A 288,358-nucleotide genomic window follows, 5' to 3' on the forward strand; every position below is an offset into this window, starting at 1 on the left:
GTCTTGAAACCCGCATGATGTTATTACATTTCTAAAGTGCACAGTGGCAACTATTTTAGCCTATTTGAAAGCAATCACCATCAATGTCTATTTCAGAACTGCTTTCTCAAATCTACCCAGTGAGAAAGTGATACGGAAGATTTATTTTTGCAGCCTTTGAGATCAGAAATATCACAGCTTAGCCATGTTTCTTTGAAGCCGCTCACCTAAATGAATAAATTATACAACACTGCAGCAAAAATAGCCTTGAGACCTGTTCGGCTGTGAGGGGAATGAGCTGAGTGTACAGATGTGTTTGACATAATTGAGCTGACCCAAACAGCACTTTAGCAATGCATTATTAAACAGGCAAATTACACGTTCATCTTATTTTCAATTCTTTTCTGAGGCCCATTATTTACAGGCAGTTTTTGATATTCCGCCTGAGGCAGTTTCTAGCTGCTTTGAATTCTTTGCACATTGCTAAACCAGAAAAGATAATTCACCTTCTAGAGTGTCTGATTTTCTCAAAGAATGATGGTGCTGCAATGCAAAGAAAACCTGCAGAAAATCAAATGTTTGTTTGTGTATTTGTGCATGCTCATGCGTGAATTTTTCTGTCTGTACCTTCTCTCCAGAGGCGCCTGTGAGAACGAATGTTGAAAAGACAGGTAGAGAATATTTGGTATGAGAAGGCCAGCACTCAATGGATGCTCCCATCGGCAGGCAAAACAGGGGCACGGATTCAGGCAAAGGAAAGGAATCATAATCCTCCTCTGGGTATCTGGACAAAAGACCTGCATACATCCCATACAAACCCTCAATTAGGCTGTAGAGCTCAATCAAAGACAACAATTATTACTGATCACTGCATTGTTTGTCTTGTAATTATTTACTTGACCCAGTCTTCCATAAGACAAGCTAATCGCAGGCAGTGGCTAAGCCAAGATCTTTTCGGTGTTGTGAGCACTAATCTTAACAATGACATCATGTTGTTCTTGCTGTATGGGAGTATCAGGTTTCATTCATCTGCAGTCGTATCCTACTATTCTGATGTGCCTCTTGCAAACACATCCTTTTCCTCCTGCTGTTCATTGCAAAATGCACAAAAAAACACAAACTGTAAAAAAAAAAAAAAAATTCAAGGCTGAGATACAATACCTGCTTTGAATGCAAGCGTGTTGGATTTGGCCAAAGATTTTTTGTAGCACAAGTACACAGAGGACCCCCACTGTAAATGCGGGAAAAACAGAAACAAAGTTGATTTAAAATTGTATAAAGATATGTAAAAGGATGATTCTGATGTTATTTCTCATAATTCCATAATTTATGGAAAACTACCACCCAAAACGCTTTTGAACAGGGATGTACCAATATTAAAATTTTGAAACAACTGATAAGCTGATAATTCTTGAAATTCTCACCAATATTGGCTGATATCACAAAAAAACTCTAATATTGACTGATATCCAATTTGATACCCATATTTAAATCAAAATTTCTAGATTTGAATGCAGTTGAATGCTGCTGAGTTTCAACAAGGGTTCTTGATTAGCAAGACTTCCATTGACAACCAGCATCGTTAGAAAAACCATGAGACTCAACCAGTTATCCAAGATCTAAACTGGCCTTTTCAACAGAATAGGACTGTTGTGCTCACCATACTGCTGTTGAGATTCTTGTCCACCTTGCAGAAAGCATGTGGGGGTGTCTCTCCCTTGCCGGGAACAATGACACAGATGTCTGTGACAGCCAGCGTGGTGTGAGAGTGATTCTCAGAGGCACGCCGATATGTGATGTAGATCCTTTGGGAGGAGGAGCTACTGATATTAGCAGGGCGACCAGAGGGCGTGGTCTGTATAATTTGACAGTCCGGCTTCAGTTTCTCCTTCCACTCAAAGAGGACACTAAGAATCATGAAACAAAGGACACAAGGATAGTAAATGTTCTCCAAAACAAGACTGAAAACACAAAAGGTTCAAGGTTTAGCTTTTTTTCTTGATACTTTCTAATACTGAAAAGAATTGGGTATATTTATATCTTTGTCTACAATCTTTTTGTCCCTGAGTTTGTCCCAAAGAAGAGAACAAAACTTTTAGCAACTGTTTAGAACAGCCTTTGCTTCAGGAGTTGACTTAAAATTGTCTTACCCCAGGTCTGTGAGTGGCGGTTTGTCTCTGCCTCTCCTATAGCAGAGGAAGATCTGCGGCCCCATGAGGCTTCCTCCATTTAGTTCGGCAGGAAGTCCAGAGGGGGTGCATTCAACGCAGGTATACCCTCGAGGTACTTCCTCTCCAAGGGAGCGAATCACCACTGCAACATCAGTAATGGGCGCCTTGAGCTGGGCTGAGCTCCGATGACCCCCATCCTCAGGGTGGACATCTTCCTCGAAGGGCTTAGACGAGTTGGTGAGTCCTGCCACCACAAAATAGTCTGCTACACGAAGGCTCTTGTCTTCCATTTTTGATCATTCCCATAGAACGGGACTGTATATGCTAGGGAAAAAAGAGAGATATGAATAGAGTGAGCACTTGAAGAAATGTGAAACTGCTGCCTAGTAAACACTATTGCTTAACAATGCCAGGTGCTCAGATTTAAACATCCTCTCAACAGAAAACATCCTTCTTTAAACCCAGAGGAATAATAAAAAAAAAAAAGAATCAGCACATGCAGTGTGATTTTTACAACACTAATAACATTTTTACTCTTGTAACATTTTCTCCCTTGTGTGCTTAGAAAAGGATATGACCATTACACATCTACAGATGCAGAGCACAACCTCATATGACAATCTTTGTGAGAAATATAAACTGGACAGACGAAAGCAATTACCCGTTCCTGCTGGGGATAAAGGAATATGTCCTATTATGCTTTTGAAACAAGAGTCATAGAGTTTGTACCTGCAGAATAAGTGCACAGGAAGGGAGAAAAAAAATGTACTTAAAAAAGGTTATACAACAAAAGGAATTCCTTCTGGCTGCATTAATGTAAGGTTTCTCACCATAAGCCTTACTAACACCACAACCACTGATATCTTAATTAGAGATTCCCTTCTCTTTCAGAAGAGGCCTGGGGCTTTTACAACACAAGTTGGCACATGTACTCACTTGGAGCCATCATGAGTGACTGACGCTAACATGGCTTCGTGGTACCAAAAATGGCCTGGCACCCACTGGTAGACTCTGTGTCAACCATTATCTTTCTGTAGGGGTCACACAGTCCCACCAATCACTGATTAAAAAGGCTAATAAGCATCTAAGGGTGCAATGTTTCTCTGTATAATATTTGCATAATCTGAGTTTAAAATCAGAATTTTCATGAGCCATTACTCCAGTCTCAAATGTCACATGATCCTTTAGAAATAATTATAATATGCTGATTTGGTACTCAAGAAACATGAAACATAATATTTCTGTGAAAACCAGCCATAATAAGTATTTTTCAGGATTCCTTGATGACTAGACATTTCAAAAGAACATTTGTTCTTTCTTGCATCCTTGCATATTAAGTTTTTTACCTAATAAAGAGAAATAGCAGTCTATTTTCCCTGAACAAATATTGAACTGTAATAAAAATCATGAGCTAAATATTGTTAAATTAATACATTTAAACTACTCTACACCTACTCTACAGGTCTTTGGTGGCTTGCAGATTTATGGCTAATGGCTTCTCTGTGGTTTACAGTAATGGCCAACAAAGTCACAGGACACAGCTCAAGAGCTTAGGAATTGAAACTGAACTATTGACTAGTTCTTTCGCTGTGACGAAGTGTTGAGGTAAAGAAGTTCGTCTTATGAGGAACCAGTGATGCTGAATGGTGTAAAGTGGGAAGTAGCTGTTTCTACTAAATATTTTGGAAATGGTGACAAGTCACTGGCAGATTTCATGATCCTGGTTAGATTCCGAGACTAAATACAAGCCTTAAAACTCTAATCCTTCTCATCCTTATAAACCTCTGGGCTTTGAAGGAGAGGTCTGTAGAACCCTCTCTCCATCCCTTGTCCAACACAGACAAAGACACTGATGCACATTTTGTTCCAGGTGTCTCTACTATAGTCAGTTTCACATATTATGCTCAACAACATCACACAAAGCAAACATAAATCCATCAATCTGCTTGCAAAAGCAATCAAACATCTCAAGATCCAGTCACACCAACATTGTTCTAGAAAGATACAACCGAAAGTCCACCAGACACAGTGAGGAGAAAGTGTATCAGATGTGTCACGTTACGTGAGAGATTTAGGATTATATATAGACGTAATCTCTCGGTCCAACAACCACGCCATCCGCAGAGGCTGGCTGTGCCCTCTCTATCATCAGCAGAGAGAAATTATAATCCTCACCATGGCAACCATGAAGAAAAGCCAGCGAATATTTATCATTCACCTTAAAATTGCAAGGAGGAGAGAAAATAGTTACATAAACAATAATGAGTCACAGATTTAGATAATGAGATGAGATAATGATGCAATAATGAGGACCTCACAATCACACATCAACAGTTCAATAAAAACATAACAGCATAACCCCACAGATTAGAGAGAAATTCGAGGCAAATATGGATAAACTTGCAGATAATTATATCATTATTATATTATAATAGGGCACATGGCACACTGGAAAGCCCTGAGGCAGATTTCATTGTTATGTGATGCAATTATAGAGTGTCTTGCACTGACACAACACTTTTCAGACAACTTATAGGAAGTCACGCTCTCATTGAGAAACACCATAGTTATGTCAAAGAGAGACTCAAAAACACCCGGAAGTGCGTGGAAATTGCTTTTTCATTTGACAAATCAACAGCGGAAATCCTGGCATGGAAAAAACAATACATGTAAGAAAATGACACTTAATGTCTGAGCCATCCCATCAGACTTCTGCGAGAGAAATAAGGAACTCGTTTACTTCCCTGATCGCTGACCGACTTCTTAACTTGTCATTCAAAAGAACTGGAGTAAGAAATCGATGGTTCCCTTTTCCAGTGTAAATGACTGGACAGTTCCAGTACACACAGTGCAGAAAGCACAACACAACAGAATGAGGCCACAGAACGGGAAAACAACCTCACATAATGGACATAAATCTAAAAGTTGAAGCAGGCTGTGAGTGTATTCACGAGATGGTGTAGGATAGCACTCAAAGTACTGAGCCATTAAAAAATAAAATAAAATAATAAAGTAATTTATGATACATACAAAAACATTTCAGAAAAAAACTGCAAAACCAAAGACACTTAAATGATTAAAAAACTATAAATGTATTATTTATCAAATGATAAACAATAATTCAAGCCATTTACTTTTTAAATATTGTTTGTTTTTTTGTTTTATCCAAATATGTATAATTAAAGCTGCATAAAGGACTTCATAAACGCCAAAAGAGCATGCACTGTGAATAAATAATACAATTAATCATTTAAAAATGATAATATTTTAAAATAAACTTGAGTACTGAGTTTTCTTCCAGGACACTATCCGATAATTTTTATGGACATTTGAAGTGCAAAATTAATTATACAGGGAAAACTAAAATATTTTGTTTTACAGTATAATTTTATCTTAGTACTGCTGTAGGAAGCATGCTAAGGTCTGTTGACATGATAAGCCTTGCTCTTCTTTCACCAACCTGTGGCGTGTAGGAGCCACAGGATAAGCCAATTTAACAGCCTGCTCATAAAAAGGAGCATGATCTTATCCAGCTGTGGCCCTGAGTAAGGGCTCCATGGACCAACAGGATCCTGATACTGCACAGCTCTGGGACAGCAGGGAGGCCTGGAAGAAAACACAAGAAGGGGGAACTAATGCTGCACATTTGGCCGAGCATCTGGTCCTGCTTAAGACACAGGGCGGACATTTGATTCCTTTGCACCATGCCGGGAAACAAGCAGACATCTGCATACTTTGGATAGGAGGAGGCAGGAAAATGTGGAAATGTTTTGTCAGGAGACTTTACCAAGGTATCGGACATGCAGGAATTATTTTCTCTTTCAAGTCAACTCAAACTTCATCTACGATAACATTTAAAGACAATTAGAAAGCAATGTATTTGTCAAAAGACAAATTCTGGCAAACATCCGGAGTTTCAAAACAATTTCTGCCCATGCAGGCTTTCCAAATGGATGGGAAGATGAACAAAAAAAAGAGAGACTTATTAGCAAATTTGTTTCAACAGGCATTTTCTTTTAATGTGACATTACTGTAATTTCATGACGCATTGCAATTTCATTAAAATAATAATAATAATAAAAACATTAGTCAACCACTAATCCATATACTGATAGCACACATTCCCTTTGTTTTGGCCCTGCAGACCATATCACATCAGTACTGACAGTTTCATTATAGATCTTTTTTAGTTGGCAGTAAAGATATAACATGGCATGCTAAGCTGTACTAATAAACAAACATTAAAAAATATGGTGAAATAAATAGGGAGATGATACTGCATCCAGACAGTTGGGCTGGGTCAGTCTTACAATAACTCATAAATAATAATGCCCATGGTATTTAACACCCGAAGCACAAAATCCTGAATTATATAGGATTAAATAGAAACATGTCTCTAACAAGCTTAATGGTGTAAGTGATGACTATCATCACATAGTGTGTAAATACACGATCAGAATCAAAACAAGTGCACAATTACCGACGCGTGATGACAGCAGTCACTCTATCGCCGCTCAGACTTACATATTTATCAAATATGTTGATTTAAAATGCTTCAAATGTATAGTTTATTTCAAAATTAAACGTATTCTATTTCTAACAGAGGGCAAATTAATGCCCGTAACCAATAAATAGATATGAGCATAGCACACTCACTGTTTCAGTAGGACGACGATTAGGACACACTCATTGAAACATGCACCGCTTTTCTGATCATTAATCACAGGACTGAAGAAGGGCCTTATGTATTTCCATCCATTTTCATCAGACAAAAATAAATAAATTCCTCTATCGCGTATAAACAGCCCCTCTGGGAGGGCTGTGCCTCATCTTCTCTACGCTTTCAGAGATGCGCTCAGCTCGAGACTCGCGCAAGCGCTTATGAAAACCTGCCACCGGGGCACGTGACTCCCAGCAACCCGTGACGTCAGTTGAACATTCCGGGGATTATTGGGGACAGTCGTCGTTGATTTGTGTGGGGGCGTCCCGAAAGGTAGTCCATATAAAGACTGTGGTGCTGAATGTCATTGACAGAATGTGTTTGAAAGAGCACAAGCACAAAAAGCCTTGGGTTTTTATGAGAGGTACAAACTAATAACTAAAGTAGGTAATTCTCCACCCTCACTGGTGCTAAACTGTGCAGTGTTTGGTTATTGTTTTTTTTTTTTCGTAATAGACTAGAGTAGACTAGATCAGCAGATGTTTTTCCTGTAAATCTAAATGAACAGTGGTAGTGTTATTATAGTGTCTTTGAGTTACTATCACAGTTTAACTATTAGTTTGAATTAGCTTTTATTTTTATACTTTTCTTTTTCATATTCATTTTGAATGCCATTTTAGTGATTTTGTTGTGTTTTTGTTATTTTTATCTTTCTGTTTTTAAAATGTATTTGTATTCATTTTTAGTAACAGTAATTAATTGCATCAGCTAAATAAATAATTGATTCCTTGGCTGAAATAAAATGTTATATTATATTATGCAGGTATATATTACATGGCTGAAATATAATATATTATACTGTATATTTCATTTGATTTCAATGTAGCAAAGCCCCTGAGAGAGTATACAACTACTGAAAGCTAGCCTTCAAAGTGCTTCAGGTTTCTTCATCAAGAAGTCACCCAGAATACTTCAAAACCACTTCAAAACCACTTAAAACCAGATGAATGATTTAATAAAGCAGTTCAAGTGCTTTGCTCTCAATGCTGGCTGTCCTCCCAGCTGGCTGTACAAAGCCATAAACATCAGAAGAACTAGGACATCCAACAGCCCTGTGTGATATAGTCCTATAGTGGTTCCAAAGGCCACACGTCGGCCACCCAAATGGCAGGGCTAGAATTTCAGACGTCAACAGTCAACCTAGTATGGCCTTTTGGGTAAGGAACTTCACTGTCTGCCTTGTGAGTCTAGTCTGCTGTGGAGTACAACCTTTTGCATTTCTGCAGTTTTTGATTTCTGTAAAAAAAAAAAAAAAAAGAGTTTGATGATGTCCTCTGGGGTCTGCCAGAATCATTGCTTGAGATTCAACTCCAGCAACTTCACAGGATTCTCAAATTTGTTTCAATGTAGCAATTATGTTTGCTATGTTACAAATTGGGATTGAATTTATACACAGCCCACTTGTGGTAGTATTCCAGTTCGCCATAGATATGTCATTTTGATGTAACTGTCACTTGCATTTTTGAAGATAGACTTGAATGTGCATGATACAAACCTACATTTTTATAATTCATGACTGAAAACATTTTGTTACATGATTTTGATGTACCATTTACATGGTAATGCGATGTTTGAATTTCAAATGGGTTTCAAAGGATGAATTTTGAGATTTTCAGTTTTCAGTTGATAAATAATTTCTGATGATTTCTAAAATGTGATACAGAATAAGGCAACGAAGAAGTCTTTTTTTTTAAACAAAGGTCAAAACTCCTTTTATAATGTAGATTTTTGAGAGTGCACTATTGTCATAAATTAATCTATTACTTTTCCTACATCATTTGTAACAAAAAACATTGGTAAAATAAATATTTGGGAGTCTTAGACCTTTCCAACGATATAGTTTGTCAAGATTAGATTAGATTTAATTGTAATATAGTGAAGTAAATGAAGGCATCCTGTATACGGGCCAGGGTAAACAGCTAAGGGTTATTAAAGGTCTGAGAAGTAAAACTGATGATGATTGATGCAAAATGATGGCAAAACTTATGATGACTCTACCTACTTTTTATTCGACCGTGCTGCACAAAAATTATGTGTTGGAAATGTGTCTTTGTTTTCGTCTACCTCAGTGTCTCTAAAATTAATTTCCCTGTGGGCCTAGTAATGTAATGTTATTATCTTTCACTTTGTGCTTCTGTATGATATAATAACTCATAAACCCAAACTTGAAATTGTAATTCAGGTGGATGACACTGTTTGGTTAAATGAATGCAACATATAGCAAACAAGCACTTCAAAACTTATTAAGCTTTTTAGAGAATTCTAAATTAGGATGACCAGACGTCCCCATATTTCGGTGCCCTGTGTCTTACAATGGTTAGTATTATATTACATTTTATTGAATTGCATTTAAACCGTTTGAACCGCAAATAATTGTAAACATTTTAAATGACACTAATTATAATATTAGTATATGGAACCACAACAATTAAAAATCTAAAATATACAAAAATGTGTACTAAAACATTTTTTTGTAATTCATAGATAATAACAAGTGAGATTTCAATTATATTTTGACAAGTGAACTAGGAAATGTCTCTATTTTCCATTTCAGATATTCTAAAATGTAAACCATCCAGTGACCTGTCGCTTCCAAAACTAGCACTTTCACACAAAGTATCCAACTGTAAGCTCAAAAAATGGTAACAACCCTCCATTCTACATTAAAAAAAACTTCTTCTAGTATGCTTTTTATTTCTAGCATGTATGTATTTACTCATTTATTTTCAACTCATACTTTTCTAAGAGGAAAACACCTAAAATATTATTTAATAGTGGCAAAAATGAAAGACATTACATTGCCCATTGGTTGGTATAAGAACACAGTCTGCAGTGAAGGAAACCCCCCAACTGTCCAGCAGGAGATTCTTTTCGAAGATGAGTCAGCAACAAGAGAACATTACTGGCAGATGTACAGAATATACATAAAAAATGCAGCCCTGGTTACAGTCCTGTAAAGTTTGCTGCAAAGCACCATTGAACTTCTGGACCAAGTCTTCCTGGATGAGTCTGGGTGATGTAATGAGAGAAAATAAGACAAACCGGGTGTAGCCATACTTTAAATCACACAACTTTATTTGTTAAATATGTTGGAATTGTCAAGGAATGTTTGGATGCTGCTTTATTCAGCTCTCTGAACTAGAGTATGACAAGAACAAAACAGTCTTATAGTTGTAAACCATTTATTTTTGTGCAAAAAAAAAAAAAAAAAAAAAACCTGTAAAGTTCTGAAAGAAAATAAAACAAAAAAATTAATCTGTATTCAACAGAGTATTCCATATAACTGGCAGTAACATATGTCTGGTATGCATTGCCAGGAAATGCAGTTTGTCTGTTATGAGTCACAGGCTTTGTTGCTATGATTGAGCAACCAAGTAGGAAATTTTATAGTTTTAAGAATTACAGAATGACTAAATATCTTTGGTGTCATCACTGTCCTTGTCATTTCCACACTTTCCACTCGAAATAAATGAAATATACGCGGCTAAATATGAGATGAGTGTGCATCATTTCAAATCTGAAATATTCCTCTTACTGTACACTGTGACTCAAGTGTGAGCTATGGGGACTTTCCCACCACCACTGAAATTCCTTTACCTTTCTTCTACCTAAAGAAGGTACAACTGTATGTTTTAGATAACCAAATGCAAGGATTAAGAAGCCCCTTGTTTATGTCTATGCATTCACAGGTTCAGTATATTTCAACCATTATTTATTTTGTGTGGCCTAAAACAAGCACAATACTGCACCCTAGTGGTCATACGTAAAGCTTCAATTTATTACGAATAAACCTAATGTTAGAAAACGCGTAACGGAGTGCAGTTTAGACAATTCGTAAATTGAATAAAAAAAAACAGAAAAAAAAAAAAATTAAACACCTTTAAAAAAAAAAACAATTGTTATCTTAAACTTTCATTAAAAATGTGTTTTTTACAATGGTTTGTGTTTACGGTGTTTGCACTAATTATTGTAGTTTTATGAACAGACGTTTCATGCTCTTGTTACCTATTAGTGGTAAAGTCAGATTCTAATATTTCCTACCAAAAATATTAAAAGCTAGGTTCCACCGAGATTTGAACTCGGATCGCTGGATTCAGAGTCCAGAGTGCTAACCATTACACCATGGAACCGCCCTCCATGCGAATTGAAATCTACAGGTTTTGATGACTAGCCGTCATATAGGTGGCTAGATAGGTGCCACATATATATCACTGCAGGTCAAAAACGAACATATGATATGTCTCTTTCTTTTGCTATGTTTCCCTTTGAAAAAATAAATGAAAACACGACATGAAACCACGGCCACACAACCATTATTATAGCTGTTTGTAATACGATAGGTCGCAAATTTGGTTGCATTATCAGCTACTGTAGACAATAACACTGTACTGCATCAACAAAAATACCACACTGAACACAAATTAATACAGGACGTTAAGATATACATGATCAACAACAAGGTAACATACACAATATTTTACACATTGGTATTTTCAACTTTCTGGAATTCTTTCGTTTTAAAAAACTGCCAAATAAAATAAAAAAAAGGGTTTTATTTTGACAGCGTGTAAAAGCTCTAACCCGGAACACTTCGGGAGACGCTCACTGGCTCGGTTACTTGCTAACTTGTTAGCATGGCTACTGCCTAATCACAAACACACTGCAGTGCAGCAGCGGAGAGGACAGGCTCGGATCTGTTCCACTTTTCCTTCACATTCTTCCATTGTTTGCGCTTTTGTTTTAATCGAGATGGGGACGCGAGACGACGAATATGACTACTTGTTTAAAGGTGAGCACAGACTATATTTGTCTCGAGTGTATAAGTTAAAACGGCTCTGTAATCGCGGTTATTGTTAGTTAGTGTGGTTTTATATTAAACACTAAAGGCCAGCTAACCGGCTAGCTGATTTCGAACAGCCCAAACAAACTCCTGCTCCTCGAATGAAATAGTATTATTTTAGTGCTCGTCGGTTTATGTGAAATATTACTGAGCGACTGCACACATTGTCCATATGGGTGATGGTTATCACATCAACTCAGTTTATGTAGATCGGACCACACCTTGGAGCGCTAGCTGAAGATAACCGAGACTATAGCTGGAGGAGTTTAACGGAGCAGGCGGAAACTGGAAACGGCCTGTTTTCCTGATTGTTTTTCCAAGCATGTATGAATTTCTACTGTGGATAACATTATAGGACATATCTGGGACAACGTAAACCTCTATTCACTTTCATTATATATTCTTCAGTACCTTAAAAGTGGACGATGAGTGAGGTTTGTCCTTCCATTCAGGTTCGCCCTGACATCCAGTTGTCATTTTACCGACAAACATAAAGTAATACGGGTTTGGAACAGCATGAATAATGATGGAATTTACATGTTTTTGACGAACTGTCTTGGAAAAATGTATAATTGTTTGTGTGAGCTTATTGTTATGGTCTTTTAAGTAAATATGAGATGTCAGGTGACGCGGCTTCTCTATGCGAACGTATGTTTATCGTTGTTTTTCCTTCATGAAAGAATATTAAATGTCTTTTTGGTAAAAAATCCCTGAAACAAGTTGTGTTTTCCCATTTAGTGATCTTTGCATTGTTCTAGCAGCTTGATGTTTCACTCCTGTGAGACATGTTGTGTCATCAATTAGGAAACGACGTGCTAACACGTGATTCGTAGTAAACTACCTCTCTAATCTTGCAGTTTAGTGTTGTTCAGTGTACATGTCTTTAAATAAGAATAGAATATTTCTGCAAGCCCAGATTCTTCACCAAGTTCGAGTCACTACAATGTTACCAAAAATGGTCATTTTTTATCAATTCACTTCACTTTCAAATTAGGCTGTGGTGTATGGTTGTGACATAAGCACTCAGTTTCCAAATGTGAAGAGGTTTGTTCCTTTATTTAATTTTAGACAGAAGTGTCACTCATATTGCTATTTAAAGGGATAGTTCACAAAAATTAAAATTGTAATTTACTCAGCCATTCAAAATCCATTAAAAGTCCATGTAACCAAAACTTTGACGGTTCAAAAACAAGACACCAAGTCTTCTGAAAAGACACAATTGCTTTATGTGATGAACATATTTAATTTAGGATTTTATTCATATCTGGACAGTGATTAATGCATGTGCATGAATTACATCAAATATGGTAAACGGAAGATTTTTTTTTTTTGAACTGTCAATGTTTTGATGAAATTAACTTTCAATGGAGGGATGGATATCATTAAAATATCTGGATTTGTGTTTTGAAGATGCAAAAAAATTCTTATCGGTTTGGAAATATGACATGATATACATTTTTAGGTCAACTAACCATTCTAAAAGACCTTGCTGTTGATATAAAGCCCTGATTTGTTTTATTTTGAAGTGGTCCTGATTGGAGACTCTGGTGTGGGGAAGAGTAACCTGCTGTCTCGTTTCACCCGTAATGAATTCAACCTTGAGAGCAAAAGCACCATTGGAGTAGAGTTTGCTACACGTAGCATTCAGGTGGATGGAAAGACGGTGAAAGCTCAGATCTGGGACACAGCTGGACAGGAACGCTACCGGGCCATCACTTCAGCGTAAGGTTCTTCAAATGTCAAAAGTGTCATTCCTCTTATAGCAGATACCAGTTGACATTTCTTGATTTATTTTTCTGTTTGATTAAATCAAATCATGCCAAGGACGTTAAGTATAACTAAGTTTTAATAATCATCCTAATTCTTAGATTAGAGAAGTCCAAACAGTAATGATCACAAAAAAAACATATATAGTAGAATCACTTTCAGAACAATTTTTGTCCAGTTGAAGAATGAGATGGTCAGAATCCACCTGTCTTTAAAGAGGTCAAGCATTTAATATGGCAAATGAGATAAAGGTATTGTGAGTTGAAGTGAACGTAATATAGTTAACATTACAGTTATTTTTATAGAAGTTGTTAACTCTTTATTCAGTTAAAAGTCAATGTGAAATGGCTTTCACAGCCCATATTAGCATAATCTGATGTATTTCTACATTATGGAGGGGTTTGTGACATTTTTATAGTTCATCAAACGAAGATAAATATTTGTATTATATTTGGAATAAACACTGAATTATTCACATTAGAACCAAGGAGTGTGCATTTTGATTTCATGTTGACTTTTAAGTTTACTAATTGAACATGCGCTTCAATTTATCATCTACTTTTGATTAATTCTTCATGTTGGTCTGCAGGTATTACCGAGGAGCTGTTGGGGCCCTTCTAGTGTATGACATCGCCAAGCACCTGACCTATGAAAATGTGGAGCGCTGGCTTAAGGAGCTCAGAGACCACGCAGACAGTAACATAGTCATCATGCTCGTGGGCAATAAAAGTGACTTGCGTCACCTTCGGGCCGTGCCCACTGATGAAGCGCGTGCTTTTGCAGGTTAGATCCACAATAAACACTTAGAAGTAGACTTTTAACTCTTGATGATTTACAGGAAGTGTGTATAGCCAGGGCTTCTGTAGTTTCTTCGCATGCTTTGTTAATTGTTACCATAACTGTTAATGTAATGTTCACTCATGTTTGCAGAGAAAAATGGTCTGTCCTTCTTGGAGACCTCAGCTTTGGATTCCACTAACGTAGAGACCGCTTTTCAGACCATCCTGACTGGTGAGTATGTTTTGAAAAAGTGCAAGTTTAAAGGTTGCTAAACTTAAATTTTTTTTAATGCGGAATGCGTGAATAAGGAAATGCACATTAAACAGGCCTGATAAAACAACGGTGGGTTTGTCTAAAAGGAAAAGAAAGATTGTAAATGATTGGCTGAAGGCCATATCCTTATGAATGACTCATCAAAAGCGCTGCTTTGGTTTCTCTTGCCTGACGTGACTGCAATAGAGAGTTTCCATCTTCTTTTGCTCCTCTGTTTGGTTCCTGGCATCTGCAGAGGAGGAACAAATAATAAATGTTTAAAATGTTGCTATAATTGCATTCGTCCCTGACATCCAGTAATAACTGTAGGGTTTACAGGCTTTTATGGCAACACAAAGTCCGCATTCATTACCAGTTCTTGGATTGTTGGCACCACACATTGTCTTAGAATCAATATCTCTTTCTGTTCTTCAGAAATATACCGGATCGTATCCCAAAAGCAGATGTCTGACCGCCGAGACAATGACATGTCACCAAGCAACAATGTGGTGTCCATCCAGGTGCAACCTACTGAGAATAAACCAAAGATGCAGTGCTGCCAGAATATCTAGCAGCACCGGTCCAGTCCCGAAGCCCTCCTCCAACCACCCACCTGCGACACCCCCCCTCCTCCCCTCCTCTTCAAGACTGCTTTGGGTCTGAGATGCAGCTGCACAACTAGGCTTGAGCACAGAGGCTGGTTCCAAAAGCTGGAATCTCAAAGGGTCACCACCTGCAGTCTGGACTAAGCTTGTTGTTTTTTGTTTGTTTTTTTTTAGTTGGTTTTCCTCCTTCCTGCCATGGTAGGCTTTTATATTGCAGGATTTTAATAATCATCTGTGTCGATCTTTACTGAAATGTCTTAATATATGATTTCATCCGCAAGCGTTTGAGGCTCGCTCATGTATGTCTTCAGTAGCAGCCCCCTTGTCACTGGGGTGGAGGGGAGAAACGTGCAGTATTGGAGGTTTTGCTATATTTAATGTTGTGATTGTAGAGAGATGGTGTACCTGATAGATGTTAGATGACCATTAGAGCCCAGAGACCACAGTCTTCACCTTTCAGCCATCTTCCAAGTATGGTTTACATTGCATGTACATTTCCTTCACTCACTTGGCATGGGTTACATCGCATTCATGATTTCCCCATCAGGCCAGTGGAAGAGGCCTTATAGCTGCCACGCCGTTTTCTCTCCACCATCACGTGCTTCGAGGTAGAATAGTGGTTTTAGTGCCTTTTTTTTTTTATGGAGCGTCACACGGACGCCTTCACATATGTGCTTAAAACGCTGCACCTCTTTAGCTACCCGTGCCAGCGCAGCTAGGCCTTCATCACACACTAGAACTTTCTTTTCTTTTTTTTTACTTTTTTTTTTCTCGTTATTGTCCTCGAACATCAAAAGTTCAATTTGTATAAACAGTAATTGATGTCATAATGCAAAGAGAGGGGAAAGTAGTTTAGCAAACATGCACAAGTTCCCTTTGAAACACTACCACAGACCTATTCAGTATGAAACGAGGGAGTAGATTAGAGACTTCCTCTAAATGTAACGTAAACCCATTGTACTTTTGCTTTGTCGTTAAAGTCGGAACAGGAAAAGCACGCAGCAGTGAATACTGGCCAGCTGACGGCCGCATCACATGAGAGCACTCTAGGGAATAGACTGGATACTTTCTCTTTTTGTCTTTGCACTGAATGTAAACTATCTCTCCCGGTTTGACTTGCGCCACTACAGTTTATGATCTTAAGACCTGTAACTTGTATTTATTCCGTGGTAGTCATTAAAATCGAGTTGTTAGCCTGGTAACACTTTAGAATAAGGTTCCATTAGTTAATGTTAGTTAACTACTTTCGTTAACATGAACTAAGCAAGAACAATCCTTCTACAGCATTTATAAGTCTTTGTTCATGTTAATTTCAACATTTACTAATGCATTATTTAAATCAAAAGTTGTGCTTGTTAACATTAGTTAATGCACTGTGAATTACCATGAACTAACAATGAATAACTGTATTTTCATTAACTAACATTAACGAAGATGAATAAATACAGTAATAAATGTATTATTCATTGTTTGTTCATGTTAATTAATACATTAACTAACATTAACTAATGGAACCTTATTCTAAAGTGTTACCGTTAGCCTTTAATCTTCGTGGCGAAATGGTGAGACGTTTAGATGTTGAGACAGTGTGATAATTTATGAATGTATTACGTGTTTTAGCCTACAAAAAAGTCTGTCTCGAGTCCAGCAGATGGAGAAACTACCACAAGCTGTGATGCTCGTCTTTGCTTAATGGCTGTCTAATAAAACATACTCCGTGTGACATAAAATATCAGTAAAGACTAAACTAATAATGCATGTTGTATAATGGTCACCACAGGTGGAAGAATACTGTAGATCTCAGCATCTTAGTCTGCAAGCCTGAAGTCATTTATTTGCTGGAAATTTCACTTTCGTTATCGATCCCTTCGACTTTAATTACCCCAGCACTAGGTAAAGCAACATATTTTGCTACGATCCTCCTCAGCAGTATCAGAACACATTCCAAGTGGAACTGAAGGCCCTTAAAGGCTGCAATGTAATAAGTGAATCAGACTGAACCGAACGAACCGACATTACCGCATAAGTGCATGTGAGTCATTTTACTGTTTTTAGTATCCTGTATCTTATAAGGTAAAACAAAGGAAAAGACCTTGTGATTATACACGCGTTAGGGTCTGTTTGTGTTTTAGGACCCTGACTCTGATTGTATGACTATTCTTTAGAGGCAGGGGTCTCTGGTGCTAACAGGGGCCAGTGCCAATGATGTGAGGGTACAGATGGCACAACTATGACCTGCCCATGCACTGCATAAAGCTGGTGTGTCCTAGTAAGATTACCCGGATATTACTTTTCTGACTGTCAGATCTTTCATGGATTGCCTCGAGAACTTACTTTCTTTTTGTTTCTTTTGTCTGCACTGTACTGTGATTTTTATTTTGTATTGTTATGATTATACTATTACTCTGTCCACTGTAATTCCAATTAAAAAGAGCAAATAAAATATGTAGTTAATTCAAATTTGGGCTTCTACTGTTCTTTGTGTTTAAAGTAATAGTTTACCCAAAGACGAAAATGTACCCTCAGGCCATCCAAGAAGTAGATGAGTTTGTTTCTTAGCATTAAATACATAATAACGTCCATAATCCATAATGATGCTTCCTCCAATGAAAAAGTTAATTCCCTGTTGTCCTCTCAAATCAAAAGCCACCAACATACTAGTTAAGAACTGTTTTGGACTGTTTGAGCTCATAACACATGCTAGATCTGTGAATATTTCTCTTCTGATTCAGATGAGATGAGAGATATCACTGGAGAAAGCAATATTATAGATGGCTCATATTTCAGCTGAAATAAATGGTTTTGAAGATGAAAATGTTTGATGGATTTGTTTCTTATAAGCAAGCAACCTTTCACTTCACAATATGTTAATTGATAAACTTGAGTGTGTGTGGGTTATTGTGATGTTTTCATCAGCTGTTTGGACTCTCATTCTGACGGCACCCATTCACTGCAGAGGATCCATTGGTGAACAAGTGATGTAATGCTAAATTTCTTCAAATATGTTTTAATAAAATAAAATGAGGGTGAACTATTCCTTTAATTTTAGATTTTCATTTAACCTCATTAACTACTGCTGTCATGTGTTGTTACATTATTTGTTGTTTTTTAAATATTTTATTTAAGTTCTTTGAGGCATGGCCACTATATCCAAATTTTTTTTAAGTTAGAAAAATTGTTTGGTTTATTCAGAAGGAAGCAGTTATATAATGTAACAGATAAGCGATGACTATTATCATAATGGTTAGCGGTTGAAGTATGTGTAATGTCCTTATTGCAAGCTTAAAATTAGGATATATATATATATATATATATATATATATATATATATATATATATTAGGACTATTAGGGGTGTAACAGTAAATGTATTCGTAAAGAAAAAGTATGTTATATTAGACTAATATACTTATTTATACTTACTCATATTTTACTTTACCTGTTTGTGATGTATGTTTAAATAAATCTTATGAAACAAGTGATGACAGCCACTGTGGAAATGAATATATTTGAATATATAAGTTATATATTTAGAAGTTAATTTAAAAAATGCATTATGTGCAATTTACATCTTTGCATAGTTTATTTCATAGTTTTTCATATAAATGTGGACTCTCTTGTTAATTGTAACTTTATAGTAATATAAAAGCACTCCCTATTTAGAGCATAAGCTGAGATAGATTTTTTTATCCAGAAAATTGTAATTAATAATTGAATTTATTTGTAAAGTAATCCCGTTTTAAGAATAAAAAAGCAATTTTGTTTAGTTTTTCTCCTACTGTACCGAAACCTTACCCAATGATGAAGTCAAAACCGAGGTACTTACGGCTACACCCCTTGGGACTAAATATATTTTTAACAGAAAAAAATCAAGCAGCAATTAAACGGTAAAAAAAAAAAAAAAAAAAAACATTCTGGGACAATCCTGAAAAGTAGTAGGATTGATGAAATGCATTTTTTCCTTTTATTTATGAACGATTGTCACTATGTTATGGGAATGCAGCCACAGAACAAAACTCAAATCAAAGCCGCAAAGCTGTAGTCATCAAACCAACCGAAACAAGGAATGGCACACTCCCAAATCTATTTATACTGTACTTTTTAAGACATGTATGAGGTCTCGTCCTGTCATGGAGTCTATCATGACATAAGAGCTAACATATAATGTTGACTTTATATTATTAATACTGTGCACAAATAGCACAATCACAAGAAAATAATTGGTCAATATGGGTATCATCATTTGTACATGCTACTTTTTTCCCTCTTAAATATGTTTACCTTTAACACTATAAAGAAAAACATCACTTGCACAGACGAGGTATAAATAAACATCATAAATACATAACCACAAATTAAAAACCCTGCTAACAGACGTTTTTAAAAATGTAAACATAAGAAGAAGAAACATGATAGCTTTGAAAAGTGTCACCCAACTTAATCCCACGTTCATAAATGATAGCAACAGTCATGAACTCCTATATACAGTAGAAAGGACCAGGTTATTCCACAAGTGAGCAGTGTCACTCATGTTGACCCAGGCTCTCCTCATAAACTTTTAGAAATATTTCTGTGTAGGTTTATAAGTGGTAGATAAATGTACAGTATTATAAAGTTCTGATCGGTTCTCACTCATCTCATACTATCATGGTAACCATCTTTACACATTAAAAAGTCTTATTATTGGGGAAGGGTGAAAAAAAAGTGGATTTCTCCCTCATGGTCCCCCTTGGCTCTCGGCTGCAAGATCCGAATGAAATGATGCCGACTCCAAATGAAAAGTTCTGGATCATCGAGTCGCATTGATTATGTGTTCCAGTGTGTGGAGCTCTAGTTTTTAAGAATCAACATATCGTTGAGTGTGTTTCCATTTCCCACAATCCTCATTTACTCGACACAAAGAGGAATACGATCTCCTCCAGTGTCATGCATCTGTACTTGAATGAGTGTTGGAGAGAAAGAGAGATGAGGAGTGAGACAGACTGAAATTTAAAAAACGAGGTCCCGGAGCCGCCCGGTCTTGCGTCTGTGTATCCGGACTGGGCTCTACAGCAGGGAGCTCGGGGGGCTTTCGGGAGGGGGTGGGGTGTGTGTTGGGCTGTGGCGCATTGGCAGGATGTCGTAGTGGCTGGGAATGTGGCTGTTCCGCGGGAGGTCATAAGGACTCTGGGAGAATCCGGTTGCTAGGCCGTTGGGTCCCTGAAGAACACTCACTGTCGGTTCTGAGGAAGAAAGGTGGAGAGGGGTGAGTAGCTCAATTTCTCAAACTCTCTCTGAACCTTCAACACGTACTGTAGCTCTCTCTGAGGTATACAGTACATTTTGTTCTAAAGATTTTATAAAGAATCTTTAGAATGTAATGTATATTTAAATATTTTTCCATTTGATATTTTTTTTACAAATTTTGGGTAAAATAGTGAAATTGAATATTGCCATATTGTAATACAATGCTGCAAACTTGTAGTATAATCGAAAATGCATAAACAATTATATTCATATAAACCATACAAAAGCTATTAAAAAAGTATGTATTTATGTCATTTCATATATACAGCAGTATCGTTGTTGTTAACTAAAAATAAAGCAATTAAAATTTTTGGCAATTGAAATAAAGCTGAAATAAAATATAAATATTAGAATACAAAACATAAACTTAAATGAAAATGACAAATTTTGCCTTGGCAACTACCTGAAATAAATAAACCGAAGTTTTAATATTACAAAAACTGAAATGTTTATAAAAATAAATAAAAGCTATATCGAAAAAAAAAAAAAATCTAATTGACAAAAGGACAATAAAATAACTAAAACTGGAAATTCAAAAATATGAAAAATGAAAATATAAAAATGAAGGCTAATTCAGAATATTAATAAATACTATTATAGCATCTAAATAATACATAATAACACTAATATATAAATATAAACATGTAAAAATAAGAATAGATATATAAATACATTTATGTATTCATTATTTTATTCGTACTATGTATGGAATATGGTAAAATGTATACTTTCTTTCTTTTGTTCATTCCACTTCAAATAAACGATTTTAAAATAATACAATAGCATCCATCTAAAACATATTTACATGCAAGCAAAATGTATTTATAAATCAAATAACAATGAAACACACCTGAATATTGAATTCCTAATTATATCAAGAAATAAAAAGCATAATCTATGAATAAATAAATCTAATTTCTCTTTTTTAATTAATTTATGAGTGACACATGGCATCATATATATTGTACTTATTAAAAATTGTGCAAAAAAAAAAAAAAAAGCAAAATCCCACAATATGTCTTTCCTTTAGGGATTACAAAGCAATATTTTTCTCATTAGAGAGAAACATCATACTAACAACACTGTTTCAATAACAATGTTGTGCTTAAAAAGACAAAAGCAAGAGAGATGGAAACTTCATGGAAGTAGTAAGTATCCATCTGCATACATGACTCACCCACGTCATAGACGTTCCTGCTGGCAGTGGTCAGGGTTGTGCTAGTGCTGGAGCAGAAGCTCAGGTCTCTGTGAGCAGGTGACTTCATCTCCACGTAGCTGCTCTCAGTGTGCTTGCAGGCCAGGCTGGGCGGATCTCGGATGGTGGCGTACGGGTTCTCACTATTTAGGGAGCACGAGCTGGAGCTACACATGGTGGCCTTTATGTAATCTACACACATTACAGAAGAGATATTACTCACATATTCACATATTCATTTCACATCACCTTCTGGGAGAGAACAGACACGGGGGAGACAAAAATGTAATAAATGTTATTATTTGTACAAAGAACTATATGAAAAAATTAAGTTACGTTCCAGACAATCTCTATGCAAAGGTGCTAAATTAGCACTTTTCCATGATTTACAGTTTAGGAAGAGCATCCCAGGGTAGTGAAATTCAGTTAGACGGCACTGGAAAATCTCGTTACGAAGCTAAGATCTAATGTAGCTGAAGAAGAGATTGTGGAGAGAGAGATTAAAAGATTTGCGGGATGTATTACTTTTATACATCATCCGGAAATATAGAGGAAGAAATTAAAAGTGATGACACAACAGACTATTTACAAACCAGTTACACGGTTGAAATGTAAAGTATGATTAGTATGATCACTATATGTCTTCAAAAGTCATTTTTTATTTACTTAGAGAATGCAGTGATCCTTGTTTAGGCACAATAGAAAAAGATGGAAAAGGAAGAGGAAGAGGAAGAGGAGTGTATAGTTTGGTATATTCTTATTACAAGAGCAAATGTCCATCATAATTATTACCTTTGGCCATTCGAGTGGTTTTGTTGTCCCTCAGTGTAAGTGTACCTCCTCTTGATACTCCTAATGAGGCACGTGAACACACATTCTGAGTAATTCATGATTCAACAACAGTATAAATAACCAATGATAGAAATCACTTATGGGAAATCTCCATAGAAACGTCATTATAATGATGTATTGATCATATAGCTAGCATGTTGTAAAATATTATACTATATGCAGTATATAGTCTCTCGATAAATGTAATTTTAATATATATATATTTATCAATATACTGATAGTAAATTTTCAAGAACAAATGCCAACATTTCCTCATGTTGTCTCCAACTAAAATTAGAGTCTACTATAAACAACTCTGTGGACGACACTTTACTGGTATCGAATGGATGGATTTTTAGGCTTAATGGTTAATCTAAAGCACCAACAAAATTATCACTAACAAAAAACACAGATAGAAAGGCAGGTAAGCAAGGTAAAAAGAACAACACAGGAAGGCCTGCACATATACATATAAAAGCAAAGTCAGTTTCTTAGGCAATACCCAACTTTAACACTAATGAGTATTCTGAGTTAACCTTTAACCAAATCACGTCTCTAAATCACGTTTCTCAGCTGACTAGCCAGAGATACTGACATGCCTTTAGGGTGACGTCAAGATCTATAAATGAAAATGCTTAAACAGAACACCCACCCCACACTGATAAAGCCAGTGTGATATTAATTTGGATTGTCTCTGTGAATAGTCTCCATGGTGGCATGACAGCTGTAGAGTTACAGTGTTCAGCTGGGGGTTTCCTCGATACAAATGTTATGTAGTTTAGTCTGTTAAAGAACAGGACAGTTTGTACTTTCACTTGTTTCAACTTGATGGTTCTCTTTCACACATTTAACACAGATTCCTATAGTGAAGGATTCACCAAGAAGACAATGTCTTTGTAATCTTCATCAGAATGTAACAACGTCTGGCCCAGGCTTTAAAATAACTTTCCATTTATAAACAGGTTGTCATCTACAAGTTAACATACAACAATGCAATCAGAAATCAGGAAAACTTCCTATAAAAAGATGAAATCACTGTCCCACTTTGAACTTGTGGCCACTGGCCCTATTTCACTTCCTCTATTGGCTTGCAACAGAACATGATTAAAACACCCACCCTCCAACCAGAGTCTCAGAGGCCTTGTATGCTCTGCTGAAGCCTTATCAGCAGACCTGCAGGTAGACATAATGGGGTGAGGTGGCTTGGGGTGGGAAGCCAGAGAGGTAATGGACTCTCTCCCCACTAGTCTGAGTGACCTTGGATAATACAGGCATAGTGCCACCTAAAGTACGGGCTTATTAGAAACGCAGCAGTCTTGCTCCGGTGCCAGAAGCACCGTCTGGTGTTCGTCGAAACCCCCAGGAATGAGTAAGTAGTTTAATTCTCTGGTGATTCAATGAAAAACAAATGTCCTATTTGTTCAGCGGAATAGGTTGAGCAGAGAAAAGAATGATATATCTCATCCATTTCAAATCGCATGAGTACTTTTCAGGCATTGTCTGACTGGAACAGATAGAAGATGGTTTAAATAGGGGTGAGATAAGATATTAAGTGAGGACACTGACCCAGGTCATTGAGATTGCAGTATGCTCTCCATTCTGAACTGTTCCTGTCTCCTTTCTAAAAGGGAAAAAAGACATCAAAGAGTGTAAAAGATCATTGCCCTGATAATCTTGATGAAACAGTGTAAGGGATTCTTGACCTTTTTTGGTCCACGATCCATTTTTTTATGTTCTAAAGTTCTTGCAATGTCACACTCCAATTGAATCAAGTCCGAATTAAGCTATAAAATCTATCTCACAAGCATAATTACCTAACTAGAAAATACTTTTTTAAAGAACAACATATTTTATAAGTCAATTTTACTGTTATTGACACTGTCGTAACTATAACACATTGTTTGGTCAGCCTTTACTGGTACTAATCCTGTCTAATGTACACATACTGTTTGAAAATTTGTGTTCAGTAAGAATTTTTTATGTTTTTGAAAGTCTTTTATGCTCACCAAGGTTGCATTAATAAAAAAAACAGCAACAATAATATTGTGAAATATTATAATTTTAAATAGCTGTTTTCTATTTTAATATATTTAAAAATGACCATGTGAAACTGAATTTAATGCATCCCTGTTAAAAAAGCAATTAATTAATTAAAAAAGGGGCCATGTCGTAGCATGTTTTTATGTAATATTCCATAGCATAAGCATGGTCTGTTGAACCATCATGCAGTAGGATGCGAACTTTTGCTGTAATCAAATGTGTCTACATTATGTCCTCACCTTAAGAGCGAGAGTACCATTCAGGTTGTCTGTGGTGGAGGATGAGATGTTGCACTGTGCCACAGTGTGGTAGCTGGGATTGGAGAAGCACTGGCCACCGCTGCTGCTCTGAGATGTTTCTAAGGGAGAGAACAAGAGAGAAGTGTTAAAAAGTTCTACAAACCACAGTGTAAAAGTTTATGAAACTCCTGTCTGATAATGCATGGCATCCTGTTCCTGCAATAACAGAGTAGAAGAGGGCAGTTTAATGGACCGAAATTCATGATACTTAATGGAATTGGTCAAGCAATTTATAGCCACATCATCAAAACTAGCCCATGCAGCTGGCATAAAAAATGACCATGAATATGCGTATTTTCACATAATTAAAATATTAATTGAACACTTAAGTGAAGGTTATCAGTTTATGAAAGGGTGGTAGCACTGTGATAACCATAATATAGTGCTAAAACTGTTGCTTTTACTGAACGGACTAAAATGTCGCTACACACCATTCAAAATACTTGTAAAAACATTCATGGAGAATCTGAATTTGTTGATAACAGCTTATTCAATGTTTGCTGATTAGTCTCAAAGGAGGTTCTCACCAGAGAGGGAGTAGTCAGTGTTGTTGACACGCAGGGCTGGGGTGTATGAGACACTGGGCATTTCCTGGCCTTTTTCTCTCTGTCTCTGCCTGAACCAAATAAACAAGCTGAGCATGGCCATGATGATCAGCAGCAGGAAGATGATGCCCATGACAGCACCTGCGGACTGGCGCTCTGAACCCAGAGAAGGACTGATCTTAGTGTAGGGGTTCAGCTCCTCCATCACTAGAGCCGCTGAGACACAGAATATGATTATACTGAAATCAACGTGGAGTACATCAGGCAACTTAATTCACAAAAGTACAGATACAATAGAACTCTTATGAATGCTAATCTCTTGTTGCATGTATGATAACAGAAACAAAAACTCCACAATAATCAAGACTTATGAAGAAAATGTAAGTGGCACATCATGTAGTAGCCTGGGTGGTTGCCAGGGCATTACTATGCAGTTTCTAAGGGTCTGAGTAGTTCATAATGTGTAGCTATGGAGTTCCTCGAGTCTTCTATGTGGTTGCCAAGGGTCTAAGTGGTTGTTAATGTGAATTCTATGTGCTACTATTTGGTTGCTAAGGGTCTGACTGGTTGTTACCATGTTGCCATGTAGTTGCTAAGGGTCTGAGTGTTTGTTAGTGTGTTGGTAAGGATTTGAGCGGTTGTCAGTGTGCTGCTAAGGGTCTAAGCAGTTGTTAGTGTGCTACTACAGTATTTGGGTTGCTAAGGGTGTGAGTGGTTGTTAGCGAGCTGCTATTTAGGTGCTATAAGTTGTTAAGAGTCTGATTGGCTGTTAGTGTGTTGCTATTTGGTTGCTTAGAGTCTGAGTGCTTTTTAATGTGCTGCTATATAGTTGCCAAGCGTTTATAAGGTTGTTAAATGTGTTGCTTTGTAGTTGCTAAGGGTCTGAACAGTTATTAATGTATTGCTTTGTAGTTGCTATGGTTCCATATGGCTGTTAATGTGTTCCTTTGTAGTTGCAAAGGTTCTGAGCAGTTGTTTGGGTGTTGGTATTTAGTTGCTAGGGGTTGCTACGAGTCTGAGTGGTTGTTAGTGTGCCGTTTTTGGTTGCTAAGAGTCTGAGTAATTGTTAGTGTGCTGCTATTTGGTTGCTAAGAGTCTGAGTGATTGTTAGTGTGCTGCTTTTTGGTTGCTAAGAGTCTGAGTGATTGTTAGTGTGCTGCTTTTTGGTTGCTAAGAGTCTGAGTGATTGTTAGTGTGCTGCTTTTTGGTTGCCAAGAGTCTGAGTGATTGTTAGTGTGCTGCTATTTGGTTGCTAAGAGTCTGAGTTATTGTTAGTGTGCTGCTATTTGGTTGCCAAGTGTCTGAGTGATTGTTAGTGTGCTGCTTTTTGGTTGCTAAGAGTCTGAGTGATTGTTAGTGTGCTGCTATTTGGTTGCTAAGAGTCTGAGTGGTTGTTAGTGAGCTGTTATTTGGTTCCTAAGAGTCTAGGTGGTTGTTAATGTGCTGCTATATAGTTGCCGAGGGTCTATAAGGTTGTTAAATGTGTTGCTTTGTAGTTGCTAAGGCTATGGGATTTTTCCATAGTTTTTTTCACACCAGATGAAAAAGGACATAAAGAAAGAGAGTGTTACCCTGGTCACAGCGGATTCCTTTGTATCCTGGGCTGCAGTAGCACGTTCCGGTCACGTAGTCGCAGGTGGCATTGTTCATACATTCACACAGCTGCTGACAGCCATAGCCAAATGTCCCAGGAGGACACTCTGTATAAAAACACATACACATACACAATTAACCAAACATTCTAGATCCACACCATGTAAAACAAACACTTAAACACTCATTATGATCGACTGCCTGGGATGGTGGATGGGGAACACAGTCACAGACACAGATCATCAGTCACCACCACCACCATCATCATCATCATGATCAGGGCTGCTAAACGTCCCTTTCAAATTGACATTCTCACAACCCCCTAACACAAGAACACATTAAAGAGGCTACAACACTCACTCTGTTCACAGTTGGTCCCAATAAAGCCAGTCCGACAGGCACACTGGCCAGTGATATGATCACAGTCAGCTCCATTTTGACAGTGGCACACCTCTGCACAGTCTCGCCCATAAAACCCTGAGGGACAGCCTGAAGGAAAGAGATATTCTGCTGCATAACATTAACCTACAACACACAGTTGCTGTACGCTGATGACCCCAGGAACAGGAAACCCAGAGTGAAAGAGAGGCCGCAACATTCGAATTCAACAAATGACTAGAATTTCTTGTAACATCTACCTATTGAACTATATTAGAATGGCGTTGTTGCCCCTTCACGACAGCCTTGTACACTAAAAGCAAATCATAGACAAACACATACACAGTATCTAAAATTCACAAACACGCAAAGACAGTCTGGTCACTAAAGATAACAAGCCTACTGGAGCAAACATTGCACCAAAACACAAACTGATTTCATCACTCATCAAGGAAGAGTTTATATCACTGCCAATATAAAAAAAAAGTTTCAAACAGAGTGGCAGCAGAGGAGGGATCAAGAAATGATTGACGTAATGAATGAAAGATGGATTCAGATTTTTTGCAGGCGTGATGCTGATGGCTTTTGATTTCAGCATTGTGCAAGGTCATATGATGAGTTAAATGACATGAAAAAAACGTGCATTTATTAATAAGGACCACAACACATCACAACTCCCTGGTGCAGTTCTGAAAAACTGCCAACAGATGTCACTGTGTCACTTTACTGTTATTATGTGTGTGTGGATGAGAGTGTTTGCATGTGTATAATAGAGGCTTGTTTGTACATTTAATAACTGTGAATGTGTGTGTGTATTTGTGTGTGAGAGAGACTCACGCTGTGTGCAGTAGAGGCCGGTCCAGCCCAGGCTGCACCTGCACTCTCCGTCGTAGGCACTACATTGGGCTCCATTGTGACAGTTACATGAGTTCAAGCAGTCAGGTCCCCACTGGCCTATGGGACAAACTGCGGAGCCAGAGACACCGTCAAATGAAGACTAACACACATGTGTATTGTGTTTTAATATAAAACACGCATCTAAACGGACATTTACAGGCCCCTGATTGACATAACATGTACACAAAATGTTGAATTTGATGTAAAATTAGCATGTTTTGCAAATGAAATGTGGTACAGCCAAAATAAAGAGGAAATCACATTGAAATGAGGGCCATAGCTACAGTATAAATGTTTTAATTCAGTCAAATTTAAGCCGAAAATGTCACTGTTAGGAATTAATAATTAGATTAACAGCGTGAGAGCGGAGGGGGACGTGAATGTCTGGGACATTGTTACTCTCATCTCTATTTCACATTGTCTCTCTCTTGTGCGGTGTAAATTACTGAGAGTATGCTATCAAGTAATTTGTCAAAGAAATTTTTGGTCTCCCATCAGCTAAAGAAAAATGGACATGGTCATGATTTACACGGCACTATGACATGAGATGTCCATGAAAGAAATGGGGTGAAAATGGATGGGAAAGAGTAGTAGGATAAAACACTAAGAGTGGGAAAAATAAAAGAAGGAGAAATTGAAAACGTAGACAAAGAGGACAAATTGGTTCATACTCTGCGAACAGTCGTCTCCTGTCCAACCTGGGAAACATTGGCAAGAGCCATCAATGGGGTTGCAGGTGCCATTGTTAGTGCACACGCAGATCTCAGCACAGGCTTTCCCATATTTGCCACTGGGACACACTGACGGGACAAAAACAGACATAACACAGACACAAAGCACAGCATTTAATCCTGTGAGTCATTATTTGAATGGTAATCACAGCATATGTGTAGGATGCGAACAATGAATTTACTTCTAACACTGATCTTACTTCACTGTAAAGTTATTGTGTTTTTAATTAAATATCCTTCTGAAATAGCTTTGGCTTTCAGTGAAATGAAGGTGAAGTGTGTCAGCATTGGCACTAAACAATACAGTGCAAACAGTAATAATGTAAATTATTGTTGCAACTTGAACTGTTTTCTATTTAATTTAATATTTTTTTAAATACATTTCACATATTTGATATATTTCATAAATGTATACCTGTGAAAAGCAACAAAGCTTGATTTTCAACAGTCATTGCCCCAGTCTTTACACGATCCTTCAGAAATCATTTGCAGATTCTGGTGTTTAAGGAACATTTCTTATTATCAACAGTGTCACCAACATTTCTTTCAGGATTTTTTTGATTGAAGAAAAAGTTTGAAAGAACACTATTTATAAAAAAACCTAAAACTTTCGTAAAATTATAAATGACTTTACTGTCACTGAATGCGTCCTTGCTGAATATCAAAGTATTGATGTCTTTCAAAAAAAATAAATAAAAAAAATCTTACTGACCACAGACTTTTGAACTGTTGATGCAGTGATGGTAGATAATATTTCTGACTTAAATAATTTTGATATAACCATATGAAGCAATTTTAGGTTAATGTAATAATGTAATTATAGTTTCTGAACTTTATTGTAACATCTTGCAATTCACCTTTAAAATTTTTTATAGATCATAATGTGTGACAGTAAGTTCTCTGATAGTTCTGCAGGAGTAGTAACTGATAATAAACCAGTGTGCCACTTGCAGGAGTGATTTTAAGTCAAAGCTGAATCCCCCTTCAAACGTGCTTCTGTCACACTGTCCAATTATCCATCTTTTCCAGCTTCGCTCGGCACCGTCAAGAATAGGGTCGACTGATGTACTACGAAATTAAAAATAGACCTTGTGTACATTTTTAATAAAATTAATATTTCACCATGCTCTGACACTTGCCTCATTTAGAAATTTGGGTTTAGTTTAAAGCCTATCATGTTTTCCACCCCTCTCTCTTCTAGTTTCGGTGAGTTCACAGCAAGGTACATAAAATGACATGCTTCCCCATTATCACCCTTGTGGAAGACAACATAAATGTCTTCAGCTTCTCATGAGAGTTGAAACACATGCCATACAACAGAGTCAGATGTTCCAATCAGATGGTTCGTCCATTGAGGAGAAGCTGAAGCTAAATCTTTGTGGCACTGCATTTTTATAATTATATTTCCACACTCTTCTCATTTTGTGGAAACTCTTTGAACTAACTCAAATCTTCCTCTTATTAGCTAGTGGCCTCCTCATGTCACGGGCTCTGTTTCATTCCAGCTGTGACTAGCTGAAGTTCATTAGCTCGATCTGAGATGGGTGAACGCGGGCTCAAGACATCGGAGGATGCCAACATAGACCGAACTACAAAAAAGTAGGTATGTGGGCTAGCCACGATCCCCTCGAGGCCTGCCTTTCTTCCAGTAATTATGATCTGGACAAATTAAAACAAGCCTTTTCTCGAACCTTCTCCTAACATATTAAATATTTATTCACGCGACAGCTCTGAAAGCAATGAAAGTGAATTCTATATATTCGTGCTGCCGTTCCTTAATTCATGAAAAGACTGGTTAATTATTATGAGATGGTCTATCTATATTTCATCTGGACCTCTCAGTTGGGTGCTGTGGAGTGGAAAGTGGGTGTTAGGGTTTATTAGTTTGAGTTGAAAATCTGCCTCATTGACCTGAAACTTATAACAGCTAACATGGAGTCAATATTGACAGTGCTCCTTTTGGGCATTGAGGAGCTTCATTTGAATAACTTTAAAAAAGTGAAAAACACAGTAGAGAAGCAATCCCTTAAAAAAAAAAAAGTATATCAGGGATGCAGGGTTTATTCTGGTCAAAACCTGCTTTTAGAAAGTCATAACTATGACACTTTCATTGCATATTTCTTCATTAACAGCCATTCGAAAGTTGCCATGCTTTCTGACGAAATAAATTAGTTTTTCAAGCAACATATATGTCATTATATTACAGTAGATGTTTTGCCATCAGCCAAAGATTGCAGATTTCAAACTGCGCACTTCTCAGGGAGGGGGTTATCCATAAGCAGCATAGCTGAATGGGAATGATGAATGGGAATGTTAACAGATAGCGCTCTCCTGGTATTATAGACCCCCTAGACGTAAATCTTGAAGCATGAAGTATATTAGTGGAAATTAACAAATTATTGTCTCTGGTTTTCCACAGGAGGCTCAACAAAAATGGAAAGCGGTGATATCGACCTGACTCTTCAGTGTTTGTCTCGCTTGGAAGAATGAGCTCAGCAATATTCAGATTTCCTCTGAAGGTTATTTGTCAGAGTGTCAGTAATAATGCCAATTATTTCAGTGCGACAGGGCCGCAGAGTCAGCGTGGCGTTCTGCGGATGGGCATGTTGCCAGGAGAGCACGCACACACACACACAGAATTACATGCCATGCGGGTCGAGTACAGCTCATTTTAGTGACGAGTAGGTTGAGAGGGATAAACTGCTATTTATGTGCATGAGTTATGTATATAATCTCCAACTGAACCGCAATATCATTATTACATAACGAATCAAAATAGATGTCAATAATAAATGGCAGTGTCTATCTATTTATGCCTCCTAAAGAGTGCACAATCCAGCCGCATAATTTCATAATTTTCATCTACATAACAATTGACTCTAGTTCACTCTGGTGCATCAGGAGGGGAAGTAGCAATTAGAAGGAAAGACCTTTAATGTCATCACAGTTTGTGTGAATTGCTTCCAGTCTTAGTGTTACCTGCTTCTATGGGTTTTTAGAATGTGAGGGTAATGCTAGAATGTTTTAATTAATGCTAAATATTGAAAAATGAAAAATTATAAATATAATGTTTTCAGTTTAGAAATTTCAGTAAAAAAATATTATTATTATAAAAAAAGTTAAATATTACACAGCTAAAATGAAACGCCTCAACAGCTATTATTTATTATCACACTGTTGCTGCAAAACAATAACTAGTTTGTAGTTTTGTTGTTTGTAGACTTTTTACTGCTGCTTCCAAGACTACTACTATAAGTCTCGACAAAACTTGTGTTAATCTATGTCAGCCAGTTAGACAAAATTTAAACGAGCAGAATTTGCAACAACATTGTTCAACACAACAAAAGTTTTCAAGGCATTATAATTATGACAGCAACATTTCCATCAGCTGGCCCGAAACATTTTCACACGGGCCCCTGAGAGTTGTGCAAAAAGCAAAAAAGTTCACCAGAACTGCAAATTGTGGGTTACCAACAAGAATGTGTCAACAGTTTGGCAAAAACTGCGTATTTCTGGCACATTATCATGAGAAATGGATGCCTTAGTGAATTGATTCAGCCATAGTGTGTTTCCATTTGAAAAATACTGTAATTATAGTAAAGGTACTTGGACAGTGATGTGACCATACTTCTCTCGTCTCTCTCTCCAAGCAGAACTAGCCTCCAAGGATCTGTGGGGTAGAAAGCGGAGAAACAGAACTACTTGCCTTGGTTGCAAAGTGAGCCGAAGAAGCCGGCCAGGCACTCGCAGTGACCCGTGACATGGTGGCACGGCCCTGTGCTGTGCACACACCGTGGGCATGACTGGCTGCAGCGGTGCCCATAGAAACCAGGAGGGCAAACTGTCCCGGGGCAAAGGTCACCAAGGAGAGAAGAAGAACAAAACAGAAAGTACAACAGAAATATGGAAGGAAAAAATAAAGTGGGAAAGCAAGGAATGACAAATTAGAGTTAAGACAATTAATAAATGGAAAATATTAATACAAATCTGTATTATTCCATAGAATGATTTAGAAAACATACAGGCAACTATGGTTATAAAATGTTTGTACAAAGCAGTTCACACATTCATGCATAACATTTAGAAACATCAATATTTTTGTCCTGTTATTCAGTAAAATGAAATCTTAAAATATTTTTAATTAATTACTATAAACTTTTATTCAGAAAGGAGGCATTCAACTTATAATAAGTGACAGTAGTTTATAATGTTACAAAATATTTATTTTTTCAAATTCAGCTTTTTTTTATCATGGGAATAAGTTTAATTTTTAAATATATTAAAATAGAAAACTGTTATTTTAAATTCTAATACAGCCTTTATGAGCCGTCTTTCAAAAACATTAGGAAATCTTTCCGACTCCAACGTTTTGAATGCCAATGAATATAAAAATACTTTAACACTTTAACAGTTCTGAACCCATTACAGTAATGGAACAATCTATGGCCACTTGAGGTTTGAAACATTCTTCCAGAAACTAGCATTTAACTAACCCTATAAACCACGGAGCCACTGTCACCTGTTCAACTAATATAGGCAGAAATAATGAGGGGGTTTTGTCATCTTCATGGTCAGGCTCATTGTTTCACAGTGCATGAGAGCCCAGTGTGTCTCTGTCACTCAGCTCTGTCTGAGACAGGAGATTCTGTGGGTCATTTTTCTTCATTAAAGACTTAATTCGCTTTAATTGCTGTAGCTTTGTGTAATGCAGGAGAGTAGCGTGTGCTGACCTTTCCACCATGGGTGGTGGGCCTTTGTAATTAAGATAATTGTACAACAACGAACAGTGTGGTGAAGATTAATCACATTCCCTTTCCTTTCCTCTCTCGCTGTCGCTTCTCTTTGAACACACGTCTGCACACATGTCTCCTTATCGGGTGAATCTCATGACACATGTCCGGAACATATTTTAAGCGAAAAAAGATGAATAAATAATTATATTTTGCTTAAAGAAATCGTGACACCCAAAATTCTCTACACTTTAATGCTCAAAATCCCATTTCTCATTACTGTAAAGTGAAAACAAAAGAAAAATAATACATCATTTCAATTGTATTTAGCTATTTAGAAGTATTTACACTGTGCATTGAGTACATACTGTACTGCCTTTATAATAATACAGTAAAACAGTTATACAGTTATAGTAATACAGTTAAACTTAACACTAAAATAAAAATGATGGTTGACAGGTGTTAATGTAGAGTCACTCTTTTAGATCGACTAACTGTAATACTATATAAGATTTCCATTAAAACTAAAAGCATAAATCCATGCTATGTGTTGCAGGTTTCAGAGCAAAGCATAAAACTGTGACATTTCATTTATTGACATGCTAAAATCGACAGCGCATATACTTGCCGGCAACCCACCAAAAAGAAAAGAAAAAAGCTTGCTGACTATAGCTTTGAAAAAATAAAACGTAGGCTATTTTTTATTTAATACTCACATTTTATTTTAAATTATAATATTATTATCAAACTTTATTTTGTTTATTATTTATTTAAACAACTAAATAAAGTGCAATAATACTATTATTTCTGTTATTTTGTATTATTCTTATTATGTAACAGTCATGACCCACCCCCCCTCTCATTCCCACCAGCTGTTTATCATCTTGGTTGAAGTGTGTTCAAATAAACCACTTATGTGACAGGCATTGAGAAGGTGACATTATGTAAAGATTGTCACAGGAAGGAGAAAGGAAGTTGACAGGAAGCATACTTCTCTTGCAGGAAGTCCCGCGGTAGCCGGGAGCGCACACGCAGGTCCCGTCTTCAGGAGAGCAGGAGCCTCCGTTCATGCATGAGCAGGTCATGGAGCAGTTAGGCCCCCAGAAGCCTTGAGGGCAGATACTGTCACAGTGAATGCCTGTTAAAAACAAATGAGGGAAGCATCACTGTATGTTCTCCATGTGCATCCATATTTACTACTATAGCAGAAAACAGAAGTGGGAAAAGATGCAGGAAAGCGAAACAAACAAAAGCAAAATAAATCAGATGCTTGCTTGGAAAAGAGAAATGTGCGGTGGGTGATGCCTGAACCTTAAGGGCATGGCTTTTATAGTAAGCTAGTATCACATTTTCTGTTGGGATAGTAGCAGAGTACCAAGCAGCCTTCTCTGAAAGCACAAGTCCTGGTTTCAAAAGCGTGGGGTGTGTGTAGGTTCATGCATCTCTTGGCCGCAGCACTGGGCCGCTCTGTGCTGTGCTCTGTATGTATTTTTGATCAGACTGGGCCTCCCTGCCAGTGCAGAGTGTTGATTAACAGGGCCAAGTCCCTCGAGTGCTTGAGCCTCCTCTCCCATTCTCTTTCAGATGGTTTGTGTGTAGACTAGGGACACTAGGGGCATGCTCAAGTACCCACACATACACAAAATATATAAGGAAGAGACCTACTATATTGTTTTAAAGTGTCTATCATATCATGTAGATCGACAGACAGATAAAAATATAGATAGAAAGATAGGGAATTTTTTAATTAATCATTTTAAATTAATCATAACTAACATTCCTCTTCCTTGTGGGCTTAACAGTAGTCTTTTCCTTGTAGTCCTAACGTTTGAATACTTTTGAGAACAAAATGTACCAACATTTTTAGTTAGTGTGCTGCGATAACAGATGCATATGAATAAGATGGCTAGATGCCTGTGTGAATATAAAAATAACCATAACAACCCATGACTTGAGTAATGAGCTGAAGTAATCTAAAAGCAAATTTGTTTTGTCAGTAACAGAGTTATTTCACTTATGAAGAAACAATTACATTTGAGAAAAATTACAGAAATCACGTCATCTTTGCCATGCACCTATGTTTTATAAACTGTTGTATTCTTTTTGTCGGAGGGATTCTCTTTGATTGGTATGAGGTCCACTCAGCTGTGATTAAAGCATATTCAAAGGCATTGGGCGAATTTGTCTGGTTTCTGCTGTACAGCAGGTGTAGTGGAAAACTAAAGATCTTAGTCCCAAGTGATAATGTTCATAAAGGGTGTGATGTTGTTGGGTGGCTGTAATTGTTAAATGAATTTTCTTAGGCCTGGTTACCCAGTGGTCAGAGATATCATGATTAGCGATCAGAAAAGTAATCTGAGGAAAATTTTTGGTGTCTGGAAATACCCAGTTTAACTTAAGTCAGGTGCGTAGAAATTTCTACCATGATAGATAGATATATTATATTAGATAGATGATTTTATATACTGTATGTGTTTGTAATATGAATCTATTGACTGAACATCAGTGTGTGAGTTTGTGTGTGTGTGTGTGTGTGTGTGTTTATGTACACACACACACACACACACACACACACACACATTCTATATATATATATATATATATTCTATACATTATGAATATGAATTTCATTTGCATATTTATCCAGGTAAGTTTAAGTGTCAAATCGCCACAGTTTTTAATCATTTTACAATGTATTTCAACAATGTCACAATTTATTTCTGCTCATGTAAGAATAGTATCTCATTAGAGGCTTAGTGAAGGTTTAACTGGCAAGAAAAAAAATACTTGGAGCTATGAAATACAGTGAACTGACCACAGTTATGCCTAAGTACACCATTTACCTTTGGAAAAACCAGTGTAATATTCATCCTCGAGTGCTTACTGCTTTTATAATACAACTTAAATAAATGATCATCTATATATTTCACACTCCATAAGCAAGATGGCATAGAAGGGAGAAATGATGTGCAAACATATTCTCACACACATCCTTTCAAGCTGCAGCTCAGGAACTTCATTTACAATTTCCTTTGACAGAGACTTTCTGAGCGAGTGGTACGACCCATTAAAATGGCATTAGTCCCAGGGTTTTGAATTAGACCGGGTCTTAACTTCAGGGACAGGCATCATACCTGTTTCACCTCTGTGGCAAAACAGACAGGTGTTCGGATGGTGAAGCAACAGCGATGTGCAGTTAAGACAAGCCCAGCCACTGTATATCAAAGCAGAGGCGAGCCTGTTTGAGCTTCTGCTGGGCTGGGCAGAAAAAAAGTCCTGCACTTCCTTTATTGTCAGCAATGAATGAGAATAGAAGAGTGCCCTGAAAGCCTAATGGTGACAAACAGAGGGGTTTTTGAGGCTGAAGAAAGAGGAGAAGTGACTGTCTGCATATGAGACTTTTCTAGAAGCAAATTGCCAGAGGGACCGGCAGCCAATTAATGAGTGAAGAGTGAACCATCATACACCATCACTTTCCATTGCACTTTACACGTTAAGTGGACACAGAAGCGCACATGCCTGCACACGTAATGCAAAGGTCTCTGCAGGACACTCTCTGTTATACCCATGATCCTTCAGTTTAGAGCCCATGGAGCACCTAATATCGCACGTCCATTTCTTTGCTTTCTCACTCACTCTCTCGGGAGCCTGTCCTCCAACAAAAAACAAGCATATAGGTCGTTTGTGCAAGCATTTATTACGACCTATATTTACATTTTAAAGTTAAGCGCACTCTAGCGGGCGTAAAAATAATGACAGTGTCGCGTTGCGTCTGTGGTCATGAATTGACGCATAACGTCATTACCAATCAAAACGCACGTTTATTTAAATGCAATGTGTGGGCGTTTTACACCGATCTCACAGTATTTCCTACATATTTTACTAAGTGGATTATTCGTTCGAATGACCACACCTAACCCCACCCCTAAACCTAACCCTCACAGAAATCATGCTAAATTATGATTTATTGAGCATATACATTTTCGTGCACATCTGTTCCCTGGGATCGAACCCATGATAGCATGATTACATATCAAGGTATAACGCAATAATCTACTAACTGAGCTACACGAAACGCAAACCAGAGGGCAAATAAAAGAGTACAAAACATTAATATGAAAACGACCTTTTGCCGTTAGGGGCGCAATTGTAGTATACGCTCTGATGGGTCGTATTTCAGGGATTTGGACAAATTACCTATACAAGCGTATTGGTTGGAGGACAGGTTGTCTCTCAGTTATTTTGTCTTTCTCTTCCTCCCACAATTAGACATGTATGCATAGTTTTATTAAAAGTGATCGTTTAATTCCCATCTCACACATCCCTCTCTTTTTCTCTTTTGATAAAACACAATCTCAGCTTGTATGTCCATGGGAATATCTTTTTGTGTGTTGTACTCCTGTGTTCTTTATTAACACTTTTCATTTTTATCACAGAAATCGTCCCACTATTGCTCTTCAAAGACAGTCCGTTTGCTTTCTTACCTTACTGAGTTCATAATTATGAACATGGGAATTATCTTATTTATTTTTGCTGCTGTTCTATTAAGCCTTCTGTATATGCCACGTGAGTTTCCTTATCATACATTCTTATGCAATCTCTCTCTCCATGTCATGTCTAGCTCATTCTCTAGTCTTAGACCAGACACTATTTTCTCACACGTGCACTATGTACGTCTAGCTCTCTCAGTAGCTTCAATAAATCACTGCTCCGCATAGTCTCTTTGTTCAGATGCTCGCAGTCTTGGAGGCCTATTTGCACCCTAGTGACTCCATTAGGCCTGGCAGATGGCGGAGACCTGGGCAGGATACAGAGCGTGAGATTTCTGCGTAGTTGGCTCCTTCTTGCAGATAATGAAAGCCACATCATTTTCCAGTACACATGGTCGGAATTTAAAGACCTGAATGGAGAGAGTTATGGAGGGCCTGCAGGCAAAGCCACATCTTCCTTCTCAACCTGCTCCATTTCGCTTCTTGTATAACATGTTCAAATGCTGAAGAACTTGTAAACACAGCCCTTCTGTGATATTCAAACATGTCCACTGCCTCTCATATCTCTTTCTTGGACACACAGTGCTGGGACTGCTGCAACAGAAGGTGTTAGCGCAGTGTGAAAGCCATATATGCAAACTGCAGAACGATTGATTCATTCGGGGTCAGTGCAGTTTAATTAGGTAACATGTTCAGCAACAGTTATTATAAATGCTTCATGCTTTCAGAGATCTCATATTAATCTGCCTGCCGGCTATGTGTCCTATGATAACATCTTTTAGAGGCATGGTCGTCCCGTGTAGAATAATCTGAACAATGTAAACACACGAATGTAGAATCAGTTTAATTTAACATACAACATAAGCAGGATCTGCAATAAAAATGTGTTATTGCTTCGCTATTGAAATAAAATATGATTTCATATGTTTTCATAATAATATTTCATAATTATTATAATAAATAATGAATTTTCCTTCTAGATGAAGGCAGCCAAAAGATTAACAAACACTGGTTTTATTATTTCGGGATTACTTTAAAAATTAATACTGCAATATTTTATTGGAAAATCCATTACATTCTAACAATAAACCACAGCAGATGCTTCTGGGTGGATATTATACTGTATATTATGTCTCATGAAGAGAACTGTCTTGCGATATCACAAAATCTTCAAAATTCCATCAGCTGATACTTATAATGATTAGAAGTAATATTACAACTAGCAGTAAGTCTGTTTCACACAGCTTGAGCAAGCAGCATCTGAATTTAATGTTTTATTTTATGCAAGTGGGTAGAAAAAATTACTTAATATGACATTTATATTTGTTTCCATATACACATATTTTTCTTAAATTTGCTTTGGCTTCAGTAATTTAATTAAATTAACTTAAAAAATAATTAATATTTATACTTATGATTCCCTCTCACAGCATTAGTGGAATTTTATACATGTAAAAACATTCACAAATTTTAATATTTGTGAATTATACTTCCTGCAAGAATATTTTGCATTGTGTGTAGGCAGGGTTGGACTGGGTTAAAATTTGGCCCTAGACGTATCCGGCCCACGAGTTCCCAGATGAATGTTTTGCTGGGTTCTAAGGCCTTCAATTGGAGTAAATAAATGAATAAATAAAACAGGACAGAAACAAATATTGACAGATATTGCTGAATTCAGAATTGCTGAATGCAACAAACTTAATGCATTTTTGTCACATAGAAATGCACTGTACAGTGAAACAATGATTCTGAGCAAGAATGCAGAAAATTTACTGCTAATAAATTCTGTCATTATTTTCTCAACCTCATGTCGTTCCAAATCCGTATGACTTTCTTCTGTGGAACAAAATATATTTTGTAGAATGTTACCAATGTCTACTGCATGAACAAAAAAATTATTGTATTGAATTTCTCAAATTATTTCTTTTTTATGCTTCACAATAGAAAGAAATTCGGTAACACTTTAGAATAAGGTTCCATTAGTTAATGTTAGTTAATGTATTAATTAACATGAACAAACAATTAATAATACATTTATTACTGTATTTATTAATCTTTGTTAATGTTAGTTAATGAAAATACAGTTATTCATTGTTAGTTCATGGTAATTCACAGTGCATTAACTAATGTTAACAAGCACAACTTTTGATTTAAATATTGCATTAGTAAATGTTGAAATTAACATGAACAAAGACTTATAAATGCTTTAGAAGGATTGTTCTTGCTTAGTTCATGTTAACGAAAGTAGTTAACTAACATTAACTAATGGAACCTTATTCTAAAGTGTTACCAGAAATTCATAGCTAGAGGTTTGAATTGTAATTTTTTTGGGTGAACTATCCCTTTAAAAAAGAATAATCAAGCGATTTGCTCTGTTTAACACTTTAAATGTGGCGGAAGCCGAGAGCACATTCATCAGTGCTGTTCGGATGCATTGCGTAGCACGGCTTCACACTTTTGGAGTATTGCTTTTAGCAGTTTGCTGTAATTTAAAAACTGCGTGGGGGAGGTCTGCCTGACTTGTACGATCGACGGGTCCGGTTAGAATATCCTGGTATGTCAGGGTTGCCAGGTTTTCACAACAAAACCTGCCCAATTGCTATTCAAAACTAGCCCAATCGCGTTTTGAGGGGGGTTCCCCAGTAAAAATGTAATTCCAGTGTGTAAAATACACATTTTTCGCCGGGTATCCTCCAGTAAAATTCACATTTCCGTGGCTAAATATCACATTATTGGGTTCGATTCAACCCGCAGAAACGTTTCGGACAGATTTCTGTGGCAGAATAACAGTTTAATGATCTACAACAAAATAGAACGAGTTTTTGTGATAACCAAAAATAATATTTAATTACTATAATACTAATTTATCAAAAGCAGCTAAGTATACATCTATGCTGCCTTCAAAATTTCGATCAGAAGAAGGTACCTCCGGAGACAGGAAGTAAAGCAGAATTTGGATTCGAATGTGCCTTGATGCTTTCCTGCCTTGGAATGTTGCGTCTGAAGGCAAATTTTTAGAGTTTTCGGATGCAGCTCCGATAATGCACCAGTTACAAAAAAGTATAACGAGTTTCACACACAACTATGGGACACCATTAAATGGGAAGCTACTTGCGAAGCAACAAAACGTTAGTATACTGAGTGGATAGGCGGAGAGTATGGGGACTATTACGTCTGTTGCTAACAAAGTGAATATGAATAGACAGTGTCGAATGCGTTGTTAAATTAAGATCTTCTCAATTTGCACCGTATTTTATTTTAGCCGTTTTTACAGTGTTGTGCATTTTAACCAATCAAACACAAATCTGTCGAGTTTAAGAATGCAATTGCAATACAGAAGCGTTCAGATGAGTCCTTGCTGAAACTCATCTGTTTTGGTGAGCGTGTGTGCGTTCGTTGACTGAATACCGGGCTCTTGAGAATTACCTCATCTTAAACAACAAAGCGCAGATGTATGTACAAAGTAAGAGATTCATTTCACAGTTTATACAGCTTTAGTGATTATAACGATAGTTTTTTTTTTATATAACTATAGGAATAACTTGAATCTTGAGAGTGCTTAAACTTGCGATAGATCAATGTTAGTGAAAATGTCAGTCTCTATATATAATTTAAAGCTGTAGTCGGGAACTTTTGACGCTCTAGCAGTTAACAAACAGAACTGCTTGCGTCTTGCGGAAGAACATTGTAGCCGGAGCTACTTCTCTCTGTTTATGTCTATGAAGAATCACAAAGGTACTGGGTTACTCCGCCGCGACTAAAATAGTCTGAATATAAACACTTATTATAGGTGTACCCTAGTGATTCAGGACAGGCTAAAAACATGGTTTGGAAAATGGATTCATGGTGTACTCACTTATTATATACATTTTGTAAATTTTGAACAAATAAAAAAAAGTTACAGACCGCAGCTCTGATTGGTTGTTTCTTACAGGGAGCGATGTATTCCTGCAAATGGCAATAGGACCACTGGGAGGAGCCAGAGGAGCTTGATTTTTTTCACAGATTATCTGTCTCATATTCTACTGTCAGGACATAATGACAGGTTTAACAAATATGTAAAAAATAAATTTTTACAAAAGTTACCTACTGCAGCTTTAATCACTGTTTGAATAATCGTGGAAAGGAAACATGATATAATTATACATTTCTGACATTATTATTAAACTGTAATTTGTTAAATACAAATTATGTCCCATAAAAAAAAAAAAAAAGATTTACCCTACATGACACCCATGTCTGGTTCTTGCCAAAAAAGACGTGTTTATGATGTTTAACACAGCAGAGCCAGGATGTTTTTCATAGGGGTGGCTAGGGAGGGGCCAGCAACCAGTCTGGGGTGGTACCATTATCTTCATTATTTCAATATAAAAATATGTTTGATTATAATGTACTGGACTGTTTTAGTGCCTAAAACACAACTGAGTACAATTTATTTCTATTTAACTGTTATTGAGATATTTATAAATTAGATCAAGTAATACTGAATATGACAGTTTTTTTTTTTATTATTTCTTACCTCCAGGTATTTTAATAAAGGGGCTCACTATAGCTTCATTGTTTATTCAGCTTGTAGAAACTCCTAAATGCTTGCTCTCCAACATTGCATACTCCTGGATGAGGCATGCGTAGTGAATTTGAAATTTGAAAAAGGCCAGAGTCAACAGTCATAAATGCCAGAATACAAAATGAGTTATTTTATGCATTTAAATGTTTTCATTTTCACATATTTAATTTTCTAGTATAAGTGCACTGTGCTCACATTTATTTGTGTATTAAATTACAAATAAAAAATACATATCATCTGGTGCTTTATATGGTAATCTCGAATTACAGAATATATTTTAGTACATGTATTTGAGAGTTGTTCTTGTGCGCTGTGTACATGCAGTTTGCAGTTTTAAACACCTTTTTGGTGATTTCATGACTTAGCTGATGACAGAACGAGGTATATAGCCTATGCTAAAAGTTTCTTGTGTGGGTTATTTATTATGATGAAGTGATATAGAGCGTGCACCACATATCTGCGTACTGTTGAAGAGTGTGCGCAGTGAGCACAGTAAAATGGCTGATAAGACAGGGAAGTGTGTTTTACTGACAAATAGTCTAACAATATCTCATCAGACTGCAGTTCACAGTTGTTCTACTGAAGCTCATTTGGCTGCTGTAGCTTTTCCGTGCTCGTTTGACTCGCCCCTGACGCTGAGGTGTAGCAGCGCTTCTAAAAATTCAATGTTTGGGGTTGGTAATATTTTTGATGTTTGAAATCAGCACTTTACACTAACCACTAAGCCTGCATTAATTCAATAACTGAATTAAAAAATATAGTAAAAATGGTGAAATATTATTATAATTCTAAATAATGGTTTACTAATTTAATATATTTTAAAATGTAATATATTCCTGTGAGGGCAAAGCTGAATTTTCAGCAGTCATTGCTCCTGTCGTCAGTGTCACATGATTCTTCAGAAATCATTCTAAAATGCTGGTTTGGTGCTCAGGAAACATGTATTATTATTATGAATGTTAAAAACAGACGTGCTGCAAAATTTGTTTTGGAAACCTTGATACTTTTGATAATTTAGATTCTTTGATGAATTAATACAATGTGTAAAGTCTTTACTGTCAATTTTGATCAATTTAATGCTTTCTATGTGCCTGTCACTGCGTGTTTTAATTGCATTGATTTTTCTTTCAACAATGGGTGAGCAATTCGCTCCAGTATTTACGTTGCTTCATAAAATCCTGTTTGAAGATATTGATGTGATTATGTCACTGGTCTTACACTCACCTGTCCATCCTGGCAAACAGCGACAGAATCCACTCACAGGGTCGCATCCATCAGCATGGTTACAGTCACAACGCTCGTGACACTCCAGCCCATATGTGCCATCCTAAATAACCACATACACAAACCATCATGCTAAGCTTAAACTGCCCTGTCATGATAAATATTAATAAATCAAATGGCCAATCCTGCTAGCCTCTAGCAAAGAGACAATGGAGCCAGTCCCAGAAAGATACTCACGAGGCAGGGCTGCTGGCAGCGTTCCCCTCTCCAGCCTGAGGTACAGGTACAAGAGCCGTCGATTGGGTCACAAGCCGCACTATTGGCACATAAACAAGTCTGGTTACAGCTCAATCCCCAAGTCCCACTGGAGCACAGGATTGAGCAGTCTACTCCCTGCCAACCTGTAAAGCACAAGGAGATGGTACAGACTTTAATATATCTGTCTACTTGACCACTGGTTCCTTCAGTTGTTTATCTGTTAAAAAACTTAGGGTTTAACATTCTCTTTTTGAGTTCTAGCCAAACCTTCTCTAGTTCATAACAGTGTTCAATTAATAGAGTGGGAAGAGGGGGAAGTGAGGTCATATCTTGACAGAAGCCAGAAGATTCTGGTCTCCCTCAGCTCATACCGCAAAGCAGCCAATGAGTTGAATATATGCATGGTTTGAGGTCAACATAAGAGCAGAGTGGGATAGGCAGAGAAGTTGTGTAGCACACTGGGGTTCTGCATTATGAATGGGATGAGGATTTTAAAGGTACTGTCTCTAATGAGCTTCCTTCCAAACTGATGGGACCTGAATGAATACTCTGCTGGTGCAGGCCTTTAAGGACGAGTCCATGTTTATGCAACAATAAGGGCCATCCCACAGGTATGGTTAGCTGCGGTCAGCCAAAGCTGAGCACTCACAGGGCTCTTGTGGATTCATGCTGCATTTTTTTTAAAGCTTTTACAGCCTAAAAAGGCCATATGTGCATGTAAGTACTAAGTGGTTATGTATCCTTTGAAAGTGACCTGAAGAGACTTTGGATCCTTTGATATTGAAACACCAGTTTTCTCATAATGACAGAAATGGATATATGGAGAACAAATGGGGATATTATATACTATTTTCTGATGTCCAGAAAGTGTTTTTATTGTGTAGTGTCTTGTTAGGCATTCCGAATTTCAATTTAAAGACAGGGTTAATTCTCTAAACATTGACTTCTGTTTTAAAGGGAATTAGAAAATGATTAATTAGTCGCTGAGTAATTGATTGTAAAGATTATGATGTTTCCTTAGAATATTATTGCATGCATTGATTGCTTGTTGATTTATTTGTACAAGACAAGCTATAATTTTGTGGGCTGTAAACCTTCAGTCTCTCATGGCTCGCTCACTATTCATGTCTATAAGGAAAATGGGGGAATAAGGATAAAAAGAATAAGGAGACCACATTATGCCGTACCTTCTTTACAGATGCAGGAGCCATCGATTGGTGAGCAGGATGCCTGGTTGTGGCAGTGGCAGGTGGAAGTGCAGTTAGTACCGTATAGTCCAGGTTTGCAGGTTTGGGAACAGTCGTCACTCTGAAAAACACAGAGATTAACTGAGAATATACATTGAACCAATTTTTCCCTGGCAACTACCTACAACAATATATCAACTGTTATCAACTGTAGCAACACACTGGCAACCACACACAGTAGCATAGCAAAAGTATAGCAATGTAATAAAACCACACATAACACCTTGGCAACCAGACAGAACAATTCAGCAACCATATAACACTGTGCTAAACCACCCAGAACATTTGAACAACTACATAGCAACACTCTGGCAACCACCCATGATAGCCTCGCAATAGAATGGCAACCATCTAAAACACCCTACACCCTAAAAATGTGCTAAAACCACCCATAACACCTCATCAACCACCCAAAACACCCTATAACAATGGAACACCGTAGTATCGTAGGAGTGAGTTTTACTCAAGCAGACACACATTTCTTCCAGAAAATAAAAGATTTTACTTATTAGAATTTTTCTCTACTTCCTGGCAACCACCTACAACAATGTAGCAATTACAGAGCAATTTGTTAAATCATCCAGTGCAACTTATTATCCAGTAGCCACATAGCAAAACCCTGGTAACCGCACCCAGCATAACCTAGCAACAGAACAGCATTATGCTTAAACCTACCCAAAAAATCTTCGCAACCATATTTTAGCAACTGCATGGCAACACCCCAGCAACCACCCAAAATAGCCTAGCAATAGAATAGCACCTTAGCAACCACCTAAATCACTCGACAGCCTACAACAATATGCAAAACAACCCAGAACATTTTAGCCACACCATGGCAACCACTGACAACACTCTAGCATTGTAGGAGCATGGATTTGCTCAGGCAGGCACACAATTCTTTCAGAAAATATAAGATTTAAGTTATCAGAATTTTTCTCTACTTACTTATATAATTTCACACTGTAAAATGAGCACTGTGCTGTGAAGTGTGACTCTAAATCCCATCTGAGGATTCTGTGAAACTTCAACAGGAAATTTCCGTCAAAATATTCTCTGCAACAGGGCAGCACATGAGTTAGAAACAGTTTCAAGCAAGTAGAGTGGTGGAGAGCACATCTGCAAAGCAACAAACCTGAAGTCCGTGTGTAGCTTGTGTCCTTGTTGCAATCACACCAAGTGTGGTAGTGGATACTCAAAACTAAATGCCCGCTTTCCCCAGCTGCATTAATGATTTGACAACCCCTGGCCTTCGGTACTTCCGTCCTTCCCCCAGAAAACCATTGCTGATGACTGACAGACACTGTGTTCTTAAACCCTGTTCCCCAGCCAAACAACCTGTATCCCAGAGCCGGCCACTGGTGTCTTTTTGCCTCATCCCTGGCTCTGACTGACAGCTGACAAAATGATTTAGACTCCCAATTAGTGGGGTAATGGCAGTGTGCTGCATGCCTCCTGCCTCCGTCTCCCGCTGCTGGGATTGAGCAGCAAAGGACCCGCTCTCTAATTATCATCTGGAACTAGGTCTGAGTGGAAGTCAGGATGCCATTGGCACTGAGATTCTCGCTCTCTCGCTCTCTCGCTATATATTTTTTGTTTCTCCCCTATATTTCCTTCTTTCAATCTGCCATCATTTATCTTGCTCGCTCACTTTGATACAATCAACTAAGAAAAATCTTACTCCCACTCTTTTCTTTATTTTATGCTCTCTTTCTTTTCATTCTCTCTCTCCCACATTTCCCCATTGTATTCCCCATTTCAAATATTCTACCTCTCCATCTGCTTTGCTCGTCCATCCACTACTCACATGATAAACTTCCATCTGTGGATTAATTTTTCATCGTGCAGTTATCTTTGTTCCACTCAAAAGTGACAGCAAGCAGACTGCTAACAATGGCAGTTCTGTTCTACGGAAAAATACTTAATACTATCGGTGCAGGCAGCCGAATATGGGGCAAGAAAGTTAGTTTGTTCGACTTTTCAGAAGACCTGCAATTTACTGGTGAATGGGTTGGAGGAGGTAAAAGAGTCTCTGGCTCACAAATGACCACAGGGATTTAGTGAGACCCGTGAATGCTCCAGATTACACTGACACGGGCCTGAGAGCACTCATTCAACTGGGTGACTAAACTCTTTTAAAAGCAGGTTAAAGTAAGACTTATGTTTAGAGGCTAAATTTTCTTAAAGATTTGCTTCATTATAAAATTAGCACAAATCATTAGTACATTCAACAACTTTGAAATGTTTTCAAGCGTCAAATGACATTTTCATATTCAGTGAGGTCTGAAAATTTTAAATATGGGATTCAGAATTTGTTTTTAAATCTTAAAATAATCAGTTGTAGGAATAAAAACAAACAAAAAAGAAACACAAATTTTTTTTTTATTCTAATTAATATTGATAAGCTAATTTATTACACGGATCATGTAAGCTTCTTTGTACAAAAATTCCATTTTTTTTTTTCTATTGAAGCACAAAATGCCCTGTGGATAATTCTCACAGCATGCTGGAAACAAATTAATATCCTTAAATATTCACTTTTTAATAACATTAACACAAATGTTTAGTACATTCAAAGAGCTAGAAATGTCTTCAAGCTTTGAATAGTACATTTCACATAAAGTAAGGTACAAAAAAACAAACATTGAAAATCTGGGATTCAGTAAAATAAATATGAAAAAAGATAAAAACTGATAGCCTGAATGCACTGTAAGTCGCTTTGGATAAAAGTGTCTGCTAAATGCATAAATTTATTCAATTTATTTTAATTGATTTAAAATAGTTTCAGGAGAAAACAATGACAACAAGAAAAAAAATACTACAATTAATATTAATAAACAAATGTAATACACTAATCGTGAAGTTTTCCTGGCCACTGAAGCACAAGATGCTCTATGGATAATTCTTAAATCATACTGGAAACAACATGACAAAACATTCTTATATTCCAGTAATGTTTTACTGTTGAAAAAAAAAGTTGAAATAAATAATACTTTATATTATAATAATGGTAAAACTTTACAATAAGGTTGATTAGTTAATATTAGTTAACTACTTTAAGTAACATGAAATAAGAATGAACAATACTTCTACAGAATTTATTAATCTTAGTTAATGTTAATTTCAGCATTTATTAATGTATTGTTAAAATCAAAAGTTGTGCTTGTTAACATTAGTTAATGCACTGTGAATTAACATGGACCGACGATGAATTACTGTATTTCCATTAACTAACATTAATGAAACCTTATTGTGAAGTGTTACCATAATAATATTAAATTTTTATAATTTAGAAAAATGCTTAATTAGTGGTCATTCTTTTGTGGTCATTCATTCAGTATCTACAAGTGTTTTGGTAATGAACCTTATTTTAAAGCATTGAAATTCCTACTACTACATCTGTGTATCAAAGTGAATTGTCATGAAAGCACACATGAATGTGGCATGTGTGCTTTCAACGTGGTACTACCAGCACATCTGGTCCCTCATCTAACCACCTGTGCTCTCTCCAGTACCAGCAGCACAAGCATATATTGTATTTGTTCCTTTCACACCCCTATAAATATCCTTTCTCTCAGAACTCTACAGATGAGAGTTTGGGTGGCCATTACCCCTCTTATTTTTGACCAGACTGTGGTCAAATTGTTAACCTTTGTTGTTCTGTAGGTCCAAATGAAAGAGCTAGCCTGGAAATGGAGCATTGTGCCCCAGATCCATTGCATCTCGGTCAGACTCCTTGGCCATAGCTCCTCGAACAGTCTTTAAAAGAACTGGCAGCAGGCTCCTCAAAGCCAACACAAAGAGCAGGTGGCGAAAATTAAGACAGTCTGTGCCTCCACCTGCTAGTTCAAATCGCTGTAGTAGCTCTGCCACAGGACATTTACAGCCAAGACAGGAGTTGGCTATAGCTTCTGATACTGGACTTGTCTTAATCATCACTGCCGTTCTAGTCTTTACCTGCGGCCCTTCTTATTTTATATGCTTTGCGATATTTCCGCTGTTACTTAATGCAGGAGTGAAATCACTATTCCTTTAACTGAGTAAAGTTGCTAGTGCCACTTTTAATTTTAGTTACTCCCAAACAATTATTTTAGGTTCTCTTAGTTTTCCAATTTTCAGTCTACTAGCTCTAAAGGAAAGTATATTTGTTTCTGAGGACGAACAAGATGAACAGGACTGTAAGCGAAACTATGACGCATTCAGTGGAGCAAAAGAACGAGTCATCCATCTTTTTTAACATCTCTCTAAAATAAATCCTGATTACTGATATTATCATCTCTCTGTCTTTCTAATGCTCTTTCCTTGCATCTTATCACTTTCATTTTAACATCCCCTTTGTTCATTCACAGAACAAGAAGCCAGGTAGACTGTGTGCCATGGGTAACCAACTGGATAGCAAAACGTTTTTATGTCATTTTTCATGTTAATTTGTTATTAATGTCATAGAGTCTTGAAATCACAATCTATTTTGGAGTCTTTGTATCTAGGTTTTTTTTTCTGTTTGGCAGGGTATTTGTGTTAAGTCTAAACCTGCTGTGTAAAGACACAAGCATTGTGAAAGCAGCATTACTGAACTCACTGAAGAAACTCTCACCTTGTTCCCAGCCTCCATGCAGGAAGTGATGTGTGTGTGTGTGTGTGTAAAAGCACTATAGAGATCATTTTCAAAGCAAAAAACAGTATTTGTTGACACTTCTGCTTTAAGTAGAGGACACAAAAACTTTTCACAGAAAGATCAAGGGAAGTGCTGACTAGAAATGTTCTTTGAAAGATGCTTTCAGTTTTCAATTAAAATCCAAAATTTTACACCTTTATTATGTAATTATGAATTCTGCCACCTTCATATGTCACATCAATGGCCCTGTTTAGACTAGGCATTTTCTATCTAAGGTCATCCGACCACAAACAGTTAGACAAGGTTGCTGTTTGCACCTGTGTCACAAATGTGCCTCCTGTGACCAACTGTGATCGAATTTTGATGGGAGGGTTACTAATTCAGTGAGTATAAACTTACTACATTTCTCACTTACTGCTGGAGCATCTATGGTCTTTTTGGGCCTGTTTATACCTGGTCATTTCATAAACTGCATTGTATTAATTATCAGCTCATTACAAGATTCAAGACTGCAATAGTAGAGCTTGCGACATCAGCACTGGAGGGATAAGTCTTACTACTTTTAAAGAAGATGATTGTGTGTTGAACATCTGCGTCTTACTTTCAGTTAAGCTGGGCATACACTGTGCGATTTTCATCCGATTTTGAGCCGAATTCTGACTCGTTTGACTCTTTTTCCGGTCGGGCCGAATTTCAGCATTTTCGTGCGTCATTTTGTCGTGCAGTGTTCGTGCAGTGTACAAGGGGTAACGAGGGGCGATAAGCCTCTCCCGACCGGCAATCGGTTGGTCGGATGGATTTCTGACATGTCAGAAATTTTGGTCGCCTCTCGTGAGGTATCGCACTATTGAAGCAGGGCTACGAACTGATTTTCCGCGTTTCCCTCACTGCGCATGCTTGAAACCATAAACGAAACCATGGTGATACGGCGTGTAGTGTGGACTGAAGTGATGGAGGGAAAACTTGAGGGGTTATGGCAAAGAAAAATAAAAGAGGGGGAAAAACGCCTACTTACCTCATGTTCGCGTTGCAAAATGGATTGACCATATTGGCCACGTCTTCCCATGCAGCCACCTGCGCTTCTAGATACACCAACGCCTTTTTTTTTTTTTTTGGACGTTTCAGCACACAGAATTGCGCATATCACCAAAGCAGTGCGTTTATCCCGGGAAAGCATGTTTATTCTGAAACAGCCACAAACATCCGGGTTCTGAGGGATCCTACATGTTAATTCGGTTGATTCCCCATGTATAGTGTGAGCAGTCAAATCGCAACTCGGCAATCGGACCGTACAGTGAACGCACAAAAATCGTGAGCTTTGGCTTTACATCGCATGCGATCTAACCGTACAGTGTGAATTGGTACCTTGCCGAAATCGCACAGAAGTCGCACAGTGTATGCCCGCCTTTAGTTTCAGTGAATGGGCTTGCTGAAGAGATGCTCAGCTGCTCATCTGCAATGCGTGTTGCAAAATTACAGTCTGACTAATGTCATAAAGCCTATAACATGCTCTCACAAGTTTTCCTGTGTTCTGATTGGTTAATTCTGCTCACCTGTTATCTTGTTATTTATCTTAATAATCCAAGTTTTTAAATATCCTTAGTTCCTTCAAGTCCTGATCTAGTCTAAAGCTTGACTCCTGATCTGCTCGCACACTAATCAAGGCCGCCCCGATTAATATCAAACTTGTTTGTCGGTGTGTTGTGTGTTAAATCGGGATGATGAAGGCTACAGTATATGATTATGTCAGTACTTTCACAATAGCCAATGCATGACCGCAAAAAAGCTGCTGTATGGCTCCGTTGGACAGTGGAGATGGAAGAAACTGCTTCTTGAAGTTTTGTAGTTTGTATAGTTTGTCGAAAATGTATCACAACCTCAAGGAGAAAGAGAAGCACTGGGTGCTGCTAGCACACTAGTGAACATATGGAAACATCACTGAAGTATTGGTGATGATCTGATGCATGAGATCACGTGAGGAGCTCCCTCTGGCATGACAATCTTAATTATATCTTCTGGTGTGTGATGCGCCATGATTTTCAAATCTTATGTGTGTGGTTAGGATTTTAAAACTCCTGTAGTGTGAGCCTGGCTTAAGTTGACATTTTCTGTTTGGTTATTTCTCTACAGTTTCACATGAGGTGTCTATAAAAGTTGATTCCTTTATGTATTCCTTCATGTAATTCCTTACTACAGCCAAACGTGTGACAACTGCATGTTAATACATGGTGTTAAAAGTGCAAAATAAAATACATAAACATATTTTACATTGACATACATAAGGTGCACCTGTTCAATTGATTGGTAAAACAAATTGCTAATCAGCCAATTGCATGGCAGCAACTCAATGCATTTAGGCATCTAGATGCGCTGAAGATGACTTGCTGAAGTATAAATGGAGCATCAGAATTGGGAAGAAAGGGTCTGAGTATTTCAAAAACTGCTGATCTACTGGGATTTTCATGCACCATTACCTAGTATATAATTGAATTAATTTGATTAAGCAGTTTAAATTATTAACAGCCCAAAAATGTATAGGTACAAACATTTTCAGATCTGGCTGATATTGTAAAGCCATATGTAGTCGACAATACAATCCTTTTTCTTGATGCAGTGCTTTATAGACTGGTTGGTAGGGGGTCTATAACTGTTGTCTAGGATGTATCTGTGTTTACGCTACAAATGAGAGGTTTGAGTGATGTTAATGCCAGGTGTATAGGGGGCCTATATGTCAGGGCATATGAAAAAAGACCAACCTTTAGATCCGAACATTAGCAGCTATAATCATCAATGCTCAGCAGTCAATTTCATGTGGCAGTATTTCAGAATGGCAGGATTAACTAGTATTTAATGAATGTAGACAATGATAAATGGTAAACATGGACTCACAGTGTAGCCTGGGGCACAGATACAGGCCCCAGTGAGACTGTGGCAGTCTGCTCCATTAGTACACTGGCACGGCACACTACATCCTTCTCCATAGTAACCAGGGGGACAGGTCTCATTGCAGTATAGACCCGTCCATCCTGCTGTACACAAGCATTCGCCTGTCAGCGGGTGGCAGCTGAAAAAGAGAAGACATATTGACATTTAGATACAAATATGCCTAAAGATACGTTGTGTATATGACAAACAGAACAGAAATACTTTGGCTTCCAGAACGAGGGAGCCAAATCTGAGGTCTAAAACCATTTGAGTCCATCCATCCTTGTGTCTGTGAGCTCAACTCAGATAAATGGGGTGTCCTTTCTCTCCTTCGTAGTAATGAGCCCAAGTGTCTCAGGGCCTAATCTACCCACACCAGGCATTAACATTGCATTAGCCAGGAATGTGGCTAAGAAATAATGAATGAAGCACAGGTCACGATAAAGAGCAAGTGCTATGCTACTGTTGAAAGGTGTTCAAATTTTTACTTGCAAGTCAAATGAAGTCAAATGGACTCAAATGGAGCTCTTTACTCACCCATGGCTCCAGAGGTTAACTCGAGAAGAATTGGCTAGAAAAGTGATGACTGTAGGACTGAAAGTTCAGATTAATCATAGGGGACTCCACAAAGATTTATTGTTTGATTGAAATAACTTCGCTGAATTGTTATCTTCAAAGTGAGAAGTTATTCAATTATGACCTAATTGGTGTTGTAATTTAGTATAATTAATGACATTGAACCATTTCTTCACGAGTCATACCTTTGTGTTGTACATACAGAAAAGAATGGCACAGAAGAAATACCCAAAATGCATTGAAAATGACAAATGATATGGAAACAAAACAAAACAAACAGTAATTTGACTGGTAAAGTATTTTTTTTGCACTGTTTATTACATGATTTATTTGTCTGCCATAATATTGTCTTAATTTGGTGGCTTTTCTCAGCTAATATTAATATATATACAGTTTATTTGATTAATAAGAATATCATGTAATTGAATGCATCCAGTAATATACTGGTTTTAGAAAACTGGTTTATACTAGTTTTAGACATATAAATTCCTTTGCAAGGAAATAAAGTGCATTGTAGAAATGCACTGATATTGCAGTAATTAAATTACTGCATAATTCTAACACAAAAATATTTTCACATTATGGCCAACATTAAAATGATTTACTATTTTCTTTAAACTAAACTAATAAACTAATTAAATAACTAAATAAAAAAATTCTACAATTGATTTAAATGCTACAAATCAATTTAAAGTTCACTACATTTTTACATACAACATGGATGACATGGAAAAATGGATATTAATTTTTAGATTGCTGAATATTACATTTAATAGTATTAAATATTAAATTGTTAAATTATATTGAGCATTAAATGATAATAAAGATGATCTAACTGTAAAAATATGACATATGAGCATGCAGAATTAAATATCCAATGTTTGCTTATCATAAAAAAAAAAAAAAATCTGTAATACTATCTGGTAAACATTAAGCTACCAATATGCATCCCTAGTCTATTGATTCTTGTCAATTCCAAGGTTATCATTCTAGTGGGTGCATTCGCATGTGGTAGCATGTCTTACCTAAATGTGTTGGTGGCGTTACATGGGCAGTATTTGTCACAGATGAGGCCGTAGAGGCCTGGTGGACAGAACCTGTCCTGGCAGTGAGGCCCTTTGAATCCTGTATCACACAAACACGCTCCGTTGATGTGGTAACACTTGGCCCCATTCTGACAGTCACAGTGAAGGGCACAATGTGGTCCGTATGTACCGACCGGACACTCTTCCTGGCACCTGGGGACATTTCAAACAGTTTACAGAAGGAAGAAAACCCCAAAGCAACATTTTGTATATATTATTCATTATTCAGAGCAGCTCTGCAAGAAAAAGGAGCCTGTCAGAATAACACAAGCAGAATTAGTAGACTACAGTGTTATTCTAATCTAAGGGTCAAGGGTCAATGCTCTGGGCATCTTCTTTGGTACCTTAGGTTCATCAGCCACTTGGCTTCACCTGGGGCGACAGCAAACTAAGACTGCAGTCATTAATTACTGTGAATACAATTAAAGCCAGGCTCATTCTCTCTGTTGAATAGCAAAGTGGCTTAAAGAACGACGACTTCTACAAGATCTTCAATATACAATCCTGGCAGAACATCAATCTTGACTGTCCAAAGAAGCCATTAAGAGACAGATAAATAGCTCAATTAAATTATAAAATGGACTAGGTATGTTTCATGTTGAAATTACACCAGCATCGTTTGTATCAGTTGAGACGGGTGTGAGAGGAACTTAGAAGAAGGGAGGAGCGGGTACTAACGCAATCTGAGATTATTCCTACTGGGCTAATTCACCTGTCACAGACCAAATAAATGAGTGCAATTCTATTATATATTAGAGGATAAGAAGTGTCTGTCCTGAAAGTTTTTTCATTCTGCAGACAATCACTTTACTGCGCTAATAAACCCTAACCTGCTGCAGAAGACATCGGGAAATATAGGCACTGAGCAATTTCAATCGGATCCTAATAAAACTCCATTACTGGTAATTAATGGGCAGAAACTTAACAGAGCAGTACGGTTCTTGGAGTGGGATCAGTGGACACAAGGAATGTAAACAGAGCAGTAAAAAAAAACAAAAAACATAATCAATTATTCAGCAACCAATTTTGCAGGCTTGTTAACAAACTGCCTTTGTGGTAGTTCTTTAAAGACACAGAGGAACAATAACCTAAATAAGTTCAGAACTGGGTATTTATTATACCTGTGGCCACTGTATCCTGCAATACACTGACACTGTCCTGTAATGTGGTCACACAGTCCTCCATTGCGGCACGAGCATTCCTTGCTGCAATTGATCCCATATTTGCCGAATGGGCATGGCTGGGCACACACAGACCCCTGTCCAGAAAGAGGGCAGAGAATATTTGAAAATCAAATGAAAGTCATTCACAATCATTAAAGCTTCACTGATTTATAGAACAATTCCCTTAAAAAAAAAAAAAATTCTGTCATCATTTACTCCCCATTTTAAACCCATATGAACACTCTAAAGGCCTGTTCACAACTACTGTATAGCAATAACTATATTGGCTTTATGTTATAACAAGTGTGCTTCAGTGATGTTGTTTGCCACTTCAAATGCTCCAGCTTTTTAAAGTAGGGTAGATTCTGATTAGCTATCAATGGTTTTTGTTGTAGCTGAGGCGTGGACATCTTATTCTCACAGAATTAGAACAATTTTTAAAACATTATAGTTATAGTCATCATCCTTGGTGTGAACATTGGCATTGGCATTGGCCTTAACTCTTATTCTCTTTGCGGCACATTAAAATTCACTATGTGTGATCAGTCCTGTGATGTTAAACAGATGCAATATAAAAAGACATAGACAATTAATGGGAATTTTTCACTGAATAATGAATAAAAGTAATAATAAAAGTTTGAAACAACATGAGGGAATAAATGATTTTAGGTGAACATACAGTACAAAGAAGATCCCCGGATAGGCCTTATATGTATACAGCTCATATGATACAGTACAGTACTCACAGTTATGAGGTCAATACTATTACAATATCTAAGTGACCCATTTTTGCAGTTTAGTTTTAATAAACGGTGAACGGAAATTGGAGCATTGCTTTGTGGATATTAGAGTATGTCTACACATTGTAGCACATTAAGCTCTTTTCGGAAAAGAAAGGAAATTTGTGTTTTTGATATGTCCTCTTTACAAATTTGAGATGATGCAAAAGGAGTAATAATGAGGCTCAGCAAACTTCACACAATTTGCTTCCAAAAAATAACTTCAGCTGCTCTGCTAGACTCAGATCAGTGTAATTTCTTCCCCACTTAGGTTTCTGTGTAAGTATCTACATTCAGATTCTCCTCCACCTTTCCTTCATTTACCTCTCAAACTCTTTCACCTTCCCTCAATTCCTTAACTCTCTCTTCCTCCTTTTAATAACTCTCTTTTCCTTCCTTACTTCCTTTTAAGCATGATTCACCTCTTCTGTCGTTTCAGTATCTTGCTCTTTAACTCTCCTTCACTTTCTGCCCCTCAATCCTGTCTCCTCATCTTTATTCCTCTCAGTTTCTTTTCTGTCCTTTATTCTCTCTGTCACTTCCCATTTTTCCCCCACTTCTCCACTTTGCTCCCCCTGTGTGCAGCTTCTTACCGTCCATCCAGCAGGGCATGAGCATTCTCCAGTGATGTGATGGCAGGTTCCTCCGTTCTGACAGGGGCAGCGCTGCTCACACTGTGGCCCATGACTTCCAGAGGGACATCGCTCTCCACAGCTGCCAAACCACAAGAGCAAACACTTGAAACTCAGGCAGACATTGCAAAGGATTGCAACATAAAACATAAGAACGTTCAAAGACTTTGGAACAAATGGTTAAAAAAAAAATACAACTATATATTTTTAAGTACCCTCACAAGAACTTCAGAGTGTTTCACTATGCTAACATAGACAAAGAGTAAGTACATACATAGTATGTAGACTAGAATGGGAGACTGGGGCTAGGATAAAAATCTGCGACACTGATTTCCCTTTTTGTTTTCAAACACATTGTTCAAATGGCATTCTACAGTAACTACAGTAGCATACATTCTAGCAAGGGATTGCTGTTATTTTTTACATCATTTATTGAAGCATGCCCTCATGTTTTTTATGTAATAATTAAAATAAATCTCAAATAACATTTCTGGCCCAAGAAAACTGATTTTTTTAAGGATATAAATACCCCCCCCCCCCCCCTCCCCATAAAAAAGATACACCTCCATTCAAAAGTTTGGGCTGGATAACATTTTATGTTTTTCAAAGAAGTCTCTTAATATGTTCACAAAAGCTACATTTATTAAATCAAAAATACAGCAATAACTGTACTATTGTGAAATTTTACAATAACTTTTATTATTTTTAATATATATTTTAAATATTTTCTAACGTTATAAATGTCTTTATGTTCTTTTTGGATTTAATGCACTGATTTAATGCATCCTGGCAAAATAAAAGTTTAGTTTTTTTAATATTCAAAGAACTAAAATCATATTGACCCCAAACTTTTGAACGAATTTTCCTATATTTCATCAAGCACAAAACATTACTTTTTTAATTTAACTGAATTTTTTTTTTACTATTTCATGACAGGTTCTCATTGTGACAACACAGAAGGTCACAAAAGGTGTATGTGGCTCCTTTGCAAAGGTGGTGGAAAGGTTGAGTAGCTTTTTTGTAGTCAAGACGCGTGTGCCTATACAGAAATTGTCTTTCAAAAATAAACCTACCCTTTTCACTTTCTCCTCTATATAAAGAATATATTTCAGCAAAGACATATTAATATATCTCTATATTGCAAACCAGTTTCATCTCTGGTACTCACATGGGGCCCATGTATCCTGGTGCACATATGCATTCCCCCGTCTCGTGGTGGCAGGTGGCCCCGTTGAGGCACTGACATTGCAGCTGGCAGCCCTTGCCATAGTAGCCTGGCTCACATTGATCTTCACAGCGCCATCCTTGGTAGCCGTCTGTGCAGACACAGGCTCCTGTGATAGGGTTACACAGGGCCCCATTCTTGCACTGACAGCGGTTGCTGCAGTGGGGTCCCCAGTGGCCACTTTCACAACCTGATACACAGAGAAGAAGAAAGGATGCTTTTCTACACCAGCCAAATAAAATGCCAAATTCTATTCAGAGCTGAGGACAAAAACTCTTGCATATTAGTATGACTCGGTTGTATTACACTGCAAGCAAAAGGTTGTAGAACGGTGTCCTGGTATCCAGAAATTGCCAAGACACACGATTTGTGAAGTCATAGAATTTTATGACAGAACATATGCTGACATATACAAGTTTGTACAGTGTTTAGTCAATACAAGTGAATCCCACAGTGAGTGGGGATTAGCTGAAGCATAGATTATTTACAACCTCTCATATATTCTCTTTAAATTATCCACAGGTTAATACCATGCTGAAAACAAATGCTGTCAATAAAATGGGTGAAACTGCAAGGAGCTAATCTTGCAAATGCAACTAAAGTGGTCCAAAGATGCTATAAAAGTCTGACAGTCATTCTTGTGTTTACCTGGTATTAGCTTGCATAAATAGTCCCATAACCACCATAGACAGACATTTTGTAAATTTTTTCTTTTACATTTGTTAACATGCTTGCATTTTATAGCATGCATCAAGGGATATTTGATTTGATTCTAAGAGCACTTGTGGTTTCCCTCACCTCATAACTCATGCAAACTTAGTGGATATTTCTGCATCATTTCTGATATTCTGTACACTACTGCTCAAATGTTTGGAGTCAGTAAAAAAGAATGCTTTTATTCAGCAAGGATGCAATACATTCATCAAAACTACAATCAAGACGTTTAAAATATTACTAAATATGTAACTGTTCTTTTCGTCAAAGGAAACAAAATCATATTTAATATTGTAATAATTCAAATATCATGTTTCTTGATCACAAAATCGTCATATTATAATGATTTCTGAAGGATCATGTGACTAAGCATGGAATAATGGCTGCTGCAAAAAATTCAGCTTTGCCATCAAATGAATAAATTAAAATTTTAAATAGAAAACAACTTTTAATATTAATAATCATAATATTTTTTATATAATTTTTAATCAAATGAATGCAGTCTTAGTGAGCATAAATGACTTTTTTCAACAACATTATTTCAAATTCTTAAAGATCCCATGCTTTTGAATGTACATGTATTTCATCAGTTTGTCATTAAGATTCATCCAAAGCGACATACAACACATGTTAAAGTTACTGTATGATTTAAACAACCACAGAAACTATTTAACCACTAAAGTGCCAGATGCTCGAGTAAGCTCAGAAGGCTTTTTTGAAAGTGGATAAAGCCCTAATTTAGACTGCATGCTGCTAGACACCAGACAAACACAAGGTGGACGATCAGCACTTGGATGAAGACAGCTTGGCATAGAGGGGGGTCAAGGAACATCCTGATGCTGGATCGAGTCTTTCCCAGGAGGTGCGACGTAGGCCGCGTTAAGTAGCTCAAGGAGGGCAGGAGGCACGTTATTGATTTGAGTAAATCTGCTGCGGATGAGTTCTCCTGTCGGTTGAGCTCTCACACCACACAAATGACCACGGCACATTAAAGGCAGGAAACCTGCGGGAGGTCAGCGAAGATGGATGAGCCGCTCATCGTCTGCTCCACTCGCAGTCAATCAGCACTCATCACACATCTCTCTGCTCTCCCCACGCTGATGAGAGAAAAAGAGCAGAAAAACACAACACATGCACCGTTTGCCTCACTTCACTGGCCCCCGGATCTCGTCATCTCCCCATCAGCCCCAAAATGAGCACTTCACTCTCAAAGAAGCCTCACACTGGGACGCAAACCGTTTCTCTCCCATTCAGCACGGCAAATCCACTCGCCGTTGGCTTCGAGTCCGCCGGCCTCTTCATCTGCAGCCATTCTGAATCATTGTGGAGGAGGAAAAATAAAGTGGAAATCTAGACAGGGCTTAATTTGCAGAAGTCTTTTTCTCTGGTGGTCAGAAGCAGCACAAAATGTTGCCATTGAAGACTCAAAGCCTCTTTTCCCCCCACAGCAAGACGCCTCAGCACATTTCCTCCTAAAGCCCATTATCTCAGCCCGTCCCTTCTGCGTTTCGTTTCAGATTCACCGCAGACAGTCTCTCACTGCAGGCCCTCTGACAGCATTTAGCTGTGATTAAAGAGTCAGAGATCATTTGGTGCCACGGGCAAGGCTGTAAAACACACAGTCTTATTCCTATTTCTATGTGCTTAAAGTATCTAAAGGAAAGCTTCCATAAGGATGTGTCTAATTGGAGAAGAGATGAAGGAAGAGTGGATGAGGGGCCCGTTGGGGCAATGGATATAGTGGGCAGTGTGGGCAGAGATTCAATGGAAAGTACACCAAACGGCCGACCTGCAACGCAACCCCTAATAAAAGCGCTCAGCACTGAACAAACAGCTGATCAAAGGGTGCGTTTGGGAAGACAACCGATGCTCCTCTGCACAACAAACTTGCACCTTGAGGCATCAGTACTGAGTAGTGAGCGTGCGTTTGTGTACTGTACTTTGATTAGCAGAAAAATGTAACAGCCTGATTTGATCAAATAGTTGAGAAAGTCTCAGTGCGGGGCAGGCAAACACAATCCTGTGAAAATCCAATCCCTAATGCAGCTACTTGAAGTTCTCTCATAAGCATGGCAAGCCTTATTACAAAACAAGTGAAATCCTTTAAGCTGCAGGCCTGATGTAAAAATTATTAAGGCTGACAAGAAAAATACTGTATGTATTTTGGTGCTACGTTCTGCCTAGAGATGTGTGCACAGCTAAATAAACATGAACATCATAAAAGGATAATTAGGGAGAATTCCAGAGTTTAAACTGTTGAATTTTCTATAAAGACAAAATATCTCAGGCCAGTGGAACATAGAAGCCCTGCTTACGCTGTCTGTTTTTATTAAATATATGTTTTGTGTCGGAGTCATAGCCTTCAGGGTAGTGCACCTACATATTGCGCAACTGCATGTCATATCTCTCCTCTTCTATCACTGCCTATTTCTTCTCAAACTGTCAAATGAAAGGCAAATATTGCCTTTAAAATATTACCTAAAAAAATTAAATAATAAAATCAATTTAAAATAAAAATAAAAATATTTTTATTTTATCATTTGTTTTATGCCAAATCAAAATCTAAGGTGATTTTCATTGAAAAACAATTGTGACAAAAGTCAGGTTGAAATCAGTAAAAAAGTAAAAGATTAAAAACAAATCTATACTTAATTTTCAAAAACAGTAACACGGATCAGGATAAATTACCTCCCAATCATAGAGCAACTGCACCTGAGATCTGATCACATGCACCTGTCACGGATCATTATTCACTTCCAACTCCTGTTCAGAAGCACACACCTTACACCACTCCAGGGTCCAGTGTACTCTCTCTCTGTGCTATCTGTGAGATTCATTGAAAGGCTTTCCTTACTACTGAACTTACCTCCTGTGTTTTCGCCATTGTGTTTTCCTGTGTCTGTCCTATTCATCAGCCCCGTGGATTCCCAGTTGGTTCATTGTCTGAGGTGTGTGCAGTCTTCTGTCTCCCTTCCACAATCTCATGAATACCCACTATGTTATTACTGCCCTCACCTTCCTTAAAGACTGATATATTGACTTGAATACTCATCTGCCAGTACCATTTGCTTCACTTACTGTTAACTAACTACACTTGTGTTTTTCTAAACCTCTGTGTGAGTCTCATTCCGTAACAGAAGATCGGACCGCAACAGATTAAAGGAAATCGCTGCACGCATCGCCGATCTGGCCTGCTGAGATCTCCCAGTAACTAGTGGAGTTTGTGCGAGAGTTCTGTGGGCTCACCGTGTGGACGGGGCTTGACGATGCAATGCTCAACTTGTTGTTCAGGATCAGGCCAACTGCTTTCACTCCGTGGACCTCCCAGTCACCATAGTTTTGAGCTGAAGGGAAGAAATCCTCCAGTGTCTGGAGAGTGTCCAGTCCCGATCCAGAACCAGCTCGCCCGCCAGCCATTCCCAAATTAAGCCCAGGATGGACTCCTGATCCCCAGTTAAGCCCTGTGTCAGCTCCAGTCCTGAGAGCTCACTTTAGAGTCCGTTCCAGCGTGTCTCTTGGCAATAATGGACAAGACTCTACCCCCAGGGTTCTCGGCACCCATCCTCGCCCCAGAATCCACTCTAGGACACTTTCCAGAGCCTCCTTCATCTCTTGAGTCTCCTTCCCCTCCGCTGGTTCTGTCCAGCCCTCCTTCGTCTCATGAGCACCCTGTGTTAGCCAGCCCTGCTCCTCCAGAGTGTCCACCAGAGCCCGCTCCTCCTGAGTGACCCCCTCCCCCCCAGGATTCATAGATTTTCCCCAATTGTTGTTGTTGTTGTTGATCTGCCGTGGCCTCCTGAGTCTCCAGCTCCACCATGGCAAGATGAACGGCCTTGCTCCTTCATGGCTCCCAGAGCTCCATGATCTGCCCTGGAGGCTCTCCTTGTCTCCACCCTGTTCCTGTTCTCCACCAGCCTCCAGGGTGCCCACCTTCCCCTCCCCGGTGTTAGGTATACGCCTTCCGGGAGGGGGGCGATATCTGTCCGAGATATCTCCATATAAATTTTATAATAATAAAATCTAATATTTTAAAGTATTTAAACTATTTTGTTTATTTTATTACTTGATTTTATGCCAAGTCAGCATGTAAGGCAATATTTTAATGGCAAAATCAGAGTAAAATCCATTAAAAAAGGGGTAAATTTAATAAACATTTAAAAACTTTGCATTTCTCCTCTTCTAGCATTCCCTTTCTGTCCTCAACATGACATTTTTAAAGTCAAAATGCCCCAAAAATATATTTTATAACAAATATGAATGTATTTACAGAAAGATAAAACCTATTTAATATTTTTGTGTACTTCTAAACACATTCTTTACAGAACATTCTGAAAAACAAATCACTATCAGATTTTTCAATAAAAGAACATGCGTAGGTCTAGTATGACTTTTTGCATATACCACTTTGTGACTAGTTTTAAATGAATATATCAATCTTTTGCCAATCTTCCATTTGTCCTTTTATCATCCAATAGATGGACAGCAGCCATCTACAGTAGATGTTTTAACAGGGCCAAGGGTTTCTGAATCAGATAGTGTAATAGGAAGCAGTGTACAAATGTGTGATTACACTGTCTCTATCACAGCACACAATGCCTCCAGGGCCAATTACTATGTTCTTGCTCCCACTCCAGCCCATTCATTCCAGTCCTTTAATTAAAGGTCCAGCAGTGGAGAGGAAGACTCCAGTCAACCCCTTACACCCAAGTTTTAGCTTTTGTGGTTAATGACTGGAGGAAGTGCATCCAGACAATTAAATCTGCAGATAAATGAAGATCCCAAATCTTGGCAGCTGAACTCTTGTGTCTGGGTTCATCTCTGCTATGCCATGATGAATACAGTATGGGAGTTTGTGTCTACATGACAGAGTCTTAATTACTGAGCAATGTCACAGCACCGTGTGCCAAGTGACTCGAGTCCGACTTGGCACCCAATGACTTTTAGATTGAGATCTGTTTTGTGCCAGGTGAGTGTGTCCTTCAGAGCACAGGTTACACTGAATGTTAAACAGTGTGCAGCTTCAAAGAAGGGAAAAGTAAATGGAAGTTTATGGGCAAAGTGCCATAAAAATATACAGCAAACAGGAGATCCAAACGTGATCTGATAAAAGAAACTATCCTGCGAGAAATAAGTGAAGATTTATACACTCGGAAACCTTGGCTGATTAGATTTAGGATTAGAATTGGAAACAATTAAAGGTCCTAATTAGGGAGGAGGGAGAAGAAGGATCGCCAAATTAGATAATTTCAATAATACATGATTTTTTAAACTTCTTGTTCACACAGATCTTTTATCAACAGACTTTTTTGAGATACAATAAATGCTATCCATTGTCTTCATTACAAGTTACAACAACATTAAATTAGCAAATCTGGTAACATATTTCACTCATTCATTTATTAAAAACTCGGTTACACTTTATTTTACAGTACGTGTACTAACATGCACTTATAGTGTACTTACAGTGTATTTTTTTTAGGAAAGTTCTGGTAATACGAAGTAACTACATGGGGTAGGGTTAGGTTTAGGGGTAGGTTCAGGGTTAGTACCTAGTTATTACATAGTTATTGTAATTACTATAATAAGTACATAGTATGTACATGAGGAACAGGACTGTAAAATAAAGTGCTACCAAAAACTCATTATGTGTATTAAAGGGCACCTACTATGCAAATATTTTGAAATGGTGTTTAGAGATAAATGTGTTGGCAGTGTGTGAACACAACCACCTTACAATGATAAAAATCCACCCACTCCTTATTTTTGAATGCCCATTAAACTAAATCAGTCTCATTAGGCATGCCGTTTTGATTCTTTGAGCAATGTGCCATCACATTGTTTAGACCCTGTCCACGTCCACTGACTGACAGTCTTGCATAACCATAGTTTTTTCCCTCAGCGAGTTGGGTTTGGTTGTATGGTGCCCTCCATTTTCTCTGTGCTCGAGCATTTGTAACATCAACAATGTCTTCGTAAGCAATCCCAGTGTTCAGTGTTTAGTTGTAAGACTGAACATAAGAATTTTCATTTTCTCCCAGCATCTGAGCCACTGAGGACGCAGTGGATTATTTTTATTTTGAAGGTCATGTGCCTCAAAATCATGTCGTTATTGTGCTTAGCTAACATTTTAATCATATTTGTGTGCCTGTGTCATTTTATTAAAGTGCATAGCAAACGTTATCGAAGTAGGCTATTTGTGTTTTTGTGTGTTTCTCATCCATAATTGAAAACTCTATGAAAACTCTACAAGTATGGTGCTTCTACCGGCTGTTGTGTTGATGTAGGTGTGCAAAGCAGAGATGTATACACTACGCCCTCTTCTGAAGACGGGCCGGGAATATGCAGCTCATTTGCACTTAAAGTCATTTGTTTGGGAATTAGAATAAACAGCTTGCACTGTACAGTATGTTTCTGATTCACTTCAATAAACTGGCTCTTACATGTAATTCATTCAAGATTTTGGACCACAATGGTCCTTTATGTTTTTGATTCACGAAAATAAATGGGCTCATAAGGATCATTGGACTGCGCTGCCGTTTTGTGAAACAAGCACATATAGTGCATGTTTTTAATTGACTAAAAAGAACCGGTTCATAGTTCATAGTTCAAGAACCAATTGTTCAGTAATCAGACTTCTCTGGTAGCATGTTTCCTGCTCTAGATTCAGTAGTCGTGTTGACACGCATTTAAACCATGGTGCATCAAACTCTGTAAGTATTTTAGTGCAATATTTCATCCACATCTGCCAAATGAGCCCCACTGATGGAACCAAAAGCTCAGTTCCACTGGCAGAAGTTCAAAAGGGGCGAACATCACTTTCATTGACTTTACAGCTCAAATTAAAAACAAACATACACTTTTGTCTTTACCTATCATTCTTCATTTAAATTTCCCACATTTGTCTTGTAGTTGCCTATAGTGCTTTGATTTACATTTACAAATACAGCTCTTTTTTGGACAAAAGTGCCGATTGTATTGTACACTAGGATGATAAATGTCTCCTGGACATGCTGTTAAACGTATAGTTGTAAAAGCTGCCAATACTCTCACTGTGAAATGGCCCACTGGGCCGTCTAGAGCTCCACTGACACTTATCACTATGTTATTTATTTGTGCGCTGAAAGAGCCGACTGCTAAAGAATGAATTAGGGATACATTAAGGAATTTGGGATATATCATGAGGGGGTGGAGAGCTGATGGATGCTACTCTAAAGATACAGAAGGAACTGCCAATAGTCATGTGGGGTGGATAGTGCTGAGTTGTAATAACAGAGGGGGGAGCGCTTGCACTGCATCTGCCAGGCAGAATCGACGGACCAGGGCGTCCCTCCTACTCTAATTTATCTCAGACAAGCCCCTGCTACATGTTTCCTTTTCCCCAGAAGAGAATAACACCATGGGACCTGTCAGCCAAAGCCTCAGGGGAGACTCGTAGCATAAGGATGTGCTGATGTTGTATCTTTTCAAGCTATGACTCATGCTGTGTTATGGTTCACATATAAAGACTTTTACTGTACTGTTTTGATGTATTACAGTATCTGCAGTAAATTAACATTCTGTCAACAAACTTGTGTGTTAACAGATTTAATTTCTGGTTTAGCAGTGACAGGGCTGCCATCAAGGAAAGACACTAAAGGTGGTAAACTTTTCCATCTTGAATGATGGCAGACATTTAAATAAACAATGGGATCAGTTTGCATGCCAGAAAAACTAAAAAGAAATCCTCCTGAATCACCTTAAGAACAGATTCCAGCAGCTACTTTCAACAACAGACACAATGAATGATCACTACACATATTTTGATTCATTACCCTTCATGCAAAATCTTCTCAGATGCAAAATGTTTGTAGACCATGAGAGTGATTTACATTTGGACTTTGATTGCTCTTCAGTTGAACATGGAAATACTGAGTGCACATATATGGTTGCCCATAGAATTGTCAAAAAAAAAATGTATACAAAAAATAAATAACAATAACATTGGTTTATACAATACAACAAAAATGTCTGGGGGGGGGGGCAGTTCTTACATTATTAACTTTACTTTAACAGCAAGAAAACATTGATCAAATTAAACAAAAGTGACGGTAAAAACATTTATAATGTTACACGATTTATTTTTATTTGTTTGACTAAATACAATTCTTTGAATTCATTTATCAAGGTTTTAATATATATATATATATATATATATAATTTCTTAGCATTAAATCAACATTAGAAAATGATTAAAGTACCTATAATAAATGTTGTCCTGTGCCACATGAATTTTAGTTCTGGATTGAATATTTAAATGTATGTATAAAGTAACATTTATATTTTAAGAAATGTTATTCTTGCTACAACCATTGTTAACTTTGAATTATGTTTTCAAACCCAAAACATATCACCTAACCTAGTGGCCGCTAAACTCTTTCTCTTGCTTGAACACCTTGTATTCACAGAAGGTTGTTTAGAGACATCTCAAATCAAGCACTGACTATTCACTGTCTAGAAAAGATATTCCCCTGTGGATACAACAAGGTCATTTGTTCAAGATATATCTAGGATATGAACTCACATCAATATTAGCCTTGAGAAGTCACCTTCTATTTTTCACAAAGAACTATCCAATTGCAGCATCTTTTGTGGAGGGTGAGGAGATCTTTGAAGTGAATCATGCAGGCACAAGTCGGATCATTATTGTGCTCCTGAATAATTCTAGAAAAGCCATGACCTAGTGCAGCAAACCAGTAGCTTATTCAACAAAAGTCAGAAGTGTCCTCCTCAGCAGATTGTTACACAGGCCGTTGATTTACCAAATTAATAATTCTATTCTCGTCTCCTCCCTTGGGAAAAACACAAGCTATTCTCTAAGCCACAAGGCCAACAAGAACGAAAAGAGGATCTTTTACAATGTTCTACCAAGAAAGGATTGACTCGTAATAAATATGAGATGCATGAGACAAATGTGAGATCAGCAGTGACCAACAACCGCTTACTCTTGAGACAATGTCAACCCAATAAAGCCCACTCGTGCTGAGCTTAATTTGCACCCATCGATTTCCTATTTTCAATTATTAATTCTAATTAGGATGAAGTAGATGGTGCCACGGGCCGTGGCAGAGGGTCGATGATGGAGAGCCACGGCAGATGTAGGCGAGTGATCCACATACAGGACAGACTATGACTATGACAGTGCTGGATTTTTGATAATGATATACATAGATTTAGTGATTTAACCCAACAAACATCATTATTTTATATGATCATATATCCTGATCTGAGTTTCTAAAAGCGTGAGACTCTTTCACCGGGTGGAAGTATACCATATAGTTCAAGCACAGGTCAATATGCGGAGAAGGTTGTTTGCCCGCCAATAGTCTGACGTACAGAATGTTTGTTTAATTATGAAGTTGCTACAATGTGGGGACGGTTACCCCCCTCGTCCAGCTAGTGTTGAAAACTCAACAACAGCCTTGATGCATTATCAATAATCCACAATGCATTCATCAAAAACATGGCCGCCCATTGCACCAGACTTGCATAGTTGATAAAAAATATCCAATTAAATTGATGGTAAAAAACGGGTCACCTTAAAATACTGTGACAGTGTTTCCAATTTTACAGGATGTGTGTATATTTTACAACTTAGAACCATATATTTCATTAAAGGCAGGGTAGGTGATTTGGTTCAAAAACATTTTTTGTTATGCTGGTTGTTATGCAGCAGCAAGAAGCAAACTGCCATGCCTTCTAATACTGGGAAATTTTCAGTTGGTTTTGTAAATCAGAAGACTGCTCGTTATGAATCCATTACTAGAACCACTTGACCATTATGCCAAAGCAAATAAACAGAAATGAAGACCCAGAATAAGGCAATTAAAACTCATGTGTGGACAGGGACAATGACAGAGTAATGTAGCATGAAGATCTCTCCTGACCTACACTGCCAATGCATTACGGGTTTCCATGGCATCTGCACCTGCTGAAAACTGGTAAGGGGGGAGGACAGAAATGAGGTTATGTTATATATCTTTCCTCGGGTTTGCTGCTAGTTTATTGAGCATGAAGTCATTCTGCAGGTGCTGGCAACAGTATACTGCATATTGTGTGAAAAGAAAGTATCTCATACAAAAGCCTTATATAGAGCATGCACAGAAGAGTGAGTTGAAATAGCAAGCTATCACTGCAAAACATGCTGGTGCTTCCTTTTAAACTTATTCAGAATAACAATGCACTGGCATGTTGAGAAGGATGGTAGTTATAGCTGTAATGTCCTACCATGTTCATTGTGTCTGTTTAACTGAAAATATTATATTTACTTACTACTAGGTTAGTACTGCCATATGGACATTACTTTGAAACACTCATCTCTGACTGATAATACAATACTCGACTGTAGCATTTAAACATGCATTTTCTGCCAAGCTTCTTTAAAAAATACTGTATGTATTGTGAAAATCACTATGCATATAAACTTTAATTGAACTATGCAGTGTGCGAAAGAGCAAATATGTTCATAAATGGATGGCGTGTAAGGCTACAGCAAAGCCTTCCCATGACCGCAAGCATTTTTGTGCATGTATATTTAAGGGGAAGTCGTGGCCTAATGGTTAGAGGGTTGGACTCCCAATCGAAGGGCTGGACGGAATTGTGGGTGGGGGTAGTGCATGAACAGCTCTCTCTCCACCTTCAATACCACGACTTATCGAACCCCCAACTGCTCCCTGGGCGCCGCAGCATAAATGGCTGCCCACTGCTCCGGGTGTGTGCTCACAGTGTGTGTGTGTGTGCGTGTGTGTGTGCGTGCGTGTGTGTGCGTGTGTATTTCGGATGGGTTAAATGCAGAGCACAAATTCTGAGTATGTGTCACCATACTTGGCTGAATGTCACTTCACTTTCACTTCACTTCACTTTCGCATATACCTACAGGCAAATTCATGGTGGAAATATCTCTCTCAATCCACTGCCTGCTGCTTCCGATTGCAGCTGTGGGAATGTTCTAGGACCTTCACTAAGCAGAACTACAAGAGGAATGGGAAAAGCTGACTGCATGCACAATAAAAAAACTTCTAAAATATTTATAAATCATTTATAAAAAAAAATAAAGAGTAAGGTGTCATATGAAGAATACAAATTGAATTAGGAATATTAGGATGAAATATTTAATTATGTAGTTTTTAAAAAAAAAAAATCATTACATCCTTATCCACATTTAAATAATTATCCAACTGCCATGTCAATCAATTCAAAACTAAACCAACCTGCACTGAAATTACTTTTCAGAATCCAGAATGTCATTGTGGAACTGGGTTCTACCCTAGCTTTCAAGTTGGTGTGTGGACGAAACGAAAACAAATAAATACATTTTTTTAATAAATAATTTGAATGCTTATTAAAAATAAGCCTTGTTTTGATTTTCTAAAATTATATTAATTATAATAATTTATATTATTATTAAATCCTGTAATGATACATAATTTGTGTAGAGGGTGTGGCTTGTGTTGTGAACGGTGTACAGTGGACAGTATGACCTGCAACTTGATGGTTTTCATGGAATGTCTCTTTGGGATGAGAAATCTATTTGAAATATCTCTTTACCAGAAAAACATCTCCACCTCCTACACCAATTCAACAATCAACATGCAAGTGCACGATTCATTGTTTCTCATAGCCATTAAGCTTGTGTGAATACGCTGGAAATGATGGGTGGTCTTTGGGGGCATTCTTCTCCGCACCATGGATTAAGATCCAGCGAGTGCCCATGGATATACCACCACATCAGTACAGCAAAGCTACAGTGAAAAAAACATGAACATTTTCCTTCCAAGAAACTTTCTCAACACTTTTCACCACACGTACACACACACACACAGATCAGTATAATTGGCTTTTAATGATCTGACATTATGCTAATGTTCATTGTAAGGAGATAAATCTTTGCAAGGGGTTTACGATTCTCGGCAGGTGGCCGCCTGCCCACCAGAGCCATAGAGACTAAACATGGAGGACAGACTCAGGAGAACAACAATGATGTGCTCCATCATCGAGGGTCAGAGTGCATCATTTGCAGTGGGAATCAGTTTGCGTGGGAAAGCAGATCATCTTTGCAACAATGACTTCATGTGTTTACATCATCAGCATTATAGACTGAAATTAGAAGAGACGTTTCTGTTGCATTTGTAAACATGAAATGTCGTCATCGTTGGATTACACAAGTGGGTTGTTTTAATTCATCCATAACCTATGCAAACAGCCATTTAAACTTTAAATGCTGAGAACTGAAGTGTTTTGAGAAATACTGGGTTTATAGGAAATTGCCACTTGAGCTCCATCAGAGCGCTGCCCACTTCTGCAAGGACCACATTAAAGCTTCATTAGCAGAGTGACTGCAGCAGTGAAAGTGGAGGTAAGGGAACAGCCTTAGTGGACGAAGAAGGCTTTGGAATGAAGAGACTGCTTCTGTGGTTGGGGCTCTGAGGGTCTGAGGGTCCTGTGAAGTGGCCAATGTGTGTCAATCACAGCTGTCCCTCTCCTCTCTCATCCACTTAGCAGTCACATGAAGAACCCTCAGGAGAGTATCTGCCTCTCCGGAAAAAGTTGGCAGGTTCAGAGGCGCAGAATTATCTGGAATGAGCGACTAGATTTCTGAATGCAGTTTTCTTCTTTTCATCTTTGGGATCTCACCGGGGCCCATCAATTATTCCTGTGGATTCTCAAAGTCACAGTGAAGTCAAAGGTACACATCAGTGACTCCCTGAGAAATCAATTGTGTTTCTCTTTCTCTAACTGACAGTCAAAAATAGATTTGTTGCTGGGGAGTTTTAGTGCGAGTTAATGGATTATTAGTCATGATCTCTTGAATGGAAATAAAACTGGCAATCACAAGACTCCCAATGCAGTTATTTGTTACTTTTCTCATGACAGAGTTGCAGATGTCTGATGAGAAGACAAATAGAATGTAAAAAACCCCTGATTCATTCATTCTTTGTTTAAGTTTACTAGAGACAGGCTGCCGTATTGATCTGTTGAAGGAAAAATCCTTTTTATTCCCCTGATGAACAAAAGCAAATGATATTTTCTAAATCAGACTTAATATAAGTCTCTCTTAATATTAGGCTCTCAATAGCTGGTATTTACTCTTGAGGATGTGCAACTGGAGAAAAAAAGAATCAATGCTGCTTAAGATATTTCAAAATAATCTTCCTACTGTACAACATTTCTCAACTAAGTAGTCAACATCAATACTGTGAAAAAATAATTTATTAGTCAGTATTTATGTCTACTTTTCTATTAAAAATATCTAGACATCCTTAAAACTAATTTATTCTGGAAACAACATAGCGTACAGTAGAATAGATTTGACATTTTTTAAATATATTTAAAAATATATAATAAATATGATTTTATATATATATAATTATGAATTACCAGAAGAAAAGACAAAACTGATTAAGAGGGGTTTTTTTTCCAGTGATTTCTTTATTAATAGTAAATCGTTTCCATGTAGTCTTCAGTTATTCTAACTTTCATTCAAAACCAATGAATTTGAGGCAGTCCGTAGCAATTTTATTACAACCCTGACAGTAACCTTGAATTCAAAAGAGGAGCACAAATGTGAAATTACTGAAGAAACTAAATGTTCTTTAAAACTCTTCTTTGAACCTTATCGTCTACGTCTAGATGTCATTTCACAGACACACAGATCACAAACCCCATCCCTTTGCTCCTCTTATTAAGCCTTGCCAATGCACACCGGCCTTTCTCTTTCCCTATGCCTCTTCCCTTTTGCTCTGAGGCAAAAGGAAGGAATTTAATTGAATTTCAGAGCTTTTAATGTCTGCATCAGGATAATCAAAGCAAGCCAGTCTGGAGTTGTTTATCGTGACCTTGGGAGGCCAAGTTCATTCCTGTGCTTAAAAAAAAGCACAACCCAAAAAGTATTGCATAGGGATGTGAGATTTTGAAACTCAGTCAATCAGAAGTCATAATGAAGAAATTTTGGTCCACATCTTTCCTCAAGCAAAGATTCTGTTTCTAAACTGACGGGTTATGTAAAAAACAGAAAAAAAGAAAAAAAAGAAAACATAAATAGAGCATCTGTTACTTCAAGGTTATAATGCCACAGTAAACATTAAAAACATATCAAGTCTTCTCAAAGGTGTTGCAAGTTTTCTACTAACTGAAAATTACAGCTTTTATCCATAACCTAGAAGACAGATGGTTCAAAAGATGTTAACAAGCTAACTTTGTGATAACTGAAGAAGCATAAATGTTCAGAGCACAGAAATACTGCTTAATAATCTGTTTTTAATTAAACTGAATGATTTTGTGTCCATATTTTTTTAGTGTTAAAAAAACTATTTAATTATATTTTTTTCATTAAATATCTTGCAATGCATTCTGGGATGTGACTCTACTTTACAGTTTGGCAAACACCAAGTATTTTAGAGGAAACCAAATTTGTTTATCGTTTAAATCAACCTTCATGTCAGAAGCCTGCTTATGCTTTAAAAAGCTGTCTCCATCGGGAGCCAACTAGGTTTCGGAAGCTAAACAGATACGTATGTTAAATATATAGCTTATATATTACGGCTAGTTGGAAACTATCATTAAAATGTGAAGGCTGTTGTTCCTTGTCCCTAATCATGCAAAAACAAACTGTTCTCTCAACAACCTTCTCGAGAAAAGTGTGTAACAGCCGACAAAGAAGAATGGAGCAGAATTCAGAATAAAACCCCAGTTACCTTGGGGCCCGAAGCACAATTTGATTAAAAGTTTGTTTTTCTTCCCTCTCCTTAGTTACGAGGGGGCGCGTCGATGCAGCACTGACAGTTAATTGGACTTGGCAGGGCCAGGAGTTCATTCGTCAGCATTGTGTGGGGTTTGCCAGAGAGGAACAGGACAATCAATGTCCCACAGGACGGCCAGTAATCAGTGCAACACTACCATGGAGTGCAGGGTTAAACATCAGGAGACTGCAGGTGCAGGAGGATCTGAGGCATACCACTAATACTATAACCCCCCATCCCACCAATACCTCAACAACATAATCAGCCAAGCACACTCAAGGACACTGCAGAGGCAAAACATCATGGGGTACTGCCCCAAGAAGAAACAAGCAATATCGCCATTTATTGTACTTCACACTACTAAGAACAGTCTAACATATCAAGACTCTCGTAGTATATGTGTAGTATGTGAATTTTATGTGAAGCATAAACACACATAGACACTAGACAGATCCAGAATTCTGACACTTCCCTTGATGTAAATGCAAAATATTGGTCAAATTTATAAATAAAATACAAGTATATCCAATCCAATCCAATCCGCTTTATTTATATAGCACAATTTAAATAACACAAGGTTTCCAAAGTGCTGTACACCACAACAATAAAAGACACAATAGGATAAAAGATAAACACAATAAAATTAAAGTAATCGAATAAGATTAAAAAACATGAAATTATAGAAATACAATCAAATCAAATAAATAAATAAAATGCACTTCACACACAACACATTTAAATCACATTAATCGTGATTACCTGGTGTTAAAAGCCAGAGTAAAGAGATGGCTTTTAAGCAGAGATTTAAAATGAAACAGTGAGGAGACTTGTCTGATGTGTAATGGCAATACATCCTATAGTTTTGGAGCTGCAACAGCAAAAGCTCTTTCTCCTCTGAGTTTTAGCCTACAGTAGTTCTAGGCACTGTCAGGAGCAGCTGGTCAGCTGACCTGAGAGAGTGGCTGGGAATGTAGGGGTGCAGCAACTCGGCGAGATACGGTGGGGCAAGGCCATTCAAGGCTTTAAAAGCAAATAAGAGTAGTTTAAATTGAATCCTAAAATGCACAGGCAGCCAGTGGAATGAAGCTAAAAGAGGTGAAATGTGCTCATACTTTCTTGTGCCAGTTAAAAGACGAGCAGCAGCATTTTGAACCAGTTGCAGACGGGCAATGGAGGACCCATAAACCCCCAAATAAAGTGCATTGCAGTAGTCCAGCCGAGTGGTCACAAAGGCGTGAATTACTGTCTCAAAGTGCTGTTTCTGAAGGACTGGTTTAATTTTTTTTTTTTTTGCCAGCTGCCTTAACTGGAAAAAGCTGGACTTCCCTACGGCTTTAATCTGGTTGTCAAATTTAAGGTCAGTGTCCACCTTTACCCCTAGATTAGTATTAATTTGCTTGTGATACTGTGCTAATGAACCCAGATCAACCAACGGGGTCACAGAAGTGCCACTACCACTAAAGACCATGACTTCTGTCTTTTGTTCATAAAAAAAAAAAAAAAAAATCATACTGTATATTGTTGTTATTGTTAACTATTGTTACCAAAAATAAAACTACAACTAATAAAAATCGTTAAAATTATTAGATGAAAAAATAAGACAAATTTTCCATCGTAAACTAAATGAAATGTTTATGTACTTAAATTACTAAAACAAAAAAGTTAAATAGAAATATATAAAGGAAGTTTGGGTAGGAAACCAATTCTGATTAATTGGTTTGTTTAATTTAAAACCAACCCATTATGTTTGATGAATTTAGAGAATTCCATATATTACCAAAAATATCAAAATGAACTTCAAGTTGACAAATCAAGGACAAATGGGGGGAACTTTACAGTAGCTCTTTATTTGCATCCTGTTAGGTTCCACATTCTGGAATAAATAAAAAAGTGCCTGAAGCTAATTAAGAACATATTTCTGAAAATCTGGTAAACCATTTTACTCCAGGAATGAGACAACAATAATACACATAAAGAATACCTAAGATGACTCCCGGTACACTTCAAATCAAGGCCTTCGAGTTTTGTGCGGTGGCATGCACTCCATAGCTCCATCAAGTAGTTTGTGAGAGAATCCAGTTCCCTTTTCCTGCCTTCACCTCATCACGACATGACCTCTAATGCCAAGAGCAATTTCTGCTCAGAGGCTGGAGAATTAACATCACGACGAGTAAAGAGATCATCAAATGTAATGATCAATGAAATAAATTGAATCCTGTAGCGCTAAACTTCATAAACATGTAAATCAACCCCAAAATCAAGTGTGATTCAGACTATGAAATGACCACAACTGAGCCTGGTTCTGCATTAGTATGCTGCCAGCAGCTTGTGGTTGCACTGTCATCACAACATTTTAGCTATTTTAGACCCCACAAAGAAGTGATAGAGCTTTATATTGTCCTTTTTCAATTATGCAACCTAAAGGCTGTTTAGACTACAGACAACATTCTAGAATCTGGCTTTACAACCTTTGTTGACATCTATTTGATGGTTATACTTAGTGAAGGGAGGCATAAATGATGCCTGCGCAATCACAGGCACTGCTATCATCTCTGACACTCATCAAAATAGCTGGACCTTTTCTAAAAATCCTTCATTCGAGAAAGCCGCCTGCTTTGTTCAGAGACGATATTTGTGTTATCAACAACACACAATAAGGAAATAATCACGGCAGAGAAATATGAGAGCTACAATAGGCCGTACGGGACATTACTCTCAAATTAATTGTGCTTGAATACAACAAAAGGCTGATGAAAGAACTACTTTCTTGGCGGGATAGCAAAAATGCATTGAGGGCTGAGCTAAACAATACCATTGGGCAAGTTTTGGGGAGCTTGTGAGTTTCTGTGTGTGTGAGAGAGAGTGGCCTATAAAGAGGGCACAGGGTTTGGCCCATTACAGCTGGTCAATTAATAAGTGCGAACTTTAGGGAACAGTCACATGGCTCTCTTAGATCCACCGATAGCCATTAAAAACACTACTAAAGTGATTTATACAACCAATTTATATAAAAACATTATCTATTAATGCTCTAATCACACACACTCTCACACACCCTGAAGGATTGAAGCAGACTCTTTTCAATGAGTTTCAACCGTTTCTCGGTCTGATTTAAAGTACAAATAATAAATTATTCCATCCTCATCCAGAATGTTTTGGGGTCAGTCACAAACAGCATCCCCCAGTCTCTCGCTTTTGACAACAGAGATGCAGCACCGGCTCATAACTGAGCAGGCTGCGAGGCCCGAGGGGCTGTACTTTGTGACTGCAGACACATATACACACACACAAACACCTGGGCAGTGTTGATCCAATGACGGAGGGAGGGAGGGAGGTCACAGAGTGAAACTCGCTACCCTCGCCACCTCTCACAGCATGCTTTGATTCTTCAAAGTCAGAGAAAAATCTGAATCTGTGGTAATTCTCCAAAAGCCGCAGGTCTGGATCATGAGAAAGAGATGCTGTTGGGCTTTTTAAGGAAACCCTGTGCGTAGCGAGTGATCACATTCATTCAGCTATATAATGAGGTATCCCACTGATTAAGTTTTGTTTTTCCTCCAGCACAGTATAAATGATTTCTGCTTACAGATGAGACAGATGAGTTGTCACAGGGTTTGGAATGCACAATTACTGTGAGTGATCAGGTTCTGGACTTTTCTGTCACCTTTTTTTTTTCACTTTGCATGCATGCCACTAGACCCGGACAAGGACACACACTGAAAGGCCAAAAGTGTGTGGACATCTGAACAACAAACCTGTATGTACAGTATATGTTCGGTGGGCATTTAATTTCAAAAGCATGAGAATTAATAGAGTTGGTATTGCCTTTTAAGCTAGATTCCACTCATCTTGGAAGCTTTCCAATAGATTTAAGAACATGGCTGAAGGGGCTTTTCTTTTAATGGTGCATTTCAGAAGATTTTTTGGGGTAAAAATGTTTTCATTTTAAGCAAGTACAAAACAAAAACATGTGTTAAAAAAAGTCTGTGACAATTATTTGAATGTAAAGGGCTCATGAATTGCAAAATCTAATTTCCATCAGTTAGTCCTGCATGTTTCAGAACTCAAAACTTCCTTGTTTGTCCAAAAGCAGCTTTCATTGAAACCAAGCTTCCAAATGACCAGTTTCATATTTAATCTCAATATGACGTCATAGTACGATAAAAGAGGGTCTCTGCAGAGGAAGATTAACGCCTATTTCTAGATCATTACCTCTTTAGCTCACTCACCGATTCACGCATGTAGTAGGAGTAAATACATTCCAGACTGTCAGTAAGTCACTGATAATTTGTTCATTGTACTGTGGTCGTTTTTAAACAATACACATTTCAAAGCACACTTTTCAGAAAGCTGAAACTAAAAGAGATGCAGTACTGACTAGATTGGATCTGACAGTAATTTCAAAATACACAAGGCTGAGTAACGTTTTTACCATGTGTCACTAATGCTTTGTTTTGACAGATTGTGCCACTATTGCTTTGACAAATTGTTTAATATGAACGTACATCACAGCAGAATCTACCTATTACTTTAATATGCAAAACAGCATGTTTCAAAGAGAGGGTGAAAAACAGGATAGAAAATAGCCTATTTCTACTTAATTATGTTTTATTATGTAAAAAGGGTGCAGGATTTAAGTTGACTAAATCTTCTGAGAAGTACAGAATATGTCAATGGAAGATTAGCTATGACATGGAATGATGAAACGAAAGAAGCAGCAAAAGATCTTTTCTTTTGTATTGTGAGGAGACGTCCATACATATGTGACCAGTCACCAGCGTGAAGTCTGCCATTTCATCATAAGGTTCGTTACACATTACAAGGTCAAAACATAAAAAAAAATAAAAAAAAATACATACTTGGGATAAATCATTCACAGTAAGATCAATGCATTTCCAAAATGCCTACCATGTTATTGAATGTTACTGATGTTTTTTTTAAATTATGCTTTTAAATTGAATTTAAATTCAAATTAAACTACCAAGTAGGTGCAAAAGATTTAGATTTTTCACTCCACATACCAACTCCAAAAATTATCCACAAAACAAAAGCTGTAGTAAGTAAAACTAAAATATGCTTATTTAAATAAGTGTAAAATGTAAAAAACCTTTGAATGAGGTTGAAAAGGTATAAAAAAACAAGCTGATATACAGCTGATACCAAAATAAAACTCATCAATCCATTAATTCATAATAAAATCATAACATCTATATATATATATATATATATATATATATATATATATATATATATATATATATATATATATATATATATATATATATATATATATATATATATAAACTTACCATAAAATCAACAATTAATTTAGCAGGGGGATATCAATAAATGGCTGTGTCAGCTGCACTGCAGTTACCTTTTTCAATTATCCCAAAGGTGTACAGTAAGGTTCAGTTCACCAGTCAAGTTCTTTCAAACCACACTCTGTGAACCATTTATTTTTGCACCTTATTTTGTGCAAGGGGCACTGCCAGTCATGCTGGAAAAGAAAGGTACTCTACTAATAGCAAATGGCAAAAAAAAAAAAAAAAAAAACTTAATTAGAAGCAGGATTACACATACTTTTTGGCCACCATTTAATGTATATGAAAACACACAGAGATGCACACACACATACATATTTACATCAAACATAAAATAGCTTCACGTCTCCTTTCCTTACTCTCTTACATACATAGAGCCTCACCCGTATACATAAAACAAAGCCAATAAAGCTCTTATGAATGTCAGCTGAGAGCACTTCCTGGTGCAGAGTATCTGTATTTGGAGATTTTGAGAGCACAGCAGCAGCACTGCTGCGAGATTAAAGGAGGCAAAGAGAGGGATGAGAGAATAGGGAATGAGAGAATGATTTATTTAACTGCTTTGTAGATGACAGACGAGAGTCGGAGAGAGCGCGTCCTTCTTTCCTGCCAACTTTCCCTCTCTTGAACATTGAATAGGTCTTCCATTTCTTTGTGGCGTTTGCTCCTTCTATGTAAATTTCATCCCCCCCCCCACTCTAATCAGACCATCCATCTGTCGCTTTTAATTCAATTCAGTTAAATTCAAAGTTCAGTTCAGGTACGTTCAATTCACTCTCTCTCCTTTGACGGCGTATCATGTCAACATACTTGTGCGGATCTGGAATGGCACCATCTGTTTGAGGGCCTCTGTTGATAAATGAGGTGTCTTGAGCAGGTGAGCCCCAAGGCCCCCTGCGACCCCTTCCCTTCCTTTCTCCTTGCTTTAAACCATTTTTTTTTTCACATCGTCACAACCTGAACTAATGTGGAAAAACTGGCTTCTAAACACTTCCCAAGACAACTGCCATTAGAAGTCTGAGAGTGTGCTGCATAACTATACCATCACAATCGGGCTCAGCCAAACAGTCAATCCAAGGGGCTGCATCACAGTAGGTACATTCTCATCTGAAATGAATAATCTGATTAACATTATAGATGACAAAAAGATAACTTTAGAGTTAAAACTAAGGACTGGTTGCTATGATTCGTACATGAACACTGATCAAACTTGATCTGTCCCTCTTAAAACACTTATTTTCACCTAAAATGAAATAATGTTTTCTTAGTTGCCAACAGGTCCAGCTGTTTGTTGCCATAGCAGTCAAGCTGCCACAGAACCTGAAAATAATATTCTGCAATGCAAATGTATCTGTGTCCCACTCTACACCCTGACTGGGCAATTTGGGGGAAAAAATAATTTCATGATATATTGTGCAACTTCACAGAGAATCTCATTAGAACTTAAAAAAAAAAATCTAAGATAACATTTACAAGCATTTAATCCACAAAAAATTTTATAATTAGCATTTGACAGAATTAATTTTACTGGAAAGGACCTTGAATATATACATACATAAAAAAATAAGCAAGCGATATATAAAATCAAAATACATTTGTCATTTTTTTAAAGTGAACATAAAGTGAAATGAAAAAATAAACAGCCTGCAACGTTTTTTCAAACCTTTTGATGCCAAATATCTACAAATGTGAGAAAATCTGAACATTGGAATCATTTCTGAAGAATCCTATGGGACCGAAGACTGAAGTAATGGCTGCTACATTCAGTTTTGGCATCACATAAATAAATTACATTTTGAAATATATAAAATTTAGATTTTTTTTCTAATTCTAATTATGTTGCACATTATTACTATTTTTACTGTATTTTTATCAAATAAATGCAGCTTTGGCTGTCCACAGTTAAACAAAATATTATAGTGTCGGTTGCTTGTTGACAGTCCCATTGACCAGGAGACTGTGCAAACATCAAGTATAACTGGAACATACATCTATATTGGAAAACAAACACCTACTGTAAAGTATAGAGCCATTTCAGACTTTCACTGCATGACACTGCTACAAACGCTGTCCCATGTCCTGAACAGACCGATTTAATTGACTGAGCAAAACCAGAATCAACAAACAGCTAAGCAATAAATTATATACTGTATGTATGTAGATGTGGGCGTAGCACATATTTTCATGTTAAATCATATTTGATAAAACCTTTGCGCCAAGCTGGCATGCGTGTTTCAGGCCATAATGACAATCCAGAGACTGCTGAAGATGTAGCCATCATTAAGACCACAGCTGCTGAGATACTGTATCAAAATCTATTACACCATGTCTACAGTTGTTACATTGTGCCGCATATGCTTGAGGCTGTCTACAGTAGACACGACAAGCAATCTTTGAAAATCATTAGAAATTTGTGTTAGTACATCATAAACAGAACAAGGTATCAGTTTACTGTCTGGGTTTCGTTGTGTCATCTCATGTCGCGCTGCGCTGCATCCAGTGTAGACAGCATCACTGATTATAATGGGTTGTATAGTATTTTGTTGTGTCGAGTCGCATCGCTCGCGTCTGGTGTAGATACGGTGTTACACAACCTCCATCCTCCCCCCTGGCTAATCAGTATGAAATAGAGAAATCTGTAGATGCATTCTGGAAAAACTCCCCAAACTCAGCATTCTCTTTGGTCCTCCAATCCACCACTAATTCTTACACTTTGAACAAGTTATCAAATAGAATGAAACCCTGTTGCCAAAGCAGCAGAAATAAATTTAAGACAAGAATCTTAAATAGACTCCACGAGATGAGTATTTCACTGTAAGAGCATAATTCATATTTGTGTAAAAGCCTTTATGTCACTGATGACTTTACAGTGACTTTAAGCACCTGAAGCTTTCAGGGACAGTCCAAGGTTATAGCTCGCATTTGCAGTCTGACAAACATAACAGCTTCATTGTCTTTAGGCAATGGCAGATTGACCTCAGCAGGAGAGAAATGGCAGTCCCCTTCTATTCACCGACCTCCCGCTCTTTCTCATCTCTTTCATTACATTTCATTTTTATCCCTTCATCCTGTTGATAAGCTCCACCTTTCAGTTTTCATTTCTGACCCAAATAGCAGGCTCCTAGTGGGTGCTGCTCCAGTATTGCTGGCCAGCCTCTTTGATGCTGCTCCAGAGCATTAGCGCAAAGCTAGTCACTTCTACTCTCAGGCTCTCCAGTTGCCCAAAAGCAGCTCTGTTTTTCATAACCATATCATCCCTATTGCTTAGCATTATCCTCCATTCATTCAGCATGCACATAATACTCAGCTTTATCGCTCTCATACCTTCTCATTGACTCCACCAGCAGGCATTTCTGCTGGTGACCCAAAGCCCTGGTTGTGATTAACGACGATCTATGACTATTTGTCTCTGTTCTCTCGCAGGATCCTCAAATATGATGACAGAATCCACCCTGGGAAAGGTGAGGTTCCCAGCACTCATCCACACATGAGAGAGAAAGGGAGAAGAGACCTTTACCTTGAATATCAAAAAAAGATGCACCATTTATGTACGAGTGAAAAAAGAGGTTAGATCTAATTAAAAAATTGGCTCGCATTCCTCATTTCTACAGATGAAAGCTCATAAATGAAAAAGCCTGGCCTAACGCCCAGTATGGAAATATAAAAGTTATGAATAATGCTTCTGTCTGAATCGCCAGGTCTGTTTTAATAAGGTGGATTATAACAGAACAGCACATGCTCAGAAGAATGCGTGGTCCTCAGAAACATATACCCAGGGGATGATCTTGAGCTTCAGAGGTGGGTTCCTTTCCTCTGTTAAAACCCACAAGTGAATTATGATTTAGAAAAACGGTCTAGGTCATTAGTGCCGCTCGTGTCTTTACCTCCTTCGCTGTGGCCAGTGCCTCGGAAAGAAAGCTGGTGATTTACAGACTGTTGGTAATCATGAAATGGCTCCTTTGTTAATGAAAATGCCCATAGATCCATACAGAGCCTTCTGTAACCATCATTCATTGGTAAATGTGGGCAGTAAGTGAGCCACAACCAAGCCGAAATTAACGAATCAGGTCAAAATGCGTCTTGAATGAGAAAATTAGCAAATCTGGCTGTTCTTAACATGAAAGAGCTTCAGTTTGTTGTCCCTCCTTTCTTTCAACACATAAAGTCTAAATACTTAAGTCAATATCTCTATATATCTCAACCTCTAGTCTCTCCTACCACCTGCTTTTTCATCATTTAGCTGATTAGAGAGTGAATGTCGATGGCTTCCTATTTTGTCCCGCAATGTTTCAGCCATAGAGGTAAAGGCCTGTTAACCAATTAATCTTGAGGATCCAATGACAGTCTGTTTGTTTTTCACATGCAGATTGATTCCACCCTGTGCACTACTTATCATTTTAATTATGATGAAGACCATTTCGCCAAGTACTGGGGCAATAAAACAAGCCAGCTTTGTCTAATTCATCTATCAATTCACCTATCCACCCATCCCATCCATCCATCCCACATCTATCAACTTATCAATCCAGCAATCAACCCATCTATCTATCCATCCATCCATCCATCCATCGACTCTTCCATTCATTTGTCCATCATCAATCACTCTGCCTAGAGGGAAGTCATGACCTAATGGTTAAAGAGTCGGATTCGCAATCGAAGTGTTGTGAGTTCAAGTCTCGGGCCGGCAGGAATTGTGGGTGGGGGGAGTGCATGTACAGTGCTCTCTCCACCCTCAATACCACGACTTAGGTGCCCTTGAGCAAGGCATTGAACCCCCAACTGCTCCCCGGGCGCTGCAGCATGAAAAATGGATGCCCACTGCTCCGGGTGTGTGTTCACAGTGTGTGTGTGTGTGTTCACTGCTCTGTGTGTGTGCACTTTGGATGGGTGGATGGGTGGATGGATGGATGGATGGATGAATAGATGGGTTGATTGCTGGATTGATAAGTTGATGGATTTAATTATTCAAATAAAAATATAAATTAATAAATAACAACTTTTAGAAATACCAAATATATTATTTTAATGGGCATAAATACCCATATTATATATACAATTTATTTATTTTATTTAATTTATTTAATTAATTTATTATATATACAATTTTTCTCAAATAACAATTTAAGTCCTCATCTTTTTTATGTGTTGAAGAGCTGAGTATTTAGTGATACGAATGTATATCATGCCATAAATTTCCATCTTGTCTAAACTTTCTAGGCTCAAAGTCATTTGGTAGGAATCATTTATCTTTGTGAAGTCTTTGTGATTAAAAAGCTAATAAAATATTTCAACTCAAATGAACATTTTGTGTCTAATTAATTATCTGGCAAGTAACCGTATTACAAGCAGGATAGCGTACATCACACACAAACCTAATCAGGATGATGCAAGATACTTCTGAGATAACAACCGGCTGGAAGTACATTATCCCTTACATATTAAAATTAGATTGTGTGTGTGTGTGTGTGTGTGTGTGTGTGTGTGTGTGTGATTTAAAAATTCTGAATTATTTATTTACACATCTGCATTATATGTTGTACACATTTTTTTGGGCACAGTGTTTTGGTTACAATTAGAAATTGGCAAAACATGGCTAAACTGAAAAATATTCCATAATCATAGTGTTTTTTCCTCCCAGAGCTTTAGCATAAAAAAGTAACTTGTTAATGCAACTGCATGATTACACAACTCATTCGTCCTCTGTGATTTCCAGCTTTACTTTTTAATACAGCTGGCAAAAGAAGAGAGGGGAGCGAGTAAGTGAGAAACATGGTAGCTTTGCAGTGGCGTCTGGGGACTGGTGCAGCCATTAACTATGTGAGAGTGAGAGGGCCTTAATGAAGTGAACTGTGCTCTCAGAGTTAATGAGAGAGTGAACTCACCACTAGAGCAGTCCAGTCCTCCCCAGCCTGGCTCACACTGACATGTATCAGGAGACACACACCGGCCATGGGCACACTCCTCGGTACATTGTGCTATCAGAGAAAGAAGAACAGGAAGACAAATAAACACTTTAAACTTACCAGAAATATAACAATTATTCTGTTAAACTCTTTGCAGATAATAACTGGAGTTTGAGATCCAAACACAAATAGGTTTTTGGATGTATCATGCATAAGACAGGAATGTGAATTAGCACAGAATGCTATCTAGACATTCTAGGTCTGAGCCTCCCGCAAGACTTCCCGCAAATGTCTGCTGATGTGCCAATATGGAGGATAATGACTACACTGGCCATTTTCCAAAGATGGCTGCACTGATGCCTCCTCGCTAGAGCTGTCAAACACATCGCAAAGCCCTTCTTACTGTCGCATGTTTAAAATGCTCACTCTGACCACATGCTAAACGATTTCTTAAGAGACCGAGTCATTGGTCAACATGTCTGTCTGTTTATCACATGAACCAGTTGTTCCATGCAAAACGAGCCAACGTAAGCAGCCACAGCCGCAAGAAAACAAGCTGTAAATCCCTCCAAATTTGATCAGCCTGCACTTTGCCACAATACTCTAATGCTGCGCCAGCCTGCCTTCATGCTGTTTACGAAGTGTGCAGTTTTCTTGATCATTCCTATTGAACAACACAGCATCGAATTGATTGTCTCTTGCATTAGTATTCCTGCCCGGGCCCTCACATTCGGTCAGATATTTGGATTCGGACAAGTAATAAAATGACCTATATATATGGGCATTAAGCATGAATAATGCTTAAGGGTGTGAAGGTCACCTGGTTAGCAAGACTCAGACCGACAGGATCTTATCAGAGCCAGGAAACAGTCAACCCCCAAAGCTTCTGGAACAATCCACTTTGACTGGAATCAGCAGTGACTCTCCAAGTAAAGGCAGAAGAGAGCACGTGCTTCTAGAGATTTTAGCATGAAGAAGGTAACAAAAAAGTGTCAGGTGCTATGATATGTTCTTATCTTTGACCATGAAATATGTGAAGGTTGGTTCTATAAATAACGTAAAGTTAATGTAGCCAGTCATACATTTCCTTGAAAGAAACCTGATAAACAATGTGATGACCGGCATTTATCTTGTCCGTTTAATATGCATATTATGATACAAAGAAGTCTTTCTTAACCTTCTCTTACCTAAACATGAACTCAAAGATAATGAATTCATGTTCTCATGAAGTGTTATATTGCAATACAGTGGGGTAGGTGTTAATCTTTATAAATCAATTCATAGTAAACTAAGGGATTGGTACTGGGGCTGCTTTCCCCCTTTCTACTCCAATGTGTTCCTTCAACCCACACAAGAGCAACTCAGTGAGGAGCTATATTTCAAGTTTTGTCACGTTCACAGGAGCCCCGAAGTATGACACAAATCTTAAATGTCAACACTTTGGGAATAGTGAATTATTTTGGCAAAAGCTGCCCACACATTTTGTGGTTCTTATGATAATCTGCTTTTTACCACTGAAATGGTTTGAAATATAACTATACATTTTTATACAAAGGGGAAGGGCTGCAGATTTCTTATATCATTAAGTAACAAACAATGACTTAATGATATATATATATTATATATTGTGACGAGTCAGCTGCCTCCTCCCTGATTATCACCGGCACCCCGTCCTAAATCGCCGCCCTTCACCAGGCTCCCGACTGGAGTGGGTGTGTGAGAGGAGGGGCGCTGGACGAGTCAGGGCTGGCGGCGTGTGATGGGGCACACCTGAAGGAAGTGGAGCCTCATTACCGCCGCTGTTTAAAAGCCCAACGCGCCTCTCCTCAGGAGACCGGTCTCTTCCCCGTGCATGCACACTGGTGTCCTCGTGGGTCCAGGAAGGGTGCGTTGAGGGACTCCCGCGCCACCAAGACGTGAGCTGCCGGACCCGCGATCCGGATGGGAACCGCACCCGTATACACGGCCGACGGGCCAGGATGCCGGGCCGTCCATCCCCTACCAGCGCCGCGGCCAACGAGAGAGACGCGGCCGCTAGGAGAAGCCGCCGCCCCTCGCGCCCCGGACCAAGGAGGGGAGCGCGTGCGGCCGCCGGACTCCGCCCCTTGCCTGGACCCTTCCTTGATGAACACTGCCCGACCTACACAAATCCCGCAGCACGACGAGGACACCAGATTCCCTGTTATTTTGGACACTTTCCCCCTTTGGCCACTTTTATTCCCTGTTATTTTATGATTTCTGTTAATAAAAGCCTCTCCGAGGCCTGACGCCACGCCCACTGTGTCTGTCTTGTGCTCCTCCCGTGACACTGGTGGAGAATGCGGGCAAGGCGGAGCCTAGACAGCGCAGTTGGGAAACGTCTGGTGACGTCACTCCCTCTCGCTTGCAAACGTTCATGAGAACCCGGACTGGGACGGAGGAAAACCGGGGACAGCCTCCCAGCCACAAAAGGGTAAGTGACTTCTGTTATCGTCATTTTGCCCTGTGGTTGGTTGAGGCTGTCACTAAAACCCGGTTTCTCTGTCCCTGTTCCGGCGCGCTGCGAGAGGGAGGACCGCCCGGAGAGGAATCCCTGCCCACTCCGACCGTTTGGAGTCTGGTTGAGGATGGTAGCACTCCCGTGTGGGTGGCGCCCTGGTGACGGGGATGTCGCTTGGGAGGGGGAATGTGACGAGTCAGCTGCCTCCTCCCTGATTATCACCGGCACCCCGTCCTAAATCGCCGCCCTTCACCAGGCTCCCGACTGGAGTGGGTGTGTGAGAGGAGGGGCGCTGGACGAGTCAGGGCTGGCGGCGTGTGATGGGGCACACCTGAAGGAAGTGGAGCCTCATTACCGCCGCTGTTTAAAAGCCCAACGCGCCTCTCCTCAGGAGACCGGTCTCTTCCCCGTGCATGCACACTGGTGTCCTCGTGGGTCCAGGAAGGGTGCGTTGAGGGACTCCCGCGCCACCAAGACGTGAGCTGCCGGACCCGCGATCCGGATGGGAACCGCACCCGTATACACGGCCGACGGGCCAGGATGCCGGGCCGTCCATCCCCTACCAGCGCCGCGGCCAACGAGAGAGACGCGGCCGCTAGGAGAAGCCGCCGCCCCTCGCGCCCCGGACCAAGGAGGGGAGCGCGTGCGGCCGCCGGACTCCGCCCCTTGCCTGGACCCTTCCTTGATGAACACTGCCCGACCTACACAAATCCCGCAGCACGACGAGGACACCAGATTCCCTGTTATTTTGGACACTTTCCCCCTTTGGCCACTTTTATTCCCTGTTATTTTATGATTTCTGTTAATAAAAGCCTCTCCGAGGCCTGACGCCACGCCCACTGTGTCTGTCTTGTGCTCCTCCCGTGACAATATATATAATATATTTATTTATTAATTTTTTGAGTTATGCGATATCACCATCTTTTTTGAAAAAAATGTAGTATTGTGGTACAGTGCACAGCCTATCAGTTGCGGTGCTGGCGCCTCTCTCTCTATATTGTACAGCAAGACATAAATTCACATCAAAAGTTAACTCAGCTGTAAAGTTAGACTCACGGACACTGCCCTTCAAAATCACAAAAGTACATTATTTGCATGTGCTTTAATGCCTTGCTGGTTAAAGGGATAGGGAATTTTTTTCACCCAAAAATTGAAATTTGATGTTGATCTGCTTACCCCCAGAGCATCCAAGATGTAGGTGACTTAGTTTCTTCAGCACAATACAAACAAAGATTTTTAAGTCAAACCGTTGCAGTCTATCACTCTTATAATGTAAGTGGATGGGAATCACAGATAAAATATGCAATAAAAATTAGATTCTGGTATAAAAAAGTCTATACCTCACAGTACATGTGACCTTCACATATCAAAAAGAAAGAAGAGTCAACTCCATAAAAGTTCCAGAAGCTGTTTTTATGCAGACATAGTAAATTGCCTTTTGAGACGAGCCTCTCAGAATGAATATAAACATTTTTGTGCATGTAAATAAATCACGGTCATAAGAGTGAATTAATGTGTGTGCAGGTTTTGATGCTGGCACACACTAAAGCTGGCTGCATAAAGGTAAAGGATGAGGCAGGACTTGCCCTCGTTCCTGGCCAGCATGGCTATAGATTATCGCTCTTGCAGCCTTCACCTGGGCCCTCAGTATTGGACATAAGCACAGGAAGGGGATGGGTGAGAGGGAGAATCCCAAATACCCAGAGGATGGTGCTTGCAGCAGAAATGCTCCACACACAGAAAATGCTAAGCCTGCCACTGGCAAATAATGCAGTATGGATTTACACAGCACTGAAAACCTGATATTCAAACATGCCAGTTCTCCCCCAGCTTAAGAAAAAGAAAAACCCTTAGCATTTTGTGCTGACAAAGACATCAATTTGACTTCCTGAAATCAATGAAGCCAAACAACGTGCTCACAAGCGAGGTTTAAAAAAAAACTCTGATGATGAAATGATTGATTTTTGTTACAATCAGCAATTTCTGATCAGACAACAGAGACAAAATTTTTATTTGTCACATCTTTTCAGCAAATTAAAAGGAATTTATGTAATGCAGGTGAAAGGATAAATCACCCCTTCTCCTGAGAGCTGAATTGATCTACGTGTCTATAATACTTCAGAAAATAAGTCCTGCATTTTAATTAAAATTCAATGAATCGTCTTCCTTCTACACAGGTATTTGTCTGCAGACTGTGGTGAAAAATTACATCTTTCATTTCGATAAAAGGCTAATCTCATTACACACTGGCGTTATCATACTGTGTAACAATAGAGCTAATTGTAATTGTCATGCATTATTACACCGAATACTCATCAGGCCAAAGATTTAAACATACAGTTTGACAATCAGTCAGTCAATCAACTTATTAAATAATCCAAGGTTGTTACTTTATGCATCTACCATAAATGATCTGTTATATATTCCAGTAATATGCATTAACTTTTTAATAACAAACCTAAAACAGGATTTTGAATCAAACCTAGACAAAAAAAAAAGATCACACCTAATCATTAAAACTAAGATGTAAAATCTACTTTGCGATGGTGCATTTATTAGATCATCGAATTCTCCAGCAAGAAGCTGCAGCATGCACATAGCATCATTAATACTTCATCACTAACTATTTGAGACTCTTCTGACCAGATGGTTTAAACTGCTTTGGCTCCAAAAAGTCATTTTAGCTCAGTATGAGCAAGATTGCCTTCCCCACATTAAATGCACAATCCACACTTGCAAAAACAGTGCTGGTGTTATGATGGGAATAGAATCACAACCTACAGTTACTACAGAAGAGCCACTGATAGTTTGGGATTTATAGTAATATTGCATGTAGGTTAATGTCACATGATTTGGGAACATACAACAGAAAAAATTGATTGACTTCCCTGTGGACACCCACAGACATTTCACTTTTCAGCTAATGTGCAAAGGTTTGATTCTAGGAAAGCACTCATACAAGGCACATATGAGAGGTTAAACCCTGAGGTGTTCAGATTGAGAAGAAAAGATAAGATCCACACATATGTAATGAAAATGGCTTTAATACCTTCTCACCCCCAAGAAGTGAACATAGCTACTGTAGTTCTACAAAGCTCTTAATCCTGCCATTGAGAGCAGTAGGATTATTCAAAGAGCAGATGCAAAAAAAAAAAGAAAAGAAAAAAACTCTGAAAACCCACAGACCTCTCTAAGGTGGCCACACCATAGCACAAAAAAAAAATCCTTATTAGACGACTTCTTGCTGGCACCTAACATGCAATGGTCAAATTATACCTGGAAATCAAATGAAGTCTGAACAAAAAATACTTTTAACAATTCACATTTGTTGGAGACTTGGTTTGTGAAGTTGGTGTCTCTTTAGGTTGTGCAGGTAACACAGGTTTGCCACCCAGTCTGGCCTGTGCTCAGATTTTACTAAACATCTAACAAATAGGCAAAAGTCCACAAATACATTCAATAAATTAATTAATTATGTTAATTAAATCAATGCCAAAATCAGGTTGGCAAAATCTATTAAAAACAGCAAACTGTGGTTAAGGGGAATAAAATAGCTGTTACATACAGCCTTTATAAAATGCAAAGTATAGCAACAAGAAAATGCTCATTGAATAAATGCTTTTATTAATATTCACAATGAAAATTCTTCCGCCACATAACTAAGCTTAATCTACAATAGACTGCTCATGGTTGCATGCTTGGTAGCATCTTAGTGCACAAACAACTGATTTTACCTATTTTACCAATCAGAGTTAGAACTACTCATTTTATAAAGCATATTTTGGTCACCTCTATGAGCACAGAGGCAATAAACATACCATGATGTCACTGAAAAAAAAAAAAAAAGAATTATGCCCACAATCTTCTTCACAGATGGTGTGGCTCCATTACAGCAGCAACTGTTCACATGCAATTGTCGCAGCTATTGTGTGGTAATGGGAACATTATTGATTATTGTCATTTCCTTCTTTCACTCGGACCACCAGACAATGTCAAAACTGATCCCTATCCCAGCTGCACCTAATCCCGTGGTTGTTAGCCGTGCCTTCAGGCTACAGACAAAGCTGGACACAATCCCACTCAATAAGGACAGAAACATGAGATCAACTTTATCTTCAACAGAACATGGTCACTTGCATCCAGCCATAAAAAAATCCTGTTACTAAGGTCATTGTTGAAACCTTCTCCTTTCTACAAATGACCTTTAGTAACAAAAGAACAACATCTGGTGAACAAGCTGTTGATTTACAAGAGGGTTGCAATCCATGTATTTCTCTCTTTTGTCTCCTATTGTTCAATATTGTAAATGTCATTCGATGGGAACCAAAAGAAATTCAAGATGATTTGGTCAATTGGTAAATTAGTTTAATTGTAAGAGGAATAGGTAACCCCAAAATAAAAAGTACATCAACATTTAATCATGCAATTCCATACAATTTAAGTGGATGGGGCATCTAACATTTAAAACATGTTATGTTCTAAAGGTAGAAAAATAATGGTAGAAAAACAAATAGTAAGGAAAAAAGAAAAAAAAGTTTCAACTTTCATAGTTGGACATTGAATATGTTCCATCAAAGAAATAAACAGGTTTAAAATAAATAGTTTTTAATTTTTGGATTAATTAATCCTTTTTTAAATCTATAAGGAGAAACAGCATGAGCAAATATATCAATTAAATAGCTGCTTGAAATATTAAATTTCCCAGTGCCTGCTGTCATGAGAGCAAGGTGTGAAACCATAAAATTAAAAATGTCCTTGGATCATAAAAACAGTTTTCTGTGGCATATGGAAATTACTAGGCTTTTAAATCAAACTACGAAGACTGATAATGCTGGTTAGGTCCCTGTGACACAATGACAGCGAAACATCTGCTGGGTCTCATGGCTTGTTCCATGGTAAAGTGTAAAATTCTCTTTGATATGGTGAAATTAAAATGAAGATTAATTATGAATTGGTGTGACTTCATTTAACAGCATCGCAGGTTAGCAATCGGCATTTCTATCATCCACACGGCTTATCCTCATCTTTTCATAACACTGAACTGAAGTCAAGTTTTATGATTCCTGCAGAGCTGAACAGCACAGTGGCCCATATCATGAATTAATTTAGGCTGTTAATTTCTTTCATTCTCACGGGAGTCCATTTAAAACGCACAGGCTGAAGAATGACATAACATTATGCTTATTAACATCTAGATGCTTTAGGAGTGGATACTGAGTTGGGACATAAGACATTTATCATAACCTTACATATGCAATGTCTAAAAACATGACCACAGGTATTAGTTTAATTAGCTTTTATGGCGACAAAGTTTTCCATAGTTAGCCATCCATCAGAAATCCCATCCCTCCTTCTTGTTAATAATGTCGAGTAGCTGTGAGGGCATCAAATCCCATTTGCTCTTAAGCTACGTGTGCTGATTTTTATCCTCTCCCTGGAGCTCGGTAAGACTGTCATTTACCTCATCACCTTGACATGGTCCTGTGTGAGGTCCTCTCACGCAGAGAGTTTTGCATATTGTCAAATAACTGCTGAACTGTGCGAGCCAAAGGTCTGAGCTGACTGACAGGATTCGCTCACTCTTGATTAAAATCACACTGAAGAATAATCAGTCTGGCCTACACAATAACCAATCCTGAGAAACAAAACACACATTAACAGTCTTGGCAAATGAAATTTTTGACATTTATTGCTCATGAAATAATCACTAAAATCTATCATTCAGACCACAGCAAGGGAAAGTTGTTATTTCTTTAATTAGCATATTATCTCTAAAAAGGGAGGAATTGGGACAATGTATTTGCAGTGAATCACTCAAGATTCTTTTTTCTAAAAACGAGCGATAAAAGAATGCTATTAACGCCATTGTAATGGCGTACTGGCAGTGTAAAACTGAAAGTATGAGCAAACCCAATATGAGCACGACTAGTAATGAAAGGCACAAATTATGCCTGAAATATGCAGTTGCAAAAATGCCTCAAAGATGGCTGAGATTTTGATGAATGCCTCCAGATAAAGGAGCGGGGTCCAAGGCTTAAGAGGACATCACTCAAGCAGATGAATGCTTGTATTGTGCTCATAACCACTTGCAAGAAAGAGAAATTGAACTGTGCTGATTTAAGGGGAAATAGGCAAGTGAAATATGAAAACCACTCACGGACACACAAGTCTCCGCTCTCGAAGTAGCCAGGGCAGCATTGAGAACGTCGACGGTACATGGTCCTCACCCCACGCCGATAAGCTGTCTTGTAGCTGGTCCTGAGATGGAAACACAAACACATACACATGAGTGAAAGCTTGAACATCAATAACCTGGAAGGTGAACTCCACAAGGGCAGAGACACAAGGACATTAAGCACCTGGCTACCGTTAGCTTTTCTGTTTGTGTCTAATCCAAGCTACACCCTACAGGTGGAAAGGGGAGAAATAAACATAATTAAAGTGAGTTGAGGAAAAGTTTCCGTGTTCAGTGAAGGACATCTCACCTCTGAATACAACATTGCAGCACTCATTGAGCCCACAGCTTTTTAGGCGGGACACTGATGATAAAGTCTTTAATGCAGCAATTAAAACCAATGTAATAATGTCGGATGACAGTTAAACGGCCATTTCCATCCCGACTCTGGCCACTACAATCATGGCTGGTAACATTAACACTTGGTAATAAAGACAATGGCACACCGGCACCTTGGTTTTTATGTCTAGTGGGAGAGTGGTGCTTGCTGCCATGAAGTGGAATCGTGACAACTTTAGTTCAAAGGTCAGGGTCATGCTCACCTGTGTCTGGTGCATTTAAACCAATTGAGGATGTCGGTGCACCTGGTGTAGTAGATCTGGTCAAAGGGATGAGCATAGGACTCCTGAACAGTCACTGCATAGCTGAGAGAGAGAAAGACCAAGGATAAATTTAAATCTTTCTTAGTGATAATAATAATAATTATTATATATATATTTTTACACTTTGCTGAAATACATATAGGTTCTTAACCCTTTAGACTTTAGGCCCCACTGTCCAATACAGTATTAAAATATTGATACGGGAGCCTGTGGACCCCTTGGAACTTTGCTAAGGCTCCCCAGAAGCTCAACTATCTAGGTCAATATATGACTTGATATCTTACACATTTTTCCTGTTAAGTGCATTAAATGCATACAGTACATAATTGTTTTACTGCTGAAAAAAAAACTTATAATTGCCTGTTTAATGGCATCCATTATGACAACGTAGCCCATATAGCATGGCAACATTCTCTGCTATTGATCAAAATGTGTTAAAGGAACTGTATATTTGGTCCTGAGCATTAAGGGTGCAAAGTTTGAGCTTTTTTGTAGTCAGGCCATTTGCGTATTTGCATATGCAGCAATAAACTTACCCCAAGAAATAGTCACTGGAGTAAAAAGTGACAACTTTCCGTGTGGGACCCCTACCTGAAATTGCCCAAACATGATTATGCTGCAGACAAACAAAGAATTTGCTGGTACTGCTTGTAATTAACTCTACCGCGAAGGTACTGTATCCCAAGAAACAAAACCATAACATACTTAAATGTAATATTCATCTATTTTCTTAAAGTATCCATCTATTTTGCTTGAAGTTCAAAACAACTTGTTATCTCTAATAATAACAAGACTATTTCCCTTCCAAAGTGCCAGCAAATCTAGAAAAACAAGATGTCTTGTTCTAACTTCCTTGAAAAAACATTACCAAACTGTTGCCAACAAAATGACATTAAAGCTCAGAAGTATTCTCTCTCAGGGAAGCAATGCTAAAACTGAGTCATCTCTGCAGCCCTCTGTCCTCCTCTCTGCAGAGGCAATTGCTCCTTCATATTTGTCATAAGTAGCCGTGATTCCCCTGTCAGGCTTAAAGTGGGCGTGCTAGTATTTGCACTGTCACTTCCGCGGCTTGATCGTGCCTTGCCAGGGTCGACGAAAACCTTGTAAAAGGTTGATGTAAAAGACTATGCACGCTAAACATTAACATTACCACAGTAAACATGGTAAATGCAACCACTTGGAGAAATCAGATGTCAGCTTCTTATTCTCTATCACAATTGTGTATTTATCTAGTAACATATTTTACCTGTCGTCATGTCTTAGAGTTTAGCTCCCCGTAGCATAGCCTATCATCAAAATATAATATCCTAATAATGTTTGTTCGGGAGGTTTTATAAAAATAAAGAGTCTGCGCTGCGGATCATTTCAAAAAGATAACAGCTACTACACCAGCAATAAACACTTTTTTTTATTTTTATATAACTTGAGCGCAAAACTCACTTTCAGTCAGCAGGAGTCTTTGCAATAACTTGAAATGATGTGAATTATAATCACCATACAAGGCAGAAATATTTATAAATGATGCAAAAGACTTTGCACGCTAAACATTAACATTACCACAGTAAACAAGGTAAATAAGACCACTTGAAGAAATCAGATGTCAGCTTCTTATTCTCTATGAAAATCGTGTAATTATTTAGTATCTTATATTATCTGTCATAAGTCTTGTCTTGAGAGTTTAGCTCCACGTAGCCTATCATAAAAATATAATAATGTTTTATGTTCGGGAGCTTTTATAAAAATAGAGATATTATCATTCATTCTAAATGTGATTACAAATAAACAGAAACAGACTCGACTGAATAAGCAGGCTATTTTCATAAGCGTTAAAAATGAATAAATAAAATATAAATACATTTATTTCTGTGTGATTAATTTTGAGTCCTGATAAATTAATTCATTATGATCAATGTATCACATATTCTATAGTAAAACATCGATGCTTTTGAATTTGAATATTTAACAAAGCATGCAAACAAACTGTGTTAAATCTCACTTATTATTGATCATTGAAATGCAGAACATTAATAACTACTGTCATATACATAATGTTATAATGACAGCACACTGTAAACCCTGATAAGTTCACAGAACTCAAAAAATATTTTGTAACAGATTACACAAAAACATTTAAGTGATGTTTTTAAATGTTTTAGGGTTACATAAACTTAAAAAATTTAATTCCAGTTGCCTTAAATTATCTCAGAGTTATCTTAAACAATTATATTTCTGAACTTATAATTATGGAGTCATTCACTCATAATTTTATCTATTTTTCAACTCCTATAATGTGGGAAATACACTCAAAATTAGGCTTTTGCTGTCCATCCTCAGTCTAACCACAGGCTCTACTCTTCACCACAACGGTAACACTACAAATCCAACATAACATAAACCTTTGTAAAATCTAATATAACACAACATTTATGTATTAACTTATGTCCCTCTATGTTAATCTTGTGTAAAAACACACAAAATAACACTTAATTTCTAAAGTTATTTTCCTTGTTTTCTGATGCAAAGCATGCTGGGAACTAGAAAACACAATCATTTTAAGTTCACCTCACTACAACAAATTTTTGAGTTAACAGAACTTATTTAAATTAAGTCCAATGAACTTTCGTTATTATTTGAGTGCAATTAACTAATTTCATTTGATTAATTTCACTGTTCGGTTTTACAGTGCACTATTGTAAAAAAAAAAAAAAATTATTCTTAGGGTTTCTCTGATGTTTAATTAAAAAAAAAAGATTATTTACCCGGTTTGTATCTGTGATGTGTCCGTTACACATTTTAACGTAAATTAATGTGTTAACATAATTATGACTGTCAAATGTCTTACTTGACTCTTGGTAATGTATTTTGCAACACCCCAAAACATATTGGCAAGATTCAAAAATTCAGATTCGACTATGAAAATACTTATAATAATGATTATTATTATTAAATTGTATTATACATTTTTGGTTTATAACAATACCAATAACACTTACTATTATTAGTAAAAGTTGAGGTATTGTTAATTAATTGGAATATTATTATTTTATTATTTATGAATGTTGTTATATTAAGATTATAAGAATATATATCTTATAAAATATTTTTATATTAAGAATATTGTTATTTAGTATCCATACAATGTACAATTTATGTATGATAAATAACTAAATTATTGAATTCATTTATTATTTTTATTGTGAACACAGCCACAACCCATTATAACGCAAACAATCACACAGACATAAACCAGATCCCCATTCAATTACAGTACATTCCTCTTTTGACCAAAACATCCTTCTGGCATGTCAGAGAGGAATAACTACACTGTGTGAATCCTGCAATTGATAAATGGAAGGTAAATCCGGAAGGAGTTTAACACGGGAGCGCCCCTCTCTCACCTCTCCCAGTGACTGCAGACATTGGGGTCATCCGGGTTGAGGCTCCATGCGCTGATAATGAGGCCCAGAACAGCCAGCACAGGCAGGGCTAATGGGTAGGCCCGAACCGGCCCCATGACTCCTCCTGAGAGAAAAGAGTGAGAAAGAGAGAGAGAGTGAGAGAGAAAGAGACAAGGACACTTTTTGTCCTTTATCATTCTTCTAAATTGGAGCCCTTGGAACATTCTTGGAAGTGCAGTGAAAAGAGATTACTTTTTAAGAATAATTATCAAGAAATGTAACAGGAATTCAATGTGTGTGTGTGTGTGTGTCTCTGTTATCAGTTGATCGAAATGGGTGAATACCCAAAGTGTGGTGGCAGATGGCTGATAATGGTGTGATACAGACTAATACTATTTTATTAAAACAAACGAGATATACACAAACATTTTTTTTAACACAATATTTACTCATTAATCTCCAAATGAAAAAATATTGTGTGATTCATTCATCTTGTCAATACACAGGTATTTATGCACTATACATTCAAGCATACTTGTGTTGCTGTGTATTTTCTGTAACACATAGCACAGGATATTAGTCCTATGACAGTGATGAAAGACTCTTTAAGACCACACAGGTTAAACTGTTTGTTTAAACTGTCAAGATATTTTATTAGACACGTGATGGGAGATGAGCATGTGTGTGATGAATTGACATGACAGAGACAGATGTAGAAGGGCAAGTGAATGACACACTGCTCAAGCATGGCCCAGCGAAGCGTGAAAGCACTGATTATGTTAAACGGCAGGAGGTATCACAGAAGGACACAAGAACACAAATTTGCTTGATTCTAGGAAACTCTTATGTATCCGATCAGAAAAGAAGCACTATTACAACCACTAACGTCCTATTGAGATGTAAGGGAGTGTGTTTGTGACATTGTTTGGACTCTATAGCTGATCTGTTAACGCTGTTAATGATTTGCATGATATAAAACTGGCTTCACTCACTTGCCAATTTGAAAAGTCTTCACAGGTCATTCTCGCGTGAGAGAAAATCAATATTGATTTCACTTCCACTATATAATTGTTCATTCAGAGGCAGAGACTGAAGTCATGTTCATTTCTGTAAAAAGGTTAATTTACACAGTCACCCTTTGAAGGCTACGTATCATTCCACACTTCGTATCATTCCTTAAAGCTGTAATATATCTCTATTAGAGTAAAGCTGTTATGATGTTCTGCTCAGCTGTACAAACAGATGCTCCCTATAGTGAATCACTAAAACGACAGTTTGGAAGTTAAATGATGCACACTGGTTTCATTTGTATTCCTAGGTAGGTGGATGTTTATGAATGCTTATATAGACTTTGAAATGTACAATAATGTATAAGATGTAAAATCTTTATGAATCTTCTGATGACTGGTCAGAACCACAATTGATAGAAGCTTTACAACGGTACCGCAGAACTGATTTCAACTTTAGGAACTAAGAGCTCTTTATTAGCAATTTATTCATTTATTCTCCTCTGTTACAATGGTTCTGGAAAGTCTAAAAAATGTCTGTATATATATATATATATATATATATTAATCAAAAGTCAATTTAATTCATATATATATATATATATAATAAATTCTGGTCTTTTGACATTTCTGTTCATCTATGAATCTTGAAAATATTTTTTATTATGGTTTCCATTAAAAAATACTAAGCAGTTTTCAACTGTGATAATAATAAGACATGATTTTTTTTAACACCAAATTAGCATATTAGAAGAATATTTGAAGGAATGTTTGACACTGAAGACGGGTAATGACTGCTTAAAATGTGCATTCTGCATTGCCATTACAAGAATTAAATACAATTATAATATTATAGTTATAGTTATTATAGTTGTTTTTACTGTAGTTTTGATAAATCCAGCATCTGCGAGCACAAGAGACTTACATTAAATATCTCACCGACCTCAAACTTTTGAGCAGTAGTATATGTTGAAACTAAATTTAAAGGATAGATCAGGTAGAAACAGCTCTTCAAAGTAGGAGCAAAAAACAATTGCAGGTAACCATTTTTACAGTGAGTAGCTGTCGATTTGTCCTGCTATCGTTTTAACACAGGACAAATTTAAAGCATGACAGTTATTGACAGTAAGTGACAAGTAAATGTAGAATGTCTGCTATAAACATACATAGATGGCAAAAGCAATCATTTTTAAGGCATGATCAAATCACTTCTTCTGTAATGAATTCCATGTATTATAAATCACTGATTTGCACCACAAGATCACTTAGCCTTTAATCAAAATGCATCTGCGGTTCTCTGTTATCCCCAAAGACTTGCGGTGGTTTTCGAGCATGAAAAAGATTGTACTTTTGTCATGGCTTTAAAGTAGGAGTACCATAATGAGGCATCTGACATCAAATTATTCTGTGCTTCCTCTTGAAGTGCAGGTGACTCTAATGAACACTGATTTCTAAGAATTAAAGCTTTGTGGATCCGACTGCTATAATGGTGACTGTGAACAAGGATAGACAGGAGCAAAGGCGATGGATCCTGGTAGGACTCACCTCAGACCACAAGCTACAATCCCTGGAGATGTCTGCTGTGGAAGATCACTGCTTGCCTGAACCAGACAACCAGACACAGAAGAGCTGGAGACCAGACAAACCGATAATCAGACTCAAAGCAAACAGAGGGCACCTGGGTATTGAGAAAAAGAGAGAAGAAACAGTTAAAGTTGAACTTTAGAACAAGAGAGCACAAGAGAGCAGGGAAAAGGTCTAATTGACAAAAGAGAAAAAAGGAAAAAGGGACACTCAGGAAAAGGACTCAAGCATTAGGAGCTCCCCAATGCAACAGCTGCTAAATCCCCGATATTAAATCTAAACCGCATCTCCAGTTCCAGTTTATCCACCTCCTGCTAACACATAAGGGTGAGAGCTTACATTACCTTAAGAGCATGGAGTGTCAAAGCCTCTCAACGCTCTACAAGTGCCACAAGAGCATTCTCAACCATAGCAAAGGAGAACAAGCTCTTCATGGCCATTAATGACACAATGACAAGTACCGCCGTGCCAACAGCTCGGGTCTATCTGGGGGCCTCGTTTTCCTCTGCCTCATTACGCCGATCTTCATTATGTCTGCATCGGGCCGTGGGTCATCTATGTCGGCTTCAGGAAAAAATGAGGAAAATAACACTGCGGGTGCAAACAAAAGATTCCGCTTCCTCGCTGTCATCGAGATTCATTATTTATTCTCCTTCTCCTTCAGACTCAGAAGAGGCCGGGCAGAAAGCCGCATGCGAGGACACGGAGTGGAACAAGAGCAGAAAGATGAGCTGGAAGCACACTGGAGGGGACAGGCTGTCTGGAAGTGACCTCTTCCACCACTGTTCTGTCTACATGCTGAAAAGTTCAGCAGTCTGCCTCTAAAGCTACTGGGTCTTGTTTGTCTGTCTAAGTAGTCTGTGGAGCATCACTCAGATCACTAAGATGTGATGGAGGTGCAGTTATCCATGACTCTGTATCGCTGCTCATGTCCTGTTGGATTTACATAAGACGTATTCCTTAGAATCCTAAGGGGAATTTCTATGAACAAATGATGCTCTGAATTCTTCTGTTTATTAGTGGAAACAAGCCTAAGGGTGCAAAATAGGGCCCTCAGGGTGGAATGTATAGGCACATCACCGGACTCATTACAGAACATAATGAAGTGTGTAATTGAAAGCTAACTGAATGAAAGGTGAGTTAGATTGAACTGAAAGTGGAATTTTCCATTTGAAAGAAGCCAACTCTGTAAATAATTGAACAGAGAAAAACTGAACATTGTAGTATGACTGTATCTTGCTATCAGAAAACAGCCACTCACATAGATTTACATTTTTAGCATCACAGTGTTGAATAAGTGTAATGGCTAGATTTGATTTTTAAATGATCCAAAATTTCTGAATGATAGGATATCAGCCAATATTAGATAAAGTTTTTCATTTATAGTATCAGCCAACATTCGATTTTGATGTTCTGGTGCCTTGTAGTTTTTAGTATTTAATTTTTAACTGTATCAAATTTTCATATCAGCCATTTATCATAATCAGCCATAACATGAAAACAATTAATCGGCTGAATGATACTGAAGTTTTTATATCAAGCATCTCTATTATAAGTGAGGTAGTATTTCTTGAAAACATTACATCACACTTCAAGATGAATCTTTGAATAAAACCTCTCAGACAGACAGACAAGTGTTATTGAAATGACAAAATGCATTAGGCTCTGTTCTGCTGTCATGTATTTCAATGGTCGTAATGACATCCATGAGACAAATGGGTAACTAAAAATTTTTCACCAAAGACGGTAATACTGAAATATGAAGGCATGCCATTTTACTTCTCATTATTGAATCTGTGTGTGCACATAGAACAATAACTAAAACTCAGATCAATATGATGGGACATGATGTGTATTTGTTGTCTGCCTGGCATTCACAATAAGAACAACATGTTTCATTGTCTCCATTTCTACATTTTTCTACACACTAAAGATCCTCTTCATAAAACTAAAACTCGCTTTTGTCTTAATTTATCCTGCTGCAATTATTCTTGGCTTTGGGATACAACAATGCAGTACTCATCATAGACATTGTGGGTTGTAAATATTGAAAATTGCCAGGCGATACTGCTCTGTGTCCAGACTCTTGAGAGAAAAAGGGTCCTTTAAAATACTCAAACCAACTCTGTATTCCCACCTTGTCAACTAAAGACATTGACATGATTCAGGACATGCACGTATTAGAGCTCAATGCAATTAACCGACCAATTCCCTGATCCCCCTGCCTCTGAGTCCCTCTGTGAGTAATGTTATGGGTCTGCTGGCAGCTCTCTCAACGATAAAGAAAAATCAACCCATCTACTCAGACAGGAGTCACGACCACATCTTAAGTTTATGTCAGCATGTCACCATGCTATGGTTATTTATTTCTGTCCTCATTTAGGAGAAGCTACTGACCATATACATATAATCATTTAGAAACTGAAGAGGTTGCTGACGTTGGAGTGAAGATGCAGATTAGAACCGCTGACATGAGAATTTCCGTGAGAATTTCATTAATGATTAATTTCATTTACAGCACAATGTTCTAATGTACTACACATTTCCAGCTATCACGTGATTTCTGTCTTCATGTAAAACTAGATTAGTTTTGTTAACACTCAATGCACCAGTTACACTCCAAGCCTGATTCTCAATTTTCTAGTTTTTTTTCAAAATGTCGCCAATATCAGATATGTGTGTGAACCGGTCGCAGTCCTCAACTGACCCGCATTTGCAAAAGAACAATAACAAAGATGGCACACAACAGGCTGTCAAATAGAAGTAAACACAGAGGCCACTGAAGTCTGCTTATGCGTTCTTTTATAAGGTGATGTGCCGTGGAAGCCAGTCAATCTGTGCACAGATGATAAGAAGGACAAAGAGGAGGATGAGGATAAAGAGAGCAATGTTTTTCTCAGATTTTTCTCAGGTTTTGTACATGGTCAACGTAATACTTGAGCTGTAACACCTCATTGTTCATCCAAAGATACCTTCACAGCTGATTTATACATTAACCAAGTGACCAAAGAACTACCAATATGTAAAATCTTTGAATTGATTCCCATCTGCTACGAATTGTGATGAATGTTAATCTAAAGTGACATGAAAGTTGAATGAATCTCGAAATGATTTTCAGACTGAGGTCGCATTAGAGCTGTTTTTGAATTAGGACCACATATGGAAGTAGACAAGATTGAATTGAAAAGATCGGATTCCATGTAGTTTGTGCTGGATTTTGTTTTTTATTTTTTTATTTTTTTATAAAGAAACAGATCAGAGTTTCTCTTATGTAAAAACAGTAATATTACAAAAATCTCATTAAAAACTGCTTTTAAGATAATATTCAGTGTCACATGATCAGAAAAAAGTATAATATGTTAATTTGATGCTCAAGATTATTATTATCAGTGTAGAAAACAATTTTGTCGCTTAATATTTTTGTGGAAATCGATTATTTTCAAGGTCCTCAAAAACAGAAATTTTATTCATAAAAACAGCATTTATTTAAAATATAGCAATCTTCTGATTGCAACATTAATTTATTTACTGTCATATTTTACTGAACAGAAGTATTTATTTATTAAAAAATACGCAAAATCTTACTGAACGTCTTTTGAACAATACTATTTATAATTTGTTTTTATATCACTGACTTCGTTTACATTTTGTAAAGCCAAATTAATCTAAATTCAGACTGATTACAGATTTTGAATACTGTTTATATCTACCTGCAGACCCACTGAAAATATTTACATCCATTTGCATCATCCACAATTTTCTGCACATATGAAGAGCAATATTTAGTGTCAGTGTTACCACAGCATTGTGAAGCTTGTGAGACCTGTCAGTGTTCCGGTCACAAAGCAACAGCTTCAGCTGATTAAAGAATTTTGGCAACTCAGCATGGCACCCTAGTGCATAATTGGCTGCTTTGCCTTAAATTATGCCAAGAAAGCTTTCTCCTCATTTTTTTTACTTTACTTAACAAATGTAGGATTTAGAAGCAGCTTCTCTCAAATTCTATCTTGCTTAAACCATAATAATCTGAAAATAAGGTCTTTTTTATCCAGTTGTAGAAACCAGTCAGATTCAAAGTTCTGCATGCCAATTAATGATTTATCTAAAGGATTATTTAAGGAGTAAATAGAAAATATAATAACTGAGGTGCTTTTATGCTTTTCATTTCATCTCAGCCCTGCATGTAAAAATATCTACTGAAGAACAATGTGGATTCACAATCATATCGCTGTAATTATTGGTAATTCAAGGCAAGCAAAGTAATAAAGTACAATACTCTGTTTATGACTGTTTTCAACCAAAAGGCCACAGACTTGTTCACATGAGCCATGTGATTGACCTGAAGGATCTAACTGTTGAGATAGCCTCGTCTTGTCTAATTTAGTAGCATGGACCATTAAGAATGCCATGGACTGTTAAATTGCAGCAGCCAAGTAATTCCTTCTTCTGTCTGAATGATCAGTGTGATTGCTTGGACCTAATTGCTCATGCTTCCTTTACCTCTAAGCAATGGTCTGTATCTGGCAAATATTTTCATACAAAAAAAATAAAAAAATAAAAAACAATATTTTGCAAAGGGCAAACAAACAGAATCAATAGATTACCCAATCTCTAGATCAGCAGCACTCTGTCCTGAATGAAGTAAGTGTGGATACGAAAGCATGGAACTGAAAAACACAGCAGGGAAATTTAGTGAATGCTCTAGGTCACTTAATTCTAGGGGCATGGATAATTCATGTGGCAACCACTGATCATCATGACCCTCATAAATCAAAAAATGTGGCATCTCACACCGCCACTGAGCCTGGTTACAGTCTGCTAATCTCAACGCCATCCTTCATCACTACAACCTTTTCTTATCCGCAGCCTGCATCCCAAGACAGAACTGAGTTTGAGGGGACAGGTCTTTCACACTGATCTTATTTTACCTGTTTATGCACAGGAGAATGCAAACTTGATCTCTCCTGTCATGCTGTGTGCTATACTCCTGCATAGGCTATCAAAGGCCTCCAGCCTTCTAACTCAGGACACCTGGTTGCAGCACATTGGATGCCGCAGGCTTAAAGGAGACTAAATATAATTTAAACCATGTATATCTTTTGTATTAATATCTATCCAAACTCAAGCCATCAACTGAGACTATTATGCAGCTAAAAAAAGGACCTTCAGTGAACACTTGTCATTGGACGGTCTCTGATTTTGCATATTGAATAATATAAAAAAAAAGTAAACATCACAAAAGCTTTTGGACTCCAGTCATGTTGGATATATACAAGCTCTTATTGGATATCTTATTGTGTATACTCATTTACTCCCTTTTTACATTTATTTGACCTTTTCTGTGATCTAATGATCAAATAAAAATGTACATTTTAATTTTTAATTTAAAATAAACATGACTAATTTAAAGGTAGAGTTCACCCAACTCTAGGTAGAGTAATTTTAAGCTACAGTTTTTTTATTTTCCATAAAATAAAGAAGTAATACAGGTTTGGAACGACATGAGTGTGAGTAAATAATGACAAAAAGTTCATTTTTATCCCATAAATATATATATATATATATATATATATATATATATATATATATATATAGCTTATATATATATATTCTTGTGAATATCTGAATAGCATTTTTAAAAAAAAATCAGCTTACTGGTATGAGACAGATTTCAAATAATGGTGCATCCCTAATTTTTATCGAGTGTGAACTCGGCCTTAAATGTCCTGTGGAAAAAATTACTTTTTCAATAGACAACAGTGGGGCATCATTATAACGGATACATCATTACAACAGATCAACAACACTTGAGTATGTGTAGAAAGAAAGCAATGATTATAATCATTGCTGAAGTATTAACAAAGAAGGCAAAAAGAAAAAAAACAGAGAAGATCAACACTAATGAGGGATATATTTAACAGCTCTCTTCCTGTTAATGTACCTTGTGATTATTTTCAATTTCAGTTTGTCACACCCTATCTTGTGTCAAACACACCAAGTCTTACAGTCTTAATTAGATTTATTTTGAGCAAGTGACTGAGACCCTTCTTTCTGAACTCAGTGCGGCTCCACAGTTATGATTCATAATGTCTACATGAGCCTGAAAGAAACTGGAAAAAAAATTAATTAAGCAGAATAAAAAGTCAATTAGATTGAATTACAGCCTCTCTGCAATCAAATGCATTTGTTTGTTTGATAATACTGTAAAACTGAAAAACACATAAGTTATTGACCGGTCTTCATACTGTCACAAACTTCCCACCCACTCAACCCATGACACCGGCATCCTGCTGCCCCAGTCAGAGGGCAGCAACAGGGGTCCCTTGTCTCCTCACCAACCCCCAGCAGGTTCCACAAGCTCACCACAGCCCAGTCAATTACTTCCCCTGTGACTTCTCACATAATAATAGGATCACATGCATCTGGTGCATGTCATCAAGAAAATTACAACAAATTAGCACCATGTCAGCAAAGGAGGCGGCGCTAAGTTTGTATACGAAATGCCTTCATATTTTCAGGTGCAGCCTTTAGACAGAAATGATAGTGTAATATTAAAGCTCTTAGGTTCTGGTTGTAGTGCCTTTCAGTGGTGCATACAAACGCACAAGCACAGTAGGGCAAGGTATAGAGATGAGTGGAGAGAAAAGGTGAAAAGAAAAGATACAGAGAAGTAAGGAAGCAGGCTGAGTGGCTCTCCATGAAATGCTGAAACAACAGCATGGCTGCCAGGGCAATTTTACAGCTCAGTGGGTTCACACTTCAGCAGTCGGCCTTCCAACTCTGAACATCCAACTCCATTCTGCGTCTTCATTTATTTGGTGTCAACATCCAAGGATGGCTTGGTATGGATCGGGAGCCCATCCCAAATGTCTCTGGATAAGTGTTGTGTGAAACCGACAAAAGAGCAGAGAGAGGAGGAAAAAAGGCATTATTAAGCTTCCTGAGACCAGGCTACGGTTGACTCTCTTCTACATTCGGCGAATCATTATTAATGTGCTTGGAACACAAAATACACACCCAGATCAGCCTCAGCACATTTGCTTCAAACTTGATTTAAAGGGTTAGTTCACCCAAAAATGAATTTTCATTTTTGGGTGAATTAACCCACCCTGTCCATCTTCACTTAGTCCTCGCAGGTAAATCTGATAAATCCATTCGGTCTAAATCGAAATGTCCAGCAGAAATAACAAACAGGGGTGGCGATCTATGGTGTCCCTCAGCATGGAGGCCGAACATAAAAAATTTGACTTAAATGCTAGGATTTCTGGAAACATCATGAATTCTACAAAACAAGCTACTGTGTAAAAATAGCTTGCTACATTGCTTACCTCCTTAAACTTTGACTATGTCAAGGTCAAAGCTGTGAGTAAATGGATTATTAAACTGCACCATCGACAGGGAAGTAAAAACCCATGATCGTGATATGAGTGTGTGAAATATGACAGTATGATTGGGGTACTTAAAAGACTAAGAATAAGCTTGATGTGCCCTGGCTTTAGAGAGGTGACATATTCAATCAGTCTACTGTACCCACATTATTAAATATACATGCTCAATTCATTGCAAAGTCCTCCTTAAAGTCCTTGAGCAGCGTTGGGGGGCTAACGTTTATATTAATTGACGTTACATAATCCATATTGGATACAGCCGTTTTAGAAAGTGTCATACATACATGCTTACTAGTGATTGGTTCTTTCATTCCACTCAGAAATTTGTTTTATATAAAATAATATAACATTATAACCACTTTTCTGTAGCTTGCGCTAACTGTCCTACGTGAAAGCTGCACTGGGCAGATGACGTAGGCATAGCGCATGCGCTGGTGAGAGGTGATGAATGCAGAAGCAGAGAGGACAGAACAAAACACTGTTCATGAATTAGAAGTACAAATGATGATTCGTAAAGAAATTTTTTTTAAATATGGATATGTTTTTTACAAAAGCACATTGATTTTTTTGCACACTTTATTAACCCCCCAGAGCTGTGTGAGCCACTTTTTATTATGGATGGATGTGCTTCATTGGACTTCTTTTGGACTGTTGAACAGAAACACCTGCCCACTGCCATTATAAAACTTGGAAGAGCCGGGATCATTTTTTTTTTATATATATAACTCAGATTGGATTTATCTAAAAGAATAAGGTCATATACATCTAGAATGGCTTGAGGGTGAGTAAATCACGGGCTCATTTTTGGAAAATATACCTTTAAGTAGAATAAATGCAATTGATATTTTCTCAGAAAATGCACTCTTTTAACACTGTATTATTTACATCTACAAAAAAATTACAGTACAGCGAAGAGTCTCAACTTTGTCACTTGACAATGTGAAAAAAGTGCCACAAACGTACCTCAGTGCATTATTAAAAGTAGCAATGCAACATTAGCAACATCTGTTATGAATAACACAAGATTTTGTTCATATTTTTCCCCAACACTGTCCTTGACCATTAAACATGAAGACACCTCTGCCAATAGAGTACAACACACACACACACACACACAAACAAATTCAAGAATGCATTATCACAAATGCTTCTTAAAAACGTAGCTGAGTGACATAAATTTGAGAATTCATCAGGAACAAATGTAGTCCATAGAAAGGAACATCTTAGAAGAATCATCTGATGAACATTATTGCAGTCTTATGCAGAGTGAGGTAGGGCGATTAATCCCGCACCTCTTCCACCACCGTGGCTTCATCCGCACAGGTCATTACAAGGGGTCTCTCACCACACACAGGCAAACAAATGAGCCATTACCGCCATCACTCAGCCTCCAATTAAACAACCCATGCAGCCCCTGCTCCTCACAATCACTGCCAATTAAAGCCCAACTGTGAATTCCAACAACACTAATTACATGAATGTGATAGAACTTTCTTAGTTTCCTCTCTAAAATTAATTTACAATAATGTTCAAAATTAATAATTAAATGTGCTCTGCCCTAGGTAAGCCATTCTGCGCCTTCATGTGAATTAAATCACATATTTTCAAAGGTTTAAAGTCAAAACTCACAAAGAACATTTCAAGGTAAAGTGCAATTATTAGATATGGGGTAAATGTGTCTTGTCTAGGTGTAATTTGCAGTAGAAACAAAAGCAGTAGTGTTAAATATTTAAAAGCTAATGATTAACTCCTACTTTAATACCTGAACACTGGACCTCATGAAGTGGCCCTTAAAAACACTACATTTAAAGATAAGTCCCAAAAAAGTTTTTCAAAGCAAGTTTCACATGCATTCTCTCTTCAAATAACTTCCCAGTAACTCTTTCACTCAATCTGTTCTTCTTCACTAACTCCAAACAAACAGATGGGACAATCCACAGTTACCAGATGAGTAGCTCTCATCAACACCTCCATTCTAATAAGCACTACTGATAGGAGTAAAAGTGGCCTGGTCAGAGATCACTGAATTATTCATATGACTGGCAGGTGTTGTTGATACAGCCGCTCTTCTGCATTACCAAAGCCCATGTGTGATTTTAACAGCTCTATGTTCACAGTCCTGCCTACAGCTTCCATTGATTGCAGGCTAAAGACCCTGCTGCTGAATAACCAGAGGCACATGGTGCATCACACCAATAACACTATAGATCCATCACAGCCCATGAGAACCCTTGTCGGGAGGAGGGGCATCCTACAGTACCTCTGGGTTTAGAGTTAAAGACAGAGCAAAAAATAAATGACATTTAAACAGGACTGTTCAGCATGATTGAAGCTAATCTAATATCCCAGCATGCCTCTGATGACCGCTGACTCGGGAGGCACAGATTTGAGTACAATACAAAGCTTTAATACAAAAAAAAACATCTGGACTCTGTGGAGTCATGCATAATAATGTGGCTCTGAACTAAATGTTTCCCAAAACTTGAGAGAATTACTTTTCTTTAAACCTCACATTTAAAGAACTGCATCACACTCATGTTTTGCTGCTTAAGGGAGAGTTCACTCAAAAAAAAATGCTTCTATCATCACTCGTGTTGTTCCAAACCTATATAACTTTCTTTCTTTTGTTTTTCATGCAATGAAAGTCAGAGGTGTCCAATTTTGTTTTAGACTGCAATGACTTTCATTTTATTGACAGAAAAACACTTAAAATATAGCCTAATACAGGTTTGGAACGAGGAAATGATGACAATATGTACGTTTTTGGGTGGAATATTCCTTTAAGATGGTTTTGTATGCCAGTGTCATATGTTCTGGAGATTGGTAGGGGAATGGATATGTCAACTCACATGCATACATACACATATTGCAATGCAGGAAAGAAAAAACTAAGCAGTAAAAATGCCCATGGCACTACATACCATAAAAGGTCACAGTAGGTCATTTCTCAGAATCAACTGCCTCTGACATTTCAAAATATAAAGACATAAATGTGCTGTGCAGGCTTTTACATGGAGACCTTTTTCCATGTGAAAAGAATGTAAAGCGTTTCCCTGGATGTATGTACTGTGTAAGTACAGATGTGAGATTTTCATTAAAGCTGATTTAATTGGCAGCAAATGCACATTTGTTGTGTGTATCGAATGCTCATTATAATGTATGTGAAATATTTAAAGCTAGCACCAGTCCTTTGTAACAAGCTCTTGTTTCATTAAAAGTTGAAGAAAGATAGTTGCACCACCAGTATTAGAGATAATGGAGAACTGTTTTCCTTTTTGCTCAGTCCTTTGGATGTCATCAAACACACTGAGCTGTTCTATGCTACAAGTTCAGTTGAGATGTTCCTGAGCACAGGACAGAAGGAAACACCAAAAGCAATTTCCACCCAGGTGATCCCACCCCAGGGCCCCAGCGGGGTTTAGACGAGGAAATTAAACTCAACACTGGTCCCGCTGCTTGAGAACTCCAGTCAAATGAACAGCCAATGTGCAGTCTTTTACTACTTCACAGAGAAAATATTAGCAGAATAAAGAAAGAGGTTTCCTGCAGGGTGTGGAGTGAAGCGGCTCACGCAGAATGGCTAATGTCCTCTCTCCTGAGTGATGGAGATGTCTGCAAGTTCAACAGCCTGTGCAGAGAATAGTAATTTACCAATCATGCTGTCCATACTTGAGCAGAGAGCACACTGGATAAAAAAATAACATTATGATAAGTTCAGACACAGTCATGAGGCTTACCTATCAATGTGGTTAAAAAAGGCTATACACAATCCTCTCAAAAAACTAACTGCAAGCTACAATCAGTGAGAGGACTAGTAAGAACAGAACACAAAGTACAGAGAGGAACAGACCAAGCACCACCCTCTGTACATCCATTAAGATGTCTCACAATACAAGACGGGTCCATGGCACACTGAGCTTGTTTAGGTCTCTCTATTGTGAGTGCTGGGACAGGGATAGCTCGAAGCAAAAAAGCATAAAGTTAATGGGGGACACACTCTCTGGGATTGCATTGGTAAATTATGACTCCCATAATATACAATTCAGGGGCACTCTTGGTTTACAGTAAAGGCTGGATGAAGTCCTTGGGCTATAATGCTCATAATGGGTGCCGTAACTGAAAGCCCGTAATGTTAATGAATAACCAACTCAATCCAGATCCAAAATGATGCTATAACTCCAAAGCTCCAGTGGAGCCAACAAGCAGATGGCCCCATTTCTGTGAGCTACTCAATTTTGCATTAATGTAACCTTTCAATATAAGGAAAGATTTATATGCGCCATTAAAAAGGATGACCCTTACCCAGTTCAATTACAAAACAGAGCCGTTTTAGTTTCCATGATTGTGACGATTGTTCGGTGTGAAGACATCTTCCAAGAGCAAGTCAGGGTGGCTGTGCATCTTTGAGAGCTGGTCTTTATTGTAATACTTTAAGATAAGTGGCAGATGTAAGCAGGACCATCAGCAGTATTTGTAAAAAGTCAGAGGATTCTCGAGGGAGAACTGCTTGTCATTACAACCGCCAGGAAAAGACCTGATGAGTGCATTATTCAAGACCCGGCAGATTCGAAGCTAAGAGGTGTGGAGTTGGCATCAGACATGAGTTGTATTGAGCCGTGCTACAAGCTCACATCAGTGCTTGTTAATTAGCTTTGCTTAAAGATGCTCACGGCTTTATTTGATTCTATTCTTGTTGCCTCTGAACTTACAATTGTGTAACTTGTCATTCGCCATCTGCACTGAAAACTTCAGTATGATATGAAAAATTGTTTCCTTACTGGCTGGTGAAAACTTTAGCATTCATCATATTAAGAATAGACATTTTCTCTAGTCTGTGGAGGACCTGGGATTGGCTGGACATTAAAAGCACTGGAACTTTTCAGTGAGGGTGGCCTGTTAAAACCAAATACATACACTACAGTTCAAAAGATTTTTTTATGTTTTTGAAAAAAAAAAAAGTATATTTTCAGCAGCCATTTCTCCAGTCTTCAAAGTCACATGATCCTTCAGAAATAATTCTAATATCCTGATTTGGTGCTTAAGAAACTTGTTGAAAATAGTTATGCTGCTTAAAGGCCATTCGATTAATGGGTACATAAATCACTCAAGATATGTATATAATTTTCAAAATGTCTCAAAAATGGTCTTACAGACCAGTTTTTTACGTTTTTGGTATAAAAGTTTTTACGAAACTCGGTGATGACATCAAGTTGGGGGCAACCCGTAACCCATGTTTTTCCAATCTTAAACCCGTGAAAGTGCACTGGAACAGCAGTCAAACCCATGACTTCCCACCCGTGAACTTGTACTAGATCGATGTACTCCAAGTTCCGACTTCACACAGTACGTGAAACAATGATGGGAGCCCCTACGAATAATACTGCCTATGGATGCAGTGGTACACGTTGAAAAAACGATTTTAGGTCAATGTAACATTGTAATAAAATAAATAATCTAGCTACAATTCTTTGCGTTTAGAAAGTTTGGTGTAACTTGCCTGGAATGGTACAAAGTCATTATTCGTGGTATGAAATAGTGATTACGAGCTCAAAAACCTGCCAGGAACGCAGCATCAGAACTGACTGGGATGAGGAAGAGGGGGCAAGAGCCAACATGTATGATGGCCCGCAGCCGTGTAATTTCGAACTAGCCAGACGTGAGAGGGCAAATGATCAATTGCCAAGAACTGATGTCCGTCAAAGCAAATTAAATGCATGGTCCGAGGAGAATGAGTGGAGAGTTGGTGAAGTGTCCTCGTGAAGTTGCTATCATTTAGCAACGCAGCAATGAGCACTGGAGCTAGTCTACGAGCAGCAGTGCACAATAACAACACATATATTTTTTACTGTCATTGAATAGCACCGAGTGAAAAATCTACGTTTTCTTTATATCTAGTGGAAGTGATCATGATGTTAGTTCAGATAAGTACCGGTAACCTTTGTCACTGTGTCGTAGTACTGGTAAACTTTGTCTTTGTCATCTAGAAATAGAAGGCATCATGCTAGCTATATGAACGTTTCTAAGCGTTTATCTCTTCCTCCGGTGAAAATGTTGTTGCAAACGTAACCGCGTGTCTGTCGCTGTTTGGCAGGTGCTCATGTGGGTGGTGTCGTCCCATGGTAGTGCGTTTTGGTTGATGTCGGTCGATATCTATCTGTCTGTCTGTCTAGCTATATATCTAGTCTATCTATCTATATATATCTATGTATTTATCTATTTATCTTTAATCTGCGCTATCTGAATACTCTCGTCTACTACTCGTCTCTCTCTAGTCACTCTCAATGCTCTCAAGGCGGGCTTTGGGAAATTCTCTCCCCAACGTGACGTAATGCAATGCATTGTGGGGGAAAGGAGACCGCTGTAAGATAGTACCTACTTTTTCGTATTATATTCCGTTTTGTGATACCCAACAACATAAAATACAATGGATAACAGTTTAAATGTTTATTGCCAACAAGCAAATTGCACAAATTCGTTGAAAAATTAACCCTGCAACACGGCCTTTAATATTTTTGTGCAAAGCTTGATACATGTTTTTAGGATTCTTTGATGTATACGAAGTTCAAAAGAACAGCATTTATTAAATGTACATTTTTTGTAACATTATAGTTGTCTTCACTGTTGCTTTAATGCATCCTTGTTGAATACATGTCTTCATTTATTATTTATTATTTTTTTAAAAAAAGTTTTTACCGACCTCTAACTTGCTTGCCATTTTATTTGCACATTTTGTAAAATTTTAGGTTCTAATCCTACATTCACCAGACTCTAGACTCATAAGATCATTTTCAGATCCTCAAAACAAAAGCTTTTTCATGTCTTGCCTGGTTACATTTATTTTTAAATGATAAAGTATTTGATAATTTAGAAGTTAGTTTGCCCCTCTATCCCCCACTTCTATGTAACACATAGTCACTGCAAATGGCTGACTTTATTTGTAACTAATGTCTTTGGACAGAAAAAAAGTCCTCAGAGAGTTGTCTAAACTATCTTCCTCTTTCAAGTGTTCTGTTGGACAAATACAGCACAAAATAATTGTTTGATTATTAATGAGTAATCAACACAACAAATACAAGCTGCTCTGTTTCCTAAAGACGTTTTTACTCTGTTTCAACTTAAGCCATTACATGGTTAAATAAAGTACAACTACAACACCACTTTATTGAAAAGAATCTGTTCTGGTCATTAACAAAAAGGCTTTGTTGGTCTTATTGTGCATGATTCATCTGTGGATTTTTTGTGAAAGCACTAGGGCTGGGTGATTTTTCCGATGTTATCGATTTATTGTAATTTAACGTTTTTATTTCTATTTTACCATTCCCTTGTGACACGCGCTGTGAAAGACTGTAAGTAGAAAATATCACTTGGTGCCAATACAATTTTCCTTGTATTATTTCTGAACACATAGCATGTATAGTACAAGTTTGTACAAGATGTAGTTGTAGTTCATACATCTTTATTGCAAAGATATTTACCTAACAAGTGATAAGTTGACTAGTTAAAAATCGTAAAAATTTAGAATCGGTCAAACGTTCTGAAATAATCAATATAGCCATATAGCCCAGCCCTAGATATATCCTTAAAGCTTACCAAGCACTCTATCTCTGTACATTTCTGTAATTAGACACATGTCTGGCATGCCTCTTTCAAATTAGATTTGGGATTTTTCCTCCCAGTGGAAATGTAAACACTAACCTCTGGGTAACATGGAGAAAAACATCTGTGAGACTGAGACCAAGTACTGACACCAAGATCTTAATTGAAAGAACATAATTTGCCATACTGAGAGACACAGTGAAAACATACAGACTATGGTCAGAAGACAATGATAAGGAAAGGAGAGGAAAGATCCATCCCATCAAGAAAACTCTGGCTGTCCTCTGATCTGAAACCTTCTGTATATGCCATCAGAGGAAACGCGAAACATACATCAACGTTTTCAGTTACAGAGCAAAAGCTGACCCAAGAAGGTTCAGCTAATGGCTTTATATTTTTTCATTAACATTTCTTAATGCTCCCACTATGACCCCAGGGTATTTGTTCAGTGTATAATGTTCATTACGCTTCGGATAAAATAACATCTATTGGGGAGCTCATTAAGAAATCAGCTTGATTTGCAGAATAAAGGTCAGGTCTTACTATTCCATCAAAGATTTCCTCTACTGAGCACTTTGTTCAGTCTTCATTGCCATTGCAGCATCCAATGGTACTATATTATGCGCAGTAAAACTATCGCTGTAACTGTCAGTCCTCTGTTACAAAGTTTGACGGACCAATAAACAGCTGTTCACATCAAATCAGATACTGAATACTACATGAAATACTGAATGACATGTTACAAAAGAGATGACTGATTTCCTCCTAATTTCAACCCCTTAAAAACAACAACAACAACCAGCAAATAAAATAATTGTGAAAATATTACCAGAAATGTATAATCAAGTGATCTTTTTTATGTCAATTTTATATGTCAATCCAATTTAGAAAATGATTAGTTCTCATTCTAATTTGCTGCTTTTTCACCCATAATTGTATGATTTACAAAGAGAGTCTGTTTAATGGTAAACTTATATACATATACAATCTCTTTTTTCACAAATAGGGTGAAATAGGACCTGAAAGTCATATTTTATGGTAATATAAGTGAAAGGAGTTGCTTAACTTTCAAATTATGTTCAGCCTCAAATGGTAAAAGTAAATATTATATGAGCCGCTTTTTTTCTATTAATTTTATATAAGGCTTGCCATTTTAAAAGCCTTTTACCAAAGGGTATAAATAGTTTAAGATACTAATATATGTGATTATGAGATTTTAAAACAATTTCAAAGCATTAAAATTAATATCAAACTGAAATCTATCATGGAATTTTTTTTTTTTTTAAACATACACCAGAATAAGTAACAGTAATAGAAAACTAGAAAGTATCTGTTTTCTACATCTGTTACTTCAGTTGTTAATCCTGTTTAAGCAAAGGTAAAACATTTTCTTGGGGAAAATTCGTATGTATCTCCATCAAATCGTTCTTGTAAAGTGAGCCCATCAGCAATGATAGGACAGAAAGGTATGAATCTGAAGAGCAGATTTTATTTAATTTGAGACGTCCCATCCAAACATACACAGAACCATAAACATTCAATCTCAAGTCTTCCATGATCAGAGCATCCTAATACGTAATACATCTACAATCCAACAGCCTGAGCCACTTCTTCTATTCAAGTCTCCATATCCCTGTTTGAGTCAGTTATAATAATTAAGGTAAAAAAAATTGACATGGAAATGAGCAAACTGGTGCACATATAAAGATAATGGCAACTAAACTGATACTCCGATGAGGGTCACAACAAGGGCATTTCATCCAGTTTCACTAAACACTGATGATTACCTTTACACACGCATAAAACATCACTCTTTAACACTCAAAATGGATTTGCCATGATTCATTATATTAGCATCTAAATCCTCTAACAATGCAATGGCTGAAACAGACAAAAAATATACAAATGAGAAACAGCTTGTGATACTATGTTAAATTTATGTTGTTGTGATTGCATTTAACCAGACTTAATAAAAATAAATAATCCTTTCAAATCTGAATACTAAAACAAAAGGATGCAGCTCATTTTCTGCATTGATCGGAGTCAGAGTATAGCCACCGAATACTAATGAAATCTTAATTTGAAACCACTCCTATATGCCTCACTTCACCAGCACCAATACCTAACAAATTAAAACCAATCTCATCTGCAATCTGAAAATCATCAGGCCTAAATATTTCAGAAATGTACAAAAGCATGTCATGAATTTTAATTTGATTCTAAATTTAAAATGCCAGGCAAAACAGAAGGCCGAAGCACATCGTCCTTGGGAATTCATTCAACTATTAGCAATGCACAACCAGTGTTTCTTCATTAATCAGCACTAATTAAGATTATCGATTGAAGCAAACATCAGGATTTCCAGCTGAAAGGGTTTACTAGACTGTAAACTGGAATCTCGCCGGTGATGAAATGGCAAGGAAAAGATCCAAAAGATTTGCCTTTGCCCTTGGTTCAAGCTTCACTATGCAAACCAGCTCAGAAAATTAAACCAAAAATGCCCCTGCTTCCCTGTCATTAAGAGCTGTCAGGACGAATCAGATCTCACAGGCCAGTGGTGCTGCACAAAGCAGCGCTCAGTCTCTCATTGTTAAGCCTCCTGTCTCTCTCTCACACATGCTCAGTCACACAGAAGGTTAGGCTTGACAACAACGTCCCAGGACTCAAAACATAACACACCATGGTCATATTGAACTAGAGGTAATAGGTACAAGCAGTCAACATCATCAAACATTCTCATTATTTTAATATTTGCTCTAAATGATAAATCTCATGCATCAATTATAATTTTGTTGCAGTAATATTGTATTATTAATAACTCTCTGGTCAAATATGTCTGTATTAACATAATAACTAAATATTATATTGGGTGGAACGAAGTTTTTAAAACTTATCAGCAAATGAAGCCGCTCAAATAAATTGACTCTAAACTGAGCTGCATTTAAATTTATTTGTGCATTATTTTACAATATACATATTAAAATATGTTCATGGGGAAAACAAGTGAACACAACAATGCCTTTTTTAGATTGTCTTGAAGGAATAATTGGGCAGAATAAATAGCAGCCAAATAATGAATATCTTCTCAAAAAGGCTGCTGTTTAATTAGGCTAAAAGCTGAAGACTGGAAACAAAAGCTGCACTACTGTATTGGCAAAGTACATTTATGACTTTTTGACAGATGGCTGTAATGCAGTCTAGGCAAGTCAACTAACTAACACGCAGGCAAACACAGCCCTAAATACGCCAGACAGACGGAGAAACAAATGTGAGTCAGACAAAACTGTGGACACATTTGCTGCACATGCAACAAGACCCGTGTTTCTCCATATTCTCAACTTAATTCAGGTCATGCACACATTGAAGATGAGCACGAACAAATAATGTCTGATTTTCATGTCAATAACAGGAATATGAATCTCATCAATCTTACATCATAAAGGGTATTGGTCAGTCGTCTATTAGACATTAGTGCTGATGTTACAATTAACTTGGTTATTAACAGCAAGAGAAACTCCCTCATTCACAACCTGAAAAGCTAAGACATATCCAAAAATAAATCTACAAAATAAACACTGTCCAAACAAATGTTGTCCAACAAAATAGCACAGACCAATGTAATCAGTCTTATGAATGATAATAAACACTGTACAATCAACCAATTATATGTTATTTAGAGCTTTTTTTGTCTATATGAAGGAATATTGTCCCTGATATTGTATTGTCTGGAAAACAAATGACACAACTATATCATCTAAACCTGCTATATTTCTATATTTACAGGACCGCATCTGTTTGGTTATGTGCACAGGGGCTCTGGACGTCTCAATAAGGCTGTCAAATTGCTCAACATAGCCATCTAGCGGCCCCAAAACTTTAAATCAAAAGTAATGAATGGAAAGAAGACGATCCCGGGCGACAAGTGCGTCGTATCCTCTCAAATGCTTTATGTCTCTGATATATATATATATATATATATATATATATATATGACCCACTCAGTTTCACAGAGATCAAAACATTACGAGTGCGTTGATAACGTAATTTTATATACTATTAATTATATAATAATACGTTAGAAAGAGATTCAGTTAGCAAGATTCTATAAAATAGGCTATGTACAGCATATTTAATTTTATTGACATATAACCTAGCCTACGACAACGCATTTAGTTTTATTCATAACGTCATTAACTAGCTAAAAATGATTAGAGGCTGAAGGAAGACTCTGACTAAAGAATTTTACTGGATACGATATGTCAACTTTATAGCAGAAAATCTATCACGCGTATAAATAAATATAGACTGCAGCAATGTATTGACAGCTCACGCAATCGATCTTGTAGCCCAAACTGACCTAAAATGATATCGCCTATGATAAACAATAGTGATCGATTAAAAAATTACAACTTAATTTTATCCCCAAAACATTTAATTTCATAAGCGAGCTTACAGAATGAAAACAGCTGTACATTTATTATATGTAGGCTATAGAGTGCAAAAGAGTATTAAGACATCGTTAATGAAACCTGTATGTCCATTTTATTACAGATTATAGTGTATTACTATAGGCTATAAAAGCGAAATACAAAATACATAACGTTACCTTTTCCTTATCTGTTTTACTATCCCTGATCTGAAATCGCTGCTTGCTGTCCGTCCATAGTCTTCGTCTCTAGAATAAAATTCTCCACATTCTCGTAGGTAATTTATGGCAGACTACTTGAAGAAGAATCCGGTAGAGTATTTGATAAAATTCACTGTAACATTCGCCTTTTCAGGCTAGTGCTGTCAGAGCGTTGCGCAGCGGCTCATCCTCTGTAACCGACACTGTTGCCGAATGCTTCTGCCTCTCGCGCGGCCTCATTTAAAACTCACGTGACGTCAGAGAGCACGGTGCTGAAGCTGCAAGCGCTTAGCGAACACATTTACCTTTATTGTAGAAAATACAATTCTCGGTGAACTTTTACTTCAGTGTCACACTTAAAGCAAAACCTCAATTTTAGTAAATGCAATGAAAAATAATAATAATAAAAAGTTAACATAAAATCAAATCTCACTGTTTACAAACCCCTGTTGTTCTCGTCTGGATTTTTCATCAGTATTTATTTTTGAATATCTTTTGCAGCCTTTGAACCGACCGAAGTCACGAAATCCACTTATTTTTTTTCCAACCCCTCCCATTTACCCAGCTGTCACATAAGGTGCGTCCCAATTTGTGTACTTATTGACTATTATATGCCATTCTGTGGTATTTCTGCAATGTGAGTGGTGCATTTTAGCCATCCAATCAATTCCCCATGGTACAAAACCTGACATATTACAGAAGTAAATATGGGATGCAAATTAGTGTTTTATACTGACTTTTAATTCACATTGAATGCAGAAAAACAGCTGTGTGGGTAAAAAGATGTTAATTAATATAACAAAATCTCAGTTTTCATCAATTTAACATTTAATAATTTAATTATTTTTTACAATTAATTTTATTTTACACAATATCTTTAATGTGGCATAAAATGATCAAATAAATCTAGTTTACTAAGGTTATTGAGTTGATTAGGCTGGTCATTTTTCACCATCCTTTTAACGTAATATTATCACTTTTTATTACGTTTATTGATTCTTTTCAATCATCCATCTGTTTGCAGTGAGTAAATAAAAGCCAAAATTTAGGAGCAGAGTGCTAGCCTGTATCCTAGGTCCATGCTTTAACAGATCCTTCATGATAACTTTATAATATGCCATTACTAACTCCACAAGACAGGATAATGCAGACAATAAAATATCTTAGATTTTCTGTGGAAATAAAGTCATTCAAAGATCCCAAACATGTCTTAAATAAAAATTGCTTACAAGACAATTCATTACAGTGAATCAGTTTCAGCTAATAAATATAATTTTCTGTTTTTGCTTACTGTTTTTTTTTTAAAGTTATGCATCATTAATTTGACAGCTCTTCAATTTTAATAGTAGCTTATCTGATGTTCCTAAGAGGACATGATTTCTTGCATAATGCAAATTCTGTAATTATCCATATCTGCTTTTTATAAAATCACAGAGGGGAGCCTATCAGAATAGCTGACAGAGCAAATCTGCCTGTTGCACTAAATTGTTGAGTAAGTTACTGATAAATTATGATTATACAGTTAGAAAAGGCTATAGTTGACTCTTTACACTGCATCACAATCTCTCTGTCAAGGCCGATTTGTTGAGAGTCAAGATAGATGCAGTTACAGTCTTATTCAGAAATGTTGGCTAAACATTTTTCTAGGCCTATCTAATGCACGATTGAGCTTAGAGTAATTAATTCTCCATCTGACATTCTCCATCAGAGGACAGATGGTAATTATATTAGTATAGAAAAAGATATATAGGAATAAAATCAACCACAATGGCACTAAAAACAGCAGATGAAAGGATGGCATGAGCAGAGATAAGTAATTAGGCTAAATCCACAAAGCAAAATAATGGGTCTGGTTCCGGCATAAACATAGATAAATGCTGAGAAAGAAACCATTTGGAAGGAGAATGGGAGATGCATCTGTTTACTAAGCTGCAGACAGATTTATGTCCTTGAGGAGTGTAGAGAAGATTTGTATAAATTTATGTTTAATCTCCAAATGGGGCTGGTTGCCCTTCCTGCGAAATGTGGTCTAAATAAGTGTACATTTTGTAATAGATATTTGATCTTTATTTTTCCTCGTCGGGATAGTATTGTATTGTATTAATGGCATCATTGGGTTACTGGTCCATCTTGCATAATAAAATGACCCAAGACACTGAGATTGCAATGTGAACATGTTTACAACTTTTCTAAACAGATATGATGTGTTATCTATATAATTCTAAACTGGTTAAATTATGTATTACAAGTTTTATGTGAAATCATATGTTCCTTATAGCTACAAAAAGCATGTCAACCATTATTTTAAGGAGTTAATGATGTAAGACGATTGACCAATATATAGCCTAATGCAGAATACATTGTGTTGGTTATGTGATTACTATCACCATGCTTCACCACAAGCACAGGCAACTACATTTCTATTAAAACAACACTTTTATGGAAGTTATATGGAATTAATATGTTTGTTTTGCAGCCGGGACTTTGTTTTCATTTTAAAGTCAATTCAAACTTAATAGACAGTTACTTCCAAACTGCATGGAGACCTGAATGGCAGTACATTTAATATTTTTCTATAGGCCTGTATCATCTATTCCATCCAGGGGGTCCATACTCCATAGAGAAAATTTGAATTTACCAAGGATCAAACTTTATGATCAAGCTTTTTATATCGGTGGTCTGGCTCTATAGAAATTGAAAACGTGCAATGTAATATACAGAAGTTCTGTATTCTAAAACATAAAGACATAAAAAGGCTGGATGCTGATCAATTATTGTTGTAATGTCTTAATATTTCTTTCCTAATAAAAACAATGCGGCGCAATTGCGCACTTCCACCAGCAGATGGGGTCATTGTTCATAAGCGCTCATGCTGTCCGGAAGACAGATGTAAATATTTTCATGACGTAAGAGACAATCTCTGTACCCATCTTCTACTTGTCATCCACCTCTAGAAACACTCAATTTCTCAACTGAATAACCTATATCCTTCGAAACAGCCTTCATTCTACATGTCAGAAGGCCATGCGAGGTTGTCGTTAACGGTATTCTGTCTTTATTTATTTATTTATTGTAAAGCAAACAGCGACTGGTAGGGTGTGATAGGCTATTCATAGCTTATTCATCACTGCTCTGTCGGCGAGTGCGTTGGTGTGATCTGCGGATCAGATTGCTCCTGTTTGAATTTTACTTTTTACTGCGGAGAAGCCAGCTTTTAGGATTCATCATGCAAAAAAGGAGGAAGCCAGAGCCGATTCAGCTGAACCCAATTCCAGACGGGAACGCTGTGAACGGAACCGGGGCCACAGAGTGAGTGGGCTTGAGTCTTACGATGTCATTTCATGTCAAACAAGCTGTTAGAGGACTTCATGAAACCACAGCCGTTTCATTCACGGATTGTTTGGCTCATTCAGATTATGGTTTGACTCTAACAGGGCTGCTTGTGGCAGTGCTAGATCTGCTTGGAGTGGGCATTAAATTGTTATTAGTGTGGATATTTAAAAAATGTTGAGGGTGTGTTGATTCTAAGTGTCAACAGAATAATAAAGGCCACAAATGAACTGTAAGCTGAAGGTGATTATTATTAGTTGACTTACATAATGCCAAAAATTGGTCATTGTGCGAAATGGGTGCCTTTTTAAGTTTGTAAAGTGATTTTAAAGTAAATATCCTTCAGATTTTAAACATCCTATCAAATAATCTCTTTGAGTGTTATTAAACTGTATTGTGCCATCTGAAGATGTAGTATACTTGTAGTATGCGTTAGATTATGGCTATGAGATTTGTTTAAGCCATTGTGCCTGAATATATGATACTGAAAAATGTGTGTGTGTGTGTGTCAAAACACCTTCATTGTAACAAGAAATGAGCACCAAATCAGCATAGTAGAATGATTTCTGAAGGATCATGTGACACTAAAGACTGAAATAATTACTATTGCAAATTCAACTTTGTCATCACAAGAATTAATTACATTTTAAAATATATTAAAATAGAAAATGGATCTTTTAAATAATTAAAATATTTCACCATATTGTATTGTGTATTATTGAATTCACAATAATAAGTGGTGTGTATTAGTGATAAGTGGTTGTGCTTTTAAAAATATCTAATTGACACAGTAAAAGTGCATGCTGTTTGTGCCCGCCAATAAGAAAAAAGAGAATGCCTTATTGCATATGGACAGAGCTGCCAATACAACACTGCTGTTCTCTGTAGTATGTTGTTCAGAAATAAAGGCCCAGGATAAAGTATTACAGGAGCAGAACAGGAGAGATAAAGTATCTGGAGTTGTCTGTGTATTTACAATTTGTAGAGGCCAGAAATCCAGGTAGAGTTTGTTGTCCCTAAACTAAAACAGAAATGTAAATAAATGTGTTATCATTCGCTGAGCCCAAGTATAATCATCCAGTTTACCACAATATGTGATTATTACAGACTTTAACTGAACACCAAATATAGATGCCATTGACGGCAAAGTATCAATTTGTTTGTCTGCTTCACATTTGGCAGGCCAGTGACAGTCCTCACAGCCCGAGCCAGTGGTGCATGTCATTGCCTCTTGTTTAATCGAGGGCACTTGAGAGTTTAGTCACTTTTTTAATCTCTCCATTTGGCATTAAAAAACTATTAATTGTTTAGGATAAAGTTGCAGCTTTGTATATAGAATCTGGCTATTATTTGGTCATAAATAATGAGAATTAGCTGTGCTATAGTACGATAGAAGAGGTATTTGGGAGAATGACAGTAAAACAGAAAACAGGACAGGCTGTGGTGAGCTCGCTTTGGAATGTGTGTGTGTGTTTGTATAGCGGTGATTCAATCCTGTGGAAGTCACTGCTATTGAGAGCGGCTCAGTGGAATGTTAAATACTGTGACAACCCTTTTTTTTATTCCCAGAAGCCATTGCTTTAAATCTGTCATGGCAAGCCTGTTTCAAATAGTGCAGTTAATATAAAGTTTTTGCTAACCGCTTGGAAAACACACGTATCACCTCTTTAATGCATTTGCGATTTGAAAATTAGGAGTAATGCAGGAAGATTATCTGCCTCCAGTAGAGAGTGAATTGATTCAGAAGTCATAAATATTATTTTAACAGCAATGAACGAAAAGCTTTTTAAGACCAGATGTGAGTTTCTTGTTCATATTTTTGTTTTGGTGGCTTACAGGTCCATTCACACCAAGAACGATAACTATAAAGTTTTGATGATTAAAAAGGTTGCTCTCCAAATGACTAATAGTAACCTTGTTTTATTTACTTACCAAAGCCAGTTTTCCTTGCATTTGGTACTTGACAATGCTAATTTTGTAACCTGCCAGTATTGTTTCATCTCTCTCTGTTGGCAGCGGTACATCTGCCATTATTGTTTCCCACGAGCTCTGTGCTGCACTTTTCAAGATTATCAGTAGGAAACCACACAGTGTTACTGTGTTACACAATCGCACCACACACACACCATGGCACCATCTGCTGCTCTCCATTTAACGTAAGAGCGCTGCTGGGTGTATGAATGCTGCTAGAGTGCATCAAGAAGAACTTGATAATTCCCTGACATTCCCTATACCTTTTCCCTAATTCTCTGCCTGTACTATGTTTGTGCCTGAGATCTGTTTAAATTGAGGATTTACAGGATGACATCACAGATGTATATCATTCACAGGAATGATTTATGAAATGAAGTTAAATATTGACCACAGAACACAATCTCTGGTTTTGTGTTCCTCCCCAGAGAAAAATGGTTTGCTTCTGTCTGAACTCAGCTGATCCTGGTGTTCCCTGGTGTTTACATCCACATTTCAGTGCATGATATGTGAAGCTGATCACCTAATTCCTGTGCTTGATCATACTGTATCCACACATTTCAAACAAACAAAAAAAAAAAGTTAGAGAAGTCATATTTTAAAGTACCGTATTTTTCGGACTATAAGTTGCACCTGAGTATAAGTCGCATCAGTCTAAAAATACGTCATGACGAGGAAAAAAACATATATAAGTCGCACTGGACTATAAGTCGCATTTATTTAGAACCAAGCGCCAAGAGAGAAATGAACCAAGAGAAAACATTACCATCTACAGCCGCGAGAGGGCGCTCTATGCTGCTCATTGCTCCTGTAGTCTACCACTGAGCAGCTTAGAGCGCCCTCTCGCGGCTGTAGACGGTCATGTTTTCTCTTGGTTCATTTCTCTCGGTTCAAACAGGCGGCAAGGAAGTCGACCGGAAGTTGAAATCGGACGCGTGCCGGCCTCTTGTAGCAGAACTTCACTTTCGTTAGCATTCCCATTGACTCCCATTCATTTTGGCGTCACTTTGACAGCGAATAACTTTACATTACAGATTTACATCTGTCAGACAGGTTGCTGACGTCATCAAGGGCTTCACTTGTCTCAATTGAGTTCCAATGGGGTCGCTGTGTCCATTTCTTTTACTGTCTATGGGTTCAAACTATAAGTCGCAGGACCAGCCAAACAATGAAAAAAGTGCAACTCATAGTCCGGAAAATACGGCACTGTTCTTGGGCCTTCAAAGGCTTTTCTGGGTTTGAATCTAAATCTATGAACAGCTTTACTTTTCACTTGTATGAACTTTTTGTATCTTTCTTCAGAAAGAATGTGCTCTTTTTATGTAAACATAATGGTGGATCAAAGTTTAGACTAAATCATTTACTGTGTAGTAGAAGCATTAAACTATTTATTACTTTCATACAAGTTGTTGTAGCATAGCATGCTGCGTTGTCATTACATCCTACATTAATAGATGGAGTATATGTTGTGGTTGTTTTTTTTTTTGGAGGCCCTGTGATTACTGTGTTGCGAAAAACACCCTTGGAATGAACACTGTTTTGCATTTTTTAGGATCTGTAAAAAAAATAATGCATTATTGTTTATATGTATTTTACAAAATATATAATTAATGATTAAGATTTCAATACATTTTAAAAATGTTATGAATTGATTTTATTAGATGCTCTTCTTGATGTTGAATTTTAATTTTAAAACACAGATTTCAGAACAATTAAAATGGGCTAAAACCTGTTTTTATACAATCTATCTATGGTAATAACACATTTTTTGGGGGGAAACATCAGAAAAAAACATACTTGTCTTGCAAACTTAATATTTTAAATATTTTTACAATTATTTTTTGATGAATTGATTGTTATTGAAGGATCATGTGACTAACAGTATTTCTGATTTTACTGTATTTTTGTTCAAATGCAGCATTCTGTTACAAATTCATAAACCAGTTTGCTGTTATGCAATTTATAAATCAGTAATTTATGTTCTGCATTATATCATTTTGGTTTGAACTAATGGTTTGGCCAGGCTAACAGTAGAGCTCTTTTGTGAGCTTAATATCCTCTGTGACTGTGGCTCTTCACACTGACTGAAATCACTCTGGATATGGCCTCCTACATGCAACACAAGGTTTGAGTTGTGAAGCATTTTTATCCACTCTGGCATCTTCTGCGTCCTTCACTATTATCACGTCTCCACCACAGCGTGCCCACTCCACCCACTTCCACCCACACAGCAGCCTCGTAACCATGGTTATATCTGGCCTTGCTGTCAAAAATGAAAACACTTCTCCTCGTTCTGCATATAGATAACACAAAGACATCTTGGAGTGCTTTTCTCATCCACGTGGCATCGTGGCATCAGTCCTGGAGCTAAACATGTTGTGATATTTTGCAGACTGATCAGCAAGCTTAGATGTTCATTTATGTGTGAGTCTCACTCGTCGTGGACTGAAACATTGTTCAAGAGCAGGACAACCTGTTTTACATCTGAATTGGCTCAGTGTTTAAAAGCCCTTGAGGCTCATGGTGTCCGATCATCCTGAAACATTCATTTGGAGATACAGCATGAGATGTTTGCAGCAAGTGTGACACCAAAGCTTTGGGTATTTCTTTCGGCTGGAACACAAGCTGCAGAAAAACCCAACATCAGGGATAAATAATTCCTAAATAGTATCAGTATCTGAATCATAAAGCTTTTAATAGGTTCATTCGAGCACACAAGAAGATTCATTTGATTCCTGAAGAAGATTCCACTTGGTAAATGCAGTTATGCAACAGTAAAGAACGGAGGAGTGTTGGAGGAGATGCAGAGAGGATGGAGAGCCGAGGATCATGGAAGTTTGCTCTTCCAGCGGAAAGCTAAGGAAATACATCACCATGACACCAGGGCCATGGGAAAGGCTCGTATGCTTAGAGGAACTCCCTGTTTCCTCAGACAGAGCTTTAGGAAGAAGGTGTTATAAAACCTTCCCACCACTTACTTTTCATTTCAGCTTTTCAAAGAATTTCAGTTAACAAAACAATAACAACACAGGACTGTAGTTTCAAAAATGACAAAGTGATAGTGACTGTATTTTTGTCCTATTTAAAAATGCCTTTTATAAGACTTTTTGATCATTTAGCATAATTATCTCTTAAGAAAAAATATATATTTAAAAAATTGCTTCACTGATTATTAAAACAGAGAGGAGCCCTGTAGACCGTCTTGGCTGTGTTGAAGTATAGATCGATCCGTTTAGTTTCACAAAATGTATTAATTTTCTGTCTGTGTTTGTGTTAGAACCAATCTGGAAGCTCTGCAAAAGAAACTGGAAGAACTGGAGCTGGATGAGCAGCAGAAGAAACGCCTGGAGGCTTTCCTCACCCAGAAGCAGAAGGTCGGAGAGTTAAAAGATGATGACTTTGAGAAGATTTGTGAGTTGGGTGCAGGCAATGGAGGAGTGGTCTTCAAGGTCTTACACAGACCCTCAGGCTTCATCATGGCCAGGAAGGTAAGTTATGATAAAGCAATGTGCTACATCCAGGGATGATGTTAGTTTCAGCTTCAAGCTTGCAAGAAAGGTCATTGAAGTCCATTTATTGTCATTACAAGCCTTCAATCAATCAGATGCAGTTTTAGAGCTGCCTCAGATCTAGTACTGCCTCTACAATATAGATCGGAAGAAGTTAGACATTACAGCAATAAGGCATGCCATTCTGTTCTTAGCATGCAGAATGGATCCTGTGACATTTATTGCACATGTAATACTTGTATTGAGGCTAATTGCACTTGACTCAATAGTTCTTCCTTTAGAGTCAAATGAAACTTTTCCTGGCAACCTTGCACAAGAAAGAAATCTTCTTTTGAGCCAAAAATATCACTAGTTCACTATAGGGCGATGAAACATATTATCCTTTTATACAAGACCACCTAAGATCCAAGATCAACACACAAGCTCCAAACAGCTCATTTACAGCATACATGCAACAAAGAATTGATAGTTTGCATGCAGAGAAGCAACTCCTTGTCAGTTAACTATAAAATGCAGCCACCCTGGCAATTACAGAGAGAAGCGCTGCCTGGTACCGAGAGAACCAGATGAAGGCTTTAGCATTATGCTTTGCACTGCACTTATAAAGACAAAATCAAAACAAGGTAAACATAAGTTTGAATGTAAAAACATCAATATGAAGAAAAATAAGCAGAAGTTTCTTAATTGTATAATTTTTTTTAATTAAAAGTAATAGATTTCCACTTTTTTCTTCTTGTAATATAGTCCTATTTTTCTTATTTTCATGCAGTTGATCCACCTAGAGATCAAGCCAGCGATAAGGAATCAGATCATCAGAGAGCTGCAGGTGCTGCATGAGTGTAACTCTCCTTACATAGTGGGCTTCTACGGCGCTTTCTACAGTGATGGAGAGATCAGCATCTGTATGGAGAACATGGTACTGTCCTCTCTAAGGGTCAAACATAAAACAGAAGAAAATGTGTGTTTACCTATTTCTCTCTCTCTCTCTCTCTCTCTCTCTCTCTCTCTCTATATATATATATATATATTGTTTATGTACTGGTATTTATATACATACATATATAATATATTCTACACTACTGTTTGATAATTTGAGGTCAGTCATTTTGTTTTTAAATAAATGAATCAGCAAGGATTAATTAAATTGACAGTAAGGATATGTAAAATGTTTAAATGTTTAAATGTTGCTGAATATTTCTCCATCAAAATCTTTTACTGTAGGATGGTGGCTCCCTGGACCAGTGCCTGAAAAAAGCAGGCAAGATCCCAGAACAAATACTGGGCAAAGTTAGCATTGCGGTTGGTATCTCTGCAAAACTTTCACAACAATATCCCCAATGGTCTTTAATAGACAGTTTCTAGAAGGCGATGGTAAAGCACAGCGCTTAATGTTTATGGACCTGTTTCCTTTCCATTCATGCAGGTGATAAAAGGCCTGTCCTACCTGCGGGAGAAGCACAAGATTATGCACAGAGGTGAATGGTGTGCATGTTATCGCAAACTCATTTACTTGTTCTGTTGACACTGTATTTACTGAAGGGAAGACCTTGTCCTTGTCTTGCAGATGTAAAGCCATCTAATATACTGGTGAACTCGCGTGGTGAGATCAAGCTGTGTGACTTTGGTGTGAGTGGACAGCTCATTGACTCCATGGCCAATTCATTCGTGGGCACCAGGTCCTACATGTCTGTAAGTTTACATTCCCAACAAAAATACCAGTACTAGCAAATCGTCTCACTGAAATCCCATTAAATTATCTTTTAAAAAGTGACCCATTGTAATATAATATATTTGTTAATATATTTAAAAATGATCCATGTTAAATTCATATAATATATATAATTAAAGCTGCAGTAGGTAACTTTTGTAAAAATATATTTTTTACATATTTGTTAAAATTGTCATTATGTCCTGACAGTAGAATATGAGACAGATAATCTGTGAAGAAATCAAGCTCCTCTTGCTCCTCCCAGTGGTCCTATTGCCATTTGCAGAAACTCCATCGCTCCCGTTAAGAAACAACCAATCAGAGCTGCGGTCCGTAACTTTGTTTGTGTTCAAAATGTAGAAAAATGTATATAATAAGCGAGTACACCATGAATCCATTTTCCAAACCGTGTTTTTAGCTTGTCCTGAATCACTAGGGTGCACCTATAATAAGTGTTTATATTCGGACTATTTTAAATTGCTTCGGGGATACCGCGGTGGAGTAACCCAGTACCTTTGTGATTCTTCATAGACATAAACAGAGAGAAGTAGTTCCGGCTACGATGTTCTTCCGCAAGACGCAAGCAGTTCTGTGTATTAACCGCTAGAGCGTCAAAAGTTACCAACTGCAGCTTTAACGACATACACAGTTTTATAATCAGAATTATTAGATTATTGGCTGTGAAAATAAATCTGCATTGTTCATCCTTTTGATGTTTCATTTTTTTTTTTTTTTATCACAAATGGCTAACCTTCCATTGAAGTGAAACAATTGAAAACTGGAAAATCTCATTATAAAATAAATGTTTTTCTCCAATACACGCTTGCCACAATTATTGGCCCCCTTTTATTTAATACATTTTGCACCCTCCAATTTGGCAAGATAACAGCTTTGAGTCTACTCCTATAATGCATGATGAGGTTGGAGAAAACCTGACAAGAGATCAGAGACCATGCCTTCATACGGAATCACTCCAGATCTTTCAAATGCAGAGGTGCCTCTCCTCTTCATTTCACCCAGTTCTTTTTCTACAGGGTTCAGGTCTGAGAACTGGGATTGCCATGGCAGAAGCTTCATTTTGTGCTCAGTGACGATATATATATATATATATTGGTATTTGATAGAATCCACAATGCCATATATCTGAACAAGGTGTCCAGGACCTTTTCAGCCAGTTCTTGATTCCTTGGATGTTTGATTTGGAGTATCTCTGGGCGGTTACTTGTTTGTTCAGGCTCCTGTTTTTCATCACATTGTTTCCTGTATAAAATGTTAATTTCCTCTTTCTATGATCCTCGTCCTAGCCCGAACGCCTTCAAGGGACTCACTACTCTGTCCAGTCTGACATATGGAGCATGGGTCTCTCTCTGGTGGAGATGGCCATCGGACGCTTCCCTATCCCACCACCTGATGCCAAAGAGCTGGAGCAAATTTTTGGTCAGCCCCTTGAGGGCGACCCCTCGGCCAGCGACGCCTCTCCTAAACCCAGGCCCCCTGGTCGACCCGGCAGCTGTGAGTGTCTTTGTTATCCTGTGGGCAAGAACGTGGGAACGCTTGGAGAAACTAATGACGTTATTTTAGAGTTGTTTCTGAAAATATATAATAACCATTACATAATAGTTTTTTTGTGTTTGTCTTATCAGCAAACGGTCCAGACAGCAGACCACCCATGGCTATATTTGAGCTGCTTGACTATATTGTCAATGAAGTAAGCTTTCTGTGGTACTTAAAGGATTACTGAACTATTTTATGGCAGTGAATTAATTAAAGTGAGGATTTATTGGCTGCTTCATTTAAACGTAATGGAACCGTTTCTCTTTTTTTAGCCACCTCCCAAGCTACCAAGCATATTTGGTGCAGAATTTCAAGACTTTGTTAACAAATGGTAAGCAAAAACTGCACTGTATTTCACCTAGGCAAGAGGCATACTGATAAAAATGCAGAGTGAAGTTAAAGAAACTTTGGACAGATTCTTCTGCAGTGGTGCTTGCTGCCCCATCTTGTGGTTGTACTAAAACCAGTTTGAAAACTTGCTGTACTCTAGAGACCCTAATTGGACATTGTGATGGCTGTTTTCTCACAAAAGTATCACATTCCTCTGAAAGAGTTAATGGTTGCTCCAAAATTTTCTCAAAAATTACATTTTGTGATGCTTTCTTGGGGAAACTTTGCATTTGCTCATAAAAATTTTGCAAGAGAATTCAGTTTCTCAGTGGAATGCAAAACTTTTGCAAGAGATAAAAAAAAAAAAAAAAAGTAGTCTCATCTAATATTTTTTTTCATCACCGTGTCCTCTTGGTGTCTCTATTCTAGACAGACCATTATATTGACATTTTTAATTCTGTGGCTCACTGATTGTCCGTGTTTTGCACAGTTTAATCAAAAATCCAGCAGAAAGAGCAGACCTCAAGCAACTGACGGTAGGAAAAATTATGTTCTGTCAGTCCTTATAAATATATTTTTCCTACGAATACACTTCATATATCTAGTAATTTTTTCAGGTCCATCCCTTCATAAAGAACTCAGAGGCAGAGGAAGTTGACTTTGCTAGTTGGTTATGTAGCACCATTGGGCTAAACCAGCCAGCCACTCCAACTCACAGTGTGGGAGTGTGAGAGCAGCCATCTTTTTCTAAGTCAACCATTAGTGCTTCATCTTCACCATCTCCAGATCCACCCTGCCTGTCAGTCCAGAGGACAACAGCAAACCATTGCCTCCAGAATACACCCCTTCTTATTTTAGATGTTGTTTTGAGTATTAAGAACACTGCTGTAATTAACGATGCATCACACCTCCGGGGGTCGCTTGAAATCTGTTCTGCCAAATATTGGTGGTTAATGATTTGATAACATCCATAAGACCTAATAAAAAAAAAACTTTTTTGTACTACAAAATCTAATTTTAATGTTGACTGCAAAAGTTATCAAAGGCTGAAATAACACCGCAAAAACTTAAATGCTAGGGATCCTCCTAAATGCCAACTTGCTGTGATCATGATGTTATTATACTTTCTAAACTCTTAATTTGAAGGTTTATGACTGCACTCAGCTACCCCTGAAGTGGTTATATTTCATTGTAATATTTTGCTTTATTTTAATGGTGAATTTAGAGCTTTTCACTCAGTGAGAGAAACTCTGTCATAACTTATACAAACTTGTATATTATAATAAAAGATTTAACATGACAACTGATGGAATGTGGCAGTGCTATTCAGTTGATTAAAAAGGACAGATTTATCTGAATTTTCAACAGCTGTTTTATTTGAAAATTGTTTGTGAACTCCATAGTCTGTTCAGTAGCTCTAAGCTTGAGCTGGAGCAGGTGCAGCTGCAGGCTTCTTGGCCTTGGTTTTCTTCACAACCCTTTTCTTCTTGGATTTCAGCATCTTGGCCTTGATCTGCACAAAATGCAAAGATTTAGAAATTGCTTAGCATGTAATCCCACTTATGACACTTGTGGGTCAGGAGGGTACTTACTTCAGGGTTGTGTGCCAGGATAGCACGGCGACGGGCTGTCTTGGCATAGGGGTTGAGCTTTATCATCACTCTCAGGTTCTTCAGAGGGTTCTTCTTGAGCACTCTGCGATGAATCTTGTGTCTGCAATTGTATAATAAAATCTTGTTACTCTACTTGTACTGTAGACTAAAAAATAAGTTGGAATTTTTAAGCAAGATGGCTCAGAACTTCCATTACAATCATTAGTCAGAAACACGGACCTGAAGTAGGAATCTCATCACTTCAATTATGATGGCAATATAGGAGATCAAAGTAACAAAAACTTACTTAGCAGGACGAAGTGCCTTCTGGACCTCCTCGCTCTTCAGGATTCTGTGCAGATCTGTATTGTTCATTTTGTGCATGGGCAAGCTGAAACATAAGGCAGTAAGTTAATGGTCAATATTTGTGTGCATCTGAACAAGTGGGGTTTCAGAACACTATTTTGCCCTCAGAACTTCTTATATTATCATTGTGTTCATAAACACGGACAAAGTATAAGCTCATCACTGTTGTTTAAAGCACAAGCAGACAAACTCAAGAACGAAGGGTAAGGGAACTTACTTGTAGTCAACTTTAAGGGAGGAGGCTTTGCGCCAAGTGCCATAGAGGTCATCCAGTTTGCGGAATGCACCCTCAGTCCAAATGCAAAATCGTCCAAGGTGTCCACCTGGAGCAATCTTCAACAGGTCCAGTCTGCTCACGGACTGCAGTGTGATGCCTGGAAAAGAGAACATGTGGTTAATAATTTTGCAACCACCTAGATTAACAATTTTTGTTTTATCAGGTAGGGATGTAACGATTTACACTCAACTCATGATTTTGATTTCACTATTCCATTTTCTCACAATTTTTGTCTGTGCCCTTTCCATTTAAAATAAAGAGGCAACCACTGCATTTTAATCAGGATCCAAACAAAGATGCTGATACATGCAGCATGAGCAGCTTTTAATCTAAATTAGATTGTATAATTTCGAAATCTGAAGCAAAAACAATCGTCTTGCATTAGTTTTGGGAACGAAACGGCAGACGAGCAGAATGAGACGCAAATTCACTCTCTGACAACAGGTGTCACTTATGAACAGCAATGATAGTGTTTCCTGGGTTAACGCTGTAAACAAAGCAGAGCTGTGCTTAGGAACAATACTTTAATATGCACTGTTCAGAGGCAAGATGAAAAAATACCATGTAAACTTTTCTAAAGACAATCAGTTCCCCTCAAAAGAGATACATTCATATAAACTCCTACTCCAATTGTATCGTGATTTGTTTGGCATCCCAACCGATATGAAAACATACACTTTCAATTATTTCCAACCTGCTCAAGGTTAATCGTTACATCCCTACAGTTAGGGATCAGAACTTCCACTGAAACACAGGATTCATTAACACGGACCAGAAGTGGATATCATCATGTGTTCATGCGAAGCTCGTACCAGGGATATTTCTGAAAGCTCGTGTCACACCGTTGTCTTCGTTGTAGATGATGCATGGTCCCTTACGCTGGATACGCCTTCGGTTCCTCATCTTACCTTTACCAGCACGCATACGCTGAGAAGCATAAACCTAGAGACCAGAAATATGCATCAAAGAGTTTTGTTGGTAAAGCTTTTGATGTAAAAGACGTAAAAACATATTCAGTCAGTTTGACAGTAGCTCACCTTTTTGATGTCGTTCCATGCCTTAAGCTTCTTCAACAAAAGCACAGCCTCCTTAGTCTTCTTGTATCCCTCAACTTTATCATCAACAACAAGTGGGACCTCAGGAATCTCCTCAATGCGGTGACCTGAAACAGTAGGGTTGGGTACGGTTTACATTTTAATCGATACCTGAATTTTGGTGCCCACACAGTACCTTTTTTCGGTACTTTACTCTGTGTAATTACAAAACCATTTCAGTGAAAAAATAAGTCCAAAAGACTCAATTTCAACATTTTGAATTATAGGGCTCTACAACCCCCCCCCTACAATTAAGTGATTAATAAAACATAATAATGGTGTTAATTTATACTTTTTTAAAATTTAATTGTATTTAAATTTGATAGAAAATGAAATATTTAAAAGATATACATTACAGTACAAAAGTACTACAAGAGTAATAAATTTCTTATCCTTTGGTTGCTCTAACTTTTATGACTTCCTTTGTTTCTAATTTCTTTTTACTTTCATGAGAATGAATTAAAGACTAAAATCACTTCAAACCTTGTCTATCACACACTAAACTGAATGGCCTATGTTCATTCATAAAAACTAGGTCATAACATGCAAGCTGACATGTCCTTACTTAGTAATGTAATGTAACGAGTAATATATTTCTGTTTCAAGTTAAACTGTACTTTTATTTTGACAGGTTTCCAGAAAGTTTCTGTGTGTACACAATATGATGATGCTATTTTTCTCAAAGCGTTCAAATTCTCAAAGTGACTCTCACAGCAGCTCTGGAGATTAAGTTTGTGTTCATGCCGTTATAAAGTGAGACGCAGAAGCTGAAAATTACCACGAGCATCACACGTGCTTGAGTATTTGTCTAGCAAACAAAACCGCGTTTCTGCCATTCATACATACAGAGGCAAGCAGAACACGCAGGATTCATATTTAAACCATCTTTTTACATTTTAATTTTAACAGACTATTTTTTTAAGTGGAAGACCTTTCTTTCGTCCATAAGAATTATGAGTAAATTCCATTTAAAAAAAATTGACTCCATGATCCTGTCCACATTTTTGCAGAAACCACCATTCGGCCCTAGAAATGGAACCACACTTCAGAACATTTGGGCATGCCCTGTGTGCTGTTTAAACGAGTAGCGGGGTGACATGTCTCTCTCTCTCTCTCTGCAGCGCATGCGCCCAGACGCCTTCTCAGGTACCGAAATCTAACACTGATTGATTTAATGTGAAATGGCACTCTGTAGTACTTACTCAATTCGGTCAGTACCCAACCCTAGTTACAAGTCAGGAAGACAACAATTTTTTTTAAATGTAACCTCAAATATTCTATATTTAATGCTGTGCCCAGCCTTCGAAAGGGAAAAACCAACTGTTTGGTTCACCCCTTCTGCAAACTGAGGTTTCTTTTGCACTGAATTGACAGCAGAATGCCAATAGGTGGCAACCCACATCATATTTACAGTGCAGACAGGCACTGTCATTATAAGGGCTCCAGGGAGACCCCAACTAGTAGAAAATGAAAGGACTATGAAGCTCTGGACACAATGTATTCACTCACCTTTGGCCATGACGAGAGCGGGCAGAGCAGAGGCAGCCAGGGCAGAGCAGATGGCATAACGCTTCTGGTTAACGTTAACCCTGCGGTGCCAACGGCGCCAGGTCTTTGTGGGGGCAAACATGCGGCCACCACGACACATCTACTGTGGAGTCAAGGTTAATATTTCACACGAAAGGCCTGTTCACACAAAGGTAAATATTCAGTGCAAAAATCTTGATGCAATAAGCATCTTGATTTGAATCAGCAACTGACTTTCTCTTCATAGAAAGGGGTTCTAATCTCTTTTCCAATACACTGCAAAGAAAACTAGCCAATGATTTGCTCCGTCACATGCCTCATGTCTCTGTGCTCTTCTTTTAGGAGATATTTGATGAATACCATAGCGAAAAAAAAAAATTCTGAGCAGCTGTTTGAAAACAGGTAGTATCTTAACGTAGTAACTGAGATAAGCACTGTATTTACCTATTAATGTTTACTAAAAAAAAAAAAAAAAAAAAAAGTTTTTATACTGAACATTTCTGTTTGTGTGAACAGGACTTAATTTTTAAGTACACATCTGTGAACCGGCTCAGACTTGATTTTCGTCAGCCTTCCACACCAGCATGAGACAGCAGGCAACTGTCGCTGTGCGTAGAGTAGGACGCAAATTACACCATCATGGCAAGGGATGCGTATAATGAAGATTTGACAAGTTTTTCAAGTAAATATTGCGATAGTTCAGGATACATTTCCGAAAGCACCCTGTCCGGAGCGATGGGTGCCACCACCGCGCACACGAGGGATACGGGCAACGGCTCTTCCTGTGCCCCACGACTCAGCACTGGTCTGGTGACCTGAAACAACACATATCTTCAAGTTATATTTGATCATGTCATAGCATAGTATAAAATATATGACGGACAGACAAATGCCTCTCAGAACTTCCAGCATAATCAGTTGTCAGAAACACGGACCTCGAAGTGGAATATCATCACTGAAATTACATTTCAACAATGGGGATTTAAATTAACACTGACCAGCCAGTTCACTGACAGCGTAGGGCTGGCGCTTGTTCTTGCGCATGTTGGTATGCACAAAGTTCACAACATCAGGGCGGATGGGAGCCCTGAACACTGCAGGCAGAACCACATTTTTGCCGGATGTCTCCCCTTTCTCAGAGTACACCGAGATTAATGGTCGGGCACAAGCCTAAAACAACAGAAAAATAAATATGAATTACTCATATCTACACTTACTTAGTTTATTCATCAATTACAACACTTCATCTTGCTCAGTCTTTGTTTTTCTTCAACCATCTGTGCCAGCATGAGACAGCAGGCAACTGTCACTGAACACAGAGTAGGACGCAAATTACACCATCATAGCAAGAATACCAGATAAAAAATAAATAAAAAAAGATGTAAATAATTTAGCTAGAAGTAGTTAACTGCTGCCCATTAGTGAATTTTTTTTAACTGTGATATAATTTACTTATCCTATGGTTGCTGTAACTTTTATGTCTTCCTTTGTTTCTAAATTTTCTTTTTACTTTCATGAGAATGAATTAAAGACTAAAATCACTTCAAACCTTGTCTATTGCACACCTAAACTGAAGGGCCTCCGTTCATTCGTATAACTAGGCCATAACACGCAAGCTGACATGTCCTTACATATAATCGCAAAGCTGTTAATTTCTGTTTAGGTAACACGTCAGGTTTAATAAAATAACTGAATACGGTAGTAATAATTTACAAAAGCAACTGAATTTCGAGGTAATAACCCCTAAACGGAGTTATCTGCCAAATCATGACTACACGTGTATACACTCCGTACTCAAAATGGCTCCTGTAGCCGCTATAGTGCGAGCATAGTGGCTAAGCGGTGATATTTTCATCGAAAAACTACCAAGTGATGACTTACATGAACGTAAAACAATGTAACGAAAAAGCTTTATTAAAAAAGCACCTAAGGCGGTGAAAAAAACATTCACTGCGCTCACCATTATAATAAATTTTCACGGCTCGCCAGGAACCACGCTCCTAACTCGATGGCGGCCACGGAAGAAAAGGAAGAATAAAACACTCCACCGTCACTTGCATATCCATCCGACATATGTCATTTCCGCCCAAGTCTGTGCTTTATTTAAGTCAAAATCTTACTTTTATAAATATGATCTTGATTAAGTTATAAGATTAGTTTGCATCACTTATTATTTTAATGACAATGAATTGCAACAAGAGACATGCGATGAAATAATACACGTGGCAGCATGTTTAGGCACTATTTAAGCAGTGGAAGCTGGCGGATGGGTCATATGGATCTACTTTCAAGTAATTTATTCAAATATTTTTTTCAGCATTTCATTAAATTAATAATTATTTTAAATTATACTGTAATAAAGTTTAGATTTTTTTTTTTTTTTAAAGAAATGTGTGACAAAAGGACGTTTGCGAGATAACCCTCATGACGTAACTTACATTAGGCTCACTGTAGGCGCAAATCCTGTCAGGTTTTAATTCAAACGGAAATAATTTATTACTTAACTTACATCCTTTTTTTTTTTTAAACGGGGGGAATGGGATCCAAAATAGTTTCGGACACCAACGCATTTGTTAAATTTCTGAAGTGAGTTATTGAAACTTTATTTTCTATAACGATTGACTGAACTCGAATAACTAGCAGATCTTTCATGTTTTGCTGCTTACAGTATATATGTGTACACGAATGTGTAATTGATATGTTATTATTAAGTTTTCTTCCCTTGCTTGTTTAGGTTGCGTCAAGATGAAAATAAAGATAACTGCACGTATATGGTAAAACTAATATGGAAGCAATATAAAAGATTAATAGAACATTAATAGAAAATATGTTTAGTCATGCGTGTTAAAATGTATTTATTTATTTCAGGTGGATATTTCAGTACTACTGGTGGAGAAGGAAAAGCTTTTGCAAGACATAGTCAGTGGAAACCAGCCTATCTTTGTCTGTGAGAAAGCAGTAAGTCAATTTGTGATGCCCTCCATCAAGTGCTATTCTTATTAACAATAAACATTACATAACTTGTGAACCTATTCGATGAAAAGCAGCCGAAGTGTGAACCTGAAGCTACATAAACTACAGCTGAAACTCTTTAAAGTGGAGCAATATTTAGGACCTCAGCCTCTCTCTGTCATGAAAGCAATGTGAAAGAAGCTGCTTCTTAGTATGATTGGAGAATTATTTTTCCCTTACGAAGGCTGAGCACAATAATAAATAATTATTTTTACTCCCTTTCTTTAACTAGGCAGCTGTTGTCGTGGTACACCATGGCTCATAACCCCAACATGCTCTGGGTAGAAGCCCCAGGGACTCTGCTAAAACTGTCTAAAGTGGGAGCAAAACCAGCGGTGTCAAACTGTATACAGTCAGCTGCAAAGGTAGCAGTCCTCATTTCTTACTAATTCATTACTTAAAGAGATAAGTACCCATAAAAAGATTACTCTTTGTAAACAGAGACAATGCATTTCAGGTCCACATTGGATGAGCTAAAACAAGAGCACGAGAAAAGACATCGTCCTTCTACAGTAATCATTTTTTGTCATTTAGCTCCTATAGGTTTCTCAATGTTAAGTGTCTGTTAAGATACTTATATATTTTTTTCTTTCAGGTGGCAACCAAAGGCTATGCACATGCACAGTACAACCTGTTTTGCCCCTTAAAAGAGGTGAGCATGATGTTTGAGTCCCAGAGCAGTGTTATAGCGAGTCTCACGTGGAACAATGTGTAGAAAGTCTTGGAGTGTCCTCCCTTGTCTGCTTTTTTTTTTTTTTTTTTTTTTTTTTTTGCTAATGCTATTTACAGAATATTAAAGTAACAGTTGGAGGCATAAGGAGTCCATTGTATCAGACCTATAGAGAGGTGGAGTTCCTTCTGGTGAGTGTTTGAAATAAATTGTGTTTCCTATACAGTGCAATTTCAGTGTTTTATTACATTTTATGTGAATTAGATTTTGTTTTTATATTTTTAGGTGTCTTTTAATTTTAGTTTAAGGTTTTAGTAATTTTGTTATTTGTTAATAATTTTAGTTGTTGTCATTTTAGTATTTCAGCTTATTTGAAGTCTCTTCATTCAAGCATTTTAAGTTTAAGTCTGTCATCTAATAAGTATATGTTATGTTGTTTCAGCTTTATTTCAATGAATGAATTGTATTTTAAATAGTTAACAATAACAATGGTTTTCCTATAATAAACAAATAATTGACTCCTATTATAAAACAATACATTTATTCTAGATAGAGAAATGTTTAACACTATATTATATTGTCCTGATGGCTATGGGGAAAAAGCTGTTTGTGAAGCGTTTGGTCTTGGTAGAGAGTGACCTTGTAGCGCCTCCCCGAGGGAAGGAGCTGAAAAAGGTGGTTCGCTGGATGTGAGGGGTCAGAGATGATTTTCTTTGCCCGCTTTACAGTCCGATATGTATAGAGGGAATCGACTGAAGGCTGTGGTTTCCCCATGATCTTGGATGCTTTGTTTGGCTGTCTGTGCTACCATACCATACTGTTATTGATGATGTAATGATGGACTCGATGATAGCGGAATAGAACAGAACAAGGAGCTGATGTCTGGTCCGGTATTTTTTAAGCTTTTTATTTGAGTAATCTACTAAATAACGAATTAAGAGTTAATTCTCCTTATTCTTTTTCTAGGAAAGGAACTTGCAACTCTCAACTATTTGGTTGGAAACACTTATTTTTTTCTTTTATTTTTTTATTTAGGTGAATACTAGCATGTACTGGGGTGGTTTATACATTTTATCTGTAATTTACTGCTTGGACACAGAGGTGGACCTGCAGGAGCAGGTGATAAGAGTGAGGAAACTGCACCACCTGCTGGAGATCATGGGGACCTGCAGCACTTTCCTCAGTCTTCCTCATGATCGCCTCTTCCTGTTCACTCAGTAAGTTATAATTTTTTTAACACACAAAAAAAAAAAAAAAAAATTGTGATTTATGATTTAGAGGGCATTGTTTTTTTTATCAGAGAGCACTGCATATCCCTTAATGCTGCATTGCAAGAGAATAACGTGTCTTAATTGTAATATCAGGTCCTGTTTGCAATACTACAAAACATCCAACTATGATGAGAGCCATGTCTTCCTGCTGCAAATTAAGCCTGCACTCATTAGCTAATTTTATGAGAAGTGAGAAGGGGCTACATTTTTTCATAAGCTGCTATATTCGATCTATAATTTTTCCAGTTGATGTAAGATGTACTAAACAGCGAATTACATCTTTAAGTGTGAATTAATATTGTTTTATGTTATTCTCTCAGGGAGCAGCCATTCTTTTTGGGCAATGGAGGTGTCGAGTGGACAGGGGTCAAAGGAAGTTAAGAGAGCACTGTATCTCAATGACAGGGCCCTAGTAGACCACGTCAGTTTCGATTTAGGTGAAGTCACAAGCTTTTTTGGTTTTCTTTATTTTTTTAACTCTTTTTTGTTGTTGTTGTTGTTGTTGTTGTTGTTGAAACCAAATTACATTTAATTGATCTGGTCACACACATGCAGATGTACTCTTGGATGAGTCTGTGAACGGAGAAAATAAGAAGATGTCTTACTACAGGACCATGGTGAGCAGTAGTCTCATCAGCTTCCCTTAACAACAGTAAGATACCATTTAATGGAAATAAATTCTCAGAAAATTACAATATTTATTTCATAGAAAAGAAATAAAGTCCATATTTACATTGTTTATTTATTTATTTATTTTTAATGCAATGGTTTCAATTCACTTGTGCATAATACTGTTCAAAAGTTTGGGGTCATTAATTTTAATGCTATAATGCTATAATAATAGCTTAATAAACTTACCCCAAAGTTATGAACGGGAGTGTATGTACTGGATAGCCACTTCAGTTGGCAGATGTCTAAGGTTTCAACTGGGTTTAAGGCAGCTAGTTTAGTCCACATATAAATTTCCAAAACCAGATGACTATTTGCCTATATGATTTCAGCATAGTATCTTTAACCTATGCAAACTAGTATTAACCAAGAAACAACAGTGCCAAATCCAGTTTTTGTGTTGTTTGTTTCCTTTAAAATTGTGAGTTAGTTTCATTTGCGGAGTAGGAACACGAGAAAGACAGCGCTGATCAAAATGCAGAAGAAATGTACACACACAAACGTGATTATCAGCCGAAACATTACAGCATAGCCCAGTTTCAAACTGCTTTTGGATAACAGAGAACTCAAAGGGTTACTATAGTTCTCTTCCAGCTGTTGTGTGTGGGTGTGATGGCTTACCATGAATAAGCCTTAGAATATTGGCAGCTGTATTCCGCTGTTCCTCTAATGAAGAGAGAAATAATCTTAGGACAGCAGCAGGACACATTAACCCTTTGAGGGCCACCGTGCAAGCTCACAATAAAGCAGCACAATTCAGTTAACTGGGTTATAAGCAAAAGGGCAGCATGCCATCCACATCAAGATTTTTTGTTGTTGTTGTTTATACACTTCCATTGTTTGTTTGAGTATTATAGCACATACAATATAAAGCTTTTCTTTTTGATGGAAAACATTTCAGTGTGATTCATTAAAAATTCTATTAGAGTATTAGCAATAGCAACATTTTCAGGTTAGGGTTGAGAAGATTTTGAAAGAATCAGATGATTATATGCTGATAATCAAAACTTCAGCAAAGCAAGCTGTCATTAAAGAGGCAGATAGTTCAACAAGTTTATGTTGACTGAATTTCTGCTCGCCATTCCATAAGCAATATGTCATTGTGGCTTATGCATTTGCTTGTGATGAAAACTTGACAACATAGTATGTAATTTACAATAATAATAATAGAGTGCAACAGTAGGGTTGCACAAGTACCAAACTCCCATTGATGTAAAAAAAAAAGAAACAAATTCAGTGATGATATATTCTTTTGTTGAAGCCATCAGCCCACATTATTATTATTATTATTATTATTTTAACTAATCCTTTCTGGTGAAAATTACATTACCTATGACTCTGCAAAAAAGGGAAAAAAATAATAAATGGGAAACATTTTTCCAGAAGCAATGCCATTAAAAAGTTAGCGAGCACTGATGCACTCTGTTATAGTTCGTCCTGATGAAATAATATATGTACTACAGAGCCATTTTAACATCATTCACTGAAGCTTGTAGAATATGGCCTCTGAAGACAGCTTCCTAGGATCAGAGTAGGCCAGAACTGGAGTTAACTGGCTTAATGTTCTTTTTTTCTCCTACACCACACAATCGTTTTGATGTTTTGAAGATTTTGTTGGAAGTTTGCCAAGCCAAAAAGAACGAGTTACTTCTATATGTACCCTAGTTATCTAACTAAACTCGCTTAATGCACCGTCTAAACATTGGCATCTCTACACAATCTTTATTTTCCTTGGATTTTCTCCTAGCTGGAGGGGCAAACAAAGAAAAATGTCTCTGTTTCAGACCTCCCCAACAGTACTGTCAATCCATTCTCATGGTAAGCATAGCCGAGTCCCAATGGACACTAATGGCGAAGTAGAAACCTAGTCAAACCACAAATGCGGTTAGCATTGTAAAACAACAGAGATCCAGATGAAGACAAGGAATGTTCTCATGCACTGTTCAAGAGGAATTTGTTCCCATTGAATTTGTTCTTGATTAAAGGCTACACGATTATTTATTTTAGTCTATGATCAACAAATGGAATTTTTCCTTGTTTGGCCCAGTTCTTCAACTAGGTTCGACTCAATGATCCACTGACCTGCAGCCAGGAGCTGATTGCTGGTGAAGCAAGTCTCTGTAGCTTTCCTTTTCCAGTTCTCAACCTGCCGATGATGATGATTCAAAGCATACAGTCATTGTCTCATTTATACACAATGTTCTCTTACAGATAGAGGCTTGCACAGATGGACACTCCGTTCAGGATTCTATTCCGTAATCGCACTTTTTATGTGGTATTTAACTTGAATTCAGTTAATTACGCCACCTTTTAATACATAGTTTATATAAACAGTTATATATAAAATGGTTTTGTATCATTTGAAAATAAACATTTGGAGCATGTCCAAGGCAATTGGAGTTTGTTCAATATAAGACGACAGAAAAATAATTAGAAAATACCATTTATATGTTAAATACATCCTAATCTTGGGGGTTCTCCAAGACGTTTCGTTGGTAGATAACCAAATGGTGTATTTACATTTAATGGAAATGTTCTCCGCAAACGTTTCATTGACTTTATACACTGTAGCATGTTTCAACAATAAAAAACAGACTCTCTAATCCAAATAATAGCACAAGACGGCTGTCAAACAATCTGGAGCAGAATCGGTTCATTCAAAATGTTAATCAGCGAGCAAACGGCACTTTCCTAAAAAAATAAAAATAAAAGCTCTTTATTATGTAACTGTTTTGGTTCCCTCCACAGGTTTGTAGTCTATTGAGTATTGTATTTATACATAGATGTATATTATACAGATTGATAGATAGACTTATGATTTAGCTTGAGTCCTTGTAATATATAAAACAGAAAACATAAGTAAATTAAACTGTTACTTTTTTATATATCTCTAGGACTAGGTGATTATGATTATGCAACAAAATAGATACCTCTCTCTGATTGGGAAATCCATTGGACTTAATGATGCGTTTGTTGAACTGAACAGAGGCCTTGGGGTAGCAAGGCTTATTTTTGTTCCTGAAGTCCACATAATACAGGCTGAACCTCTCTGAATAGCCCTCGTCCCACTCAGACTTGTCCAGAAGGGACCAAGCAGTGTAGCCCTTCACATTCACTCCATTCCTGATAGCTTTAGGAAGACGACAAATAAAATACATCATCATTTATGACAATTCTGTCATCATTTAATCACCATCATTATGCCGTTCCATCCCAAATTTGTATGACTTTCTTTCTTCTGTAGATCACAAAAGATGTTTTGAAAAATTTCTCTTTTATTTTTCTTGTCCATACAATGATTAATGGGGTCCAATATTTTTTTGTACCCCATTGAATTCCATTATATGGAAAAAAACAGTTTACACATTCTTAAAAAGATCTTCTTTCGTGTTCCTCAGAAGAAAGTTAGTCACGAGTAAATGATGACAGGTTTTCCATTTTTTGGGTGACCCATCCCTTGACTAATTTTTGGTCAAAGTACTCGTTGATGTAAGCCTTGTATTACTGTCATGAATCCTCCAGTCATCACACAGTTCTGTGCACATCATCTTCTCTGAGACCCCGTTCTCAATGATGTAGATCATGGGGTTCCCATAATGAGTCTTTAGAAGGTCGAAGAGCATAATTCAAGAGTTGTCAATTCCTGACATGATGCAAAGAAATTACTAATAAAGATATATATAATTAATGAAACATTCAGCGTGAGGAAATTATATGAAAAATATGTGCCTTTTAGACAATAAAAGCATTTGTGCACCTTTATAAAGCTGAGCAGATGGCGGAAGCCCCAAGGACCGAGTAGAGCCACTCTTTCACTCTATGGTGAAATGCCCACCATACCTAGAGAAGAAAGCAGCCAGAGGGTTCAGAGTGTGTCATTGTTAATAAACTTTAACGATATTGGTAAGCTCATACCTCTAGGCTTGTTTCGCCACTGAGTATCGTAAGTGTGCCAAACCTTAGCATGTGCCTGTTAGTAAACCAACAGAAACAGTGTTTTATAATAACTCCATTCTGAAATACCATGGTACAATATTGTGTCAAGGCAGTGATATATCACCTAAATGATGTGGTGAACTGCTCTGTAGGCCCCAGTGCCCTTGAGCTTGAGTCCTGGAGCAAGTTCTCCAGTTTCATATCCTCCCACTGCCACTGACTGACACACAATTTTGCTGATATTAGCTAGAGATGAATAGAGTGAGCATACCCAAGGGTTGTTAAAAGTTATCCAGTATTTGACACGGTACCCATAGCATTCAAAGCAAAGACTGGCAAAGTCATTGAAATAATCATGCTGATGTTCTGCCATGCACCACATTTCCTCTCCAGAATGTACAGACATGATGATAAAGGATAAAACTTTCCTAAAAAGGTTACAGACTAATCCATTATTACTGCAGTTAATACAGTGGATGAATTAAATGCATTAAATGTGTATTCATCTTTCTACTTGTCAAATCTTGACAGATATTGTTGAAAGACATTGTTGAGAGAGGGTCAAGTAAATGTAAAATTAATCGAATTGGCTTTCTTTACTTAGAAAATGAAAAGGAGGCTGTGAGGGACACGGGACGGACAAGCAGTCTGTTCTTTATTCTAAGAGTCGCATTAGCAAAACTATTATTGTTGGTATGTTGGGATCTATTAGATGTAGAGAGATACATTGGGTATAGAAAAGAAACATCCTCCTTTAAAATTAATTGCGCTTTGTTGCTTTGCAGTTTTTGTTTTATCCAGCTGTATCTACTCAGTGCAACTAGTATAATACAGCTGGATAAAACAAAAAATGTCTTGTTTTTCACATGTTTTTGTAACGTGGCATTATTATTATTATTATTACTCAACGTTGCGTTATCTAAACAAATAAAACAGAGCCCAACTGAAGAGTCTGCTGCCTCACATCCTTGTTTTAATTCAAGTTAAATATGACATTTTAGATCTATTCATTAAAACCTTCTAAGAGAGGTTTAATTAATCAGAACATATTAAATAAAGCTATTAATAGGCCTATTGGATGTATGCAGGAATACACACCTGTGGGAGGTCCCAATGATAAAGGGTCGCAATGGGAGTGATATTGTGTTCAAGCAGCTCATCAATAAGAGCACCATAGTAATTTACTCCTTTTTCATTCACATGGTCAGCTGTAAATGCACAGAAGTGGAGTTCAAATATAATGGGAATTATTAATTACAGATGTCTGACGTAGAGCCAGCAGTACAGACACTTACACCTGATTCCAGTTGGCATGATCCTGGGCCAGGAAATGGAGAACCAATAGTGATTCAGATTCAGCTCTTTCATCAATGAAATATTATCCTATACAATAAAATGAAGCAGGATATATATATAATATATAATATATATATATATATATATAAACATCATTAAAAATATAATAGTAAAATATATTTTAACATTTATTTTGTACTATATATATAATACAAACATAATATATATGTTTTTACTGCATTGCAGGTTCATGTTATGTATGCGAAGGGGAAGAAGTCTACTGTCACAGAAACTGTACTTTATTATATTAATAATACTGGCCAACAGAGGAAATGCGGCTGCCTGATCATCACACTTGCCTTTATTAGCATGTACCTTTATTAGGTGTAATGTAAAAAATCATTCACACGTCATACACTTACATCAAGGCAACACCAAAACACACAACCAAACAAACCGCATCACTCTGTTAAAGAAACAGTGCTAAGTTTAAGTGTTTTTAAATGCAATTACGCTAAGCACCTTCTTTCAAAATCAGCAGAAAAGATGCTTTTCTCTAACTCTCTGTACATTAACAACGCTGAACCTGAAGTACAAAAAGTTATAACACTGGCTCAGCTAGAACAATTGTCATGCCCATGCATACACAACCTATTCCACACACTCATCCAAATAGGAAAAAATACCTCTGCTACTTCACAAAATGAACTTACACAATACTTATCATCAGCATCATAATAATAATGAATTCAATATGAAAGCAATACAATAGAATATTAAATAAAGCCTATATGGTACAGCATCTCTCGGTGAACACCATGAAATAGAATTGGTGCAATCTTTCATTTATATGTATTTAAAAAATACATAAAGTGCAGGCTTGGCCAACAGCACAGTAATAGAAGGAGTTGTATTTGTGCTACACATACTTCTGGAGGATTTTACAGATGGGTGAACCAACAGTTTATCTAAAGCAACACCAATCTAAGACAGACAGACAGTTGTAGTCTCTATCAGCATGCCAAATGTGCAGACTACACACTTAAACAAGGAGTAAATGATAACGCTGTCTTTGCAGGCACAGTCAGTAGTCATTGTCGTCTTCCTCATCTTCTAGCACCATATCGAGGTCGCCATCTGCATCCTCGTCCTCGTCATCATCCTCTTCCTCCTCCTCTTCTTCTTCCATGTCATAGTCTGTTTGCGCACCTAATATTAGTTTGGTCTGGTTGATCTCAGTCTCATCGTCTAGGTTGACTTCCACCTGTGCACAACAAATATATATATATATTACACATAAATTATTTCATAATTGGTCATTTGTCATCTTAATTGTCTTGTAACTGGGTGTTAAAGAACCATAACTGAACCTAACTGATCTCAAAGTTTTGAATGGTAGTGTACAGTAAATCAGAAAACTTTATCATAATTTAATTTTGTTTTGTTCTGACCTGATTGTGTCATGATGCAGCGAGTTTTAACGTGCTTGACCACAAATGTGAATTTATGATGCTTTTTTCCATTATGGAGTCTTGCTATATAAATCACTAATCACATTTGTTGTATGAAAGGCAAGCTTGGAAATTCTGCCTAGTGTTTCATGAAAGAAATAAAATACATTAAACAAAAATATCAGGTTAACAGAAATGCTAACAGAAAATAGGAGCACAAAATATGATATACTTATTAGTAATATTAAATATTGCAAGTGTACTACTCCTTAATAAGCATCACCAGTGTTTAAAATAGTGGTTTTTATAGCTTGTTTTTGTGTTGTCCTTTTGTTTATTTACCTCAGGGGCAGATACTTCATTTGGGCTTTCTTCAGACTGAGCATTTATCATTGACTTCAGAGTCCCTTCCTCAAACTGATGAACATAAAGACTATTTTAGTCAGTTTTATTGATAGAGACCACAATTTAATATTTACATATGATTGTTCTTACCTTAAGTCTGTTGAGCTGATCTTGCAGCATGATTTTAACTTTCAGAAGAGTCTCCTCTTCCTTTTTGAGTTCCTGAAGGCGACTCAGCATAGTGGATGAGTATTTCTACAGCATTACTGCACACCAAAACAGAAAAAATGTCTTTAGTTTCTCTATTACATGGCATGGCCTCAGGATTAAGAAACAAACACTTATTGCTTTATATGAACTGTTAATTCTTTTTAAATAATGTGGAAATTAACTGTAGGCTACAGTAAGTAAGATCAAATCGGAGATGTTTAGTTTATGAGTAGCCTACATCATGTTTCAGATCTCCTGTAGTTTAAAGGTTGCTTTTGTATTTCGTTGTCATTAAATGAGTTATCGAGTTTTATTCAGACCTTTGATTGATATATAAATAATGCATCTTCTAAACGATTATTTTACTGACATAATGTAAAACCGTGTCGGAACGCATCTTACAATAATGTAACGTTACTGTGTAGACTCAGCTCCTTTAGCAAGCATGCTAGCGGAAATAAATACAGTTAGAAGCAGTTTATTTCGTTTAGCGTCAATCATTTATTTTTTAGCCTCATAAACCAAAGGACTTGACTTACTTTACTGGTTCAACACGCACTGAGGAAAGTGCATAATTTCGAATAACCTGTTAATTTATTTTCCCCTCAAATCCACAGTTGTAGCATTCTGAAGAACAAGTCACGCTCACTTCAGCGCGCATGCGCTTAAAGCTCGTGAAAAGTGCCGCAGATCTGAACTGTCCAGAATCATTCTGCTATAGTTCCTTCTATATTACATAATATAAATAAAAATACAATAATACATAGTAATTTAATAATAATATATTTCTTAATATAGTTTACTATAGTTCTAGATACTTTTTTTTAATCATTTTATTTTAATGTATTTTATATTATAATTGTAATTTTTATTTGAGCCTATATCATTTTATGTTAACCTCTTGGGACGAATAGACTTTTGTCCTCTGTTGTGGACATTATATTTTAGTGAATTTCTCTGAGAACTTGCATGTCACAGTTTTAAGTCTGGATGTCATGTACAGAGCACATTCAGGGCTTTTCACCTCGTCTGGGTCTTTAAAAATAGCTGATATTAATTTAGTGATCAAATGTAACACTGTTATGGAAATATGGCAATATTTTGTAATTATCATTTAAATCTGACATTTTTTTTTAACTGTGTGTCATAAACAACATCTCTGTAAAATTTAATGTGGTTTAAAATCAAAATATGACGTTATGTTTCGAAACAGGACATCGATTTCATACATGTCCACTGTAGAGGACACTAGGACTAAAAGCATGTTTATTACGCATTTTGGGAGACACAACAAATGAACAGGGAAATTAATTTCAATATTCCTACGCAAAATTAGATATTATTATATAAATTTGGCTTATTATTATACTTATTTTTTTTATTACATGTTGCCCCAAGAACACATTAATATGCCAATTAGAAACACTATAGCTATATATATATATATATATATATATATATATATATATATATATATATATATATATATATAGGAGACGTTGCATAACCTAAAATAAGCATATAATATAATTTTTCAAAAATGTAATTTTTCTTTTTTTTCTTTCTTACACTCTAAACAGGTTTATATTTAGAACAAGATTTTATATCACACACACACACACACACACACACACACACACATACAACATAGTTCTAGTTTTTTTTAATCATTTTTATTTTTTATTTTAAATAATAAATATTCTATATATATAATTTTATGTTACCTTTTGTTTAGCTACATTTAGTTCTAATATAACAAATAAACATTTTTATAATTATGTTAGCTTTTTAAACGAACAACATTGATTATTTATTTAATTAATTATTTGCTTCATAGTTTTTTTCTAGTTATAGTAATTATTATGGTTTTATATTTAGTTATAGCTTTAATGTATTTTTGATATACTGTTTTTAGTATTGTTTTAAATATTATTTTATAGTTTTATTTTTAATATATTTTATTTTCATATTTTACATGTCTACATTTGTTTATTATTATTATTATTTTTATTATTGTAAATTGGTTTTAATAAGCAAATCAAACACAAAACAGATTACGACATTCTGCACGGAGCGCAGTAGCAACACCATGTGGTGAAATCAAGGAAATGCATGACCATAAAAGAACGATTGGAGACCCATCAAAGTCTAAGGAATATTAAGCAGAATTCATGCTATTCATATTCATGCCTTTAAATTATAGATAGATGACCCCTATCGAGAAAGAGAGCGAGAGAGAGAGAGAGAGAGAGAGAGAGAGAGAGAGAGAGAGAGAGAGAGAGAGAGAGAGAGAGAGAGAGAGAGAGAGAGAGCAAAAGTTAAAAGATTACATCTGTCCCCCAATCACCTGCTGTGCTATACTGTCTTCACCTGCATATGGTGATGTTTGAACTGGCAGGTGTCAACTTTACAGCACCAGGAAGCCTAATTCATTGCAAATGTAATTCATGTTTCAAGTCCAGCACTCAAAACATAAACCCTGCTTCTCAGATGATTTGCACAACATTAAACATCTAAGCTGACATTATCCTATCATTGTCTGCATTTGTCAGAGTCTATGGTACCATTAGAGGGCATTGTTCTTGTTCTTTTATAGAACTGACTGATCTAATAAAACCATCAGCGTCAGCTTGAAAGCAATGAATGCTCAGAAGGGTATCCAAGAATATTTCTCGGGAATATTATTTATTGGGACTGTTTTATGCATCACATACAAAACATATTGTGCACTGTTCTGATGTATGCTTTGTCAAGATGACTGGAATTACTTACAGGACATAAAAGGAAACTCTGTAATATAAACACAAACTCAAAGTCTTATTTGTCTGCCCTAAAACTCATCCAAACTTTTTTGGGTATTAAAGCTACTTGCAGGTACCACCTCAAAACATCAACCTGTTAGAAGACATGTATGGGTTTTGCACGTGCCCAAACATTTAAAGTAAACTCACATAAATCACATATGGAACTCATTAATGTGGAGCACATCTTAAAGCTCTCTTAATCAGTCTTTCAAAATGTTAGGAGAGCCCATTAGGGTCTTTTATAGGATTCCTTGAGTAAACCCATCCAGATGTGTACACTGATACACAGCATGTGAGCACCACTGGACACTGTAGAGAACAAGCCGGTCTGCAACATATATCTGTGTCTTTCAGGCATAAATAATGCAAATTTGTCATATTTCAATTTTTTCATTCTGATTCTTATATAGGGATTTAAAATATAGTTATTTATATTCATTTTTTCTGTAAATAATTTAACCCATCCAGAACCACTGGACACTGTAGAGAACAGTGTGTTTTATACATAAATCATGCTAAAACGGTCATATCATGTTTTTTTTTTGTTTGTTTGTGTTATTATTATTATTATTATTATTATTATTATTATTATTATTATTATTATTATAATTTTAAGGGGGGATTCTCCAAATTTTTATCATTTATTTTATTTATTTGGATTATATAAACCCATCCACTGATGCATATGCGAGCAGACATAATTGTTTTTTATTTTGATTATTTTTATGATTATTTTTAAAGTTTTTTTTTTTAAATCTATTTTTTAATTATTTAAATGTGTATAGTTGGCACTGTACCAAAGACTGGCATTACAACATTACTCCATTTTAAGAAAGTAAGGCTTTTTCCATTTCAAAATGTTTTTCATTACATCACTGACATTATTTCATACATGATATATGAGTATATACTGTTATTGCCAAAAAAGGTGCTTGCGTGAAGCTCATTTGTGCAAGACCCTGCTCCTGATTTTTATCAGCTCCTCAATCATTGCTTTCAATCTCCATATATCTCACGTGAGCATGGCACCAGCAGACATGCTGTGGCAGATATAGCATGTCCAGATAGACTTGTTTCTGGTCAAGCAAAAGCCAAGGCAGTGACTATGGCTGAGAGCCTGGTGCTGCCATCCACAGGTAAGGTCAATGGGTTCAGTGAGTGCACACCACTTGGATGATGGTCACTGGAGACATCTGAGACTCTTATAACACAAACCTGGCCAACTTCACCCACCTCTAATGTCACGTCTCCTCTCTTCCCAGCCAGACCTCCAATGAGGGCTTAGTGCTTGCATGCTGTATTCGTGTGTGTATGCCAGAATGCTCAGAAGGATGTAACTGGAGTGCTCCGTCAGTGCAGGGGGAGCCCATAGTGCTGCTGCCTGCCTCTTTTGGGGTCAGGGGAAATGGCACAGGACTTGCACAGCTGCCAGTTCCAACTACAGACATGAGAGAGACTCAGCGAGTGGGTGATTCTCACGGAACATGATGAGAAAAATATTTCACTCTAAAATCAAAGGAAAGAAATAAGTTTTATTTTGCTTAAATCACTTTGCTTAAATAAATACATGTGTAATATATATATATATATATATATATATATATATATATATATATATATATATATATATATATATATATATATATTTAAATAATATAAATATACAACAGTATAAACAGTAATATATACAATTACATTTACAGTAAAATAAAATAACATACAATATTAAATATTTTTTTAAATAATTGTAAAATAAAAAATGTAAGATTATATTTAAGAGCATTTTGTTTTTAAATATATAAAATCAATATAAAATATAAATCGAAATAGTATTCATTTTATAAATAGAAATAAAAGAACATTAAGATGACATTTAAAGAGCACTTTAATTTAAAGATTGTTTAATCTAATAATCTAAAATCAAATACAAAATAATGACATTTTTAAAATAATGTCTTATAGGACAATTATTTTTCATGTCTTATTATTCTACACTGAAAAATAATTGTCCTATTAAGACATTATTTTGAAAAAAATTATTTTTATGTCCAAACCAGAATAATTTATATATAATATATAATAGCATAAATAAAAATAAAATGATAAGATTAAGATTACATTTCAGAGCATTACGATTGTTATTTGATTTTTTTTTCTTATTTTTCATGATTATTTTACTTTCTTTGATGTGAAGCAGTTTGAATTACCATTGTGTATGAAATGTGCTATATAAATAAACTTGCCTTGCCTTGCCTTAATATAAAGGTATTGTACAACTTTCAATAAATAGTATATATTTCACTATATAATAAAAAAGTATAATAATAAAAAAATGTATGGTGATGATGAAAATGAGAATCATTATATATATATATATATATATATATATATATATATATATATTAGGGGTGTAACGGTTCACAAAATTCACGGTTCGGTTCGATACGATACACTGATGTCACGGTTCGGTTCGGTTCGATACGTTTTAGATACAGCAAAATGTAAAAACATCTCAACTTTTCAGAATGCCGCAAGCGCACCGCGGGTCATGTGACAAGAACCAACCAATCAGCTTCATCCTTTCCCGTAACAAGGTTGAGAGCTCAGCCAAGATGAAGGAACAGCTGATCATAGTTGTATATGGATTGCAATTTTGAAATAAATTTAGTAGCAGAACTACTGCAAGCGATTTTTAGAGCTGCAAATCCATTTATCCTTCGCTGAAATTTCCGCGTCTCATGGAGAGAGCACGTCATTGTTGCTTAGCAAAGACAGACGCCTCATGAGCACTTCTGCCCGAGCGCTTTGGAAAGGAGGAGAAAGACGCGCTTAGCGTTTTCCACGCGTTTTTAGGCGCGATATGTGAACGGCCCCTAAGGCGCTCGCTCACTCAGCACGCGCTGAAGGCTCGTTGCAAAATGTCTAATGCATTTAACAGACCAGAAATATAAGATCCTAAAATAACCAACAGGTCTGGTGTTTGGGTTGGATTCCCTGTAAGCTATAGTGTCTAAATGCTGCAGGGATAGTTTGCTGCGTGCATGTTTCTCCTTTTTTTCGTCTTTTCCCAGATAGTACTGACGCATATATCCCAGATATTCCCGCTGGTGTTTTTTTTTTTTTTTTGTATTCCCGCTGGTGTACCCTGTCATGTTGCAGATGCGACATACCGTTGTTTTTTTATCCACCACTCTCTTGCCATCACCATTATAGCTTAAAGGGAATCCAAAGTGCACCCAAACACCAGACCTGTTGGTTATTGGGGGATCTTCTCATTTCTAGTCTGTTAAACGCATTGGCTATTTTGCAACGAGCCTTCAGCGTGTACTGAGTGAGCGAGTGCCTGCTGAGTAGCCTAACATAAACATATAAGATGGTGTTTTTTTCTTCTTCGGGAGTGTCAGGGGCGTTGCCTGTTACGTTGTTTGGGTTATTGGGCTACCTTGTTGAACGCATATCATTATATTTCTATCTCTCTCTTTTTTTTTTTTTTTTTCAAATATAATTAATTACTCCAACGAACCGTTCGGTATACATAATGCGTACCGCGTACCGAACCGAAAGCGTCGTACCGAACGGTTCAATACGAATACGCGTATCGTTACACCCCTAATATATATATATATATATATATATATATATATATATATATATATATATATAAGATATAAGATAAAATATATATATAGAGAGAGAGAGATATAAGATAAAAGACTATATTGAGAAGTGTATATGTAAAATATGGTTAATTATCCTTAAAATAATGTCACACTGTAAAATATCATAATGATCTAAATTTGTATTTATATATTTTTTCTTATGATTATTGGATAAATATAATATGTAACTCAGATTCTGTTCAGTTCAGTTCATGATAGGCTTTGTGAGATATTCAGGACGTTCTCATGGTGAGCTTAACTGTGGACTCTGGCTCAGGCGACTAATGTGATGCATATACCAATCTATGCCCCCCAGGGCCCCCAGTTGCCTTCTCCCTGTCATCATAGGGGCCAGGTTGCTGCTGACCTGCATTTTCTTGCAGTAAGACCTGTCCTCGAGGAGGCTGGATGAGTTCTGTGGGGGCCGCTACGAGCCCAGCGCTGCTCTGTTTGAAGGTGCTGAATGGCTGAGGTATGTGGAGCTGGGCGTGCTGTTTGAGGGGCCTCACAAAAGGGAAAGGGAGTCAGATTGAACCAGTGGGATTGACATGTGGACAGTCAAGTCAGGAAGTTATGACTCAATTTCACGAAGCAACAGTAATGGAGGGCTGAAAAAAAGCAATGAATTAAGAAATATATACATCGATACGATAAGAAGGTAAAGTATTAAGGAGAAGGAATGAGTGGGGAAAAAATGCATTTTTGAGTATCCCAGACTCCAGCAGTTTAACATCCTTTTCATTGTTCTTTATGTCAAATTGGTAAGCTTGCCAAAGAATGTGTTCACTCTTGTCAAACAATCCATTTACATACTCTCTCATTCAAAAGATGTTTATTTGTATGGAAGAACCGACGATATATACAATGCTGTTAGACAAAATCAGACTGCACATGCTGTTTACCATAACCGGAGTACATTTTTATCACAAAATCTATTCTATAAATGAAAATGCACCAACAAACAAAACCATAATGTCCAGGATGTTACCCCTTGAGCCCATAATGGTGGAAGGAGCCCTGTGCTCCAAGGAAAAGGAAAAGTGTGTGTGGGAAGACTTCAGACTCTTTGTTTTCAAAGCTTTGTCTCAACCTTCACCTTTCCCATCCGTTCACTCTTCCTTTTACACATATCGACTCATGTGCATACAGACACGCACACACATCTCAAGTCTCGGCTGTATACACTTCTGCACGTATACAACTATGGGAACACAACTGTCCTCAAAAGACTCCATATATTGGCCGCTGTTCTGAATTGGAGCATTAATTCAGAATAAACACTGCTTACTTTAAACCACAAAGTAATGTCTGTTTTTAGGAGGGAATAAAAAAAATCCCCAATTTTCAGTTTCACTTTCAAGGTGTGTTCTTGCGTTCCCTCTGCGGCCGTGTTCAAACACAGTTCACAGACTCAAGGCTGCAGTCCGTGTCTGCCTGCAGTCCACGGCAGACTTGGCAGAGTGTGGATGTGTGAACACACTGGGCTTCTTTATGCACGCTGCAATTTTCACACCAAATGAATTACCTGCTTTGAGTTCCCGCAAAGGGTTATTATGACATCAAAGATCATGATTAATAAAAGAGCCTCAGACCATCATCAGAACAACCCGCAGAAATGCGACTTGGCCAACAGAGTGGTCTGTGTCTGTCATCACTGGGTTCGGACAGGGTACGTACAAATCAGGAGTCCAGCGGATGAGACAAGCTTACTTTCTCCAAATGACTTAAGATAAACAGACAGCTTCTTCAGAAATATATGTTGGAATGCATTGCTTTTATTTGGGAAGTAGTAAGGATAGGAATTCACTTAAATGCCTCTGAACAATTCCAGTTCCACAATAGTTCCATTAACAATTATTACTTATTTTCAATCAATCAATCAATCAATCAATCAATCAATCAATCAATCAATCAATGACTTATCCAATTCACTTCCCTCAACATGTCATGTCAACATACTAGAAATAAATCTAATAGAATTCTCGCAAAATGTGTCCTTAATGTTTTTAGAAGTTACATAAATGCAATTTAATCTTTCTATGTATGCATGTTGTCATATTATGAAATAACTTGAAATTCAGTAAGTGTGTTGGATTAATCTGCAGACGCTTCCACTCTCACAAAAAAAAAAAAAAAACTATCTACTACACTGGCTGTGCTGTAAGTTTGAGATTTACTAAGAACCACCTGCTTATAAGAGTTCTACATTCAGGAAGCGAAATAAAGTGATGCTCCCAACCCTTGAAATGTGATCGTTTACAATGGAATGCATGATGGCATTGATGAGAGAACAAAGGCTTGATGTGATTGGATGTTGATACAAGCTTTGAGTTCTGATGGCATCACTCAAATGTAAGTCAATGACAAACTGTTACACTAAACAAACTTAGCGTGGAGGAGAGCACTAATCAAAGCAGCGCAAATGATGCATGGTCATATTCTGGAAATAAGTCCCTATGAGCTACCACAGTAAAAAGGCCCGTTGATTTAGGCTGGACTAAATGGAAAGAGATTCTTTATGTTAGAGACAAGGGAATGCCTCAGATCACGCATGTGGTTTGTGTGCAAGTTTGGATTGCTGTTGATGTGATGTGGTTCTAGAGGGAGAGAGAGCCTAAACTAGCCTCCAGTTATTGGAGTACTGCTCTGCTCACAGCTGAAACTTTTAAACTAAATGACCACCCGTATGCAGAAATCTTGCTCTTGGAGTCCTGTTTGGTGAAAGGAGCTGGGGTGAGTGAAATCCCAAGCTCCTCTCAGACTGGCTCTGTGGCTTTTGCCCTGTGGAGCTCTGATGTGGTTAACTTGCACAGTCATTCAGGCCCATTTCCCCTCATCTGCCTGCTTGTTTACATGTTTCAGACCAGTTCACCTTCAGTGGCATTTCGTGTTAAATAGCTCGGTAGTGTCAGCGGCGCATGGCACACGAGCCATAATTCTTGCTGTTTTGTCATTCTTTTCTTTCTTCCTTCTCCCTCACATCAATAATTCATTACAAGTCCTTCCCCTATTCATGTGAAGGCCTTTTAATTCCAGATAGCATTATGCACGGCTGAGTGGAGCACTGAAAGATTTTTGGAGGGAAATTTTAACTGTATTTTTTTCTTCTTTCTTCTGGACGTCAAATAAGTGGAAAGGAGGAATTAGGAAACTATGAAAAAATAAATCCACCCAGCTTGGGAAATGGTGAGAAAGGGTCTATTTAGCTAAATGTCAGATGGCAGTCAAAGGTCCTTTGCAGGTTTTCTATAGAATGTACAAATCTATAGTAAAAAAAAACAAAACAAAAAACTCTGCTGATTTTTTCCACAACTGATTTTTCATTGCATTGTTAAAAGCAATAGTCCAAATAAAATAATAATATTTGAGTCATTGTTCATCTTCATGTTGCTCGAAACCGTTATGATATTATTTGTTCCATTAAGCATAAAAGTACATTTCCTCTTGCTGTTAACCACTTAAACCAAATCATTGAGTTACTAAGTTGTTTTAAAGAACCAAATCATTCCAGTTAGTAAAAGAATCCTTCAGACCAGTTTTAGGAACTGGATCCAATGATTCATTTAAAAGATTTGATGCAATGACGATTAGTTGTATAATGAATGAATGAATAGTGTATAAAATCTTGCTTCCTCTGACAATTATAAATGATAGCTGCTCTTAACTTCTAATCTACAGTAAATCAAATATTAAAAGAGAGGAATAAATCTAAAGAACAACAGAAAAGATATTAGTATTTTTCTGGCAAGACATTAACCTTTAAGTTTCCAGACATAAACTAAATGCAATGCATAATTCAAAATGGGTAATGTAAAAAAAATCAATACAAAAAATTCCACGTTATTAACACAATATATTGAACCCTATTTTTATGGACGTTTTTTAGAGTGGACCATTAGTTATTTCTCTCTTCCCATTGTTATCTGTTACATCTCCTTGCTGGGCCATGGCCTCAATCCTGAATCAGTAATTGAGACTCATGACAAAAATCATTTGACAAAATAAAGAACTTTTCTCACGGTAGAGTTCCACAGGATTGATGAAAGCTTCAGCAATGTCATGAACTAGTAAAACGGAAAGCATTATTGAAGTTAGGACCAGAGGGACAAATAATCAGGAGAACAGAAAGGTGTGAATTCTACAGTGCTGACTGATTTGTGTAATGAAATGATGTGGTTGAGGGAAACTACTGAAGGTGGAAAAGAGTTACTGAGTGTTGTGCGTCATACCTGATTAACGTCCTGATAGAATGAGATTCTGTATCAGGGACAGAAGACCTGCGTTGGTTGTGTGGTTTGAGTCTGTACACTGTAACTATAGGGGTGATGGTTTACATTAGATCCCAGGGGGAATGTGTGAACACATTGACAAAACCATTCATTTACAAACACTTCCACACTGAGGTCTAGCACCTGCAGCCCAAGTACAACCCCGATGAACACACAGCTGTGTGTGAGCTGTGTGACAGCGGCATTGCGCACTTTGATCGGCACGGCACACAGGCAGCCCTGAGCTGCAGAAACATCACACATCTTGTCTAATATTCTGCATGTACAAACTGTGAAATTCCAGCCGTGCGAAACTCAACCCATGACAAATGATCAGCCAGGGGAATTCCAGTGGGTCCGTTGCCATACGACAGGGTGTGTATGTTATAGCAGGTCCGTTTGGGTTCCGTGTGGATTCCTCCCAAACCGCAAACACTGATCCAATGAAGAACTCAGCTCTGAAGCTACAGGAATCCAGTTTGGAATATTAATGTTAAGCCCCGAGGGGTGGGGTGCTGAGTTAACACTGACCTTTAGCAAGTCCAAGAGACAACATCTAACTTACTCAGTTACAGACCACAGTTAAAATCAGTGCAAATTGCTATTTGCAACCAATTTCCTTTTAACTTCTTTAATGTGACATACTTATGAGTGAAGTAAGATATTCAGCAAGGAAATCTTGTTTTGTTTTGATTGGACAGTGGAAAGTGGGAATGGAAAAGGCACGTCATTGCTGGACTTTTACCAAACCCCAGTTTACAATAAGACTAAACATGCATTTAAAAAGCAAATTCTGATTCTGGTTTGCCAATTCACCCTATCAATATGAGAGGATAAGCTGCTAAACAACTAAACAAGATCAGCTTCAACCTTGCAGACATAGCGAAGAGAAAGATCATTATAAGTTACAGATGATTACTTTCTGGTGGTTATGCATTGATGCATTCAGAATTCAATATGCAATACATTTTCACTCCAATCTGTCTTCACTATTGGAATGCTTGCATCTTAAAACCTAAATACAGCACCATAAAACCGTTGTACGGTATGCAATAATGTCAACATACATTAAATGCCCCAGTGAGCAGCATAGTCATACACTGTAGGTGTGAAGCCTGTAAAATATCCATTTATTTCCAAAGTCCGTTAAACATACGCAGCCCTGCGCAGCTCAACAGCTGATGTCATTTCCTGCCATTTCCCTGCCTGGGCTGGATGCCACTAAATACCACTTTCCTAAGCCATGCTGAAGTCAAATGAGATTTCTAAATGATTGAGTCTTTTACAGCTCATTTGCAAACTTCCATTCACTCATGACATTTTCATCAGCATCATCCGCTGTGGCCCTTCCTCCATACCTCCCTGGTACTTGTGTGACTTTGATTTTTCTAATGGATTGATTTAATATAAAAATATGGAAAAAGAAATTAAGTTCATATGCCTGGCTGCGCAGCGGATGACATGTAGTCATCCCAAAACCAGCAGCTGCCTCTCTCCAATGAGTTCAGAGGTATTTCTGGAGCCGTGGGTCTACTCTGTCTCTTTTCATTTCACTCAAACAAAACTGGATGTTTACATGGTCAGGAAAATACTTTATGCTTTCTCTGTTTCTACTCAGATGGCCTGGTCCATCAAGATCTTTTTGTGTTGAGGTTGAAGTCACAAGGGTGGTGCTGTAAGTAAGCCCTTTCTTTTTTCCCAAGATATCTACCCTAATCTGGGGGTGATGGTGGTCTGTGCCAGAAAGAGACGGCTGCAGATTTCACAAGAATGCTTTCAACATCTTAACAATTCCTGTGTATGTGTTCCACAAGGTGTTATCAGACCGATCTCAATCGCACAAATCATGGAGTATGACTTCTAGTTCTGGCATGTCTGGATGCACGCACACATAAAAAAAAAAAAAAAAAAAAAAAAAAAACAATCACGTAAGGCGTCCCAGAGCAAAAAAAAAAGGGGGATATGAAGAAGTACTACTTCAGCTGTGACACTGTTATTTCTTGTCCCTCATCTTAGTTTTTAAAGGGATAGTTAATTCACAAAAAAGAATTCTCTCATAATTGACTCACCTATGCACCTGAACAAGTATGCGTTTACAGGTTTATTTATTTATACATGAATGTTGCAGCTGAGGTTCATACATGATTCTCTTTTACAGAGAAGGACAGTCTGGAAAGCCTGCAGACGCAGCACAACTGTTGGGTAGATTTTGGGCCTGCCGGAGGAAGTGTTGTGGAGGGGCCACTGGTTCGGTTGCTAAGCGACGAGGGGTGCATGGGTTTGGGGTAATGAGTGAAAGCTGTCTGCTCAATGTTCTGGGTCTTGACGAGAACAGACAGGCTGGCCTGGGACTGTGTGGAGCTGCCACCATGGCCACCTGCTCACAGCAATCATCACCAATGCTCCGGACAGCCACTGATACAGCATACAGGCCCAATTAAGAGCCCCTGCATATCCCCCTCCAACCAGCCATCACTAACACTCTTGCCAGGCTGACAAGGAAGCCTTTTTCCCCCTGAGCACAACTCTAATTAACAGCGGTGGATGTAGAGAGGCCAGGCAATGTGGAGCTACTAAGAGGGCCTGGGGCTCTGGGCAGGTAATCAGCTTAAATACAGGTTTATTTCCTGTCCTCTGCTTCCTGCTGCGTCCAGCAGAGAGTGCATTCTTTTATCTGTTTATCTCCAATTTTCTCTGACTTGCATCATGTCTTTCAGACTCACTGTCACCTCGGCTTAAGTGCTGGGTCTTGGACGGCCATCTCCTCTCATCAGATGCTTTCAGGAGATAGGTTTGCGGTTAGTTTTTCTGACAATGTTTGGTTCTAAAACGAAAAATATTTATTAATTATAAATATTTATTTTTAATTATTAGTTAATTAAATAATCAGATAAATCCTCCATGAAGACGATTAAAAAGGAATGGTTTAAAGGAATAGTTCACTCAAAATAAGAAAATATTCTGTAATATTTATTCTCTTTCATGCTGGAACATGAAATAATAAATTTTGAGAGTATCTATTTATACAGTGGTAGTCATTGTCACCAAAAACGGATAAAGTCACAGATCAAAAATGAATAAAAATATCATTAGTGTTCCACAGAAGAAAGTCTAGAGTTTTAGAATGACATGAAGGTGATTAAATGATGACAGAATTTATTTATCTTTTTTTAAAATGCATTATTGTAATAAAGTAATTATGCAATACATTTTTGTGGTTGAATATCCAGCAAAAATAACTAAGATACAGACCATTACTGCGATATAAAATTATTCATATAAGATTTTAGCAATACAGCATACCACACATAATTTACTCACCAAGTTAATATAAATAAGGTATTACAGTATAAAAAATTTGAAGCTTTTGGGGTTTAAGAGATCTTGCTTTGTGGTCCCTGAATTTAGCAAAGTTAAATAGGCCTCTTAAAAAGCAATCCAAAATCCGGTTAGTGAAGTTTATGACTCTTGAATATATCTGCAAAATACATATACACAAACTGCAGTTTGACAAATGCGAAGGATTACACAAACTAGTGGAAATGGGATCTATGTGATTGTTTTCTTTACTGTAACCCTGGAGATAATGGAGTTCAGTTTGACTGTAATAGTAGAAAGAAAAGGCTGCAAATGACATTGTGAAATGAGCTCATTATAGTGCAGGATTAAGCGGATGCTGTGTTCCAGCAGCGAGCCCTGGTCGGGGGAGAATTTCCTCTGTGTGTTGAGGTGTTGTTTTTGGAGGCCCTTGGATGGCTGTCATATGAAATATCCTTTTCCCTATCGCAGATCTGACTCTTGCTCTAGGCCCATGACTTGAAATTTGGTTTGGATCGGTTGGTTAGCAGAGCTCAAGTTAAGGTCCATTTGGCAGTTTTTTGGGGCACTGGGATAAAATTGGTCTTGATTAATAAATTGGATGTTTGATTTTTCTGTCATTCAACAGATTTGGAATTAGGTCAGAGAAATTTTCTAACTAAAAATCTGCCTACAAATGCCAACAAACCCAGCAGCTCTTATGAATTAAATGCCACTGTATTTCTTTTATGCTTGTGATGTGGTGTATTAAAGATGCTAAAAACTCTTCTCAGGGACAAAAAAGTTGGAAGCAAAAACCACACAATCAACAATACTGTGCTCTTGTGTTGCTACTTAAAATCAGGTTACTTAAGGGTAACAAGTCACGTCTTAAAAGTCTAAGTTTGTTTGCTGGTTAATCACTCCACCTGTCCAGGTGGAAAGTACACCAAACCATTTTAGAAACAGACAGGCTTTTTATTATTACAGACAGGCAGAGTTTTTATTATTATTATTATTTTCTAAAAGGGCAGTAATACTCTCTACAGCAACTTTCGAACATTACACTGAAGTACAAAAATTGTAAAAAAATAAATAATAAAAAAAAATAATATAATTTTTTAAACCCATGAAGCAATCATCTCACAATATAACTGTGATCGGATATGTTAGGCTACTCTCATTTCAAAGTTGAACCATTTTTCAATTATGAAGCATTAAAGGCTTGAAGACTTTTTTCCCCGCTGCTTCCAGTAGATGGCACTGTTCGTCACGTGGACTTGTATGAAGCACATTCAGACTCAGAGACCAATTAAAATCTGTATGTAGCAAACCCCAAACGTTACTTACTACTGTGAAACATCTGAACGTCATTATAGATAAAAGTGAGCCAAAATATAAACCTATATGTTTTTATACGATTATGTCTACTCATTAAAAGTTCGAAAGAATCCCTGGAGAAAACGTTAGAAAATAATGTTGTTAGTCCCGTTAAATACTATTATATTTACACATAGTTTGGTTAGCGGGATACAATAAAAATTTGTAACAAAACTGTTATTTAAAATTGGAAGGCCTTGCAACTGCAAACCAGCAAATGTGTTGTGTGAATGGAACCATAGTGGCCTAGAAGTTAGCTTTAGTGCACCATGCTGCACACCACGGGCCCAAAGTTTGTTGCATTTCTTTGTGTAAAATTCCATACATACAGAGACAGAAATATGAGTTGTGTACCATCTGAACAAAGAAACTCTTTTCTGTTGATTAGTATTTACTACTTTCTCGACTGAGCCTATGTGATGTCAGCTGAGATACATTTTCAGATGTTGTGGACGCTGCTATCTTTGTTTGGGGCTAATCTAGAGTTTGGACATGGCCCTTTCTTCATTTGACGTGAGTGTAGGCTTGGTTAGATTCTCTCTTCTAACTATCTGCAGTAAAACCTGCACCTGTGTTGGTGAAGGGTTAAGAATTCTTGAATAGTGTATGATTTTGATCGGCCTTTCACCAATATCCCCATACTGTGAATGAACTATTGCTTAGTCCGGACAGCTTTCCTTTCCTCTTCTTTGTAAGTAGCCTTGTTAGGTTTGTTCTTTTTGGGATAACAATAGCTAGGGATGACAGAGATGTTCAGAAAGTCCTTTTTACTTGCTTATTTTTAACACTTCCTCTGTGCCTCAATTCTCTTCCAGATTGCCTGAGCAAAATTCAGAGTGTCGCACATCTATACTTGTGTCTCGTGGCATAAATGATGGTACATTTTGCATCTTAGTTTGGATTCTGATACACTGACTGCTGTAAACACACACACACACACACACACACACACACATGCATATATATTGGCCTTTATACACACACACACACACACACACACACGCACATACATGTCATATTGCCTATTTGGTTAAAAATGTAGAAGGAGGGAGCTAAGAAGTAGTGCAAGAAGAGGAAGAGTTGAAAGTGGGAGAGGGAAATGAGCTGGTATTTGTTGGATTGGCCTAAGTCAAGGGGTATATGTCTCTGGGGTCTTGCATTCTCTCTCTCTCTCTTGCTCTCTCAGTCTTTCCCTCGCACTGCTCCTCAATATCCCTCTGTCTCTCACTCCGTGGGGCACTCTGGATGAAATTTCAGCAGGGTATGAGGGAATGGTTCACAGAGTTTAGCACCTTTTTAAACATAGGCAAAATAAATGACTTCTCCTAATGCTCTAATTGGCGGTGGTTTGATGATCAGGTATCATGGCCTTCGGGCTTGAAGCACCTCGTTGTTTTTCCCCTGGCCTGCTGAAAGAGCCTGTCTGTACCTCTTAATGTCCTGATTTTTTACTTTTTTAATGGTTTAATAGTTTGAGAAAGTTTTTTTTTTTTTTTTCATAAAGAGAATTTTGAAATGTACTGTCCAAGTTCTCACTTTTTATTAAGCTACATTTAAAGATCTGATGGGATCTTTATATATATATATTTTTATATAAACTTTATACACACATAAATACATAGAGATGACTGTAGAGACTGAAATAGAGACAGAAATAAAGTGCTCATTTGTTCGATATAAATAATGAATAAAATAATTCATTAATTAAAAAAAACATATATTTATAATTACAGATATATAATATTATACTTATTTATATTAATTATTTTATATATTTATTTTATTTAATATTTTAAATATACTTTTTAAGTATTTACAGAACCATGTTTTAATTACATTTGAATAAAATGTTACTTAAATAGTAATAATAATAAATGGGCATTGATGAATCTTAATCATTAGCACTAATGTAACATTATACCTTAAGAACACCAGTCAGCCCAACAGAACATATGCTCAGAGTCTATTTTTATTTCTTAAGCTTACAAATCCAACGTGGTTGCTTGGCAACAGACTTTGGCGTTCAGGCCTGCTACTTTCCATGAATGTAGAATCCAAAAAAGAGTTCATGTTTATGCTTTACTTTAAGAATGTGGCAGTTCTCACATAGTTTTATTTAAGTACCTGAATTTCTGTGGTGCAAATGGTTTGATGGATGTTGCAGAGTTTGTGGAGAAGAGCTACTGTGGATCAGTTTGTCTGCTGCTTGGAGGAAAGACAGACTGTCAAATTCTTTTTTTATGGTTTTGAGTTGAAACAACTGCTATAATTGCTTTTATTTATTTGAATATTTTTCCCTTCCTTGATTTTGAAGCCAGACCTTTTAATCTATGCCAGAATGGGTCCATGACGCTGCTTGCTTGTAAATCAGTGTTAGTAAACTGAATTAATGATCAATGAATCAAGTCTGCTCACTGCGCCCTTGACAGTCTGGGCCTCTGCCCAACACCAAGCATGATCTACAGCTCCGCCATTGTTTGCATCCAACAACAAAACAAGGATTTGCTCCTTGTTTTTTTTTTTTTTTTTTTACAGGCAAGCGCAACACTCCTTCCAAGGATTTTATGTGTCTACTTCTAATCTAACTGTGGTTACATATCAAAAGAACTGTTACAAAAAGTAGCTCTGTATTCAAGATTTTCTTCTTCTTCTTCAGTATATTTTATTAATATGCATTGCAAATATTTGCTTACTGTTTACTTTTAACCTTTGCAACGGTAGCAGCCATTCAGCACCTCCTATTCACAACATTGTTCGGTGAAATGCTATTTATATAGGCCTCCTTCATGCTGAGCGTCCTCTGTTTGTTGTGAATGAAGCATGGTGGTTACGATAAGGTTAGTTTGATTACAGTGGGAAGGGGTTTAAACAGTTCAAAGTGAAACAAGTGTTGATGTAATACACCACTGTTCCAATGGTTGGGGTCAGTAAAATTATTTTAATGTTACTGAAATAAAGCTGCAGTGATTTGACATAAAATACAGTAATACTGTGAAATATTGTGTTTTCTATTTGAAAATATTTTGAAAAGTAATTTATTCCAGTTGTGGCAATATGCTAAATTGATGGTCAAGAAACATTTCTTATTATCATCAAATGTAAAAAAAAAAAAAAAAAAAAAAAAAAAAAAAAAAATTCAGGACACTTTAATGAATAGATATCTTTGACTAAAAGTATATAAAACTATCTCAATCAGCACCAAACCCCCAAAACAATAGTTTATGTAATATATTTTGAGGCAAAAACAGTTATAATTCCATTTTTCATGACCTTTTCCACCCTTTCTCTGACTCATGAAATAAGCTGTTTTTGCTGATAGGCCTTTAATTAAGGCTTAAAAACAATCTTCGCTTGAGAAACAGTGCTTTGCTGCGCTCATTGGCTCATTGGCCCATCTATTCTTTCTATGTAAATTGGAGCCAAATGTGTTTTAATGCTGGAGTCAAGTCTCAAGCTGGAGTTCTCTATCTTGTTCTTCAGTCTGTATTTACCTTCATTATACTTAAGGATCACTGAACTTGTGAGTTGCTGTTGTAGCAACTTAAGGTACGAATACTTTGAGAACAAGTGTAAATGAGTGAGCGGTTTTGTTGTGCTTTTGTTTAGCTTCTTCTGAGCCATCAGTTTCGTCTGTTTTATATGATAGATAGATCAAAGTGTACATTGTCATGGTCAGCAATTTCTGTTCGAGACAAGAGAGCTCAGACCTCAATTTGTAGGAGTTCTTGGCAAGCTCCAGACAGTTTCATACTCTTCCCTCAGGGACACAAACTGCTGATGCACAGTTAGTGCATTGTACAAATGATTGTTCAATTTGATCTTTTATGGCATTGTTTGCTGTAGTTCAGCCTCAGACCCCATGAGTATAGTTTGTATTTATCGCCAAACAATAATACAATGCAAAAAGTAACAAAGGATATGAAGAACAACACTTACAGAATACATATTTGTGACCCTGGACCACAAAACCAGACTTAAGTCACTGGGGTATATCTGTAGCCATAGCCAAAAATACATTGTATTGGTCAAAATTATTGATTTTTCATTCATGACAAAACTCATTAGGATATTAAGTAAAAATAATGTTCTATGAATTTCCTACCGTAAATATATTTCAAATTAAATTTTTGATTGTTAATAAGCATTGCTAAGGTCTTAATTCAGACAACTTTAAATGCAATTTTCTCAATATTTTAATTTTTTTAATATTATATATTATATTTAAATAGTCATTTCTCGGCCAAATATTGTCCTATCCTAACAAACAATATCAATGGAAAGCTTATTTATTCAGCTTTATTCAGGTTTTGTGGTCCAGGGTCACATATTAGATCTTATTTTGCAGAAACTGAAAAGCATACTTTGAAAAAAGCTTACGTGTTAAGAAGCATTGAGCTCATTGTTATGCTAGTCTGTCAAAAATAACTCTGAGAGCTGTTTCCTAAAACATCCGCTGTTGTGTCAAGGGTCCTTTTGCTAATAACCTTCAGCTGAGTGGAAGACAAAATGTTTTTGCAGGATTCAGGGTGGCAAAAGGTGAAAGAGAGAGAAATGGAAACTGTATTTTCTCCTATTTTGCACTTGTTCTTTCTCTTTCTTTCTGCACTATTGTGTCACTGGCCACTATTATGTGTGGTTTAAGAGGCCTGAGTGGTCTTCATCAGCAACAGGTCCATTGGAAGACAATACTGTGATATGTTCTCCTCTGGCCTCCCACACCTTGGCCACACTACCTGCACTCGGGTCAAGCAGCCTAAACTGGGTGAAAAATTAGAGGAAGAGAGGAGTTGTGGCAGTTCAATACTCTACCCTTTGAGCCAAGAGAGAAATATGGGAGCACAAAACTCACCATAGGCATCGTAGGTTCCTGAAATTTAAAATGAATTATGCTGTCTTCAGAAACAGGGGCACCAAAATATGATGGTCCCCAAAAATAAAAATATTATGATTCCTTTGCTAGGAAACATCTACCGAAATGATTAGGGGATATATTATATTTTAATATTATGTAAAATAATAATAAATAAAAATCTTTTAAAAAATATAAAAAATTTAAATATGTGAAAACAACTAATCCCCCCTTCCCCAAATATCTTGGTTAAAATATTTTAATGCAGTGTTTCTGAGATCAACATTTATAAACATATTTTTATATATACACATCGTTAAAAAAATGAAAAATGAATTACACTTTAAATGTATAGTCTGTGTGTGTGTGTGTGTGTGTGTGTATGAGTTTCACCGCTGTCCTCATCTTTTTCCCTTGTTCTGCTGTTTTTCAGCCAGTCTAAAACACTTTTCAACAAAAAAAACAAAAAAACAAAACGCTGATCTCCCTGGCTAGTTTAATATCAGCGGGGAGCCCCTGTGCTGGATGCTTATTTATGCCCCTAAGCTGTAGATCAGGGTTGCAAAGCCAGAGTCGGCTATCTCCTGTGCATCTCCCAGGAAGAACATTGTCACTGTGTGGTCAAGATAAGCTGCTTTTGTGGGGATAAACTGCAGATGAATACTGGCGTGGTTGTGTTTGGATAATTTAACTGGGGCTGCATGAAGAAAACCCCTCAAAGTCATCCAAACACTTACGCGCCTTCAAGTCTCTCAGAGTACAGGCCTCGCTGTCCCTTCTGCTCCCATTGCATGGAAAAGCTACTTCAAAAACATGTTATTTTGATACATTCCTCTCCATAACAGATCCCTTATGTGACCTCTTCTTGCTTTCCCTTAATGTGATCATAATGTGTTTCCTTGCAGCTTATGTGCCAGCCATGGTTTCTGGGAGATATAGCAATGTACTGTTCTGAAAAGCCTTTGAATTTTAATGGGATCTGCCAGTGTGTGGTATTTATTTTTCGTGGATGGTCGTAAGTATTCATGCACAGGATATCAACACCGCCTGGGTCTCTAGCCCTCCTCTCAACAGCTTCCACCAGTAACTCAGTAACAAAAACAGGCTGTTCTATGCACAAAAACACACACGTCACGCAGCCAGCGATTCTCACACAAGTCTTTTCCAAAAGTCACTCTTAGTGTTGTTAAAGCCATTCCGTTTATATTAAGAACTAATCCTCCTTAAAACAAAAATATTTTTCCTGTGTTAACTTCTCTGTTAATCACCTCAGTAAAAACAATGCCCGAAGACCACTCAAAATTAGCAAAAAGTTTATTTTGTCTAGATCCTCTGTTTTATTTTTGATATAGTGTTTCAGAATATTTTCCACTTGGCGATATTTTCTCCTGACAGCGTTCCCTACACAACTCTGCCAGTATACAAATATTACTTTTATGGACTAATTCGATTTATTTATTTTTTGCTGAAAATATGGAGAGGGCTTATTAGATTCATTCCGATTCATTTGACTCAAGAACATTTGCCAAAGTATAAAAGGTTTCTTTATAACTGTATGTAGTGGAACAAATTAGCATGCTTCGTTTTCATAGTAGAGCATGCTTTTTGCTATCATTCTTATAGCATGAGGTGATGTCAGCCATATTACTCATGGTGTATTGTGGAACATTTTGAGTCCAATAAGTATTATTAAATGATACAGTATCTTTTTGACTTTGGTTCAGTCTAGCACAATAGAGCTGTAGGTTCAACAAAATGCACATTAAAGGGATAGTTCACCCAAAAATTTAAATTACCCCATTATTTACTCACCCTCAAGGCATCCTAGGTGTATTTGACTTTCTTCTTTCAGACGAATCCAATTGGAGTTACATACAAAAAATGTCTGGTCTCTTCCAAGCTTTATAATGGCATGGGTTGTATTTTTTAATAGTCCAAAAGAAGTCCAATTAAGTGCATCCATTCATCATAAAAAGTGTCCCACATGAATACAGGCCTCCTGAATCGAACTGATGTGTTTTTGTAAGAAAAATATCCATATTTAAAACTTTATAAACAGCGAACTCTATCTTTTCCTAACTGTCTGCGGCACAAGAGTGAGTAAATTATGACTTTTTTTTTTTTTAAAGAACTATGTTGAAGTATGTCTGATGATAAAGAGTGGGTCTGTTTTGATTAACTATATAGTCGCAAATATATATTTGGGGTATTTGTTATATTTCTGATCTTGTAGTTAAAATAATTCAGCACTGTGAATCTCCAATATTAATGCTTACTGCTTCTTGGTAGTCCTTTAACCTGAAAATACAAACTAATCAGTCTAATCAGAAAGCCCAGTCAGACACATTCTGTCATCGAGTACTACATTCATTTTCCACTCAAGTAATTTTTTCTAATGGTGGGCCAAAACAACCTGCCTCCCTTCTGCTCATTAGCTCTTACACCACCACCTGCACTACAAATAAATTAATAATGAGACCCAATTAACAGCAACCCTGGCCCTACTCCAGGTGCATTGTGGGTGAGTGTGACGGAAGGAGTTGGATACCTGGTTTATTAGAATTTAGAGGGAATTAATGAGATCTGGGAGTAACCAAGAATACAAAGACTGTTTCAAGAACTGACTTTAAAGTTACAACATCTTATGGGTGAAGTTATTAAAATAGTCCAGGAGTAATGTGGAGAGATGACTATAAGTTAACCATTCCTAGGTGTTGTTGGTTGTTTTCTCCGAAAAAATGTCTGAAAACATTGCTGCATTCCGACTCATCAAAATGACTCTGCCAGTGTCATGAGTTTGGGGGAGGGGCCAATTAATATTTCCATCGAATGGCAGTTAGTGGTAGGGACTGTTTAAGCATCTCAGCTCATTATGATGACTCTGTCAGTGGTGTGAGTTGGAGGTGGGCTGTTTTTTTTATTTATTTTTTATTTGACCAATGGCAGATGGGGTATTGTTCGGGAAACCTGTTTGAAAATTGTTTGACATTGTGACTTTCAACACTTCACATTTAATTAATTCTCTGATCTGTTTAAATCTAGTCCACATTCTGTGTTTCTATTAGTCCAAGTGGCTGCAGTGAACTCTGGCCAGTCCTAAAGTCCATTAGGTTTGCCCACATGTTGACCTCAAGATTTTGGCATGGATGAAAATGAGAGAAACAGGATGAAAATGTAGCAGAGGCATTTATCCATGGCCATGTGTCTTACTGCAAGGGAAAGAGAAAGAAACTAGTAAAGGGAGAAATTTAAGTCTAGGTGGATTGTCCGGTGGATAGCCTGAATATTAGGTCATCAGGGACTCGGTCACTGTCTTTAGGGAAGGTCCAGATGGCCTTTGGGGGGTCTGTAAAGGCATGTTCCCATTGCTCCCTGATGGCCCCATTACAGCGTTGTCCCTTAGTCAGACCCTCTTTTCTTTTGCCAGTCCACTCAGCAATAGTGAACCCAGGCAGCAAGTACAAATAAGCAAAAGTATGATCACATCCCCTTAATACACTGTTTACAGCCATTTATTTTTTGTTCCTGGTTGTGTTTTTCTTGGGTTTCCAGCAATGCTTGCTGCATTTCAGAGGAAATACCAGCCAGATCTTAATAGGAGTCAGTTGTGTTGGAGAAAAGAAGCAATGTGCTGCTCGTTCTCACCAAGGAGACGTGTTTTGTTTGCATCGACATACTTCAGATGAGAGTCAGTCAATGCGTGCAGACTGAACTACCCTAAACGTTTTCTTATTGCCAGATGATATGTTTGGATCTTTACAGTGAAAAGATTGAATTCCAATATTTTTTTTATCCTTTTTGTTTTTGTCTTCATGGTATTTGTTGTGTACATAAGCAGAATGTGATGACTTGCATTGGACAGAAAGAGGAAAGAATAATTAAATGAGAGGAAGACTTCAGATTTTCCATCCGAGAGAGTTGAAGTCTGTATATACTGTTGGATCCAGCCTGGAGCTTGGCGATGACAGCCGCAACTTCCCAGAGTGTTGGGACAACTTCAGAGGCCAGTGTTTGTTCACCTGCTGGACCTGGATGGCCTGTGACTTCAGATGACATTGAATCATACTGACCCTCACCCTAAGCTCTCATCTCATTTGCTATAACTTCCTGAATCACAGAGAACTGTTTCAGAGGAAATGCAGAGTACTTAATTACATAATTTGTATTTATTTTGTGGCCCGGATGTGAAACAATGAGAAAGTGTTTATTAGCAAAAATTAAATGCTTTGAGTCATTTTAGTTGTTTTACAAAATTTTGCTAGATTTTGCTAGATTTAATCACTGAATTAGACTATTCCATTTGGACTTGTTTTATTATATATATATATATATATATATATATATATATATATATATATATATATATATATATATATATATATATATATATACACACACATACACACACACATATATATATATATATATATATATATATATATATATATACACACACACATACACATATATATATATATATATATATATATATATATATATATATATATGTGTGTGTGTGTGTGTGTGTGTGTGTGTGTGTGTGTGTGTGTGTATGTATGTATGTGTACACACACATTATATAAGGCTGGTGTATGTTTTGTCACATTAAACAAAGATTGCATCTTTTTGATGATAATTTTATCATTATAAAACCAAATGTGTACAAAATATTTAAAATAAAAATATATATTTGTATATTATGTAAATATAATAAAATAATTGAGTATGATTTATATATTATAATCCCCCCCCATTCAATTAACAACCAATAATTCTGTCTTTATAATTTTCCTAATAACAAAGTACTGTGACTAAACCACAATATACATTTTGTTTTACAAATACAATTAAATATGTAATATGACTACTGAATATCTTATAAGATTAAAATGCAAAATCATTCTGACCGCATGTTTGATAGGTTTTTAAGGATCCTGCAAATACCATTCTTTGAACTCTTGAGAAGTATTAAATAGATATTGAGATTTAAATGTATTTTTTTTTATTGTGACTACTTTCTAAAAACTCCCTGTTTATTTTGAAATGGGGTATGAAGTATTACTTGTACCCACTGGTATGGACTCATGACAACAAAATACTCATAAACTGCTGTTTAACTGAGAGCAGTTTCCATGACTTGCTTTCTCATAGGCACAAAGCCAAGCATCTGTAAGAAAAGTTTTGCTTTGCTCAGGATGTTCTTTCTCACTTTCTTTTAAAAGGTTCCATTTTTTCCCTGGTTCATTCTTTAATTTGCCTCGCATCATCACATTTAAAGACACATTTGTAGAGCAGCCAGTTTTAGTTTCCATCCTACTGTAAGGTGTTTTATTTTTCTTGTTCAAGCAGGTCCCTTCAAATCCTGTGCAGACCTAATAGAGATATCAAAACATTCTTGACCATGTGTTTAGTACTCAGGTTAAGAAAACAAAAACAGAATCTTAAGACAAAACATTGTTGGCCCTCATAGCAAGGTAACAGGAAGGAGTGACATGGAAGCATAGAGAGTGTGTTTTCAGGAAAAAGTCATCACACGCTCTTGTAACCCCTCATAGGCATGACCCTGACCACATTTTAGAGTTTCCTGTCACCTTCAGTCTTCTCTCCCCCTCTGCAGTGACATCAACAGGAAGTACTATATTTTGTCGTAAGAGAGCTCTTATTATTTAGAATCGTCGTAGAGTGAACTGGCCAGCAATTATTCTTCTTCTTTTTTTTTTATCCTTATATAGGATTTTTATTTTATTCATGTATAATGAAAATTATATCTAATATAAAATATCACTATCCAATCCTAAAATTAATTAGAGCCATGCTTTTTTAGTGAGATTTAAATAAATCTCAATTAGGGGAACACTGGCAACCCTAAATTTATAGTAAATAAATCAAAAACACTCTAATTTACATGACCAAGTTGGAAGATACATAGTGCTTCAATGCGGGACTTTTGTTCATTTGAATTATATTCACTTGAAATATAAATATAATTCACTAGAATAAATCTTACTTTCAAATTTTCCTTTCTCTTTGGAGTGTTACAAGCTGTTCATGAATAGATAAGATCCCTAAAGTTGCAAAGACTAAAGTCTCAAACCCAAAGAGATATTCTTTATAAAAGTTAAGACTCATCTACACCCTCTTAAAATGCCTTGTTTGAACAGGCCCCACGTCTACGCCACTGTGTGGTAAGATTTACATAACACCACCCAAATGTTCACGCAAAGAAAGAAGGCGTAACTTTTATTCTTGCTGTAGTATTGCTGTTGTCGCCGCCGCCATGTTGTGGAGATGCTGTGCGTTTAGTTGTGAAAGCCAAACTACTTTGTTTGGCCTTCCAAAAAAAAGAGGACGATATCCGCTTCGTCATGCCCAGAGCTGATCTGTGCTGGTCGCTGAGGAAATGCATCAACTTCGCATTGTGGATCACCTGATCGGCTTTCAGCATGGATGAAGTGGAGACCAGCTCAGGGTCGTGACATGTGGTTGCCACAAGCCCGCTGCCCGCTATTTTATTCACTTCACCACTGTTCCAGAACAGTTCAACCCAAATATTCATATGTGTGCCATGCATTTTGTGGAGGATGAGGACTGTTTCCTGAACCTGCAGAGTTGCCTACAATGCATCTACACATAAAGGCTGTTTCTGTAAATTGTGGAAGTTCCAACTTTGCAAAGAAAGTCTGGTGCTTCTGACTCACAGCCTGTAAGTACGTTTTTTTCTTTTCACTTAAAGAAGCTGACGATTCAAACGCAAGTTTTGAGCAATGTAGTTTGCCACTGACAATTCAAACGCAAGTTTTGATCAATGTAGTTTGCCACTGACAATTCAAACGCAAGTTTTGAGCAATGTGGAGTAGCATTTGTCGTTTCTCCGATCACAAATCAGGCATGGTTTTATGTTTACATTTATATTTAATCATTTAGCAGACACTTTTATCCAAAGCAACTTACAAATGAAGACAATGTAAGCAATCAAAATCAACAAAAGAGCAATGATATACAAGTGCTATAACAAGTCTCAGTTAGCTTAACGCAGTACACATAGCAAGGGTTTTTAAAATAATATAATGAATAAAAAGAAAACAGATAGAATACAAAAAGATTAGAAAGCAATTTTTTTTTAAGAAAACAAGCAGCAAATGAATAGAATGCAAGTCTAAAAGGGAAAAGTGTTTTTTGTTTTGTTTTGTTTTTTTTGTTTACGTGGCGCGATACACAACGCAATGCATAAAAAGACAGTATACTGTAAGTCATTATAATCAGTATTTATGTCCCCACTGGATGCAACAAATGCCTCGTTTGTAATAGGTTTTATTGTTTTCGTCTCATCATTAACATGAGAGAGCATAACATATCTGTCACATGCTTGAAGTATCCAGCCAATCACAACGTACTGGATAGATGGCAAATCAGCGTACACCTCGCTTTTCAGAATGATGAGCTTTGTAAAAATTGACACGTTTTAGAAAGGTGGTGCATAGAGGAGAAACAATTATGTACATTATGTGGAAAATAATGTTTTTTAACCTTAAACCACATAAACACATTGCATTACACAAAATAGACAACATAATGTTCTTTTCAGCAACGTCAAATGACCCCTTTAAGTAAAAATCTGTCTTGACAATTTTCACTTGTAACGGAGTAATATTTGACCAGCAGTATCTGTACTTTCACTGAAGAAATGTACTAGTTTGTACACCTCTGAAATGTTCTCATCATAAACAACAAAGTGCAGATGTATGTATGATGGACAGTAAGTAAAAGATTAATTCATCAAACAGTGCATAGACAGCTTCAATGAATATAATGGGAGTTTTTTTTTTACTCGAGCTTGACTGCAGTCATTAATACTGTATTTGATAATGTAATTGTTCTTTGCTCACGCTATCGGTATAATTTATTCACTGTTTGGATAACTGTGAAAGGGGAAAAATTATAATTATTATTTTTTTAAATTATGATCAAGCTAAATGCAAATCCAGTAGACATGTTGACATGACACCCATATCTGGTACTTGCCTAAAGACGGGTTCATGATGTGCATTATGAAAAGATTACTCTAACATTATAGGCTACTTTTAGTCTTATACTGGAGCTTATGGTCCTCTTTGGTCCGCTTATAGTCCTTGCAGTTTCAGTGTGTGTTTAGAACAGGCCTCTGCTGCTTGGACAATGCAAACACACTGTCATTTTCCACATGATTATGGGGCAAACAGAGTTTAGGGAAATATTTTAAAGGCACGTTCTGTTTTTAGTTTTTTTTTTAAAGATATATGGACAACCGCTGAAATGACATGCTAGAGACTCCTCTCCGCCCAGAGCTGAACCCTTCTTTGTTCCACAACTCTCTCCAGTCTCTAAATTACCATTGCTGCTGCCAAGAGGAGATGCAATGCGACGTTTCCTCTCCACCACTACGAAGCGTTCTCATGTTGGGAAGACAAAGAACTTTCTGGACACAGTGACAACATTTTGGGAGTTTAGACTCCCTTTTTAAGATGCGACGAGCGAGTCGGTTTATAATTTATAATGTCTGTGTCTTAAGAGGCTAGTCAACTAAAGACATCAAAGTCTGTGCTGCAATAAACAGTCTTTGATCACCATTATTTGATTATCCATGTGTTTATCTTCTTGACTTTTTACCCAGGACGTCCCAGGACACAGAGTGCTCAGTCTTGAGATGTGGGGCTCTTGAACTTGGACACAAAAATTTGTTTATTGCATGCAGGGCTGTGCGCTGAGTGCTTGTTATTTAAGTAGAAAAGTTTGTGGACACAGCCCTTTATGCAAAAAAAAATAAAAAATCCCAGTCTTTCCACAGCTGGACCAGTGCGTTCTGACGTGATGAATTGGATGTGGGTGCGCAGGCCTGTGGCGAGGAATCGAGAGTGGAACTAATCTAAAGAAGTGATTCCCTCCTTTAAAGCTTAGAAACTCGACAATCTGGCACTCATTTGTCAGCTTGAAGTTGGTAACTCTTAGCCACAGTTACAAATAGCAAGTCAGGAGGAATTTACTGAGTAATAAAGACTTTTTCTCCTCTCCTGAGTTAAAATAATGTTGTTCTGGATATAATCATCTAATTAGGACAAGAGGCTGCTCTTGGAAAGGCTGAGGATCGCATTTCAAAGGGTCATGTCTGCCAGCCTCCACATTGATGGTAAGATATCCAGTGGTATGGCGGAGCGGTCCTGCATGTGTTTGTGTCTGCGATGGGGAGAGAGAGAGCATTCCTGTATGCTTGTGTAGGGTTGCGTGCGACTGTGTGTCACTCGCTCCACAAATAGTATGGAAGCCATTGTGCATGCTGGACCCTTATCAGCAGTCCATCTTAATCAGTCCTGCCTTAGTTCACTCTGTGTCAGTCCCTAAACTCCCAGTGCCCTTTTCATGGACCCAAAGTGTAACTGTGATATCTTTCATATTAACAGAGCACCAGTCAAGCCCAAACTGGAATTGTTGCATTGAGGTGCCATATCTTGCAGTTCTACTTGAATGATTAGTTTACCTCAAAATTAAAATTAATGTGCAATTATTTATTCCATTTTCAAAACTTCCTTTCGTTCAGTTTCTATTTTAAACTTTCTTTTATTAAATGGAACACAAAATAAGTAATTCTGAATACATTTTTGGACACTCGTTTTGGTCATTTGCCAGTGTTTTAAAAATAAAAAAAATTTGAATTTGAATTGAATTTGAAATAAAGCTGAAATAAAATATGAATATATTAGATGGAAAAATGTAACTAAATTGTTAAATGTTTCCTTGGCTTCAGACTGAAATAAAATGAGTTTAAGTCAAAGCACTGAAAACTGAAATAATAATAAAGCTAAACAGAAATGAACTTAACTACTATGTGCTTACATCAAAAAATTAAGTACAATGTACTTATTGTGTTCATATTGTATTGCAAAACACTTTTGCTACTATTGAGGTAGGATACGGCTAAGGTTACAGGTTTGGTGGTTTGGTGTACAGTAAGGGATGGGTCAACAGTGTAATTATCAATGTAATTACAGAAATTAATTACAGATTTAATTACATGCAGGTATTTTTATACTATAAGTAAAATGTAAAAACATGTACAAAATGAGTGCATTGTACCAAATGAATAATTAAAACGTAAGTACATATTAGTTAAGGCCACTTAAAGTGGGACCATAAATACTATATAAGTATACAAAATAATATAGCATGTTTTACTAACAAGCATATTTCGTTAAGTCTCCATTTGTAATTTTATGGAAAAGATTGACTAGAAAGAGCCACTTCAGAACTTCTGTGTTCCACAGAAAAAAGGAAAGTCACATGGGTTTGGATTGAAATGCACATCGGACAGCAGCAGAAATCCTAGTTTTAACAGAAGTAAAGAGAAACTACACTACACTGATCCCAGTGCTGCATTGTGGGTAATTACAGACATCTATGTGAATAGTAGGTTCCAGTGATTTGCCTGCAGCATGTATGTGACTTTCCCACAGCAGTTTCAAAGAGGATGAACTAAAAAACCTTGGTAAAGGTTGATGGGTTTAGTGGGAATTTAAAATAAGATCAAATATTTGTGACCATTCCAGTGCTTTTTGTTGTAGTTTGTGTAAGTATGCACCGCAGTTCAGCCACAAATATGCTCTCCAAATATGCATGGTTTCTTGTCCGTTTTGCTTCTGCTATTCCAAACATGAAGCAAGCACAATTAACAACAAAGGTTTGGTCTTTCCAGGTCTGTCATCACATCAGGGTGAAATGTTGGAGGGGGCAGCAGAGGAAAGGGGTGATAAGTTCAGAAATGTGAGATGAGTTGAGCAGCTCTCTCCTGATCCTCTAAGCTGATCCAAGCACAGTATGAACAGATTAACACGCAGACTGAGCAGAATTATGGCTAGCTGGTGTGCAGTGTAGTCTAAAACAGATGTTAGCTTGATAGGCCACTAAACTCCCTCTGCCAGAGTGGAGGTGTAATATCGTTTTACCTGTTAACAGTGCACCATTTCAACCCCAAACTAGTGTTGTCTACAAAGCTTTGCAAACTTCCTTGGCTCTTCTATTTATTTATTTATTTGGGTGGGAACACAAAGTGATTTTGGTTACTTGTTTTCCATGCAATTACAATAAATGGTCACCGAAGTAAGTCTTGTAATTCAGATCTTTTTAATGAGTAATGTGAAACGGGAAGATTCTCAGTAAATAACTAGGCTACATTAAATTAAGTTTCAGGCTTTTGGTTCACAAGAAAAAAATAAAACAAAACTTAAGAATCAACTTTGACTCAGTTATATCAGTTTTGTTATTGTAAAATAAAATGAAAACTAATAAAATTGTGTTTTTGTTAATTGAGATGAAGCTAAAATAAAATAAAGTTAAATAGAAAAAAATATAATAAAAATGACAAAAGCACATAAAATAACTAAAACATTTGAAAATGTCAAATGTAATTAAACAATATTCAATCGAAAAGTACTGGTAAATATAACTAAACCACTGATTAAGCTGAAATAAAATAATGATTATTAAAAACTAAAACAGTTTAGGCTGAAGCATTAACATTACTACAACTGAAATAAAAATTAAGCTAAATAAAAACAAAAACTGGCCAAAAAACATACATTGACTAAATCTTGAAATTTGTAAATATAATTTAAATAAATAAAGTACTATCATAATTAAACTACTATTTTCATATAAGTTTAAGTTTTAAATCTAGTTTTTTATATGCATATTGTAGTCTGAAACAGATGTAGACTACAGTTGTAGTATACTGTATGTAAAATTGTCTGCGTTACCCTCTTCAATCTGGCTTCCATAACTCAACTCACTGAGAAATCCAGTCGCAAATCATCCAACGATAAATGCACAGCTGACCTCCTTTTCCTGTAAATTCATATCAGTTACATAAAACCTATGCAAAGACACTCTGCCAGAATTTTTGTCTAAATGTTTTCATCAAAATGCTGAAATCAAGCTGAAGACTATGGATCCCCGTGAACTCTACAGAAGAGCACTGTAACCTTTAGCAGCTTGAGCCCAGAAATATTTTCTCCAAGGCAAGCGGAGACACTCTTTAGGTCACTGGATTTATTTGGAGCCTCTGCTACTACAGAGGTCACTGCATTAATTGATAATCTGCTCAGCCTTGCGCACTCTGTCTTCTCATATTTCCACAGTTGTAGCCACTTACAGGGCATTACATTCTCCCCGGGTTAACTCAGAAGTATGTATAGGATTGCAGTGGAGGGCTGCTGCAGGCCTATATTTTTAGCGTGTCGAGCAGGTGCGATAAATCTTTTTTTTTCCTTTTTTTCTTTTTTTTTTTTTTACTTCAGTGGTCACGTGAGCAGAGGGGGAAGTTGGGACAGATGCAGGCTGCTGTCACTTCAAAGGTCGAGTTGTACCGACTGACATCTTTATTTGAAGAGAGACACACATGTGCATCCACACAGTCTTGTTACACTGATCAGCTGGTGTGTTAAAGGGGCGGAATCATTTCCTTCTGTGCTTGTGTGTGAAAAAGCTTTGTTAGGGCACTTGAACGTTATACTCACAGCCTTCTACGGTACATCTCATGGAGCCCTGATAGCTGTGTAATAAACTCTCTTAAACATCAGTTTAACGAAAGCCATAATAAAAATATGGGATACAATCCATTTAACTTTTTATACTGATATATTAAAGTGTCATAGTGTAAACAAACAAACAACCTTCACACATAAACAACCATTTTCATCCCCTCCCCGTAATATGTACACAAAATCAAAACAGTCCATGCAATACGTTATACAAAAAACGTTGTTTCCAGTTTTTTTTGGTCGTTGCCAATAATTTTGCCCAAGCGGTCCAATACCGGAAACTGGCACGATGAATCAGTCAATGAATAATCCACAGACATTTGGTATATAATCCAATTGCAATTCCCACACACATTACACGATTGAACGTACCATTTAACATAAGGCTCAGGGATTCAGTAGAAAAAAAATTCCCTTCTCTTGCCCGACAAAGGATGAATAACAGAGCTATAACTCAAACATCCTAATTTTGCATTAACCACCCTTATCTTCACTTGCTCTCTGCTTATATTGGAGTCCTCTTGCAGAGCACCAATTCCGAGTATGGGTTAGCATACTTGGCAAATGTCATGACTTTTTACTTTCACTTTCACCCTCATACCTGAGTTGCCCCCAGTGTTGAGGAGAAGAACCACAATAACAGTAAATTCATCACAGAACTGTTAGACACCCTCCCCTTTCGGAAAAAGCTGGACACCCCAAAGAAGGGATTTTAATTTTTCAACATGATATATGTCAATGCCATCAGGATTATCTAGCATTTTTACCTTGTAATTAACCTTGTTAACCTGTGACACTACTTCACCAGGACCTTGCAATTTAGCCGCTAACTTTGCCATTAAAGCATCACCTGAATGAGATAGCGGATGAGTGAGTATCCAGACTAAATTTCCTAGTTGGCATTTTACTGATCTTCTTCTGAGATCATAATATTGGGCCTGTCGTTCTTGAGCTCTATTTACATTCTGCTTCACTCTTTCTAGCATTGCTTTCTGCCGCTCTAGCAAACTACATGCTAAATGGTCAGGGTTTGGAGGCTTATGTACCAGTTGTTCCAATGGGCCTTTGCATTTCAACCCCTAAGGCGATCTCAGCTGGAGTATGACCAGTGCTCTCCAGCCAGATGGAATTGATGGCAGAGCGAAATTCAGCAACCCACGGCCCCATTGTTGTGATTATTGTGGACGTAGGAGGCTATCATCATCTTGAAAACTTTGAAAAGTTTGGTAAGATTTGTCTGGGGATGGTAGGTGGTGGTAAGGTTTTGTACCTCTACCCAATGCTTACAGGTCTTATTCAGCAGTTGGGAAGTGCATTGTGGTCCTCTGTCTGATAGGAGACACCCTGGAGGAACACAAGAGCGCCTCACTGCAGTGCTCTTCCAGGGGAGTTGTTGTTCCAACATGTCCAAGAAAACAATGGGATTTTTAAGAAGATTACACTTCATCAGGTTCTGCAGCCTCCAACTCAGAAAATAGCTGACGGAGATGTCCATAATGTTCCTGGACATTGGTAGAATATATCGTCGTCAATATAAATGAAGGAAAACTTGAATGAATGAACGTCCGCAGGATGGAATTCATCAGTCGTTGGAAAGTTGCCCCAACATTTTTCAGCCCAAAAGGAAGAAGTAGGAATTCATATTGGGCAGTTTTGGTGACAAACGCAGTTATGGTGATGCTGGCCTCTTCCATGCAGTCCTGCCAGTAGCCACTCTTCAAATCCAGTGTACTAATATGCGTAGCTCTGTAAAAAGACATAAGGATGTCATCCAGGAGGAAAGTCATCAAGGGGGGTCTTGGTGTTCAGAGCTCTATTGTCAATACAAAAGCACATACTCCCTTCCTTCTTTGGTGCCAGTTCTACTGGGGCAGCCCATGGAAAAGTAGAAGGTCTGATTATATTTTTTTCCAGCATAAAGGCTATTTTGTCATCTTGTCACTTTGTTTATGGACAAGAGTTGGATATGCTTTTCTCCTTACCAGTATTTCATCCTCAGTATTAATTTGATGGATAATGCTGGAAGTACATCCCAACGAATCTGTGAACACCATAGTCCATTCAGACATCAGTTGTTCTAGCTGTAATTTTTTTACTTTGTGAAACCTTAGCTGCATCACCAGTTCTTTTATCATTGTTTTGTTAGCATGACTCCTCTGCATGGATGGAAGCGCTGCATGTAGTCTAGTAGCAGAAGATAATACATCAGTAAGCTTAATGCTGGTGGGAGCAATAAAATAATGTGACTCCTCCCCTTCACGGAATACATCAAATGTGGCAGCAAAATCCAACTTCATGCCGGAAATATACAGAAATTCAAGTCCGATAATGAGAGGAAAGGTCAAATCATGATCCCTCATCACAAATACTTGGATATACTTGGTTGTGCACTACACATTGTAGAGAAACTTTTCCTAATGTGTGCTGTATGTGACCGTTGGCAAGAGAAAATGTTTGACCCTTAATCTGATCCTAGAGAGACTCTTGGATTAAAGAATAAGAGCTCCCGGTGTCAATAATTGCTTCCAGATGATGGTTACGAATATTCAAAGACAACATCAGAGTTATCATGGGGGGTGGGTAAACCTCTGAATATACAGCAATGTAATGGCTGTTGGGACACCCTCGCCCTGGCTTTCCTCCTCCATGTAATGTTGCTTGCTATGTTTGTCTTTGCCTCCAAGAAACTCTCTTCATTCAGATCAAGTTCCACCAGCATGCCTACACGAACTACCTCCTCTATAGTGGATACAGTGTGGATTACAGTTCTTCAGTATAGCTTGAAAAATCTCACTCTCTGTGATGGCGGGCTTCAATCTCAGACATAGAGCTCTCTATTGGTAAACAAAAGAACGAGTGTTCTCATCCATTCCCTGCTTTCTTTCCCCAATCCTTCTCTCTGCTTCTACCTCATGGTCTTCAGGTAAAAATGACTGCAGAAAGACAAAGTTTTAAATTGTTTCCACGATTTGACACGTGGCTTCTCAGCTACCCACCATTCCTTGGCTGTATGGGTAAGGACACATGGTAAAATAGACACAATCTCAGCATTACTTAAAGGTTGGATGGCAAGATACTCTTCCCACTTCTCCAGATAGACAATAGGGTCTTCCCCATCCAAACTGCTGAATTTTGGAAACTTAATTTTTATGGGAGTTTTGAACTGAATAGAGCAAGAGTGAATTTCTGGAAGTGGAGTTGATGTGTGGCAGGAGTGGCAGTAGCATCTCTCTGCTTAAGACAGTCCATGACTGCCCTGCCCATATCTTGGATGCTTTCCTCTAAGACGTGTTCTATTCATTTTATGAATTTATTCAACTTATTTGAACTATTTGTTCTGATGAGTGTTATCCAGTACCTGAGTTTCAAACTTACCAAAATGGGCACTCAGGTTTCTTTCTATCTCACTCAGTCTAGTTTCCAAATATTTAACTCGATTGGACAACACTAGAGAGATAAGACTTACATCTTCATCTTCAGGAGGTGATGGGATCTTCAGCTTCCTTCAGCTCATCAGCCTCCAGCGCAGGCTCCAGATAAAGACTGAATCAGGTTGCGTACAGGTTCCCGATGCACAGTAAATGCATCTGAATTATTATTAGGCTCTATGAGATACACACTCCCAGTCTTGACAGGGTCAGCTGCCATTTAGAAACGTTATGAGGAAATATGACCTTCAGAATGAGTATTCATGCAATAAATTGACTGACAAGGGTATGAACACCCTACACAAAACATTTGTCACATAAATGAGTTACCTCTCATGTAAATACACAATATAATTTGGATTGTCCCTGTTCGTGTGCCATTTTGTGTAATAAACTCTCTCAAACATAATTTTAATGAAAGCCACAATAAAAATATGGGATACAATCTATTGAGCTTTCGATACTGATATATTAAAGTGTCATAGTGTATACAAATTCATATACAAGAAAACAACCATTTCCATCCCCTCCCCGTAATAAGTGCAAATCAGTTCTTTCAAAAAAGTTCATTCACTATGTTCTACAAAAACCTTTGTTTCCAGCATTGTTTGGCCTTTGAAAATAATTTTATTCCAAGCAGCTTACAGGGAATCCAAAGTGCACTCAAATACCAGACCTGTTGGTTATTGGAGGATCTTCTATTTCTGGTCTGTTAAATGCATTAGACATTTTGCAACGAGCCTTCATCGCATACTGAGTGAGCGAGCGCCTTAGGGACCGTTCACATATCGCGAGTAAAACCGCGCTCATGAGGCGTCTGTCTTTGCTAAGCAACAATGAAGTGCTCTCTCCATGAGACGCGGAAATTTAAGCAAAGGATAAATGGATTTGTAGCTCTAAAAATCGCTTGCAGTAGCTCTGCTAAAATTGCAATCCATATACAACTATGATCAGCTGTTCCTTCATCTTGGCTGAGCTTTTAACGTTGTTATGGGAAAGGATGAAGCTGATTGGTTAGTTCTTGTCACATGACCCGCGGTGCGCTTGCGACATTCTGAAAAGTTGAGATGTTTTTACATTTTGCTGTAATCTAAACCGTACTGAAACGAACCGAACCGAACCGATCCGTGACATCAGTGTATCGAACCGAACCGTGAATTTTGTGAACCGTTACACCCCTAATATATATGTATATATATATATATGTGTGTGTGTGTGTGTGTGTGCTCTTGTTTTGTGACATATCAGGACACAACTCTGTATAATGACATGGGTATGACACAGGTATTATGAGGACATAACCCATGTCCCCATTTTTCAAAACGCTTATAAATCATACAGAATGAGTTTTTTTTTGAGAAAGTAAAAATGCAAAAAAATGTTTCCAGTGAGGTTTAGGGTTAGGTGTAGGGTAGGGTACAAAAACAAACGTGTGTCTGTTTGTGTGTGTGTTGTGGTTTCAGGCATTTAATTATACTGATTAATAATTAACACATTACTTTACATTAAAGTTCAATTTTGTTTACATATACCTTTTTGACATTAGTCACATTATTTTAACATTATTTAAAATGATGTCATATTAAATAAATAGCAGATTAAATATTGGGTTAATATAATTATTACCTATTCTTAATAAAAAAATAGATAGATAGATAATCATCAATATGTTATAAAATGTAATAATCAGAATAATAAATACTTTAATATAAACTATTTATATAAAGCATCTTGTAGCATTTTATATTATGAATTATAAGTATCTTATTATATTATATTATATGTAGCCAATAAAATATTTATTTATATAAATATATTTTAATCTTTTTAGAGAAGTCTCTTATGCTCACAAAGGCTGCATTTGATCAAAAATACTGTAAAAACAGCAATATTGAAATATTGCAATTTTTAATAACTGTTTTCTAATTATATATATTTTATAATGCCAATGCCAATTGATGCCAACACTGAATTTTCAGCAGCTGTCTCTTATTATTTTAATAACACTAATATTTTTTCATGCTGCTTATTTATTTATGAATAGAAAGTTTAAAAGAACAGCTTTTATTAGAAATAGAAATCTGTTGGAATATTATAAATGTCTTTGCTGTCACTTTTGACAATTGAATGCATTGTTAGTATTAATTTCTTTAAAACAGTTTCTTACTGACTGCAGATGTTTGAATGGTAATGTATATACCTGTAAGTCGCACTAGACTAAAAGTGGTATTAACCAAGAACCAAGAGAAAACATTACCGTCTCCAGCCGCGAGAGGCCGCTCTATGGTGCTCAGTGTAGACTACAGGAGCACTGAGCAGCATAGAGCGCCCTCTCGCGGCTGGAAACGGTAATGTTTTCTCTTGGTTCATTTCTCTTGGTTCATGTCAAATTAATTTTGATTAATAAGTCGCACCTGACTATAAGTCGCAGGACCAGCCAAACTATGAAAAAAAGTGCAACTCAGTCCGGAAAATACGGTACATATGCAGGGTACATCATTAGTGTTAAAAAAGAAACAAATTCAGTAATTTCCTAACTTTGTATAGAAACATTACTTTTGGTTGTTTACAAAAAATTTTATACTTGACAAAATTGCACGAAACCTGCTTTCATTCATAAAATGAACAATCTGTCTCTAGCTGCACGTGTGACTATGTAGCTAAGCTACTGAGAAATCCTTTGGCTTGCTCATACTGTTGTAAGAATTCGAGGCATGGGAATTTTGAAACTGTGTCGTGTAATATTACAACGTGGTTAGCATCTAAATACAGCGTTAGCTTTGAAGTTCTCGTTCTCCTTTTTCTATATCACAAGACAGCAGAGCTAAAGTCAGCGCCTGGTTCCAATTTAGTTGCGTAAAAGCTTGGTTTAATGTCTGTGTAAGTTCTGTGTTTCTATATCAACACAATATTACTGTAAGAAGAATGCAATTATTGAGCAGGTCTGGAAGTCAAGAAGAGGAGAAATATTAAAGTTTATTATCACACCATTATGTCAAAAGGGTTAAGAAAGGGTATGGCGTTATGAAGATATTTTAAACTGTCCTTTTCCATTCAGAAACAATGAAGCTTTAAATCTTCAGAAAAATTTTAACAGCATCATAAAAGTGGTCCATATTAAATCATACACTAAATTCCAAGTATCCTATACAATTAGGAACACATTGTTAAAAAAAGTCATTATTTACTTAAATATTTTAACATCCACCTTTGAGAAAATAGCTACAGATTTAAAATCATTCAGTCTGTTTCATAAAATCTGGTTTTGGAATTAAACTCACTGACTCAATCATTTTTACACATATATTAATATCAACAATTCACTGTAAAACTATTTCACCTACTTTAATTTAAAGGAATAGTTCACCCAAAAATGAAAATTCTATCATCACTTACTCACCATCGAGTTGTTCTTAACCTGTATTAACTTAAAAAATATATAAATCTATGTAAGTCAATGGCTACCAGCAAATGTTTGAAACTTTTTAAGTATAATCATTTTTGGCTGTACAAGTCATTTCAAATTAAATTAAATTAAAGTGTTTTAAAACATTAGTTGAATCTTGTATATCTTTATTTTTTATGTTGAATTAGTTTGATAGGTTAAAGTAATGGGAAAACATATGCTGATATGACACTTTTTTAAAGTGTCATACAACAGTTCTATAATATTGGACAATTGTGAATATGAGTATGTGTATGAGTATGAGTATGAATTATGATTTATTTTTAATTAAATTTCCACTATGTTCATCTAAACTTTTTTCCAAATATAAAGTGGCACTTGGAGCAATATTTTTCATGTATAATATTTAGTTGTTTACCATTAAAAAAAAATATTATTTAATAATGTGCATTTTTACAGAATGTACAGTTTGCATTTACCATATAATTTCATTGTCTAATGAGCACATATTTGTTTGACACTAATGTCAGCTTACTGGCTGATGAAGGTTGGAGGGAGGTTAGATGTTGGGCCGGTGATGATGTGACGCATCCCCTTCCAGTGTTTGGGTTCCAGCGTGTCCCCAGAGGCGTCTGACGTCCCGTGGCACTCTCTTATCTTAATGACCATTAACCATCATAGTTCTGTCAAAGGGAGAGAAGGCGATGGAGAAAAGAGAGTGGGAGGGAGCAGCAGGGAGAGCCTCAGTTAGAGAATTCCTGACAGCTGATAAGAGGAAGTAGGAGATCCAGTTTACTGCACAGATAGGACAGGAATGTGCTGCCAGATGATGACTCTGTGACTGCACCACTGCCCGTATCATGCCCTGCCAAGAGCCATCAACACTGCTTCTCTCTCTCCCTCTCTTGTTCTCGCTCTGTGTCTTTTACTCAGGATGAGGGCTGTTATAATCCTGCATATCTGTTATGAAGCATCATAAACCCATTTAGTTTATGGCTGCAGATTGAGAAAATCAGGAATCTGATTCTTGACAACACTGGATAACAAAACAAAGAGAGAAACAATGATTAAAACAAAGTTAAATTTCATTCAGTACTAAAAAGTGTTTGGTACTTTACACAATATATTGTTAAAGTTCATTTATATTTAATCATTTAAACAATTATAATAAATAAACAAGTAAAGCTAATGCTGTGATTCCTAAAGCCTCTTTTAACATTTATTAATTTAAATTTTAAGTGTTTTATTGTTACATTTGTTGAAATAAAATGGATTATACATTTTAGAATGTGAATAATTATCACATTTTAACAGGAGAATATTTATCACCTTTTCTGCATTTCTCTGAATTTTGTTATTGATGATGATTAACAGCATAAATAATAATCATTTTTAATAGTCAGAATTATGTTGATGATGATGATGATTAATAGTTTTCAATTATCATCACCACATATTTTTCATTTTTTAACATGAAAATGATTATCACCTTATCAGTATCTTCAAGGAATTTTGTCATAATACTACTATCACTACTTCTTCTACTACTACAGTACTTCTACTACCTCATAGCAATAATAATAATAATTTTAAGATCATTATTATTAGTAGTAATCGATTTGTTAATTGTTAATTAAATAGTTATTCTTAGTATGCATAATGCATATATAAATATGTCTAACTTGAAAATAATTATAATTATATTTGTATCAGCCAGAATAGTTATAGTATTATTATTATTAATAATAATAATAAAAACTAAATTTGTAATTGTTCTGTTACCTCAACATGCTTAATTGCAAGTCAGTCTTGGATGCAGATTGTTATTTGTGTGAAGTTATGTGTTTTTAAATTAGTCATTTATGAGTCTCCATGATTCCTAGGTTGCTTTCTTTGAAGGCAGCCACCTGTGTAGGGAGCAATGCATCTCACTACGTTTTGGAACACTATGTTAAAACTGTGATTTGTGCTGAATATCTCTTATAGCCTCTTAGTACCAAATCAGAATTGACTGGACTGAGCGTCTCCTGCAAAACAAGCCTGTTGTTTCAGACCCATCAGCTCTCTGTGCATTATTCAGCTTTTAGCATTACAATGGCTGTGTCAGGGAGAGAAATACAATCCTTGTCAGACAGTGTGGAAGTGAGCCAGCCAAACAGAAAGAGCATTTCAACAGCGTGGTATGGGCCACAAGTCTTTTTAAATTAATTATAGATCAGTATGGACACTGTGACATGGTGAATGGTGCAGTATAGTGCAGACAGTGCTGCATGCTAACATTGCTAGCAGAGTGCACATACACAGCAAATGGACTTTGGTACTAGATTCACTCTTCTATGTCGTCTCCTGTTCTGTCTGCTCACCCCATTCCTTTTCCATCTGCTTTTTGTTTATGGAATTTCATAATTTTCATTGTACATGCCTCGTTCATTGGAAAAGAGTGTGTTGAACAACTGGAACGTTTTGGCGGTGACCTTAGCGGCCCCATTTCTATGAGAACAAGTACGGGGAACAGAGAGAATAATCAGTAAAACCTGGTTGCGTTTTAGATGATACTTTCTTGTCTTTCTTTATTCTTATGAATATCTATACTATCTGTCTCCTCTGGCTGTGTTTTATTGCATTTACATCTGACCATCAAAGAACATATATGATTGTAAAGCTGTTATCAGTCAGACCAATTCAGACTGCTGCCTTCACAAAGCATCAGAGCACTTTATTATATCCATATTTTAATACTTTTGTTGTTGCTGTTGAACAGAAATATCCTCTCAATCTTGTGGATTTTATCAAAATGTGTTGATTTTTAATCTTCATGTTTTTCTTCACATTGTTGGTGCAGATGCAAATCCAAGTTTTGGTCATTTAAGAACATTCCGAGATCTGTGGTTGTGTCTTTTTCTCAGTGTTTTGGAAGTGCATGAGAAATTAGGCATTTCAGCATGTTTTGTACATTTCAATATTTGTAAATATTTGTATTGTCTCTCTATGAGTGTATATTGTGTTGATTGATGGCAGTAATATTCATTTAATCAATTTTATAACAAAAAAAAAAATGGCTTTGACAAAGTATGTTCTGAAAGCTCTTTGAAGTGAGCACAAAATTCTCTAAACAACTTAGACCTGGAACCTATTAGATTTTTTTCTCTTTATTATTATTTTTATTTTATTTTGTTATTTTTAATTTTTTGCTCTTCCAACAAAACAATCAAAACTGAAGAAAATTAAAGGGAGTTGGTTACATTTGGCAGACCTTATTAACTTTGCATAATGTAATGGCTAAAATAATACTAGTTGTATGACATGACTGACATGATTAAAACTAGCACATTTTCTCACAACATGCATTTGTTTACCACAATCTGATAAGTTGGCCACCTGGTCTCATATCTGATCAGACTCAAAGGACGCTGAGATTGAAAGTAAAAGCATTATAACAATCATACGTCTTTCTCTTCTGTATTCCATCCCATGATCAGATCTGATTACCGCTTCCTTTGTAACGCATATGAAAAAACTTACTTCCACTGTTTCAATGAGGTACTGCATCCAAAACAACGGTCAGTTCAAAAGAGTGCGTCAAGGTCTCATTGGCTTTCCTTAGGATGAGAACGTGAGCTTTGTCACTGTGGCAGGATGGAGAGGAGGCAGTGTGTGTATGTGTAGTCAAGGGTCGCATTACAAAGCCATCACCGCTGACCCCTCTCCTCCTCCAGCGAGAGGAAACAGGAGGACACATGGCCAGCAGGCTAGTCATCAACCCCTGAACTGAACTTGACCTCAATTTTCACATCCAGTACTGCAACGTGTAGCCAGGCACGTTCACTCGTTCATACATGACACCACTTTGAGTACAGGATAGGCTCTGAGAGATCACCCTTATTTATTCTAGTCATTTCTAGCTAATTGCGCAAGAGGAAACTTTGAGAGTTAGATTATTATGATGTATTATGATGATCATTAGCTATGCTGTGATGATGCAACAAAGACTGGCGACATGGCAGAGGATCTGATCTCTGAGTCTATTTTTGTGTCTGAGCATCTCCGTCTATCTGTGAACAATGGCATTGGACGCATTTGGTAGAGATTTCCATGAATTATCTCCCCCATCGCCCTGATGATAGCGCAGAGACTGGCGTCTGAGCCCGCGATGGTTGTCAGGAGCAGTATCTCTCTCTTTCTATCTCTCTTTCTCTGTGCAGCAGAGCGTGGCATTATGGAGGCGGTCTGTCTGGGGGGTGGGGAACCCTTTGTCGTGAGAAAAAAAGTACAGAGTCAGTCACTAGCCTCTGTGAGTGAGTGTGTGTTTGTGTGTGAGAATGAAGACAAGATGGCACCGGCGGGAGAGCAGAGCAGACTGGAGCCAGCAGGGAGAGGCCAGTGGTATTATCACCGGCTCTGTGCGCTCTGGTGACGCGATGAGCCCTTATCTCCATTGTCATCGGTCTCTTGGTCTGCCGCTGAGTCATGGCCTCTCCTGCTCCCAGCCCGGAGCAGGGCTGATCTTGTGATCTTGATGGGTGCAGCAGGAGGACATCTCGCCTGTGGCCCATCATGCATGCCCACTCCTTAAAAGGCAACACAGAAGCTTGAGGAAGATCTTTGCAGTACCCTTAAACTATCCTTGAAAGATATCCTTGGTTGGCCAACCAATCAGAAGACACTCCAGTGATGACTTACTTTGTGAAGTTAAGACAACAGCTAGCAAAAGGTGTTTTTGGCATACCTGCTTCACACCATAGTTTGAAACCCAAACCAACACATTAGTGCAGGTTAATATGACTGTGATTTATGTCATATTTACGCATTTGGCAGACATCAAATGTTCGGACTGATTAAGTTAGTTTTTTAAATATTTTTTAAAGAGGTCTCTCATGCTTACCAAGGCTACTTTTATGTAATAAAAAAAATACAGAAAATAACTAATATTGTGAAATATTTGTATAAGTGAACATCTTTTACTGTTATTTTATTTATTTTTTGTGAACAATTTAATGTATCCTTGCTGGTTAAAAGTATTAATTTCTTTTAAAAAAGATATATAAATATGAATACATATATGTGCGTAAATATATACAGTATATACTCACTGAACAAAATTATAAACGCAACACTTTTGTTTTTGCCCCCATTTTTCATGAGTTGAACTCAAAGATCTAAGAATTTTTCTATGTACACAAAATGCCTATTTCTCTCAAATATTGTTCACAAATCTGTCTAAATCTTTGTTAGTGAGCACTTCTCCCTTGCAGAGATAATCCATCCACATCACAGGTGTGGCATATCAAGATGCTGATTAGACAGCATGATTATTGCACAGGTGTGCCTTAGGCTGGCCACAATAAAAGGCAACTCATAAATGTGCAGTTTTATTACATTGCAGCACAATGCCACAGATGTTGCAAGTTTTTGAGGGAGCCTGCAATTGGCATGCTGACTGCAGGGATGTCCACCAGAGCTGTTGCCCATGGATTGAATGTTCATTTCTCTACCATAAGCCGTCTCCAAAGGCGTTTCAGAGAATTTGGCAGTATATCCAAACGGCCTCACAATCGCAGACCTTGTGTAACCACACTAGACTTTTTCTATGTACACAAAAGGCCTATTTCTCTCTAAATCTTTGTTAGTGAGCACTTCTCCTTTGCCGAGATGATCCATCCACCTCACAGGTGTGGCATATCAAGATGTTGATTAGACAGCATAATTATTGCACAGGTGTGCCTTAGGCTGGCCACCATAAAAGGCCTCTCTAAAATGGGTCCGGGAGGGTCCAAAAACCAGTTAGTATCTTGTGTGACCACCATTTGCCTCACGCAGTGCAACAAATCTCCTTCACATAGAGTTGATCAAGTTGTTGACTGTGGCCTGTGGGATGTTGCCTGTGCGAAGTTGCTGGATATTGGCAGGAACTGGAACATACGTATACGGCATCCAGAGCATCCCAAACATAATCTTTGAGTTCAGCCCATGAAAAATGGGGACAAAAACAAAAGTGATGGATTTATAATTTTTTTTAGTGTATATTTATAAATATATATATATATATATATATATATATATATATATATATATCAATTGAGAACACATTTAAATATTATAAAGTCTGATTAAATCCAGAAAAAATGAATTTTAGTCAGATTTTTTTTCAATTTAACATCTCTATATGAACAAAGGAATGGAAATAAATAACTTGCAAAATGGCAATGCAGTCCTAAAATCTGATTAAAATAATGAGTGAGATTAATGTGCAGTATGAACAAAGCCTAATTTTCATTGTTTCCCATTTGAATCTACACCATTTCCTCCAAACAAACTGTTTTGTTTCTTGCTCTTCTTAAGAACAGTTGTTCTTCAGTGTGTTGTCCCACCCCTTTCTTCACGTTAATCTATATATTGCTGGCAGAAGCATGACTGAAGGTACAAAGGGTGTCAGTACATGGTTAACTTCTATAATCATTTGTTTGCTTTTAATTGTTCTTTAATCTGTTTGTCCTTGCATGCTTGGCTTGACTGCTTCTCCATAAACCCTAATAAACTGGGTTGAGCAATCATATCAGTCTTCTGTCAAGGTCTTCAGTTTTTATTGTCATAGGTAAGCTATACGTATTTAGGGATAGGTGATGCTGGATGGTAAAATCAATATGGTCTTTCTTTAGATCATGCAGAAATGTTTGGTGAACTCCCCATAACTTTGTTCTCAAAAAAAGAAAACAAGAAAAGAAAAGGAAGGTGGTGAGTGTGTTTGGGCTTTACAGTGGATTTCTTGGACTGACCACCTCTGAGAGGAACTTGTTAAAAGATATTGAATTAAAAGATATTATTTCGAATAAACAAACTGTACCCTCTTTGTATTGAATATACCATGGTTAGCCTCTCCATTCTGAACCCATACTTTGTTTGAGGAATTGATCCGTTGCCATGAAGGGAAGGTATACTGCAGACCACACCAAGTGGAGTGGAAGACTTTGTGAAGAGAGTTAATGGATGAAATTAAAGATCTCAAACCCATGGCCAATGATAATTAGTAGAGGGTCTTCTTTTCTGTGTTTTATCTTTATCTTTTTATTAATTTAATTAAATATTCAATTCAATATTTCCAGATTATTAGATATAAGTCTGTCGGTTTCATAACCACATGTGTTACATCCAGCAGTCACTTTACTCATCTTCATGTCAGACATGATAAATATATACATGTTATAATATATACATGTATACCTATATATATATATATATATATATATATATATATATATATATACATATGTGTGTGTGTCTGAGCAGCCTCAATCCTTAAAACAATATTTAAAACACACATTCACTCACACATTTGCTCGGGCAAGTTTAGCGAAAAAACTAAATATAGTGGAAAAGAATCAACCCCTTTTAAAATAATTACATATTATTGCTTTGCAGCCTGAAATGAGGCTGGACACAGTTTTAGTTTTATCCAGTGAAACTTATAACATCCAAGTGAAAAATAGAACACCAACACGCCAGAAAAAAAAAACACAGAATCACTGAGTAGGAAAAGGGATCAACCTCTTGTGTGAGTATTTTGTTGAACCAGCTTTGCTTTAACTACAGCCTTTAGTCTGTTGGGATATGACTCCGTCTCTACTAACTTTGCACATTTATACTTTGCAATAATCGCCCACTCTTCTTTGCAGAACTGCTCAAGTTCAGTGAAATTTGCTGGTAACTGTTAGTTGACTGCAGTCTTCAAGTCATTCCACACATTTTCAGTGGTGTTTAAGTCTTGGCTCTGACTAGGCCATGCAAGGACATTCAGGGCAGCAGATCTTCCTCAAGAATTTGACGGTATGTTGTCCCATCCATTTTTCCTCCTATCCTGAGAAGTGCTCAAGTCCCTGCTGCAAAGAAACACCCCATAACAGGACATTACCACCTCGATGCTTTACTGTAGGAATGCTGTTATTTGGATGGTGAGCTGTATTGGATTTCCGCCAGATATTTTGTTTGGTGTTGAAGCCAAATAATTCAGTTTAAGTCTCATCTGCCTCAGAATCTGCATTTTGGCAAAGCTGAGTTGTGACTGCATGTGGCCTTTCCTAAGCAGTGGCTTTTTTTCTCTTTCATTCTCTTTCACTCTCTATCTTTCTGCTATTCTACCTAACAGTCAGTGCCTGAGGACTGACGGCGGTTTCCTTTGTGCTCTTGCTTATTTTTGCTGACCTGGAAGAGGCAGACAGACACCGAACAGAGCCTGGGTAGGGGGTGGATGAAACGGGGCTCTCCTAAAATATGGTCTTCTTCATTTGGGAGGGTGAGGTGGAATAACAGCATCATATAGCTCTCAGGTGTCACGCTGTCTGGCAGGGGGTTGAGAATGGGGGAGGAGAGAGAGGGGGCTTAGATGAAACGAAATCACTATATGGAAAAAAGTGATTAATAATAATACAGAATCATTTATTATTGTATTATATTTATACTATTGTTTGTCAAATCTATTGTATAAATCACACACACACAAAATTACAACGTTGTGTAGTTAGAAGACAGGGATATTGGAAGCAGATGTGGGTTTAGTCCAGAGCTGAGCTAAAGTGTTCTTGCCGTGTTATTGATTGCCAATCTTCTGGTATGTTTGGCGTATCAGCAGCTCTCTGCAGGCATGATGATCAATTGTGATAGTAGGAGGTGTCTAGGGCTGGGAAAGAATTTAAGGCATTGGGAACATGGCATATTTTGCATTGCAGAGATCAAATAAAAACAGACAAGGATGTTCTGGTATTTAAAGAGGTGGTACAACCAAAAGTATTTCTCCATCATGTCATTCCAAACCTAATTTTGTATTTATATCTCACAATTTGAACTTTGCTTCTCTGCAATTATGAGACATGAACTCAGAATAATCTCAGAATATTTCGCAATTCTGTCTTTTTCTCAGAATTGCAAGTAAAAAAGACAAAATTGTAAGATATAAACTGGAAGAAACAAATTGTAAGAAATAAATTCTTAGAAAAAAAAAAGTCAGAATTGTGAGATTAAAAGTGGGCTTCCATAAAAACCCTTATTACTTACTTTCTTTAATGGAACACAAAAGGATGTGTTTTTAATGCAGTTGTAAATCAAACTCATTTGTAGCACTAAGTTTGAGATCACAGCGTATCTGAGCTAGTCAGTACATTTATTAAACTGGTTAAGTCATAAATCTCTCAATCAAACGAATTTTTCTTAATTAAATTGAAATAAAATTTGTGTTGTATTAATTTAATTATTTAAATTATTTATATATATATATATATATATATATATATATATATATATATATATATATATATTTTTTTTTTTTTTTTTTTTTTTTTTTTTTTTTTTATTTATTTAAAGTCAATATAATTTCCCTCTTTTAACACCTTTGAATATGGATAGTCATCGAGGTCACGTCTCTTCCTGGGTCTGACCGGCCAGCCGTGTCTGCATCTCTTCCCCTGCTCCCCATGCTGATGCGGTCCACTGATACATTTCACTCTCACCAGGCAATTAGGCAGCTTTGCCCTTTGCTGTGAAAAGAGCGAGGGAGAGAAGAAAAGAAGAGAGATTAGGGCTGGGAGGAGAAGCGGTCAGGGGAGGGCAGGGTGCAGTCAGAGTGTCTACTTCCCCAGGCCCTGGTCCATTCTCTTGGCTGCCACGGCCCCGTCGCCGCCACTGCCTTTCTTATCTGCCTGCTCGGCTCAGCACAGAGCAGCTCAGTGCAGCGGCAGCTCAAACAAGAAGCTGTTTATCTGAGCTCAGCCTTGTATCTACACTCTGGCTCCAGTCAAATCTGCCTGGCCAGACCAGCTCCCAAAAAACAGTCTGCAGGGGGGAAAAAAAGAGACAAAAAGAGGTTACAGAAGGATAAATCAATAGAGAAGCCCCCTCTGTGTCTATCCCACAGTCACTTTTACACACAGTTCTTGACTTTTTTTATATTCTGTCCTATCACACGACATGCATTTCATCATTGTTTCCTTCGCTGGAAACGTTGAGTTTGGATGTAAATAAACTATGCACACATGTATGTTGCTTTTTAGCTTTGATCTTTTTGTGTATTGGATTATTTGCATCGGGGTTTTTAGTGTTAACTAAAGATAAAACAAAAAACACTGATTTGCATAGATACTGCTGTAAATTAGACTGACCACAATGGTGGTCTGTGTTTCTGAGTACTGTATCTTATACACATGTATTGGCTTTTCATAAATAAACCCGTACATGTAAATCACAATACATACAGAACATAATCTGGTTGTCAGACCAGTATTTGGTATGTGGTTAGAGAAGAAAACTTCTGTAACATGTACAGGACAGTTTGAGAGTCACATCTGTTAGTAAATATGATTGTCAATTCTGAACTCTGACTGTGTGAATGTTATTTTACTAATGAACTCCAATAAGCGCTAAGATCTTTCTATGGGCCTCAAATGCCTTCATCTTGGTATTCCTGAGATGTGGGGTAAAAAGTGTGTCCTGATTCCTCTACTATCTGGCAGTCGGAAAGACATACCAGCAGACAGATATGCTTCAGCTATCTGCAGTTTCCGCATTCATTTAATAAACAAGCAGATGTAGAGGAAAACAGAGACTGACACGTTATTGGACTGATTGAAAGTCTCACCAACCAGGAATTCACAAATTAAAGCAAACTTTAGGCTTTTTTTTATGATTGACAGCCGCTTCAGGACGTGGTCACATGTGTTTTCAACTACCACTGAATATAGTTTGAGTGATGCAATCACAAAACATTTCGGACCTCATTTACACCTCTATGTAACCCTTTCTGCTTGCGACTGGTTCACAGATGTTTGACTTTGGTGACTTCAGGTCTAACAAGTTGCATGAATGTTTGCACTTTTAGGACAATTACACTTTAGTTAACTTAATAAGCATAATGGTTTTCTCTCTATGTCCCATAAGTCTCTGTAGGCATTTTGGCATAGATTTTGATCTACAACAGTAAAACATTTAGTAAATAATGATAAATAAACCTAAGAGATAAAAAAGGGGGTTTTACAGTTTTAAAAATGGTTTTAAAATCACTAGTAAATTTCACTAATAATTACAAAGAAACAGCAAATGTGAAATTTTGAAGTAGAAAGACTGAAATGGTATTTTGTTGTAAACTCCAGTAAGCTGACTGACACTTTTTATCTGCTGACTGCTGAATTCACAATGGTGCACAATTTTGTGACTTTAGCAATGCTTTCAAAGAACCTAGTGAACCCAGTGTAATTCATGAGGAGGATTATAATTTACATGTGGCCACAATCCAATGTGTTGGACTTTGGATGTACGGACCAACTGACCCTCAGCAGGAGCCTTGTTTCTGTAATGTTTATTTTATATGCTTCATTTACCATCTCATATTCAGTTCTGCATGCCAACATATTTTTTTAGCAATCATATGTCAGCTTCAACATTACAATTTCACCTGATTTTTCAACAGCTGACAAAAAAGCCTTTAATTCACAGAATCAGGAATACATAATCTATAACTAACATCTACAAGGCGCCACACCAAAAACCTCAGCAATCATACTAAGAGAGAGCAGTGATCTTATGTTTACTTAGTCAAGTTCAAGAGCTGACTGCAACCATTAAACAGTGGGCAGGATAGAGATGTACTGATTGTCTCCCTGCTGATAATCATGGGACGGAAATGACTCAGTTTGTGTTTACCAAGCGCCATAACACGTCTGAGAGCCTGCATGCATAATGACTGATTATTGGAATGATGAAAGAGACATGTCAAGTACAGGCTTTGGACTTACTATGACCAAAGTACAGACACAAGCAAAAGTATTAGTCTAATAATAAGACGTTTGTATGCAGTATTTGTTTCCAAGAAAAACATAATATTAATAACATATAATATAAATTGAAGAAAAAAAGGAAAAAAAATTCTAAGACTATCCTCATCAAAGCAAATCTCCAGGTAAATATGAAAGGCTGTCAATCTGCTGATATCTGCGCTTACTCCTTGTTTCGAATTTGCTAAAGTTCAAGCTTGTCTTTAATCCTTAACCTCCATATTTCCCAGAAGTCTAGGTCCTCAGAGGGAGCTTAATTATTTTCTTCTGGATGTTGCACAAATGGCCCAGTGGATCCAGGCGTATTCTTACTGCTGGTTTGGGAAATGCAAATCCACAATCACGCAGAAGAGCATGGTTCTAATTACCGTCCTTAGATTGCAGTCTTTCAGGGCCAGTCTCTCTCTTTCTCACTGTCCTGTGTTATCAGGGTAAGGATAGTGGTTCTGTTCTTCTGACCCAATTTGAGTGCTCTCAGCTTGACTTCAGCTCTAATTGTAAGTCCCTCCTTGCAAAGTGGTATCTGTTCAGTGATTCTTTAGACACATTCCACAGGTTTAAATAAAAAAGTTCAGAGGCGGTCACTAGTATTTTACGTTCACAAATATAACTTTCATCTCATTAACATTTTTATATTCAATATTCTAATTTTCTGTCGTTCAGTTCCATTAAAGGAATTATTCACCCAAAAACTAAAATTCTGGTATCACTAACCCTCATTAAGATATTTGTCATGAAACCTGAGAATTTAAGTCCTTCCATTAAAGTCTAGGTAACCAAAACATAGAAGAATCAAAAAAGGTCATAAAGGCATTATAAAACAAATACATATAAATCAAGGAAGATACACTCAGAGATACACTCATTTTATATATTGAACAAGTTTAAGCTTTTATATACATCTATATAATGACTGACACGCATACATAGACCATGTCACATATGGTAAACACGAAAGCTCAAACGAGACCAGATGAGGTTTGAATGAGAACCAATGAGGATTGTTCTAGCATTTGACTATCATTGTTTAGATGTATATAAAAGAATAAATTAAATCTGTTTATCAAAATAAAATAAAAGATTGTATCATCACAAAGCTTGGATTTAACTGCTCAAATCATATGGATTCATTTTACAATGCCTTTATGACAATTATGGATCAAGTTTTGTACTTCTAAATCCAGTTATCAGGACTTCAATGGAGGGACAGAAATCTCATGTTTTAATATAAAATATCTCAATGTGTGTTTTGAAGATGAACCAAAGTCTTATGGGCAGGGGTGGACTTAACCAATAAGTGAGGTAAGCGGCCGCTTAAGGCCCTGGGGAATCCGGGGCCCCATCTGATATTGGTGAAACATATTTGGCAAACGCTCTAGTGTGTATTTGTGTTCTGGGATGTGCCAAAGTTTCACTCACCGCTCAAAATGCAGAGTTTTTATCCAGTGCTGAGTTCTGCAAGCTCGCGAATCCTCTCATTATAACAATGTGTAGATATGATGTAAACAAGAGATTCATTGTGCTGTGCAGGCAGCTTCATTGATTAACAGAATGGCGTGAGACCATGATGAACTGAAGTGAATGATAGCTTTTAGTGATTATAGAGGGAGTGTTCTTTGGACACTTTTGGTGTTGGGGCACCATACCTGAAATTTACTTAGGGCCACCAAACCTCTAAGTCTGCTCCTGCTTATGGTTTTGGAACAACATGAGGGTGAGTAAATGATGACATAATTATCTTCTTCTTCTTCATCTTCTTTTTTGGATGAACTAACCCTTTTAGGTGTCAGAAAGATAGAAAGTAGAATAAGAGTGAATGTTAGTTTTGTCAGGTAGCATCAGGATTTGACTTTATTTAGTAAGAGTCACTTAAAGGGATAGTTCACCCAAAAATGAAAACTCTTATTATTTACTCACCCACATGTTGTTCCTGAATGACTTTTTTATTTATGAATTTATATCCACCCTGTTGTTGAGAGATGTAGCAATGAGAGATGTAGCAATCTTTTTCATAACTTACTGATGCAGTTCACAAAACTGATTTGACTGAGAACGCATGTGTACTGGTTTTGAAAACTTGGAGTATACTGACCACGTTTATGATACTTTTATTGTGTTTAGCTTAAAATCTTTCCATAGTACATGTGTTCCAGTGCCTGAACTGTTTGTATTGTGCCTTTAATCCACTGAATGGTGGGACAGGATGGCAGTTTTTGTGTGTGTGTTTGTGTGTGTGGTGTGTGTGATTGTATGTGGTCTGGGGCCTGTAGCTCAGTCTAGGTGGGTGGACAGCGCTACTGCGAGGCGCCTGTAGAGCTGGGAGCTGCTAGGCTGCTGAGCTCTGTGTTTGTGTGTGGAGCGCAGCTCTCTTATCTCTGGTTTGTACTGACGCCACTCTTTTCCTGTTTAAAATCCGTACTGCTGATTTTTCTCTTCATTCCTGCTTCTGCTAAACTTTGCCTGTCTCACTCTCTGGCTCCTCCAGCCTTTTTTTTTATTTAGAATTTTTTTACATCATTCAGCTCCTCTTTTCATGCTTTGTTGTTAAGTGTGTGTGTTTGAGTTTTAAACTTTCATATTCATTTCAGTATGGATTACCAGTTGTCATTGGCATGACTTGTGCAAGAGACTGGAATGATGTCTCTATGCACGTATGGTCACAAATGTTGAGGAGTTCTTTGCATATCTGACAGCAATGAGATCCCCAGAGCCTCCTATTGCAGACAGAAATTGCTAATATGGCAGTTAGACAGGAAATATCTACATGTAGACATACATTAAAAAAGTATTGGTGCCCATTTTACACGGTTATAATAATTATGTATTTGTTTAAAAAGTATAATTATTTTATCATACTCTGTAGACTAAATTGGTCCCTGAAGTTTATTTATTTATTGTTTTATTTTGTATTTAGTATAACATTATTTATTTATTAATTATTGCAATTTGACCCTTATTTAAAATAATTTTATTTTTTTATTATTTTTTTGTTTTTCCATGAATGTGCAAAGGTAGTCTCTATCTGGCATCTTAGAACAATATTCTATGTAATATCTAATATGTTCCGTGTAATCTTAATTTGCATAGATATTTGCATTGTGATATAAGTTTCACTCAAGGTCACATGATGGTCTTGCAAAGCAAATTACATTGATACAGACAGTTTATTTATTTTATTTATTTATTTATTTTTGTTAGCACTAAATAAAAACTCACCTGGTCTGATTTCTAAATGCATGTTATAGATCTCATTATGACTGATTTCTGCATATATGTTTCATTTTTAAAAACATTTAATGTTACTTGTCTGTTATCTCTTAAATTAAAACATGCCATTTCCTAAATAATATTTCTTGGCCGAATTACATTTCACAATACTTCATATGAGTATGATAATATTTACTATCTGATGGTTGCCAACAATTACACTTAAGTTATATAACTTCAAAACACTTGGCTTTGGGAGGAGTTCTTGTTATTCTGTATTCTTTGTGTGTGTGTTTGTGTGTGTGTGTGTGTGTGTGTGTGTTTTGACAGCAGCCAAATCAGTAACATCTAAAATATATAAACTCTGCTCCAGGCTGTCTCTGACTAGTCTTTCCAGTTGGTACTTGGACATCTCCGCTTGTCTTCCTTTCCCCCGTCTGCCTCACCAGTCGCCTGGATGGCCGCTTCTGATGGCGCCATGCACTTGCAACCCTTTGCCGTATTCCGGAACAACGCGGGGGCAGCTTGCTATCGACGAGGGTTTCTTTCCCTTTCCTCTGTTTTCCATTGCATTTCCTTCCTCATTTTCCTCGATATTCTCTGCCTGGCAATGTGAAGCCAGACACAGGCTTACTGAGAAAATGAACAGATAAATGAGGGGAAAATCCTCACTGACTCTGGCATTCATGCAGCATGATGTCTCAATATTGGCCTGTCACAGCCTTTATTAACTAAGAAGAGATTACTCATTGTGACTGACACATAGATGTGGTGTAAGAACATTTCATATGTAAGGTGGAACAGCACTGGATTCTCAAGTGTATTACTGTCAGAGAAACTGATTATGCATCACTTTTGTTGAGTTAGAAGGATCAGATTTCTTCTGCTGAAAATGTATGATTACATGCTGATGTTTAATGTTCAGATCTTACACTTCCAGGGTAGGTTGAGTGGTTCCATCCTATTTGTTTTGTTAAGAGGAAGCCATAAAGCACATTAAAATGAGGATTCATTACTGTTCTTCAGAGAGGTAAGACCTTAGAGACTGATACACACTTCACCAGCCTTATAGCATTTTGAATCATCTCAGTGGATTTATTTGAAATAATTCTCCAAAAAGATTTGTTCACTGCTTGATTCAGTGGCCGGCCCTTTCTAAAGGTTACATTGCTACAACAGTAGAGGATAACAACTTAGTCTATGAATTACTCGCAAAGTAATTTTTATTCAGACACAAAACAGCAACACATTTAGTGAGCTCAGTAGGTTTAGTAGTTCATTCAGTAGGTTTGACCAATGAAAAGCTTCTTCGCAGCTTTTTGAATGATTTCTTGTTATGGTCAGTTATTGAAGGCAGGAAAGCAGTCATTAGTTTTAAAGGGAGAGATTTGCATGCAATGTAAATATATAGATGCTTGCATGCAATGATTTTTGTCAGTCTGAACTAATTTGATCTGATTTGAGATGTTTAAGATTGGAAAGATCTTAAGATCACTATGAGCATAATTGCAGTCTTTGGTTTACATGCTTAAATGTTCCCAATAAACTGATTATATATGAGCTCAAGCTCAATCCGATTGTTTTGAAGTGTTACAGTACATGAGGATTTTCAGTTGGATTGAGCCTTCAATCTGATTATAAACTGATTACTAGATCACATTTTTGTGCATTTACAAGGTCATGCAACAGTGTGTAAGAGGCTACATGATCAGTATTATACGGTGGCCCAGAGAGCTCAACGCATGAAAACACTTGCAAATTGAAAAAACACCTGCAAAAAAAAAACAAAAAAAAAAAACATCTTCACCAGTTTGACAACACAAGTGCTGCAAATCCTTCACAACACATGAATATAACGAAACGCGCTTCAAATCCTTTACAACACATGCATATTAAGAAACGCTGCAAATCATCACAACACTTACATATATATAACGAAATGTGCTGCAAAATCTCACAACACTTGCATATAACGAAACCCGCTGAAAAATATCACAACACTTGCATATAACGAAACGCGCTGCAAATCCTTCACAACACATGCATATTAAGAAACGCTGCAAATCATCACAACACTTGCATATAACGAAACGTGCTGCAAATCCTTCACAACACATGCATATTAAGAAACGCTGCAAATCATCACAACACTTGCATATAACGAAACGTGCTGCAAATCCTTCACAACACATGCATATTAAGAAACGCTGCAAATCATCACAACACTTGCATATATAACGAAACGCGCTGAAAAATCTCACAACACTTGCATATAACGAAACGCGCTGCAACTCCTTCACAACACATGCATATTAATAAACGCTGCAAATCATCACAACTCTTGCATATAACAAAACGCGTTGCAAATCCTTCACAACACATGCATATTAAGAAATGCTGCAAATCATCACAAGACTTGCATATATAACGAAATGTGCTGCAAAATCTCACAACACTTGCATATAACGAAACGCGCTGCAAATCCTTCACAACATACGCATATTAAGAAACACTGTAAATCATCGCAACACTTGCATATAAAACGAAACGCGCTGCAAATCCTTCACAACACATGCATATTAAGAAACGCTGTAAATCATTGCAACACTTGCATATATAACGAAACGTGCTGCAAATCCTTCACAACACATGCATATAACGAAACGCACTGCAAATAGCACTGACCACAATGGAAATTTTTCAAAGAGACCTCAAAAAGTGTCGGACCCGGCTGGGATTTGCTTATCGTGCAGTGGCTACTGCTTAGTGGAGTTGTTGGTGAACTGAAAGGTGAGGTTTTTTTTATTTATTTTTTTTACACCATAATTCCTTTATCTTTTGGATATTATTAGCCTAAATAAGCTGAATAATTACATGATTAAATGTAAAACATTACTTAAGATGGCTAATTTTAAAATCCTCAGCTAAATCTAATTTCAAGGTTATTGAAAATAAATTTGCAATGCTTCATTAATTGTTTCTTAATGTGCATGTGCTGTGATGATTTGCAGCGCGTTTCGTTATATGCATGTGTTGTGATGATTTGCAACACTTGTGTTGCCAAACTGATGAAGATGTTTTCTTAATTTGCTGATGTTTTTCAATTTGCATGTGTCTTCTTAAGTTGCAGCGTGTTGAGCTCTCTCGGCCTCCAGTATATATTTAATACTCTGCAATTCAATATGAGCTTCATGGAGAGTACACAGTCTCAGATCTGCATGAAACACTTCATGTATCATGCTGAATTTCACATGCAGCTCCGAGCTCATGGCAAGGCTGACTTTACCACAACATTCTCCCACCTTGATAGAAAGAACCAGCCACGACCTGGCAGCCGCATGTTTTTGTAACAAGCTCTCACCAAGAACCTATGGATCAAATGAATTCAAGGATGTTATTATATCAACACAGTGAAAAAGCCGAGTTTACTCAGATTTTTAAAGGAAGCAACAATAAATCAGCCCCTCCTCCTCCTGTCCAGACACATTTCCTTGTGTTTGTGTAGTTATGATTAAATGAGAGTTGGATCAAGCAATTTTACCATATTTAATATATTCTATATGACTTTCAGAGTTTCAGAAATGTATCCTGGGAGGGTCTTTGGGTGCATTGTACATTGTAAAAAAAATATATATATATTTTTGTTGTAACATTTTTTAGTTGTAAATAAAACAAACATTATTGGAAAATGTTTTTCCAGAAAATAATATTATTTTTGTTTCTACTTTAAAATATAACATTTAAATCATTGCATTACTCTTTTTTAAATTTACTAGCAGTTTTCAAGTGAAAATTGTTTCAAAGTAAATCCTTTGCCAAATATTTTTCAGTGTAGTCTTTTAGTTAATACTAGTAGCGGTCTTAAATAAAACTAAAATCATTCAGAAAATACTTGAAATAACGTAAATTTTAACTGAAATAAAATAAAACCTAAAATAAAATACAAAAACCTGAATTTAAATAGTTTCTAGCTTACTTAGCCAAAACAACATTTCTCATTTCTATTTCTTTATTTCTATTTAACTTGGATGAAATAAAATATTAAAACTAAAATAATACTTAAATAAAAAATTAAATCTCAGTGTATCTCAGTGATACTAAAATAGCTCTGATTATCAGTATCAGTCATAATACATGCAACCTCTAAATAAAGCTAGCCATTGATAGTCAAGACTTCAAATAGGCCACCTCTAATAATTCTATTACATTGTCTTGTCTTAAATGGCTTTTCTGAGTGTATAAACTTCACAAGGATATCCTCCCCTGCCACTGACAGCGAATTACCCATGAGGCTGTGGGGCTACTTTGGGCCGCCCATTGTGATCAGGCCTGTGCGCTGAGGTCATGAGGGGAGCCAGACTGGCAGGCTCTCTGCGGCTTCCTCTGAGATACCAGATCAAGTAAATCACAATTAGAACTTGTTAGCCCTTCAGGAGCCCTGATGACTGCGACTCCTCACCGAGCACCCGACGGTACCAGAGAGGCGGACCACTGTGGGAAAACAAGGTGCTATTTGGAATCTTTGAAGAAGCCATGTCAACAAGCATTTCTTGTGTATTTGTTCTTCTCTTGTGCATTCTTTTGGTGTGGTGAACTTGAGGCTGAGTAAGGCTGAGAGTGTTTGTGTTGGTATTAAGATACAAAGGCTCACACACGAGGCCTATTTAAGGGATAGTTAAACCAAAAATAAAAATGCTATCATTTACTCACCTTCTTGTTATTTCAAATCTGTATGACTTTCTTTCTTTCAAAACCCTACAGCAGATATATATATATATATATATATATATATATATATATATATATATATATATATATATATATATATATATATATATATATATATGTTCTTTTGGGTTCCACAGAAGTTATACAGGTGTGGAACAGCACTGTGAACTGTCCCTTTAAACTGCTAAGATCTACGGCCCCTGGTGTCAAGCTGTTACTCTATCACCTCTTAAAGAGATTCATTTTTCACTGCTTCCCCAGACCATAAAGACAAGAGACAAACCAATTGATTTTAATATGGCTTCCATGTCAGGGGAAACCAGGAGAGTGGACATATGGAGATTAATCTCTTCTGCACCAATACCCTATTCGTATATCAGCTGTGATATGTGGAGGAGGGCTGATAATGCACTTTGGCCACCTTCATTCAAAGCTGTGGTGTTTTTCTATGGTTTGTCTGCTCAGTGTTATTTCCTCTAGTCCAATTGTTCTCAAACTTATTCACTCTATACCCCTCATTTTGTGGTTGATATAAAATAAATGAACCACAACAACAACAACAACAAAATTGATCTAGAAGCTATGTTCGGTATTCAAGAACTGTGTGGTCTTCAATAAAAACAATAGCTTTAGTGTGAAATGAAAAATGTATATCATTTCACCTACATCTTTGATTAAATGTATTTATTTTGATAATTTTAATTTAGATTAGTTGATATTAATATATTAATAATTTATTTGTATTATTATTATTTATTATTATTATATTATTATTTGTAAGTTTGATGAAGCCCCCTGGTGGGCCCGGGTCCCTGGCTAAAAACCGCTCCTTTTGTTTTTAATCCCTATTGACTTGGCCTAAGTGCGCATTTGCCTTTTGTCAGTTTAGTTGTTATGTTGACTGATAACTTCTGCACATTATGTTCTAATCACAGTGGCAGTGGGTCTCGGCATCTGTTGTGTCAGTGACTCGTCATGTTTTCAGGTTAATCAGTCACTTGAGAAACCCGTTTATGTTTAGTGTGAACTGCAGTAAGAGGATACATTTAGCTTAAAGGAATAAGCAGTAAATAGATCACTTACTTTTGGTTTGAATACTGCGAGTTTTTGAAATGCACTCAGAGGCCTGACTCAATCAGCTCTGGAGCAAATATAGCGCGAGTGTCTGCCAGCCGTTTTCTGAAAGGCTGCGGTGTCTTTTTCAGGTTAGAAAACTCTACCAGCACTCCATGCCAGCTTTACATTCCCTTTTTTTCCCCAGAGCTCCCAAACCAGACTGGTTTCCCTATGCTTGGAGTGTGCAAATCTACATATTTTCATAATCAACTAGTCTGTGGGTCACCTGAATGATAGGTACTAAGGGAGTCCTGCATATACTTAGACTGATTTTGTCCTTCTTGTGCCAAACTTTATTTGCAGTCTATTGCTTCTATTCTTGTAATTGCAGGTTTACATCTTGCAATTCAGACTTCATTAGAATTTTGAGATAAATTCACAATTGTGAGAAGAAAAAAAGGCAGAATTGTGAGTTAAAAAGTCACAATTACCCTTTATATTCCATGACAGAAATAATCTTTTATAAGTTCCACATGTGTAAGGGCTGAAAAAACAAAACAAACATAAAAATGCACAGTCCAGCACACATTCCTCCCCCCTACCTATTCTTCTTCCTTTTTCTGATCCAACTACTCCTTTCCCTCCTACAACTATTTCTCTCCCTCTCCCAGGCATTATTTCTTTCTCTCTCTGATTTTTTGTGCTGTTCTGTGTCCACAAAACCAATTCAAAGAGGCATTTTTTTACATTGTGTTGCTGTAATGCAAAGAGTATCAACACCTGACTATTCCTCCAGCTGAGACTAGAATCAGCTTTCTAAATGTTATGTTACTTAAAAATGCTTATGGGTTGTTACAATATTTTATAGAGATTTTACAATAATTTTGAGATGCTGTTGTTGAGAAGTAGAGGCTTTACTTTTTGTTTAAAGTTTGGAACATCAGGTCTTCATTTCTGTCCTGCTGTGTTTAAAAATTTGTATAAAAAGATAGGAAAGATCCATGATTTTGGAATGGGGAAAGCTTGTGTGAAAAGAAAATGTAAGCATTTTAGAAACATGTGAATGAATATTGTGTGAAACAACATGAATTGTGTTAATGGGATGGTCACAACAGACTGATGTTGTGCTAATTATATGTAGAGTTTTGAAAATCATGTGACTACAGTTTGGACAAAGGGATGTAAGCAATTGGGAAAAAAATAATAAATATTAATTTATACAAAAGAGAATGCAGCATTCCAGAATTAATTTTTAATTGATTAAATTTTTTTGTAGGTTTAACAGTTTTGGCTGGATTCTTGGAAATAAAAATCTAGTTAAACTACCACCTGGACTGATCCCTTCCTTATACTTAAATTTCTCTCTGTGCTGTTTCTCTATCTGCCTTTTTTGCAACTTTTCCCTCCTGATTTATTTCACCAGACAGGAAATAGAGGGATAGCACCGTCATTACTGCCTATGTTCTGTGCGCCTCCAAACAAGTGGCTCTTCTGGGAGGATCGGGCCAGGGCAAGGCTGGGGGTCACGGTGGAAAGTGTGCCCGCCATGCCAGAATAAATCAAGAGTGGAGAGAGAGGGTCACAAGGATGACCTCAGCAGCACCAGCAGGGCTTAAATCACCCAGCTTCCTTGGGAGGAGAGAGACAGTGCGAGCTACGTAATGAAAACAGTATGTTCCATTTGACATAACTGCTGCTCTGCACAGAGGTTCCAACACACTCTGCACAGACACACAAGCAGCAAGCTGGGCAAATAATTATATACACAGAAGTATATATATATATTATATATTTCTTAAATAAAGGATACATACATATATCAGATATAGGATACATGTGTGTGTGTGTGTGTGTATATATATATATTACAGATTTTTTTTTAAACAATGAGGAGGCTTTGTTTTGGGTGCGAATGGTGCCATAACATGCGAATGGTGCCTGGAACAACATTGTGATTAACCAATCAGATTTGAAGAACCAGTTTATAGATTCTGTGAAGTTTACGCTTAAAAACACTGTTTGGTGCTTGTACATCAGTGTCATTCATCTATCATTTCCTCTGATTTAAGGGATAACTCATGGTTAAGGTTAGGTTTAGGTGTAGGAATATGGTCAATAATATATATTTGGAGTAAAATGTTGTTCCAGGGTCAACAAAATATGTTGAGCTAGGAACACATCTAACTCAGCAAAATCAGGACGTGCAAAATGCTTCCTTCTGAAATCACTAAGTTTTGAAATGGTTTTTCTGGTTCCCATTGCACAAATGTCACTTCAGCTTCCTCCATCACAAAGATGTTCTTTGAAAAGTAGTGTGTGGAGCATAAGAAAGACAGGACACAACTGGACATGCAAGTGTCCTTTAACAGAACCGATCTCTGTTAATCTTGACCCCTTGTTGGTTGTGTCCAGCACCTCTCTTGCCTCCCTTTAACAGAAATTGGCCTGATGAAATACTTTTCCTGTGTCTGCCCCTTTGCAGGCCCCTCTCTGATGAAGGGGATGGTGAGGCCCAGCATAATGCTCTATTTTGGGAGGTCATTTTGAGCCGGACACCCTGTCTCCCCAGGACTGCCTGTCTGCTGATAGCCTATCAGATTGCTGGCTCTTAAAGGGGAGACACTGCCATTTACCAGCCTGACGCCAAGCAAGCCAGTTATCATTGTCAGGACTCCCAACACCAGATTAACCGCTCCCAGCACTAATGAGCATTTTAAGAAAGGGTAACGTGAAGGAGTGGCAAAAATAACACTTAAAAACAGCAATGGACACTTCTGGAATAAAACAAGATTAAAGGGATACTCCACCCTTAAATGAAAATTTTGTCATTAATCACTTACCCCATAACATATATAACATAAACCATAACATGTATTGTTTTATTTATTTACATTTACAGCCATGGTAGCTGGCATGGCACTATATAACAAATAAACAAACTTTGGTCCCTCTGTATAAAATGCATGTCGTTATTGGCCTCTTTCTCATTAGCAGCGATGAGAATTCAGTCTCTGCGGAAAGTTCTTCCATAAACAATGTTTACAATCCTCTATCCCTGATATTTCCAAAGGATGTGACTAAGTAGCTCTCAGATATCCAAGCCAAGCTCAACACGTGCAGTGAATAAACCAAAGAGACCGAGTTCCACAGCACAAACAAATGTTATGGTTTGTGGTGTTGCATTCAGTCGAGTGTTAATAGCACACACAGATATTAAAGTCATTCAGAGTTCAAAAGAACAGCATTTATTTGAAATTTGTAATCTATTTGCATTTATTGTAACAATGTAAAAGTCTTTACTGTCACTTTTGATCAAATGCATCCTTGCTGACTGAAAGTATTAATAGGTTTTAAAAATCAAAAAAGGCACTGACCACAAACTTTTTTAATCTAGTGTAGCGAAAATTATTTCTAAATAATCTGGCAATGTAGAAACATGTTTGTTTTTTTTTGGCTGGCATAATGGTTTGGTTTCAATAAATGGCTATCCATGCTAACCCACTAAACTTTATCTTATCCTGTTTCAATAAGAACTTTAACTCTGAATGCCATATGCACAGGCGTTTTTTTCTAAATCTCATATACTGTACAGTCCAATCAAGAATGGCACAATGATGACTGTATATGATAATAATTATTGGTTATGGTGTTATAATATAAATGTGCCTTTCATATAATGTTCTTAGAAATGCCCTACCAGGGACAGGAGTTGAAAATTAGCACTAGCTATAATCTCTATATGCTGCACATCAGTTACAGGCTTTGCATTGTAACTATGTTTGCTTGTATGGTCCCTTTTGAATAAACTTTAAATAAATAAATAAATAAAATACTTGTAAGAAAAATGTATACTCATTCACTTGATTTTATGTGTGCTCTCATTGCTGTTGTGTGTTGTAACCGATCATCCTGTAAACTCTCTCATGTAATGGGGTGTTGAAAGGCCTTCAGAAACACTTGATCTGCAGCTATCAAAACGGTTCCCTGTGCCAATGTGAGGAAGAATTTGGCTATTAAAATGGCCTGTGAATGCTCAGACAAACATCAGCCCATGTGCTCAATTACTCTGCCATACAGGAATGCTGTTGATCTGCGTTAACAAATCCTATGGAACAAGCAAATTCCAGAAGTAACAAGGCAATTTAATGAACTTCTCAGCCCCGAGGCCACGTCACACTTCAGATCGTCAATTAAGCAGGAATCCAACAACAGATGGCATTCATTAACACAAGCAAACTTTAATGAGCAAACAGCTACTGATGCTTCATTTCTTATGTTTTTGAGACATATATATTCAGAACTTGCGAGTGGCAACATAAAATGGCTTGGTGGGCCCATCACGTTGATGCGCAGTTTGATGGGGTACATAACTTTGTGGCCCTGTGCAAATTAAGTTTGTGAAATCATAAAAAAGTGTCTGTGGATGATGTCATTCTTGGCAATTTGGTTCCAACATGGGTTTTCGAGTGCTAGATTTACTAACGTTTGGGAAATGTAATAAAGTACAGTGGTTCACAGTGAGAGCGCTTGTGCTTTATCCAGCGCTCCTCTGCTTCCTGCCACCGTGACATGGCAGTACACAATAAAATGCACACTTTTATTAAACCATTCAGCACTTTGAAACTTTCATTTCACCCATTTGGGAGTAGGATTTTCCCCCTTCTTTGTCCTCTGAAAAGTAGGCCTTTTTTGGTTGCAGCATGTTATGAATGCTTTGTTGTGCTAAGTCAATAATCTGCTATTGGTGGAGGGTATGCTAAGTGTGTTTAGGGCCTACATGTGAATGTTTTTGACAGAGTGTGAGGACTGGGCTATGCCAAGGTGTGAAAGTCTGCATGGTGCCAGTTTATTTTGGCTCTCACTTTTTCTTCTGTTAAACTCGTACTCGGCATCTTTTCTCACGCAGTATTATTCTTACTGTAATGGATCCTGGTTACTCCTGCAGGCAATCTTTAGTAGAATTTTATGAATATATAAACCATCACATAAACATACTTGCTGTAATTAGCCTTGTCTAGTCTTTTAATACACTCTGGGATGTAAATGTATACATTTTAGCACATTAGGTACTATATATCCATACAATCTATATTGTCCATTCTATTTAAATATTTACATTCTAATCTATATATTTGAGCTCATCCTCAATAAGCGCCATTTTTTAATAGTGCACATGTACATAAATGCCTAGGGAACCCTGGAGTATGACGAACCCGCAATGAATCAAACATCAAATAAAGAAAAATGACAGGCAACAAAACATAGTAAATTAGTCATCATATGCCATGTTCAATACAGCAACATCTCAGATATCTCGAATCAGTTAATTAGCAGAAGTTATTACTCCACCACATGTATGTGACGTCATTAACAATGGCCCAAAAAGACTAAACTGATGTGGTTCAAACAATGGAGATGCGACCATGTTTAGGAAAACAATTGTGACTATTTCCTCAACAATGCATCTTACTGTGGTGATTAATCAGTGAGTTACATCGTAATTTACCAATCAGAGCAGAAAAGGCTTATGGAAGGGAGGGATTATAGACCTTAAGCTCAGAACTGCTGTAATGAATCGTTTCGAAACATTGAACAGTTATTCTAATATTAATTGTATATTCTGAAAAAATTACAATGTTCTCCAATAGCAAACTTGATAGTTAAAATTGTCATATTTTTTTTTTTACTTTAAATCACAATTAATCAGAAGATAATACAGTTTAATATATATTATTAACTAAAACAAATGTAACATTCTAGCATATTAAAAGCAACTATGTAAGTTTCAGCTGGCTTAAATATACATTTAGTGTAAAAGTGAGTCATATCAATATTGCTTTGTCCTGTTATGTGACACAGATTTAATTTTTTTTGCTTATTTTTTTTCTGTTGCATCTTAAGTATTAAATAAGTAATTCCACCAATGAAAGTAGTTTCAAACAAATCTAAAGCAGAATCCAACTCTTCCATAGCTAGACTTTTGCCTGGCGACGTATAGTCTCGATTCTAAATGATTCTTCACTACAATTGGCCACTTAGTGATGAAGAGGCCTCCTTACTGACATGTAAAGTGACTGATAGTTTTGATTTGCTCAGCAACATGTTTAGGTAGGGGTAAATGTTGCTACACTAACAGATTGTGTGCAATAACGGACTGTCTGTACTTTCATATGCCGCAGATATTCCCTTCTAAGTGAGGTACTTCACCTGATCTTTTATTATACTACACAACTAATCGCATGAAATCACTTGAGAAGCCTAAGCTCAGAAAATAGTACAGTAGCATGGTAAACCTCCATATTTCCAAAACTTGTAAACATGGCTTATGTTTCCTGGCAGACCAACAAAGATCTCCACATATTAAGCTCCTGGAAAACCTGGAGAAGTCAGCCAGTCAGACCTTTGCCTTCATTCGAGTTATACTGTTATATCAATGCTGCTGGAATGCTCCTTAGCCAATCAAATACAAGAATCATGACTTACAGTTGCATAATTAAAGATGTAGTGACTACGCTTTCAGTATTATAGTCAAACATGACATCAGCCCAAACCTAAGTCAACATCTAATTCAAATTAAACGCAAAGTTTCACAAAGGTATCATTACAAGCAACTAATCTGCCAAAGATGTCACACACAAAGTTTGGGTGGTTCATAGAAGGAATAGGTTGTCTCTCCCATCAGGGATGCCTTTCCTCAGTGAACATGCCTCTAATTTAGGGTCTAGAGGAATGTGTGTGTGTGTTACTGAGTTTAAATTAATCTGCCATAGACAGTGCAATTAGAGGTTTGGTTATCTGGCTCTCAAAGACAGACTGTCTCCATGACCCCCTGAACAAATGCTGATAAAAAGCTGGAAAATATTATTCTTCACACAAGTGTGTCTCTGTTTGGGCTCTGGTGACCCAGTCATATGGGTCTCAGCCTCGCCGTCTCTGCCGGTCAGGAAGAGAGATAGGAGGAAAATTCGCAACACTCAGATAACCAAACCATTGATCAGTATTCTGCACCGCCAGCCTAAAAACAACATGATAGAGACACAGCACAGGTGTCCTGATTTGATTTGCTTCCCACGTTCAAGTATTAATTAGTTGTTTTCCGGGACTTGTTGATGTAAACGGGGACATTTCTGATTCATTAGTCATTTTCAGTTTGCCTTTAAAGAGCTATTCCTGCCTTTCTGGGGTCGTGACTTCTGACAATAGCATGACAGAAAGCATGGGAGGAAAAGGTGCAGTGTGTGGAATGTTTACAGGCAAGTTTGGAAGAGTAATGTATTACAAACTTAAATTATTTACTAGATTTATTACTCAATTCTCTGTTCCAAAAGCAGAATTGCATTGCAAAACATCATCTTAAACTTTTGCTCTTATAAATCTGCCTATTCAGTCTGAGTCAAGTGTATAATAAAACAACATAAAATATACAAATCTAAGTGAACGAAGATATTTAACCTGACCTGAATTGAGGGCTCTTGGTTCTTTAGATGAGCTTTCAAAGGAAAAAGATGAACATTCTGTAATTATTTACTCACTCTCATAGCATTTCAAACCTGTTTGACTTTCTTTTTTTCTGTTGAACACAAAATAACTTTCTTTTTTTCTGTTGAACACAAAATGTTTTGTTTTTTATCCATACAATCAATGTCAGTGGGGTCTAAAACAACACTGGACCTCATAGGATTTCAATGTATGAACAAAAATGTTCTTCAAATGACCTGCTTTTGTCTTCTACATAACAAAGTTTTGGAAACAATATGAAGTTGAGCACATGATAACAAAAAATGTATGATGAACTATCCTCTTAACTGGCCAATATGTTTGAGACCATTCTAAGTGTTCTATAATGCAACTGTAACTTCTACAAGATCCTTCAGTGGTGGAATGGACCTATTATGGGCCGGATTGGAAGGAATGTAATGGTGAAGCCTGGCTATTGACAGTCCTCCCCTAGGGGCATAAATTACCCTGACTGGTACAAAAACAAGATGACATACACAGCCTCAGGCCCCATCTTCCTGGTCTTCCCGTCTCCAGAACAACCTGAATCAGATTGTTTCCAATTAAAGATTTTTTTTTCCAATACCCACCGTGCTTTGCTCATAACACAGACATGTATTGTGGCATTTACAAAGAATCAAATTAATGTACAGTTTGGAATAAACAGAGACAGGTTCGTCTTGTGTCTTGTTCTGTGAAGCACTGTGAGTGAATATATTAGCTGTAGAATTCCCTCCACTCCAGTGCCCTCCACCCCCACTGTGTCCACGGGTCTAAGTGTGCAAGCCTGTTTCTCATTAGTATCTGTCCGTATTGAACTCCCTCGCAATTTCCTCATGGAGAATTAATGCATCCTGCTCTTTTGCATAAATGACTGCTGTCACAGGCTAGTGCATATTATTGTTTTGTTGCATGTACACTGATTTTTTCACATGGTCTTCCATGCACTCCTATATACTAATGTTTCCAAAACATTTTTGTCTTAAATACCCACAGAAGACCATAATTAAGCTTCCAGTACCCAAACAAGAAATGTGTTTATTATTATTATTATTATTATTATACTGTATTGCACTGGATATATGTCAGGAATATTATTAATATTAGAAAAGGTACTAGTACTATTAAAGATCATAAAGTTATATATACTGTATATTCCTTCTTTTAATTTATTGCTATTGTTGGATCATCCTTTTCATTAAGGAATAGCCTAATTCTCCATCTCTCACTCTCTCTTTTGTTCTCTTTCCTATTTTAGCTCTTTATTAACTGACTATTCCAATATGAGACATTTGTGCAACTTGCCATCTACAGTCTGATGTAAGAAGAACTCCATGTAACTGATCAAAGAAAGTTTATATTTCAACTGCACCATAATACTCAAACAGGACATTAATATTTCATATACCTCTCTCCAGATACCATTTTTCTTCCTGGTTCCTGGGGCTTTTTTCTCCACGTATCTCTCGGATGTGTTTAATTTGGTTTGTTATTCTCTCCCTCTGAAGTGTCAGTGCTGTACCAAGCTGGCGTGACCACTGGATTATTACCCCAGGGTCTCCAGTGGTGCGGACAGTCTGCTTTGCTGGTCATAGAGAAGAGCGTAGCAGGGGGACAGTCTGTGTGAACAGCTGGGCCCTGTTTTCAGCCTTCTAACTCAATTACCTCCTCTTTGAAGAGCTCTTTTCTTACACACTTTCACATATGCATCAAACATTAAGATCAGCAGAGTAACCTGTTATTTCAAAGTTTTAAAAGTTATTTCATAATTTTTTTGTAACGTACAAAAATATTTTAACAGTCATTTTCTTGTTTTAAACAAAAATAGTTCAAAGTAATGCATTGTCATTTAGAACCAAATAGCAGGGCAACACATGTAAAATTGTGTATATATAGCCCCTTTTTTTCTTGGACAGAGGTGGAATTACTCAGCGATAATCTTAATTCATCATTATGTGATATTTGCATAGTTGCTAATATCAAAAGAATCCAATAATATGTCATTTCAACTAAATATGCATTTTTGTAATACAACAAGTTTTGTTTTTACAAACATCAAGTCCATGAAACCACAAATGTCTTTCCTTTGCCAAAATCATCATCTTAATACTATTTCTTGTGTGCTTTTTGCATAGCATTCATAATGTTTTAAAAATGCTGTCCTTTCATTTATCATTAAGTGATTGGAATTGAGAAACACAATGATCATTGCCAAAGCCATTTGAATGCCAAATCTCCCAAGGCTTACATGGTGTTGGACAGAAAGCAAAACGTCTCAGGTTACGAATATAACCATGGTTCCCTGAGTAGGGAACGAGACACTGCGTCCTCTAGGGGTCGCTATGGGGAACACCTCGTCGTGAACCATGTCTGAAGCATACATTGAAAAACAAAAACTTGTTGGCCGGCGACAGCATCTCACGTCACTACCGGCGCAACTATAAATCAGCGACAGGAGAGAACATGATCCACTTCTTCGTCTGAAGCTTGCGTCCAAAGCATGGCAGGGAGCTAAAGGATGCAGTAAAATGGTTATTTTTCTTAAATACTTAATTTCTGTCATCAAACTTTAAAATAAGATTAGTATTAAAGTAATGTCAACCGTTTTTTTTTTTCTCAAATATTTTGGTAGGTCGTGGAATAGATTATACTTGTCTAGGTGGATCGTGGAATGGAAAAGTTTGGGAACCACGGAGAAAGATCGCTCTTACCGGTTCTTTCAGATGCATGCTTCAGACAGAATAGTCAGTGAAGACGAAGAAGAGGATGATGTGTTCTCCTTGTGCTGATTTATAGTCTCTCCGGTAGTGACATCAGAGGCTGTCGCCAGCCAACAAGTTGGTGTTTTTCAATGTATGCTTTAGACACGGGTCAAGACGAGGTGTTCCCCATAGCGACCCCTAGAGGACGCAGTTCAAAGTTCCCTTGAAAGGGAACTTGTTTTATTATAATGCTCTACTGGTAAAACATTGCCTAGGGTACATATATATTTTTTGTAACCACATTAGTAAATATCAATAGCCAGTGAATGAAGTCACAAGTAATTTAACATAGAACATTCTAAAGGCATGATATTGTAAGATATGGTCAAAAAGAAACAATATGAAGAAACTTACTGATTAAACAGTAATTTAAAAAAAATAGTGACGTGTTTCAGATAGTCTAGCTAAACTACTAGCTGTCAAAGGACAGGTGGGTGAGTGGCTATATTAGCACAGTAATACCTGGAGTGGGGCTTTTACAGATTTTCCAGGAAAGTGTGAGAATGATTGAACAAGGAGTGCAGTGCTGCAATAACAGTTTTCTTTGCCCTGTCTGACATGTGATTAACTTACAAAAGAGAATGTATTTGGAACAGGTGCCTCTAATACGGCGCAGGCATTAGAGGCTCCATGCACTCTCTCTCTAACCTCCATGAACCTGCCAGGGAAATCCGATTCCCGCTTACACACAGGCAAACACTACTCTTACTCGCAGAGGGAGAGGACAGGTGTGTGTGTGCAATTCAGTGTGTGACTAATACTGGACTTTTGGGTCGGTTGATGATTAAATCTGATGATTTTTTCAATTATTTATAGTTTAAAAAGTGTGCTCTTTACGCCATGTTAAACTGAGTTACTATAACTTCTTAAATATACAAGTATATGTATTGTCTGAGCTGTAAATCTACACTGCATGAAATGTTAATTTCAATGTAAAGAAAATGACAATTGTTACATTAAAATATTTATATTACTGTTAAGTCAACACATATACTTGCACATTTCAAAAGTTATAGCAAGTCATGGGCATAAAGAGAACTCTTTCTGAACAAATAATACATTAAATATCATCAAAATTTATCAACAAGCAACCCAAAAGTCCATTAGTCACACTGACATGCATATCATTTTCACTATTTTTAAATTATAATAAATATAAGTGCCACATTATTTACCATATATTCAAATCAAGAAAGATATTGCAATTTACACTTTTATAATGAATGTTTATCAATCTGTATGCTGATATAAACAAGTGACATGATGTATAACTTTAATACACTGAAACTCTATTTTGACGGCCCCAGTTTTTTTAATAACCAATCATTTTAAGTTTACTTTTTTTTTTTTTTTTTTTTGCTTATTTTACATGTAGAATATAGTTGATTTCATTATGAGCATTAAAAAAAACATAGTTAATTACTTTAGTTTTAGGATCAGTTTCAGTTTGAATGAGAATCAATTTTATCTTTTGCATGCTTTAATATGCCTTACTTGAAATAGTTCTTATGTAGGCAAATATTTTTCATTTTGGGATGCTTGGAGTCCTTATTGTATGGTTTGGATTGGATCTCCTCCCACACAGTTTAATATCACATCCTCTTGATCATTTGATAAATAAGGCTGTCAGCACAAGTCCATTGTTAAGACTGTATTTACATAGCTTCTTGCCGAATAAGCGTGTCAAATGCTGTGCTCTGCTTTCTGGCAAGTTGCCTCGAAATTTATTTCATTCACTGTCAATTGTAACAACAGTAGGCGTGTCTATTTGTGTTTTTCTTCCTCTTCCATCCAATCTCTGTCTCCGGGGGCATGTCATAAATGTTGGGGGACCAATCGGCAGTGTTTATTGCTGAACCTTTGCTACTTTGAGAAAGTTAATACATTGAAAGATATTGCCCCGCCTGATCTACTCCAGCCAAAGTCTTTAACCCTTTATGTGCATGAGTGAACAAAATGACAAGGGAAAGTTATGATTTTAACTTAATAAAGGCCTATAGGTCAAGCAAAGTACTTTACATTTGGACATATATGTTTAGGATTTACTTAATTTTTGTTTGTTTTTTTTTTTGGGGGGGGGGGGGGCGGTGTGGCAGGGGGTATTTCATGTAAATTATAACTTACACTGAAATTAAATATTGATCGAACTGAAAGGTCAAAGAATAAGGAGTATTGTGTTTGCATGAATGTATTACATCTCAGGCTACATAGGATGCTATATTACTAAGTTTAAGTAATTTTTATTTTATTTATTTATTTATTTTTTAAGGGGCTGCATTTACCAGTCTATGTATGACCCATTGCTGGAATTCACACCCGGATGAGAGCAGTTTGCAGCTCATGAGGTCATTATTTGGAATTTGCAAGCTTCCTCATCTACTGAAAATTCCTCATGTGCAGGTAGTGCACACTCTGCATCACAATAACAAAAACAATTTCAGATTTTAATATGGATGTATTAGAACAGGTGCTGTTACAAGGAACCTGGCAGTTACTTATTTAAGACAGACATTAAATATTTAGATAATAAGTAGAGCAGTTCTTAAGTACATATAATATAAATAAATGTAATAAAATGAAGAGAAATAAAATGAATAGCACTTTTGAAAAATATGATCAATCATGAAGTTAATACACATCATAAAAACTGTTTTATTCTACATGGAGTAGAATTAAATTAATTTTAAATTCAAACTAAATTAATCTTTAAAAAAAAATCATAACAATAAAAAATACAAAATATAGCAAGGTGAGTGCAAATGTGCAATAGTCACCATTCTCTGTTCAAAGGTAATCTTGTTTCTGAGTAATCTATTTTTCATGTGTAGCAATAATAAAAATAACAAAAAAATGAATGCATCCAGACCGATAGGTGTCAGTATAAAGTCCAAAACGTGTGCTAAATTTGCAAGACATAAGAAACCATTAAATATAAAAAAAACTTTGAGAGCACCTTTTAAGAATTTGAATGGTTTGTTATAGTATGCAATGCAGTTGCTGTTAAAAGTTATCATGCATATAACTTATTAGATAAAGCCTATCTTTTGTAGCCTAAAAGATAAAATAAAAATAAAGAAACAATAGTAAGTAATTAAAGTACGTTGTAGACTCTCGAAAACCCATAAAACTAGGAATACAATTATGACCAGAGTAAAGCTGAACTGACATCTTCTTGCAAATGATTGTTAAATATTTTTTGGATTTTTACATTCGTTCTAATTTACTCGCAGTTCTTCCTCTGCTTAGAATAAACAGTCATCTTAGTTAGGATATGATGAGAAAAGAAATAGATGGATGTTACGCCTTTAAGAGTTAAGAAACTTGAAACCTTGTTTGCGCAACAATCAGTGCAGCTCAGAGCCGCCAAAGTGTCTAGACTAGCACATGATGGTAGTCAGCCAATGGCTCCATCGCTCTCCTCGGGGGCCCTGTGTGTGTGCGTATGAGTGTGTGACAGGGGAAGAAGAAAAAAAGGAAAAGGGGAGAGAAACGGAGAAAGAGAGAGAGATCTGAGTTGCAGTCTGACCAGGTCTGAACGGAACCAGGAACATACTATAAGTCCACGGATTGTTGCTTTTCTGACCCCAGTACGCGCACAAGGATATTTTGGGATCGCAAAAAAAAGAGAGTGCGCTGGAATACAACCGGAATGGTGAATTCTGTGAGGAATTGTCTGTGGATTTTATTCGCCGAGGAGCCGCTTCATTCATGTCACCAGACCCTGTGTTGAAAAGTGGATTTGAATATTTCAAAGTCCGAAAACATTGTGCGACTGGTGTATCTTTTTGCATAGGATTTTTGGCCACAAATGTCTTTTGCTAGTGCAAACCCGTAGTGCATTTAAAAACTAAAACGTATCGCACTGTAGCTCCACTTTCCAAACATTGTTCACATGTAAGGCTACTTGACAGCGTTCTTCAAAAATGAATACGTTTCTATTTAGCCTCACGGTTGCTTGATGTTTTTTTTAATGCAATATAACATTGTGCCTTCAATACTAATGTGGGTTTGCCACCAATATACGGTGCTCGGCTGTGCACGCGCTGCACGGCATTCGGCCAACATTAATGTTACACGAGCTCAGAAATAGTTTCAAATCGTTAAGATCTGAACGTAAATAACTCATCTAGAGTTCCAAGTTGTCGTATGTTCAGGACGAAACGCTCAGGTCTTGTGCGGCGACTCTGGAGAAGCCGTTTGATTCCAGATAAAGAGGGGGGCGATGGATATGGCAAGAGCGGCGAGGGGTCTCGAGACGATCTGCTTGGCTCCAACCCAGAGAAAATTCCCAAGACGGAGTTCAGACCGATGACCCCGAGCGGTTCGCCTGGCGTGGACTATGGGGAAATGTGCACGAGGAGTCCCACTGCAAGCAGCGGTGGTGGCACCTCAGGGGGCGTTTTGGACCAAGATGGGGGTACGGTGTGTAGGGTGGGAAGCCCTCGGTCTGTGCAGGACAGCGATAGCAGAACAGTCACTTGCTGTTTATTTAAAGATCGGGACCATCACTCTGGATCTACAAGTCCGGAGCCAGGCTCATGTCAGTTCGTGCTGAGGAACATTGGTTCTTCTCGGGACCCCGGTCCACTTGAGAGTCAGGACACGAAACCTCGCTCCGTCATGGAGCAGGAGCTCAAGACCGCCACCTATTCGCTATTAAAAAGGCTAAAGGAGAAAACCTTGGATACTTTGTTGGAAGCCGTGGAGTCCAAAGGAGGGATGCCGAGCGACTGTGTGATGGTATCGCGGGCCGAGTTGCGTTTAGGCGGCCACATGGCTCCTCCACAGCTGTTCATCTGTAAGCTTTACCGGTGGTCAGACCTGCAGCACACGGCCCAGCTTAAAGCGCTCTGTGAGTGCAAGAGTTTCGGAGCTCAGGACGGTCCGGTAGTGTGCTGCAATCCATATCATTATAGCCGACTCTGTGGGCCAGGTAAGCGAAGATACCATTGACTGGTGTGTCTAAAACCTAAACTGACTAGATTTTCTCATCGTTAGGCTTCACTTTCAACCTGCTTCTATGGCAAAGGGCTTTCCTCAGGGTTCCCCTAACAGATGCACTGAAGCTCTGTTGTTACAGTGATTGATATCGGTATAGGTTAGGCTACTATATTCCCATTGATAAAATGTGTGCAATAGCATAGCAAAGAATAATTTCCAATTGATAGCCAATTCAAGTGTGAAAATAAATACAGTTCTTCGTAAAATGTAAGCAAAAAATGCTTAATTGCTTTAAATATCTTAAGTAGGCCTAATTATGTAAGTGACTTAAAGAATAGCGATTTGCACAACAGCTCTTTATACTGTTCTGTTTTTATTTTGTACTAGGCCTACTTCATAATTTTCCATTACAGTTGTTACCCTATTATCAAGGAAACTTTAAGTAAAATACAAACACAAAAATTGCATATACTAGTTTTTAAAAAAAATGTTAATGCAGGTTTCTGAATTGGCAATAGACAACGTGTGACCTTGATCAAATTATGCTTAGTTTAGCCTATTAATTATCTGCTGGGATGGCTACATGGGTTATTCTCCAAATGATTGTCTCAAATCGAAATATGATTAGGACAGTTATATTTATTTGATTTAGATAAATTAATTGGAGTCTGACTTTATGGAGACACTGGCTGTGTGGCCTTAAAGATCTCAAATAACTAGGCTACAAGCTTTTTTAAAGAAAGCAAATAGGTTACGTTTTCATTCCGATCTTTTCCTTAGTCAAACCATTAGTAATAATAGCCATCCGCTGGCTTCTTTTCTCTCACGTAATGTCTCATAATCGCCAATACTTAGTTTCTAAATTTCGGATGTTATTGTGATATATTTAGTCGCGAACAACTCAAACGAGCACATTAACTCGTTAAAATTCCACAGATTGATGGACTAACGTTACGATTAGAATTCCTAGCATTCATATGCTATGTGAGGAGGACACTGGCGACCTGGGGCACTTGGCAACCTATACATCAGTTTTTCCATTATAAATCCTCGCATATTAAGAGATAACTTTAAATCAAAGGCTTCAAACTAACAATTACACTCTTTGCTCGGAGTTTTATTGGAGTTTCTCAGAGCAGAGACGCTTGAGGGAGACAGCAGCCCCTCTCTCTCCCCTCTGATCTCTGTAGAGACACACATAGCTCACAGGCGCTCAAGCGTGTCTCCATGCCATGAAGATGTTTTTTTTTTTTCATTCTATTGAACAACAGAGCCCTCTCAATCTTCAATCTCCAATCAATGGTTTTGACGTTTTTTTTTCAAGGTTAATTTTAACCAACGACATTAAAGCGAGAAAAACTAATCTCGAGAGCTTGCCTAATGTTTGAGCGCATAATCACGCAAAACTCTTTGAGCAAACATTTCAGTGTATAAAGGGCTTACAATGAAACTTTCTTTCACTAATGGATTTGTTTATCAGTGTTTAGCGATAGCCTACTTTTGTTTAGTTTTGTTGTAGCTATAAATTAAGATGCCAGTATTTTAGTATTTAGCCTACTATGACAAAACGCGCTTCCTTTTTGCCAGACTTTATAGCTTTGAAATGATATCAGTTTCAAGTTGCGCTTTAAAAGTCGAGTGGCGGTAATATACAGTTTGCATACAACTGGCGCCAGACTGACTCTCTGTGTATCTGAGTGACTGAGTTTAGGATCCTGGCAATTACTGCCGCCACTCTTAAAGAGACAGTCCACGTTATGCTTTTACACCCCCCCCCCCCCCCCCCCGAGCAAAAGGCGAGGTCATTACTTGTCCCAAGACTTTTTTCATTTATGTCCTCGAAATTTTAATTTTGTACTAGCCTAGATTTTTTGATTGATAACAAATAAAATATATAACGATTTATTTAAAATAAATATGTTAAACTCACTATTATTGTTTATGTGGATGTTTAAAATATTTTCATGACATATGCTTACCAGAAAAACAATGCTAATTGTTTTTAATCCAAGGAGTTTTTATCTACTATTTAATAAAGGTATTTGGTGTTTTGTTAGCTTACAAACTCAATAGAAAATGTAAGTATTAAAGTGAGCTGCTATTATTTTAGATTTTGGTTTTTAAACTCAAATATTTGTCACAACATGTTGAGCTAACATGCCTGTATAACAAATAACCAGACCAAGATGGAACCTTTTTTTTACAGTGATTTTGAGAAAAAAAAAAAAAAAAAAAAATTCACTCTGTAATGGTCTCAAACATGGAAAAATTTGTTAACCAGAACTAGAAGTACGGTCTCATTGATATCTCAGATCAGTATATAATCAGTAAAAATATTATACAACTGAATCTGCAAGAACTGAATCTGCAAGAAGGAAAAGTGTAGAACTATGTAAATGGCTGGCATTAGAATTTTGCAGTAATTGGGAACTTTCTGTTCAGTTCTGTGTAACAGATACCATAAGGACCTACAGTATACATACATTTTCTACAGTGCTGTAGTTAAGATATTACAGTGTGCATAGAAAAGAATCATCCCCCCTTTGAAATAATCAAATTTTGTTGCTTTGCAGCCTGAAATTAAGATGGACAGTTTTTGTTTTATGCAGTTGTATTTACTCATTGCAACCTATTGAAAAAAAAGGGAAAAGAAATTGCTTTAAAGGGGTCATATGATGCGATTTGAATTTTTCCTTTCTCTTTGAAGTGTTACAAACTCTTGGTACATGAAGATCTGTAAAGTTGCAAAGACTAAAGTCTCAAATCCCGAGATATTCTCTATCAAATTTATTACTCTGCCAGCCCGTTCAACGGCTCGTTCAAACATTCCACACGTCTACGTCACTATGTGGAAATATTTGTGTAATGCCGCCCAAATGTTCACAAAAAAGAAGGAGTGATTTCAGTAACTACAGTTAGTGTTGAAGCAGCCATGTCAGGCAGGTGATCTGTGTATATAGGAGAAAGCAAAACTTTATTTGGCCTTCTGAAAGTAGAGACATTTAGGAATCTTTACGATTACTTACAATAGAACAGCAATGCATTTTATGGATGACCATTTTGTGAACCTAAGAGAGGCGGTAATTCTGATTTTGCTATGACAATCTGGCGCTTCTGAATTAGCTTCTGTAAGTATGTTTTGTTATAAGTTTAAGTATTTGATGTTGAATATACAAATGCAGAGTTTTGCGTGTTGCATGTGTGTGGTTGTGTGTGTGAGAGTGAGAGAGAGAGAGATAGAGAAAGAGAGAGAGAGAGAGAGAGAGACAGGGTCACACAGTGGAGTCAGTCCATGGCTTGTGTACTGCAAACACATACAAGCTTTATCACTGTGTCTTTCACGCGAATCTGTTCCCCTTTCAGGCTTGAACTGATGGTAAAACTAAGGAAATGTATTAACTGTCTTTACATTTATTTTGAAAGATGAAGATTACGATTATGGAAAGGGGAGTTACATTTCTGACGAGTGCTTGGTGATTGGCCAATCACTATGCACTGGGTCAGTTAGCCAATCAGAGCAGAATGCGCTTGTCGGAAGGAGGGACTTTGAAAAAAACGTTGCGTTTGAGTGAGGCAGGGCATAGAGGATCTACAATAACGTACAGTATTATTAAAAATAATGTGTTTTTTGAACATTAAAGCATGTCAACATATTCTGTTATAACAAATACACAAAATAATGATCTTAAAAAAAACATAATATGACCCCTTTAATTACAGCCTTTAGTCTGTTTAGATATGTCTCTAACTTTACACATCTAGACTAGAGATGTTCCGATACCCTTTTTCTCTTCCCGATACCGATTCCGATACCTGGGCTCAGGGTATCGGCCGATACCGAGTACTGATCCGATACCTGGGTGTGTATCTGTATATACAGCTGTATATACTACTAGCCCTGTGTAAATTGCTAGAATTCTTTTTATGGTGTGCTTCAGACAGATCCCTCAATAAAACATGAACAAATACATGGTGAACTACTGTATTTATTACAGTATTTTTATTATCTAACATGAATTTGACAGTATTATTTATTTTCATATGCAAAAAAGAACTTCAAATGCAGCCAAAAATCTAACACCGCAAACTAAAAAAGGTATTTAAGTTTTACAATATAACTGTATAAAAAAACTGCAACAAATAAGTCTAGGAATATAAAAAAAGATCTATTAATCAGATAATCTCTTTACAACAAAACAAGTAAAAAACAAGCAACCATCTAGGCATAATTATTATTATTATAGAGACGTATTATTATTACTGTAGGCTACAACAGTAGCTTTATATATTGTCAATTTACTCATGTAAACCAAACATTTATTTTAATGGGCTGCCATGAAGATCTTTGAGTGTCTGTGTTTATGATATGACAGTATTCTCAAATGAAACGGTAAATTCTCATGAAGTGACGGTTTATGCGTTCGTGTCCTCATGACACACAGCAGAGACTACAAAACAGCGAGCTCTCGCGCATCTGTGCCAGTCACCCACAGAGATGTAGATTTTGCGGGAGTAATATTTAAATAGTATTTTGCAGTTTAATATTCACAGACACTAGTATATATTCGGCTACTGTCTGGAGCCCTGCGCTTTGACTTACACGGAAGCGACTGAACGCAGCTGCCGGTACTGAATATACTTGAGAGTCTGTAACTACCGGTACTACAGAGACATACTGCTAACCACTGATCTATAATATAGAAGCGGCTTCACTGTCTTTTGGCAGTTTAGAATGTGATGAGTGATCCAGTCATATATAGATCAGGGCTGCTAACGCGTTTTCATTTCTTCTTCGCTGCTCTAAACAGGGGTTGCTTGTGGCAACACAGCACAACTTCCTGTGTTTTCAATGCATTTTGAGCAGCGAAGAAGAACCGTGCAGCGGTTAGGCAAAGCTTGCGGTCATAACTAGGTATTTTTTAAGAAAATGGTATCGGATCGGTATATGGGTTCATGTACTCGCCGATGCCGATGCCAGAATTTGTTGTGGTATCGGAGATATTTCCGATACTAGTATCGGAATCGGAACAACTCTAATCTAGACTTTGCAAAACTTGCCAGTTCTACTTTGCAGAACTGCTGAAGTTCAATTAAATTTGCAGCATATTTATCTGTCCCATCCATTTTCCCTTCTATCCTGACAAGTGCTCCAGTCCCTGCTGCAGAGAATATTACCACCTCCATGCTTTACTGTAGGAATGCTGTTATTTGGATGTTTAGCTGTATTGGATTTCTGCCAGACATATCATTTGGTGTTGGTGTTGGTCTCATTTGCCTCAGTATCTTCAAGGTGCATTTTGTTTTGGTCGCGACTGTATATGGCCTTTCTGGAGGAGTGGCTTTTTTCTTGCTACCCTCCCATACAAGCTAAATTTGTGGAGAATTTGTGATATTGTTGTTACATGCACACAATGACCACTCTGTCATAAATTCCTGCAACTGCTTCAGAGTTGCTGTAGGCCTCTAGGGAGCCTCTTTGACCATTGTCCTCCTGTCTCTTTCATCCATCATAGACTTCACTGTGCTTCTAGGCACTGATAAAGCTTTTGACAGTTTTTGTATCCATCCTCTGACTTGTGCCTGTCCAAAACTTTATCCCAGAGATCTTTTGACAGTGCCTATTTCACCCGTAGTTGATTGTTTGCTTCAGTTGCACTACCAAGGACTGAAATACTGCAGGAAAGTTATTTTCATGCTGAGCTAATAAAAATTATTACAGCTGAAAGTCAAACAGCTTTGTATGCCATTGAGAAAGTGATCTGATTGAGGTTAAGGTTACTAGTCATTTATGAGGAGGTTGATCCTTTTTCCAACTCAGTGATTGTTTTTTTATTATTATTTGTTTTAATGACATATTGGTATTATATCTTTCACTTGGATGTTATAAGTTGCACTGAGTAAATACAGCTGGATAAACAAAAATTGTGTCTGTCTTCATTTCAGGCTGCAAAGCAACAAAATGTGATTATTTCAAAGGAGGGTGACTCTTTTCTATACCCACAGTACATATCGACTACATTGTGTTTTGTCATTAACATATTGCTTTTTTTGTGAGCCACAGACCCAACCTAGTCTGTCCAGATTAAGCAATGTATCTATATTTAATTTCCCCATGTTTTTCTATTCCAATTGTAATAATATTGCTGTTCTTTTTTAGAGTCACCCCCTCCTCCATACTCAAGACTTTCCCCCAGCGAAGAACACAAGCCACTGGGTAAGTTTCAAAGACATGCGCTAATTGCTTAATAATGTCAATGTAAATATGATAATGTACATGCACATTCTGAGGGAACAGATGATGAGTGATCATTTACTGACAAATTTAATAAAATAATCTGTGTAAAAAAATAACCTGGCCAAAATAAGTCAGTGCCATAAGTTGGCACCCACTGGTTGAATCTCTGGCTTTACGGAGAGCCAAAGGGGAAGCAAAAAAAGTAGAACAACGTGAAGAATTTTAATGGTGGCAATTAGGCACAGTGACCAACTGAGAGCCAGTTGAGGCTGCAGCCAGTATCCGGCAGGCCCATTTTCAGCATGCCAATCTGGAGCCGGCCTAGGCTTGGCCCTGTCTGTTGTGAGGGTTGCTGGGGCCTGGCACTGGGCTGGGATATCCTCTCAGTACCGTAGCTCAACATCGGTCACATTGTTGACAGTAGGTGGGGTGGAGAGTTGGGTACTGTCTGGAACTGATGCTTTGGTGGTTTGCAACTCAGCCTGATAACTCATTTATTTATTTCTAAAATTGGCTCAATATCAACATATCAGCTGTTGATACCAGAACCAATAATATTTATATGTAAACAAATAAATAAAAAATAAATAAATAATGTTTGGGATCGGTAAGATTTATTTATTTAGAATTAAATCTCTTATGCTCACCAAGGCTGCATTTATCTGATGAAAAGTATTATTATTTAATTTTTTTTATTTCCTTTGATGGCAAAGGTGAATTTTCAGTGTCATATGGTCCTTCAGAAATCAGTGTAATCAATGTAACTAACTAACGAACTCTAACCAGATGACATCCTTTATCTCCTCAGATCTGTCAGATTCCACACTGTCTTACACTGAAACAGAGGCTGCCAGCTCGCCTAATGTCACCCAAGGGGAATTCTCAGGTGAATTTTCTCATTTTAAATATTTCTGCTCTGAAATGTTCTGCTCTGTTTTAAATCTTTGTGTCAGCATGGCCTGTGATACCATTGTCAGTCTTGTTGCTGTTATTTCCAGTCCCGGAGAGCTCATGTGGTAACATCTTTGTTCAAACAAATGCTTGTGATGGTGACCTTGCACCAGATATTTACATTTTCCCCTGTTTTTGCAAAAGAGAGCATTGAGCACGCAGAAGCTGTTTTCCATTTTAGTTGTCAGACAAATCTCAAAGTTTGGCAGGAATATTCCAGTGACATAGTTTTGCATGCGTTTTAAGGGCCAGGAAGGGGTTAAGTGCTCAGTAAAAGTCTAAAATGCAAAGTAAACAGCAAGGCATACCTTAAGTTCTGCAGGTTCCTATGGAGTGTGTTTGAATAAATGAGCAAACTTTGCAGGTAATTTGGTTTTTATGTTGGTCTTTGCTCCTCCTCATTAAAGGCCATTAGGAGTGGAGAGAGTGCGGTCGAGATAAAGCTCTCATTGTGAGCCCAGCAGAGGTTCAGTGGGCCGTGTTGGCTGGCCATAGAGCCTGCCTCCCCTCCTCTGTTTTCTTTCAGAAATATTTGAGTGGGATCAAACTGTAATAAGATCCAAGCTCGCAGGGAAACACACACTCGACCACACCGAGTCACGTTATATGCTTTGCACACAATAGCGCATATCGGAACACGCACATACAAACGCACATATCAGCTTTTACAGCTTTATCTTGACCGGAGTAGGCTTTTTTCCATTGCTGTGAAAGGGCCACACTGAGAGAAAAGAGGAGAAACAGTCTTGTGTCATGATTTGAGATTAAACACTCCCCTCTTATGGAAAGAAATCAACATGCTTCTCTCATAAAACTGGAACCAGACCATGCATGCGTAGGATCATGGCCGCAGAGACAAAAAGGCTAAGGCCTTTTTTTGCAGCGCTAGAAATAGCATTCAAAGAGAGAGGGTCAAACCACCCCCTTTCCCAGAAGGAGCTACCTGAGCTTGTGGCTTCATGCACCCTGTCACCACCACTTCACAGGCTGGCGACACTCCTTGTGCAAACAAATGATGTTTCAAATGCTTGCTTAGATTTTTTTCTCTGGATTGGGTTCGTGTGAACCATGACTTGCCTGTAGGTTCATAATTGTAATAAAAACTTTTTTTTTTTTTTACACACATTATAATATTATGATGGCTAAATCAGTTGTACTGTTTACACTCTTCAATGTCTTTAGGAAATAAATATTAATCATTCATACATTATAAGGTTGTGATGCCTAAATTCACTTAGAATAATAAAAAAAGAGATTTTTAATATGAAAATGTAAGAATTTGAATACAGTGTCTCCATACAAGGAAATCTTACTAGTTAAAGGGTTAGTTCACCAAAAAATGAAAATTATGAAAAAGATGAACGGAGGGCTTACGGGCTTGGAACGGCATGAGGGTGAGTCATTAATGACATAATTTTCATTTTTGGGTGAACTGTCCCTTTAAGCATCCAAAACACATCATATGTAGGTCTTTTTCAGTACGGCTTATAGTTTGGTGTGAAGCATTGAACTGACAATTCTCCAAATGCCTGTAGCTGAAATTGTTAAAATTCCATAGGTGTCCCTCTCCAAATCACCAAACATAAGGTATGTAGATTTGGAGTGGGCCACCTATGGAATTTCATCCCTTTCCTTTATGCTACCTGTAAAGAAAGAAAGGAAACGGATCTAAAATCTAAAAGCATTCATACACATGGCCATCCACCCACCCCGAGTTCCTTATCCCACCCCACCCACATGCAGGAACTGGTAAAGCTCTTGAAAGTGAAGCCGGGGGGCCAAATGTGGGAGCGGAGCAGATTGCAGCCCCCTGGACGAGTGTAACTCCTGTTCTGAACACTCATCCACTCTGTTTGACAATAGTAACAGAACACATCTCAATGAGTCTTATGAAAACTCCTTGCCGCCCAAGGGTGAGAATTTAGAGAAATTGGCTGCTTGGTTTGAAAGACAGTCGGTGGACGCTCGAGATCTGAGGCTATTCATGTAATAGATCTTTAACGTCTTGCAGCCTCACTGAGTTTGTTTGAAGCACACTGCGTTAGGATTTTCAGCTCAAATCTTTTTTGAGTTTCTGTTAGGTTTTCTGCATGTATTTTATCATTTTTGCATGTTTTTTTTATTTATTTATTTTTCATTTTTTTGCAAGCCCTGGAATATTTATCTGAATATTTGCATTTCTATGTGTTTGTGTTGGTGTCTGAGATGTCTGCGCTCCCGTGTTTGGGTACATGTCTGTTTGTGTTGTTTTTATCTGGATGTCTATAATTTGGCGTTTCAACCGCAGTTTCTCGTTTAAAAGCAAATGTGTTTGTCAGTTTATGTCTACACTGTGTCAGCGCACAGCTATTGATTAAGAGTTCACTATGTTTTCAAAGCCTGGCCGTCGAAACATGTGGTCGTGATGTGCTACATGTGTGTCTGTAAAAACTGTGTGTGCGCGTGTGGTTCCACTCACATTCTGTAGCTGTGACTGGTTTGTAATGCAGCCCACCTGTTTCCCCGCTCCTTGTTGTGACCGTGTGGGGATCAGAATTATGTTCTTTGAAGTAGGTCTCATTGCTTCCCTTATAACTGGATGCATGTGAGTTTGTGTTTGCTCTCTGTATTGGTGTTTTTGTGATCTTTGGGTTCACAAGCATATCTATATATCTATCTATCTTACAAGCAAGTTGTTTCATTTAATATCCATATCCATTTCAATACATTTAAACTCTACTTTAATAGTAATTCAGCAGTTGAATTGGAATTTAAAGATCTCAATTGGATTCTGAATGACGCACGTCCCTGCTTCAGAGCAGTAGAATTGTTTTTCCAGTGATTATTAGTCTTTATGATGAGGGATCTGACAGATGTGGAATGGAAGGCCGGCAGCGCTGCAGAAAACAGTGGCTGTTTATAAATCATTCTCTGACCAGCCATAGATGTGTTACAGCTGAGAGATGCACCCTGGTAAGCCCCCTGGAATTTGTCACCATATGAGGAAAAGGAAGCAAATCCAATGTGTTTTCACGCGTGTGGGTTCTAACACTGAGACAATCACAGTGAGAACTTACTGTAGTTGTGTCATCACTGCGAGAGAGACTCCACGTCCCACTGAGGAACCCTGTGGTGCCATTGTGTTTTGTATGTTGCGTTTATTTTCCTTGAGAATGTAGGAAAGGCGGTCAGATGGCTGTTCAGTTAGGTTCATCAAGTGCTGTTTTGGCCTGAGGCGGAGGAAAGGTTCAGTCAGGTATAGAAGAATGGTTTGGTAGTCTGTAATTTTACTCTAGGTTCATTTCTGGTGCTTTGTGATATTTACACTGGCCTCTCTGTTTTGGGGGAGTAGACCACAGCCAGGCTGGCATCCCTATGTTTGGCCTATCGGTGCTGTATGTCTTAAAAATGGAATGCAGTGACAGTCTCATTCAACTTTACCAAACAAATCAGTATTTGACTGTTAACCAAACCCCTTTTTCCATCAACAGAGTGTTAGTGTTGGTAACTGGTGTTGGTGTCCATTCTGGATCTATTCTAGCTCCGCTTAGCCCATTAAAGCTGGTTGTTTTAAACAGTATACCCGTAACATCAGAAGCCAGGGTGTGGGATAATGTCTCCAATCTCCAATGTCTCCAGTTTTAAATTTAAGAACGACTAAAAACACAAAATTTGATGGTGAGAAACTAGATCAATCCCATTATTATCTGAATATGTGGCAAGATGCTCATTCACTGGACTAATTCCAAGACATTTATCTTTACCCATCTGAAATAATTTAAATACTTTGTATGTAAATTGAAATATGAAATGTTTATAATATGTTATATATTAAAAAATAATAATAAACAAACACTACAATGTGCTAAATTGGATTGTGAGTTGGTTATGTAGAAACATATTCAGTTATCATTGATTCTCAGCTCAAATGGAAATGTGGGAAAATTCAGAGATCTACTGATCTGCACAGTTTCTGTGGAAAAAGGGTATGTGTCATGAAGTATGAAAGGTACTGAATCCGAACTGATCTAAACAGGTAGCATTGCTTGCACAAGGAGCCGCTGGTTGATCCCAGTACTGATACTAAAGCTTCTTGTCTTTGTTTTCATAAAACTGCCGTCTTACAGGCCAGTGTTTTGATAGTCTGATAGTCTGATACATGCATAATCACATACTCTCCCTATCAGAAAATCACAAACAGACTTTTTTTTTTTCTTCATATATACTGGCAGCAGTACACACATGCCATGTCTGTCTAGGTCTGATCTGACCTAATTTCTACAATGTATGAAAAGGGCATCTGGTTGGCCAACAATTAAACAAAGTAATCAAAGCATGTGACGGTGTGCTGATTACCACTGATTTGATTGCATCCATAGATTTTGAACAGCCTTAAAAAGGCATGTGATGTCTTCCCTTCAATTTATTAGCTGGCTCGCACATGCCTGAAAATATCTAGACTTTAGAAAATATCTAGAGTTTCAAATTATTTTCGTTGTCAATTTTTAAATCTGCCATCTTTTATTTACCCTCATATCATGCCAAAAATGTATTACTTAGAAGAACAAAACAAATCTGCTGATCTTTTTTATACAATGAGAAGAAGTAGTGACCAGGAACAGTCAAGCTCCAAAAAAGCATCATGGCATCATACCAGAAAAATTGGCAAAAAACTATTACCTTTTTTTTTTTTTTCACTTTTGCATGTTCAAACTGGTGTTGTCATTACTTAAACTAAAACTAAACCAAAATTAGAAATGCTGCGTTAGCAACTAAATAAAACATTTTAGGTAAAAACAAAAACAAAACAATAATAATTCTGAATTCCTAAAAAGTTCACTTAAAATGAAAATATAAAAGATAATTAAAAAAAAAAAGTATAACTGTAAAAGTATCTAAATAATATTAAAATAACATTGATTTAATCTTCCCATCATGTTCATGACATGCGGGTGAATAAATTAGGGCAACATTTTTCCTTTAAACCAGTGATCATGAGAAAGATCACAGACATTTGGTATATTTAGTACGCAATGTGAAGACTTTAACTACACTGTATTTTGTCCGTCACTGAGGTAAACTAGGTTTATAGGGGTGACATCAGCTGTATTATTGCATGTACAGCACAACTACGAATGATGAGTTATATAACTTTAAGAGTCTAACAGCTCTGCATTGGGACGGTTTCAATTTGAGCTATTCTTTTCCACTCTCTTTCCTAAAAACCCATGCCAGTCAATATTACAAAAAGACAGAACAGTCCCACACACGCACATGCTGTCATGTATCTGTAACAGGGTTACTATGCCAGTGGAAAATGAGCCACAGTGGTGTGGACAGTGCATGGGCCACCCAATTTGCCCTCCCCCTCATATTCCTTCACCTCACTGAGCCTCAGTATCTATCCCTCTCTCGCTCTTTCCCTCATTTTATCTTTTTTCTCCCTCTCCCTTATTCCCATTGCCTGGCACGGGGCCTCAGGTTTCCACCGCAGCCCCAGAGCCTGCCCAACACTCCCCCAGGGCCCCAAGTGCTCCAGGATACGGGATGTGGAAATAATGTGACTGGAGTACTTCCACCCTGCCTCCAAAAATTAAGGTTCTGCGGATTGTTTATTTGAGGGGAAGGAGGCCTCAGCCAAACATCCTGTTTTAAAAAACTTGCCTGGGTTTTGTAGCACAGGGGCTGCTCAACTACCCCTTTGACGGCCGGGGGAAGCTGAGGAATGTTGAAGAGAAGCCCAGCGGGCCGGAGGTGATAGGTTAGGATGTCCATTTGTATATGTCTGTCTGTATGGCATTAATTTGAAATCAAGTTGTGTTTCGTGTTTTTTTTTTTTTTTTTTTTTTGCAGAGAGATGCACAGCATGTAAATATAACACAGGCAGTACCGTGCCGTCATGTCTATACCATATAGCTTTCCTTGAGCGTGTGTTCCTGTCCTGAATGATTGACTTCCTCTTCCCCTTACATAACACACATAAACAAAGCAAACAAATGCTCATCAGCCAAGAGCACATCGCTGAATTAGTCGCCCACCTCTGTTGTAGCTCACAATAGATTCAGAAAAAAATACAGTATGCATATTTGTTTACGTCTCGCTGAGACTGTATCATGTTTTTGTTTTTGTCAGTAGGTTTATTTGTGTGAGCGTAGACAGCTTGGTCATCTCACTGAGGAATTGGACTTGGATTTTAGGGATATTGAATTCCATTAGATTTTGTTTTTCACCACATTGTTTGACTGATGTAAATATTTCAAGATGTGAAGCATTTTGGAAAAGCAGAGATGTTGTTTCTCCAGAGAATGTATTTGCTGTATTTTTGTGATATCAGTCATGCATTTCACCAAATCAAGAATGACTGCTTGAGTCACTATTGGCTGTATGATAAGAGCTCTTTCTTTTGAGTGTGACTTTAATTTCAGCCAGGCATATTCTGTTGTTCAAATGTGAATTTAGACATCAACTGAAAGCACCAGAATGCATTCATATTTAATTTTATTTTCACTGTGAAATAAAGCATGCTTATTTATCATCCAATATATGTCAATGTGCCTGTCCATTTCAAAAGAGAGTATAGTTTGCATAAAAATGCAGACCATTTGTGCAGGTAATAATTTCCTCGCTGAGCCCACCCCCACCAGTAATGAGTGAGTTACTGAGTCCTGCAATGTGCTCTGGGAAGGCTGGGGCAGTCCATCTCTCTTCTCCCTCCACCCAACACGCCGCTGCGCCTGCCTGCCTCCTCCAATAGAGCCATTCATTCAGTCCAGGCCACGGGGTTAGGGAAACAAATAAAGAGGCAGCCATGCCATTAAAAATGTATGGAATGTCCAACTGTTAGTTTAGTGTTTTAGCAAGCCTCCTCTCAAGGCTGCGGAAGGGGGAACAATACTCCGTTCAGTGACCATCACCGTAAAAGCTTTTGCTTTTGGTCTCAGCTGGCCTGTGCCCAGAGTGTAGCCGGGAAAAAAGGTGGCAGTAGATGCAAAAGCCTTTTTTATTTCCTGACCAGTTTAGGATCCTCGGTAATAATAAATTCCTGCGCCTGGCACCAGGATGGACAAGCAGTGATTTAGGCCAGTGGTTTGATTGCCCAGCTAAAAAAAAAAGTGAAGAATGTTTTCCCCCTTCCTCCCCAGAGGAACATTGACAGTTGTGTAGGGACCTATGGCAGTCAGTATTTTTAAAACTGGGAGAGCCAACGCATTCCTCTGGCCTGCAGAATGCACTGTGTGGATTAACTGCAGGGGCCCATGGAGTCCAACATCCCCAAGTTAACCTTCATTAAGAGAGAGACACAGAGCGTGCATGAAGAAACAGACAAAATATGTGGGGGATAATGGAGCACTAGTCTTTAAATGTTTAATTCCCTCAGGTTTACTCACCATCATTCTTTTTTTTCTTTTTTTCCTTTTTTTTTGATTTTCAGGTGAATTACTTCTTTCAGTTTTGTGTACATCTTCTAGGTGTGAAAAAATTTCTGACATAATGTTATTCTCAAACTGTATACATTTGTCACAAAGCATTTTTTACATTTTAATGTGTAATTTCTCAATTTTGTTTCTTTCTTTTTTTTCCACAAGTTTGGCCAAGCAGTGATGATGTTCTCTTGTTTTTAGAAATGGGTGCCACAATCAAAGGGGTTGAAGGCAGTGCACACTTGTCAGGCTAACTTATATTGGCACTGGCATATTTTCAGATTTTTCCAGAACTCTGTGTGGAGAGTTTTTCCCCCCTTGTGTTTTCTGCTCAAAATTATGGAAATATTATTCAGAATAACCAGTATTGCAGTATAAACATGACAGTCAGAGGGAGCCGAGTTCACAAGGGAGGATTTCTATTATACATTCACAGAAGTTAAACGACTCTTATCTAAAAAAAATAAAAAATCTCAATTCAGTTGCTATTGGCAGACATCTAATTAATTTTGGACTCTTCAACTCTTAAAACATATCTCACCAAGTAGTACCCAGGTATTGCAAAATAGTCTGCTTATTCTAGTGACTAAAGAATAAGCTGTCTGTTTTTCTTAACATTTAAGAGCCCTTGATCCTCACGCTAATGACTGCAAAATAGATAAGGAAAGAGAGATAGAGATATGGCAAGAAAGACAGGCCTGGCGATCAAACTGCAATCACTCACTCTTTCACTCACTTACCCACAGCACATTCTCTGATGTGATTAGTGGTATGACAAAGCAGACTGTACCTGTTTTAGTTTGCCCTGTTGGTCAATCTAAGCATGGAACAAAAGACTCCCTCAGAGACACAAAACGGGATTTGTAAGCACCGGAGAGCAAGAGGAACACTAAGTTGATCTGCTCTAACTGAACATATTTGCTCTGTGTCCAGAGTTGGTCTCTATTTCTAAATTCAATTATAGCCCTCAATGGGGAGTTCATGCCATACCTCAGTGACCCTTATTGAGGACTTGGAAAACCCACAGCAAACAAGCCTATTCAGTTCTGCTTATTGTGGGGTATATAATGGATTTTAGTGGTATTTTGAGGTAAACATGTCTCGGAGGGGGGGTAGGGGGGTGTCTATTAAAGTATATGGTACTGGTGTGCCTCAAGGTTATGTCAATGGTCCTTGTCTATTTCAGTCTTTCTGTGTCTTTGTCTCTCTTGCTTTGTCTCTTTCCTACCTAACAAGCTGTTCTAAAATAAGCCTTTTAAAAATGTGAATTCTAATAAAAAATATTGTTTTTCAAATAAAAAAATAACGCAGGAATGACTAATTAAATAATTTACATTTTATTTATATGCACTTATGAAACAGCACATAGTGATAAACACCAGTACTCATTTTATATTTGTAAAACTCTTAATATATTTAGGTAACTTACATTAAAACCTGTTAATTTCATATTGCTGTATTAGAGCATTACACTGTCCTTTCATCGATGCTGACAGAAGTGCTTGCTTGTGCATTTTTAATGGGGGAACATAAACAATTTGCTTTGTGTTAGAAAGCAGCTGTGTAGCTACCCAGCACTTGCATGACTTCAAGCTTTTGTGACTGAAACAGAAGGCGAAGACATGGCTGTCAGGATGCATTCACTTGAGTGTTTATGATCCATTGGGCCGATCAATAGTATGCCATCATCTGAGCTGAGTACGTGTCCATCACCTTGCAGATGAGCTGTATCCAAATACACAGCTTTCGCCTTAAATTAACCTTCAAATTAAAGATCAAGAACTGTCTCAACCACTGGCCTGGCTTCCTGCTCTGAAACCGTACCTGCTGTGTAACATTCAGCTACCAGAGCCCATTTCCCATTAATGTAAGGCTAATATCTTTTATGATAGCAATATTTGCAGCGATCAAAGTCTGGATTTCTGATAAGTTACACTTAACAGATCATAATCGCTTGAATAATAGATGTCCCTTTTTATCTTTATTCCTTGAATAACAATAAGGATGGCACTGGAAGCAGTGGAAAAAAGTCTTGAACAAATGGGACTGTGATTTTCATATGCCCTATTGGATCACTGCTGGGGGTCAGTATGTTATGTTCATTGATCATGCATTTGTCTTGCAACATACTCATTTGGTTGTCTCTATTGGGCATTGTTGTGAATTCTGCTGTTTTGAATATGTCTTCAAATACATTTCAAAATGTGAGACTGACTGATCAAATCATAAATAATTGTGTGCCAGTGCTTTCCAGCAAAATTGGGATTGGTTTTAACTCTGTTAGTTGTATTCTTTTGAGCTACTGTTGAAATAAACAAGTAATAATAAAAAAAAAAAAAAAAAAAATCAAATATTAGAAATATTTAGATATTTATTTATTGTGGTTCATCCAGTGAAAATATAGGCAGAGTAGTATTGTTTGATTTGTTTGAGTTGATTTTTACAGAGTGGTGTAACTTTCTACGATTTTTACTTCAAGATTTTGGAATGTCCCTATAATAAGTGAACTGTAATTTGCTTTGGATAAAAGTGTTGACTAAATGACAGATATGTACTTAGTGAAAGGGTTTCATAGTTCATCAGATCTTTCTGGCATAAGTAATGAACAATTTCATGACTTCTTAAAGGAGCACTCCACTTTTTTGTTCATTTTCCAATTCCCTTAGAGTTAAACAGTTGAGTTTTATCGTTTTCGAATCCATTCAGTCGATCTCCGGGTCTGGCGATAGCACTTTTAGTTTAGCTTAGCATAGATCATTGAATCTGATTAGACCGTTAGCATCTCGCTCAAAAATGACCAAAGAGTTTCTATATTTTTCCTTTTTAAAACTAGACTCTTCCCTTCTATAGTTTCATCATGTATGAAGACTGATGGAAAAGGAAAAGTTGCAAAACGGTAAACCTCAGCAGTTTCAACTGTGTTACTTTAAATACTGTGCAGAATCACTTTTAATCTGCTATTTGCACCTTGAAAGTGCTAAACATTCATACTCAAACACGAACAAATATTCTATCCCACATTCCCATATAGAAGCAGAAACAGTGTGATGTTGCGATCAAGCAGTAGATGGTCTGTATTTCTGGGATTTTGTCCTTCACACTGGCCTGTCTGTTCTCATGGTAAAGGAATTCAATTTGGATCCCCTAGTCCTTCTGGCTAAGTCTCACCCGTGGAGATCAGTACACAAATCTGTGGGTCTTCTCACCGTTTGACTCAGCTGTGGAAATCATGGCAGAGGCTTAGAGATCTGACCTGGGGAGACCGCATACTCTGGACTCAGATGGCCCATGTGTTGAAATGTCAACACTAGTGAGTGTTAAGGAATCCTGAGAGGCAGGGCAGCAGCAGTCGTCAGTGAATCTGACTAGCTAAGCTGTGCTTTATATGGGTCTGAGGTGTGAATCTTACGCACATTTGACCAAGTCGTCATTAACACTATTGAGCCATAGTGAAGGGTTTAAAATACACGCTTGCTATTTGCAGTGCAATCTGCAGGCACTTTGTAAATTTTGCCTGTGAATTCTGTTTATCTGCATTTTTATAAAAGAGTGCATAACCCATTTTTGGCTTAAATATAGGGCTGCACAAGTTATTAAATAATTAATATAATTGTGGTTGCTGCAATGAACTAATCATGAAAAATTATGTTTACAGCATTTCATTTATGTCTAGACCTGTTGTGTCACAGTTGTTTATTTGCAGTGTGGTTTTTTGGAGTTGAGCATTGCACCATATTACAGATGAAAGTATATGATTGTGTGTGTGTGTGTATTTATATATTAGTGTTGTGGAATGATTTTATATATATATTAGCCATATTCATATTAGCTCAAGTTAGCCAGTTGGCTTTAGTCATGTCTCAGGCATGAACAATGATTTGCTTCTTGGCTTCTTATTCTAAAAAGCATTCAATTGGGCTAAATTTGATATAGTGCAGTCAGCATTTCTGTTTCTGTTTTCCTGAAAGAAAGAAGAGTGTATTTTAAATATGTATATCTGCTTAAAGTGAAATTAACACTAGCATATAGGTGACTTTAAAGCAGCCAGAAAACTCCCATGTTTTCCTGGTGTTTTTAATCCAATAGTTCCCTCTTACAGAAATGGTATAGAGTTATTCTCTTAGCATGATTCCATTGATTTCACTTTTGCTGCCTTAATAGCCCAGCAATGGAAATAAGGAGCCTTAGAAAACTGTAAAAACTCTTAAATTAATGAAGTAAAGGGAAGAAAAGGAGAGCGGGTCAAAGAGAAAGAAACCCATCTGTGTGAGAGTGCCGCCCCAGTTAGTGCGTCTGGCTGATAAAGCAGTCTTTGATGGCAGAGATAGTACAGACGCCAGCCTAAATGTGGCCCGTTAGTGTGTTGTAAGTCCCCCTGTAGTGATAGTTGTCTAAAAAATCAGAGCTGTACCAAAGAGAGGCCGGAGGGAGGGAAGTACAGCGGTATTGTTTGTTATGTTTCACTTTTTCCCTCAGTCCAGGCAACCGTAATTCCAGCTTCCCTCTCTGACCCAAGTGAGAAGAAGAATGCCCAGGCCTGTCAGGAGTGGCGTCAAAAGATGAATTCTGTCCACCATAAAACTTCACTGTGCTCTCTCGTTCTGTTTCTCCTGCTCACATAAACACCCTCTGTCTTTCTCCCCCTCCGCCTGTCAGCACAGTGGTACAGTCTAATAGCTGGAGGGAATCTAATCCTTGGCACAGGATAAGAGACTCAGACTCCCCCTCCATTCCCTCCCTCTCCATCTCTCTCTCTCTCTCTCACTCATTCTCAGTTCAGTTCAATTCAAGAAAGCTTCACTGCCATGAATGTTAGGATCACATTATTTCCAAAGCAACAGTGTCTCTCACTCTCTCTCTCTCTCTCGTCTCTTTCCCTCTCTGGTTAAAGGGTCTGGCAGGAGTGGTGTGGAGGAATGAGTTCATCTTTTCAGAATTCCCTGGATTAGAGGGGATGAAAAAGACAGGGATGTGGGCCTGTAGTTTGGTGGGAACAGATGACAAGCTGCTGTTTTTCCTCTCGATCTTTCACTTGCTCTGGATCTGCCCAGAGCTCTATGGACGTGTGTTTACCCCGAGGCAGTTCTTTTCTTGCCTTTTCTCCTCCCTGCATGGTGCTTTTAAAAGCATTAGTGGTTAATCACGTAGTATTGGCATTGAAATCAACCCCCCCTTTTGTGTACTCAGAGTTAATTACCTCAACTCAACTCAACTCAACTCAACTCACTTTTCTTTTTTTTCTTTTTTTTTTGGTGTGGAAGATGGGGTGTGTGTGTGTGTGTGTGTTCAGATTCACCAAATCACTTTTTCTTTTAGTCACTCCACCTTACATGCAATCTCGCTCCTGTGCATCTGCAAAAATGTAACGCGAGACGTTGTTTGAAATACAATATGATGTACAACGTTTGGTCCACATTTTTTCATGCATAATTCATTTTATACCATTCCTGTTGTCTTTGCTTATAATGCACTGCCTAAACACAATGGGATAAATACATTAAACAGTTTAACATGCTTTATTTCTTAATCACTAAGCACCTGCAATAAACAGGTGTTTAAACAGGTGCACATTTAATCATTTAATATATTTATAATTTTGAAAAGAAGTCTCTTATGCTCACCAAGGCTGCATTTATTTGATAAAAAATATTGTGAAATAATATTGCAATATAAAACTTTTTATGTTAATATATTTTGAAATGTCAATTATTCCCTCGACGGCAAAGCTCCAGTCTTCAGTGTCACATGAACCTTCAGAAATCATTCTAATCTCAAGAAACCGTTCTTATTATTATCAATTCTTGAAAACAGTTGGGCTGCTTACTATTTTTATTTTCTGCTTTTTTTATATAGATGTTTTTTAACATTATAAATATTTTTTTACTTTTGATCAATTAAACGCATCCTTGCAGAATAAAAGTATCTGAAAAGTATTAATTTCTGTAATATATATAAAAAAATGTCTTTAATAAATCGACCCCAAACATGAAACAAAATAATCCTATAACTTTACAATTTAAATTAACTTAATCTCATTTTTGTAAATATATAAAAAAAAATCTGGCATCAATCCAAAACTAGCTCTGGACACTTGGGTTCAGAATTTAAAAATAGTACTCAAAACAGTAAAACTAAAAAGATAATAGCTATATTTCACCATATTTAAAGCATTGTAAAATAGTTAATGTACACATGACTGTGACTGCACATCAGTTGAATCCTTGCACAGTTGCTTGGCAACCGTAAACAACCAAACAATTGTGCCTAACGACACCCCTTAATTACACGTTATTCCTCGTCTTGACTTGTTTGGGGCACATCCCACTCTGTATTTTTCCCATTACTCCACGTTTCTTCATTGCACGTGTAAATAATGCAAAAACAGTCCTGCCCACTGATGTCCGCACACTGTATATATATCACAATTCCGCCCAGTCCAACATAGACTGTTTTTGTTCTTTGATGTGAATGAGACCGTCTGGCCTGGGAACAGACTGTGAATTGCATGTTTACCTTACTGATCGAGCAGCACGTCCACCAGAGTATTATGTCCAAGCTCTGAATTTCAAAGGAAATACCTTTGTGGCTGTCTAGCCGAGCGTGTGTGCGTGTTTTGTTCATTTCAAGCTTTGTAAAAAGGGCTGGCATTTGTCTGAAAACAGAATGGGGACTAAATAAAAGACTTTAGCCTTCTGACAAAGTAACCTTTAGTCTCTTGGCCTCCTTAAGCTCTTGCTTTGTAAGTCAACAAGGCCCTCGCTGGTGTTTGATCTCAGCTGGCCATGTTTGCTTTCCTTTAAGCGATTTACTACTCTAATATAATCTTTTCCTCAAGCAACTGGTGGGTTTTCATCAAATTTTGCACCTATGGGCTGTGCACAGAATGTATTTGATTGTTTTCAACCCTGTGGTTTTCATGTGTTACAGCACACAACAGCGTGTTTGTGGATCTTTGTGTTTTCCAGTCGTCCCAGCTGAGCTTGTGAAGGGGTCTGACATCGCCGTCACCTCGAAGCCTCCGACAGCGTGCGTCTCCAAAGAGATTGACACTGCCGGAGACAGTTTTGAGAATATAATAACAATAATAACATACTCTACCTTTCTAATGGGTAAATCGAGCTGTTGAAAGGTGCTGAGGTTAAATGAATGCAGAGAGGCATAATTGCTCCCAGTTTTTGTCTTCCACCCCTCGTGAAGTGTGTCCTGGTGCGTCGAAAGAGAGAGAAAGACGGAAGAATTCGGAGGCATTTAGTCTGCTGTTATTATCTGTACTCAAAGTGATGGGCCCACAGCGCTTAAGTGTTGTTAACTAAACTGTTGCTGAGTCATTAAGGTACATGAGTGTAGATGTCCACCGTCTTTGAACTAACACCTACTCGCTACAGCTGATAGCCTAAATGAGGTTTATTATACGAAAGTACCATCATTGGCTGTGATTAGAGCCTCGGTGCCGTCCGTCTGTCTGTCTTTCCAGGTCTGACTAAGACTGTATTTCCAGCTCTGGCGGCTTGTCAGAGGCTCTTCACTGACTCATGAGTGAGGCCTCCAGGGAAGGGGGAGACAGGAACTCTGTATCCTGCTTGTTGTGCGCTTGCTGATGTGCATTTTCCAGCCCCTATACCTGAACACATGCACGCACACGCAAACAAACACACTGCCATGCGGTGCAATCATTTAACGTTCTGTCAAGGGCCAATTCGTTTTTTTGAGTTGAAGTGTGAAGATAAATGACCTGTTGAAGCACAGAATGATGCAGAGATGACAGATATTGTGTAATATGAATATTTAGCAAGCAAAATTCAACTTCAGTCATGGCAGCTGTTTTGGAAGATAGTTTCTAGTTGGTTGGATATTTTCAATATTATATTTTTATTGAAGAAAATGTGTACGATAATAAATAATAAAATAGCTAAATTACTTAAATGTCAACTTTATATACATAAATTTAATTATATATACTGTACTTATTCATTCATTGTATGCAAGAGATTAAGTAAATATTTGTATGTACACCTATATTTGCCATTGGAGTAAAAATAAAATGTTAAACTCAATGCAATAAATAGTTTAAAATATATACATATATCTATATTTTGTCATTTATATAACGTGTGAAAATGAAATGCAATATATATATAATATATGTAAATGTAAGCTATCAGCTCCTAGTTTTCCAGTAGGGTTAAAAAAAATTCTTTTTAGAAATAAGTTTAGTTTTAGTTTAAAATAATAATAATAATAATTATTATTATATATATATATATATATATATATATATATATATATATATATATATATATATATATATATATATATATATATATATATTCAATATTTCATATTCCAAAAAACAGCTTGAATATCTTAAGCTGGTTTGAACACTGGTAGGTGATTTGTTGTCGGTCCAGGGAAGTCTACCAGGTCTATTTTTCAACAGGGAGTGTAACAGAAGAGTACATCTGGAAAACAAAGAGATGGCACTGGCTGGTTTTGAGTTCTAAGATTCTAATGAGTTTGCCCGATTTGTTCTCTTCCTTCCCCGTCTCCTTTCCCACTGACACACACTCACACTCACACGGCACAGCTCAGGCAAGAACAGCCAAAACACACACTCCTCGCTCAAACAAAAACATTGGCTGATGTTCTCTTCAGCTCTAATATACTTAAAACACATGAACACACATGCACAACACCCTCAGGAAAAGGGCCGGTCTCTGGGCTGAGCATTGTTCGCTCCCAAGCTAAACATTAAATAGATTATTAACCTTTAATCTTTGCACCTCTGTTTAAGCCCACAGAACAGGCAGCGCAGACTCAACCACCCACTTTCTGTGTCTCTCTCCCTTTCACTCGCATTGAAACGGGGGCATTAATCATATCACAGCACTTCTATGTTAAACAGCCATGTGAAACTTCCTGCCGCATTGTTTCATTTTTTTTTGCATCTCCTTGATTTAGGTATAAGTTCAAATTCAGCCCTCATTATGCGGCATTGCTGGAAGCATGTCTTCCTGTATCCTTTCTGTTGACCTAACATAGAGCTACTGGCTTTACATTGATGCTTTATGGAGAAAAATCTGCAAGACACAATCTGCACTATTATTATGATGTATTCACTTTATTCTCCATGAAGTGTTTTTAGATCAAAACAGCCAGTGCAATGGTTTCATTAGACCATTCAGGCCGAAAAACCACCTTGCAAGCTCAAAGAGGATGTAAGGAATTCTGTAATGTTAACATGCTGGGGCCTAGCGCAAGGGGCTGTTTCAGAAATGAGAAGTGTGTTTAAGTGTGTTTCTGGGTTTGTTCGTGTGGCACTATGGCATTTGGACACCAGGCAAGAACCAGTAACATCATGTAATTGATGAGTAATATTATTGATGTTGACAACTAATAAATAAGGTTTAAGTAGTTAAATTTGTTAAAGCCAGTCAAGTTTTTTTTTTGCAATGCACCACATCTCGATTTTTCATCTGAACACATTTTACTTGCTGCTATAGCATTGGTAATGGTCAAGTTTACCCATTGTGGCTTATCCACATTGTGTGCATGAAGTAGATTCTGACAAACAAAATGCATTATTGAAGAAGTGATTACTAATGATGAATGATCCTTATGCCCCTTCAAAACTATTTCAGCCGAAACTGAAAAAATCTAATTTTTACGTTTGTCAAAATTTCCGTACATTGCTAATATTGTATGGCTTCAGAAGACTGGAAATATAGTGCACAAGTCCTGAATGGAGCATGACAGCCTTGGTCACTGCGAACTCTTGCTGAATGAAGAAAAGGTTAATAAAGATTCTTAATCACCCAAAAACGTACAGCATACAGGCATAGAATGACATGAGGGTGAGTAAATGATGTCAAAAGTTTCATTTTTTGGATTGACTGGGCATTTGTTCGACCCTGAAAGTTTGACCACTGCAAATGAATGAACAGGGACTATAGACCTGGCCCTTAAAATCTCCCTGTCAATAGACTCTCAGGAGCAAAATAATGGCATTACTCAATGTGCAAGTTAATCTGAGCTGATAGCGTGAAGCCTGAGGGGTCAGGGGGTCACAAGCTTGTGCTAAGTTGTCAGGGAGCTGAAAGCTGTCCCGAGGCCCAAAGTGGGAGCTGCAGGGAGGGGAAGCTCCCTCTCCACCCAAGCCATCACCACCATCACCCCCCCCCACCCCCACCCCCCCACACACAGGAATGTGGAGGAGAATAGAGACGGGGGAGGGACTTGTCGTCGGATATGAGCTCATAGCTTTTCCATATACCCTTTCCACAAATACTTTCTCCCCGGTTCAAGAAAGAGCAGGCAGAAATGCACACAATGCATGGCGCATTGTGCTTGGAAACACTTAAGAATGTGTGCGGCTGAGATAGACACGTATTGAGGGAGTTGTAACTCACTTAGGGTTTGGCACTGAATGAAGTCCGCAGACAGACTCCCAAGACAGGAAGGTGAATTAAATGAGGTGAATCAGAGAGTGTTTTATTGTTCTGTATGTGTGCATTGCAGGTATACTAAAGTATTTCTTTATGTCATATAATAATTTGTTTATTTTTTTTTTTTTACAATTTTCCACCTTCAAGCTTTCTTTTGCATTTAGTATACAAGTAAATAACTAATGAATTAAGTTTTGAAGTAGTGCCCTCTTGAGGCAGCACATAGCAGTACAGCATTCAACTCCACATAACATTCCTTGTCCAGGCATCTTTCTAACCAGCAAATGTTTTCAGTTTGTTTGCATTGCAATATAATGGGAAAATCGAATGACTGACCCATTCTCTTTTCTCGTTTCAGATGCCAGTCTGTCACCTGACGCCCCCAAGCAGAGTCATTGGTGTAACGTGGCATACTGGGAGCATCGGACACGGGTGGGCCGCCTCTACACGGTGTACCAGCCCGCTGTCAGCATTTTTTATGACCTACCTCAAGGCACAGGCTTCTGCCTCGGCCAGCTGAGCCTGGACCAGCGCAGCAGCACCGTGCAGCGGACACGCAGCAAGATCGGCTTTGGCTTGCTCCTCAGCAAAGAGCCAGATGGAGTCTGGGCCTACAACCGCAGCCAGCACCCCATCTTTGTCAACTCACCTACCCTGGACGTACCGGGGAGCCGTAGTTTGGTGGTGCGCAAGGTAATGCCCGGCTACTCCATCAAAGTGTTCGACTACGAACGCTCGTCCATGCTCAGGCAGGGGGCAGAGTCCGAGCTGCTAGACGGACCGTATGACCCGAACAGTGTGCGCATCAGCTTCGCCAAGGGCTGGGGCCCTTGCTACTCCCGCCAGTTCATCACTTCCTGCCCATGCTGGCTCGAAATCCTCCTCAACAACCACAGATAACACATACACACATGGACTCAATTGTGTTGAGAGACTTTTGGACTCCACAGACTATCCCAAATATCATCTACTTAGATTTAATATAAAGTTTTATATATTATAAGAAATATATATTATACTTGTAAATACTGGAGTCATTTTTACAATGTAATTATTTATGTATGGTGCAATGTGTACATGGACAAGAGGAAAAAAACGGGAAATGCACTTTGGCTTATATATATATATATATATATATATATATATATATATATATATATATATATAAAGAATCTTTCAATACCAATTTGAAAATTTATAAAGCAAAAATAGGAAGAGCCAGGTTTTGGTGTATAGTTTTCATATACTATTAATATCCAGATGAAAAGCTAACACCATTCACACATTGATAATAAAGTATTCGCATAATATTGTTGTGCTTTCTGTCTCTCACTTACATTTTTTTTTCACCCACAAAAAAATTATTCTAAATGCTTATTTATACATGAAAGAGAAGATAATGTGAATGAGATCATGTGAATGGGAAAAATAAGCAGAGATGTATAGTAACGAAGTAGAACTACTTCACTACTGTACTTAAGTACTAAAAGGCGGTATCTGTACTTTACTGGAGTATTATTTTTTTCTCCTACTTCCACTTTTACTTCGGTACATATTTTCGCTGAGCTTAATACTTTTACTCCGATATTTTTTTTAATGTGCTGCATCGTTACTCGTTACAATTATAATAATGTTACGAATCATTCCATTACAAACCACTGCCAGAACTGTAGATGAGAGGTTTGATGAAGCTGGCACATCATTGAGCGAATCAAGCGAGACTGCGCGTGCTGACTGAACTGCTGTGAAGAGAGAGATGAACACCGAGCCGAGCCAGATAATGACTCGTTCACGAGTCAAGAACCGGTTGCATCGGTTCTCGGATGACCAGTAACGTTAGTTCTTTCTGACAGTTCGATTCAATAAACCAGTTGAAGAAAACAGTTAACCGATTCTTTTGCGCTCGATGCAATGGCGTCATTGGCGTTGACTGCACATGGGCTCATAACATTAACACAGAATCAGTTCAGAATCAATCACCAAAAGAATCAGTTCGGTTCCAGACGCTCTGTGTGTCGGTTTGCTTCACGCTAAATCACACATGCGCAGTATCATCAGCTCCTCGGTTCACGAATCGGACGCGTCTGACAGAAACGGTTCTTGACTCGTGAACGAGTCATTATCTGGCTCGGCTCGGTGTTCATCTTCAGTTCTCTCTTCACAGCAGTTCAGTCAGTGTACTGTTTGAGTCAGTGAATTACTCCGGGATATTGGTTTGTTTTAACTCAGAGGGAGTGTCAGACACATTAAACAAGTTAACAGCTTAATTCATCTGTGGATTAATGCGTATTGGAGACGCGAATTCAGTTCGATTTGGTGGACTGTTTCAAAAAGATCCGGTTACATCGAATGATTCGTTCGCGAACCAGATATCACAAACTGCTTTGTTTTTAACTCTCTCACAACAGACACGGAAGAGAAGACAATGCTGAATAAATTCGTAGTTTTTGCTATCTTTTGACCAAAATGTATTTTCGATGCTTCAAAAAATTCTAAATGACCCTCTGATGTCTTACGGGTTTGAAACAACATGAGGGTAAGTTATTAATGACATCATTTCGCAAATTGGGCTAACTGACCCTACTAACTGTTTTTTGTTTACAAGAAGTTACAGTCAAAGGAATTGTGATTGTCCTTTAGGTTAATCATTTGAAATAGTAAAAACAATATGTTCAAACTTTTGACTATTTTCTTTAATAGCTACATAACACAATACTTCTACTTTTACTTTCAGTACTTGAGTAGTAAATTTTAAAATAGACTACTTGCAATACTTAAGTACAAAAAATGTTGAATACTTTAGTACTTCTACTTAAGTGTGGTGCTTAAAGAGCACTTCTACTTCTACTCAAGTCACTTTTTTGATAGAGCACTTGTACTTTTACTCAAGTATGGTTCTCTAGTACTTTATACATCTCTGAAAATAAGGTTCCAAAAGGGGGTTTTCATAGTTAAAATAAGCTTTTACTGAATATAAAAATTATCATTTTTAAACATCTAAAGAACCATTTCCACTATATAAGAACCTTTTGTGCAGTGAAAAGGTTCATTGGATTTTAAAGGTTCTTTATGGAACCATAGATGCCAATAATTAGCCTTTATTTTAAAGAGTGTAAACTATCATCTTCATCTGATATAAGGCTTTGTGTTTTATCATTGCAACCCGCAATTGTATTTTACATAGTGTCCTAACCAGATGCAACTTTTTTTTATCAGCATTATTCTTGGAGGCCCTGTTCACCATGAAATCAGGTCAAAAATCCTATTCTACATAACGGGACATTAAACTTTAAAAATCTCTCTGATTGGCTGGCTAATGTAATGTTGTAATGCTGCTTCTCACTGGGAACTTTGTGCCTGGTTAGAATGTGGTGTTGCGCACAACCTGCTGTTGAAACAAACCATCACTGTAGTCTGTGGAGGTGAAAAGAAATCCATTCTACTGAAAACTGAGTTTTCAAACCGGGACTCTTGGCATCATTCTAAAAATTGTTAAAACTTCTGGAATTAACATTTTGAAACCGAGGGAGGTGGTTTTGGTGGTGCAAAGTTATTTCAGGCGCCAATCTCCCCTTTCGTTCCAGAGCCAAGCTCACATCTACACGTTGGTTGAGAGGAGGTTACAGCCAGAGTTCCTTGAGGTCCTTGAGAGCCTTGCTGGCCGGTGTTGAAGAGAGAGGAGGAGTTTTTCTGAAGAGAAGATGATGTATCCTCAAGCATGGCTTCCTCTCTGCTCTGTCCCTGCAGCTCCTAGCCTCCACAGCGGCCGTGGTCAGTGGTTTATGGGACCAGCTGCGCTTCTTTCTCCTGCGAGGAGAGGAGGTGGTGGCTCCCATCCCAGTGCATTGATATATCTCCATGAATGCACATGGCAAAACCAAGACCTTTAAAGAAACTATGTACAGGCCAGTAAACTACATCCAAGGTGGATGTGGTAGGGCTGGCTTCCTTTCTAATTGTGGGTGTTGGTTGTCAATGTCACTGGGGGAGTGAAGGAGGGGGCTGTGGACTAACCTGCCAAAAGCCAGTTTGATAAAACAGCAACAATCTGGACCACGCAGGCGAACAACGCGATGAGATTGTGGACTGTAAATTTTGTAGTGTCGTAAATGAAGAGATGCGCAACACTGCAGGTATTGCAGAAACGGCTTTGCCATCTCACACAGAGAGCAAAGCTCTTTCTCCCTATGTGCCGTCTGCCGCCAGCCCCGTGCCGAGTTCAAACGGCCCAGAGGAGTGGCTCCTCTAACTGCAACTGGGGGCCATTATCCTGCTCCTTTGTGTATGCTTTATGGGAAGAGGACCCGGATCACCACTCGTGGAGGAACTGGCAGACTATTATACTGGGCAGGGCTAGAGCCTGAGACACATTGTACACAGATTACACAAGGCACCTCAGCGGGTACAAAAGGGGGCCTAATTAGACCTGGCCTGGGTGAGGCCCATAGAAATAGCGAGAGCTACCAGGCCTGGGAACACACCCTGCTCCTCAGCAACTCCAGCACGGAGTGAGGAAGAGAGGGACGGATGGGGGGAGAAAGAAAAAGGAGGCGGATAAACAGAAAAGCCATGTAAGCAGTTTTGTGAGTGTGCCGCTACCTCAGGGATGGAATTGATTAACAGGGTTTCAGAACATTCTCACTGCTAAAGATGTCTTAAGCTGCTATGAGCTGCTGAGGGCTAAGTAAGCCATTTTGTTTGCCCTGTTAATGTACAGTTCAGTGGCCTTTGTGCCTCGCAAAAGTTCTTTAGAATGTCCCTTCTCCTTCTTCTTTAATTGAGACTCTCGTGTCTCTTTAATGGATATGTTTAATTGTCCTGCTTTTTCTTTCTACTGAGAAAAAGACCCTGGCAATTTCATGTTTCCTCTAGCATTTGAGAAAAGAAGTTTCAGTCTGCAATTTCATGTTAGATTTCAACATGAATATTTCTCATCAAACTCATCAATTATCTCATTTATGTCTATTTAATTTCTACAAAAGATTTTTAGATAAACTGATCAAAAACAATTACATTTTTTTTTTAAATTGCTAACAAGCATTTAAATTAAATTAAATTAAATTTATGCATTTAGCAGACACTTTTATCCAAAGCGACTTGCAGTGCATTCAAGCTATACCAATACTTAAAGTGCTTTTTCTAAACTTTTAACACAGCAACACACCTACATCACACAATTAGCCAAATAGTAAATTTTTTGACGAAAACCACAATTTGTTAAATAAATTCAAATTCAACATTTCAAAACGCCAAATGTCTTTTTCCTACATATGCTATATCAAAACACAGCGAACCCGATTCAAAATCGAGTCATTCGGTCAAAACTGTTTTTCAATCCAATAGGAAAATATCGCCAATCATAGTGCATAGACTGTGAAAATTATAACAAGTAATTGCATTACAAAAACTGCATCACTTTTTATGGCCCAGTTTGACCTGTATAGAACATGTAATATGAGATCCATTTAAAAAATGATAATAATTCAGTCAGCTGAACTCGTGTGGATTCATTTTAGATTGTACTGTAATTGTACAACACAGTGAAGGAGTAATCAGTACTTTATGGAATGCAAAAGAAAAGTGACAGGAATGCTGCAGTAAAATGAAAGTACGGTCAATGATCATAAAAAAAAAAAAAAAAAAACCCGTACAGCCATTTGCTGAAGAAAAAAAAGAACAGTTCTAATCTATACGATCTTCAGCATTTGTTCTCGTCATCATCACACCTTATATTGTCTTTTGCTATGCATCTTGGATAGAAATGCTTAGCATGCCTTATCCACCCCTGGCAGTCCTCAGCTGAGATGTTTCTGCAGCCAGCCTCCATTGCATCCAGGAGGGACATTTGATCATGTGGTCGAAGATTATAGACTTTCCACCTCCAGACAGAAAAAAAAATTCCTGAATGGGATTGAGGAAAGGAGAGTACGAAGGGAAAAAAGGGAAATAAATATTAGATGGGCTGCAAACCAAATAGTGATTGCATGTGAATGGTGGAATGCTACATTGTCCCATGCAAATCACATATGTCCTCATGTTTCCTCCCACTTGTTCCCTTTCTGCTTCTGGCAGCAGTTGTTGGTGGAGGTCATCTAAAAACAAAAAAAGATTCTCTGTGTTCTAGGGACAAATCTTGCTTTTCTTCAGTACCAAACCAACACTTGACATTGCAGCACGCATTGTGATATTTGCTCCACTCTGACCCGGCACGTCAGCTGTGGCACTGTTTCCAATTAGGTTTCTTCCTCCTCTACAAGTTTTTGCCAGGTTGAATCCTGCCTTATCTTAATGTGGTGTCTGATTAGCCTCCAACTCCATAACTTTCTGAAAGAAATCAAACACATGATGTTTAATTCTTTTCACTATGTGGGTATATTTACAATAGACAATAGTGAAAGAAAGTGTAGAAGAGTGTAAAAGTCACTCTAGAATCAGATATACTGTATAGGCACCTGGACCTATTGGTGTTGAAGTCCCTTGACCCGCTCACGGTTTCTTTCAAAGGGAACTGTGTACAGCGGTTTCATTCAAATTCTGAATTTGTTCAGAGTTCGAGCGATGGTAGCCAGGCTGAGGTTTTCCACATTCTGGAATACCAGGTTGTCCTGTACATCCCTGGCCTGAATTTTCTTACAATTGCATGATCTTGGTCTTCATTAAGCAGCTTTCTTCTACCCGGGCAAAGAAAGTCATTGTGTCCTTTAGAGGAGCAAAAAATACAGCTGCATTTATGGCCCTCGTGAAATGCATTTCTTACCTGTTGGTTTGTCGAAAAATTTGGATAATGGAAGCAACAGTTGTTCATCTGAGATTAATCTGGTCTCTTTAACCTGCCTCTCTCAGTGACAGACCATAATTTATCACATGTGCTATGATGGTGGCTCTTACTCTCCTATGAACTGCACCACACATTCTTACTCCTCTGCCCCTAACTCTCCTTCTCCCTTATTGATTCAGTTGTTGCAGAAGTAGAGGCTTTACACTATATTTAAAGTTTGGAACATTGGGTCTACACTACAGATTGTACAAAGGGATGTTAGCAATTAAAAAAAAAAACCTGAGCTTTGAATGTGCAACCTCTGAGCAATTAAATATTATTTTCTTATTCTACTCTTTTGACAAAGACCCAGTTTCCCAAATGAAAAAGACTGTTTAAATTGTGTAGACATGCTAAAAGTGGATTTTGTCAGTGTTTAGGAGTGCACTAAACCACCACACATAGACTAAAAGCCGCAAGAACTCTGATTTAGTTACCATGGGGTCTTTAGCAGCCAGATTCTACACTTAAATAATTCCAAAAGTAAAAAAAAAATGTATTTGAATGTTCGTGCTTGCTGTTAAGTGTCCCGAGTTTGCATCTGACTACTTTTTTAAGCAAATAGGAGGGTTTGTGAATATGACGTGCTTCTTGCCAAACCCATAATGAGTTCAACAAAGCTCAAGATGCTTTCCCTCCTTGAATCTGCTCCCCTGTTGCATACAAGCTAATTACTGCTAAACACTAAAATTTACTTGTTTTTGTCACAAATTATCCAGAAATTATAACAAAAGTTATAATCTTCAGCATTTGGATGCAACAATGTCTTTTTTTTGTTGAAGCTTATTCCAAAATCACTGACTCACCTTGTCCTGTGCCATCTATCAGAGAAGTGCATTTTTCTTTACATGTAAACCATAAAAAAAAAAAAAAAAAAAAAAAAAAGTTGCTATTACATTTTTAAGTCTTACAGTAATTGACTTCATTAAGGTCTTGTTTATGTTTCCTGTAAATATCAACTTTTTGATGTCAAACAGATCTCTTTTTCCTAAAATTAACAAAATAGACCCAGTTGAGATAGTTGAAATACAGTAAGAGTACAGAGCTTAAAAAAATAAAGGCAAAAAAAGAAGAAATCCTTTCTAAAACTCCAGAGGAGACAAATGTAAGATTATATATATTTTTGTAAGATTTTATATATATATATATATATATATATATATATATATACATATATAATTTTTTTTTTTTTTTTTTTTTTGAAATTCTGGTAAACAGTTAAAGGGAAAGTGCATAACCCCCCACCCCCAACTCCATGTCACTCCAAACCCATATGAGTATTTTATTAAAGAATAAAACATATGTTATGCTCGGCTAAAGAAAAAAGTCATTGGTTTTGAACAAAATGTGAGTGAATTAATGATGACAGAAAGTCACTTTTCCCTTGATTTTTACTAGATCAAAATGCATAATGTGTTAAAAGAATTCCAGATGTGATATGATATTTCAACAACATTGAGACATCAGGATTATTCTTGTAAAAATCACCTTTACACCACTCCCAGGTAATTCCCTCGGCTGTTATCAGAAGTTTGATGGTTCAGCACTGGAATGCATTCAACTGCCATTTTATTGCATGCTGCCACATCCTGTGAATCACTCACTCCATGATAAAACATAAGCTTAACAGAAAAGCCTCATGCATTTACTTCTCCTTATTTTACTTCCATTACAATGGTTCAACAGAATTGCACTGCACAAACTAGTAACCAAATTTTGTTGCTGCTTAAACTCCATGTTTAGCTCTGATGGACAGGGAGTGGAGGAGCAGTTAGTAAAGCAGCTGCCTGATTAACGTACTGCACAGTAGCCGCTGCTGCAGTTGATGACCTGATCCAGCCCGGCACATCTGGCGCTGGCACAAACACACTGGAGTAATAGCACATTTGAAGGCGGGCGAGAGAGGAAGATTACATGGAGCGCCTGGAAGACTTCCTGCCTGCTCTCTCTCATGAGCGAGACCTGCGGAAGTCTTCTCACCTTGGCTTAGTGTGCTCTAATTACAGAACTTCACCTGACAACAGTTAGAAAGACATGCATGCACACGCTTTTGAGCTTGATTATTCGGGGATGTACAGAGCAGGAGATGAGACCACACTCAGAGTATTAGAGAAGACAATGCCGGAGATGTTCCCTCCCTTTCTGAAACGTAAGATTGGATTAACATGCCTTGGTGTGGCTGAGGTGCATCATTCACACCCCAGATAATGGAGCATGATAAAAAATACCATCTTCCTGTCATGTTGTTCTCTCTGAGTCTTGCTTATCTACGTTCTCTGACTTACGAGAACAAAAGGTTATGCAAGAAGTGTTGTTTAAAAGTACATTGGGCAATATTATGACAGTGTTAGCTCAGTTGTAGATCAAAGTGACCTTGCAGAGTTCCCTCCAAGAGGTGAAATGCGTGTGCTGAAAGCAAGATGCTTTTGACAGCATTACAGCAGCAATGTTCTTTTGTTGCTTCCTCCCTCCTCTATATAATTGCAGGGTTAACGGGGCCTCACTGACGTACACACGGGATTTATTTTAGTGAGTTTCCACAGAGCTTAAAAGAATGCCATCGCACACCCTCTACACACACACACACACATACAGAGAGTTTTGAGTCGAACATGCAATAAATACAAATTCACTCTCAGTCCCTTCCATGCACTCAGCCTTGGCAAATTTCTGACAGCATAAATCATCTGGTACATCTTCAGAGCCTTCACCTCACTCAAAGCTCTCTTAAGGTAAAAAATACACAATAGATCTTGTTTAGTTTTGCCGTTTCAGTTTGGCTGTTCACCAACGTTAAAGACCTTTGATAATTTATAGTCACTGCATTTCATTGAGAATATTTCCTTTAAAGGGCTTCCTTGTTAGCGCATGCACTGATACAATGGGCTGGCTTTGTAAACTACTCTAGGTTTTATTTTTTGCACTTTACAGACTGACTCATTGTCTTCAGGTTCAGTTTGAAAATGGAGCACATTAGTATGTTTTCCATCTCTTTTAACACAGAGACACTGCGCCTGACTCCTCTACAATCTTCCTTTTCAGCAGCATTTAGCCATGACAGAAGGCTGTGTCCCTACCCCTGAAACCTGGCCAAGACCCCCCTTTTTCAGAAGAATGAGAAAGGCATTCCTTTTTCAGTTAACCCCTACCAAGCTCCATTAAAATGGAATCAGACTTAAATTACTTTGTCAGTCCTTTTGTTTTAAAGAAAGGGTTTTCATATGGATACTCTCTAATATACCTCAGACCAACTAGTTCACTCATTCACAGGTTTATGCACATTTTAATGCATACAGTATTATGATTATGATTATGAGTAATATGAAATATTATTTATTTTTGACTAAAGGCCCATTCATTCGGTAACAATATTGTTCCTCTGTGTCATTATCAATGTACTTTGTACATGTACTCCAAAGGTTTGGACTTCCTTTTCTCATATAATAAAATGATTACTACTAACTTCATTGTTATAGTTATGCTTTACTTTGAAGGGCGGTTACATTAATACATGGGCCATGTGAATGCTGGAGGCCAGAAACACATTAAAGTAAAAGCTGTTCCAAAAAAATGCAGGCACCTTAATTATCATGCTTTTTGCCTTCTTTATACCAAATAATATTCCCAGAATGCATTGCGACAGACTAAGACCGTGTCAAAACTCTGGTGAAGTCATTCTTTGATACCCTTTTCTGCTGTGTATATTTGCCACAACATTCCCTCATGTCCCATTTGTTTTTACAAGGCATAGCATTCTGTGATTTTAACCAGTGTAATGCTACTTTTAAAATGGGGTAAAGGAGCAGCTTTACTTTTATGCTGCTCTACTAGCCTGTCCCATCAGCAGTAAGAGAGACAGTTTTATTTATTTATTTTTTTCCAAGGGGGACTATTAAACAGAATATGTACAATGCTAACCACCTCTCTCTTTCTTTTTTTCTCTCCCTCTCTTCTCCCTCCTAATATGTTCCATATTGTGAGTTTAAATAGGGTGGACTCAGGAAATGCAGTCACACTGGCTTGCCTTTCCAAGATTCCAGCCTGAGGTTTGGCCCAGTGTGGCGGTGGTTCTGTGGGCCGGGGCTCCTGGGCAAGCCTGTGTCGGGTTTCCTCCTCTTGGGAGAATAGGTGTCCACGTCGCCTGTTTTTGCTGGTTATATGCAGAATGCTCTGTTCTCTGCGGCAGCTTTGCAATCCAATCCTTTTGCAAATTTGGTGCAGTTGTTCGACATTTCACTGGGTTATTGAAACAGTTATGGTAGATTAGTGATTGTGAGATTGTGTTTCACTCATAAAAGTCTGCAAATAATTTGTGTTGCGCGAGGTGTGAGAATGCTGCAGTAGTGTGTTTGTGCATGTGTGAGATCATGCACTGAATATCCTTAAGATTCCTATCTTCATTCTCTGAGAATCTGGAGAACTTCAAGAACACTTCAGCGAAGTGGAGGAGATCAGAGATGTTCTGTGAATACCTCCCTCTTTCTCTACTCCAGCTAATCAATCACAGAGCCCCGTTTGCTGCTGCCAAACATCTGAAGTGTTTCTTGCTTGGGGAATTAGACAGAGCAGCGTTGTAGTTCTCATTCATGTCTTTATCTCAGGCTGTATCTCATGCAGAATTGCCCATGAGAAAATGCCTCCCGACTCTAAATAATATTCTTATTGTGGTTTTCAGCTCTGCTATTTGCAGCTTCACTCCAGAAAGAGCGTGCATGTGTGTGTGTGTGTGTGTGTGTGCTCTTGTTTTTGTCACATATCAGGCCACAACTCTGTATAATGACATGGGTATGACACAGGTATTACAAGATGAGGGTGACTTATGAGGACATAAGCCATGTCCCCATTTTTCAAAACACTTATAAATCATATAGAATGAGTTTTTTTTTTTGAGAAAGTAAAAATGCACAAAGTTTCCTGTGAGGGTTAAGGTTTGGTGTAGGGTTGGTGTAGGGCCATAGAATATACAGTTTTTACAGTATAAAAACCATTACGCCTAGAGGATGTCCCCACTTTTCACAAAAACAAAGTGTGTGTGTGTGTGTAGAAGGGAAAAGAGGCTTTTTTGAGTCCTTCTCTGAAGAAAAAAGATGAGTGAATAGATTCAGCTTCAGCTTAGAGGTCAGGTTACACATTCCAGGGGCACACACTACTGCCTGTTTCCAAACTTAAATACCTGTGTGCATTTGTGACTGTGTGTATCTGTGTGTTCATTTGTGCACATACTTTTGATAAACAACTGCATTTCAATACTCTGAGACACATACACACACACACACACACACACACACACACACACAGTATTCGTTTTCATAAATATAAATCCACAGATGCACACTCATTCCAGATATGACATACAGCATATAATTACATTATTGTAAGAGGCGAATTACCCGGCATTAGTCTGTGGAGGGCTTTTTTGTGCAGAAGACTTTGACATTTCTGTGGGAGAGAATGAAGCTGGTACGAGGGCCAAGCTCCAGAGGAGTGCTGTGGAGAGGGGTAATGAGAGAGAGGAGCCCAGAGGCAGCCACTGTAATTGGGCTGTAAATGTCCAGAGAGCCCCAGGGACCAACCCCCACACATGGACTTTCCAGATGTTGGACGCCCTCTTCAATCATTCTGATATCTGAGTCACAGTGGCCACACCCATCTTTTGCATTTTTATAAAAAGTCTTCAATTACTTTTCTGTTTGATAAACGATCAATGCTATAAAGACACTTCGGGGCAGGAAACTGAAAGTTTGGTTTTCAATTTCACGGGGAAGCATTTATAGATAATAATGCAATTGTGTTCCCAGATTCTGTGGTGAGCATCTGAAGACATGTACAGTCTCAAGCTGATTTCATTACTGTAAGTAACAGGCTCACTACCACATGTATCTGGCAGAATGAAAGTCATAAACAATTGCATTCAAGGGACTAAATTAAGGAAGAAAACGGAAAGAGAGAACAGAAAAGAAGAGAAAGAAAGAGCACTGCTCTTTTAGTATAATTTGCGGAAAAGCTTGTGCCCTTAAAACTCTGAGGAATCCAGTAAGAGAAACCACGGGAGTGGCTTTAAGTGCTGCTGGTGCCTACTGGACTGCTGTGTGTATGTGTGTAATTGAAAGAGAGAGAAAGAGAGAGAGAGAGAGAGAGAGAGAGAGAGAGAGAGCAGGACCAGGCCGTTCCACTCTGTGGCTTTGATTAAGGCAACAATGCTGTTTATTTTACTATTTTCTGAGTTCTACACACAGAAGAACATGGAAAAGGGAACTAAATGTACAGCAAATGACATTTTTGTTTATCAAACATCCAAAGCAGCTGATTCTCTGTTATGTTCTTTAGATGGAGCAAACAGGCTTGCTGTACTTGACATATTTTGCATTCTTAAAAAAAACGAAAGAGTTCAATATAATCATTAGCCTATTATTTAACAGTTTGTTCAAAAACTCAAATTTTGTTGGCCAATATTTAGCACAACAGCACTGGCACTTTTTATTGTTTATACCACTGTGCTTACGTTTGTTTGTGTGTTCCAGACATACTGTCTGTTCGTGAATTAGTGGTGGGGAATTTTTTTGGTGTTTTATTTTTCTTCCAGTTTTGCAGGTTCCATTGAAACACCATCCATGAATCATTCAATAAACTGATTCATTCAAACTACTAATTAATTCAGGGACTGAAAATGATGCGTCCTAATTTGTGTGATTAGTGTGTTCATACTGAAAATGTAACGACAGGTAAAAGAGGAGGAAGCAATTGCAGGCAATCAGATGATGTTTATTAGAAAGAGAGTCCAGAATGTTGGCAATGGCAAGGAAGGTCTACGGTGGCGTGAGAAGAGCTGGATGGTGAAGTCGATGGTGCAGGTGAAGGTGGTCAATGGTTGAAACCAGGAACAGACCGGAACACTGACACGAGGACGACAACACGAACCCAATCCAGCACACGAACACGGAAGACGGAAATCCAACTAGGACACGGAAACATGAGAGAGGATCTGACGGCAGACAGAGAGAGAGGTGAGTGTTTATAGCAGAGTGGAGATGAGGCTCAGCTGGAGCGAGACAATCAACATACAGGTGACAACAATTAACCAAACGAGCACATGGAGACTACGAGAGTACAAATACAAACACAAAACATGACACGGAGGAAACAATGGATTTCCTACCGTGACAGTACCCCCTCCCCTAGGACGTCACCTGACGTTCCCAGCCTGCCTTACCTGTAGATTGTAATCATCAATAAGGCGGTGATCCAGTATGTCCCGAGCAGGAACCCACCTTCTCTCCTCCGGACCGTAACCTTCCCAATCCACCAAGTACTGAAATCCGCGTCCCCTCCGTCTAGAGTCCAGAATACGATTAACCAAATATGTGGTTTCCCCATTAACGATACGAGGCGGGGGGGGAACCGGGGCAGGCGGATTAAGACGGGAAAAAATCACCGGTTTAATTTTGGACACATGGAACACGGGATGAACCCTCCTGTACGTCGGAGGAAGGCTAAGACGCACTGTTACCGGATTAATGATTTTGGTAACAGAAAACGGGCCAATAAATTTGGGAGCAAGTTTATTCGAAACGGAACGCATCTGAATATTCTGGGTTGAAAGCCACACTCTTTGACCGACGACGTAACGGGGAGGCTTCGACCGGTGGCGATCGGCCTTAGCCTTGGTGCGCGACCTAGCCTGGAGCAGAGCTCTACGAGCTCTGGTCCAGGTGCGGTGACACCTCTGGACTAGTGCGTGTGCGGAGGGGACCGAAACCTCGGATTCCGTACTGACAAAATTAGGTGGTTGGTACCCTAAACTACACTTAAATGGAGACATGCCCGTAGATGACACTGGCAAAGAATTGTGTGCGTACTCCACAATTGAGAGTTGCTGACACCAGGACGAAGGATTATTGGAAGCCAAACATTGCAAAACCCTTTCGACATCCTGATTGGCTCGCTCGGTTTGACCATTGCTCTGGGGATGGAACCCGGAAGAAAGACTAACAGTCGCTCCTAACAATTTACAAAATTCTCGCCAAAATTTGGACACAAATTGGGGACCCCTGTCAGAAACCACGTCTGTCGGAAGGCCTTGTATACGGAAGACGTGGTCAATGACAGCTACCGCTGTTTCCTTGGCTGAAGGTAATCTGGGCAAGGGAATAAAATGAGTCGCCTTCGAGAACCGGTCCACTACGGTTAAAATCACCGTATTGCCCTTAGAGGGCGGGAGGGCGGTAATGAAATCTAGCGAAATGTGGGACCAGGGTCTCGAAGGGACAGACAGCGGTAAGAGTAACCCATCTGGAGGTCGATTGGAAGTCTTACCAATAGCGCAAACTGAACAAGCCAAGACGAAGTCGTGGACGTCACAAGCCATACCAGGCCACCAAAATCGTTGCTTGACTAGAAACCTAGTTCTACTAACCCCTGGGTGACAAGCAACACTGGAACAATGACCCCACTGGAGAACGTCTGACCGTAACCCCTCCGGCACAAACAATCGGTTCGGTGGGCAACGAGCCGGGGGCGTTACCCCTTCTAAGGCAGTCAACACCTTCGATTCGACCTCCCATCTGAGCGCGGAGATAATGATGGTCCCCGGTAAAATGGGCTCGGGAGTAGCAGTACGATCGGAACGCTCAAAAAGACGGGATAAAGCATCGGGTTTGATGTTTTTGGAACCCGGCCGGTAAGAAAGTGTAAAATCGAAACGACCGAAAAACAATGCCCACCGAGCCTGCCTGGAGTTAAGTCTTTTGGCGGTTCTAATGTATTCGAGATTCTTATGGTCCGTCCATACAATGAAAGGTACACCCGACCCTTCAAGCCAGTGACGCCATTCTTCCAGTGCAAGTTTGACTGCCAACAACTCTCGATTGCCAATGTCATAATTAACTTCTGCAGGAGATAAACGGTGAGAATAATACGCGCATGGATGCACCTTTCCGTCTGAGGATGCGCGTTGGGACAACACTGCTCCTACCCCCACCTCTGACGCGTCGACCTCCACTATGAATTGACGTGAACGATCAGGGGTGACGAGAATGGGAGCTGAAACAAAGCAGCTTTTCAGTTTGGCAAACGCAGCCTCGGCTGCGTCTGACCACCTGAACGTCAAACTAGGGGAGGTCAAGGCGGTCAGAGGAGCGGCTAGTTGGCTGAAATTGCGAATGAAACGCCGGTAAAAATTGGCGAACCCCAGAAATCTCTGCAGGGCCTTGCGAGACTCTGGGGATGGCCAATTTACCACAGCCTTAACCTTCTCAGGATCCATGCGAACACCCTCAGTCGAAATGATGTGTCCTAGAAAGGAAACAGACTGTGCATGAAAAACGCATTTCTCCGCCTTGACAAACAATCCATTCTCTAGCAACCGCAGAAGCACTCGTCGTACGTGTTGCACGTGTTCCTGGAGAGATGAAGAAAAAATCAATATGTCATCCAGGTAAACATATATGAACAGATCGACCATGTCTCGCAACACGTCATTAACGAGTGCTTGGAAGACTGCCGGCGAGTTCGTTAGCCCGAAAGGCATCACGCAGTACTCAAAATGGCCTCTAGGGGTGTTAAAGGCAGTCTTCCACTCATCCCCCTCCCTGATGCGGACCAAATGATAAGCATTACGTAAGTCCAATTTAGTGAAAACGGACGCTCCCTGCAACCTCTCAAAAGCTGAAGACATAAGCGGTAAAGGATAGGTATTCTTTACCGTTATGTTGTTCAGCCCTCGGTAGTCAATGCAAGGTCGCAAGGATCCGTCCTTCTTTCCCACAAAAAAGAACCCCGCCCCCGCTGGAGAAGAAGAAGGGCGGATAAACCCCGTTGCTAGAGAACTGGATATATATTTCTCCATGGCCGCCATCTCTGGAATAGACAAAGAATATAACTTGCCCTTAGGCGGAGAAGTACCTGGCAATAACTCTATCGCACAGTCATAGGGACGATGAGGAGGAAGAGAATCAGCACGAGACTTACTGAACACCTCCTTCAGGTCGTGGTACTCCGCAGGCACGTTAGCCAAATCCACTGCTTCCCCCTGAAACACAGACTCAAAAACATTAACACCAGCAGACAAAAGACAAGACAAATGACATTCCTCGCTCCAGCTAATCACAGATCCGAGGCGCCAATTGATCCTGGGGTTGTGTTTCTGGAGCCAGGTGTGACCGAGAACAATGGGGGATTGAGGTGAGTCCGTGATGTAAAATGAAATCTCCTCCGTATGGTTGCCAGACGTGATGAGGGAAACAGGTAAAGTGGTCTGTGTGATGACTGGCAGTTTGTGTCCGTTGAGTGCAAAAGGTGCAATGGGGTGTTTGAGGGAGGTGAGAGGAATGTTGAGTTTAGTGGCAAACTTAAAGTCCATGAAACTACCCTCGGCCCCAGAATCCAACAAAGCGTGATGATCGAGTGCGTGGGTGGACCACCGTAGACTCACCGGAAGGAGTGTCGATGTAGATGAGGTCTTCCTGGCAGAGATCCCACCCGATAGTAGCCTCAGTTTTACTATCGGGCTTGGTCTTCTTACCGGACAGCGCTGGATGTGATGTTCTTGGCTGCCGCAGTATAAACATAGTCCCAGGAATCTCCGCCTGATCCTCTCCTCCCGGGAGAGCCGAGCTCGCCCCACCTGCATGGGTTCAAGATCTCCCGGTGGGCTGACCGCAACCTCTGAGCGCTGACACTGAGCCTCCGGTCTGTTCGCGAGAACTGCTCTCCCCCTCCGTCTGGCGGCTTGATCGAGTCGGTTGTCCACTCTGATGGTGAGGTCAATCAGGCTATTGAGAGAAGTGGGGAGCTCGACGGCGCGGATCTCCTGTTGGATGCGGTCAGCCAACCCATGCAGGAAGTGATCCCACTGCGCCTCTTCGTTCCACTTACACTCCGCCGCCAGGGTGCGGAACTCAATCGAGTAATCGGATACGGACCTGTCCTCCTGACGTAGGTCCGTGAGAAGTCTAGTCGCTTCCCTCCCGGCGACGGAGCGGTCGAAGACCCGTCTCATCTCCTCCGAAAGGGCGTGGAACGAGGCACAGCAGCTGTCTTGGTTTTCCCACACCGCCGTCCCCCAGAGGGCAGCCCTTCCCGTCAGTAGTGACAAGACGAATGCCACCTTCATTTCCTCGGTGTAGAACGTGCGGGGCTGCAGGGCGAAGTGCAGAGAACAATGAGATAGAAATGATCGACAAAACTCTGGCTCACCCGCATATTTCTCAGGGATGGGGAGGCGTGGTTCGGGCTGGGAAATCCCCCCGGAGACGATCGGCGGTGTGGGTGGCGTGGGAGGCGCAGCGGGTGGCGGTTGTTGTTGGTGTTGAGTCTGGAGAGCGAGCTCGGACACCTTCGTCACCATTGCTTGGAAGGCTCGACCCATCTCATCTATCGCCTTGTCTTGGCGATCCATACGACCCACGGCTCTCTGCAGAAATTCCTCCAGATGAGATGGGGAGCGATCGCCTGCTGCTTCCATGATGGTCAGATCCTACTGTAACGACAGGTAAAAGAGGAGGAAGCAATTGCAGGCAATCAGATGATGTTTATTAGAAAGAGAGTCCAGAATGTTGGCAATGGCAAGGAAGGTCTACGGTGGCGTGAGAAGAGCTGGATGGTGAAGTCGATGGTGCAGGTGAAGGAGGTCAATGGTTGAAACCAGGAACAGACCGGAACACTGACACGAGGACGACAACACGAACCCAATCCAGCACACGAACACGGAAGACGGAAATCCAACTAGGACACGGAAACATGAGAGAGGATCTGACGGCAGACAGAGAGAGAGGTGAGTGTTTATAGCAGAGTGGAGATGAGGCTCAGCTGGAGCGAGACAATCAACATACAGGTGACAACAATTAACCAAACGAGCACATGGAGACTACGAGAGTACAAATACAAACACAAAACATGACACGGAGAAAACAATGGATTTCCTACCGTGACAGAAAATTTAAAAAAGAACAATTGCACTATAAATACCTGAATGATGTCCTTTATTAACCAAACAATTATAATAAAGGCGTGGAATGTTGGATACTTCATGCACCCAACTATTAAAGCTTTAACTAATCAGTAGAGGAGAGGGGCTATCAGACTCCAATGTTGAATGACAAAATAACCTTATAAAATTCATACACTGGAAAGTTTAGAAGCAAAACTATATAGTGTGCATAGTGCGTCATTTGGGACACACCTAAAAGTGACTCTTCTAGAGCAAGTCATTGAATCACTGACTCAATTGATTTGTTTAAAAACTGATTAATTCAGGATTGAAACGAGTGATGGTGAGTTCATGTTTACTGGCAGGGAATGAGCAGTAGTTTTTAGTAATTAATTGTTTCTAGATAGGCTGCACTGGTGATGGTGATTGTAATCATTACACCAGTGGGTGCAAGCAGCAAGTGACTGTGTATTAAGAGTCAATGAACCATTTACCTAAATAATTTGTTTAAAAAAAACACAGATTCTTTTAGAAATAAAGCATCGCTACCGTGAGTTCATTTGGAAATATTTTCGAGAACCTGAACAGAGGACGTAATAACAAAATTGTGTTTAAAATGTAAGTTACACAATATGGTTTCTGATATTTGCAACAACAATACACTTGCATGTATGATTGCTTAAATTCAAATTTATACAGCATTGCAGTAGCAAAAGAACAAAATCGCTTCACTATTTTTCTCACCCTCTAAAAAAATTAAAATGCCCTGATATGATTAATGCCTGTTCAGGTGCATTATTTAACAAAAGTAAAGAGCAGAAATATATGATGTGTGCTCATCCTTCTTTTTGTATACCTTTACCCATCCGTATCTTCAGGGGAGGAACCCAGGGCCCCCAAACTTGAACAAAAGTTTTAAAAGGCCCTAGCAGCACCCTGTGTTAATAACCTGTCTTACTCCTGAGCCACTGTGTAACCCAAGCCCCTGCTAGCATTCCTCACTCTTTTGTTTGACTCAGTCTTGAGCTTTTGAGACTGCCGGAGCTCCTGGCTGCTTTGCTTGTCTTGTGCCATCCTACTGGAGGCTGTTTAAGGCCTTAATCTGGACCTGTCTGTCAGCTCTGCCCCGTTAAGGCCCAAACTGATTGACTATGAATGCTAACTTCTGTCAGCGACTTGGAGTAAAGACCTGAGGTTTTGGGGGACAGAAAGGGGCACAAGTGATTGAGATAGAAAAAGAGGGAAAGGTAAGGGGGTGGGGGGAAAGAAATGCAAGGTTGACAAGTGAAGGTTTTTCATGTGTGCTGCATTTACTGACAGTGGCTTTCCTGTTAGTTTCATTTTGAAAATTGGCCATATGATAATTGCATTACATGAATTTCAAATGTCTGGAGTTTGTAATCAGGTCTTGGCCTGATGGAGACCTTGAAGTTGTTAAGGCAAGTTATTGGAGGAATATATTATATGTCATTGGTAAGCTTTGCAGGTCTGCTTAAAGTGAGAGGGAGCAGCGAAGTGTTTCCATCTGGCCCTTTCCATGGCGGTTTAGTTTCCAAACCTAGCACACACTCTAACAGACGGACTGATGTCTGTAGAATGTATACCATTTAACTTTCTGCAAATGTCAAAAAAGAAAAGAGTTGTGTCACAGGAACGTGAGATGTTCCTGGCCCAGTTCTCAAGGATTCCTGAGGGGAGATTTATGTAAGCGCCCTTCCCCTAACCTGTGGTGATGGGTATGAGTGGCGGCAGTCTGTCAGGGATGACAACTCTGACAATGTTCAAACAGTCATTAACAAGGCCAAGAATCCCTATTAGGAATGACCCTACAGGTACGAGAGAGCAGGTTTAACCTCAGGGCTCAATATGCGGCGTGTACAGACGCATTTACTGAAACCCACACAACATTGTGCTTGCCAGTGCAGTATCATGGTAAAAATAACAGTGTAAACAGAAGTTATCTGATAACATTATGGCAAAATTGTAACAGTAATATTGACAAATATTATTACAATTTAAAATAAACTTTATGTTGTAATACATTTTGATTGGCAAATCTGAATTTTAAGAAGCCATTAATTCAGTCTTCTGTGTCACGTGATCTTTCAGAATTCATTCTTATATGTTGATTTGGTGCTCAAACTCAAACTTTCTGATTATTATTAATGTTGGTGGAAACCGTGATATGTTTTTCCAGGATTCTTTGATGAATAGAAAATTCAAAAGAACTGCACTTATATGAAATAGAAATCTTTTGTAACATTATAAATGTCTTTAATGTAATTGAGGTGGACTTATGTGGAGGTTGAGATTAGAAAATAAATAAAATAAAATACAAATAAAATGTTTAAAATAAACACAACAAGAGCAATGCATTTTTAAAGCCTATGCTGTTTCCTAGGAATTTCCTTTTTATCTTATTACTTGCATACATTTCATCCCTGTCGGCATTCCCCTTATGTCTGTGTTTTCTTCTGCTTGTATGAACAAAATGAAGCAAGGTTATTAATATAAATGCAGTAATAACTGCCCAGAGGCTTCTCTAGAGTCAGTATAATAGCAGTCGCCTGAGAAGAGAGAGCATTCTTCCTGAGAGACCTGCAAGCTCAGGCTTGCTGCTGCTGTTGGAAAGTGTGCAGCCTGTCTTGCTTACACGCTTCTCTGCTGTTCACACAGCCAGCCAACCATGCAACAGGTAGTTTAGTCCAACATCTATAACGTGTCTAGAACATAGAATATGAGCAACCCTTCACAATGCGAATAAAATGTGACTAAATCTTCACCCTGGTCGACTAAATGATGTCAATCCGTTAGCCATTGCCTAATAGATTCTTCGATTTTACTTGCCAGTGTGTGAGTTGGAGGCTAAGTATAAGTTTAGCACAGATATATTTTCACTCGCTGAACACTGAATGAGCACTTCAGTATTTCACTCTCCGCCAAGCGTTCTGTGCTGTCTAGTAGTTCATCTCAATGGATGCACAGGACACCTGTACATGATGTAGCGTAAACTCTAGTGTGAAGGCACACAAGGACTGTCTCTCACACACACACACGCAGAGAAAGAGATATTAAAAGACTAACATACCAATAAAAAATAAAAATAAAAAATGACAATATTCTATGTTGTCTTTTCCTCTCAAACAAAGTTCATTTGGAATTTGTTTTAACTTTTAAGGACAACCATAAGATACTGCTGATTTCTCTGGTAGTGGATAGAACTAATGTGCAAACAACAATCTCATTGGCTGATGCACACCAATTATCATCCCTGTTTTAATTTCAGCAAATCAGTTCCAGCGAATGCAGTCAACATGATTAATATTCTTAAACCCAGCAACATATTGTTATTAGTAGTAGAATTAGTAGTAATAGTATTTTATCATAATAATTAACATTATCTATTACTATTATCTATTTTTTATTAGTAGGCTAGTAGAATTTGTAGAAGTAGTAGTATCATATCAGTATTATTGTTAGGTTCCTCTTCAGGAACTCGAGCTTCGTCAGAGAATGCTTTGGGGACTGCCTCTAGCATGACAGCTCTGAATCACATGTGTAATCAGTCCAATGGATGGGCGAGACGTCATAGGCGGGTGATGTCAGAGACCAGGAAGCATAAAAGCAAGAGCGGCGAATTTAGGCATTTAGCCTTCTGTCTTCAACAAGCGCTCTGTGTGTGTGTGTGTACTGTTTAACATTCACGTTTGTGGGTTTTATTTAGTGTTGTTTGTCATCCCCAAAAAGTATGCCAAAAGCACCCTCCAAGACCAAACACAAAATGGGTGAAGGCAAGCAGCGTTTCAGACTGTGTGTTCCTCCCTGTCCTCGCTATATCTCGGGCGAGGATACACACAGTTTTGTGTTCTTTGCCTGGGAGTCGAGGCGGCCGACTGCCCGTATTGCGAGCGGCTCTCTTTACCTTGCTCGTGAGGTTCGAAGTTGGATTTGGCAGAGGGAATGGAGACGGGCGAGTCCCTATCTTCTTTCTCACCTGCCAGATCCAGCACCCGCTTTCAGGGATCGGAAGCGCTCCGGCACTACTTCTCACCGGGGAGTGAGCTCGGCGTTTCATATTTCTTACTTCGAGGAGGTTGATGTGGTGAATGTCGCTGAGGATTCGCCCCATCGATCGCCCCAGTATGAAAAGGTTACTTGTGCTGTGGCCAATTTAAACATCGATTGGCCCGCCGAGAAAAAAGGCTAAACCGCAGAAGAGCAAACTGGATGAGCATTTTCTGCAAACTAAGCCGCCACCTCTGTGCCGAAGCCTGCCTTTTTATCCCGCTTTACAAACCGAGGTGTGTAAATCGTGGGAAAAGCCATTCTTGGCCTGCCTCTTCATCCCCATTTCTGATCACTACGGCAAAGTAGTGGGGATGAATGAGTGTGGTTACAAGGTGATGCCCCGGGTTGAACAGACGCTTGCGAGCTATCTGCCTCCACCGAGTACCAGCTCCTCATACAAGGAGGCACAAAAACAGAGCATTGCCTCACGTGCTCCCCCAGCTAAGCTCTGGGTCGGGGGCTTATAAGTCTAAGCCGGATCTGCCACTGGCTCGGGGCTTATGAGGGCAATCCCCTCTGTGGTGCAGAGGGTTAAACCACATTACACGGTGTCCGTCTCACCTCAGTGCCCTCAGGAGATCGTTCTGCTAACCCTGCCGGAGTTACAGGGTGCAGCAATCTCCCGCGAGCACCATGCTCAGTTATGTCAAGTTCAGGATGCTCACACTCAAACAAGTTGTGTCTCAGATCAGGTCCGAGGACTGGTTTGTCACGATAGACAATAAAATATATTTTATATATTTCCATACCTCCATCCTTCCCCTACACAGGAAGTTTCTGAGGTTTGATTTTGGGGGCAAAGCATACCAATATTGAGTACTTCCCTTTGGCCTTGCACTCTCACCCCGCACTGTCAAAAAGAGTGTGGATGCAGCCCTGGCTCCGCCACGACTTCAGGGCATCCACACACTAAACTATAACGACGATTGGTTGATTTTAGCTCAATCAGAGCAGGGTCATTCTCGCCCATATGAAAGAGTTGGGGTTAGGGCTTAACGCCAATAAAGTGTGCTTTCTCCAGGACAGAGAACCACTTATCTGGGTGTGGTGTGGGATTCGACCACGATGCAGGCACGCATGTCACCTGTTCGGACTGAGTTGATCCTCACCACAGTCACGAGAGAGAGAGAAGGCCAGTCACTCACTGTCAAGCAATTCCAAAAACTGCTGGGTCTGATGGCAGCTGCGTCCAACATGATACCTATTGGCCTGCTGTACATGAGACCCCTACAGTGGTGGCTCAAGACCAAGGGGTTCTCACTGAGGGGAAACCCACTTCGCATGATCAAGGTCACGCTGCACTGCCTACGTGCCTTGGACATGTGGAGGAAGCCTTGGTTCTTGTCTCAGGGCCCGGTGCTGGGAGGTCCTTGTCGCAGCGTGATGCTAGCGATTGACACGTCCCTCACCAGCTGGGGTGCGGTCATGAGTTGCCAACCTGCCCGCGCTCTGTGGAGTGGTCGCCATCTGACATGGCACATCAATTGCCTGGAGATGCTGGCCGTGTCGTGCACTTTTTTCCCAGACCTAAGAGGTCACCATGTGTTGGTGTGCACCGACAACACAGTGGTGGTCTCTTACATCAACCACCAAGTAGTTCTGCAGTCACGTTGTTTATACAAACTAGCATAGCAGATACTTGTGTTGGCCCAGGAAGAATTCCTCTCGCTCAGAGCAGTTCACATTCCTGGGCATATGAATATGGGAGCAGACATCCAGTCGAGGCAGGGACAGAGGCCCAGGGAATGATGGCTTCACACCGAGGTGGTGAAGCAGATTTGGAGAGTTTTTGCCCAGGATCAGGTGGACCTGTTTGCGACTCAAGTGACATTGCACTGTCCCCTCTGATCCTCTCTGACTCATCCAGCTCCACTGGGGCTGGACGCCATGGTACAGACGTGGCCGAGGCTTCGTCTGTACGCCTTTCCACCGATTGCTCTGCTCCCGGGAGTTCTGGAGAGAATGAGCCGGGACGTTGTCTGGCTGCTGTTAGTAGCCCTGTTCTGGCTGGGACAAGAATGATTCTTTGACCTGATTTCCCTTCTAGACGGCTCTCCTTGGGAGATTCCCATCAGGAGGGATCTCCTCTCACAGGCGGAGGGCACTATAGTCCATCCCTGACCGGAGCTGTGGAAGTTATGGGTGTGGCCTTTGAGGGGGCACGACTCTTAGCTTCCAGTCTCTCAACTGAGGTTGTTGAGACCATCCTCCAATCCAGAGCTCCCTCAAAGAGGAAACTGTACGCCTTGAGGTGGAAACTTTTCACTTCTTGGTGCGGAGACCGCCAGCTCAACCCAGTTACCTGCCCGATTGGTACAGTGCTGGAGTTCCTGCAGGCCCGTTTCTCCACAGGGTTGATCCACTCCACCCTGAAGGTCTATGTGGCGGCCATTGCGTCCTACCATGGCGCTCTTGGTGGCCAGTCAGTGGACAGACACCCCCTTGTTACACGGTACATCCGCGGTGCGCTGAGGCTGAGGCCTCCAGTATGTTCTCGTGTCCCTACATGGAACATGGCTGTCATGTTAGAAGCTCTCTGTAGGGTGCCCTTCAAGCCTATTGAGGAGATCTCAGATCGCCTTCTCTCTATTAAGACTGACTGGAATTATCTTCTCTCAAGAGAGTTGGGGGCCTACAGGCCCTTTCTGTGGCCCTGTCCGATATAGACTCTGCGCCCGATCAGGCAAAAGCTTTCTTAACCCTTGTGTGGGGTATGTCCCTAAAGTTCCCTCTTCTACACCATGGCCTGTGTTACTCCAGGCCTTCAGTCCTCCTCCCTTCAGGGAGCCAGACCAGAATAAGCTTAATTGTATGTGTTCAGTGTGAGCATTGGACACATACGTCCACAGAGCTGCCCTGTAGAGAAGTGTAGAGGGTGGACCAGTTATTTGTTTGTTATGGTCCCCCTAAGAGAGCACTTCCTTGTACTAAACAAACCCTCAGCCAGTGGATAGTAGATGCTATTTCTCTTGTGTATGAGTCCTCTGGCCTCCCTTCTCCACTGGGGGTCAAGGCCCACTCCACTAGAAGTGTGACGGCCTCTAAGGCCTTCCTAGCAGTTGTCTCTATACATGACATCTGCGATGGTGCAGGGTGATCCATGCCCTTGACCTTTGTAAGATTTTACAGTCTAGATTTACGAGCCACTCCAGGCTCCTCTGTTCTCTCATCCTAGCTGTTGAGTTTCCCACACTAGCACTAGAGATTTGTAAGTCTGCCAGCATGGGCATCTCGTTCCCCAAAGTGTTCTCCGATGCAGCTCGAGATCCTGAAGAGGAATGTGTAAGGTTTCGTATCTAACCCTGGTTTTTCGAGGGAATGAGACTCTAAGTCGCATTTCCACACTTCCGGCATCCATGCCCGATGCTTGCTTCATCCTTTGAAGCTAAATGCCGGCTTTGCCGCTCATGCTTTTATGCTTTCTAGTCTCTGACGTCACCTGCTTATGACGTCTCGCCCATCCATAGGACTGATTACACACGTGATTCAGAGCTATCACGCTAGAGGTGTTCCCCAAAGCATTCTCAGATTCTCACAATGCGTGATTCTAGATGTGTTTTTACTGTGTAAACCATATTAGCTTTACTTGCCTTTTTAAAAACATACCTATAAAATGCTCTGCAAAAAAAAAGAAAAATGTTGTTTAGTGCCCATTGTAACGGGAGGAGCCAACAACAGATACAGTGGGTGTGGCGTCAGGCCACCTCATTTACACAGCTACAACGCTGGAAGAATTTTGGTGCCAACCATTTAATGTCAGGATGTGATACGCAGTAAAGTTCCTGGCGGATACTGTGAGTGTAAATGGCATCAGTGTTGCAGGTTTCAGAATGTGTTTGCTTTGAGGAGACGGAGCAGAGGGACAGGCAAGTCGCAGCTGACTAAGCTCACTTATAAAATGTCAAAGAGCCATTTTTATTTAGTTTTGACTGAACAAATATTTGTGAGTCCATTATGGGGTTACACCTACAGACACCAGCTTAGGAGACAGTAGGAGTTTGTTTTCATCCTTTTCATCTTTTCACTCCCTCCGTCACTCTCCACTCTCCCTCCCACACTCCAGAGTTTTTAATATCAAAGTGCACTGTCTGACAGGAGTAAGTCAGGAACAAGGGGGCTTTTGTTGGATCTTTCTAGAACCAGCCAGGGATGGCAAGAGCTTGTCAACCCTTGTTCGGCGTGAAAGGGAGATGCAAGGAAAAAAAGCAACCAGGATAGAGAGAGGTTCGTCTGTGGAGCACAAAAGAGATTTTTCTCTCTCTGTCTGGTTCAGGCACAGGTTTGTAACTAAATAACTTAATTTCACTTTGTCGGGGCAGACAAGAGATGGGTAACAAAGGTCTCCTTTTTCTTAAACCACCCCAGCACTTTGTTATTTACAAGACCATGACTCCAAATAGCATGAAAATAGCTCTACTCTCCCAAAGGCGTTTGGATGAAGAGGAGGGTTTTTTACAGCCATTAAACTGTGCCCTGGCATATCAGAGATGAAAAGCATACTTGAGTACGACTGATTAAATGAGACCTGTGTAGCTGAAAACTAAAAGGCTGTTCAACTGCCAGGCGTTGTCCGAGGATGTGGTTTGTATTGTTATGTACATTGCACAACCGCTAAACAAAACTCAGGGTATGACATTGGACGTTTTTGTGTACTACAGACACAAAAGGGAGAGAAAGCAATGTCCTCACTTCTTCAAAGCTCCTCGGGTTGTGCGGCATCTGTGTGGTGAGGAACTGAATAAAAGGTTTACCTTAATCCCAAAAACATGTTCGGAGTAGCTGCTCCTCCAATGTATTATTTATTGTCTGTAATTAAAATGTACGATCTCATGTCACGTCAGCTGTATTTCACAATGGTTCTAAGAAATTCTAAGTTCAATTCAAACCGGTTTAATTTACCAGCACTTTAATTTCTACCTCAAACCTTTTAAAAGTTTCACATTAAAGTATATATTTGCTACATAGCCCAGCCTGCAACTAAAATGCTATAAAATAATTTAGCGGGAACATTTTGTATCCAAATATGGTTTTGTCAGATATAAATGAACAATGGCAGTATCCAAAATTTCATGCTCTAGAGTTCTGAGGTTCTTCTGAATAAGTACATCCCTTTTCACTGTTAAAATATTTTGTTAGTTGTTATTGTCATATGACCTGCCAGCATCAGCTGTGTCATCATGGGATAGAAATGTGTCCATTGGATATGCACTTTAGGATCTTGCTGAAAGTAGGAAATTATGGTACGTTTTGTCTACTGTTATATAATAGGGAGTAGGTCTATTTGGGTTATTGTTGAAGCAGTTTTTTTATTGAGTAATCCAAAAAGATTCATAAATGTTTGAATCAGAATTTAAATGTCTGTGAATCGGTCTGTAGTTCACCCAAGAATGTACATTTTGTTATCATTTACACACCCTCATGTTGTTTATTTCTTCTTTTGAACACAAAGGAAAATATTTCGAAGAATGTTGGTAACCAAACAGATGATGGTAGACATTGACTTCCATAGTATCTTTTTGTGTTCAACAGAACAGACAAATGAATACAGGTTTTGAATGATTTGACGGTGAATAAATTATGGGAATTCAAATAATGTTTACTGATGTATCATTTGCAATAAGACCAGAAATGTGTTAAGGGAGTAAATAGGCTCGATTTTGATTTTGTATCTTAAAAAATTATTTGTAACATTATAGGTTCTAGAAGTAAAGCTACACTGTAAACTAGCCCAAGTTGATCAAGTGCTTGTGTGTTTTTCCAAGGCTTTGATATGGATAGTAGACATCAGTCACTGAGCCCTGCACTGACCTCTGGTGTGCACTATAGATCCAAAGGCATTATAAATGACTGAGCATGAACGGGAAGCAGGCGAGAGTTTTAGGGGGCTGCTGGCCAGCTGATACCCCAGATGTGCGTCTCTGTTTGGGGCCATGTCTGACAGTGGAATCATGTTCTTACAATAAAGGCTTACCCTCAGTGCCGCACACATGACAGATTTCATTTGATATTCTCTCCTGATCTGGCTTGTTACAAAAATGGGAAAACCTTGAATAGATATGGAAAAACCCTCACCTTTAAAAGCCAAAATACTTAACAAGGAGCTCTTGTATCCCATACGTCTTCCTAAATTAGCATCTACTGTTCATTTACTCGGTAGCATAACATTTCCACAGTTCTGCACTTCTTTTTCCACACACAGCACTTACAAAGATAGTAGAAACGCTAAACAAATAGACACTTGAAATAAGCTGTGGTGCCTTGTTTATCATCCACATTTGGCTGAGTTCATGTTAGGTAACGTTGTGTCTCTTTTCCCTTGTACTTCCCACTTCCTTCTCATCTGTCTTTCCAACCTCTCTCCCCTCCGGTCCCATACTGAAGGACATGATGTGTCTCTATTCACCACTTGGCTGAAGCGTTTTCCATGCGCTCAAAAAAATGGCACTACTTCAGCTGTCCGTTCCCACAGAAGAACCTAGAGGTCTCTCAGTATACTTACTTTCCTCTCATCACCACCACTCCCCAGTATAGCAACCTTATACCAAACATGAATGAGTGCACTTACTATTTCTGGAAAATACAGCAGAAAAAACGTATCTCTTCCCAAAGGTTATGTAATTGCAAGTACAAAATTGTAATTTTTTTTCCATTTCTGCTCTTTCACTGTTTTTGTTGATACTTTCATTCATGTAGGTCTTAAGGTATTTTTTTATGAGGTCTGAGGCTGGATGAAAGATGTGCTCTTTACCATCCTGGAAGTGCCTCAGTTGCTGACAACTGCACACTGAGTAGCAAAAGTGAGTGTGGAGTGCTTCATGCTCTAACAGGGGCGTCTGTTCACGATTAGAGCTCATTGGTTTCTGTCAGAGTCTGGAGCTACTCGTCTGTCCTGTGATAGTTGAATTAGTGTAACTGAACGAGGCTCTTGGAGAGAACCCTTCAACTAAAGATGAGATTCACACTGACAGTATGTAATGTGGGATCCAATTTATGGTGTTAAAGTGTGTAATTCCTGTGGCATGACTTAAATTAAAATGAAAAAAACTCATACTGTCTTCCATTGGTCAGATAAACAGAAAGCTCCTACCCAAACTTGAATACTTGATAATATATTTGAATATATTAACCTGGAATCAGAATATAGTCATGAAATTCCCAACTTGTAGGTGCAGTTTATGATGAAGAAAAACCTTTCAGCATGTCTTTGCTCACATCTAGCTACAAATTAATAGCAATGTATTTTTCCTTCACTGTCAGGCCACAATTGGGCATTCTATAACTGAGCTGCGTAACTGAGACTGAGCCATAACAGCTACAGCAAGTGTTCTCCAAAAAACCTTGTTTTTCTTTAAATAGGGTTTCCATTGGTTGACTAACAAGTAGTCCCACCCTAAACTCACACTATTGGTTGAAATTAAGTTACTATGCCAAACTGGTCAAGAAGTTATAAACTACAAATAGGATTTGATAGCAACTATTTTGTTTATGAACATTTTAGCAATGTGAAGTAATGTGTTGCAATTTAACAATACATTTTTGATTTAACATCAAGAAATTACATAACTTTTGAAATTACATACAAGAAATTATAGTAAATAATACTTAATACCTTAAAGAAAATATGTACATAAAACAGAATTATTGAATTGAGTGACATAATTGTAAAAGCATAGCAACTTGGCATGTAATGACAAATGGTAAAAATTTCTCTACTTCTCTATTTAAAACATTTTCTCACATTTTTTGTAAAGATATATGTGCTTATCTCCATATTTCCCTTTCTATGTACTCTCTTCCACTATTTCACGACATAATTCTTACAAGTCACTTCCACTCCCTCTGAATTCTCTCCCTGCTCTGATAGATAAATAAATCCACACATGCACACATACATGGCTTTCGCTGTGGATAATGCATGTTGCTTTTCTAAAGAGAAGAGATAATGTCTGAAGAAGAAATGTAATGTGCTGTAGAGTCCTCTTCTCTCTCTCTCTCTCCCTCCCTGGCCTCCCCAAGGGGATCGAATGTTCTCAGCAGTTATAAGCAAGCAAAGCTGGCGGCCGGCAGACCGGCTGGCTCCACAGCAGCCTGGGCACAGAGACAATGCCAGACCTTCTGTCATGAGGCTCGCTTTCACTGAGGTCAGCTAAACCAGCCTGCGGGCCATAACACAGACATACACAGCCGCAAACACACACACATACTAGTACACAATGACATAAACAGCTACGCATTTAGCATATTTGAAATGTTAGATTTATTATGTTTTGGATCATTGAGCAGTGGCACTAGTGAATGACCGAGCAGCGTCAACAAGTCCCCACTATCTCCCTCAGTTATTCTGATGCTAGACAGACATTTTTGTGAAACAGTGCTGTTTTTTATTTCTGTTTTGTTTTTGAATGACTGGTTAATGGTATTTTTATGCAATAGGAAAACCGATACTTTTAAATTAAACTCAGGAGGAACTGGCAATGAGTTTTGGGTTTTAAGACAAATTTAAAAAATAATGATACTTTCAAATTTACCTGTCCTGAAATATGTCAATTTGGGTCACTGAACAGATGTTGGTGATATGTGTTCATCAAACGTGCAGGTTCTGTAAATGCATCTTTTGGATCCAGTGAGCATTCAAATTATCTTTAAAACTACGTTCATGGTTATAAGTTATTTTCTTTTCATTGCATTATTAGAGAAAATTTAGACACACTTCTTTTTAGAGTCACATTTCACTCTCTTGTACACAATGAGGTATGTAGGGTCAATTTAGTCTCTCAGAAACATATTCAAGGTCAAGTCTCTGCCTTCTAGGGTCATGTACTGAGTGTGGCTTTATTCAGTTCAATTCAAGTTTATTTGTATAGCGCTTTTTACAATACAAATCACAGAAGAGACAAGACAGAAGTCATAAGCCTCCTTGTTTTCATCCAAAATATCTTAAATTGTGTTCTGAAGATGAACGAAGCTTTTACGGGTTTGGAACGACATTGGAGTAAGTGATTAATGGCAAAATATTCATTTTGGGTTGGAGTATCCCTTTAAATTTTATTATGAAATAAAAACAAATAATGATTATAAGAAGATTTATGTGATTTACAATGACCACAAAATAGGACCAGAACATCTGTGAAAGCTAGAGCCAGTTATCATGAAAGCACTTTTTCACTTCAGCTCCTTTTTAGATCAAATGCAACTTCTTTTTTGACCAAAATAATGTTTACCGTAATCTGAGCCATATGAGACAAGCTATGGAAACCCACAGAACGCCAGTGACAGCTCAAATGTCAGTAAAATCAGCATGGCTCCTGAGCCACACTATTAAGGAGCTGAAGTATATAGACAGAATTTGGCCTTCTGGTTTTTTGCTCACATTCAGGACAGAAAGAGTAACTTTTTAGAGAGAGTTATTCCAGCTGAGCCTGCTAGCAAAGATGTATCGGCTGGTTTTAATTTTACCCATCTGCCACCCCAACTCCCTTTTAACCCATCCTGCACACCCAGCTTACACACATATGCACCTCTCCAGCCCATCTGAATTCTGACACACACCACAACAGGTGTTTACACTTCCCTATCTGTCTGCACAGGTCTAATAGTGATTTATAGAGGATAAAGGGAAATTAAGCATGAAGGATTACTCTATGTATGAGATACTAGCAGGACTGGCGGCATGTGTGGTGTAAGCATGCGAGTGCTGCAGCTCCTGGCACATTTATGTTTGAAACCATTCAACTTCTCTGACTGCATGTTTCATCAGTATATAACACATTGGTAAATTATCTGATACCACACATCTTGTTAAACACAAGTTTTACTATAGTTGCCTTTGCCAGTGAAAAGTCTGAGCACAGCTATTTATTCTTCATATAGGTATCACAATGTGCCGATATTTAGCCATTTCGCACGTCTACAAGTGTGATATTGCATTTACAACAGTTCAGTGGCACAAGTAAATATATAAGAAACAACAACAAGGAAATAGTTGTGCAGAACTATTTCCATCTGCTCCCGGATTCAAAGCACAGTCTGACAGTTTAACAGCTGAGCTAAAGCCTCTGTTACTAATTCGAAAACGTTACTTTAGAACTAGTAATGAAGGAATGACGAGGTGCTTCATTTTAAGCTTATTGTATTAGTGTATTATGTAGAGTATTATGAGAGAGAGATGGACTGAGCGATTGTGATTTCCTGCATCTGATACAGCATTCATTCTTCTGCTCAATTGCACTCCTCTCAGCCAATCAGATTCAAGAACCAGAAACAATTATTGTATAAATATATATTCTCCTGGGATATAGACTTTTGTCCTCTTCAGCATACATTATATTTTAGTGAATTTTTTGAGACCCTACATGCCACAGTTTTATGTCTGAGTGTCCTGTACAGAGCACATTCAGGGATAGCAAATGTTTGGAGGTTTGATCATAAAAACACCTTCTCCTTGGTCTTTAGATATTACTGATATTGTCCATATACCTCTCTCTCTCTCTCTCTCTCTCTCTCTCTATATATATATATATATATATATTATGGTTATCAGGAGGATATATATACAGTACAACAGAACAGACCAAAAGTTTGGACACACCTTCTCATTCAAAGAGTTTTCTTTATTTTCATGACTATGAAAATTGTAGATTCACACTGAAGGCATCAAGGGCTATTTGACCAAGAAGGAGAGTGATGGGGTGCTGCGCCAGATGACCTGGCCTCCACAGTCACCGGACCTGAACCCAATTGAGATGGTTTAGGGGTGAGCTGGACCGCAGACTGAAGGCAAAAGGGCCAACAAGTGATAAGCATCTCTCGGGGATCTCCTTCAAGACTGTTGGAAGACCATTTCAGGTGACTACCTCTTGAAGCTCATCAAGAGAACGCCAAGAGTGTGCAAAGCAGTAATCAAAACAAAAGGTGGCTACTTTGAAGAACCTAGAATATGTCATATTTTCAGTTGTTTCACACTTGTTTGTTATGTATATAATTCCATATATAATTCCACATGTGTTAATTCATAGTTTTGATGCCTTCAGTGTGAGTCTAAAATTGAAATGAAAATAAAGAAAACTCTTAGAATGAGAAGGCGTGTCCAAACTTTTGGTCTGTACTGTATATATATATATATATGTGTGTGTGTGTGTGTGTGTGTGTGTGTGTGTGTGTGTGTGCGTGTGTGTGTGTGTGTGCGTGTGTGTGTATCCTCCTGAGAACTGATATTGGCAAAATCATCAAATTTAGCACTCTTAGGGAAATATTATCATATTTTGTAATTATCCTTTTAAATGACTCATTTTCAAATTGTTTGTAAAAAAAAAAAAATCTGAAAATTTTATATATAGTATACTCTACAAGTACATTGAGAAAAGGTATGAATTTATATAACAAAAGATTATTATATCTCTATCTAATAACCCTTGAAACTTTAAGAGATGTAACATATCAAATTTCATCAGTGTATTTTTATTTATTTATTTATTTTTATTTTTTTTTGCTATTTGGTAAATGACAAAAATAAAATGACAAATGTTTGTAGAGTATAAGATACTATGTAAGGTATAATATATATTATACTCTCTCTATATATATCTTATACTCTACATATATTTAGTTATTTGTGATTTTAAATTGAAAAAAAAAAGAAAACAATAAAATTAAATATAATAAAATTAACTGGGAAATAATATATATATGTTTTTTTATGAAAAAATATAACTAAAATGTATATTTTAAATTTATACCTGTACTCAGTGTATACTCTGTAAATTAGTTCCAAGCATTTGAACTGTAGATCTTAATATTTTAATATCATGAGAAACATAAATTTAGTCAAGTGTGACCATGCATGAAAACCCATGTATGAAATGTGCTGCAGATGAAAATGTAGTTTCTGAGCTCAGCTGCATAAGTGAAAATAAAGAACAAAATGTGAATGGAGAGACCTTGAGGAGAGTTAAATCACTGGTTTGTTTCTCGGTGTGACCGAGAGAGCACATCAGCGTGTGATTGAGCAGACTTTAAAGCATGCCCTAGAGAACGACGGAGAGAAAATAAACTGTTTAGTGTTTCAGTGGAAACTTTTTTCTCTCCCTCCACCTCCCCTTCCCTCTCCCCCTTTTCTTTCTGAATGAGAGGCTGAGTAGGAGTACTAAGGTCTATCAGAAACATATGTGTGGAGTTCAAGGGTGGTTGGAGGAAGAAAGTGCATAAGCCTCCCAAAATGGTCTACATTCAGTTTGAGTCTCACTCTCAGAGAGGAAAAACAAGCACTGAGATGTCATCTCCTTGTTCAAATGAAACTAGTGGAATGCTTAAACAAGTTATACCCATAAAACAAAACAAGTGATTTTCCATTATACTGATGTCTAGAAAATTCAGAACAGTAAAGAGTGCTGAGGTGGCGCTTGTGTGATTATTTTTAGTTAGTAGCTAACACACATCACATCGGGGATGTTTCGTTACTGACAGCATTACCAGAGTACCATAGCTCCCTCTTTTGAAGGAAAGTTTGTGCTCATAGATCCTGCTCGGAAATTAACTTTTAAAGAAGATTTCATCCCCACCTTCTGGTAGTTTTGGACAAAAATATTTTTACTACATTGTAGTTTCTATTGAATAGGTGACTTTGTACTCTGTAGATCAGTGGTTTCGAGTTTTTTTTTTTACCGGCAGCAATGTTTTCAAAAGAAAATAGTACTTTTATTAAGCATTCAATTGATCAAAATTGACCGTATAAATTTATAATGTATATATTTTTTTATTATATTTTAAATAATTAATGTTCTTTTGAATTTTGATTTAATCAAAGAATCCTTAAAAATAACTGTCATGCTTTCTACATATAATAATAAATAGTTAAATTAAGGAATAAATTAATCAAATAAGTTATTAATGAATCATTATTTAATTAATTAATTTTTCATTTACAACTAATGCAGCATTTTAGAAAATAAACAATGTAAAATGTTATATTTTATATAAAACAATTAATATACAGACAGACAGACAGACAGATGTATATGTATGCATATTATTTTATTAAATATATTTAAATAATAAAATGTGAAAAACTTTACATATATTGAAAACAATATTGACTGTTCATGTTGTCCCTCCACAATGTTTATGTTAATTTCTTGCCTCTGTCTTGCTAAGCATTGTGCGTTTTTGGTTTGCAGGTGTGTATTTTGGTCGGGAACGGGAATGGAAAAATCTGTGGCATTTAGGTCGAGCCGTGTCATAAAGGCTGCACTAATGAGGCCAGGCTTTTGGGAAGGGGGGAAATGGTTTACATATGGAGCCGAGAGCATACAGCCATCACAGCTATGCAGTCTGTGTGTAATGAGACAGAACAAGCTCACACACAGGCTCTTTGTAACTTTTATGCTAAATCTAACAAACAGGAAAAGAGTTAGAAATGGCGAATGAAAGATAATGCAGAGGAAAACCCATTTCTCCTCCTCAGCTTCTCCCCCGTCACAAGATCTAACACCATATCGCTATATCCACATACATCATAGTCCAAAGCAGCCGAGTTTTACAGGCCTCTTGCTAAAATAAACAGCAGAGTTGCAATAACCAGTTAAAGTGCACTCAACCTCGAGCTGCTTTCCTCCAGGCACCATAGTTCAGCCTCTGACCTCTACATGCAAACACATATGCTCTCACACACACAGGCTCTCATGTAACTACACGCTCGCAGGCACATATCATGTCAGGAAATACCATTGACTGCTCATTGCTCTGCCAGAGGAGAGAGATGAAGGCAACAGCAAACCGCCCGTAAAACAGCGTAAAGAGGATAACGGTGGTGGGCTGAGCACCAAAAGGTCGTCGCCCTCCCTTTCAGCAGGGAAGAGGAACAAATGCGTTCATAAAAAGTCAATTAATGACTTCAAGAGTGGCTCCTCAGGCAGCACTGAAAGAAGAAAGTACATGCAAAAATTAAATAAGCTTAGATAATCTATATTTTCAAAGCTACTAGCTTTGTAAATAACTTCTCAGTTAACCAAAGAGAAGATTATTGATTCAGTGACTAGATTAAACCCATTACTACCAGCAAGGAATAATTAGTCTGGTATACATTATAGACACAGAAAAACGTTGCAAAATGCAATAGAATAATGCAAAGCAATTTACATCAATTGTGTTTATTAAACCATAAAATAGCTTCTTTTTATTGCTATAGTATTTCATAACATTGCCTGAAGCTTAAGAAATCAATCAGATTTGGGGAATAATGCATTTGTGGCTCTTTTTTTTTTTTTTAAGTAATCAAGTTCTATAATGTGGCTGGCCAATTTACATATCAATACATTTTTTGAAAACAATGATTATTGATGCACTGCTGCATCAGAATATCTCTACAAGCCAGTGATGTAGAAAAAAGCTAATGGAAGACATAAAACGAGAGGGTAAAAGTGTAGTGATTGCTTAAGGGATTGTTTAACAATTTTTGTTTCTTCTATAACATTTTTTATATGCACCGACATTACCATTTATTTGTCTTAAAGCAAAATAATGGTTTAGCATTCCTTTGCATTTCAGAGTCAGATCTAAACCTGTGATGACAGGCTATTCGCCAATAATTGAATATTTAGTCAAAAGCAGGTTCAAAACAATTCGGTGTTGTTTTTGGGAAACAATGCATTTGTGGCTCTTTTGTATAATAATTAAGTGCTAAAATGAGGCTGA

General features: G+C 37.8%; 7 protein-coding genes, 8 non-coding genes and 2 pseudogenes across 20 annotated transcripts in view; 4 read left to right on the top strand and 13 right to left on the bottom strand.

Moving 5' to 3' along the window:
• Positions 1–7,032, bottom strand: part of LOC127934295 (C-myc promoter-binding protein) — a 27,877-nt gene extending 20,845 nt beyond the window's left edge. For 2 of the 3 annotated variants that reach the window (XM_052531577.1, XM_052531575.1), the window contains exons 1-5: positions 6,807–7,032; positions 2,130–2,474; positions 1,640–1,886; positions 1,141–1,210; positions 607–776 (exon numbers count right to left, since the gene is read on the bottom strand). In XM_052531577.1, the coding sequence (XP_052387537.1) occupies positions 607–776; positions 1,141–1,210; positions 1,640–1,886; positions 2,130–2,440 (798 nt within the window). In that variant the 5' untranslated portion in view covers positions 2,441–2,474; positions 6,807–7,032. Of the gene's footprint in view, positions 1–606; positions 777–1,140; positions 1,211–1,639; positions 1,887–2,129; positions 2,475–5,610; positions 5,757–6,806 lie in introns of all 3 variants that reach the window. The other variant, XM_052531576.1, reaches the window with a different exon arrangement.
• Positions 7,033–10,928: 3,896 nt separating this feature from the next.
• Positions 10,929–11,000, bottom strand: trnaq-cug (transfer RNA glutamine (anticodon CUG)). The gene has a single exon. It is a non-coding gene; the product is annotated as a tRNA-Gln (tRNA).
• Positions 11,001–11,460: 460 nt separating this feature from the next.
• LOC127934307 (ras-related protein Rab-11A) lies at positions 11,461–17,574 on the top strand. The gene is made up of 5 exons (XM_052531595.1): positions 11,461–11,659; positions 13,237–13,432; positions 14,067–14,260; positions 14,408–14,488; positions 14,945–17,574. The coding sequence occupies exons 1-5, from the start codon at positions 11,620–11,622 to the stop codon at positions 15,079–15,081; spliced, it is 648 nt and encodes a 215-aa protein (XP_052387555.1). The 5' UTR covers positions 11,461–11,619; the 3' UTR covers positions 15,082–17,574.
• Positions 17,575–19,049: 1,475 nt separating this feature from the next.
• On the bottom strand, positions 19,050–120,245 carry LOC127934297 (multiple epidermal growth factor-like domains protein 11). Of its 4 annotated transcripts, XM_052531578.1 has the most exons (26): positions 120,032–120,245; positions 100,403–100,535; positions 97,851–97,974; positions 94,393–94,494; positions 93,773–93,873; positions 85,116–85,208; positions 58,365–58,611; positions 57,158–57,278; positions 55,744–55,880; positions 54,563–54,775; positions 52,926–53,100; positions 45,365–45,485; positions 44,157–44,320; positions 43,920–44,022; positions 34,630–34,776; positions 32,615–32,749; positions 28,849–28,977; positions 28,118–28,246; positions 27,263–27,391; positions 26,881–27,009; positions 25,292–25,525; positions 24,705–24,823; positions 23,992–24,046; positions 22,387–22,446; positions 21,577–21,786; positions 19,050–20,335 (listed from the first exon to the last, which is right to left on the bottom strand). In XM_052531578.1, the coding sequence occupies exons 3-26, from the start codon at positions 97,964–97,966 to the stop codon at positions 20,160–20,162; spliced, it is 3,345 nt and encodes a 1,114-aa protein (XP_052387538.1). In that variant the 5' UTR covers positions 97,967–97,974; positions 100,403–100,535; positions 120,032–120,245; the 3' UTR covers positions 19,050–20,159. The 4 variants fall into 4 exon arrangements, with proteins under 4 accessions (XP_052387538.1, XP_052387539.1, XP_052387540.1 ...); XM_052531579.1 differs by lacking the exon at positions 100,403–100,535; XM_052531580.1 differs by lacking the exon at positions 28,118–28,246.
• Positions 120,246–122,953: 2,708 nt separating this feature from the next.
• On the top strand, positions 122,954–133,761 carry LOC127934302 (dual specificity mitogen-activated protein kinase kinase 1). Its single transcript, XM_052531590.1, has 11 exons — positions 122,954–123,361; positions 128,631–128,841; positions 129,632–129,778; positions 130,084–130,161; positions 130,286–130,337; positions 130,427–130,551; positions 131,875–132,082; positions 132,214–132,278; positions 132,397–132,455; positions 132,945–132,990; positions 133,072–133,761. The coding sequence occupies exons 1-11, from the start codon at positions 123,279–123,281 to the stop codon at positions 133,183–133,185; spliced, it is 1,188 nt and encodes a 395-aa protein (XP_052387550.1). The 5' UTR covers positions 122,954–123,278; the 3' UTR covers positions 133,186–133,761.
• A 41-nt stretch (positions 133,762–133,802) lies between these two features.
• LOC127934304 (60S ribosomal protein L4-B-like) lies at positions 133,803–139,431 on the bottom strand. The gene is made up of 10 exons (XM_052531591.1): positions 139,271–139,431; positions 138,309–138,480; positions 138,019–138,125; positions 137,293–137,431; positions 135,727–135,851; positions 135,502–135,631; positions 134,630–134,786; positions 134,354–134,437; positions 134,047–134,167; positions 133,803–133,967 (listed from the first exon to the last, which is right to left on the bottom strand). The coding sequence occupies exons 1-10, from the start codon at positions 139,271–139,273 to the stop codon at positions 133,872–133,874; spliced, it is 1,134 nt and encodes a 377-aa protein (XP_052387551.1). The 5' UTR covers positions 139,274–139,431; the 3' UTR covers positions 133,803–133,871.
• Positions 134,244–134,312, bottom strand: LOC127934794 (small nucleolar RNA SNORD18). The gene has a single exon (XR_008147903.1). It is a non-coding gene; the product is annotated as a small nucleolar RNA SNORD18 (small nucleolar RNA).
• On the bottom strand, positions 134,513–134,580 carry LOC127934795 (small nucleolar RNA SNORD18). The gene has a single exon (XR_008147904.1). It is a non-coding gene; the product is annotated as a small nucleolar RNA SNORD18 (small nucleolar RNA).
• LOC127934793 (small nucleolar RNA SNORD18) lies at positions 135,418–135,485 on the bottom strand. Its single transcript, XR_008147902.1, has one exon. It is a non-coding gene; the product is annotated as a small nucleolar RNA SNORD18 (small nucleolar RNA).
• LOC127934798 (small nucleolar RNA SNORA35) lies at positions 137,071–137,201 on the bottom strand. The gene has a single exon (XR_008147907.1). It is a non-coding gene; the product is annotated as a small nucleolar RNA SNORA35 (small nucleolar RNA).
• On the bottom strand, positions 137,858–137,955 carry LOC127934797 (small nucleolar RNA SNORD16). The gene has a single exon (XR_008147906.1). It is a non-coding gene; the product is annotated as a small nucleolar RNA SNORD16 (small nucleolar RNA).
• On the bottom strand, positions 138,203–138,271 carry LOC127934792 (small nucleolar RNA SNORD18). Its single transcript, XR_008147901.1, has one exon. It is a non-coding gene; the product is annotated as a small nucleolar RNA SNORD18 (small nucleolar RNA).
• LOC127934796 (small nucleolar RNA SNORD16) lies at positions 138,560–138,658 on the bottom strand. Its single transcript, XR_008147905.1, has one exon. It is a non-coding gene; the product is annotated as a small nucleolar RNA SNORD16 (small nucleolar RNA).
• Positions 139,432–139,722: 291 nt separating the features above from the next.
• On the top strand, positions 139,723–142,910 carry LOC127934108 (protein zwilch homolog; annotated as a pseudogene).
• Positions 142,911–144,412: 1,502 nt separating this feature from the next.
• On the bottom strand, positions 144,413–148,535 carry LOC127934109 (lactase-like protein; annotated as a pseudogene).
• Positions 148,443–150,874, bottom strand: LOC127934309 (snRNA-activating protein complex subunit 5). The gene is made up of 4 exons (XM_052531597.1): positions 150,710–150,874; positions 150,111–150,226; positions 149,958–150,032; positions 148,443–149,428 (listed from the first exon to the last, which is right to left on the bottom strand). The coding sequence occupies exons 2-4, from the start codon at positions 150,198–150,200 to the stop codon at positions 149,249–149,251; spliced, it is 345 nt and encodes a 114-aa protein (XP_052387557.1). The 5' UTR covers positions 150,201–150,226; positions 150,710–150,874; the 3' UTR covers positions 148,443–149,248.
• Positions 150,875–224,302: 73,428 nt separating this feature from the next.
• Positions 224,303–252,186, top strand: LOC127934300 (mothers against decapentaplegic homolog 6-like). Its single transcript, XM_052531587.1, has 4 exons — positions 224,303–225,823; positions 231,989–232,045; positions 232,875–232,952; positions 251,218–252,186. Exons 1-4 carry the CDS (start codon positions 225,037–225,039, stop codon positions 251,757–251,759), a joined length of 1,464 nt encoding a protein of 487 aa, XP_052387547.1. The 5' UTR covers positions 224,303–225,036; the 3' UTR covers positions 251,760–252,186.
• Positions 252,187–288,358: the final 36,172 nt, after the last annotated feature.

This window comes from Carassius gibelio, chromosome A18 (genome assembly GCF_023724105.1).
Source record: "Carassius gibelio isolate Cgi1373 ecotype wild population from Czech Republic chromosome A18, carGib1.2-hapl.c, whole genome shotgun sequence".
Lineage (NCBI taxonomy): Eukaryota > Metazoa > Chordata > Actinopteri > Cypriniformes > Cyprinidae > Carassius > Carassius gibelio.

Excerpts from the sequence above, each read along its gene's own strand:
- LOC127934302 (XM_052531590.1), top strand. The coding sequence starts at position 123,279 with ATGCAAAAAAGGAGGAAGCCAGAGCCGATTCAGCTGAACCCAATTCCA. Across the intron at positions 128,842-129,631 it reads GCTTCATCATGGCCAGGAAG|TTGATCCACCTAGAGATCAA; the intron begins GTAAGTTATGAT and ends ATTTTCATGCAG. Across the intron at positions 130,162-130,285 it reads TGGGCAAAGTTAGCATTGCG|GTGATAAAAGGCCTGTCCTA; the intron begins GTTGGTATCTCT and ends CCATTCATGCAG.
- LOC127934297 (XM_052531579.1), bottom strand. The coding sequence starts at position 97,966 with ATGGGGCCGGTTCGGGCCTACCCATTAGCCCTGCCTGTGCTGGCTGTT. Across the intron at positions 25,526-26,880 it reads AGGAATCCGCTGTGACCAGG|CGGCTCTAGTGATGGAGGAG; the intron begins GTAACACTCTCT and ends TCTGTGTCTCAG. Across the intron at positions 21,787-22,386 it reads AACCACTCGAATGGCCAAAG|ATTACATAAAGGCCACCATG; the intron begins GTAATAATTATG and ends TAATGTGTGTAG.
- LOC127934307 (XM_052531595.1), top strand. The coding sequence starts at position 11,620 with ATGGGGACGCGAGACGACGAATATGACTACTTGTTTAAAG. Across the intron at positions 11,660-13,236 it reads ATATGACTACTTGTTTAAAG|TGGTCCTGATTGGAGACTCT; the intron begins GTGAGCACAGAC and ends TTTATTTTGAAG. Across the intron at positions 14,489-14,944 it reads TTTTCAGACCATCCTGACTG|AAATATACCGGATCGTATCC; the intron begins GTGAGTATGTTT and ends TCTGTTCTTCAG.
- LOC127934300 (XM_052531587.1), top strand. The coding sequence starts at position 225,037 with ATGTTCAGGACGAAACGCTCAGGTCTTGTGCGGCGACTCTGGAGAAGC. Across the intron at positions 225,824-231,988 it reads TAGCCGACTCTGTGGGCCAG|AGTCACCCCCTCCTCCATAC; the intron begins GTAAGCGAAGAT and ends GTTCTTTTTTAG. Across the intron at positions 232,953-251,217 it reads CACCCAAGGGGAATTCTCAG|ATGCCAGTCTGTCACCTGAC; the intron begins GTGAATTTTCTC and ends TTCTCGTTTCAG.
- LOC127934304 (XM_052531591.1), bottom strand. Across the intron at positions 134,438-134,629 it reads TCCCTTAAAGTTGACTACAA|CTTGCCCATGCACAAAATGA; the intron begins GTAAGTTCCCTT and ends CTTATGTTTCAG. Across the intron at positions 134,168-134,353 it reads AAGGCACTTCGTCCTGCTAA|ACACAAGATTCATCGCAGAG; the intron begins GTAAGTTTTTGT and ends ATACAATTGCAG.
- LOC127934309 (XM_052531597.1), bottom strand. The coding sequence starts at position 150,200 with ATGCTGAGTCGCCTTCAGGAACTCAAAAAGGAAGAGGAGACTCTTCTG. Across the intron at positions 150,033-150,110 it reads ATCAGCTCAACAGACTTAAG|TTTGAGGAAGGGACTCTGAA; the intron begins GTAAGAACAATC and ends TATGTTCATCAG. Across the intron at positions 149,429-149,957 it reads ATGAAGTATCTGCCCCTGAG|GTGGAAGTCAACCTAGACGA; the intron begins GTAAATAAACAA and ends TGTTGTGCACAG.